The sequence below is a fragment of the Hyperoodon ampullatus genome (genome assembly GCF_949752795.1).
Source record: "Hyperoodon ampullatus genome assembly, chromosome: 13".
NCBI lineage: Eukaryota > Metazoa > Chordata > Mammalia > Artiodactyla > Ziphiidae > Hyperoodon > Hyperoodon ampullatus.
In genome coordinates, this window is record NC_136926.1 from 37,995,504 (window position 1) to 38,283,861 (window position 288,358).

General features: G+C 41.3%; 6 protein-coding genes across 11 annotated transcripts; 3 read left to right on the top strand and 3 right to left on the bottom strand.

Moving 5' to 3' along the window:
* Nucleotides 1–25,674: 25,674 nt before the first annotated feature.
* Nucleotides 25,675–104,213, top strand: YES1 (YES proto-oncogene 1, Src family tyrosine kinase; the record flags this gene model as incomplete). The annotated part of the gene is made up of 12 exons (XM_079717583.1): nt 25,675–25,795; nt 78,291–78,563; nt 82,374–82,473; nt 86,324–86,422; nt 88,688–88,791; nt 88,879–89,028; nt 91,318–91,473; nt 91,642–91,821; nt 98,401–98,477; nt 99,655–99,808; nt 103,011–103,142; nt 104,005–104,213. Exons 2-12 carry the CDS (start codon nt 78,299–78,301, stop codon nt 104,211–104,213), a joined length of 1,626 nt encoding a protein of 541 aa, XP_079573709.1. The 5' UTR covers nt 25,675–25,795; nt 78,291–78,298.
* A 13,908-nt stretch (nt 104,214–118,121) lies between these two features.
* On the top strand, nt 118,122–140,292 carry ENOSF1 (enolase superfamily member 1; the record flags this gene model as incomplete). Of its 4 annotated transcripts, none has more annotated exons than XM_079718016.1 (16): nt 118,122–118,205; nt 121,823–121,931; nt 126,071–126,186; nt 127,883–127,996; nt 128,346–128,372; nt 130,335–130,407; nt 130,517–130,555; nt 130,985–131,067; nt 131,850–131,884; nt 133,777–133,864; nt 135,358–135,492; nt 136,315–136,356; nt 137,158–137,287; nt 137,528–137,627; nt 139,221–139,302; nt 139,916–140,292. In XM_079718016.1, 16 exons carry the CDS (start codon nt 118,122–118,124, stop codon nt 140,015–140,017), a joined length of 1,359 nt encoding a protein of 452 aa, XP_079574142.1. In that variant the 3' UTR covers nt 140,018–140,292. The 4 variants fall into 4 exon arrangements, with proteins under 4 accessions (XP_079574142.1, XP_079574143.1, XP_079574144.1 ...); XM_079718017.1 differs by having other exon boundaries at nt 127,910–127,996; XM_079718018.1 differs by lacking the exon at nt 136,315–136,356 and having other exon boundaries at nt 127,910–127,996.
* A 722-nt stretch (nt 140,293–141,014) lies between these two features.
* TYMS (thymidylate synthetase) lies at nt 141,015–152,676 on the bottom strand (the record flags this gene model as incomplete). Of its 3 annotated transcripts, XM_079718107.1 has the most annotated exons (7): nt 141,015–141,484; nt 143,695–143,766; nt 144,523–144,698; nt 145,425–145,526; nt 148,014–148,188; nt 150,593–150,666; nt 152,466–152,676. In XM_079718107.1, the coding sequence occupies 7 exons, from the start codon at nt 152,674–152,676 to the stop codon at nt 141,347–141,349; spliced, it is 948 nt and encodes a 315-aa protein (XP_079574233.1). In that variant the 3' UTR covers nt 141,015–141,346. The 3 variants fall into 3 exon arrangements, with proteins under 3 accessions (XP_079574233.1, XP_079574234.1, XP_079574235.1); XM_079718108.1 differs by lacking the exon at nt 145,425–145,526; XM_079718109.1 differs by lacking the exons at nt 148,014–148,188; nt 150,593–150,666.
* Nucleotides 152,677–161,684: 9,008 nt separating this feature from the next.
* On the bottom strand, nt 161,685–194,739 carry CLUL1 (clusterin like 1; the record flags this gene model as incomplete). Its single annotated transcript, XM_079717577.1, has 7 exons — nt 161,685–161,873; nt 166,175–166,389; nt 181,457–181,594; nt 185,472–185,904; nt 187,822–187,989; nt 193,316–193,464; nt 194,634–194,739. The coding sequence occupies 7 exons, from the start codon at nt 194,737–194,739 to the stop codon at nt 161,685–161,687; spliced, it is 1,398 nt and encodes a 465-aa protein (XP_079573703.1).
* A 4,880-nt stretch (nt 194,740–199,619) lies between these two features.
* On the top strand, nt 199,620–208,338 carry LOC307062450 (endothelial differentiation-related factor 1-like; the record flags this gene model as incomplete). The annotated part of the gene is made up of 2 exons (XM_079718166.1): nt 199,620–199,752; nt 207,734–208,338. The coding sequence occupies 2 exons, from the start codon at nt 199,620–199,622 to the stop codon at nt 208,336–208,338; spliced, it is 738 nt and encodes a 245-aa protein (XP_079574292.1).
* An 18,925-nt stretch (nt 208,339–227,263) lies between these two features.
* On the bottom strand, nt 227,264–227,782 carry CETN1 (centrin 1; the record flags this gene model as incomplete). The annotated part of the gene is made up of 1 exon (XM_079717004.1): nt 227,264–227,782. The coding sequence occupies one exon, from the start codon at nt 227,780–227,782 to the stop codon at nt 227,264–227,266; it is 519 nt and encodes a 172-aa protein (XP_079573130.1).
* Between the last annotated feature and the right edge of the window lie 60,576 nt (nt 227,783–288,358).

Consider the following 288,358-nt stretch of genomic DNA (forward strand, 5'->3'; position numbering starts at 1 on the left):
TAGGTTGACAGGATTGACCTATGGAACTACAAAAGTGGGTGATTGATTTGATATCAGCCTGTAACAATTTTTGGATACTATCTGGTTTCGGGGGGTGGGTTGAGGGGTTTTGTTTGTTTGTTTTGGCCATACCGCACCACTTGCAGGATCTCAGTTCCCCAACCAGGGATTGAACCCAGGCCACAGCAGTGAAAACTTAGAATGCTAACCACTTGGCCACCAGGGAACTCCCAGGATGCTATAGTTTTTAATCCACAAATTTCTTTATAGAGGGAATAAAATGACCCAAATATTGGGTTGGCCAAAAAGTTCGTTTGTTTCCTCAGGATGTTACAGAAAACCCCGAACGAACTTTTTGGCCAACCCAATATAAAGGAACAGGAGATATTCTGAGCAATCTTTTTTTAAATATTTATTTATTTATGTAGTTGCACTAGGTCTTAGTTGTGGCAAGCGGGCTCCTTAGTTGTGGCTCCAGGGCTCCTTAGCTGCAGCACGTGGGCTCCTTAGTTGTGGCATGTGGGCTCATTAGTTGCGGCACACAAGCTCCTTAGTTGCATCATGCATGTGGGATCTAGTTCCCTGTCCAGGGATCGAACCCAGGCCCCCTGCATTGGGAGTGCAGAGTCTTATCCACTGCGCCACCAGGGAAGTCCCCTGAGCAACTTTTTTTTTTTTTTTTCGGTACGCGGGCCTCTCACTGTTGTGGCCTCTGCCCCTGCGGAGCACAGGCTCCGGACGCACAGGCTCAGCGGCCATGGCTCACAGGCCCAGCCGCTCCGCGGCATGTGGGATCCTCCCAGACCGGGGCACGAACCCGCATCCCCTGCATCAGCAGGCGGACCCTCAACCACTGCGCCACCAGGGAAGCCCCGAGCAACTTTTGAAGCTAGCTCTTTGGACGGTAAAATTTCAGTCTGAAGTTTTGCTGGGAAAAAAAAAAGTGGGATTAAACCTAGGGAGCAGATATATGCAGTCCCAAACCAGAGGCATGGCTTTTGTGCTTCCAGGGTTCAAAAATTTGCAAAATGACAGAGAACCTCCCTCCAGTCTATTATCATTTTATTATATTTGTTTCCTGACAGCCTTTGTTGCAGACACTCTCTCTGCCCATGGCAGGGAATTCATAAGCCAAGGCCATTCCCAGAAGATTTTGTCTCAATAACCTTTCTGAATCATACAACTGGTTCTGCAATATTACTAATCAGTCATTTAAAAATCCTTTAGAGACAGAAGAGGCTGCTGGGGCTCATGGCAGAGTGACCTTGACTTCTCTCAGCTCAACAAATGCCGGGCCAGAAACAGCACACACACAGAGCAGATTTACAACTCTACTGGGAAACTCGTGAGATAGGCCTAACTATGAAGATGGGGTCATTTTCAAGGTCACTGTTTCAACAACGAAAAAATGCACTGAAGTAAACAGATTCCAAGTTTTAGCTAGTGTTATTGGCCCTCTTGCTCCAATGGGCTGAGCACGCTATAAATTATTCACGTGTGTTAAGTTATTCATCATGGCCATGATGAAATTCTGGCTACTGTGCCATGTCCAACTCATGCTCCATTTATGCTAATAAGAGAGCACTCCCACCCTGGATAGGGTCCCTTGTCCCTGGAGAGATTTTTCTGTATATAATAAAAACCCATCTAGAAAGCTGGGTCCCTGGGTCTTCAGCCTCGCGGAGCCTGTTGACAACACTATCCGTTTCTACCACAGGGTGGCACCCGCGAACCTCGAAAGGTGCTGCGCGGCTGTGCTGGGAATCCCACACTCTGCGAACCTGAACCAGGGGTGCCAGAGAGCAGCCCACGCGTTTCACCAAGGAGAAAACTGCCACCCAAAGAAGGTAAGGGACTCGGCCCAAACCACAGCGATACTTTGCCAAAGGCGGGATCAAAGTCCTTGTGTCAACACTGTCGATCCTAAATTCATTCCACCAAAGGGCAGTGGTTTTCAAACCAAAACAACCTCTCTCCTCTGGATGTTTCTTTTTCTAATCCCCTCCGAGGATACCCAGCCACCAACCCCCGCCTCCGTAACACAGAACACACCTGAGTCCTCCAGGTGCTGTCCTAAGAGTATTACATGTACTAACTCATCATAACCTTCACAGCGGTCCTATAGGGCAGAAAAGAGTATTTAGAATCCCCATTTTAAAATAAACAAATTAAATTAAATTAAATACCCATTTTACAGATGAGAAGCCTGAGGCACAGAGATCTCAGAGTGGGGGAATGGCAGGGCTGCAGTTTGAGCCTCAAGCCTGTGTTATCCCCACGGCTTAACACACCCAGCAGTGGCCTCCAGTGAATGTGCCTGCAGCTTCTCTTAGAAAACCCAAGCTACCAGGCATCCAGTCCCTCCATTTCCATCCCTTCTACCTCATCATTATCTGCATCTCCCCCCAGCCTTGAATCCTTCTCTTTCTACCCGTAATTCTGATCCCGGTGTCTCTCAGTGTCCCAGAGGACAATTATTCTCCCCTCATCCCTCTATGGAAACTGCCCCACTGAAGCTCCTGATAAGCATGGTTTGTCAGGCCCAGTGGGTGCCCCATTCCTCTCCCTTCTTTGTCACCGTTGTCCCCTCCCTGCAGCCTCACCTCCTTGAGCTTACAGGACGCTGTCCTCCTCTGGTCTTCTTCCACAACAATGTTCTCACTTGTTTTTTTTTTGAAGCCTATCTCAGACCCTGTGACTCAGAATCTCTGGCTCTGGGGTAGTTTTGCAAAGCTCCTCAGGTTTGGCTGCACAGCCAGGATAAGAACCACTGCTCCCTGCTCCCATGGTAAATATGCATGATTCCACTTATATGAAGTATACCCAGGTAGTCAGATTCATGGAGACGGAAAGTAGAACAGAGCCACCAGGGGCCATGCAGGCTCCAGACCATCACCCAAGATGTCCCTTCCTGCCTTCCTGCCTGGCTAATTCCTGCTCTTCAATCCGGCTCAGCTCCTGGCTGCTGCTGGGCTAAGTGGACCCTCTGCATTCTCTCTCTCCCTTAGAAATCTCACTTGTTCCACAGCTTCAGCTCTTCCCTGCATATTATTCATTCCTAAATCCCCCTCCAGCCCCAGCAGTGCTCCTGAGTCCTGATACAAATTCACATCTCCTGCCTGCTCTCTTACACAAGACACAGACTTTCCTCCAACACCTCAAAGCCAACACGTCCAAAACTTGAGTTATCATTTTCCCTCTTTCTACCCTGCTTTTCCTCCTGTGTTTTCTATTTCAGAAGCCAGTATCATCATGTCCTGTGTGTATCAGGTACTTAGAACAGTGCCTAGTAGCTATTATTATTCTATGAGAGTTAATAATATTATTAACAATAAAATTATAAAACTAGAATTATGACAAAGACTTTTAGAAATATGGTGAAGCCAGAGATGAAGTATCTGTCACTCTACAGCATCTCCATATTTAAGATAACTTTAAAAACTAGTCTCTTAAATATTGAAGTAGAAAAGGAAAAGCTTAATGATGGAACATGCTCATACTGGAAGCCAAATACTATGGTTGATTATCCCCAGAAGAAAACTTCCTTTGAAAAGTGGATCCTTGCCAGAAGACCTAACAAAAGGTAGAAATAACAAGATATTTCGGATATACAGTCTAAGAGGACACAGATGACCAAGGGTTGAACAGTTTTATGTCTCTCTAATCAAGATGTGCTAGAGATTATAGAAGACTCTCAAAAGATGTATTAATGATTTACTGACTCAACAAAATTAATGTGATATTGTCAAAGATGAGCCATTATGAATGGATAAACAAAATGTGGTATAAACATACAATGAGATACTATTCAGCCTTAAAAAGGAATGAAGTACTAATACATGTTACAACATGGCTGAATCTTGAAAACATGCTAAGTGAAATAAGCCAGACACAGAATGACAAATATTGTATGATTCCAGTTATATGAGGTACCCAAAGTAGTCAAATTCATAGAAACAGAAAGTAGAATGCTGGTTGCCAGGGCTGGGGGGGAGGAGGGAATGGGGAGCTAGTTTTTAATGGGTACAGTGTGAGTTCAGAATGATGAAAAAGTTCCAGAGATAAATAGTGGTGATGATTGCACAACAAAGTGAATGTACTTAGACACTTAAAAACGGTTAAAGTGGTAAATTTTGTGTTGTATATATTTTACCACAATAAAAAAAATCAAGAGAAGAGCCATCAAGCTCAATACTTAATAAGTAACTATAAAGTTTCCTTAAATATATTTTTCCTAGTAATAGACAAAATTTGTAAAATTTCATAAATAAATGCAATATACGTCCCCAAGATGGGATGTCAGTAAGGACAACAGTTTGGGGAACAGCTTTCCAATATATCCAAATTAAAGTTGGAAAGAAGTAATTACAATAAAAATCATAACTTAAACATCCAAGGAAGAGATGCAGGAGAAGGAGGATAGTTCTCTCAAAGAACAGGGGAGCAAGGGACATTTTATTTTATACAAAAGTCAATCAGAACAGAAATTGTAATACAGAAGTCTGTCGCTACACTTCTGCCATTATACAACAGGGGATATTTAATTTTGAGTGTCAAAAATGAAGAATTATGAACATTAAAATTGCTCTTGTTATTCTCTTTTTGATAGAATAATCTCCTAATGGAAAACTTCAAATCAAAAATATTTCCCAGAATAACACAGCTAGAATTTCTAATATTCTAATATGTTCCTTCCCAGCTGCTCTTTTTTTTTTTTTTTTTTTTTGGCTGTGCCACGTGGCATGTGAGATCTTAGTTGCCTCTCCCACCCTCCAGGCCACCTTGCCATTGGGCTGGGGATTAGTTCTGGCCAGTGGAAAGTAGCAGGGTGACATGTGTCCCTTCCAAGATGGAGCAGGTGAAAGCCAGTGGGCCCCCTCCATCTGTTTCCCTGTCCTGTTGAGTCTGGCAGCTGACATGGTGGCAGAGTTCACAAGATCAGGAAGCCTGGATTCTCAAGATGCTGCTTGTAGACAGGCCTGGCCAGCCTGCATTGGACGTTCTGTGAGGAAAAAAAATTGTGTTTTTAGCCACTGAATTTCGGGGGTTTATTTGTTACCATAACATAACCACACTTCTACTGACTGATACAAATGATAAGGTGGAAATCCTTACTATTTTCCCTACTCATCAAGTCAGTTCTACCTGTGACCACTTTCTAAAACTCCAAAGTAGCCATCGTTAAATACTAAGAAACGCTAGAGGGCACAATTGCGTTGTGGAAAACTGGCCAATACTGTAAATGAAGCAAGGTATGGAATCTCGCAAAAATTAAACAATGCGACAGAAAAATGGGTCATGAAAATCATTAGCTTTGGAAACAACTGTTTTCTTTGCAAATTTCTTAGCTATTTCGCCATTTGAGGTCATTGAATTAAGAGAAAATTTACAACACTTTAATTTTAATACAAAACTAATAAATTCCCAAAACACGTAAAGCATATACTTTTCCAAATATGAATACTTACATTGGAAAACTAGTGGGAGTGTTCTCAGTGTAAGAGACACAGTTGTCTTCCGTCTATATTTTTTTTCTTTCTTCGGATGTGCCTGTCTGCCAGCACTGTTAACGGCCGTGGAATCCGTACATATTCTAACCCAGTTGCTTGAGAAGGCTCCAGTTTCTAAAGTTTCCTTGTTATAAGAGGTGACCAGATGTTGCAAACATCAAGCTGTGACAGGAAGCTCTCCTCCCACCACAATGTCATCCTGCGTGCTGAGCAGACTTCCTTTTCCCGTTTCCTTTTTCCCCTCTCTCTCATTTTTTTTCTTCAACGTCTATTCAAAAGCTGCTGCCAAAACTATCTTCCTCTGTTGTTGTTCTGATGACATCATCCCCTTCCCTGACTTGCCCCTGTCTTTAGTTTCCGGGTCCCAGTTTGCCTTCATTTCCTTGGGCTTCATTTCTGTGCTGCCTCTACTGCCTTTTCCCGTGCTGTCTGCTGCTTCTCTCCACTTCTGCACGGGACTGTCGTTCTTGACGTCCCAGCGTTGAGGTATCTATTCATCTTTACTTCTAACAAAAGAAGTATTCCCAGGTCTCTTCCAAAAGAACTTCATTTATATATTCATTGCTCAAGCACATATTAAGCACCTTCTGCATGCAGGGCATGGTTCTGGGTACTGTAAGAGGGCATATAATGTGAAAGACATGATCCTGGAACTCAAAACTACCAGGTAGCCATTTATGTTGGGGCTTTGGAAAACCAACTTGGGGGATGAACTAGCAGGAAAAAATTATGCAATGATAACCAAATAACTACACCATCAGAGTGGCAGACTTGGGGTCATTCTAATTATTTTATCATCTTGTCAAAATTATAATTTCAACAACAAAAAAGTTGACCCTTAAATTGGTGTTAGGGATATGACCCTTACACCAAATTACAAAAACTATTATTTCCACTGCATACCTCGCTCCTATTAAAAAAAGAATTTATTTTAATTTAATTTAATTTTTATTATTTATTTTTTTGGCTGCATTGGGTCTTCATTGCTGTGCGCAGGCTTCCTCTAGTTGCAGCGAGCCGGGGCTACTCTTCGTTGCGGTGCGCAGGCTTCTCATTGCGGTGACTTCTCTTGTTGCGGAGCACGGGCTCTAGGCGTGTGGGCTTCAGTAGTTGCAGCACGTGGGCTCAGTAGTTGTGATGTGGGCTCTAGGGCATGCGGGATTCAGTAGTTGTGGCGCACGGGCTCTAGAGCACAGGCTCAGTAATTGTGGTGCACGGGCTTAGTTACTCTGCAGCATGTGGGATCTTCCCGGACCAGGGATCAAATCCATGTCCCCTGCAGTGGCAGGCAGATTCTTAACCACTGTGCCACCGGGGGAGTCTGATTTTTTTTTTGGTGAGTTTAAGACAACACAGTAAACAGTATCACATCAAAAGGGAAAATGTTATAGTAACATAGAAAAAGACAGTTGTGTCAAACCCAAGACTCTAACTTTAATATGAGAAAACTATCATCTAAATTATATGATGTTATTTAGTCACCCAAACTACCTTAAATAATACTCAAGAGTATAAAATTCATTACTGTGATTATAGTTTTTTGGTATTGATGTGATATGTAGAAAACCTACTTTGCATTCGTATTAAAATAAAATTTTGAGATTTTAGCATGGGATAAACACTGCCTAATAATCACATGTATTGAAGAAAAATCACTTTTTTTTTTTTTTTTTTTTTGTGGTACGCGGGCCTCTCACTGCTGTGGCCTCTCCCATTGCGGAGCACAGGCTCCGGATGTGCAGGCTCAGTGGCCATGGCTCACGGGCCCAGCCGCTCCGCGGCATGTGGGATCTTCCCGGACTGGTGCACGAACCTGTGTCCCCTGCATCGGCAGGCGGACTCTCAACCACTGCACCACCAGGGAAGCCCGAAAAATCAGTTCTTAACTGAAGACCTTGCTGATATTTTTTACTTAGGAGAGTGGAATTTAGTCTAATGAGGTTTGGTGTATTAGAAAGCATACTAAGTTAAAAGCTTCTAGCGTAGTCATTAATTTGATGCTTGGTGTTAGGCATACTAATTTGAATCTCTCATTTCTAGTTTCCTGACCCTGAAATGAGGATAATAACATCTACTTACCCACTCTTCAAGGTTGTTTTAAGAATCAAATGTGATAGTGTATTTGAATTATTTGAAAAGTATAAAGTATTATTCAATGTAAGGTATTATTTTCATTATATTTATGCCAGTGTGATTTTAAAATGTGATACAAATTATTTACTTTATTGATTCAGTCAATGAAAAGTTCATGTCATCTTTAGTTGTTTATGGAAACTGTTTATAGGCTCACGGGTTTATAGGGCAACATAATTAACAAATATTAAATAGGGCTTCCCTGGTGGCGCAGTGGTTGGGAGTCCGCCTGCCAATGCAGGGGACGCGGGTTCCGACCCTGGTCCGGGAGGATCCCACATGCCGTGGAGCAACTAAGCCCATGCGCTACAACTACTGAGCCTGTGCTCTAGAGCCCGCAAGCCACAACTACTGAGCCCACATGCCACAACTACTGAAGCCTGCATGCCTGAAGCCTGTGCTCCGCAACGAGAGAAGCCACCGCAATGAGAAGCCCGTGCACCGCAACAAGGAGTGGCCCCCACTCATCGCAACTAGAGAAAGCCTGCATGCAGCAACGAAGACCCAATGCAGCCAATAAATAAATTTTAAAAAAAACACAAATATTAAATAAATGAAAATACCTGCCTTCTGCTATTATAACCTCTCCAAATGTTTCGTTTCAAATCAAGTTAGCATTTGTGCATAAAAATTATTCTCAAATTTTCTATATTTTTAGGGTGACAGAATTCAAACACCCTAAATTATATTTTTTGATACAATATTAAGTATTCTTAAAATTGTTATCATGTGCTTACTATGTATCAGGCGTTGCACTAGGAATTAAAGATAGAAATATAAATGAATGGTACCTGCTAAGAATTATTATTTCACTTGAGTGTTTAAAATTAAAAACATAATGACATTTTAAAAGAATATTTATGTGATCAAATCAAACAAGTGGTAATGGTATGCCACATTCATTAAATTTGTATTAGTATTTCTTTTTTTTTTTTTTTTTTTTTGACTGCACTGGGTCTTAGTTGCAGCACGTGGGATCTTCCCTGCAGCACGTGGGACCTTTAGTTGCAACATGCATACTGTTAGCTGCAACATGCATGCAGAATCTAGTTCCCCGACCAGGGATCGAATAATTGCATTGCATTTATTGCAATTATCCCCCAAGTAAGGGAGAATTCCTCCTGCTGGACTGACTTCAAACTGGGACACTCACTGGCTTTTTCCTGTCTTCAAACTAGAGCTGAAACATCAGCTCTTCCTGTTCTCAGGCCTTTGGACTAGAACTGGAACTACACCATTGGCTCTTCTGGGTCCCAGTTTGCTGAGTCACCCTGCAGACCTTGGGACTTGTCAGCCTCCATAGTTGTATGAGCCAATTCCTTATCATCAATCTCTCTCTCTCTCTCTCTCTCTCTCTCTCTCTCTCTCCCCATGTGTGTGTGTGTCTCTCTCAATACACACATACACATACAACTACACACACATATCCCATTGGTTCTGTTTCTGTGCAGAACCTTAACTAATACAAGCTTCTTAAGGTCCATCCAAGAAAATTTCCAAAAAGACAAGGAGAATGGAAAAATAATGATTCTGTAACACTTTATAGTTCACATCTGAATAGAGTAAAAAGAAACAGTTTGTGCCAGCTGTAACTCACTTTCTAGTTGTTTAACCTTGAGTAATTCACTGAATCTATCTGTTTGTTATAACTGCACACACATGGACACATTAGCTTTGCTAAGGCTTAGTTTCTTTAAAATTCATCAATTAAAATTTTATTCTTGGGAATTCCCTGGCAGTCCAGTGGTTAAGACTCAGTGCTCTCACTGCCACGGGCCTGGGTTTGACACCTGGTTGGGGGGAGTAAGGTCCCACAGGCCATGCGGCGCGGCCAAAAAAAGGAATAAGAATTTTATTCTCTATCTTCTTACTTGGTATAAAATGAAAAGGATATTCATCACAAAAGAACAGTTCTAACTCTCTGGAGATTTTAGCTTCATTTATACCTAAATTTATAAGATTGTTGTGAGGGATTAAATGGGTAAGATGATGTAAAGTACAGGAAATTTGCCTGGCACTTAGTAACTGAAATTAATGATATCTGCCTTAGAAAATAATTGGCCAGAAAGCTTGTATGTGGCTAGACCCATTACATTTTTCACACTGGTTCCGTGTTCTTCCTACTTGGCTAAAATCTCTGTTAAATGTGTTCTTCCTGTGTCTTGAAGTGTATAATCTGATTTTTCCAAAATAGTTTTTATAATTTTAAAAAAATTATTTATTTATTATTTATTTATTTATTTTGGCTGCGGCAGGTCTTAGTTGCGGCATGCTGACTCTTACTTGCAGCATGTGGGCTTCTTAGTTGCAGCAGTCACGTGGGGTCTAGTTCCCCGACCAGGGATTGAACCTGGGCCCCTTTGCGTGGGGAGTGTGGAGTCTTACCCACTGGACCACAAGGGAAATCTAGATTTTATAAGTTTGAAGTTCATTTCTTATTTTATGCTTTATACAAATGCTTTTTCTTTACGTCACTTACCTTCTTTGTGGGGATCATTATCTCAAGCCTTGCTCCAAGAATAGGATTATAGTTGTTGGTTTGTTTTTTTCTTTAACTCAACATGGGGTCTCCATTCCTCTTTAAGTTTCACGATTAATTTGCAAAATTCTGTCTAAATAGCTACATTGTTCCTGGCCCATTAGGCATTAGCTGCAGGATTTAAGTTAACAATTCATAGCAAAGCATTAAAAAGGAAATGTGAAAAATGTGTATGTGACTGCAAATATACAAGATTTGAGCTGAACCAAAGATAAAAGAATAAAAGTCCCTGTGTTTAAACTAAATCTTCTAAATATTCTGTATTAGTAAAACATAGATCCTATAGCAGATGGAAACTAAAAAATGGAAATGTCTGGGTAAACATGTTACATTTATTTCAAATAATCACAACAACAGAAACCATACTAAATACATGTATGCTGTGTATGGAGGTGCATTGAGGGAGGGGCAACACTTCAGAGCCGGATAGTGGGAAAAACTACCAGGCTTGGCCCAAAGAATCTGGGATTTAACTCAAGCCAGATCATTTAATACCAAGTTATCTTAACTAAGTTTCAGTTTTTAAAAAGTGGAGGACTTCCCTGGTGGCAAAGTGGTTAAGAATCCACCTGCCAATGCAGGGGACATGGGTCCGAGCCCTGATCCAGGAAGATCCCACATGCCGCGGAGCAGCTAAGCCTGTGTGCCACAACTACTGACCCTGCTCTCTAGAACCCGTGAGTCACAACTCCTGAGCCCGTGAGCCACAACTACTGAGCCCATGTGCCACAACTACTGAAGTCCACAGGCCTAGAGCCTGTGCACTGCAACAAGAGAAGCCACCACAATGAGAAGCCCGCGCACCGCAACGGAGAGTAGCCCCTGCTTGCCACAACTTAGAGAAAGCCCACATGCAGTGAGGAAGGCCCAACGCAGCCAAAAATAAATACATAAAGAAATAAATAATTTTTTTAAAAAATGGATCCACCTGCCACTGCAGGGAACACGGGTTCGATCCCTTGTCTGGGAAGATCCCACATGCCACGGAGCAACTAAGCCCATGCGCCACAACTACTGAGCCCATGCACCATAACTACTGAGCCCATGCACTGCAACTACTGAAGCCCGCATGCCTAGAGCCCGTGCTCCGCAACAAGAGAAGCCACAGCAAAGAGAAAGAAACCCATGCACCACAATGAAGAATAGCCCCCACTCGACACAACTAGAGAAAGCCCAACTCATTTATGATAAAAACTCTCCAGAAAGTAGGCATAGAGGGAACTTACCTCAACATAATAAAGGCCATGTATGACAAACCCACAGCCAGCATTGTTCTCAATGGTGAAAAACGGAAACAATTTCCTCTAAAATCAGGAACAAGACAAGGATGCCCACTCTCACCACTATTATTCAACATAGTTTTGGAAGTTTTAGCCACAGCAATCAGAGAAGAAAAAGAAATAAGGAATCCATATTGGAAAAGAAGAAGTAAAGCTGTCACTGTTTGCAAATGACATGACACTATACATAGAGAATCCTAAATATGCTACCAGAAAACTACTAGAGCTAATCAGTGAATTTGGTAAAGTAGCAGGATACAAAATTAATGCACAGAAATCTCTTGCATTCCTATACACTAATGATGAAAAATCTGAAAGAGAAATTCAGGAAACACTCCCATTTACCATTGCAACAAAATACCTAGGAAAAAACCTACCTAAGGAGACAAAAGACCTGTATGCAGAAAACTATAAGCCACTGATGAAAGAATTTAAAGATGTTACAAATAGATGGAGAGATATACCACGTTCTTGGATTGGAAGACTCAACATTGTGAAAAGGACTGTACTACCCAAAGCAATCTACAGATTCAATGCAATCCCTGTGAAACTACCAATGACATTTTTCACAGAACTAGAACAAAAAATTTCACAATTTGCATGGACACACAAAAGACCCTGAATAGCCAAAGCAATCTTGAGAAAGAAAAACGGAGCTGGAGGAATCAGGCTCCCTGACTTTAGACTATACTCCAAAGCTACAGTAATCAAGACGGTATGGTACTGGCACAAAAACAGAAATATAGATCAATGGAACAGGGTAGAAAGAGATAAACCCACGCACATATGATCAGAGCTAAACCCACACACATATGTTCACCTTATCTTTGATAAAGGAGGCAAGAATATACGAAGGAGAAAAGACAGCCTCTTCAATAAGTGGTGCTGGGAAAACTGGACAGCTACATGTAAAAGAATGAAATTAGAACACTCCCTAACACCATACACAAAAACAAACTCAAAATAGATTAAAGACCTAAATATAAGGCCAGACACTATAAAACCCTTAGAGGAAAACATAGGCAGAACACTCTACGACATAAATCACAGCAAGATCCTTTTTGACCTACCTCCTAGAGAAATGGAAATAAAAACAAAAATAAACAAATGGGACCTAATGAAACTTAAAAGCTTTCGCACAGCAAAGGAAACCATAAACAAGACAAAAAGACAACCCTCAGAATGGGAGAAAATATTTGCAAACAAAGCAACTGCAAAGGATTAATCTCCAAAATATAAAAGCAGCTCATGCAGCTCAATATCAAGAAAACAAACAACCCAATCCAAAAATGGGCAGAAGACTTAAATAGACATTTCTCCAAAGAAGACATACAGATTGCCAACAAACACATGAAAGGATGCTCAACATCGCTAATCATTAGAGAAATAAAAGTCAAAACTACAATGAGGTATCACCTCTCACTGGTCAGAATGGCCATCATCAAAAAAATCTACAAACAATAAATGCTGGAGAGGGTGTGGAGAAAAAGGAACCCTCTTGCACTGTTGGTGGGAATGTAAATTGATACAGCCACTATGGAGAACAGTATGGAGTTTCCTTAAGAAACTAAAAATAGAACTACCATACGACCCAGCAATCCCACTACTGGGCATATACCCTGAGAAAACCAAATTCAAAAAGAGTCGTGGCCGGGGACTACCGAGTAATGGGGGCAGTTTTCGGGGAAGAGCTGAACAGCGCCACACATTTCCTCGGCGATAACATCAGCGCTTGTCAGGTGGTTGGAGCGGGTGTGTGTGTGTGTGTGTGTGTGCGCGCGCGCGCGCAAGGAGAAGAGCGAGGGGGCGCGCTCACACAAAGTTTGTGCCTGCGGGTTCGCCGCGGTCGGGCGTCCTGGGCGAGGAGGCCGGGGCGGAGCGGCCCCGCAGGCGGTGGTGGCGATGCGCCGCACCCCGCCGAGCCTGTCCCGCCGCGCTGGGTGAGGCGGCTCCTGGAGCGCGGCCGCGACCATGGGCACCCTGGGCAAAGCGAGAGAAGCTCCGCGGAAACCTTCTCATGGCTGCAGAGCAGCCCCTAAAGCAAGACTAGAGGGGAAGCCCTCCAGCAGCCCCCTGCCCTCCCATCCCAGCCTGGCCCAGATCACCCAGTTCCGAATGATGGTGTCTCTGGGACATTTAGCCAAAGGAGCCAGCCTGGACGATCTCATCGACAGCTGTGTTCAATCTTTCGTCATGCAGCTGCCCGCTCAGTTCAAGGCTGTTGCCCTAACCTTCAAATCATCATGACGTCAACCTGAAAAATACATGACCGATTCTGAGGTCCTGCAAAATAAAAAATGACCAAGCCTGACCCACTCCCCTCAGTGAATCCTAGCAGGGCTAAAGATACTGTTTCCTGGATTATGTTGAACTGAAAAGTACCTTAAAATCCCAAAGCTATTAAAACCCCCCCCAAAAAAAAGAGTCATGTACCACAGTGTTCATTGCAGCACTATTTACAATAACCAGGACATGGAAGCAGCCTAAGTGTCCATCGACAGATGAATGGATAAAGAAGATGTGGCACATATATACAATGGAATATTACTCAGCCGTAAAAAGAAACAAAATTGAGTTATTTGCAGTGAGGTGGTTGGACCTAGAGTCTGTCATACAGAGTGAAGTAAGTCAGAAAGAAAAAAACAAATACTCTATGCTAACACATATATATATGGAATCTTAAAAAAAAAAAAGGTTCTGAAGAACCTAGGGGCAGGACAGGAATAAAGACACAGATGTAGAGAATGGACTTGAGGACATGGGGAGGGGGGAAGGGTAAGCTGGGATGAAGTGAGAGAGTGGCATGGACATATATACACTACCAAACGTAAGGTAGATAGCTAGTGGGAAGCAGCTGCATTGCACAGGGAGATCAGCTCGGTGCTTTGTAACCACCTAGAGGGGTGGGATAGGGAGGTTGGAAGGGAGATGCAAGAGGGAGGGGATATGGGGATATATGTATACATATAGCTGATTCACTTTGTTATATAGCAGAAACTAACACAACATTGTAAAGCAATTATACTGCAATAAAGATGTTATAAAAAAAAAAGAGAAAGCCCATGTGCAGCAACAAAGACCCAACGCAGCCAAAAATAAATTAATAAATAATTTAAAATAAAATAAGATAAAAAGTAGAGTAGGGACTTCCCTGGTGGTCCAGTGGTTAAGACTCTGCGCTCCCAATGCAAGGGGTGGGGCATCTGGGTTCGATCCCTGGTGAGGGAACTAGATCCTGCATGCAGCAATGAAGACCTAGCGTGCTGAAACTAAGACCCAGTGCAGCCAAATAAATAAATAAATACTTTTTTAAAATGAAAATAAAAAGTGGAGTAATCTCACAAATTGTGGTGAAGACCATTTAAATCAGCATATAAGGGCTTCCCTGGTGGCGCAGTGGTTGAGAGTCTGCCTGCCGATGCAGGGGACATGGGTTCGTGCCCTGGTCCTGTAAGATCCCACATGCTGCGGAGCGGCTGGGCCCGTGAGCCATGGCCGCTGAGCCTGCGTGTACGGAGCCTGTGCTCCGCAACGGGAGAGGCCACAACAGTGAGAGGCACGCGTATCACAAAAAACAAACAAACAAACAAAAAATCAGCATATAAATCAGGGCAAAAGTCTAGTAAAAACAAACACTTAACAAATGATGGTTTCCAATTTTTATTGCCAAGAGATTGGAGTCATCTTGAGAAGCTGGGACCGTGTCAAAATAATTTTGTGTTTGTTGAATTAGTAGAAGAGTGAGTATGTGTGTGTGTCACAGGATACAGCTATCATCAAGAAGAAATAAGATAGGAAGACAGAACTTGACCTTTGCTGTTACTGTTTTCATTACATTGACTTCAGTGCATCATCTAAATTCTGCATCTTATTTCTCAGGCTTCTTTTGCCTTCCTGGGGAGCTAATTAGAACAATTCTGATCTGAGGAAAAATACTAGGTATTTTTGTGGCCAAATTCAACTGAGCTAAAGTTGAACAACTCGTTATTTCAATAGAATGTAGCAAAGGAATTATAGGAGCTTTATTCTTAGGGGAAGATTCTTTATTGCAGAAACACCTTTGTTTGTTTGTTTGTTTTGTTTGTTTTTAAGTGAAAAGTTTCTACTACTCAGCCAAAATCTTGGGATCTACAAAGGGCATTAAGAATTGAGTTGATGGTCTGAACTGATGTGCTGATACTCCCTCCCCTACCCTTTTTAATGATTTCTCAGATGAGGTTTATTTAATATCAAGGAAACTCTTTTTTTTTTTAAACCAATATTCACCAAAAATACAAAATTCTATAATATTAAGTGGAGAAGGGCTACAGGATTGTAGGTCAATTTAAAACTTTAAAAATTTATTGCCGGGGCTTCCCTGGTGGCGCAGTGGTTGAGAGTCCGCCTTCCGATGCAGGGGACACGGGTTCGTGCCCCGGTCTGGGAAGATCCCACATGCCGTGGAGCGGCTGGGCCCGTGAGCCATGGCCGCTGAGCCTGTGCTTCGCAGCGGGAGAGGCCACAACAGTGAGAGGCCCGCCTACCGCAAAAAAAAAAAAAAAAAATTTATTGCCAAAATTCTAGATAGAATGATATAGTGGTTAAAAGTGGCAGCTCTAAAATTAAGCTACTTGGGTTCAATTACCAGCTCTATCACTTCTAGCTGTATGTTTTTGTCTTAATTATTAACTTCTCTTTCCCGCATTTTCTTTGCCTATAAAATGGGAAGGATCATAATGATTATACTGCTTCATAGTTTGCAGTAAGGATTGGAGATTTTGCTGCTACCAAATTGAACAGTGTAAATTGACAGAATTTTATAAGAGGGAGATTACAAATCAGCTAACTTTTTTATTGTAACCAACAGTGAAAAAAACCCATATTTTACATCATGACTCCTTATGTATTCGCATATAAGGGAAATAAGAGTTTGGCAAAATAATACTTCTTATATGCAATACACTCAGATATTTGTTTCTTTTTCTTTTTTTTTAAGATGCTGGTTGCCCTCCACTAAATTGATTTTGCCACTCACCAAGGATTGCAAACCACGGTGTAAAAAGCATTGCTCTAATAAAACCCCTTCACTTTACAGTGGAAAAACTGAAGTCTTAAGAACCTGGGAAACTTAACTTAAGATTATATAGCTAAGAAACGTGATACATCACATTAATAGAATGAAGGATAAAAATTATATGATCTTCTCAATAGATGCAGAAGAAGCATTTGACAAAATTCAACACCCCTTCATGATCAAAGCTCTCAAGAAATTGAGTGTAGAAGGAACATAGCTCACATAATATAAACTATATCTAAGAAACTCATAGCTAATATCACACTCAATAGTGAAAAGTGAAAAGCTTTTCCTATAAAATCAGGAATGAGACAAAAGTGCCCACTCTCACAATTCCCATTCAACCTAGTCCTGGAATTCCTAGTCAGAACAATCAGGCAAGAAAAAGAGATAAATGTAATCCTAGTGGAAGGAAGAGAATAGTGGGACAACTGACTATCCATTTAGGAAAAAAAAAAGAAAAATAAGATTGCTACTTCATGTCCTGCAACATCAAACATATTCAAACGGACTAAATTTTTTAATGCAAAAAAAATCACAAAAATACTAGGAAAAAATATATAAATAATTTTAGGTTGGAAAGGAAATTTTAAGACTGGTGATTTAAAAGAAACCAAAAAGGAAGAGATTGATAAATGGAATAAAATATTTCTCAAGTTCCCTGTATTAAAAGAAAACCTACAAATAAAGTTAAATGGCACATGAAAACTTGGGGGAAATGTTGCCATCGTTTATGAAAAATGAAGAATTCAAAATCTCAAAATAGGGCACTTACAAATTCATAAAGATAATCACACCTAAATGCAAAGTTGGTAAAGGATAATTCACAAAATTAGAAATATGAATGGCCAATATATTTACACAAAATCTTCAAGAGAAATTTTTCTTTCTCCAAATGGATAGTCAGTTGTCCCAGTATCCTACTCTTTCCATTGCAAATTACATAATGGCATTTAGTTCCCTACATTTATGTACTTTATACTTATTCCTTTGATCTAGTCTATGTAGCATAAATGGTGTTTGATGTGCTAACTAACCTTATTGTGGTAATCATTTCACAATATATACGGGTATCAAAATCATCACCTTGCAAGCCTTAAACTTACACATTGTTATGTGTCAATTATACCTCAATAAAGCTGGGGGGAAAAGATTACATAGTTACAGAAGGGAATAAAATTCTGCAACCAGAATTTTCTTTTAATCAAGATACAATTTACATGCCACAAAATTCACCCTTTAAAGTGTACAATTCAGTGGTTTTTAGTTTATTCACTAAGTTGCGCAACCATTACCACTATCTGATTCCAGGATACTTTCTTCACCCCTAAAGAAACCCCATGTCCAGGACTTCCCTGGTGGCACAGTGGTTAGGAATCCACCTGCCAATGCAGGGGACACAGGTTCAATCCCTGGTCCGGGATGATCCCACATGCCGTGGAGCAACTAAGCCCATGTGCCACAACTGCTGAAGCCCGCGCACCTAGAGCCTGTGCTCCGCAACAAGAGAAGCCACCGAAATGAGAAGTCCGCGCACAGCAAAGAAGAGTAGGCCCCGCTCGCCACAACTGGAGAGAGCCCGCGTGCAGCAACGGAGACCCAACACAGTCATAAATAAATAAATAATTGGTTTTTAAAAAGTGAAAAGACAACCCACAGAATGGGAGAACATTCCTGCGAATCATTATGTCTCATAAGGCACTTGTATCCAGAATGTACAAAGAATAATTACAGCTCAATAATAAAAATAAATGACAAACAAATTAAAAAAAAAAAAAAAAGAGAAGAAACCCCATATCCACTAGCAGTTGGACCAGAGTTAGTATTTATTCCCAGTCCAAACATCTTTCCACTGTCATAGCTTTCTATCTTAAGGAACGTAAAGCTTAATAAGTGTTTATGTGTCTAAATGACCAAACTTATCAAATACTTCCTAGGACTTTACGTAATTCTGTGCTATTTACCATCTCAAGATTTTATATAAATTTCTGTATTCTTTGGGAGGTTTCTGGCTTTCTTGTTTTGTTTTTTACTTTCTACCAGGTTCTTGAGGGTACATGACAAACACTTAGGAACTAATCCTATGTACTCTAAACAGACTCAGGAAATGTTTTGTTCTTTGGATGTATAGCTCATCATCTCAAAGGAAATGAGACTGGTGATTTTTTTTTTTTTTTTCGGTACGCGGGCCTCTCACTGCTGTGGCCTCTCCCGTTGCGGAGCACAGGCTCCGGATGTGCAGGCTCAGCGGCCATGGCTCACGGGCCCAGCCGCTCCGCGGCATATGGGATCCTCCCAGACCGGGGCACGAACCCGTATCCCCTGCATCGGCAGGCGGGCTCTCAACCACTGCGCCACCAGGGAGGCCCGAGACTGGTGATTTTTAAAGAGAATATGTGAGGCTTGGAGACTTTGACAAAAGGAGGAATTTTTTTTTTTTCTGTTTCAAGGTTTTCAAATAAAATCCACAACTAGACAATAGGTCCTTAAGAGGGCTAAGGAAAATCTAAATATTTTCCTGAGCAGAAGTTCAAATAAATTTTAAAAGGGCCTTACTATAATATAAACAGAATTTCCAGTCTGGTTTTCAAAACAAAACATCCATTCCTTGGTCTCCAGCTCTGCTTCTATTTTAACTTGTTGGAATTAATTTTACGTGAAATGAGCATGAGTGCCAATTTTCTATTTTATGCCAAAATTACCAGGTGTCCAAAAAAAAAAAATCTCTACTTTGAAGTTAGTCACATTTGGATTATTTAAATAGCATCCTCTTTAGTGTGAGTCATTGTACACTCTTTGATTCTTCAGTGCATGGCTGTTGATTCTTTAGTAAACATGCTTTCAAATATTCAGAAGGACATAGGCCCACAGGAATTAATGACCAGAACTCAGCGTTCAGAAATTTGAAATGGTTGTAGATTAGTCCACTATAAAGAAATGAAAATGATGATAAAAGATAATTTTAAAATATAGTGGCTAGCTCTTCTAAGCAAAAAAAATTTTTTTTAATTAAATTAGGTATAAAGTGTAAAAACTGATTGTATTAGTCTCCAATGAATATCCAAAAAAAAACCTATGTATTTTAACATTAAATGTGGTAGGATATTAATTCCTTTATCCCTGAAAAAAAAGTCCACATAAAATCTTTGAAAATCTATTAATATTTAATTTGTTGAATTTCAATACAAAGAAAGTATACTGCCATTAATTTTCCAATCCTTCAAGTTAATAAAGTCGTAAGATCTCTTTTAATACAGCATAAACTGAAATATACAGAATTTGTCAGGAGATAGTCTATGAATGCTTTATGAATGAATGAATCAGCTGATTTTTAAAATATTAAACAACCTTACCTAGTTTGGGTTACTAGCTGTTTTACTGACTCTAATCACTGAGTTATGTTACCATGGAAGGCTTAACTACAGTTACCTAGCCTTGGCAGATTAAAATATAAACCTTAACATTCATTTAACCTACATACTTTTTATTTGGCCAGGTAATTATATATGCTGTATATATAGTCATTTCTCAGATATTTGGTTCTTCAACTGAAGACCATGGTTCAAGGGAGGTGTCATTGGAAGACTGCCTTGATAGATGCCAAATACTAACCTCCAGAAAGTTAATATTCAATTCATAGTTTTTTTCTGAATTGAATTCATTCTTTTTAGGTTAATCTCATGCATCTTTTAAGTTTGTCCCCAACCCTTTCTTAGAGATACAAGATTATACATTAAAGAATTTCCTATGAAATTTGTAGAATCCCACATTTCTTATTTATATTTCCTAATTATAAAGGCAGTTTACCAATTTTAATTATTTTAGAATTTGGAGAAACAAATGCTGTTTTACATAGTCATTGAAATACATTAAAAAAATAATTTCTTTTCTGCAATGGGATCCAATCTGCAAATGGGAATAATACTACTAACCTCCAGAGTGATTATGAGGATTCAGTGAATGACTCAGGTAAAGCACCTGGCATATGGTAAAGGCTCAATAACAGACAGCCATGTTTTTTACAACCCTGGTATCGGTGTTGCAGTCACATTAATTCATTCACATGGCCTAAGACATTTCATCAAAGCATAGATCTTATGTTAGATATTTGTTATGCAAAATATTGCCCTAGAAAGAAGAGCAATTAAGTAGCTATTGCAAGTACTCAAAAGCCTTCTTCATATACAAGTAAAAGAAGCGTAAATACACTTTGCTAAAGAATTAAAAGTGCATTATGGTGTACATCATATAATACGATCTTGTCAGATTTTAATTGCTCAGACACAATGCAAAAAATAATGATCTATACCACTGAAAGTACAAAAAGAAAACCTAGCTTTAAAACAATGTTAAAAGAGCTTTTCAAAGACATAGATTCATTCCAAACGTATTTTTAAACCCCAACCGCAGTGTTAGCTTGCAAAATATCTGATAAAAAAGAGTTCCCTGATTCCAGTCCTTTATGTTTCATGATCTGATGTTAGTTAATTTAAGAGATAAGAGCATGACTGATGTACAGTTTCTTTTCTAAAGCTTTGATGTAGGTAAACATTCTAACTTCTCGCCTTTAAGCAAAGTTATGTTCTACTTTTTATAACCCATTTGTAAAGATTTCCAGGAAGTAGCAATCTGGTAGCAATTTCGGTCATGTTTATACTCACTGTCAGAGACACTGACCACACATCAGCTTAATGTATCAGGTCAAACACTTGGGAATGGCTACAGGACTTGTACATATAGATCTTGGGAGGAAATTATAAGCCTATAGGGCAGAGGTATCAAATGGGTTTCAACATCTAACATCAATTTCAGGTGTTTGCGGCCTGAATCGTTGTGTTGAGAAGGATTTTGAGGATGGAGGTGGTGCTCTGGGAGAAAGGGTAGATGCCTGCTGTGATGTAAAAGCAATGAGTGGACTTCCCTGGTGGCATAGTGGTTAAGAATCCACCTGCCAATGCAGGGGACACAGGTTCGATCCCTGCTCTGGGATGATCCCACATGCCTCACAGCAACTAAGCCCGTGCACCACAACTACTGAGCCTGCGCTCTAGAGCCCGCGAGGCACAACTACTGAGCCTGCGTGCTGCAACTACTGAAGCCTGCATACCTAGAGCCCGTGCTCCGCAACAAGAGAAGCCACCACAGTGAGAAGCCCGCACACTGCAACGAAGACCCAACACAGCCAAAAATAAATAAAAAATTTTTAAAAAGCAATGACTGCCCCTGGCAGCTGGAGGAGGGACTGATTTGCCAGCTATGTCCTACTCTTGGGGTCTTACATGTGGCTCAAGGCAACTAGAGTTGACATTGGGGTCTTACAAGCTCTTATCCCCAGAAAAGCTTCTCACTATGCATCTGCTTCATCGTCTCCCTGAAAACGCGTTCCCCCCAGCCCTCACCCACCCCCACTGTGTGCAGGGGGCAGGAGGTGCTGCCCTCACAGCACTTGAGTTTACTGTCAGCAGTATGAGTAAGTAGCAGAAACTAACAGTGGCTCTTATTTGCAAAGAACAGAAGGTCTCTACTTAACTTAAGCAGAAAAAGAATTTAATTTTGGAAGTTCAGAGAATGAACAGGAGGATTGGTGGAGCAGGCTGAGGCAGGAACCAAGGGAGGTGGGGCAGAGTCCAGGTCCTGCCACAGGGATGGTCTGCTTAGGATGCAGGCACCAGCAGCACTGGACACTTGCTGCTCCTGGGCCCTCCCTACCCCTAGACACTCACCTTATGCCACTGGACCCTGAACTCCACCACACCGTCATGAATAACCTCTAAGTCACCTTTGTGTCACTCCCTCAAAATTCCAAATTCCAAGCTGGAGCCTGAGAGTAGGGGGTACTTAGATCAAGGGGCTACACTCCGGCTATTGGGAGAGGACTGGTTCTCAGAGTGGAGGACCTTGGGTTAAACAGACACCCCCAAAAGGTGTCCACTGCATGCTATATTCTGCAAGGCGGACAGCATGTGAGAAGATGCCAAGTGCCATCCAGCTTAGAAACTGCTGTCACAGAACAGAGTGATGAACCAAGTTGAGAGCAGGAAAGTCTGAAGTGATGGCGAAGGCTATCTAGGAACAGGCAGAGTGGTACCCGGGGAGCTAGAGCTGCTGACACTGGTAGGGACTTCACTAGGTATAACAGGCCTGGGACAAAACTACAGGAGAACTAGGAAGAACTGAAGTCAGAAAAATAAACCTAGATGACGCCGAAGTAGATTCCAAAAGCAAAGACTAGATTTCCAACAAATAGTCCCAGAGCTGGGGAAGCACACCAGGCACAGGGTGGAAATCTAAGATTGTAGACCAGGCAGGCAATAAGTTAGACACTGGAGAGAGCAACAAAACAAGGCAAAACGATGGGCTGGATTTGCTGCAGCTCACAGATCCAGATCGCCTTTTCTTGTATCTATTCATTGTAGGAGGTGTCCTTACACATCCAGTGGAGTGCTTCTCTTAGACAGACCTTGCCCAGGTGAGCACCAGTCCTGGAGGTGATGAAGGCATCAGAAATTGTACGGCATCTCGCCACAGAGCTTGGCACAACAAGCCTAACATTCAAGGATGGATACTTGCCTTTTGCTCGATTTTCCCTATCTTTGCTTAGAGGGCTCCTCATATTTGCCCTAATTGGCCAAGTGGAGGAGGCAAGGCTGAGGTTGTGTAGATAACCCGAGGCACTGAGACTTAAGGAGATCCAAGCTTTGAATGGTTATTGTGGAAGGCATTTGGCGGGGAGGGGGTGGTAGTGAGGATAGTCATTAAAGAGCAGAGACCAGTGCCTCCACCCGGTGTAGGACTGCAGGCTCTCTAGTTACCAGGAAGAGAAAATCATCATCACAGCCTCAGTGATGCAAGCAGCAACAGCAGCAGATGACTGATACAGGCAGGAGAGGTTTATTCCGCCACAACCACTTCCTGGCAAAATCACATGTTCCAGGGTGAGAGGGAGTGGGCCCCAAGGAAACTCCAAATCCTTCAGACTTTCCATCAGTCAAATAATTGTAAGCATTAATAAACTTAAATAAACGATGTGTTTCACTCTTGTAGGGACTTAACCTATTTCATTAATTTATTTCAAGTTTTCCCCTAGCTTTTTCATCCAGCAGACCCGCCCAGGGATTCCATGATTTAGGTTCCTTATCACTCCTTAACCCATACATACCAGACCTCCCTGCTGTGTGGGAGGGACACAGGGGTGTGCTTCTTCATTTGTCCTTTCCACAAATGAACAGATTTTCACTTGAAAGCAATTTCTATTATACCAAACTCAGTGAGGCTTTAGAGATTCTCTTTGTCCCGTTTGTTTTAAATACGCCTGGAAATAAGTGAGCCTCCAGATTGAAAAGTCTCCAGAATATTTACAGACTGAAGCTTGATGTTGTTAGACAAATATTCAAAAAGAGAAAACAGGGAATGAAGTAATAAAAAGAATTAAAATGAGGGTTAAGGGAAGAAAAGTGAAGGTAAGTGAGTATAACAAAACATGTAGGATTTTGACACCCTCTCCCATGTTTAAAACTCCATACAGAACATCTTCAAAGCCACTTCATCCCTTGAACTGGAGTAAACTAGTATTTTTGAGTTGATTTTTTTGAGGCTGAGAGTTTAGGACAAAAAAATACTATCTCTATTTTACACAGAAGTTTAGAAAAGTAGCAGCTCAAGGAATTTATTTTCTAGTTAAAAAAAAAGCTAAATATAAACTTAGATGAAAATTTTAATAACCAAGACAGTCAAGGGCAAATGAAGTTTTAGCAGCTAAATAATACAAAGCACGATGTTACCTTTTAGTCAATGTGAATGCCTATGCCCATCTTTGGCTCATTTAGTGAGCTGAAAAAAAATTTTTTTCAAATCCTTATATGCATTTCCTAAGTTTCTAGAATACCCGAATACTGACACATATGATTGTACCATTTCGTATTTGTCGAAGATGATTCTGAATTTCGCTAAAAACCACAAAGGAAACATTAATAGTTCTGATAACGCCACCAAAGAGGAAATACGAAGAGGAAGTTAATCTGAGAGTCTGTCAGGGCAGAAGTGATTTCAGCAGAAGACACTCAATATTCAGCCGTTCTGGACACTGACTGACCCTCATTTTTTCCCAGTTCCTTCTGGACCTTCTGGACCCTCTTCCTTCTGCTTCAGCGACTGGCGGCAAGGCCACTAGGAAAGGTGCTTGGATTCAGATGAGCAGGATTCTAGTTGTGGCTGCTCCACGTTCGTTGGGGTGGCAGCCTCAGTTTCCACAGCTGTCAAACGGGACAATAATACCTGCCCCAATTCCTCCGCTGGGACGTTGCCAGCGTCGCCTAAGAACACGCTGTCCCAAGACAAGCCAAAGCCACCATTAACTGGGAGAGTCGCCAACAAAACTCGGCTTCGGTTCCCTCTCCCGGCAAGGCTGGTTCGACCTACAGTCAACAGGAAGCTCCTGGGGCTGGGACAGGATCCCTGGATCGGAAGGAGGCCAGACGCGAGTGTTTCTGGACGGCGATCAGGCTGGTGATGAGGGTGTTAGTAACACCCCCCTGGCTGGGCTGAGATTTTACTATCCACGACAAAGGGTGCGGAAGCATAGTACTGAAGAGCAAACAGCCAACCCCCCAAGCTCCTATACTCCCCCACGAAAACAAAGCCCTCGGCACTACAGAGAGCGGGGCGAGGCGAAAGGAGAAAGGCCGACGCACCCCACCCTATCTTCCGCGGCAGCCGAGCCGCAGGTTCCGCGCGTGGGGAGGGGGCGCTGTGGGCCTGCTTTCCGTGTGGAGAAGCGCCTCCTCCTCACGCCCCCTCAGCCTGCGCCGCCTCGGGAATCCGCCCCGGACCCCGCCGCCATGTTGGGTCGGGATTAGTGACTCGGTCTCGCCGCCGACCGGGACAGCTGGAGGGCGGCCCGCAACCCGAGGGGGCGCGCGCCGGCGTCGGAAGGCGAGGTCGCGGGAGCCCGGTCGGGCGCGGCGCGAGTTCCGGTGAGCGGGCGGCCGCGCGCGCAGGTAGCCCGCCCCCGCCCCTACACGGGGGGGCGGGGCCGGGAGTGAGGGCGGGCACCGCGTGGGGAGGAGGTGGAGCGTGAGGCCGTGGGGTTGGGGAGCCCGGGAATTCCCTCCTGAACTAGCGAGTCCCCGGCCGGCTGTGCTGTCGTCGCTGCCGCTCGTCGCCCGGGACGAGGAGGTGGAGGACGGAGAGGGCCCCACGGGCCTCCCCTCCGCCCGCCGCCCCCTCCCCGCCACCCTTCGCCGCCGCTGCGGCGACTCATGCGAGCGCCGCTGGAGCGCAGGTAAGGACGCTTCGGGGCCCCGCGGGCGGAGCAGGAGGCGGCCGACCCCGGCCCCGCAGCGCTAGGCCCGGCGCCTGCCCGCGCCCGGAGGCGCCGCCGCTCCCCGCCGGCTCCGAGTCGGGAAGTTGGGGAGAAACTTCTCCCCTCCCCCGGCCCGGCTCGCCCGACGGGCGTGTGTCCTTCCCGGCGCTACCTGCTCGCCCTCTGCCTCGGTCTCCGCCCAGTCCATTCCTTCCCGGTCCCGCCCAAGTCCGACCCAAGGTCCTGGGAGCGCCGGGACACCCGCACCCGCGTCTCTGAGGTCTTGCTGGCCGCCCGGAGAGGGGCCGGCGAGGTTTCTTTTGGCCGAAGTAAGGGGCGGGAGCAGCGGCCCCTTCCCGTCCCCGGGGTCGGGGGTCTGCCTGTCGGCGGACGCGGGGTGGCAACTGTGCCGGGAGAGCGGGCGGGGGAGGGGGGGCGAGCGGGTGAGCCTCTCGCTGCGCTAGGTTTGATTGAAAACCGCAACATGTTAAAGTTTTCCTTTGTTTTGGGTTGGGGGTTGGGAAATATGCTGTTCAGCGTGCACTTTTAGTGTTATGACGCTCCGCCTCCCATTTGGTTCGGTTCTCTGTCCACATGTGTTACAGAAAATTTTGTTTTAATGTGTGTTTTTCTTCTTGATAATTGCTTCCAGCTTTTGCTTTATTGGGCATGGGGCAACGCTGTTTTAAGAAGCTCTTAGAAAATCAAATCCGATGTAGGGTAGGGACTGCTTTAACTTTTGTTCTGTAGTGTGTGGGACCCAACATGGTTTGGATTTGGTAGAATTATTTTCTGCTTCATTAATTAAAACAGGCACGGCACAACACACGGTCTGACGATTTATAAATTGTTAGAGAAATGAAAAGCTGAGTCTCCACTGGAATCAGACTTTATGTTCAAGCCATTTATTATGTGTATATATGTTCCCACCGGAATGTGTGTTCACATAAATGATCTCACATATACATGTGTATGATGGTGGTATACTCGTGCATTGCAACTGCAGGATTGCAGTGGCAAAGTTAACTTGATAATTCTAAGTGTGTTTAAACCATCCTGTTAAATTATCTGTGGTTAAATTACACGCTAAGGAAAATATTACTAAATAGGTACATGTTACTATAGGCATTTAAGGCAAAGTATGTGGTAAATCTAATGTATGAACTAGCACAATGGTTGGCACACAGTGGACAGGAAACATTTTGAATGGACAGGTAATGAAGGAGTGTCTTGTATTAGAAACCAAGGATCTTGTATGTGTCACATACAAGATTTTCATCTGTTCTGTAAGAAAGTTATATTTCATTATTTATGTTCTGTTCTGTTTTTACTAATATATTAGACCCCTGCCATAGTTGACCCTTTAAGAAAAGGAAGTGTAATTGTATTTTAATTTTTGGACATTAGCTAAACCTCAGTGGAGATTTTGAATGCTGGTTGACAATTCATTGGGTCCTAAATTTGAAAAAAAACAAATGACTTTGATCTGAATCTTAAGTACAAGGCAGTTCACATTCATGTTTCCAGGATAAAGTATAAAAGGGCTCTTAAAATATGTACTCTGCCGTAACCACCATAATGTTATAATAGCTTTAATTTTGCAGTACGTTTTTGCTGACTTCATAAACCACAAAATTGACTCCTTTCTGTTCAACCGAAAGTGAAATTACAGCTTTGACCTATCTTCTGGGATAGGTGGAATTTGTCTTATGGCTGAAGTATAATATTAATACATGGTTCAAGTTTTTTTTTTTTAATCAGTGAATTCTCAAGCTGAAAAATCAACGTCTATGCAAATATATCTCCTTCATGGTATGTAATGTTAAAAGAATAAATATTCTAAAAGATAGCAAGGACCCAGTGTAAATGAAATATTACCGACACATGCTTTAAGAGTTGTTTATGTAGAGTTCAAATTTGCATCCTTTTAGGCAGTAAATAATTCATTAATGTAATTTTTCTTTATAAATATGTTTAGCTCTTAATCTAGTGAGTCTGTTTAGCGTAGACGTTATTTATTATTAGTTTCTATTAGCATTATATTAAAAAAAGAAGCCTAACGTCAAAAATTTTTAGAGAGCAGTATTAAGGTCTGGTATCTAGGAATGCAAACTCGGGGGGTAAAACTATGTATTTTTTAAAAACCTTCAAGGAAGTGATTTCTGTAAAAGTAAAGATAAAAGAGGAGGGAGGAGGCTTTGATTGGGACCTGGCTCCTGAAGTGGTGGCAAAGTTCTTTAACCTGATGGTCGTATAGTTCATTAAGCCATGATTGCTTTTCTGTGTCTGTGTTTTAGTTTATGTGAAACTTTTTTTATTTCCTTTTTAAAGAAGCCTGTGTGTAATGTACTTTACAGTGTATAAGGTGTTTTGCTAAAGGACTTAGTATTTGGTGACTGACTTTAGAATACTGCTGGGCTGCCCTTTGCAAACAGGATTAGACCTATTAAACCATAACTGGGAAATACCAGCTGGTGTATGTAACTACTTTCACAGGTAAATAACATGTTAATTATGTTAATATTTTGAGGAAAGACACCAGGTTTAACTAACTTTAAATCCTCTTCAGTTTTGTATGTTGTACATGACAAATAGTAGGTAATCAAAATATGTTTATTAAACTAGGGAACACTGTTCTGTCATCAAATATAAATATATAAATATATGTATAATTATATATATAAAATGTAAATATATAAATATATTTTTCAGAAGATTATGGTAACATGACAGTTAAGACTCAAAATTTAACTATGGCATCAAGGTAATAAGTCTTTCATCCATTTTCAGTTTTCTGGAACAATAATTCTTTAGATTGGTAATTTCATTCTGCGATTTGATATTCTTGAGGATGTCTTAAAATTCTCAGCATAAAATAAGTTTTCATTTACTCAGACTTTATGAAGATGTGCCGTATAGCACCTAAAGAAATGGTGTTTTGTTTCAAATGACATTATGGTGTTAGAGTTTCCAAAATGCTGTGAATCGCTGCTTTATGCTACTTTACTTGCTTTGTGTAATGGCTTGCTGTGTTAGTTGTTGGTGTGGTTGCTTTGCATTGTGGTAATGTAGAGCTGAAGAGGAGATCATGGCTGTACCAAGTTCTTATATCACAGGAACTTTCAGTTATGTTACAAAGGTGATGTTTGTGGTGCTGGCTTTGTTGTGTGAATATTTACAGGAAGTTTTAGTTAAGATCTTCCATTGTTCGGAACCCTACATGGCTTAGGTCACCTTCAGTTCACGTTTAAACAGGTCTGTAATACAAATACAAGTTCCTTTAGCGAGGTACAACTGCTTTTCTTTAAAGGAAATCATCTGTTCCTGTTAAAGTACCTTGGTATCTGATTGGTAGTGTGTGCGGCGGTTTGTGTGGCTATGGTGGGGTATGTAGTCTCTCTTTTCTTCCTCTCAGCTGCTCCGGCGACACAATTAGGCTGCCTATTGCTCAGCTACAGCTGCTGGGTGGTTATGAACCACCCAGCTCCTGTCTAAACTCAGAGGCAGATTTAGCAAAAGGAGCTAGAGTAACAACAGAGGGTGAAAGAGAAGAGCCAATGCCGCTGCCAGGATCATTTTAACGTGCCTGTGTGCCAAGGAATCGTTGGCTGCAGCAGCGCCACTGTTGTCTTGGAACTAGCAGACTTGATAGCAACACATCCTGGTCTGGGTTAGGTTTACCTGGTGTTATTCTTTAAGATCTTGAAGCTCACTCCAGGAAAGAAAGGAAATCCTGTAATTTCAGAGTACAGGATAATGTACAGTGAGGTTACTGATGGGCTGAGCTATGCCTCTGCTTCCCCGCACCGCCCCCCAACCCGGGACAGCAGTGCCCTTCAGTTTCCCTAATTTGAGTATATATGTGATTTCAGGTTCTCTGAAGCGTATACCATATACTCTGTGCTGTTTTAACCCGTGTCTCTTCGAAGTGCTGCTGCTGTTACTGTTGCTTGGCGGGTGGCAGAGCTGATATGCAGGTTCTTTGGACTCCCTGCTTTTCTTCCAGGAAGTGGAAGACCTTCAAAAGGGATTATTTCTAGAACTAGCTGCACATGGCATATCCCCTGTGACTGCTGGGGTTTTGCAAGTAGGAACCCTAGATTATTTTTCCTGTTGTTCTTTATTCCTGGGGTGTGAGAAGATGGACATCAACAAACGCAGATACAGCATCAGCTCTATATGGCAAGTCCCAGACTGGAAGAGGCCACAGGCAAATTTTGCTGCTTCTGAAATGTTGCTCAGTGTGCCAAGCAAAGAGCAGCAGCATCTTGTCCTCTCGTTTACCACTACCGTTGGAAAATCTAGACAATTCCTATTGCTAGTTCTGGCTTTGGAATTTAGTGGTTCAGGATTTGGCTAATTTGGGATGGGGAATAGAGAGTATTGGGAGAAGTAGCTCGCAAACTGGTGTAACCAGAAGGAAGGAAGAAGTACGGAAGACTGTATACACTTGAACATTAACAAGTACACATTGTTATCGTGGCACATACTTAACAAGACATTGGTGTGTTGACCCCCTCCTCTGTGCTCCCACAGAACGCTGGTATCAAAGCACATTTCTCCTTGCATTCTAATTATTTCTTTCCATGACTGTGATATACTTGACCTAGTACTCACTGTCTCAAGGAACTGTTTTATATGAATCTTTGAGAACAGTCCCTAATAGAATAAATCCTTTTGAGTTGTATTCAGGGATGTGGTTCTGTGTATATTTATATGAGTTTATGTATACAGACTTTCCCCACACACAACATGTTTTTAAGGTATAACTGTAGTAAAATTTTACAAAAGTAGCTTAGTACTTTTTCAGAAGCTGATGTTAAAACAAGTTCTTTAGATCTTTAACCCTCAAAAGTTTTGGTCTAGAAAATGATTTTATAAAACTGTTTTTAAACTTTAACTGTGAACTTAAAGGTCATTTTGATATTTCTAACATAAACTGGAAACTCTTTGTAGTTGAAGTTATACTAGTTTCTAGTAAGGTTTATTTTAAATAAGTGTTTTTTTACTATTTTAGTGAATGTTGAAAGCCCTAGATCCTAGATTGTAAAAAAAAGTACATCTGGGGGACTTCCCTGGTGGTCTAATGGTTAAGACTCCATGCTTCCATTGCAGGGGGTGCAGGTTCGATCTCTAGTTGAAGAACGGGGATCCTGGTGCCACGCAGTGCAGCCAAAAATTAAAAAAAAATTTTTGGGGGGTGGTATCCTATCATGGTATTAGTGACAGTATTATAATTGTGATAATATTCATATATTCCAAGACAAAAAGAAAAAGAAATCCTTGTTTTCTTGATGTAATCTGTGAAAGAATGCATAGGTCATAGGGTATGTCTGCTGAATTATTGGTGGGGGTGGAGGCAGGAAGTACTGGGAGGAAAAGACTGACCACTGAAACCTAAAGATTGTCTGGTTTCAGCTTCTGTTCCTAACAATATATGTAGACCTTTCTTAAACTGATTACAGAGGCTAGTCGCTTCTCTAATTTTTTAATGTAACTTTTAGTTTCTTAGCGTTAAGTAGAAATTGGGGTGGGGTGGAGAAAATTGGTGGCTTTTGCTTCATAAGTTAATATTTAAAACTGTTTCATGGCAAGTTTATTGATTTTTTTTTTTTTTTTTTTTTTTTTTTGTCTGTGTTGGGTCTTCATTGCTGTACAGGCTTTCTCCAGTTGTGGAGAGTGGGGGCTACTCTTCATTGTGGTGCGCGGGCTTCTCTTGTTGCGGAGCACGGGCTCCAGGCACGTGGGCTTCAGTAGTTGCAGCGCGAGGGCACAGGAGTTGTGGCTCGTGGGCTCTAGAGCGCAGTCTCAGTAGTTACTGCACACGGGCTTAGTTGCTCCGTGGCATGTGGGATCTTCCCGGACCAGGGATCGAACCTGTGTCCCCTGCATTGGCGGGTGGATTCTCAACCACTGCGCCACCAGGGAAGTCCCAAGTTTATTGATTTCTTACATTTGTTCTGATGTAATTAGTATTTTCACATTATGGATACTTTTTAATTAATAGCAGGCATTTGAAAAGGAGCAGAGAAGGTAACATGGTGTAATAAGGACAAGACTAAAAGGCAGAAGACCATCTGGATTTTAATTCCACTTGTGACAGTGAAGAGCTATGTGGCCTTGGTCAATTCACTGAACTTCATAGGCCTCAGTCTCACCATTTGAAACGGGGGTACATTTGGGCCAGATGTTTTCTAATATTCTTTCAGCCTTATTTAAATATGTGGCTCTACTGCAGTTAAAGTTTTTATATTGATAAAATTTTAAGGAAATGTTTTAGAGTCTAGAATTTGAAATACAATTAGATATCAGGTAAGTAAAAGTTAGTGTAAAAAACTGACCCACAGACTTGACCCTGGACTTTCTCAGGCAAATAAAGTGTATTCCATTCATTAAGTGGACATTTATTAAACCTGTGGTGCAACAAATAGTATGCCAGTTTTGATGTTATAAAAATGATTGCAGCATGACTGCTACCTTCTAGGAATTCACAGTTGGGTGGAACTGGCTATAATTATGAGGCTGTTATAAATTTTTTGGATTGATCTTTTTAGTGTGATAATCCATTAGAATACTTCTCTGATTTTTGATGGTGTTAGGGTGTGATACATCTGAAGCTTTAGTAAATCCCTTTGTACTACATAGATTTAGCCTCAAGTAAACCAATTCAGTTCTCTAGGCAGGAAGACTTGATGTTTTTCTAGATGTTAGTTCATTACAGATACTTGTGACTCACATACACAGGCTCCACAATACCTATACAGAAGTTTTACTATAAGAAAACACATTTGAAAGCAAGGCTTTTAAAAAAACATTTCAGATTTATTTTGCAGTAAAGTTAGAAAAGGACTGAATGATTCATTTGAAGCACATAGTTGTGATGTCAGTTAACAGGTAGTCATGACTGGATGACAGCTTTGCTGCATTGTATCGGGAAAAGAGCCACTGACATTAATTAAAACATCTTTTTTAATTGACAAAAGCGCAGACTAATTGTTTAGGATATTTTTCTTTAATACATGTAGTTAACGTTTAGAACAAAATAAGCATGGGCATTTGAAAATGGTTAGCTTTTTAAGGTTTGCATAATAGATTTTGTCGAAAGAAAGAGAAGGAAGGAAAAGAAAAGAAACTAAAACTATAAGGTGGAAAATCAGTATATTTTTCCCAGAAAAAGTTCTTTTTGTAAGGTTAGCCTTTTTGGTTAGATTTCTGAGCAGCCCATTAGAGTTTACCTGTAAAAACCTAACATAAAGATATAACAGTGTTTCTGTGGTAAATATGTTCTGATTGATTTTAAGTTTTGTGTGTGTGTTTTTAATTTGCTGAGCTCTTTGAGCAAATGAAATACTTGGCCTACTAAATGCTCTGATTATACAGTGGATAACGTGTAGCCTTGCCAGTCGTCCTCCCTCCCCACCTTCCCTGCTTTTCACTATTTAAAAATCACTGTTATGAGCTCCATATTAAGATGCTAGGACTCTGAGCTTAATTTAAGGACAGAAGCTTCCCTAGTTCCTCCCACCTGCTTGCTAGGCACTGTGAAACTTGCTTCCTACCCTGACCCAGTGTGAGAAATGGAAACAGGTCAAAAGATGGGGAATGAGAAACAAAAATGAGGAGAGTAGAAGAGGAAAAATGAGAAGTGAATGTAGTATGAAGTTTATAATTTTCTTTTTTGTGTCCTTTTTTCTTTTTCCCACCCATTCACTCCTTCTGTTAGGTATTGAGTAAAGACGGAAGAAAACCTGTTTTATTTTTTATTTTTAGATTTTATTTATTTTCTTTAAAAATTTTTTTTGGCTGCATCAGGTCTTAGTTGCGGCATGCGGGATCTTTCATTGCAGCGCAGGCTCTTCGTTTTGGCACACGGGCTTCTCTCTAGTTGTGGCGTGTGGGCTTCAGAGCACGTGGGCTCTGTGGTTTGCGGCACACGGGCTCTCTCGTTGAGGCGCGCGAGCTCAGTAGTTGTGGTGTGGGGACTTAGTTCCCCTGCAGCGTGTAGGATCTTAGTTCCCCGACCAGAGATCGAACCCCCATCCCCTGCATTGGAAGGCGGATTCTTTACCACTGGACCACCAGGGAAGTCCCAAGAAAGCCTGTTTTATGTCAGATGCTTTGCTATACATTCATATACATTTTCACGTTTAACTTACATCTTTGAAATGGCATTCCAAAACCACAGAGGAATCATGCATAAGATAGGCTTTTATTACACACAAAGAACCTGAGGATCAGTAAGTATATGTAATTTGATAAGGTTACATGACTTGTTGATGTGACTGAATAACTGACAGCAAGACTGTTTCCTATAAGACACCTTCCTTAGGGATAAGGAGCAATGATGGGAAGGGCGATTTTTTATCTTTTTCCTTCTTCCTTAAATTGTACATTTGTATCTGGCTGAGAATTTTCAACACTTACACTTTTCTTTTTAATGGAATTAGCTTTGTGGTGCATATTTCGTAATGGGTGTCGAGGTCAACTATTATATGAGCTAAAAAATTGGGTTATTACAATAACGAAACTGTAGCTACAGCCCACATTACAGAGACAGTGTTTGCATGTTTTTCCAATCAAGTTTTTTTCCTATCTAAATTTAATTCATCAGGGAATTCCCTGGCGGTCCAGTGGTTAGGACTCTACGCTTTCACTGCGAAGGGCCCCGGTTCAATCCCTGGTCGGGGAACCAAGATCCCACAAGCCTCCCACAAGCTGTGTGGCATAGCCAAAAAGAAAAAATTCATCAAAGGAACAAAGGAGCATGCAGAAGTGGGTTATTACTCTAACTCAACTGGAGTAAATGTGGTTCTTTTGTAAGTTTGGGTTTGTAAAGTATATATATAGTCTGTATGTATATAGTCAGCCTCCCCCCATATATATTTATATACATATGTATAGTTTATGGTCACATCAGTTTTCCTTCTGTGCAATATTGCCTTCTTTTCTATTAAGTATATGATTTATTCCTAGATGAGTTAGTAGAAGTAGATGGAAGCTCTGTATTGTCTAAATTGTCCTCTATCATGTTTCAGGCACATGCTGCAGAAAGAGAGCACACTTTCTGATTTGCTCTGTCAGTAGGATGGTGGTTTCCTGCACCTTGGCATAGACTCCCCAACATTCAAAGCTGCACTTCCTTCTTAAGGAAATCCAGTAGAATTCTTCCACATTGGCTTGTTCTTTTATTTATTTATTTAAAATTTTTATTACTTATTTTATCTTTTGGCTGCGTTGGGTCTTCGTTGTTGCGCGCGGGCTTTTCTCTGGTTGCGGCCAGCGGGGACTCCTCTTCGTTGCGGTGCGCAGGCTTCTCATTGTGGTGGCTTCTCTTGTTGCAGAGCACGGGCTCTAGGCGCATGGGCTTCAGTAGTTGTGGCGTGCAGGCTCAGTAGTTGTGGCACACGGGCCTAGTTGCTCCGCAGCGTGTAGGATCTTCCCGGACCAGGGCTCAAACCCACGTCCCATGCATTGGCAGGTGGATTCTTTTTTTTTTTTTTTTTTTTTTTTGAGGTACACGGGCTTCTCACTGTTGTGGCCTCTCCCGTTGCGGAGCACAGGCTCTGGACGCGCAGGCTCAGCGGCCATGGCTCACGGGCCCAGCCGCTCCGCGGCATGTGGGATCTTCCCAGACCGGGGCACGAACCCATGTCCCCTGCATCGGCAGGCGGACTCTCAACCACTGCGCCACCAGGGAAGCCCTGGCAGGTGGATTCTTAAGCACTGCGCCACCAGGGAAGCCCTGGCTTGTTACTTTAAATCTTATTGTTCCATGAATTCCTCACTCTGCATGAAGAGCCTCATCTAAAGCTCTAAATGGAAATTTTGTTTGCTACTCTTTTGCCACTGTGTCAAGTTGCATTGACAGTGATTTCCTTCACCACCTTAGAAGCCTTTTCTTCTTTGGCTTCCTTTTATTTCTTCCGTTGTATCTAAGAATGTACCCTTTGTCCTCTCTTATAAGCTGGAGCATTGTTTTCTATGGGAATACAGCTTGATTTTGTTGCATTATTATCCCGCATAGAATATCCGCAGTACAACTCCACACATCACTGCCAACAGTTCCATCACTGCCTGTGTTTATTGAGTCTACATAAGAATTAGCAGATAGGCTTTACACTGTTGTGCCAGGGACTCCCCAGTGGTCCAGTGGTGAAGAGTCCACACTCCCACTGCAGGGAGCACGGGTTCCATCCCTGGTTGGGGGAACTAGAATCCCGCATGCCATGCAGCGCAGCCAAAAAATAAATATATAAAATACCCTGTTGTGCCAACTCTATGAGCTTAGAATGGCTTCCACTAGGTAAGCTCCACGAGGGTAGGAAGTTATCCCAAGTATCTAGAACAACAGCACATAGTAGGCACATATTAAATAGTTTTTAAATCTGGGCAAGTACAGCAGTTCGCTGGCAATATTTGCTTACCATGGGCTTAGGAGAAAGGAGTGTCAGCAGCCAGCTTCTCACTGAAAACTCATGCAGTAAGTAGCCTCAAGACTCCTTGGAGTGGCAGGCCCAGTGCTAAACAATGGCATTAATGCTCAGGATGAATTCAGATAAACACTCTACTTGAGTCTGATGAAGAAACTGAGATTTGATTTAGCAGTGACTCGTAAATGTTAAGGAGAAGTAATAAGTGGGTTTCTTTTCTTTATATAGTAGTCTCTAACTATATCTCTAGCAGCCATGCTTCTTAAAAACTGTAGCACACATCACTTCCCCTTACACTGATTGAGTCATATGCTTGTACCTGGTTGTAGGTAGAACTGAGACAAATAGTCCTTGGCAGGGCAGCTGCCTTCCAGTGACAGCTTTACACCATAGAAGGGGAGAAGGCATTTTTAGTGGAAACGTAACTGTCTCTGCCACAGAAGAGAACAGCAAGTAACCTAGTAGTTGAATGAGTTATATATATGGAAATACACTATTTAGTTGTATAAACATGATTAGAATATTTATTTGAAAGGTGTGGGCACAGGTGGTATTTTCTTAATTCGGGCAACAATATTATTAGTACTAACAGTGATGGTTTAAGATTCTAATGGGCAATATACCACCTAAAGGAATGAATTCCCCAGGCTTTTTTTTTTTTTTTTTTTTGGCGGTACGCAGGCCTCTCACTGTTGGGGCCTCTCCCATTGCGGAGCACAGGCTCCGGACGTGCAGGCTCAGCAGCCATGGCTCATGGGCCCAGCCACTCCGCGGCATGTTGGATTTTCCTGGACCGGGGCACGAACCCGCGTTCCCTGCATCGGCAGGCAGACTCTCAACCACTGCGCCACCAGGGAAGCCCCTCCCCAGGCTTTTTTATATGAAAAGTTTGAGAAGCACCCTGGTAGGGAAGGGGGTCAGAGTAGAATGGGGCTTTTATCTAAATACATTTAGATAGCACTTTTAGTGATTGAGAAAAGACAGTATAGCCATATCAAAGAATTTGGTGGGGAATAGTGGCAGGTGGAAATTATGATGGAGCTAAACCTCCTTTTCCCCAGTCTCACCTCACACTTCCCCTTCCCCCCACCCCCTTAAGCCACTCCTACTGGGGCTTAGTATTTGTTTTTGATTTTTTTTTTAATGAATAGAACTTAAGTCAGAAGGAGGAACTCATAATAAAGGTCAAGTAGAAGAGAGAGTCAGGAGCCTCTTAGGTTGTCAGAGGATGAATAGGATTTTTAGGATGATTGATGCTTACAAGAAGGAAAAACTAATGACAACGTAGATGATTCTTCGAGATAATCACAGCCAGAAGGAAGAAAGAAGCCACAGATCCACAACTTCAGAAAGTCGAAATGATAGATCATAAGAAACAGCTAGCATGTCTTCTTTTTAATCTCCTAACTTCTGTAACAAGAGGATGCTCTTGAATGGAAAAGCTAGAAAAAAGTATAAGAAACTAGATAGTAGATAGTAAGAGGGCATCTAGCTTTGACTGATTTCAGGCTTCTAGGTCCAGAAGAATTCCATCTGAAGGTTCTGAAAGACATTTCTGATATTCCGAGGACCCCACCGGTAATAGAAAGAAATCATGGTGGACTTCCCTGGTGACACAGTGGTTAAGAATCTGCCTGCCAGTGCAGGGGACAAGGGTTTGATCCCTGGTCTGGGAAGATCCCACATGCCACGGAGCAGCTAAGCCTGTGCGCCACAACTACTGAGCTGTGCTCTAGAGCCTGCGAGCCACAACTGTTGACCCCACGTGCTGCAACTACTGAAGCCCGCACGCCTAGAGCCCGTGCTCTGCAACAAAGAGAAGCCACCGCAGTGAGAAGCACGTGCACAGCAATGAAGAGTAGTCCCTGCTTGCCACAACCAGAGAAAGCCCGCGTGCAGCAATGAAGATCCAACGCAGCCAAAAATAAAAACAAAATTAAAAAAAAAAAAATCATAGAGACAGACATCTCAAAAAGAAAGAAAAATGATTAAATGATGCCTTAAAAGGTGAATTTTAATAAATGCAGACACTGAAAGTTGCCTTTGAATCTGGACAAGATTCTGTAACAGTTATTAAACAGTTACCATTTATAAACGATTGGAATGTTACAGAGAAGTAATTTTTAACAGTTAGTTGTCCAGCAGTGCTTTCTTGAATTGTGAACCACCTCTTTGTAGTCTGAGTAAATACTGGCTCTAGATCATCTGTCAGTGGTACTTTCCTGTGTTGGTGAGTGGTCGGACCTGATAAAGCTTAGTTTCCTTCTAACAGCAAGGGTCAGTGATTCCTTTTCCAATTTTTTTTTTTTTTGCTCTTTTATTTTCCCTTTTCCGTAAGTAAGTCTTCTAATGGCACTATAGACTTTGCTTTATCTTTTTGGTATTCAGAGTCAGGGATATTAACAGGTTTAAAGCTCTTTTTATGTATTTCTGGATTTTTTTTTTAAGGAAAATTAAACTGGAGTATGGGATAAGCATTTGTGTTTATCCCATAATATCTGTGAACATTGTTTTATTTTTGTTAGTTATATATATGAACAAAGATACCTCAAAGTTATTTTTATTTGCTTTTTCAGTTGAAGTCCACTGTGCATTTTTCTGTGCTTGCTCATAACCATTGCCAATCTTGCTCTTGGGTTGTCTTTTTCTTATAGATTTTTACAGATTCTTCTTGTACAATGGATATTAATCCTTTATGTCACAAACACTTCATATCTCTGCTTGTCTTTATTTTGTTTAATGTTTTTCTTTTATCTTAAAGTATTACAAATAATTTTCCTTCTGTAACTTCTGAATTTTGTGTTCGAAGAATACTTTCCACAGCTGACAATAATTTTTAAAATTCTATTTATAGGTTTTTGTTTTGTTTTATGTTACAAATAATTTAGCTGTTTACTCTGAAACTTATATATGTTGTGAGATAAGGATCCAATTCCTTTTTTCTTTCCTCAGATGGTAGAACTCACCAATGCTGTTTATTAAATCTAAATCTCTTACCACAGATTCAAAATGCCACATTTAGCATTTACAAATTCTTTTACTCTCAGGCTTGTTTTGGGGCACTCTTTGTTTTCCCGATATTTACTTATTTATTCCTATGCCAGTACCACGTAGCTTGATGATGAGGTTGATCATGACCCCGATAACAACAGCAGGAGCAGCAGCTAATGCGTATTGAGTATTACCTGTGTACCAGTCACAGTGGTAAATACTTTAACATATTTTACCTGATTCATTTCTCACAAAACCCAGAGTTAGGTATTCTTTTTTCTTTTGAAAATCTGGCTTAAATGTTCTGACCGGTAGCCATCTTATTTAATGAAAGGATTTTCTGTCTTTAAATATGGAACACTTCACAAATGTGCCTGTCCTTGCACAGGGGGCATGCTAATCTTCTCTGTATCGTTCAAATTTTAGTTTATGTGCTGCCAAAGCAAGCAATTGAGTTAAGTATTCTCAATATCTTTATTTTTACAGGTGAAGAAATAGGTTTTGAGAAGTTATATTTATTCAGGTTACAAGCTAGGACTGTCACCAACTCTGACTCCAGAGCCTATACTCTTAACCATGAGGTTGTGATTACTAGTGGGACAAATTTCCTCATTTTTCTTTTTTTAAAAATTTCTCAGCTATTCTTATGCATTTACTTTTCCATATGAACATTGTGCTTTTGATCTAGATAATGTTAATTATTTAGATTTATTTAGGGAAGAATGGACACCTTTATAATAATGGATCTTACTATCTAAAAATAAATGGTTTGTTTCATTTATTAAGGTTCTTTATATCCCACAGTTTTATTTTTTTAATATAGACTTTGAACATTTGTTGTTAAGCTTATTCATAGGTATTATTTCATGTGTGGTTTTAGAAAAACTTGTTATTTGGAAATAATTTCAAAGTTACAGAAGAGTTGCTAACATTTTGCCACATTTGATTTTGTCAGTTCCTTCTTGTATATGTGTGTGGGTATCCTCCCCACATCCCCACCTTGAAAGTTAGTTGCAGACATCATTCTCATCACCCTTAATTACTTCAGTGTACATTTTCTAAATCGGGGACATTTTCTTATACACCGACAGTACAGTCAATCGAATTCAGGAATTTTAACATCACTATAAAACAGTTATCTAATAGACAATTGTTGTAGGTTGAATTGTGTTCCCCCAAAAGTTCTAATCCCCAATATCTGTGAATGTGACCTTATTTGGAAATAGGGCCTTTGCAGATGTAATCAAGTTAAAATGAAGTCATACTGAATTAGGGTGGGCCCTAATCCAGTATGACTGGTGTACTGATAAGAAGAGGAAAATGCCATGTGACAGAGGCAGAGATTGGAGTGACGCAGCTGCAAGCCAAGGAGTCCCAAGGATTGCCAGCCACAGCCAGAAGTTAGCAGGAGGCAAGAAAGATTCTATCCAGAGTTTCAGAGGGAGCGTGGTCCTGTTGGCACCTTGATTTTGGACTTCTAGCCTCCATTACTGTGAGAGAATACATTTCTGTTGTTTTAAGCCTTTTTAAAATTATTTATTTATTTATTTATTTATTTATTTATTTATTTATTTATTTATTTAGGCTGTGTTGGGTCTTCGTTGCTGCGTGCGGGCTTTCTCTAGTTGCGGCGAGCGGGGGCTACTCTTTGTTGTGGTGCGACGGCTTCTCATTGCGGTGGCTTCTCTTGTTGCAGAGCACGGGCTCTAGGTGTGCGGGCTTCAGTAGTTGTGGCACATGGGCTTAGTAGTTGTGGCTCACGGGCTCTAGAGCACAGGCTCAGTAGTTGTGGCGCACGGGCTTAGTTGCTCTGCGGCATGTGGGATCTTCCCGGACCAGGGCTCGAACCCGTGTCCCCTGCATTGGCAGGTGGATTCTTAACCACTGCACCACCAGGGAAGGCATATTTACTTATTTTTAAACAGCAGCCCTAAGGAGTTAATGTCTCAGTCCATAATCAAAATTTTTCTAGTTGTCCTAATAGTGTCCTTTATAACAGAAATCCAGAATGTAACCCACTGCATTTAGTTATGTCTCTTTAGTCTCCTTTAATCTGAATAGCTCTTTAGCCTTTATCTTTCATGATGTTGATATTTTTGAAAAGTCAGAGTGCTTGTTTTGTACAGGGTACCTCACTGAGGATTTGTCTGTGCTTCCTCGTGATTAGATTGAGATTATGAATTAGGGCAGGAATACTACTGATATATCAGGGGTATTGTGTCGTTCCTGGTATAGCCCATCAGGAGGCACACCTTGTTAGTCTGTCCCACTATTAGCAATGTTAATTCTGCTTAGGTAAAGTGATATCTGTCAGGTTTCTCCACTGTAAAGTTAGCATTTTTCTCTTTTTCATTAATAAGTGATATGTGGGAAAATAGTTTTAGACTCCATGAATGAGTCTTGCCTGAATTGATTATTGAAATGATGGCTGCAAAGTAATACTTTTCTAACTGTGTAATTCCTTCTATGTTTATTAGTTGGGATTCTGAAAGAAAATCTTCCCTTCTCCCTCATTTATTTATAGCAGAGTGATTTTTGGATTTTCTTTTTAGTCAACAGGTTATAATCTATTAGTGTCATTCATTTTGATGCTCAAATTCATCCTATATTTAGCCAGCAAGAGCCTCTTCAAGATGGTTCCTGTACACTTTTGATATATCTACATCATGTTTTGAGTAGTACTTAATTTTCTTGGTGTTAAGATGTCCCAGGCTCTGAAACTGAGCAGAGGGCTTGTGTGTCTGCAGTGCAGAAAGCCAAACTCTGACAGCAGGAGTTTGTAGCAAAGTAAGGATTTGTTACAGGGTGCCATGCAGGGGAGTGGGAGACAAGCCTCAGGCCCACTCCAGCTTGGTCTTTGAGTTAGGGATATTCTTAAAGGGGAAGAACAAAGAGGCTGGGATTAACCATGGTCTTGTGACATTTTTCAGTCATAGTTTTGGGAGTCAGGATGTTTCTGGTTTATGATTCTCCCAGCCAGGTGGTCCATGGCTCGGGGGTCTGTTAGCTCATCTTGCCCTGGAGAAATGACCTGAGTTTGTATATTACTGATGATATCTGCATCAGCAGTTTTAGTCATCTGGCTCTGGTTGATTAGTGTTCAGTTAGCACTGCATTGAGGTCAGGGGGAACAAGAAAGGGGATAAAGTTTTGGATAGAGATATTAACCATAAACTTGGTAATGGAACTTGGTTTTAGGGGAATTTGGTTTCAGTCCCCACTCCTGTTTTAACTTTCCCCAAATCTTTCAGGGAATGGGGCAACAACTGCTCTGCCTACTTCTTGCTGAAACAGGGTGTATTCTTGCCTCAATTTGGGGAACGGAAATGTTGCATACCAACTTTCAAAACACTTGGTCAAATAGATCATAGGTCACCATGAAACAATACTTATTCACTTAACAAAGTGACAATAAAAGATTTCAAAAGTAAATATAGAGAGTTAGAACAAATTACTTAAAAGGTAAAGAAAGTTAGCAGCTCAGTATTCCCCACAAAAAAATTTGTTCTCTTAACAAAGAAAACATATTCAAGTTTTGTACCATATTACCTTTAATCTTAAAATTCATTGACTCAATTAAATTCATTCTGATTTTAATCCTGACCACACATAGAATTCCTTTTTTTGTTTTTTTAATTTTAATTTTTGGCTGTGTTGGGTCTTCGTTGCTGCATGCAGACTTTCTCTGGTTGCGGCGAGTGGGAGCTTCTCTTCGTTGTGGTGTGCAGGCTTCTCATTGTGGTGGCTTCTCTTGTGGTGCGTGGGCTTCAGTAGTTGCAGCACACAGGCTCAGTAGTTGCAGCACATGGGCCCTAGAGCATGTGGGCTTCAGTAGTTGCAGCGCGTGGACTCAGTAGTTGTGGCACACGGCTTAATTGCTCCGCGGCATGTGGGATCTTCCCGGACCAGGGATCAAACCCGTGTCCCCTGCATTGGCAGATGGGTTCTTAACCACTTTGCCACCAGGGAAGTCCCATAGAATTCCTTTCTATGGATTCTTTATTTTCTCTTGCAAATCTTCTGCAACTGTCTGTATCCATATTAATTTGTCCCCTACTTTCTTTCCTTTAACAAAATGCATTTCCATTCCTTATACCTTCTTTTTCCTTGCATACAAAGATGTTTTCCATATTAATTTTTAGTTTTAATTACATTAATTACAATTCTCAACTCTTAAAAACCTTAATTTCTGATGAAAACTAAGAAGTAAGCCATTGTGGCCTGTTTGTCATACCACCATTTCCCCATTGGCAAATTTTATGAACATATTCTATAACCTCTGGAAACATACATTTCCTCAGAGCATAATTTTTTAATTGAAGTATAGTTGATTTACAATATTATGTTAGTTTCTCATAACATAGTTTCTTTCCTCAACGTGGTACAGGATGTGTCTAATAAACCCAGACATCTTTAGTTTTTCTCTCGTAAGAAGACAAAAGTAGATATAGACTTGTTTAGCAGTTAATGTTTCAGTATTTTCTCTTATTTGAAATGATCTGGATATTCAATGAATTCCCATCATTTAACTTAATTTAGCAAAACTTTAAAGTTTCAAGTTACCAAAAGTCTGGAGAAACTATTTTTATTTTCAATTTTTATTTATTTTTTTCATATTTGGCCACGCCACGTGACATGTAGGATCTTAGTTCCCTGACCAGGGATGGAACCCCGGCCCCCTGCGTTGGAAGCGTGGAGTCTTAACCACTGGGCCACCAGGGAAGTCCTTGGAGAATCTTTTTTTTTTTTTTTTTTTGCGGTATGCGGGCTTCTCACTGCCGTGGCCTCTCCCATTGCAGAGCACAGGCTCCAGACGCGCAGGCTCAGCAGCCATGGCTCACGGGCCCAGCCGCTCTGCGGCATGTGGGATCTTCCCAGACCGGGGCACGAACCCGTGTCCCCTGCATCGGCAGGCGGACTCTCAACCACTGCGCCACCAGAGAAGCCCAGAATCTATTTTTAAATAGACATACCTAAAACATAATTATGCCTTAAGAGTTCACCTAAAATTTCCTATCTCATTTATCTCTATTTCATTACTTATGAAAATACCAAGGTTGCAAATAGTGAGTCTACACATTACCCACAACTTCTGTCCAACTGCTGTAAATTGGGATTTCCCATGACACCTCCTTGGGTTTGATAATTTGCTATAATGGCTAACAACTCAGGAAAAGTTTATTTACTTGGTTACTTGTTTATTATAAAAGGATACAACTCGGAAACAGGCGATGGAAGAGATGCACAGGGCAATGTATGTGGGAAGGGGTGTGGGGCTTCCAGGTAAGCCACCCTCCCAGAACCTCCAGGTCTCTTCAGCACCTGGAAGGTCTCTGAACCCCTTCAGTTAGGATTTTTATGGAGGCCTCTTTACAGAGGCTTCACTGATTAAACCATTGACCGTTGGTGTTTAGTTCAAGCTCCAGCTCCTCTTACCTCCCCTGAGGTGGGAGTGTGTGGTGGGGCTGAAAGTTCCAACCACTCAACCCACTGGTGGGTTCACCCTAGGGGCTTTCTACTAGTTACCACTAACACAAACTCAGGGACTTGTGAATAACAAAAGGTGTTCCTTCACCTTTATTGCTCTTATCCGTCAGGAAATTCCAAGGGTTTTAGGAGCTCTGGGCTAGGGATAGGGAGGAAAACCAAATACATACTTCTTATTGTTAATCACAATATGTCAAGTAGCTCCTGGTCACATGGGACAGTTGAGCAGTTGAAAAGTGCTGTAAGTGTGAAATACATCCAGATTTTGAAGACTTAATATGATAAAAAGAATGTAAAATAATTCAACTTTTTTTGTTGATACATGTTGAAATTATATTTTGGATATATTAGGTTAAGTAAGATATTATTAAAGTTAAACTCACCTGTTTATTTTTCGCCTTTTTTTTTTTTTCCTGCTACGCAGCTTGTGGGATCCTTGTTCCCCGACCAGGGGTCGAACCCCGGTCCTCTGCAGTGAAAGCGCGGAGTCCCAACCGCTGGACCTCCAGGGAATTCCCCTATTTTTCACCTTTTTTAATGTGGCTACTAGAAAATTTAAAGTTATATATGTGACTCACATCATATTTTTGTTGGATAGCATTGCTCTAGATCCAGGCTGCCTGGGAGTTATCTTTTTTTTTTTTTTTTTTTTGCGGTACGCGGGCCTCTCACTGTTGTGGCCTCTCCCATTGCGGAGCACAGGCTCCGGATGTGCAGGCTCAGTGGCCATGGCTCACGGGCCCAGCCGCTCCGCGGCATGTGGGATCTTCCCAGACCGGGGCACGAACCCGTGTCCCCTGCATCGGCAGGCGGACTCTCAACCAGTGCGCCACCAGGGAAGCCCCTGGGAGTTATCTTTGATTTGGAGCAAGTTACGTAATCTCTATGCCTCAGTTTTCTCACCTTTAAAGGAAAAGTAAAAAGAAAAAGCCTTTAACTCACAGGGTTGTTTTAAAGATTGAGTAGGTTAATGTGTGCAGGAGTACTTAGAACAGTGCTTGGCACATAGTAAGTGCCTAATGTTGTCTGTTACTATTCCCAATGACCGCAAACTGCATGAGGGCTGGGACTTTGTTTTGTTCACTGCTATATCTCCACTTCTTAGGTTCTCAGTAAGTATTTTTGAATGAATGAATGAATATGGAGAGTTTTTGAGTAACGTAGGTAGTGATTGGGAAGGAGGTTTCTTGATTATCCAGAATGTCTGTTGAAAAAATATTACAACCAAGAAAATTGCATCCCTAAAAGACAGGTGGCCTGGACTTCTCTCTTAGGAAAAATCTATATCAAAAGGTTAGAAAAATCAAAAGACAAATTAGATATATTTTGAGATTAAAAAGTAGAAAATATATATTATTATTTGCACTGCGTTTTCCAGGCTGTCCGAGACTCTCAATAAAAATTCTCTAAGCCTGCAAAAAAAAACCTAAAAAACTAAAAAACAATACTAAGTCAGTGATCAAATATCTGGTGGTGGGCTAGAAGAGCATACTGCTGCTGGTCCTTGGTGGCTGTGGTATTTTAAGGGCTTTTCAGTGCTGTTGCTTCCTCAGAAAAACTCTTAATTTGCTAGGGACTGATAATTGCTAGCAGTCCCAGAGAGTGCGAAGATTCACCTGACTCAGGAACTCTTCACTAGATCTTTCCCTTGTTTCCCCAACTTCTTGGCTCTGTAGAGACCCCAAACCAACTGTCAGGATTTGGCCGTCAGTAAAAAAAAAAAAATAAGGAAACTTTTTTCTGTATGCTTTGGAAGAGATTAAAGAGCATAGAACTAGTTTATTCTTGACAGGTGTCAGATAATTTACCCATAAAATATTTAACAATTTTTGATTGAATTTTTGACAAGGTTTAAACCCTTTCCATGTTTATTGATTTATTTAGGTCTCCTATCTTTTAACTGAGTTAATTTTATTAATTTCCATTTGCCTAGATAGTCATCCTTTTCATCGGATTGCTAAACCATTTTTTAAATTCCCGTTTATAGTTTTTTCAAATCTTCTGTTGCTCTAGCATTCTTCACCCCTAAAACTGTGTACTCTCCCTTTTCATTTCTTGATTAAGATTAAATCTAGTGGTTTATCTATTTCATTGATTTTTATTTGTAAATCACATTGGAAGTTTTTCCATTATAATAATGAAATAAAAGAAAATTAAAAGAAAAATTAATTAGAAACAACAGGAAAAGAAATCTCAGTATGATTTACAAGTAAAAGTCCTCTTTTTGAGTTTCTTTGTTGTTTTTCCCTAAATTTTATTTGTATTTCTTTTTAGTAATAGGTGTGTAAGACTATGAATTTTGCTCTGAATACAACCTTTGCTATAGCTCATTGATGTGGTAGGAAGTTGTTATTCTTTTTATTTTATAATTTCAGTTTGCATTTCCTCCTTGACACAAGATATTGGATCATGAAAAATCTTCTGTATTCATCTTATTTAGGAAAACTTGAAAAAAAACACTCTTGTGTGCCATTTCTTTAGGCTTTATAGCATATAGTATTCTGTTGTCAATACTCAAAAATGATAAACAGGAGAAAATTGTTTCCAGTCAGAAATAGTTTATGCATGTATAGGTAACTTGTCTCATGGAATTTTAAATACCCATTCCTCAAATAAATAATACTATAAAATGTGGGCCATAATAATACAACCCACCTTTTTTATATACTTGCTCTAAGCAAGCAAATACTGCTAATACTACTGTAATATTCTGGTAAGAGCACAAAACAGTATTAGTATTGCAAAAAATCTTAACCAATTCTAATACAGTTTTTGTGGCTCTGGTTGGAAACTTGTACTCCTTTATATGATAAACCGTAAAAATCAAATGCAGTCTTTTAACTTTTTAATAAGATGTTTTAAATGTTGACATATATTCCCATAGTTATTACATACATGTTTTTAAAAATGACTTCAGGATTGAAATAGTATAGCACAGAAGTAAGGAACAGTTCAGAAATATTGTACCAAGGTTCTGGCTTTGATTCTTAGGTCATGCTAAGGAACTAAAGACTGTGATCGTTTATAGCCTAAGGTAAAAGGCTTCTCATGTAATATGAAAGTAGAAAGAAAGAAAACATCAACTCTTCTTTGATTAAAAATTTCATGTCTCCCTTTTTTTTTTTTTAATGAAAGAAGGTTTAATCACGGAGATACACACTCCATAGACAGTGTGTGGGCCATCTCGGAAGGTGAGAGGCCAAAAACTTCATGTCTCCTTTTAATGTGACAGCTCCATTGGACTATAATAAAACCATTCACACTACTTCCACATTAATTTTTTACTCCCAAGAGCCAAAGCAGGCAAATTGACATTCTTTGGAAATTCAAATGTAAATGGAATGAAGTCCTTCAGAAAATATGTCATGTAGATCTGTTTGATTTTATGATATAGATATGGTCCTTGGAGCTTGACTATATAAAAATGTGATAAGTACCAAATCTTATTTTCCTATAAGTTTTCATTTACTCGTGTCTATAACGTTCCTACCTATTTCTAAGTGGAGTAATAGCAGTTGCTAAATAATAATGCAGAAAAACGATATTATCAATTGTTGTTGCCACCTTGAATTGATAAGATGATGTCAGAAATGTCTGGAAATGGTGAACATGCATTTTAGCTTTCTCATATAGCTGCTGTTTTCTTGTCACCTACCTTATACTGACAATTTGAGGCTAGAGCAGTTGTTGAGGTCATAAGCATTATCAGTCTTCACAGATTAAAGGAGATGTAGCTAACTAGTAAATTAATCTTGTTAATTATTATGGATTAAGTTTATCTTTTATTTTAATTTATTTATTTTTGGCTGCGTTGGGTCTTCGTTGCTGCACGCGGGCTTTCTCTAGTTGTGGCGAGCGGAGGCTACTCCTCATTGTAGTGCCCGGGCTTCTCATTGAGGTGGCTTCTCTTGTTGCAGAGCACAGGCTCTAGGTGTGTGGGCTTCAGTAGTTGTGGCTCGCGGGCTCTAGAGTGCAGGCTCAGTAGTTGTAGCGCATGGGCTTAGTTGCTTCGCGACATGTGGGATCTTCCCAGACCAGGGCTCGAACCCGTGTCCCCTGCATTGGCAGGTGGATTCTTAACCACTGTGCCACCAGGGAAGCCCTAAATTTATTTTTACTTAGGGTGATTTTTTTTTTTTTTTGTACTACGGTCTTTTTATCTCCATTCCCTTTGGTTAAAGAAACCAGATTCAAACATTAATTTGTTGACTAATATTTATCTTTTGGGTCAAGTCCTAAACATTGATGGGGAAAAGAATCTGTAATTCAATTCAGCAAACTTAAAAAAAATTTACATCTACTCCAGGCAGGGCACCATATTAATAAAGCTTTTTAGGAGGTAAAAAGGAAACTCTCCTTTTTGTTTATCAATTAAGTATTCCACTTCTTTAGATAACCTGAGAGAAATATTGTATTGGAGTCTTAAAGTTCAATGGCAGATCAAGAGAAAGGCCCATTCAGGAGAGGCCAGGTGAAGGTAAGATTTGGGAAGGTTTTGAAGGATAAATAAAATGGACATTCCATAGGGAGCTGGTAATAGGAACAAAGACACAGAAAAGATGGAGAAAGCAAGATGCTTTCTGGTTATAGTAAATAGGTATGCTTGGAGCATAGGAATAAGGGGTCAATCATATACTTAAAAATGGTGGCTCTCATCATTACTTAAAAATGAGTGCCTGCTCATCACCTGAGATGTCTGTTAAGGTGTAGCCTCCTGAGTTCTACTTCCAGAAATTCTAATTCAGTAAACCTGGACTGAGAGCCAGGAATCTTCATTTGTAATAAGTACCTCAAACCATTATCACGCAGGTGGTATGGAAAAATTGAAAATAGAGACCCATTTTTGCAACTTGAAGCTTTAAAGATGTTCAGTTTGACAGTGGTAAACCACTGGAGGTCTGGAGTCTTACTGTCGCACTTGCCGTGTGACCTTGGACAAGTTACTTAATCCTCTGTGTATCAGGTTCTGCATTAGTAAATGAGGAAAGTAACAGTAATTGTTTTTAGAGTGTTTTGATAATTAAATGAGATAATTCATTTTAAGTGGTAAGAACAGTGGCTATAACACACTAACTGTTCAGTAAGTGTTAGCTCTTTCTGAAATTATCATTGTCATCTAATTAAGAGAAATATATTTATTACTAGGTTATGATTAAATTCATTAGTTATTTTACCCTACATGCTTAATCAGACTACTTTTTGGTATATTACCTTGTGTATATTACTTCTTTTGCTCATTCATTTATTCAGAAAAGCATTTTGAAATGTAGTGGGTGTGCACAGTATTAGATATACAAAAAAAAGAATGTCTTAACTACTTGTTCTTGATTTGCTAAATTATTGATTTTTGTTTTAGTAATTGATAACTAAATACATGGCTAGCAAATTCAATACTTTTCTATTTGGAGCAAAACAATATAATGTAACAATTCGTTTCAATGAATTTTAATTCACTTAAAAATACAAAAGTGGTATAGAAATTGTTGGAGGGCTTTAGTACATTTAAAGATATAATTTTAAAGCAGAACAAAAAGCTATACATTTTAAAAGTACAGCATTTTAGATTTTTCCTTTAAAAAATTTATTGAGGGAAATTTAGCAGTATGTAATCAGTTTTCAAAAAGCACAAGTTTTGACTAGCTTATGGAAGTCTTTTCTATCAAAATATTTATATACAGTCAGTTTACATTATTTGCAGTAGTTATGTTCTAGAAAGTCACCTTGAACACTGATTTAGTGAATACTGAACCATTGCTCCTAGAGGAAATACAAGGTTAGGTCCCTGTGAGCCTCTGATTACGTTTTGTCAGCTGATAAATGTATAATCTGTTTTATGTGTGCTTCTATTTAAAAACACACCTTTTTTTTTTTTTTTTTGGAGGAGGCAAATAGTTTAGCAAAACAGAGAAATACAATTAGATTTCACCAAGTTTACAGTTATTTAGCCTTCTTTTTGAGCTCTCCTGAAAAAACTAAGATTCCTTCCAGTAATACATCTTAAGTCTGCCCTAGAAGGCTCAACAAGTAGGGAGAAAACTACTAAAAACACACCTTATTTAATGTGTATTGTTGATTCAATAACACTGAACTAACAAATAGCACTATAACTCGTGTCTGAATGAAGCTTATCCAGCACACATTTTCTCCATAAGGTGCATCACAGCCTTCTTGTGTTTAGAGAGAGGACAGCGCTTCAGCAGCAACACCTGGGATACTATTTTAAACAGTAACATCACCGACAAAAACACAAAAAGAAAAAAGAAAAGAAAGTGGCACTAGATAGACTGTGGAAAGGACACTAGTTTACAATGTGAGAGCCTTGCTTGCCCTGAGCTGGGTACGTGTGGATCTCGCAACTCATTTTTCATAGCTCTGCTCATGTTTGCAAGTGTCTGCTAAAACACCATAAATTATCATTGGTTTGGGAGTTACAAATAAATCTTAACAAGCAGGCTATTTTGCAAATATGGAATCCATGATAATGAGGATTTATTAATGATGACATTTTTATCGTAGTGTATGTTGCAGAATATTTTCTGGGCTAACCACAAGAGACAAAGGTCCTATTTCAGATTTCCTTAGCTCTCCTGCATGTGTCACCCAAATTCAGTACTCCTATATTAAGCCCCCCTCCCTCTCACTCCATAGAGGGAAAAAAGGAAAATGCCTCCGTGTTTGGTGTTATGCTGTCAAGGAAGTCACCCACCCACTTAGTCTCCCGTCTTTGAGTCCTTGTGATTTTGGTAATTGCTATGCTGAGACCAGCTTCCTACTGAATTCCCATTCAGGGGACACTAAAAGAACAGTTGGGTCCAGAGTGTCATCCAGACAGGCTGCTCGTAATGCCAACCACAGCCCTGTTACCAGGACTCGGACCTTTTACAGTGCTTCTCTCTCCTCCAGCACTTAGAGCCAGGCCAGCTCTGCCCATTCTTATTTCTTCCTCCAAGGCTAGTACTTCCCTTTGTTAGGGAAGAGGAAGGTGGTACTCTTACTGGCTTATTTCCCTTTAAAACCTAGTTAAATGAATGAGTTGTTCATTTGATTGATTCAACTACTTTGTTCTACTTAGTTAAACCATTCTCCTAATTTAGCAAAGTTATGTTGCTTAGTACAGAATTAGCTTTAAATCATAATAAATTCTGAACCCTGACAGACCAGTGTGATTTTTTTTTTTTTTTTTTTGGCTGTGTTGGGTCCTCGTTGCTGTGTGCGGGCTTTCTCTGGTTACGGCAAGTGGAGGCTACTCTTCGTTGCAGTGCGCAGGCTTCTCATTGCAGTGGCTTCTCTTGTTGCGGAGCACGGGCTCTAGCTGTGCAGGCTTCGGTAGTTGTGGCACATGGGCTCAGTTGTTGTGGCACACGGGCTCAGTAGTTGTGGCACGCGGTCTCTAGAGCGCAGGCTCAGAAGTTGTAGCGCACGGGCTTAGTTGCTCCGTGGCACATGAGATCTTCCCAGACCAGGGCTCGAACCCTTGTCCCCTGCATTGTCAGGTGGATTCTTAACCACTGCGCCACCAGGGAAGCCCCCAGATCAGTGTGATTTTGAGACTATATTGATTACAAATATGGGCACAGTGGCAGGCAGAATTATGGCTCCACAGAGAGATCCATGTCCTAATTCCCAGAACCTGTGAATACATTAGGTTAACACAGCCAAGTGGAATTACTGTACAGTCGCAGGCAGAATTAAGCTTGCTAATAAACTGGTTTTAAAATACGGAGGTTAGGGCTTCCCTGGTGGCGCAGTGGTTGAGAATCCGCCTGCTGATGCAGGGGACATGGGTTCGTGCCCCAGTCCGGGAAGATCCCACATGCTGCAAAGCGGCTGGGCCCGTGAGTCATGGCCGCTGAGCCTGCGCGTCCGGAGCCTGTGCTCCACAGCAGGAGAGGCCACAGCATTGAGAGGCCCGCGTACCGCAAAAAAAAAAAAAATACGGAGGTTAGCCTGGATTATTCAGGGGGGCCTGGATTATTCAGGGGGGCCTTGGGCCCATTGTAAGAACAGGGGGTTTTAAGAGTGGAAGAGGAAGCCAGAAGAGTCAAAGGAAGAAGTGTAAGTGGCAGAAGCAAGAGAGGCAATGCTGCTGGCTTTGAAGATGAAGAAGGTAGTCAATGAGCCAAGGAGTGCAGCAGCCCTTAGAAGCTGGAAGGATAGAGAAAACCAATTCTTAGATTTTCCGGAAGGGAAAGCAGCCCAGCTAGACTTCTGAACTGTAAGATAATAAATTTGTGTCGATTAAAGCCACTACATTTATGATAATTTGTTAAGGCAGTTATAGAAATAGGTAATTTGAATAGAAGTTATTAATGGATAATTTGTTGTGGTAGAAATAGAAATAAAAAACGCTGAGACAAGATCTTCTGAGTTCACGCTCAACTTCTGGCCCTTTTGTGATATAGAGCCAAGTTACTTAGCTTCTCAGGCCTTAGTTTCCTCATTTGTAAAACAGGGGTAATAGGACATATCTTCAGTGGATATTGTCTGGATTAAATAAGTTAGTGCATCCAACACCTTTTAACTTTGTATACATCTATTTAAATTTTAATATGGTGAGCATGTAGGAAATTTGTAATTAAAAAGAGAAAAAAGTAAAAACTTTATTACAAGAAGAAATTAGAAGTTATATTTAGTAAGTGTCTTATGAACATTTAGAATTACAAGAAAAGTTTCAGCTATATGTATGACAAAATATATAGAATTACAAGAAAAGTTTTGGCTATATGTGTGACAAAATATATCTCAAAAATGGGTTTTTTGGGTTTTTTTTGCCAATGTGAAATTCGACTGGAAGAGTTAGTAATTTATCATGCCAGTTTTATTATCCTTAAAGGAAAAAGCTAAAAAACTAAGTATATTACAAATATCATTATCAGGTGAAAAATTGACCAGCATGAGATACAAGCTCAGGAGAATCTGTGTGTGGGGCGGGGAAGCAGAAATTAACTCGCTTCTTACTGTTTTTTCCTAGTGTTTCCAATCAACTAAATTGAGCTTTCAGATTTAATTTTGTTATAACATTGTATCCCTATTTATTGCTAGAGAGCTGTAAAAGGTTATGTGATGGTTTTTCCACTTGTTTGTTTTTTTTTTTTTCTGTTCAATTTGGAACAAGGTATGGGGAAGGCATTTAGAGTGTGCTAGTTAAAATTTTTAGAAGTGTTTTTGACGTCTTTTCTCAACTTTGTCTTTGGGTCTCTAGCTTAAGTATACTGTATAATTTTAAAACGTTCTTAGAATATCCTTGAATCCTCTTCCTTTATAAAAAACAAATGTTTGGGAATTCCCTAGCCCTCCAGTGGTTAGGACTCAGCACTTTCACTGCCAAGGGCCCGGGTTCAATCCCTGGTCCGGGAACTAAGATCCCACAAGCCGTGCAGTGAGGCAATAAAAAAATAAAATTAAGTAAATAAATTTACCTTAGTGGTCTGTTTTGCATCATTAGCTGTTGAGATCAGAAGTTCAGGAAGTTAGAAATAAAGAGAATATAATCCTTTTTATATATGCTGTTATCAAGTTTTCCGTTCATATAAAATTTAAAATCAAAGAAGTATAACTTAAAACATGACTAATTACTAATATATTCTTATTGTAGCTAAAATAATTCTCTCTAAATGTTAATAGCTTTCACTTGATGGAACAGTAAACCCCAAGTGTTTTGATTGCTCAGACTCCCTCATTTTCTAGGACCTTCTCCACCATCTCATGGTTAAAGTGGGATCTGCCATTTCTGCTGGTGATCCCAACTCTTGGCTTAGAGAGACCGACCCAGAGGCAGGTAGCTGACCCAATATGGGCCAGAGTCCTTTAGGAATTTGGAATTGATACTTAGAATTCTCTGTCTGGCTCTAAAATGAAGATCATAACTCTGGAACTGTTGACAGCCATGTTCTACCATGTGAAGTCAAGAGCCAAAAAGCCATTCTCCCACAGGAGAAAAGAATAAGACAGATGAACAGAGTAGCAGAGGTGAAAGATGGAGAGGGACTGAGACAAATATAGGAAGGGAATGGAGAAGAGAGGGAGATAAATAGGGAGGAGAGGAGGAAAGAAGAGGGGGTTGGGGAAGGAGTGAGCAGAGAGAGGAGGACTCAGGAGGAAGAGAGAAAAATGAACAAACTAACTTTTTATGACTTGGGCTCCTGATTCTGGTTTTTTCTTATGACCTTGGGTTGGATTCCATGAGACACTGCTGTAACCTTTATTTAAAATGCTCTTTTTGCTTAATCTACCTCTAGTTAGTTCTGTCTTTGTAGCCAGAATAGTCTTAACTAAAGCAAACACTTGTTTTTGTTAGGGTACTGCTAGCTGCTCTACATACAATATTAGTTAATTCTCACAACCTTGCATGATAGGTATCATTCCTCCAGAAAAATGAGGGAACCTGGGTTTAGGAGAGATTAACTAATTTGATCAAGAATCCCAGTAGCTAATAAGAAACAAAACCAGAATTGAAATGTGGTCTAATTCCAAGTCAGTTCTTATTCGTTCACTCTAAAGACATTTATTGACCATCTTCTGTGGGCTAGCTAGCACTGGGCCAAGGTACAACAGAGACCAACAGGCAGTGACAATTTAGTAAATGCTGTGGGGAAGGAATAAAATGGGCTATAAGAGCACATGAGAGGTCAGGGAAGATGCCTTGAACATTTAAGCTAAGAGCTGAAGGTTGAGTAGTCATAAGCCAAGCATAAGGAAAGAGGTAGGTTGTGGTGAGCATTTATGAAAAGAAAATGGTACATTTGAGGATCTAAAAAAAATTCATATGTGGGGAGCAAGGAGATGGATGGAAAGAGGTGAGCCAGGAGAGGTAAATAAAGCTAATCATGCAGGGTTTCCTATTTCATATTAAGGAATTTAGACCTTATGTTGGGAGCAGTATATGGACAGGACCATTGAAGGCTCCTAATCATTTTCTCTTTAGAAAACACAAACATCCTTCACACTACACCCAGAAAAGACTGGAGAAATTCTTAACACTAGAGGCAGTGAAGGTCAGCGAAGGAAGCTTTTGCAGTAATCCAGACAGTAAATGGTTAGTACCGAGGGAAGTAGTAATTAGTTGAGGGAAAAGTGGAAGAATGTTGGAGATTACAGGGTAGTATTGTCAGTTCCTGGTGACTGAGTGGATGTGTGGGAGCGTGGGAGGAGTATGTGTTAAGAATGACTCTCAGGTTTCTGACTGAGGCAGCAGGGTGGACTGGAACAGTGTACTCACCATTCACTGACACCTGGGTGACAGAGAAGGAAAAGTGGATTTTGGTGGGAAAGATGGCAGGTTCCATTTCGGACGTGATGAATTTGAGTTCTTGGAAGATAGCTGTCCCAGCTAACAAAGCCTCCTGCAGAGAGTGGGTATTTTGACAAAATGAGAACTAGTCTTTCATCTTCATCCTTCATGTTTCTGGAGGGCAGTGCCTGTAGGTATCTAATGAATTTTGGTATTTTAGAGGATCTGAAAGACTTTTTCCATTAATTTTAAAAAAGTAAAATCATGGTCTCTTCCAGCAAATCGCTAGAAAGTCATTGCTTGACTTTGCCATTCTACTGTGTAATTACCATTATTCTGTGGACTTTTATGTTTAGAAGAAAAAAACAAACCTATTTAAAGGCAAAATTGGTACTTCACGTATCCTTTCACTTAGTAGATATCCAGAGAATTATATTAGCTTTTATTTCCTTCAAAATCAGTGCCAGGAAAGAGAAAAATAAACATTTATTGAGTACATATTATATGACAAAACCACAGTTTAAAAAAAAATTATTGCTGACAGGACAGAACTTTCTTCATGGAAGTTAAAAATTAAAATATCTTTTAACGTACTTGGTAATTAAAATTTTGAAGCAAGCATTTTAAAACACTATTAACCTCTGACAAAACCAAAGTAAACTGTTTGCTTCATGTAGTAATGTAACATCTTGTTTGAGAAGTTAGCAAAATAAGCTAAAAAGGACAGTGTTTTAAAAAGAAGGTTATAATTTTTCCATACATCTAAAATTATTTCACAATAGTTTTTAAATAAATGATGGTTTTAAACCTATATAATATGCACAAGTTACAATTAAATTCCTGGATACCAATCAAAATGTATTATTGATTGATTGATTGGCTGCGTTGGGTCTTGGTTGCAGTGCGCGGGCTTTCTCTAGTTGCGGCAGGCGGGGGCTACTCGTTGCGTTGCGCGGGCTTCTCATCACGGTGGCTTCTCTTGTCGCGAAGCACGGGCTCTAGGCACGTGGGCTTAAGTTCCCCCGCGGCATGTGGGATCTTCCCGGACCAGGGATTGAACCTGTGTCCTGTGCATTGGCAGGCGGAGTCTAAACCACTGCGCCACCAGGGAACTCCCCAAAATGTGTTTTTAAAAACTTCTTTCATACTAGTAGAAATAACTAGCCTGAGTTCGAGAGGCAAGGATACAGTTTCTGCTTATTCCTGATTTTATAGAATATAAGACCTGCACCAAATGGTATCAAAGGTCTGAAAGGTTCCAGGTCTCTCTGAGAGTGGTAACAGATTAAACTGATTCGCTTCTCGCCTTGCTTCCCTAAACTCATCTTCAGCCATGCCCCTCGTCATGTGATTTATTTTGATTTTTGAAATATATCTAACTATTCCTTGCTGTTGCTTCTGTTGCCAAAGCTCCCTTTCCTCAGATCTGCATTAATTTCATGTTTACAGTTGTATATTTTATTTACCAAATAGATGTCTCAGGTTTAAATTTATTGACTAAAACATGCATTGAAACTCAAAATATTGTTACAGCAAAAGCATAGTGGAAAAAAATATTACAGGAATTTGGAGAAAGCTAAAGAGTTCTGGGTCAGGTTTATAAACTGATGTTTCTAAAATCATGTGTGTATCTAATTTCTTCTCTTTCATCTTAAAAAGATAAACAGAAGGGATATATACATTATTATAGAAATAGTTGAATGATTTTTTTTTTTTTTTTTTGCGGTACGTGGGCATCTATCTCACTGTTGTGGCCTCTCCCGTTGCGGAGCACAGGCTCCGGATGCGCAGGCTCAGCGGCCATGGCTCACGGGCCCAGCCGCTCCGCGGCATGTGGGATCTTCCCGGACCGGGGCACGAACCCGTGTCCCCTGCATCAGCAGGCGGACTCTCAACCACTGCGCCACCAGGGAAGCCCTGAATGATATATTTTTAAGGCTTAAAACTACAACTAAAGAAGAATCCATACAGTATCTGAGGAGCATTTAATTTCCATAAGGACTTGAAAGTATTAACTAATTGTTTACTATAATTTCTAAGTCCAAAATCTTGACAAAGAACGATTAAAAAAATCTTAAGATAGGTATAAAATCAGCTTATTTTTTCAAGAGTTGACTGAATTTGTAGAGAGAATGATGCTTATAAATACTTACAAGTAATAAATATCTTGGGGCTTTACATTAATTTGTAATTTGTTACTATATTTCCTAACACAATAAATTTTAAGTGTTCTTTACAGTTCTTTACATCAGGTCCTTATGGCTGATCCTGTGCCAGACTTCATTAAAGAAACCATGCGGAACAACCCAGAATTTAGAATGAGTTGGCTTTTTCTTTAAGGTCACTTGTTTGCACATCTAAAGTGCAAAAAAAGAAAAAAATGGTGGTAGAAAATTTCTGTCAGTGAGACTGCAAGCTCAGTTTTCCATTGCTCACATTTTCTATTCTCCTTTGACTCTTGGGAAATTAAGTTCTTTGTTTGCTTTTACTAGACAAAGTACACGCCCTTTAGTCGTGTGATGTTTCCTCCTCTCCGTCTGTTTTCTATTCTTTCATGGTCCTGCTTATCTTTTGTGCTTTATGCTCAAGGGAAGGGATTTAAAAATGAAAGTAAGAGAAAAAATCTATGTTTATGATCCATAGAGCACTGTGTCTAACTAGGGCTTTTTACCCCCTTACTGGATACAGCATATAATGTCACAGTTGGTTAACTTGCTAGAGTTAGTTTATAGAAATAATGTACATTTAAATTTTTTTAAGAGTTCAAAAATGTGTTAAGTCATCTGAGAATTTTTAATCACTATTACTAATAATAAAACAACATGGTTATGGTGGAGAGGGGTGGGATGCTGTTTTCAGAGTTAGTAGATTTGTGTTGTCGGTAGAGCAGTGAGGCTGACTGCCAATAGTATTATCATGTTTGTAACATTTTCTAAAGGGCTGATGTTTAGTAACTTATCAAAGAATAGAAAATGTTACACACAAGCTTCCGCAGAGGTGTATGGGTAGTAGAAAGAGGGCAGCCTAGAACTCAGACCCAGTTCCCCAGTTGTGCTCACTTCTAGCTTCATCTCCTTGAGCAAGTGACTTCACCCACCCAGACTTCAGGTTCTTCAAATAAAAGATGTAGAGATTATACCTACTTTTTTTTTCCTGGTAATATTAGGATCATTATGGGGTCAAATTAAATAATAAAAAATAATTTGGGGCTTCCCTGGTGGGGCAGTGGTTGAGAGTCTGCCTGCCGATGCAGGGGACACGGGCTCGTACCCCGGTCCGGGAAGATCCCACATGCCGCGGAGCGGCTGGGCCTGTGAGCCATGGCCGTTGAGCCTGCGCGTCCAGAGCCTGTGCTCCGCAACGGGAGAGGCCACAACAGTGAGAGGCCCACATACCGCAAAAAAAAAAAAAAAAAAAAATACTTTGGAGACGTAAAACACTGTTAAAGTGTAAAATATTATTAAGACAGAATACCTTAACATAAAGTACAATGTGAAGTGTTACTTGCTAATGATTGAGCCAGGTGCATTTTAAAAATTATTTCAAATCTGTTCCAGCTCTACTAAACATACTGTTACAAAGCAGGTTCTGATATAGTATAGGCAGTTCTGATATATGACTGCTTGATAGAAATTTGAAAAACTTTTATCTGACTTATGGAATTGATAAGTTAAGGAAATAGTTGAAAAACCTACAAGTATTTCTAGAATGCTTGCTATGCTTGGCCTTTTGGGGAGAAACAAATGTTAGGCAGGTTGTTGGAAAGAATTAAGTCAGAATCAAGTTACAATTCGGTGATTTATTATTTCTTTTTCTAACTATTTGTTTGGCTGCGCCATGGCTTAGTTGCGGCATGCGGGATCTTTAGTTGCAACATGCGGCCTTTTTTAGTTGCAATATGTGGGATCTAGTTCCCTGACCAGGGATCAAACCCAGGCCCCAGGCCCCAGGCATTGGGAGCACAGAGTCTTACCACTGGACCACCAGGGAAGTCCCTGATTTATTCTTTCAACAAAAATTAAATGAATACCCATGCAACTAAAGCAATTTGTATTAAGCAGAAGAAGATCCTTGTAGTATAGGCTCTGTTCCCTGTTTCTGTCTCTTCTGGCCTCATCTTTCCCCTTATTACTCTTACACATTGTACTTCAGCACCAAACTACTTATGGTTTCAAAATCCCACTTTGTTCTCTCTTGTCTGTGGGCTTTTGTACATCCTGCTAGCTCTGCCTCTAAAAGACAGTCTCTGCTCCCTGATTTACATACTTAAAGTCTAATTGGCTTTTTTGTCTCCCCCAACCCCAGGTCTGTGTTTGGGAAGATTAGCAGGTGGTAGGGAAAGCAGGTTGGGAAGGTAAATTGGGGAAGTTAACGTGGAGTACCAGGTTAAGGAGTTGGGGTCTTATTCTGTAGGTAGTAGGAAGCCATTGAAAGATTTAATCCTGGACGGTGTTCTAGACAAGGTCTCCTTTATAAAAATTATTAAGCAGTTCACAAGTTAGAACCTCCTTGGATTGGATTAGAGGTTGAGAATCACTATAAATTATCCACTTATGTAGCATAGTTGCAGAAACAGAGATGATTAGGATCTGAAGAAAAACAAAGCAGGCATTCATTCATTTTAAAAATATTATTGATGCTTATTATGTTCCAGGCTCTGTTCTAGATTCTGGGAATACTATAGAGAATGCCTTATAGATCAATAAGAGAAAGAGACAACCCTATAAAAAATAATAAGTGTTTTGAATAGACATTTCACAAAAGAGAATGGCCAATAAACATATGAAAAGGTGCTCACTTCATTAATAATTATGAACATAAAATTTAAAGCACAGTGAGAGACCACTACATACCCACCAGAACAGATAAATTTTAAAAGATTGAACATGCCAAGTATTTATGAACATGTGAAGCAATGGCAACTCTCATAATCTGCTGATGGGATTATATACTGGTGCAGCCACCCTGGAAAACTGTTCGGCAGTGTGTACTCTGTGACCCAGCAATCTCCTGCAAGGTATATTTCCAGTAGGATGGTTGCTGGCAGTTAAGTTTGTTTCTTAATCTGGGTGGCGAGTACATTGGTGTTTGGTTTGTGCTAATTCGTCTAGCTGTACATTTGTTATATTTACTTTTTTGCATATGTGTTATACTTCAATAAAATTTAAAAACAAAATCTGCCCATTAGATTCTGGAGAGGAGAGCCATCATTATCCTCAAAGTCATTACCATTATAGCAAACATTAGTGGTTATTATATGCTAGGCACTGTTGTAGGCGCATTACATGTATTAACTCATTTAATCCTCACAATAACTCTTGAGTCTTAACTTTTATTATTCCCATTTTACAGATGAGGAAACAGGCATAGAAAGGTTGAGTAACTTGCCAAAGCTCACAAAGCTGCTGAGCGATGGACTCAGACTTTGAACCCAGACATTCTGTTTCTAAAATCTGTTCTTAAGCACTGTGCTGTACATCCAATAAGCAAATAACAGAACAGTCTATGCTGTCAACGCGTATGTTTTATATAGTGATAAGTGCTATCAAGAAAAATAAAGCAGGTTAAAGGGGAATAGGCAGTACTCTAGGGAATGTTGTACTGCTGCTTTATATAGGGCGGTCAGAGAAGTTCTTATTGAGAAGGTGGTAATAGTGCAAAGACCCGAAGAAGCTGAGGGTATGAGCCATGCCAGTATGTAGCAGAAGAGCTTTCCAGGCAGAGAAAAGAAGGTGCAGTGGTCTGAGATGGGAGTTGCTTGGCCTGTCTGAAGGACAGCAAGAAGGCATGGGGCAAATAAGGACACAGTAGTAGGAGATGAGGTAAGAGAAGTAAGTAATGGGGGCTCTGTAGTAGGATCTTGAAGGCGATCGTAAGAACTTTGGCTTTTACTCTGAGTGCAGTGGAAATTCTTGGACGGATTGTGGCAGAGAGTGATGTGAAATGATTCATGATTTTATTTATTTATTTATTTATTTATTTATTTATTTATTTATTTATTTATTTATTTATTTATTTATTTATTTTTGGCTGTGTCTTTGTGGCTGCGCATGGGCTTTTCTCTAGTTGTGGCGAGCGGGGGCTACTCTTTGTTGCGGTGCGCGGGATTCTCATTGCGGTGGCTTCTCTTGTTGCAGAGCACAGGCTCTAGGCGCATGGGCTTCAGTAGTTGTGGCATGTGGCCTCAGTAGTTGTGGCACGCGGGCTCTGTAGCACAGGCTTAGTTGTTGTGGCACACGGGCTTAGTTGCTCCGTGGCATGTGGGTTCTTTCCAGACCAGGAATCGAACCCATGTCCCCTGCTTTGGCAGGCGGATTCTTAACCACTGCGCCACCAGGGAAGTCCCTGATTCATGTTTTAAAACATAAACTCTGTTTACTTTCTCAAAGTAGCTCTGTTACTTTGAGAAAAGCCTGTGAGGGGGCGCAAAAGCAGGAACAGGGAGACTATCTAGGCTGTTGGGAGTAATTCCATGTTGTTGAATTAGTGAAAAATGGTGTGACTTGGACCAGATTAGCAGTGGAGGTGGAGAAAAGTTTTCAGATTCTGGATATATTTGTAAAATAAAGCCTAGGGATTTGCTGTAGAGTTGGATATAGGATGTGAAATAAAGAGATTAAAGGATACCTCAGAGTTTTTGTCCTGAACAACTGGAGGAACAGCATTAACATTTACTGATACGGGGAAGATTGCAGGAGCTGGTTTGGGGAAAAAGATTAGGAGTCTTGGAAATGTTAAATCTGAGGTGCTTTTAGACATGCAAGTGGGGATATTGAGTAGATACTTAGAAAACTAATCTGGAGTTCAAGTGAGGAGACTTTGGTAACCGTTGATGTATAAATGGTACAGGTATTTAAAGATATGAGACTGGGTGTACCACCAAAGGAGTGAGTGTAGATGGAGAAGGACTGTGTTTAGATGTCAGGAGGTGAGGAGGGTGTGTCCTAGAAACTAGGTGGAAAAGGGAGGGATCCCTTGTATGGGCTGTGGCTGACTGGTTAGGTGAGATGAGGACTGAATTGATTTAGTAATGTGAAGTTAATTGGGGACCTTAGTGGGCAGTTTTAACGTAGTGGAAGCAGCAAGCATTGGCAGAAATCAAGAAAATTCGGATTATATTTTAAGTGAGTATGAGAAACATAGGAAAGTTAGAAAAAATTTTGCCAAAATAAGTGGGATGTGTGGAGAGAAGAGGGAAAGTTGAAATGGACAGGATTATGAAGGCCAGAGGTTTGAAAAGAGAATGCCTGACCATCTTAAATATCTGGTAGCATTTCTTCTTGTTGTCACTACCTTATCAATCCTTTATTTCCTATAGCATTTTGAAACGAAAGGTTTTCGAGTACTATAATTTGTGTTCTTTTGGGGGATGACAAGACAGCCATATGAGAAATAGAAAGGGGCCATTTTACTTCTCTGCTTTTGAGAATTTGCCCCGTCAGCAAAGCTCTGTTGATGTTTTTAGTTCCACTCTACCTTCTCTTGCCCTTTATCCAGGGAAGATGAGAAAGTACAATAGTTTAGGTGTGATGAGGGATCAAAGTAAAACTTTGCATTTGTTAACCCGCCTGACTCTACCCTCTGGTAATGGCTGGTGACTTAGTGGGGCTAGATCAGCATTACACATTAATCTTCCATATCTCTGACTTCCTTTCCACTAAAGAAAAAAAATCTAACACAGAAATTTGTTTCAGTTCGAAAAGTTTTTACTTTTAGTACATTTTGCTAAAATATATGTATTTTTACTAGGTACTAAAGCAAGAGCTCACAATGAACAGACTAATCATCATGGTAACTTGTAGGCCCACAATCTTGTAAGGAGACCATGGGGTGAGCACCTGACGGCCAAATCTGGTCAGCAGGTTAGGGCTATGAGATAGCAACTTACATTCTTTTGCTTTTATTCTTCTTCATGCTACTGCAAACTCAGAAATAAGTGAATTAGGCAGTGGCTGGGGGAGTTTGAGGAAACCTGGAATAGACCGTAAATGAATCAAAATTATGAGTAAATAGGGGTTAGAAGTAGGGAACTGTTATCCCAGTAGAGAGTGATATAGTTGTTTGAAGCATCAAGGGTATGGAAATAGAGATGCTGAATCCACGTTATAGAAGGAAAGCAATAAGCTCCTAACAATATAGCAATGATTACCCAGTATCAAGACCTGCATTCAAACTTGAACACCATCAGCCTTTTGGGATTAATCTGTATGATTAGATTGTTCTGTAGTTTATGATTTTTATGAGACTCTTGCCTCTTCCCTATTACCGTTTTTATGTTTAGAATAAAAACTTTCTGGAGTCTAAAAGAGCCTAACTCATTAAGCTGAGTATAAATTTTAGACTTACCAAGTGGGTACATAAATGCTACCTTAAAAATTATTTCTTGAAATTAAAATGAAAATACTACAGTGCACTTTAACCAATTACAGTAAAACACTTAAAATGTTAATTTGTTTGAAAGTGATGATGATGATGATTTTTTTGGCCATGTGGAGTGACATGTGGGATCTTAGTTTCCCTACCAGGGATCGAACCCACACCCCCTGCAGTGGAAGCGCAGAGTCTTAACCACTGGACCGCCAGGGAAGTCCGTGGAAGTGGTTATTGTTAAGGAATAAGTCCATTATCTGTTACATAAACTGACTTAAATTTATTTAGAAATAATACTCTCTGGGCTTCCCTGGTGGTGCAGTGGTTGAGAGTCCGCCTGCCGATGCAGGGGACATGGGTTCGTGCCCCGGTCCGGGAGCGCGTCCGGAGCCTGTGCTCCGCAACGGGAGAGGCCACAACAGTGAGAGGCCCGCATACCGCAAAAAAAAAAAAAAAGAAAAGAAAAGAAATAATACTCTCTGCACTTTAATGATATTAAAACCAAGGAATGAAATGGTTTTTTTAGGGATTAACTTTTAAGAACTTTTTTTTTTTTTTTTTTGGCCGTGACTCGCAGCATGTGGGACCCTAGTTTCCTGACCAGGGATTGAACCCATGCTCCCTGCATTGGAAGTGTGGAGTCTTAACCACTGGACTGCCAGGGAAGTCCCCTTTAAGAACATTTAAAGTGGCCATGATGGATTTACCGTGATGGATTTACCACTCCCCCAAAACCAAAAAACTGAAAATCTGGACAAAATATATGAAACAATTGTTTTCAGACATTGAACAATAACAATACAGGACTGGGATTCCCTGAAAGACAGGAAACAAATGAGGTAAGCTGGACAGTCACCTAATCACCCCAGCTTTCTCTAGAGGCATGGTCTGAATTGCAGAGCAGGGATAGGGATCTTGGGCAAAGGAGAATGGTCCTTTTTTTTTTTTTTCTTTTCTTTTTTAAAAAATTTATTTTATTTATTTATTTTTGGCTGCATTGGGTTTTCATTGCTGTGCGCAGGCTTTCTCTAGTTGTGGTGAGCGGCGGGGGGGCGCTGCTCTTTGTTGCGGTGCGCAGGCTTCTCATTGCGGTGGCTTGTCTTGTTGCGGAGCACGGGCTCTAGGCGTGCGGGCTTCAGTAGTTGTGGCACGTGGGCTCAGTAGTTGTGGCTCACAGGCTCTAGAGCACAGGCTCTAGAGCGCAGGCTCAGTAGTTGTGGCGCACGGTCTTAGTTGCTCCAAGGCATGTGGGATCTTCCCGGACCAGGGCTTGAACCCGTGTCTCCTGCATTGGCAGGCGGATTCTTAACTACAGCGCCACCAGGGAAGCCTGAGAGTGGTCTTAATAAGTTGAGGAGATCAGAATTCATGGAGGCCAAGGCAGCTGGAAATTGCAGGGGAGAATTCCAGCAGAAAGACCACTATTTAGAAAAATAAGGCTAGGGCTTCCCTGGTGGCGCAGTGGTTGGGAGTCCGCCTGCCGATGCAGGGGGCGCGGGTTCGTGCCCCGATCTGGGAGGATCCCGCGTGCCGCGGAGCGGCTGGGCCCGTGAGCCGCGGCCGCTGAGCCTGCGCGTCCGGAGCCTGTGCTCCGCAACGGGAGAGAGGCCACAGCAGTGAGAGGCCCGCGTACCGCAAAAAAAAAAAGAAAAATAAAGCTAACAGCCTGCATAGGAGTCTCTCTGATTTTTTGCTGAATTCTGGAAGGTACCTGCAGAGTGTGAAACTGTAAAGTCAGGCAAAGAGCAGTTTGTTGTTGTGAGCTGGTGGCCCTTTGAGATCACGGAGGGTTGGGAGGCATTTGAGGTTTTACCAACTGGAGGAGAAAAAGTCCTTGTTGATTACTCTGGACTTCTAAGAGAAACCTTGAAAGGGCTGTGGTGCTAGACTAGATTAATAAAGGAATATTATGAACAACTTTATGCTAATATAAATTTAATAACTTGGGTGAATTGGACAAATCTTGAAAAAGTTACCAAAGTAACACAAGAAAAATCAAATATGAGTAGCCCTGTATGTGAAAGATATTAAATTTGTAATTGAAAACTCAAGGCCTAGATGGCTTCACTGGTGAATTCTTTTGAATATTTTAGAAGTAATACTAATTTTAACTCTTTAAAATAATAGAGGAGGAAGGGAACATTTCCCAGCTTATTTCATGAGGCCAAAATTACCCTGATACCAAACACAGACAAATTAGAAGAGAACTAAAGAGCAATATCTCTTTGACTATAGACATAAAAATGTTGAACAAAATATTAGCCTTTAGGAATATATTAAAAGGGTAATATATGATAACCAAGTGTGTTTTATTCCAAGAATGTAGAGGTGCCAAGGTGGGGTTAACACTCAAAAATCAATTCGTTTAATCCACCATATCAGTTGAGTAAAGGAGAAAACCCATGTTATCATCTGAGTAGATACATAAAAATATCTGACAAAATTTAACACCCATTCATGACAAAAACTCTCAGCAAACACAGAATTAGAAGAGAATGTCCCTCAGCCTAATGAAGGTCAGCTACAGTCTTACAGCTAATATACTTTTTTTTTTTTTTTTTTTTTTTTTTTTTTGCTGTACACGGGCCTCTCACTGTTGTGGCCACTCCCGTTGCGGAGCGGACGCGCAGGCTCAGCGGCCATGGCTCACGGGCCCAGCCGCTCCGCGGCATGTGGGATCCTCCCGGACCGGGGCACAAACCCATGTCCCCTGCATCGGCAGGCGGACTCTCAACCACCGCGCCACCAGGGAAGCCCCATAGCTAATATACTTAATGGTGATAGACTAAATGCTTTTCCCTTAAGACCAGGAACGAGGCAAAGATGTTCTCTCTCCTCACTTCTATTCAGCATGTACTAGAGGTGCTAAAGGAGAGAAAAAGTGTTTATTTGTACACATGACCTTGAATATAGAAAATCCTATGGAACTAAAAAAAAAAGCTATTAGAACTAAGATGTGAACTTATTATTATTAGGGTCACAGGATATGAGGTCAATGTGTAAGTACCAAGTATATTATTAATATATTAATATATGTTTGTATAAGTGATGAACCATTAGAAATAGAAATAAAGTAATGCCATTTATAGTAATAACAAAAACCATGAAATGCCTAGAGATAAGTTTAACAAAAATTGAACAAGACCTATCTATACACAGAAAATTGCAAAACATTGCTGAGAGAAATTTTTAAAGTTCTAAATAAATGGAGTACTGTATTCTTGGATCAGGAGATCAATATTTTCAAGATGTCGGTTCTCCCCAAATTGATCTGTAGATTCAATATCATCCCAGTCAACATTCCAGCAGGCATTTTTCTAGAGATTGACAAGCTGACTTTACAGTTTGTATGGAAATGAAAGACCCTAGTGCACAGGCAAACTGCAACTTTCAGGCCAAATCTGACCCACTGTTTGTTTTTGGAAATAGTTTTATTACAACATTGCCACACTTAGCAATTATGTATTGTCTATGCACTAACATACTTTTGCACTGACATGGTGGAGTCAGGTAGTTGTGACAGAGACCATTTGGTTTGCAAAGTTTAAAATGTCTATTCTTTGACCCCTTACAGAAAAAGTTTGTTGACCCCCTTCCATAGAGTATCCAAAACAATTTTGGAGAAGATAAAAAAACACTGGAGGACTTATTTTATCTAATTTCAAGACTTACTGTAAAGCTATAGTGATGAAGACAGTGTGATAATTGACATAAGCATAGACATATAATATAAAACAGTGGAACTAATAGTATAGAAACAGACCCTTGCATTTATGATTAATTGATTTTTTTTTTTTTGCTGTATGCGGGCCTCTCACTGCCGGGGCTTCTCCCACTGCGGAGGACAGGCTCCAGACGTGCAGGTTCAGCGGCCATGGCTCACGGGCCCAGCTGCTCCGCAGCATGCGGGATTCTTCCGGACCGGGGCACGAACCTGTGTCTCCCGCATCGGCGGGCGGACTCTCAACCACTGCGCCACCAGGGAAGCCCTATGATTAATTGATTTTTGACAAACGTATCAAGTTAATTCAATGGGAAATGGATAGTCTTTTCAACAAATGGCAGTTGAAGAATTGTATATCCAGTTTAAAAATATGGGATCGTAGGGCTTCCCTGGTGGCGCAGTGGTTGAGAGTCCACCTGCCAATGCAGGGGACACGGGTTCGTGCCCCGGTCCGGGAAGATCCCACATGCCGCGGAGCGGCTGGGCCCGTGAGCCATGGCCGCGGAACCTGCGCGTCCGGAGCCTGTGCTCCGCAACGGAAGAGGCCACAGCAGTGAGAGGCCCGCATACCACAAAAAAAAAATAAATAAATAAAAATAAAAATAAAAATAAAAATATGGGATCGTAGACTTCACAACATATACAAAAATCCACTTAAAATGGCTCAGTAGGCCTGATATAAAGAGCTAAAACTTCTGGTGAAAACAGGAGAAATTCTTCTGGTGAAGAATTCTCAATTAGGACACAGCACAAACCATAAAATTAAAACTTCTTAATTGAGCATCAAAATTAAAAATCATGTTCAAGGATACTGTTATAAAAATGCAAAGGCAACCTATAGGTTGGGAAAAAATATTATATTTGACAAAGAACTTGATTCTAGAATATTAAATAATATAATAAGTAGTATTATATTAGTAAATATTCTTGTTTCCAGAATATATTAGAAAGAAGACAACCCAATTAAAAAATTGAGTTGAACAGATACTTCACCAAAGTAGATATGAGTAGCAAATAAGCACATGAAAAGATGCTTAATATCAGGTACTTAGTCATTAGGAAAATATAAATTAAAACCTTAACAACAGCACTACACACCTAAAAAAATCAACTGACAATAACAAGTGTTGATGAGGATGTAGAGCAACTGGAATTCTCATTTTGATGGTGAGAATGCAGAATGTTAAAGCTGCTTTGGAAAAGTGTTTGCAGTTTTTTATAAAGTTATACTTCCCATACAGCCCAGCAGTTTCCCTCCTAAGTATTTACTCAAATGAAATGAAAACTTGTGTTCACAGAAAAGCCTATGTGTATGTGGTCATAGTGGCTCTATTTGTGATTTTCAAAAACTGGGAACAACCCAGATCAACTGGGGAATGAATAAACTGTGGTATATGCATACCACTCAGCAATAAAAAGGAATGAACTAAAAAAAGGGGGTGGGGGAGGGGAATGAACTGATACCTGCAAAAACATGGGTGGATCTCAGATGCATTATGCTAACTGAAAAAAGCCAGAATCAAAAAGCTGCATGCTCTGTGGTATCTGGAAAAGGTGAAACTGTAAGAACAGAAAACAGATTAATGGTTTCCTGGGGTTGGAGGGAGAGGTTGACTACAAAAAGTGCATGGAGGTGTCATGGGATGGGGGTGGGGATGGAACTGTTCTTTTTTTTTTTTTTTTTTTTTATTTATTTATTTTTTTTATTTTTATTTTTTTTAGGAACTGTTCTTTATCTTCATTGAGGTGGCAGTTGCATGACTGTATGCATGTGTCAAAACTTGCAGACGTGTATACTAATATGAGTGGATTTTACACATTTATGCCTTAATTTTTAAAGATAGGGTTTTAAAAGTGAGAAACTGACCTATTGATGTAGTAAGATATGAAAGAATCATCATTGCATCTTAGTAACCATGCAGTCTTAGATTGCCATTGGATCTAATCTGAGTGTAGAAATAATACTGGATTTTAGAGGGCAGGCTTGAGATTGAAATGCTCTTGATAGCATTGGCAAATTGAATGGCGGTAAAGGTGTTTGGCAGTTACCTAAGTCCTGACCATTGTTTATATCAGTGAACTAAAATCAGTGGTAAATCAACAGTTCTAATGATTTTGGTAATGCTCATGTTGTAAATGTGTGTAACATCAATTCAGCCATATGCATTTTATATTGTCAGCTACCTTTGATATCAGTAGATTTCAAGTGTCAAAGCTTTTTAGATAGAATAAAAAGTCAAAGAGCTATGTAGACTATTTGGATCATATCCAAACCCAAGTAAACATGTGATGGGTTTCTGAGAGGGGAAAGAAAGACTTAGAAGTGTTGTTGAGAATGTGGAGAATGAATTCACATTCACTGCTGGTGGTGATGCAAAATGGTACAGTCACTATGGAAACCAGTTTAACAGCTTATTACAGTAATTTAACTTTATATGACCAAGCAATTCCATTCCTTAGGTATTTATGGGGAGAGGGGGGAGAGGCACATATCTACCCACCCGAAGACTTGTATGGGGATGTTTGTAGCTGTTTTATTTATAGTAGCCTCAAACTGGAACAACAAGTGGATGGAAAAACAATTATGGTATATGATAGGGTTTAGTTAGCAATAAAAATTAATGAACTACCTATATATGCAACAATATGGAAGTATCTCAGGTACACAATGCCTAATTTAAAAAAAAAATGCCAGACACAAAAAAGACTATAGTATTATTCTATTTATATGAAACTCTAGAAAAGATAAATCTATAGTTAGAGAAAACAAATCAGTGATTGCTTAGGGCTGGGGTTGGGGATTTTCCCTATTGGGAAAAGGGTACAACAGAATCTTCTGGGGGTGATTGGAATCTTCTATATTGTAATTATAGTATTGGTTGCACAGTTACAGACATTTGTCGAAACTCATTGAACTGTACACTTTAAATGGGTGCATTTTATTGTATGTAAATTACACCTCAAAGTTGATTTTTTTTTTTCTTTTTTTGTCTGCGTTGGGTCTTCGTTGCTGCATGCAGGCTTTCTCTAGTTACAGCGCACGTACTTCTCATTGCGGTGGCTTCTCTTGTTGCCGAGCATGGGCTCCAGGCGTGCGGGCTTCAGTAGTTGTGGCTCGCGGGCTCTAGAGCGCAGGCTCGGTAGTTGTGGCGCACGAGCTTAGTTGCCTCACGCATGCAGGATCTTCCTGGGCCAGGGGTCGAACCTGTGTCCTCTGTATTGGCAGGCGGATTCTTAACCACTGCGCCACCAGGGAAGTCCTGAAGCTAATTTTTTTAAAAAAGAACATTTTAGGAAAGAATATCTGATAGTGTCTAAGGGAAGAAATTTCTGTAATCTAAATTTTAAATTCATATTTCTCAGAAAATCTTAAAGTAACAGTAATATTCAAATTGAGGTAAAGCCTTGTTTTTCAGCAACTTATTCATGCATCTTATACTCAAGCAAATATCTATATGAAATCATTTGCTTAAAAATTAAATTTTACTTTTATAGACTGTAAATTTTACAGTCTTTAAGGATAGCTCAGATTTATGTAAATACTTGGAGAGAAGATCTATTTTTGTTAAGGTATTGAATCTTGATATGTTGAAAGGGATTTAATATATTAACCATTGTCATGTGATTTGAATAGTTTATTATTTAAGATCCTTTCAGCTTCAAGTAACTGAAAACCAAACAAAAAATTGACTTTTAGAGTAGATATTTATCTCACATAGTAAGATTTCTGGAGCTAAATTGTGTTCTCGGGTTATTGTAGGGTTATATAGTTCAGTAACTGAGCAGCAGCATCAGGGATCCAAGTTCCTTTCATCTTTCTGCCCTCCCCTTTTCAGTATGTTTGTGTCCTCCTTTCACATGGGTGCTTTGTAGTCTCAGATTTAGGCATCAACACAATAACATCTAGGGAGTGAAAATGGACTACTTCTGTCTTGTATTCCTTTTTACAAGTGAGGAAAAACTTCCTGGAAGCCCATACTCATGGCTTACACAGTTAATGGCAAAGGGATAGGACCAAGAGTGGCTTAAATCAGTCATTATTTATTACCTGGGGCTGGACAAATGAAGGAAGGTGAACAAAATCAGGGTTCTTTTATCAAAGCAGGATGGCTGTTGAGTAACCAAGTGTCTGCCGAATTAGATTACGCCAAGACTGCGAAGGAAAGGATCTGTGAAGTAGACAAAGAAATCATAGAAATGAGGTGGATAGACCTAGAGTCTGTCATACAGAGTGAAGTAAGTCAGAAAGAGAAAGACAAATACCGTATGCTAACACATATATATGGAATTTAAAAAAAAAAAAATGTCATGAAGAACCTAGGGGTAAAACGGGAATAAAGACACAGACCTACTTGAGAATGGACTTGAGGATATGGGGAAGGGGAAGGGTAAGCTGTGACAAAGGGAAAGAGAGGCATGGACATATATACACTACCAAACGTAAGGTAGATAGATAGTGGGAAGCAGCCGCAGAGCACAGGGAGATCAGCTCGGTGCTTTGTGACCGCCTGGAGGGGTGGGATGGGGAGGGTGGGAGGGAGGGAGATGCATGAGGGAGGGGATGTGGGAACAGATGTATATGTATGACTGATTCACTTTGTTATAAAGCAGAAACTAATAAAAAAAAAAAAAAAAGAAATCATAGAAAATGTTTTGATACAAAGTATATGTTCCCAGCTTAGGAAGATGTTGCATTCCAGAAGTCACCATATTTTCATGGCCTAGTCATTACTTTATTATTCAACTTAACTGCGCTCTTTTACCTTCATGGTGCTGAGAAATGCTCTTGTGAAAGTCATCAGTGAGCTCCTAATTACTAGTCAGCTGGCCTTTTAAAATCAGTTTAAATGCCACTTGATTTCATGTTGGTCTTTACCATTATTAGTCATTTTCTTCTTGAAAGTCTATTTCTCTATTCCCACTGTATTATTCTACTTGTTAAAAATGTATTAAATACTCCAAACTAACAAAAAGAATTATGTCTATTACCTACGTTTAACACATTAACATTTTTCTCTATTTGCTTCATTTATCTTTTAAGAAAAAAAAAAAAAGTGCCACAGATACAGTTGAAACTCTTCCCCAACCCTTTCCACTATCTTGAAGTTAATGATTATCCTTTCCAATTGTGTTTTTGTATTTATGAAAGCACTCCCAACTCTTAATTGCTGCTTCCTAATTTCCTTGCCCGTCTATCCCGTATCTGTAGGTGTCCTGCAACACTGTATTAATTTTTCACACCCCTCCAAATCCGTGCCTTGGGTGAGTTTTATTATCTCCAAAAAGTGTGGTTACACTGTGAAAAAATTTTTAGCTTTTCTCTGGTTTCTACCTCTTTCAGAGCTTTACACTTACTGTCATTCCCCACTAGACTTCTCAACATCATGCCCCACAGACCCCTGAAACTAACATCTGAAACTGAACTGGTTGGTCCAGAAAAACCTGTTTCTCTTTTCTCTACCTCATGGTGTTACTTTCCACTCAGTTCAAACTAGAAACTTTGGCATCATCCAGCCCCTAGCACGCACATAGTAACTACTTTTAAAGTGTTTGGTGAATTGTAGGGACTGAGTAAATGACTCCTTTTTCATGTCTCCTCCACCCATACCCAGCCGATCCCCTAGAGTTGATTATTTTACTTGGTGTGTACCTCTCATTTCCCCTCATCTTTGGCCCCAGTATTCCTGCTTTTGTCCTGCCTCACGTGGGTCATGGCAGTAGTTTTGTAACTTGACTAACTGCCGCCATTCTTCCTTTCTTTCCACTCTATAATTTGTCTTTTTACCACAGTTATTCTAAAACACATATTTTCTGCTATTCACCTTTTTAAGAGTCTTAACTTTCCAATGCTCCCTGGATAAATCTAAAAGTTATTGCTTAGCAAATAATCCTCTTTGTGTGTAAATTCTCCTCTAACACTAGCCATCCATCCCACCATTCTCAAAAACACCCCCTTATACTCCTGCCACAGGGTTTTCTGTTCCCCAAATACACCATGCTTTTCCAAACATCTGAACCATTCTTCCCACTTCATTCTTCCTGGAATATCCTAGTTCTTCTTCCCTAAATCTCCAACTCTTCAAGACCTAGCTCAGATGACATTGTCTGCAAAATTTTCTTTCCCAAGCACTCAAGGCAGAGCTCATAACTTCTGTTGTATTCCCATGATGTTCTGTACGTACCTCTGCTCTAGTGTTTTTTTTCACTCTGGCATTTTTCAAATTTTACAATACTGTATTTTTTTCCTTCACTTATTTGTGACCTTTTTAAAGAAAAAGAACCATTCTTGCCATCCTTAGCTCCCTTTGTAGTGTCTAATAAATATATGTTGTTAATAAATATGTATCTGTAAGTTAGTAGCTTGGAACTTGAAAGAGGCTTTTCCCATGTAAATATTTTAAATAATGTTATGTTTCTAAGACAGTCCATTAAAATCTGTATAACTCATTGCACCTGAAGTTTACTTAAAAATGTAAATCGCATCCTACATTTATAATAATGTTTCTAGGGAATTCCCTGGCAGTCCAGTGGTTAGGACTTGGCACTCTCACTGCCAGGGGCCCGGGTTCAGTCCCTGTTCGGGGAACTAAAATCCTACAAGCAATGCAGTGTGGCCAATATATATATATATATATATATATATATATATATATATATATATATATATATATATATACACACACACACACTTATATACATACATATATATTAATATCTCTAAAGGAGATGGGCAGCAGTGATGACTCCTGTGTATTGATACTGGGTGCTATTGGAACTGGACTGAAAATGATGTTCTGTCCTGGAGCTATTGAAAAGAATAAGTGGGTAGATGTGAGAAGCTGGACCAAAGACTCTAAGAAAAAGAGACTGGAGGACAGTAGTAATGAAAAACTGGTAGAGTGAGGGAAAAAAGATATGACTTTTGAAGGAAGAGGAGTTAAGTTAGGAGTGATTTCTTATGGGGAGAAAAGACCTTAGCAAAGATCCTGAGTGAAGAAAAAGGTGAAAATGAGGAATTAAGGAAGCTGGAAATAGAAATGAGGGTGGGTAAATAGTTATGGTAACCTCGGTTATGAATTGATGTATTTCAGTTGGTCTGTTATCAAATTTAAAATGTTAGCACCGTTACTGGCTTTCATAATTTTTTCTCTGTCATACAACTACTGTTCTTTCAAAGTCTATGTAATTGTTAAAATATTTTTTTAATATTTAGGCTTTGGATATAGGTAATAGTGAAAGTCTTGTATAGACTTTAAAATATTTTTGCAATTTAACATATTTTGTGGGTATATATTGATTGTTGATTAAAATTCACCCTTCAGCCTTGACTGTTGAGCCAAAATTTGCCAATCTCATAAGCAAAAAGGATACCTTTAAAAGTTTGCATTTATTGATTGATTGATTGATTGTCGTGCCACACGGCTTTTGGGATTTTAGTTCCCTGACCAGGGATCAAACCCAGGCCCTCAGCAGTGAGAGTGCAGAGTCCTAACCACTGGACCCCCAGGGAATTCCCTAAAAATTTGCATTTATTAGAAGACTGGGATGGTTGGACATATCTTCATATGCTAATTGGCCTTTCATATTTCCTTTGTGAATTGCCTGTTGATAGGCTTTCCTATTTTTCTAAGGGGCTTATATATATATTTTTTAATGTGTAAGAGTTGTCTGTATTAAGAATGTCAACCAGTTTTCATATGAGTACATTTATGTGTTGAGAGAACAAGTAAGAGCATGAGCAAGTGCAAAGATATTCTCCCTACTTCTCATGTCTTTAGTTTCACTTAAGAGTTTCTGTGTCCACATCTGCCCCCCCCAACTTAATTATGTATCTCTCAGTCTTTTCCTTTAAGGTTTCTACTTTTACGCTTTAAAGGCTTTTCCAACTGCTAGGTTATGAAACAGCTTACCTTTAGTTTTTTCTAACACATTTAGAAGACTGCCTTTTATATATTTAGTTTATTATTCTCTCATAGTGTTTTCAGTAGATATTTAAGTTTCCAGTCCCAGTCATGTTCCAATCCTGTGCTTTATTGTCACGTCTTCAGAATATACCTGTTTTAAGATAGATGTGAAAACCTTCAAACTTTGAGTTTCTGAGACTGTTTCTCTTTTAATATTTATAGCTACATTTTATATCAGTATTATTTAGTTGAGTCTGTAAAAATGTTCAGTCTTTCAGAATTGATGAAGCAGTCATCTTATCACTCACCTCCTTCCTTTTTTGAATGCTGTAAAAGAAGGGAAATGGTGTAAAAAGTAAGTGAATTAGGGGAATTCCCTGGCAGTTCAGTGGTTAGGACTCTGCACTTCCACTGAAGGGGGTGCGGGTTCAGTCCCTGGTTGGGAAACTAAGATCCCGCATGCCGCGCATCACAGCCAGGGGAAAAAAAAGTGAATTAATGAAATCACCATTAGTTCTTCTGCAGGAAGTGAATGGAATAATGCAGATTTTGTATTTTCAGTAAACATACTATATGCAAGTCATGTTGGTAGGCTGTACAGTATATAAGAGGTGAGAAACTCTTGCCTTTTAAGAAGTGTGTTGCCAGTGACTTGAGGGTAGGCTGGGAATTAGCAAAAAACAAGATGCAAGTGAGAGTCTCGTACAAAAATCTCTCCAGGGCTTCCCTGGTGGCGCAGTGGTTGAGAGTCCGCCTGTCGATGCAGGGGACACGGGTTCCTGCCCCATTCCGGGAGGATCCCACATGCCGCGGAGCGGCTGGGCCCGTGAGCCATGGCTGCTGAGCCTGCGCATTCGGAGCCTGTGCTCTGCAACGGGAGAGGCCACAACAGTGAGAGGCCCGCGTACCGCAAAAAAAAAAAAAAAAAAACTCTCCAAAAGTACATTAGAAGTTTTAAGGAAGAAGGTATTTTACCAGTTATGGAGACAGCCTGAATGGTAAAGTAACATTTGTAATGACCCTCAGTGAATGGATAAATTCACTAGCAGGTAGAGATGTGAGGAGAGTATTAACTGACAGAGGCACTTTTAGGAGGGAAAACACAAAAATGGGAAAGCACAGGGCATATGTATTGGAGAAACAGGAATTTATTTTTTCTCCATGTGTGCATAAGTGAGGAAATGATAAAGTGGGAAAGATAAATTGAAGTCCAATTTGGCAAGCATTGGGAGTGTGTCCATTGGTAGGGAAGGGAAAAGATATAGAGATGCATTGTCCCGTGTAGTAGCCACTAGCCACATACAGCTGTTGAGCACTTAAAATGTGCTTGAGATGTACTGTAAGTTTAAAATGCACACCAGATTTCTAAGATTTAGTACAAGAGAATATAAAACATCTCATTAAAATTTTTCATATTGATGACATGTTAAAATAATTATATTTTAGATTTATTGAGTCAAATCAAATATATTATTAAAATTAATTTTACCTGTTTTTATTTTTTAAATGTATTTACTAGAAAATTTAGAATTATATGCATGGCTCAGATAATATTTCTGTTACACAGTGCTGGTATAGGTAGAAGGAAAACAACCAGAATTTGCTAGTACCCACTATGTAGAACCAGAGATTGTCTAGAAGCTGTGAAAAATTTAATCCTTAGAGGGGCTTCCCTGGTGGCGCAGTGGTTGGGAGTCCGCCTGCCAATGCAGGGGACATGGGTTCGTGCCCCAGTCTGGGAGGATCCCACGTGCCGTGGAGCGGCTGGGCCCGTGAGCCATGGGCGCTGAGCCTGCGCGTCCGGAGCCTGTGCTCCGCAATGGGAGAGGCCACAACAGTGAGAGGCCCGCGTACCGCAAAAAAAAAAAAAAAAAAAAGAAAAAGAAAAAAAAAAAAAAAAATTTAATCCTTAGAGAAAACCTTATGAAGTAGGTGATATTATTGTTCTCCTTTTTCAAGTAACTGAGGTGCAGAGAAGTTAAGCAACATACCTGCAGTCACTGCACTAGGAAGTAGGAAGCTAGGATTCAAACTCTGGCCTCTGGCATCAGAGCCCATGGTTTTCCCAATACACTGTGGCATGTTGTCATTGAACCATTAAAGGAGATTGAGCTGGAGAATGACATGATTGGAATGATACGTTAGCAGAATTGTAATAAAGGTAAATGAGGTGGCGAGACTTTATTTGCAGCTGTCTAGGTTCTTTTTGGTTTGTTTCGTTATTGTTAACTTATTTGCAGGGGGAAAATGCCTCATTTAAAGTCACCTATTGAATTGCACCTTTTGAAGTATACTTTATGTTCACTGCTTCTCAAAATTTGCCTTATCACCTTTGTAGATTTGATAATGGGCTGCATTAAAAGTAAAGAGAACAAAAGTCCAGCCATTAAATACAGACCAGAAAACGCTCCAGAACAGGTCGGTACAAGTGTCAGCCATCATGGAGCAGAGCACACTGCCCTGGCACCAACGTGCTCCACAAAGAGCACATCTGTTAACTTCAGCAACCTTTCCATGACACCATTTGGAGGATCCTCAGGGGTGACACCTTTTGGAGGAGCATCTTCCTCATTTTCAGGGGTGCCAAGTTCCTATCCTGCTGGTTTAACAGGTGAGATTTAAATGGACAATCCTGTTGTTGGTTTGAGAATGTGACCTTGGGCAATACATAAAGTTTGCCTGCTGTAAGAGAACTAACTTACTGGGGGACTATTAAAATAAGTTTATGTAAAAATTAAAGTCTCCAACATAAATTCGAGTCTTATTGTGTACATGGATATTACTCTGGGAAATTTGGTAGTAATCTGATGGTGATTATGTACTGGTTTATATAAGTATTTCACTAATTCATTTTTCAAATAATTAGTGAGTGCTGACTGGCAGGCACTGGAAATATAAAGATTAAAAACGTATACCCCAAAGGGAACCCTCCTGCACTGTTGGTGGGAATGTAAATTGATACAGCCACTATGGAGAACAGTATGGAAGGTCCTTAAAAAGCTAAAAATAGAATTACCATATGACCCAGCAATCCCACTGCTGGGCATATACTCTGAGAAAACCATAATTCAAAAAGAGTCATGTACCACAGTGTTCATTGCAGCTCTATTTACAATAGCCAGGACATGGAAGCAGCCTAAGTGTCCATCGACAGATGACTGGATAAAGAAGATGTGGCACATATATACAATGGAATATTACTCAGCCATAAAAAGAAATGAAATTGAGTTGTTTGTAGTGAGGGGGATGGACCTAGGTTCTGTCATATGCAGTGAAGTAAGTCAGAAGGAGAAAAATACTGTATGCTAACACATATATATGGAATCTTAAAAAAAAATGGTACTGATGAACCTAGTTGCAGGGCAGGAATAAAGACATAGACATAGAGAATGGACTTGGGGACTGGTGGGGGAGGGGGAAGCTGGGTCGAGGTGAGAGTAGCATGGACATATATACACTACCAAATGTAAAATAGATAGCTAGTGGGAAGCAGCCTCATAGCACAGGGAGATCAGCTTGGTGCTTTGCGATGACCTAGAGGGGTGGGATAGGGAGGGTGGGAGGGAGGCTTAAGAGGGAGGGGATATGGGAATATATGTATATGTATAGCTGATTTACTTTGTTGTACAACAGAAACGAAGACAGTATTGTGAAGCAATTTTACTCCAATAAAGATCTATTTTAAAAAAAAAGTATACCCCTCCCTCCTGGGGACTTCCCTGGCAGTCCAGTGGGCACAGGTTCGATCCCTGGTTGGGGAACTAGGATCCCACATGCCGTGCAGCACGGCCAAAAAAGAACAACCCTGAAAAATGTATACCCCTCCCTCTAGAATATTACAACTTCTGAGGATTGTAAAGTGCTAACCATTATTAAAGTATTATAGTAGTTACTTGATAAATGTTAGGTAAATGGCAGTTTTGTGATGATAATACAGTTTTCCTATTAGATACTACTGACTAAAAAAAGAAAAATCCTGAGGCTCAGTGTTTAAATGATTTTTTTTTTCAGAGTCACAGATAATAAGCAGGAGGGCACAGATTTAATGCCCTATTCTAGAACTTCATTTATTACCCTACAATATCCTTTCAGAGAACAGCAAGAAGTGATGGCCAACAACCTTTCATGGAGGCAGAAATGCTCTAAAAACGTAGTCAGAAACTTCAAAAAGAGAGATGGTTCTTTTGTGAAGGGTCCCCTGTCGGGATGCTTTTCCCTTGAGTAACAAAGCACAACTGGCTTTAAAAGTAGGGTGAGCTCCAGGATTCCTTGATCCAGCAGTTCCTTGATGTCATCAAGGACTCGAGTTTCTTTGGTGTCTCCCTTGCAGCCCTTGGAGTGTCCACTTTATCCTTAGGCTTGGCAAAACAGCTGCCAGCACCAAATTGAGCAACATGAGGGGACAAAAGAAGAATCTCTTCTACAAGCATGGACTATAAATGTGTCCCTTCACTCTGCTCACCTCCAGACCAAAAATAGTGACCAGAGAATGTCAATCACAAATTCTGTTAGACTCTTCATTTGAGAAGTTATGGACTTCAAAGAGTCAATTATAGTCTTAATTCCAGCCCCCTGACTCTAAATACTTCAGTAATAGTTGGTCATGATGGTATTTCTCAGTCACCAGTAAAAGTTTATTTTCAGGATCATATGTTCTGGAAAGATAGTAATCCAAAATGATTAAATGTTGAGAAGACATACTTGAGTTACCTAAAGCAGTTTATTTACGGGAAATAGTCCATTGATGGATATTAGTTTATTGATGAGCGTCTGTGTGCCAGGTATAGTGAGTTGTAAGCAAGAGAAACAAGATTTCTGCCCTAATGGAGTTTACATTATAATGAGGGTTGGATAATAATTACAGAAACAACTGAACAGGAGGATTAATGGTTCATAAATACTATGAAGGAACTAACTAGAATGATTTTATTGAAAATTTTATTTTCAATATTTTCAAATTTTATGATTTTATTGAAGTTATTGAAGAGATTTCAGTAAAGAATGTGCACGATTGAATTCCCTTTCTAAAAACTTCCCTCTGGCAGCTTCGTGAAGGGTGGATGTAGGGAACCAGATATAGAAGTGAGTTAGGCTATTACTTTCCCAGTAAGAGATAACAGGGACGTGGATTAGGGTGGAAGAGGTGGAAATGAAAAGGAATTAGATAAGGTACTTTAGAGGTAGAACTGACAGTGCTGGTAATGGACTTGGCTTGAATACCTGACTGGTAGTGTTCGCTGAGGTAGGGAAGACTTCAGTAATACTTAAGGTTAGAGGAAAAAAGTCAACACCTTTGTGTTTTCTTTTTTTTTGTTTTGTTTTTTTTTTGCGGTACGAGGACCTCTCACTGTTGTGGCCTCTCCCGTTGCGGAGCACAGGCTCCGGACGCGCAGGCTCAGCGGCCATGGCTCACAGGCCCAGCCTCTCCGTGGCATGTGGGATCTTCCCGGACCCAGGCACGAACCCGTGTCCCCTGCATCGGCAGGCGGACTCTCAACCACTGCGCCACCAGGGAAGCCCAACACCTTTGTTTTGTACCTAAAAAATTTTAAATGCTTGATAGACATTTGAGATGTCAAATAGGTAGTTAATATATGACCGGGCCTCAGGGGAGAAGCCAGATAAATGAGATTCTGTTCTTTCGCTTGCAGATAATAGTTTGGCTATTTAAGTTGCTTATGTCTTAAGCAACTACATACAGTGCTTTATATGACAAAATTATTTTTGGAATTTATAATCCATTTCAGCCATACCATTTAATTTCTAAGAAAAACATGCTGTTTTTATCTTTGTATTAAATATAATAAATAATCTTAATAAAACCCTAGTTATTACTGTTAGTCTTTTTTTTAATTAATTTTTATTGGAGTATAGTTGATTTACAATGTTGTGTTCTGCTGTACAGCAAAGTGAATCAGTTATACATATACATATATCCACTCTTTTTTTAAATTCTGTTCCCATATGGGTCATTACAGAGTATTGAGTAGAGTTCCCTGTGCTATACAGTGAATGATTAGTCTTAAGGATGGGAATGTTCACTTATTGTTTTTAAGAAATTGAGATGATCAATGCTAGTTTATAATACTCGTTAATGCTTTTTCTGCCAAGGAATTGATTTGAACTTTGTCTTTTCAAGCTAGAGATGTTGCAGCTATGAATCAAGATTAAAAATGTCTCTCTGGGTCTATAGAATTTTAGAATTTGTAGAGTACAGTAGTCTCATGGAAGGCCTTAAGATAGCATCTTAATAACTTGAAAACTTCAGCGAATTAAATCTCCAACTTTTAAAAATAGATTCTGGAGACCAGGAGAAAAGAACTATGCTTAAGCTTTTTTTGTTGGTGTTGGCAATGTTTTTAAATTTCTCTGTTGTTAATTTGTCTATATAATTTACCTTGGTCTTTTTTTCCCCCAATAGGTGGTGTTACTGTATTTGTGGCCTTATATGATTATGAAGCTAGAACTACAGAAGACCTTTCATTTAAGAAGGGTGAAAGATTTCAAATAATTAACAATACGTAAGTGTTATGAACATTTTACGGGGGAGAAATACCAACGGCAGCCTACTTTACACTGAAACCACTGAGCTGGTTGATGATTCAGAGACGGGAGTAGTGGGGCGTGGGTCTCTGCCCACTGGATTGGATGATACATTTGGTTTCTTTAGACATACGGCATAATACTACTGCCGGAGCCAGCAGTTATGGTTTCTACAAATTGTGTTGCTGTGGTTCTGCCATAAACAGTAGAGATTTAAGAGTGAGGATTGAGGGAGTATATGTAAGTAAGTACCTTACTTAAAAAAACCTTTATAAAGATATTTCTATGATCCCATTTATCTAAGTACTAGATGATTTAAAGATCTTAATCTCTTTCTCTTAAAAAAAACAAACTAAAAAGGCTAAGGACCTCCTGCAGTCCCAAACTGACCATGTTACGTTGCTGTTTCCTTATGTGACTCTCAGACTTCTTGTCATTTAGTGGGCCACCGTAGAAAATTCAGTGCTTGTTACGGAAAATAGATCCCATAATTTCATTAGCAGGCACAGCGACCACTTTGTAACTTCTCAGAATAGACATTTATGGTCTCTTTGCATCCAGTCATGTTTCCTTCCATCCTTGTTCCCACTTGCTACCAGTTATTTTTTGAGAACATGAAATGTGATTCTGTCTGTCGGCTTTAAAATCCTTCAGTAGCGGGGCCTCCCTGGTGGCGCAGTGGTTGAGAGTCCGCCTGCCGATGCAGGGGATGCCGGTTCGTGCCCAGGTCCGGGAGGATCCCACATGCTGTGGAGCGGCTGGGTCCGTGAGCCGTGGCCGCTGGGCCTGCGTGTCCGGAGCCTGTGCTCCACAACGGGAGAGGCCACAACAGTGAGAGGCCCAAGTACTGCAAAAAAAAAAAAAAAAAAAAAAAAAAATCCTTCAGTAGCTACTGGCTGCTGTCAAGATAAAAGAGCAATAAGAGCAGGTGTCATTCATTGAGCTGCTTCCCCTTCCTCACTCCACTGCCCAGCCAGACTGAATTACTTATGTATGATTCTGAATACACTGGGGGTTCTCCCCTTCTCTGTGCTTTCACACATGCGATTTCTTTTTTCTGGAATGTAACTTCTTGTCCCTCCACTTTTCTTCCTTCATCTGGCCAACCCTATGCATCCGTCAAAGTGTATATTCCTGTGTCCTTTCTCAAGGAAGCCTTTCTTGATATTCTTTCTACCTTTCCTGCCTGGCCCAGTCCCCACCTCCTGCTGGATTTGGTGTCTCTCTTACATGTTTACATAGCAACCTGTGCAAACCTCAATTATAGCTGCCATCACAGTTTTGAATTAAAATTTATCACTTGCCTATCATCCTTTTAGACCAGTGGTTCTCAACATGGGGGCAGAATCACCCAGGGGACATTTGACCATGTCTGGAGACATTTTTGTTTGTTACATCCATGGTGCTACAACTGGCATCTAATGGGTGGAGGCCAGGGATACCGCTCAGCGTCCTGCAGTGCACAGGACAGCCCCCCACCACAAAGCATTGTCCAGCCCAAAGTGTCAGTAGTGCCGAGATTGAGAAATCCTGCTCTAGATGGAGTTACTTGAGGATGAGGACTTTTTACCTGTTTCTAGCACACTCTATAAGGTCTGTTACTTAAAGATATTCAGTGAATGTTTGAATGAATCAGTGAATGATTATCAGGATCAAAGTTTTCAGTTTGTATATCTGAAAGTACTTAATATATACTAGGAAGTTACAAGCCAAGTATATGAGTTTGTAAACATTTGAATTACAAAAGGATTTTCCATTTCATTTTTTAAAGATCAGATTCACCTCAAGAATTTATAAAATTTCAATGTAGACAAAATATTTTCAATACTTATCTCTGGTAAAGCAAAACATGCATTTAATCTATAGTAGCAGAACCCATATGTCTTCCTCATTGCGGATTGATAATATACTCTCCGTTCACATCAATTTTGGAAAAGTCAAGGCTTATCTATTACAAACTACATGTAGTTCTCATGTTCTGAATTGATTTTAGTCTTATTTGGATATTCATGGATAACATTCTTGTAAATATGCTTTATTCCAGGAATTAAATCTTTTTATTATTGCTCATTGCTAATATTTTGGTTACAGTAGTTCTAGGGCATCTGAGTTTTTTCTCCTAATATGATAGAAAGAAACATTGTAATTTTATGCATTGTTAAAAAGAAAATCATTGGGACTTCCCTGGTGGCACAGTGGTTAAGAATCCGCCTGCCAGTGCAGGGGACACGGGTTCGATCCCTGGTCTGGGAAGATCCCACATGCTGCGGAGCAACTAAGCCCGTGAGTCACAACTACTGAGCCTGCGCTCTAGAGCCTGCAAGTCACAACTACTGAGCTCGCGAGCCACAACTACTGAAGCCTGTGCACCACAACAAGAGAAGCCACTGCAATGAGAAGCACGCACACCACAACGAAGAGTAGCCCCTGCTTGCCGCAGCTACCGCTCACCACAACTAGAGAACGCCCTCACGCAGCAACGAAGACCCAATGCAGCCAAAACTGATAAAGAATAAAGAATAAAAAAATTTAAAAAAAATCATTTAGCAATAAAAAAAGAATGAGCAACTGATAAATGCTGAAAAAATGATGCTGAGTGAAGGAAGCCAGTCAAAAAGACCACGTGTTGTATCGTTCCATTTATATGAAATGCCCCCACAATGGGCATATCCATAGAAATAGAAAGCAGATTAGTGGTTGGAAATGGTGGGGGAGGGGTGGGATGGGAAGTAACTTTTTTTTTTTTTTTTTTTTGTGGTACACGGGCCTCTCACTATTGTGGCCTCTCCCGTTGCGGCTCCGGACATGCAGGCTCAGTGGCCATGGCTCACAGGCCCAGCCCCTCCGCGGCATGTGGGATCTTCCCGGACCGGGGCACGAACCTGTGTCCCCTGCATCGGCAGGTGGACTCTCAACCACTGTGCCACCAGGGAAGCAACTCTTAATGGGTACAGGGTTTCTTTTGGGGGTGATGAAAATGTTCTAAAATTGATAGTGGTAATGGCTGCAAAACTCTTAAAAAATCTTAAACGGGAGAATTTTATGGTATACAAATTATATCTCAGTAAAGCTTTTAAATGAGAAAACATTTCATCGAAACTGAGTAATCTGAAAGATTTACTTCCCAAATTGTTTTATTCAGCATAGTTTATTGTCTTAGGTTGAAAGGTTAGGTTACGTAAAAAAGAGATTTTATAACTAAAAGTGGTTTTTTTGTTGTTGTTTTTCAGGGTTTTTGTTTTGTTTTTTGGTTTGAAACAGAAACAACGCAATTGTGATTTTGCTTGGCCTTATTCCCTTAATTCATGTAATCTGTTTTTTTTTATTTTTTTTTTTGGCTGCATTGGATCTTTGTTGCTGCGTGCGGACTTTCTCTAGTTGCGGCGAGCAGGGGCTACTCTTCGTGGTTGTGTGTGGACTTCTCATTGCGGTGGCTTCTCTTGTTGCCGGGCACAGGCTCTAGGCGCACAGGCTTCAGTAGTTGCAGCACATGGGCGCAGGAGTTGTGGCTCACGGTTCTAGAGCGCAGGCTCAGTAGTCGTGGCGCACGGACTTAGTTGCTCCACGACATGTGGGACCTTCCTGGATCAGGGATTAAACCCATGTCCCATGCGTTGGCAGGCGGATTCTTAACCACTGCGCCACCAGTGATGTCCTGTAACCTATTTTTTTAATATTCTTCTTGGAGTTTGATTCTTGATCAAATGAATGCATAAATAAAAATGGAAGTAATACTTCTTGTCTATTTCAGATACAAGATGGCACTGCAATAGATCGTGTCCTGAGCTGTGGTCTACCTTGTGGTAATTGTTGTTTTATGTGTTGCAGGGAAGGAGACTGGTGGGAAGCAAGATCAATTGCTACAGGAAAGAATGGCTATATCCCTAGCAATTATGTTGCCCCTGCAGATTCCATTCAGGCAGAAGAGTATGGCACTGCTTCATATTTTATTAATTATTTTGATTTTTAAAATGTCTTAATGCACATTCTACTTAGCCACAACTTTACACACGTGCAGTTACATACCAGTCTTAATACAGCTAATGTATCGTATTAATAGGAGATGTTACTTGAAAATTAATAATTAATGCCATAGTATTTGCTTACAGTAGGATCATAAATGAATCTGCACTTATAATACTGTATTATGCCTAGTCCCTAGCCTTTACTTTTTCACTTTAAAATAATTGCATTAACCCTTTTTGTATTCTGCAGACTCTTTCACTTCAAAAATTTATCCTCTGTTGATGTTATTGTATCAGTGTTAACTTCTTGACTTAGGTGCTTGCTCCATGGCTATGGAGAGAGAGTATCTTTGTCTTTTAGGATGTACACACTGAAGCATTTAGAGGTAATGATTCAGCATGTTTGCAACTATCATTCATTTCAGAAGGAAATACACACACCCACACAAACACACACATACACAGGGAAAAAGAGAATATGACAAAGCAAAATGTTAACAGGAAACCTGGGTGGAGGGTATATGGGAGTTCTATGTACCATTCTTAAAACTTCCAAAAAGTTAAAGTTCACCTTCAGTGACATATTACAGGCATACTCAGAGATATTGTGGATTTGGTTCTAGATAGCCATAATAAAGCAAATATTGCCGTAAAGTGAGTTGGTTTCCCAGTGCATAAAAGTTATGGTTACACTACACTGTGGTATATTAAGTGTGCAACAGTCTGTGTCTAAAAAAGCAATGTACATACCTTAATTAAAAATACTTTATTGCTGGGCTTCCCTGGTGGCGCAGTGGTTGAGAGTCCGCCTGCCGATGCAGGGGACACGGGTTCGTGCCCCGATCCGGGAAGATCCCACATGCCGCGGAGCGTCTGGGCCCGTGAGCCATGGCCGCTGAGCCTGTGCGTCCGGAGCCTGTGCCCCGCAACGGGAGAGGCCACGTGAGGGGCCCGCGTAAAGCAAAAAAAAAAAAAAAAAAAAAAATACTTTATTGCTAAAAAATGCTAACCATTGTCTGAGCTTTCAGCAAGCCATAGTTGTTTTGCTATAGAGGGTCCTTCCTCCATGTTGGTGGCTGCTGATCGGAGTGGTGGCTGCTGATGGCTGGGGTGGCCATGGCAGTTTCTTAAAATAAATCAACAACGAAGTTTGCCACGTTGATCGACTCTTCCTTTCACTCAGAGAAAGGAACACTTAGAGACCATTGTAGGGTTAATACTTGGCCTAATTTAACATTGTGTATCTCAGGGAGTTGGGAGGCATGAGGAGAGGGAGTTGGGGAAACAGCCAGTTGGTGGAGCAGTCAGATCACACACAACATTTATCAGTTAAGTTTGCTGTCTTATGTGGAAGAAAATGTTTGAAATACTGCAAGACTTAGCAAAATGTGACACAGAGACGCGAAGTTAGCAAATGCTATTGGAAAAATGACTCTGATAGACTTGCTTGACCAGGGTTGCCACAAACCTACAATTTTTAAAAAGACGCAATAAAGCAAAACACAATAAAATGAGGTATGCCTGTACTTTTATGTCAAAGCAGGTTTATCTGGGATCCATAAATAATACATCATCTTCATATCACAGCACTTAACCCAGCATCTTGCACATAGTAGGTGCTCTATCAATATTTGTTTGCTTTTTTATTAGTGATGTGTAATTTGTCTCCATAACTCTCTGTTCTGCTTTGGCACTTGTTACTTTCCATTTTGTCCTTTGGTCTTTCTTCTCCACTATTCTGTGGCTCCTCCTCAGCAAAAATTACATTTTTATTCACAAAACTGTATTAAATGAACCCACACTAATTTAGAGTCCCTAATAATTTGGATATGGTTTACTTGCATCTTACTGAATACAAATGATCACACTGTTGCCAGAGAACCACTTTTACTCTTCCAACTATAATCTTAATATTTTCATCTGTCATTGACTAAAAGGCTGTCATTTTGCCTTTCCTTCTGTATTTATGGTTCCTGTGACTGCCAGGTGGAGTTTAAGAGACTTGTTGAGTAGTTAATACATGAAAATACTATGACAGAATATATTCTGATAGTAATACTTGTAATATTTAAGAAAGATCTTTCATTCTGTTTTACTGTATTTTAAAGCTGTGTTCTATTCTTTGTCATCCTCCCTATCCCATTCCATTCTTACTATACCTATGTATAATTTTTCTGATGCTTATTACACCCTTCTAACTCAGAACACTACTCATTTTTTTTTCCAGATGGTATTTTGGCAAAATGGGAAGAAAAGATGCTGAAAGATTACTTCTGAATCCTGGGAATCAACGAGGTATTTTCTTAGTAAGAGAGAGTGAAACTACTAAAGGTATGAATATTGTTAATATAAATATAAAGTTTTTCTTGGGCAGTATTTTAAGAAAGATATAGTAGAAGTGTTCATTTTCCCTTCTAGGTGCTTATTCCCTCTCTATTCGTGATTGGGATGAGGTAAGGGGTGACAATGTGAAACACTACAAAATTAGGAAACTTGACAATGGTGGATACTATATCACAACCAGAGCACAATTTGATACTCTGCAGAAATTGGTAAAACACTATACAGGTACGTGAATATTTCAAAGGTGAAAATTATTTCCTCATGTTCAATTTTATGAGGACAGCATCCATGTCTTCATGTCTCTTAAGATCTAACATGCTACTTTATACCCAGTATGTGCCCAATGTATTTTAGTTTTAAAATGAGGAACAGATAATACTATTGAGTTGGGTTCTTTTTTTTTTTTTTTTTTGGCTGCGTTGGGTCTTCGTTGCTGCATGTGGGCTTTCTCTAGTTGTGGCGAGCAGGGGCCACTCTTCCTTGTGGTGTGCGGGCTTCTCATTGTGGTGACTTCTCTAGAGTGGAGGCTCAGTAGTTGTGGTGCACGGGCTTGGTTGCCCCGCAGCATGTGGGATCTTCCCGGACCAGGGATCGAACACGTGTCGCCTGCATTGACAGGTGGATTCTTAACTACTGCACCACCAGAGAAGTCCCTGAGTTGGGTTCTTGGATGATGTGCTAAATCAGACTATCATCATTTGCATCCTTATATCTTACTGGCACAGTGTTTGTTTACATCGGAGTTCCATTTCATAACAGCTAAATACCAAATAGATGTGACAATAAATAAAAAAGCAGGGCTTCCCTGGTGGCGCAGTGGTTGAGAGTCCGCCTGCCAATGCGGGGGACGCGGGTTCGTGCCCTGATCCGGGAGGATCCCACGTGCCGCGGAGCGGCTGGGCCCGTGAGCCGTGGCCGCTGGGCCTGCGCGTCCGGAGCCTGTGCTCTGCAACGGGAGAGGCCACAACAGTGAGAGGCCCGCGTACTGCAAAAATCAATCAATCAATCAATCAATCAATCAATAAATTAAAAAATATATATATATATATATAATAAAAAAGCAAAAATTTTATTTCGGGACATTTACTAAGTAGGTAAAACTAAACACTTAAGTAAGAAGCTGTATCATATGTCCTGTTGGGTTACGTTCCTCAGCGTGGGCTGAACCACATAAGACTTCCTAAAGTGTAAATCCAATGAAATTTGATCTGAAGATGCATTTTTCTTGTCATGGAAAATTAAGTTATAGCAACTGTAGACATTCATCAGTCTTTCAAGGACTTTTGAAAGGTATTCAGTATTAGAGTCTTCTCTCTCAAAATTTTTAATCTTCAGTTTGATACATGAATGAATCTGAAAGTCTTTAAATGTTTAATACTAGGGGAGGGGAAGCTTCCATGACAATTTCTTCTTCAGTGACAGCTAACTGCAAATTAAGTCTATCAAGTCAATCACCAATCTTGACACTGATTAAACATGTTACCAAGCAGTGTCATCAGTTGTAATTGGATGTGATGTGGATGTTGAGAATGGAAGGGAGCACGTCATATTTACCATAAGAAAGATTGTCTAAGCAGGATTCACAAGTTAAGCCATTAAAAATTTGGGATTCACTGTTTTTGTGTCTCCTTTATTTGAAGATCAGTCCTCTAAGTAAAGAAGTTTTTCCTTGATTTTCGGTGTGCTTTTTGTACTTGTGGTTTTTATTTTATTTATTTATTTAAATGTTTATTTATTATTTTTGGCTGTGTTGGGTCTTCATTGCTGCTCGTGGGCTTTCTCTAGTTGCGGAGAGCAGGGGCTACTCTTCATTGCAGTGCACGGGCTCCTCATTGCAGGGGCTTCTCTTGTGGACCATGGGCTCTAGGCATGCAGGCTTCAGTAGTTGTGGCATGCAGTCTCAGTAGTTGTGGCGCACAGGCTCAGTAGTTGTGGCACACAGACTTAGTTGCTCCGCGGCATGTGGGATCTTCCCAGACTAGGGATCGAACCTGTGTCCCCTGCATTGGCAGGCGGATTCTTAACCACTGAGCCACCAGGGAAGTTCCTTGCTTGTGGTTTTTAGAAATAACAATTAATGGTAACATTCTCTTTGGGAAGAAATGAAGCACAGTGGTCAAAAGCAGAACTTTGGAGGCAGTCAGATCTAGGGTTTGAAACCCATCTCTATCATGTATTTACTGGGTCACCTTGTGAAAGTTGCTTAAGTTTTCTAAGTCTTATTTATATGAGATATTTGTAAAGGGCTGAATTAGCACAATAGCTGGTACATAATGGGACATAATAAATATATAATAAATAATAACTTTTAAAATGTATTTAATAAAATGTTTGACTTCTTGTATGTTTTTCTTTTATGCAACTCCCTTTTTGTGTTTGGGCTTTTGTAATAAAACTGATAGAACATTGTTTTTATTTCCTATAATATAAACTTTTAAAAACACTGGTACAATTATATGTACCTTAATTTTTGTAAGTTATTCATTTTACAGTGTAGTTTATTCATTTATCTAGAACATGCTGATGGTTTATGCCATAAGTTAACAACTGTGTGTCCAACTGTGAAACCCCAGACTCAAGGTCTAGCAAAAGATGCTTGGGAAATCCCTCGAGAATCTTTGCGACTGGAGGTTAAACTAGGACAAGGATGTTTTGGTGAAGTATGGATGGGTAAGGAGCCTGAACTTTTGTTTTTTGTCATTGTTTAGCCATAGATGAAAATGCCCCAATTTATGATAAGATATGTTGAAATATTTGAGGTTACTGCTGCTCATTGAAGTTTGTTGTAAATCTCTTAAAATATAGGTTAAAATAGTGAAATGTGGGTTGTTTCTCTAGGAACATGGAATGGAACCACAAAAGTTGCAATCAAAACACTAAAACCAGGTACAATGATGCCAGAAGCTTTTCTTCAGGAGGCTCAGATAATGAAAAAGTTAAGACATGATAAACTTGTTCCACTATATGCTGTTGTTTCTGAAGAGCCAATTTACATTGTCACTGAATTTATGTCAAAAGGTATGTGTATGTTAGTATCTCATGGGGTATTCATGTTATTATAAATTTTAAGTCTTCATCTCTATTTTTATGCATACAGATTTTTACTGTATTTTCTAACTTAAGATTTTTTACGTAGACATGTGAAAAGAGAAAACCTGACTTTTTTTTTTTTTTTTTTTTTTTGCGGTATGCGGGCCTCTCACTGTTGCGGCCTCTCACGTTGCGCAGCACAGGCTCCAGACGCGCAGGCTCAGTGGCCATGGCCCACGGGCCCAGCTGCTCCGCGGCACGTGGGATCTTCCTGGACCGGGGCACGAACCCGTGTCCCCTGCATAGGCAGGCGGATTCTCAACCACTGCGCCGCCAGGGAAGCCCCTGACATTTTGTTTAATGGAAATTAGCTCCAGTTATTCCAAATGATAGTACAGAGTTTAAAAAGGAAATAAGGCACTGAATTTATTTTGAAAGTAAATAGTCCTTCATTCCATTTGACTAAAGTCAGTGGAATAGCTGGGAAGGTGAAAAAGAAGAAAAGTATTCACACTAGTTGATTTAAAATAATGCAATCAGAAGGCTATTTATATCTTTAGTACTAAAGCAAAGAAATCAGGTAAAGTTAAGAAAATTAACTTTATCTAGTTTTAATATAATCTCACTCAGGAATCCTAGAAACTGCTTTTTTCCACTACTGTCAACTGAAATTTCTCCGTTTCTCCAAACCCCAGACCCCAATGTGTGGGATCTTCAGTAACAGGGTTGGTTAGGGCCAGGGAAAGGAGAAGGGAAGGCTGTCACTGTTCTCTCTTTTTCCCTTTGCTGATGATGCGTTAGAAGAGGAACTAGTAAGTCACCAGATATGCTTGCTGACAGGCCTGCTTTTTATCCTTTTGAATTTTATCTCCTTTTTTTAGTCTTAATGAGTCACTAATCTGCAGTTAAAGCCACTGATGGAGTCATCCCTCACCATTTGTCCATCTTGGTCAGTGATGTAACTCCATCTAGCGGTGACAGGACCAACTACAAGCTACACATTGACCATAAGAAAATATTTCCCCCCAAAAGAAACAGAAAAACCAAAAGTTAAGAATTGACATAGCCTACTAATTGAGAGCCAAAACATTACCTAAAGCTCCCAAAGCACATGGCACTTTTGGCAAAGAATCTCTACTTCAAACAACTGCCAAATATCCCATGTCAGAGTATATTAGATGAACTAGAAGGGAGAAAAGGGACAAGGAGAAAGTTTAAGTCAGGATATTGATAGCATAAGAATATAGTGGAGATAAAGCTAATGGTTCGTTTAGCTTTGTATATTGATTTAAAGAAATATTTAATTGGGGAATATGGTAGAAGTCTGTGTTGTCAGATTGCTGGGTTAGGATTATTTCTAGATGGGAGGTTTCGAATACAAGATCACAAATGCCCCTTCTAGTTTATTTTTTTATTTTTTTTAAAGTATAATTTCCATTTTATTGTCTTTCCAGGGGACAGTATTTCTTTAGTCTTTAAGGACTTAGCGTCTTACATGGGCTTTGGCAGAGGTCATGAGGCAACACCCGCAGGTCTAAATCGGGGTGGAGGTGTTCGGTCCTTCTGGGCTTCCCGAGAACGATTCCTGACTACCTTGCTGTGAATGGCACAACTCACGCAGTAATGCAGTTTCACATACAGCTTGGGAAGCACACAGGCGTCGAAAACACTCGCTTCGGAAATGTCCCTGACGGCTGCAGCCTCTACGATGTTCTGAATGACGAGCTTCTTAAATGGCCTTATCCTTGGGCACGCATCGGGCACAGCTGGTGCAGCGAATAGGCTGCACGTGGCCACGGACCTTTTTGGGACGACCATTATTCCTTCTTTTCTTGGTCATCTTGGAAGCAGGGAGGCGAGAGAGGCCCTTCTAGTTTTAAACTCTGTAATTCCCCATCTTGCTATTCAGGCACTTAGAACTTGGCTCTCCATAATCTATCCAAACTCATTGCTTCGTGTGTTCTCTTTGTAATCAGAAAGCTCTAGAAATTGTTAACAATTAAAATGTATTGAATGCTTCTAATATTTAAACAGTGTGCCAGTATTATAAGGTATCAAAGAAATAAAGCCATCTTTATTCAACTTACATTGAATTAAGAGAGAAAAGACCTAACCTGATAAGTTAATTTTCAGTATAAAAGTAAATAACAGCTCGCTATAAACAAACAAGTTCAAAGCATAATGGATTTCTAGGTGTTTTGACACATTCAGTAAGTAACATAGAAATTGAGGAAGAGATAACATAGGTTGGAATAAAATGAGAAATATCAGTAGAAAAGACAAGTCTTGAAATACCCTTTAAGATTATGAAGGACACGAATAAGTATAGTGAAGGGTATCAGTATTTTTCTGCAGAGCTATGAGGAAATGGGGAACAAAACTATGGGTAGTGGAAAGTATAGAAGGTAACTGGTTGGAAATAAGGCCCGAGAGGTATATGAGACAAACTTAAGGACTGCTCTGAATTGGTTTCATAATTACTTATCGAGTACATGCTCTCTCTGCCATGAATGAGCTTCAGAGGATCAGTGAACTTCCTCTGAAGTTCTCTGTCAATTTTTGCACAGTTATGTATGTTTTTCTAGAAAGAGAGTCCATAGACTCTCTCATTCATCAGATTCTCAAAATAACCCATAACCAAAAAAAGGTTAAGGACCCACTGATATGATCCAAAATGCTCTGATAAATGGATATAAGAAACTTTTAAGGGAGGGGGGATTTGTTGTAATTGGTTAAAGATCAGAAAAAAAGAATTGTCAAAATAACACACATTCCAGTCCTGGATTTCTGAGCTCTGCAGCCTTTGTGCTGTTTTAGCAAATATCATTACACTGAATGATGTTCTACATAGTGGATTGATCATGGCTCCTTATCTAGATTCTAAATCCCAAAACAAAGAACTGTAGCTTTTGCTTCTTTCTGTATATTCAGCATTGTCATGCAGAGTATTTATATAACATCAGTCTGTCTTGCAGGCTAAGAAAAAGAAGTGTTCCTTCCTCTGTTTAAGGACAGTTAAATCCTTCCTTTTGTTTAAAATGAAAACCCTCTCTTGGTCCCAACATCTGCTTTTCACCAACTTCTCTTTACCTTTTGCTTCCCTTCACAGCCAAGATTCTTTTTTTTTTAAATTTATTTATTTTATTTATTTATTTTGGGCTGCATTGGGTCTTCGTTGCTGTGCATGGGCTTTCTCTAGTTGCGGCAAGTGAGGGCTACTCTTTGTTGCAGTGCGTGGGCTTCTCATTGCGGTGGCTTCTCTTGTTGGGGAGCACAGGCTCTATGCACGTGGGCTTCAGTAGTTGTGGCTCGTGGGCTCTAGAGTGCAGGCTCAGTAGTTGCGGCACACGGGCTTAGTTGCTCTGTGGCATGTGGGATCTTCCGGGACCAGGGCTTGAACCCCTGTCCCCCTGCGTTGGCAGGTGGATTCTTAACCACTGCACCACCAGGGAAGCCCCAAGATTCTTTAAAGAACAGACAGTATTACATCTTTACTTCCTAACTAGCCATTTTACTCTTTTTAAATTACAGAATATTTCAAACAAAGAATACCATAACACCCATGCCCCTACCATCCAAATTTAACTAATGTTTACATTTTGCCGTATTTGCTTCAGATCTTTCTACTAAGGAAACAACACATTAAAGATTTAACTGAATCCTTGTTTTTACCCCTCCTTGAGCCCATTCCCTTCAGAGGTAACCTCAGTTTTGAAGTTGTTGCTTTTCCCATCTCTGTTTTTCATGTTGATATACTTTTACTAATATATAGTTACCTATTAACAGTATTTGTATGTTTTTAAATTACATAAATTTAACCGGCTTTATTTTCGTTCAGCATTACATGCTTGAGAGTTACTCATGTGGATAAGGGAAGATCTCATTTGTGTACTTTTAACTATTGAATGAAATTCTCTGTGCGTATTCCATTGTTTATTCATTCCTTTCCCAGTGAACACTTAGGTTGCTTTTAGTTTGCACCATCACAGACAGTGCTGCAGTGACTATTCTTGTACTTGCCCTGTTTGGAAAGGGGAAAGAGACTCTGGAACATCGGGTGCGGCAGCAGTAGCATCACCTGGACACGTGTTAGAAACACAGACTCTGGCAGTGAGGCCCCGCAGTCTTCACTTTCCCACCCCCTTATGTAATAATAGTCTATTGCAGGCTGTTAATTCCATTTATTAAGTGTCTCTGGAAATGTTCCTCTTCTCACTCTTTCCTAGACTATTGCAGGAACTTTTAAACTTACTCCTTTTATGCAATTTTAGTCCAATTTCATTCATCAAATTGGAGTGATTGCTTTTTCAACATAAATCTGATCATATTGCTTCTCTATAAAACTTCATATAAAAAAGATAAAGTCCATTTATGCATTGCCTTCTGTGTTCTGACTCCTGCAGCCTCTTTCTCATCAGTTCCCGTCTTTGGGCCCATGTTCTTGCATAGGAAGGACCGTTTTCAGTTCCTTGAACTTACTGTGCCGTTTCATTAATTACTGCCTTTGTACTTGTTATTCTCTCTTCCTGGAATTCCCTATCTGCCCCCATTCTTCTTCAAGATGCATCTCCTCTGTGAAGCCTTTCCTGATTTTTCCATAGAATTAACCAGATCCATCGTGTCTCCACTGTAGTTTTACAGTAACTTTATTTTTTTTTACAACTTTATTGGAGTATAATTGTTTCACAATGGTGTGTTAGTTTCTGCTTTATAACAAAGTGAATCAGTTATACATACACATCTGTTCCCATATTCCTTCCCTCTTGCATCTCCCTCCCTCCCACCCTCCCTATCCCACCCCTCCAGGCGGTCACAAAGCACCGAGCTGATCTCCCTGTGCTACGAGGCTGCTTCCCACTAGCTATCTACCTTACGTTTGGTACTGTATATATGTCCATGCCTCTCTCTCGCTTTGTCACAGCTTACCCTTCCCCCTCCCCATATCCTCAAGTCCATTCTCTAGTAGGTCTGTGTCCTGTTTTACCCCTAGGTTCTTCATGACATTTTTTTTTCTTAAATTCCGTATATATGTGTTAGCATACGGTATTTGTCTTTCTCTTTCTGACTTACTTCACTCTGTATGACAGACTCTAGGTCTATCCACCTCATTACAAATAGCTCAATTTCGTAACTTTTATAACACCTACTGGACATTATTTGTGTGCATCTAGTTTCTAGATCTATATACTATACTTTCATATAGTATTTTAAGATCTTATTTATCTTTGTATCTTCTATGCCTTTTACAGTGCCTCACATGTAGTAGACCCTCAGTAAATATTTGAAAGGGCAGATAAATGGACAAACACAGTAACATGTCCTCCCTGCCATAGATGGACCAGAGGAAAAGAGATATTCCCTGACTTCGAATCTCTATAAATGAAGAGACCAAGTCATGACTGTGCCTTGCTTCATAGTCCTGTCAACACGGAAAGGGCTTTCTTTGCCTTGCCTTGTTTTTTGTTTTATTTTACTTTTATTTTGAAGTACTTTTAAACTTATAGAAAAGTTGCAAAAATAATACAAAGAATTCCCATGTATGTTTCAGCCAGATTCGCCCAGTGCTATATATATGTATGAATAAATGTGAGGGTTTTTTCCCGAACCATTTGAGAGTACATTGCAGACGTTATGCTCGCTTTACCTCTAAATACTTCAGTTTGTCTTCTGAAGACAAGAACATTGTCTTACATAACCACAGTACAATGATCAAATTCAAGAAATGTAACATGGTTACAATTTTGTTGCCTAAAATACAGTTCATATTCAGATTTCACCAATTGTCCCAGTGATGATTATAGTAATTTCCCCCCTATCTGGTATCTAGTCCGTGGCCATGCGTTGCTTTTAGTCATCCATCTCTTTAGTCTCCTTTAATCTGGAGCAGTCCTCAGGTTTTCTTGTCTTTCATAACATTGTTATTTTTTTTAAGAGAACAAAGTTGTTCTATAAAATGTGCCTTAATTTGGGTTTGTCTGACATTTTCTCGTGATTAAATTCAGGTACATGGTAAGCTTTTAACCTGTAATAGAATAGCAATTAGACATTTTCTTTCCAGCCTTTATCTCTGCTGTAATGCATAGTACTTTGCTGTTGCATGGTATCTTCTGCTAAAATTGAGAGAAGTTGGTTGTACTAACACTTCACATCACCTCATTTATTTAGCCACCTAGCTTTAGTTTCAAGTACCCCAAGATGTCCTCAAGTTGTCTGAGCTCTTGTTACAGATTGACTTAAAAATATAAGTATCTAATACTACTTCTTGACTAAAAATTGGACTGATTTTGATCAAAGCAAACAAGGAAAGAATGTCTGTAATCTGGTGAGATGATTGCATTTTCCCTTTTTTTTTCATGTTATCAGAAGTTTTAAAAAATTCAGTTTAGGGCCCTCTTTTAGAATCTTAAAGATAATTATTCAGAAATTCCAAAGCTGCAAAAAATATTGAAGAATAAAAAGCTGAAGTTTTGTATTGTGATATGATTTGTTTGGAGGTAGGGGAATGTTTGTTGCAATTCTGATTTAAGATTTGCTTATTTTTCATGAATGTCTTGCTGTCTGTTACAGGGAGCTTATTAGATTTCCTGAAGGAGGGAGATGGAAAGTACTTGAAGCTCCCACAACTGGTTGACATGGCTGCTCAGGTACTTGTGTGTTTATAAATGTGTCCATTTGAATTGCAAGTGTACATTAAAAATGTCAACTAATCTTAGTAGATACTATTGTTCAAATAGTGAAATCATGGAATTTTAGAGCTGGGAGGAACATTACAGATAATCCAGTCTGAACTCCGTATGTTACAGATACTGTAGTATCTTGAGGACCCAGGTATCTAAATGTCATATAACTTATTAGTATTAGAATCAGGTAAGTAACTCCCAGTACAGTGCTGTCCTGTATCATATGGCCTTTCAGAAACATATGCATCCACAAATATAAAATCTATATGTATTTATATTTCAGTAGATAAATTTTATGACAATGAATGATCACTATTCCAAAGAAAATATTAGAAATCTAAAGTGTGTGCTGCAAAAGGCCCTGAACAAAGCTGGGAGTGTGATGCCATAGATAGGCAGATATTAAGCAACATAGTATCATACTGATCCTACCAGGATAGAAGGTTGGAAAGTAATATACCTAAAATAATTAATAATATTGGTCTTTAAATAAATAAATAAATAAATAAATAAAGTATATGCTGAATTTCTTATTTAATATAGTCCAAAACAAGAATTAAGATGGCAGTATACAGTTAAAGATGGGATAGTTTTACTATTCTGGATTTTTGTTTTTAAATATAAATGAAAACTATTAAAAGTTATATTCACATGTGTGGTAGGTATTCAAGGGGCCTTTTATTGGCTTTGGTTGACACATTGGGTCTAAGACTCCTCTCTCAGTGAGTGTCCAGATGTCCATGGTATCTAGCAATTTAGAGAAACTTTATACCAAGAAACCATACCTGTGAGACTTTAGCATATGTCAAGCCTCGTCCACACACCTGAGCTCAAGGCTCTGAGCCCCTCTATACTAGGGGCCGGCAAACTGTTTCTGGAAAGGGCCAGGTAAATGCTTCAGGCTTTGTGGGCCTTTCTCCTACTCCCCTATCCCCTCTCCTTCTCTCCTTCCCTCTCTCTCCCTCTGTCCCTCCCCCTCCATTAAAAGGTTTTCTGTTCTTATTATTATCTGCTAGACTATGCCCCGTTACCATCATCTCTTTTGAAGATATATGATTCTTCAGCGATCTGACATAACATTAACCAGAATTGTCCTCTCCCTCCTTCCCTTTGTATCATATATGTTTTTTTTCTTCCCAAGATTGCTGATGGTATGGCGTATATTGAAAGAATGAACTATATTCATCGAGATCTTCGGGCTGCTAACATTCTTGTAGGAGAAAACCTTGTGTGCAAAATAGCAGATTTTGGCTTAGCAAGGTTAATTGAAGACAATGAGTATACAGCTAGACAAGGTAAAATGACTTTTCAATAAATGCTTGTAACCTCATTTTCCATGGATTTTTCTTACCATTCTTTTGAATATACAGGGTTTTACAGAATAAGAAGAACAGCTCTCGGTCTGCTCAGAAGAGTCATAGAAACATTAGCAACTGTACTCCAATAAAAAAGAAAGGAAAAGAAAAAAAAAGAGTCATAAAAACATTGATTTTTATTCATAAAATTATACACGGTGCATAGTACTGTGGCTTTCTGATAGTTATTTCCCCCAAGGAAGAATCTGACTGTGGGTGTTCTTTGCATTATAAATATAGCAAGCAGTATTCTCCTCTTCACACTTCCTTTGGCATGCCAACAAATAAGAAACATTTTAAAATAACTTTTGTAACGAACTTCAGAACCATCCAGTTTTTACTACACTAAGGACTAGGAGTTAATATTACAAGAAATAGCATACAGTTCTATAAAGGCTTTGGAAACCATTTCCATGCCAGATTTACAATAATTCTTTATTATATATAAAATTGTAGTAAATAAAAATACTTAATAAGGGCTTCCCTGGTGGCGCAGTGGTTGAGAGTCCGCCTGCCGATGCAGGGAACGCTGGTTCGTGCCGCGGTCCGGGAAGATCCCACATGCCGCGGAGCGGCTGGGCCCGTGAGCCATGGCTGCTGAGCCTGCGCGTCCGGAGCCTGTGCTCCGCAACGGGAGAGGCCACAACAGTGAGAGGGCCACGTACCACAAAAAAAAAAAGAAAAACACTTAATAAGATTGACACTGTAAACAGTGAGGGAGGGGAGCTTACAGAAATTACAACAGGTCAGTTCTTTTATTTGGTGTCTATCTCTCTGAGCTCTCATTCAGTACACATTTAAAGGGCAAAATATATGCATACAGGAAGAGTGTGGGTTTTTGAGTTCCAGTTCCATCTCCTGTTAGCCCAGAGATTTCACCCAAGTTACCTAACCTTTTTGACTGGGCCTCAGTCTCCTCACTTATAAATATTAGATGGTAATACTTACTTTTCAAGATTGTTGTGAAACTTAATGCATTAATAGATGTAGAGTGCCTGACATTACCTAACATAGTGGACGCTCAGTCCACTATGAAAAGAAAGAGTGTAACTTTGACAGGCAGAGAGTAAGTAAGGTCGAGTGCAGATCAGCACATAGGTTGTTCATCCTGATGAAACCTTCAGGCCTCCACACCTATAAAAAAGATACCTGGGCATTCAGCATCTCCTACTGTCTAGTTCCAGCTTGTCTTTAACAAACATTTGAGTCCTTCCACGTGCTGGACGTCAGGGCACAGTTGTAAGAGGCATGATTTCTGCTGTCAGGGAGCTCACTGACTAATGTCTGTCTGCAACTGAATTATAAACAGACTATTTCAATACAAACTAGTAAGACCAACATAAAGGTTAGCAAAGATTTATTTAGTAGATATACCCAAAAAAACTTTTTTTCAGCTATCCACTATTACCATCATTTCATATAAGAAAGAGCATTTTAACACTATACAGGTGGGAAGAATGTAATCTCAGAATACAGGATATACCTATAAATTAATGATTTTAGCTTTATGAATTGATATGTGATCTTTTTTCTCTTTTTTTCATTGGACTGTATCTTTTTGTCACTGACTGTGTTGGTACACAAACCACTGGGAACTGTTCCCTAAATCACAGTTCTCAACCAGGGGTGGTGGTACTGCTCCCCGAGGGACATTTGGCAACATCTTGAGACATTTTTATTTTTTTTTTATTACTTATTTTTTTGGCCGTGCCACGCACCATGAGGGGTCTCAGTTCTCCGATCAGGGATCGAACCCGTGCCCCCTGCAGTGGAAGTGTGGAGTCTTACCCACTAGACCGCCAGAGAAGTCCCTTTAGACATTTTTAGTTGTTACAACTGGGAGGCTGCTACTGGCATCTACTGGGGGTGGCCCAGCATACCACTAAACACCCTGCAAAGTACAAGCTAGCCCCAACCAAGCAGAGAATTATCCAGCCCCAAATGCCAGTAGTCCCCAGGTTGAGAAACCCTGTCTTCAACACAGTGCTTTCTTTTCAATCTCCATATGTTTGTGCTGTTCCCTCCAGCTGAAATATCTTCCTATTCTTTAATCTTTACCTGCAAAAATTCTAAGCATTCTTTAAGGCTAAACTTAGCCTCCACTTTTTAAATGAAACCTTTTGTGATTGTGCTAATGAAAATTGATCTTCTGTTTGAACATCTAAAGAACTATTTTACAACATTATATACATATACAAGCAACTTCAAGTATTTAAGACACCTGTAATCTCATTTTCACTTTAAGTGTATAAATGTCACAAAGGCTATGTTTTTGTGTCTCCTGTAACAATTAGCATAATGTCTTGTGCATAAAAAGTAAGTATACACTAAATGTTTGACTAAATATTTTTTAGTCTTTTAGGCTTTTAAAAATGATAGTACAATAAAATTTTCCAGAGAGATATCATAAAATATTTAGAAAGGAGATTGTGGTCGAAAACCAGTAGACGTTAGAACCGATAGAATAGGTTCTTGGCAACCAACAGTTAGAACTACTAGGAGCTAGACTGACTTAAAAGTTATAGATCCTATAACCCATGTATTTGGTTGCTTCTTACTAGAGTTTTTACCGCTCTCTTTTTTTTTAAATTAATTTATTTATTTTGGGCTGCATTGGGTCTTTGTTGCTGCACGCGGGCTACTCTTCGTTGAGGTGCACGGGCTTCTCATTGCAGTGGCTTCTCTTGTCGCGGAGCACGGGCTCTAGGCACATGGGCTTCAGTAGTTGTGGCCTGCGGGCTCTAGAGCACAGGCTCAGTAGTTGTGGCGCACAGACTTAGTTGCTCCATGGCATGTGGGATCTTCCTGGACCAGGGCTCGAACTCGTGTCCCCTGCATTGGCAGGCGGATTCTTAACCAGTGCACTACCAGGGACGCCCCCACCTCTATTTTCTTGAATGATTTTCTATCCCCACCAGCCATTCTGTCATTGAATATCTTATCAGGAAGAAATGTGATTTTTATTAATGCAAATTTTAAATAGTATTAAAGAAAATTTTCCCATGTATCTTGTACTTTTGAAGAATTTGACACTGATGACATGACAGTAGGGATAGTGACAAAAAATTAACCTTGCTTATGCCAGATTTACACAAATAGAGGAAAAACAAATTACTGAAGCAAGCTTGTCAATACTGTTTAGGTGCAAAATTTCCAATCAAATGGACAGCTCCTGAGGCTGCACTATATGGTCGATTTACAATAAAGTCTGATGTATGGTCATTTGGAATTCTGCAGACGGAACTGGTAACAAAGGGCAGAGTGCCATATCCAGGTAAGTTTGCATTTCATATAACTGGAGTTTATTATGAGCAAAAGTGTAAGGGGTTGGGGGAGACCTTTATTTTTCTGTCTCTTCTTTTTTTTTTTTTTTTTGTCATTGGATGGGGAGCAGTCTATGAGAGCCACAGTCCTTGAGATAGGGTAAGGTGTGCTCAGTTTTCTCCCTTGAGGGCATTTTCTAAAAGGACCTTTTCGCTCTACTGTTCTCTTAGGAGATGAGCATAAATATATCCTAGTCCTCTCCTTCCCCAGGTAATTGAGGGTGTGCTTACCCTGTGATAACACAGGGTGCACTGCTGATGGGGTTTGTGGGGATTACAGAGGAATACAAGAAAGGAACTGTGTAATAACTTGAGGTAAGTCAAACAGGTGACAGTCGATAAGGAAACTGTTTCAAGGAAGTGACTTGATATAAAATAACATAATTAGTATATTTGGCAAAACCAGGACTAGCACTCTTTCTTCTGAATTCCTGTTTGAAAGTTCTTTCAGACACTGTCTTGCCACTGTTCCTCATTAGCCCAAGTTTGGTCATTATTAACTGCTAGTATCAGAAAGTATCAGTACCTCAGAGTAGCACTCTGAATTCTCATTGTATTAAAATTCTCATTAGTATTAAAAGCCAGATTTTAGGTGGAATGAAGAAAGATATGTTGAAACAGATTAGCATTTTCTAAGCTCTTGTTGATGTACTTTGACATTTAAAATTTACTTTATTTCTTTGTTGAAAGAAACGTTTCACTAAATAAACTCACTCGAATATACCTCCAATTAGTTAGTGGTTAGGGGATTTGTTCTTTTTGCTAGTGGTGTTTGGCGTCACTGTTTTTTGGTGTTTGAATCTTGCGTGATAGGTATGGTAAACCGCGAGGTGCTGGAACAGGTGGAACGAGGGTACAGGATGCCGTGCCCACAGGGCTGTCCAGAGTCCCTACATGAATTGATGAATCTTTGTTGGAAGAAGGACCCTGATGAAAGACCAACGTTTGAATATATCCAGTCCTTCTTGGAAGACTACTTCACTGCTACAGAGCCACAGTACCAGCCAGGAGAAAATTTATAATCCAAGAAGCCAATTTTATATGCACAAATCTGCCAAAATGTAAAGAACTTGTGTAGGCTTCCTCACGTACAGGAATCAAAAGAAGAAAATCTTCTTCACCCTGCATGTTTTTGATGGTAAACTGGAATTACAGATATGGTTGCACAAAACCACTTTTTTTTTCTAAGTGTTAAACTCTAAAGTACCAATGATGAATTTTTCAGCTTACTTCAGGGTCCAAAGAAAGTATAGTTAAGATATTGATGACTGAGTGATAGCATGACAATGAAGAGCAACAAGGCTACTGTTTATGAATCACTACCTTTTATTCCCCAAACTCATAATTAAGAGAAATTTATCAATCAGTATAGACAAAACTTGGGAGATTAAAAAGTTATACCATAATAAAATCTAGAATTACGGAACTTTACGGGACCAAACAATTCCATTCCAATTTTTAAAAATTTATTGCATTTATTATTCTTAAAAGTTTTTTCTAAGTTGAACAGTTAATATGCAACCTTAATATATGCCTCTCTTTGCATGGAAGTGGGCCAGGTCTTTAGAAGCAAAAAGGAATATAAACAGCATCTAAAACTTGATTAAATGTTAGACAACAGCAGTGGAATTTGAAAGTATAATGCACTATGTTAATACTCAGTATACTCATGGAACTGGAAAGTAGAAGAAATTTTTCACTTTAATCATTTCTGAATAGCTCAGTTTAAAATAATGAAGGTAACTAGAATATGGGTTAATCTTTTATAAGGTTGCACTGATGTTTTTAAAGGCAATATATAATTGAAATCATACTATCCAATCCAAGGGGAAATCTTTTAATCTTTAGATAGCATGAAAAAAAATAAACCCAGCATTTAAATAGTCCTTTTTGAAAAACAGACTGGTACTGTGAGATTGCTAATATGTACTTATAATGATGGGTGCCACAAATATAAAATATCACTAGATCAGGGACTTGAATGCACTTTTGCTCTTATTGAATATAGACTAACAGAGAGGAAAATGTATTTAAAGAAATATGAGAAAAGAAAATGTGAAAGTTTTACAGATAGAGAGATGGAATGTAATGTTTAACGTTGACGTTACAGAGTGACAAAATGGCTTTGCTGGCACTCAAAGCTCCTCACTTATTTTCTGAGATTTTAAGAGTTATAAGGTATGACTATAAAACTAATCTTTCTTAACATAAATACTAAATGAGTGCTATAGCCTCAAAATAGCTAAGTTAAGGCTTCCCACTAATTCCAGTGATACAGCTTTTTATGCAAAACATTTTTAGAACTCCAGTTTTCAAATCCATGTTTGAATCTACATTCACTTTTTAAATATACTTAATGATGATCATTTTTTCCCTTCTAGAATTTAGTTGATTTGAGGAGGAAAACATATTCGGAATAATAGCAGTGGTGAAAAGAGGGGGACAGATTTTGCCTATTTAAAGTACAGAAGTGAAATGTACAGAATAATACTGATTTTTATGACTAACTCAAAAAGAAAATTCCAAAATACAAATTTGAATAGCAGCATCACTGGTTTAAGTGTCTAGCAAAGAGACTGAATCTGACAAAAGTCTGGTATTTACATTTTAAAATACTCTCTTTTATAGTCAACACTTTAAATAAAGCAACACATCAGGTCCCAGTATTTTAGGAATATTATTACTGACTACCATCACATACCTGATTTGATCATTAAATTTAAAATTCTGTGCTGTGGTATCTATGTTGAGATTCAGACCATTTTAAAATGTGACAGATGAACTTCATGCAGGTTGGCAGCAGTTCTGGTACTAAAAATTGTGGTGGCTTCTTATGTTTACGTAACCTGCTTAGTATTGAATCCCTCTTCCAAGAGGATTTTCCCAAGAATTCTGCTGTCATCACTTACCTTTAACGTCTACAACCTGTGACATCAGAGTTTTAAAGGGCTTTGTGTGAACTATGATATTACAATTTTTCTAAGCATTTTAAAAAGGATAAAATTATATGTTTATGTACTAATTCTCTTCAGAAAAATAGGCCAGAAAAAGTTGATGATATTCATTAGGTTTTAACTGAATGGAGCAGTTCTTTATAATATCGATTGTATAGTTAGGAAATAAAACACTAACTTAATGTGTATTCAGTTTAAATGGTTATGTATTTTTAAATTGCTGAGAAAAATAAACAACTTTGTACATTTGAAGATTTTTCCCAACAGCTTTTCTTCTTCAACCTCTTAATGTGTTTTCCTTACCAAAAGAGGAAGTTGGCAAAAACAGCCTTCTAGCACACTTTTTTAAATGAATAATGGTAGCCTAAAACTTAATATTTTTATAAAGTGTTATTATATTGTTTTGTGGATAATTGAAATAAAAATTTTCATTGAATGCACCCATTTATCTTTTTAGCCACTACTCATACTTTCTCATCAGTGTTTTAAGAATTGGTATTTGAAGCAAAGTATATTCTGTTTCTTCTTCCATTGGGGAAAAAAAGTGTTGAGTTATGACTCTTGAGCAGAGTTAAATCAATTCTTTATGAAATTCAGAACATTATTGAACTCATTCTGTGTGGTTAATTTTCCATGTCAGGTGAGTGACATTATTTTTACAGGTTTTTTTTTTTTAATTATATCAGCAACTACAGTTTTAATGTATTATACAGAGAAACCTAAGTGATTTAAGTGAAGCTATTCACAGAAGAATCTGTGTGAAGGGTATAAAATAGAATAACTACTTTTGATCATAAGGGATTCAATTTTCTAAAAATGAAAAATATGTGAGCCTTATTTCTGTCTGTTTTACACTTCTATTATAGGTTTAATGAAAATAAGATACTAAATTATGAATGGCCAATCAAAAGCATTTGTTATTTTCAATAAGGTAATAATAATTGCCGTTTACTGTTATATTATCAAAATTTTTAGCTTTGTTTTTCCCTAATTTCAGAAAAGTAACATTTAATCAACAAACACATCATTTAGTAAACATTTATTAAATATTTCTTATACAGTACAGTAATAGTTTCTCAACTTAAGAATGTTTTCCTAGTTTGCTGTTTGCCTTTTAAGTTTGCATGTAATTTTTTTGACATTTAAGTTGTACATTTGTATGTTATAAAATCTTTTTTATGCCTAAACAGTTCTTTGCATCCCAAGATTAAATATTCATCTCATCTGTTACATTTTATGCTTTTGTGTTTTACATCATTCTTTAATTCCTTTGGAAGTTATTTGGGTATAAAATGTGACTTATGAGTCTAGCGTGATTGTTTCCCATACAGTTAATTTTCCCAGCACCAATTATTGGTTAATCCATGCCCACTGTATTGGTTTTGTCCAGTTAACTGGCCATTCTGACGTCAGTATAATACTTTAAATTACTAACCACTTGATAATGCATTTTAATAATTAAGCAAGTTGCCTTTGCGATTCTTTTTTTTTTTTTTCTTCATCTTGGTATTCTGGCAAGTTCTTGATGAAGTTTAGACTTTATTTTTCATACTCCAAAAAAGTTTAAGTGAGATTTTGGTTAGGATTACATTATGTTTATAAGTTAACTTGTAAGAAATAGTATCTTTCCAATCAGTCTTCCCATTCTGTCTATTCAAATGTTTATTCATCCCTTGATTTATTCTTTTAATCAAGATTTAAATCTCCTAGTAAAGTTCTCTGAGACTTTTCTCCATGGAGTTGGAAGATGAGTCATCCTTTGTCTGATTATACTGCTCTGAAGATCTACCCCAATGCTCAATGCTCTTGGAGTCCAGGTCCCCACTTGGATACAAAACAAACAAGCATATGCAGAGATGAGGAGGAGAGTGAGTGCCTGAACAGCATTTATTTCCCTAAAATCAGCTCCTCCCCTGCCTTTCTTCCATTTTCTTTCTTTACTTTTTTTTTTTTTTAAGACATCAAGTTGAGTTTCCTTCAACAGCAATCAGAGTCCCGATTAACATTCACATTGTCGATACAGAAAGGAATATTTCTGATTAAAATAAGCAATGTGTGCCTGGTATCTTCCATTTGTCCTTCCACAGCCATACTCTGCTGGAAGGCTGGCCTGTACTCACCAGTGGGTTCCCTCGCTCTGGATTTCTCTTGGGCTGAGCCAACAAGGAGCTCTAGCAGAAGACCGGAGGAAATCTGAAAGAGAGGTCAAGGTATTTATTCCCCTGGTTCACTCCCTGTGAGGTTGGGCTGGCTATGTCCTCCAACTGAAGGGACCTCCTCTCCTTTGGGGGACCTCCCATCCCCTATCTTTTCTGCCTTAGGGGTGCTTCTGTTAATGTTGGTTGTTGCATTAATTCTTGTGGTTCCCTTATCCTTCCCCCCCTCTTTGTAAATATCCTTGATTTATCTTAATTCGAGTGTGCCATTTGTTTCCAGCTGGGACCCTGACTGATGCTCATCATGCCACCACTAGATGTATCAGTAGAAAATTGGAAACTCTTACGTTATATGTCAAAGTGAGAGTTAATACAAAACAGTAACATTTTTGGTACAGTAGCAATATACAATATTCTGTTAAATGTAAAGTTACCATAAGACCTTATTAAATGGAGAGAACATACCAAATGTTGAGCACATTCAAAACTCTTAATTTCTAAATTGGAACCTTTAAGAATTTTTCAATTAAATTTTTATTTTTCAAAAATTGGTAGCTATATGTGTTAAAACTCCATTGAACAGACTAGTTAGATGTCTAACACTCCAAGAATGAATGAATCATTCAATTCATGAGTAGAATGAAAAATGAATAGGAATGAGGGGGTGGGAGTGCTGACCTAAGAGAAAGAGGAAATGGAAGAAAAAGGAGGTACCCAGAAAATTAGTAAAACAATAAAAGCCAAGTTAAATGGTATGAGAACCCCACAGTAGCAGGGAAGGCCGACAGACCTTCAAGAAACAAGATGTCTAAGATGCTTGATCAGCTCTCCTCTCTTACCACAAACTTTCCTTCAACTCTGCTACACACCCTGGGTGGGTGGCATTTAGGGAAGTAAAGGGATTAGGGAATGTCCAGAAGGTTGACAAGGTACAAAAAAGGGGATGGGTGGATTTCACACGGAAGAGTTTAAACCTTGTGACGAAATAAAAGTCCGCCAAGCGCTTCAGAGACACTGGGAGGGACAGACACTAGGTTTCCCACATACACAGGGGAGCAGTTCAGTACAGCTTCACTCACATCTTAAAGGTCAAGTTAGCATGAGGAAGCTGGAGGACTTAGAATCCGAAGTAAAAAAATTGCCTCCAGCCCAAGTGGTAATAGGGACAAGAGAAATAAAAAGAAACAACTTTGCAGTTGGCCAGAAGGAGTGACAGTGATCCTAATAGAAAAACTGAAGTATTTAAAGTGGTGTGTCCCTTAAATGTTATGAGAGTCCTTTTATTTACTTACAGTTGCTATTTATAATTACCGTTTTCAAGGACAGCCTCAGCCTTTGTCTCCTAAAACATTGAGAGAATATACTGTGGAATTAGCAAACTACATGTATGCTTTTACGTCTCCCGATCCCAAACTCTTTGAAAGGATCAAAGATCTTGGGTTGTTGGTTTGTCTTGTTTTTGTAATCCTTACCACTGCTAGAAAATTAGAAAGATGACATCAATCCAGAAATTTTGAGAAACTCCTGGAACCAGAAGAAACCCAGTCCAAAATAAATACAAGAGAAAATTCTTGGAGAGTTTTAAGTGCAATTTCAGAGAATTCAAACTCAAAATCAACAAATAAAAAGAGGAGGGAGCCCCAGCGCAACATTTTTTTGTTTGTTTTATTGAGGTATAATTGCATAAAATAAAATTCACCATTTAAGTGTACAATTAGATGAGTCTTGACAAACGTATACAGTCATGAAACTGCTACCAGAATCATGATCTAGAACTTTTTCATCTTTCCAAAAAGTTCCCTCATGCCCCTTTACAGTCAGTCCTCTCCATTCACTCCTGACCCGTGGCAACCACTGAGGGCCTTCTGCCACTCCAGTTCTACATTTCTAGGTTTTCACATAAATGGAATCACACAGTATGTCGTCACTTGTGTCTGGCATCTTTCGCTTAGCACATGCTTTTGAGATTCATCTTTTTATGGCTTAGAAATTTCCCCTTGTATGAATGTACTGCAATTTCATTTTGTCCATTTACCAAGTGATGGATGTTTGGGGTATCATGAATAAGGCTGCTATGTTAAAAAAAAGTCTTTTCATAAGCTTATTTCAAATTCATATATCTTCTCTGGTGGAGGGTCTGTTTTGCCCATCTTTTGATACCAAGTTGTTTGTCTTATTACTGAGTTGTAATTCTTTCAGTATTCTGGATACAAGTACTTTACCAGATACATGTTTTACAAATATTTTTCTCCCATTCTGCACCTTGCATTTTCATGTCCTTAATGGTGTCTGTTGAAGAGAAAACATTTTCAATCTTGATGAAGTGCAGTTTATCATTTTTTTTCCTTTGATGATTTACGCTCTGTATCTTAAGAAAATTTGCCTTATCCAAGTTCACAAAGATATTCTCCATTGTTTTCTACAGAAGTTTTATAATTTTAGCTCTTATGTTTATGTCTGCATTCCAAGATAACTTTTGTATATGATGTAAGGTAACGGCCAAGGGTAGTGTTTTGTTTGTTTTTCCATACAAATATCCATTTGTTCTAGCACTATTTGTTGCAAAGACTTCTACACATTGAATTTCCTTGGCATCTTTTTCAAATCAGTTGACTATATATGTGTGGGTCTATTTCAGGACTCTTGTTTCATTGATCTACATGTATCATTATGCCAATATCACATTGTCTTAATTAGTGTGGCTTTTAGAATAGTTAAGTCTTAAAATCAAGTAGTTTAAATTGTTTGGCTTTGTTCTTCTTTTCAAGATTATTTTGGCTATTCTGGTTCTTTAAATTTCCATGGGGATTTTAGAATCAAGTCCTTAATAGCTACAAAAAATCCTGCTGGGATTCTGATTAGATTGCACCAAATCAGTAGTTCAATTTGGGAAGAACTGATATCTCAACAGTATTGAATTTTCCAATCCAAGATTATGAACTTTCTGTACATTTAGGTCTAAGTTTTCAGTGTATAGATCTTGCTTTGTTGTTGTTGTCGTTGTTAAATTTGTGTCTAAGTATTCCAGACTTTTAATACAAAGAGGTATTGTTTTCTAATTTTAATTTCCAGTTTTTAGTTATATTAAATGTAATTGATTTTATTTTATATTTTTAATATTTAATTAATTAATTTGGCTTCACAGGGTCTTAGTTGTGGCATGCGGGATCTTTGTTGGAACATTCAGGCTATTTTAGTTGCGGCATGCAGGCTCTTAGTTGTGGCACGCGGGAGCTAGTTCACCAACCAGGGATTGAACCAGGGCCCCCTGCATTGGGAGCGTGGAATTTTAACCGCTGGACCACCGGGGAAGTCCCTAATTGATTTTAAATTGACCTTGAATCCTAAAACTTGCTAAACTCGTTAATTCTAGTAGCTTTTTTTGGTAAATTCTACAAAGTTGATTTTCTTTTTTAAGCTTTTATTGGCATATAGTTGATTTACAGTGTTGTGTTAGTTTCTGGTATACAGCAAAGTGGTTCAGTTATACATATATATATTCTTTTTCGTTATAAGTTATTACAAGATATTGAATAGAGTTCCCTGTACTCTACAGTAGGACTTTGTTGCTTATCTGTTTTGTATATAGTAGTTTGTATCTGCTAATCCCAAACCCCTAATTTATCCCTCCCCCCCACCCCCACTTTCCCCTTTGGTAACCGTAAGTTTGTTCTCTATGTCTGTGAGTCAAAGTTGATTTTCTACAAAGACCATCAATCATGTCATCCAAGAATAAAGAGGCTTACTTTATTCTTTCCAATATGCCTTTTGTTTCTTTTTCTTGCCATATTACACTAACTAGGACTTTCAGAACTATGTTGAATAGAAGTGGTGAAAGCAGATATCCTTGCGTTGTTTCTAATCTTAGGGGGAAAGCATTAATTTTTTTACTATGAAGTCAGATGGTGGCAATAGTTTTTTCCAAATGTCCTTTATCAGGTTGAAGAAGTTTCTTCTTTTGCTACTTTGCTAAGAGATTTTTTTTTTTTTTTTTTTTTTTTTTTTTTTTTTTTTTTTTTTTTTTGTGGTACGCGGGCCTCTCACTGTTGTGGCCTCTCCCGTTGCGGAGCACAGGCTCCGGATGCGCAGGCTCAGCAGCCATGGCTCACGGGCCCAGCCGCTCCGCGGCATATGGGATCCTCCCAGACCGGGGCACGAACCCGTATCCCCTGCATCGGCAGGCGGACTCTCAACCACTGCGCCACCAGGGAGGCCCAGAGATTTTTTTTTTAATCATGAATCATTGTTGAATTTTGTCAAATACTTCTTCAGTCTGTATGAAGATCATATAGTTTCTCTTTTTTAGTCTGTTATTAAGAAGAATAATTACATTAATGATTTTTGAATTCTAAACTAACCTTGCATTACTGGGATAAATCTCACCCAGTCGTGATGTTTTGTCTTTTTTATATAGTGCTAGTGTCAGATTTGCTATTTTTTAAAAAGATTTTTGTGTATATGTTCATGAGTGCTATTCTGCAGTTTTGTTTTCTTATAATATCTTTGTTTTAGTATCAGGGTAATACTAACCTCTTTATTTAAAAGCTGGGAAATGTTCCCTCATATTTTTTTGAGGAGTTTACATAGAATTGCTATTGTTTCATAAATGTTTGGTAAACAGTGAAGCTGAGATGGCCTGGAATTTACTTTGAGGGAAAATTTTTCACTTTGAATTAAATTATTAAACTTCGTAATAGTTATAGGATTATTTATCTATTTCTTTTTTTAACATCTTTATTGGAGTATAATTGCTTTACAATGGTGTGTTAGTTTCTGCTTTATAACAAAGTGAATCAGTTATACATATACATATGTTCCCATATCTCTTCCTCTTGCATCTCCCTCCCTCCCACCCTCTATCTATTTCTTCTTTGAGTGAACTTTGGTGGTTTGTACATAATCTTCCCTTATTATTGTTTAGTGTTTGTAGGATCTGTAGTGCTGCCTCCACTTTATTTGTAATCTTGGTAATTTGTGTCTTCTCTCCTTTGTTTTTCCTCATTAGTCTGGCTAGTGGTTTATCAATTTTAGTTTGTCTCAAAGAACTAGCTTTTGGTTTTATTGATTTGCTCTATATGCGTGTATTTGTGTGTGTGTATGTGTGCATGTGTGCACAATCACACATGTGCATGTGTGTTCTGTTTCACTGATTTCCTATCTTATTTCATCCTTTTGGGTTTTATTTGCTCTGTCATTTTGGAGTTTACTCTTCTTTTTCTAGCTTTTTTTAAGGTGGAAGTTCAGATCATTGATTTGAGACTTTCCTTCTTTTCTAATACAAACATTTAATGTTATAAATTTCCCTTTAAATACTACTTTAACTGCATTCCACATATTTTGATATGTTCTTACCATATCAAAATATTTTCTAATTTCTCTTCTGAGTTCTTATTTGACTCGTGGCTTATTTATATGTTTGCTATTTAATTGTTAATTATTTGGGGATTTTCCAGATATCTCTCTTTTATTCTAGTTTATTTCTGTTTTGGCCAGAGAACATATTTTGTATAATTTCAATCCTCTCAAATGTATAACTGTATTAAAACTCTGTTTTATGGCCCAGAATATGTTCTACCTTGATGTATGTTCTGTTTGTACTTGAAAATAATATGCATCCTGCTCTTGTCAGCTAGAGTGTTCTAGAAATGTCGGTTTGGTCAAATTAATTGATAGTATTGCTCAGTCTTCTATATTTTTATTGCTTTTCTGTTGGCTTTTCCTATCAATTACTGAAAGAGGAATGTTGAAATCCTCAACTATAATTGTAGATTTTTCTGTTTCTCCTTTTAATTCTATCTTTTTTGTTTCATGTGTTGTGTAACTCTTATTAGGTGCATATACATTTATGATTATTGTATCACAGGACAAATTGACTCCTTTATCATTATTAAATATTTCCCTTTATCCTTGGTAATATTCCTTTGTATAGATCCAGATTTCTTCTGATATCATTTTCCTTCTCCATGAAGTGCTTCCTTTAATATTTCTTCTTGCACAGGCCTGATCATACTGCATTTTTTTTTTTTTTTTTTTTTTTTTTTTTTTGCAGTACGCGGGCCTCTCACTGCTGTGGACTCTCCCGCTGTGGAGCACAGGCTCCGGACGCGCAGGCTCAGCGGCCATGGCTCATGGGCCCAGCCGCTCCGCGGCATGTGGGATCTTCCCAGACCGGGGCACGAACCCGTGTCCCCTGCATCGGCAGGCGGACTCTCAACCACTGCGCCACCAGGGAAGCCCCCATACTGCATTTTAAAAGTTTTTATTTGACTTCCTTTTTGAAATGTTTTAGTGCAGTTAAGAATTCTAGGTTGACAGGGTTTTTTTTTTTCCTTTAGTACTTTATAGATGTCTCTTCACTGTCTTCTAACTTGCATTACTCCTGACAAAAAGTCTTCTGTTGTCCTCAATTTTATTTCTTTAAATGTAGAGTGTCTTTTTTTTTTTTCAGAATGTTTTAAAACTAGTCTTTTATTCCTGGTTTTCAGCAATTTATTTATGATGTACCTTCACATGATTTTCTTAAAGGTTATTCTACTTAGAGTTTGAGATGCTTGATTCAGTGGATTATGGTTTTCATCAAAGTTGGAAATTTGGGGCCATTATTTTTCAATTTGTTTTCTGTATTCACTTCTGGAACTCTACATGTCTACTGGGCCATTTACTATTGTCTCACAGGTCAGTGATGCTCTGTTCTATTCTTTTTCTGTTTAATCCTTCTTTTTGCTTCGTTATGGATACTTTCTTTTGCTCTGTCTTCATATTCACTAATCTTTTCTTTTGAAGTGTCTTTTCTGCTTATAATCCCATACAATGTATTTTTTTAATCTTAGAAATTGTAGCTTTCATTTTTTTCTTTTTTGTATCCTTCATACCTCTCCTCCTTATGCTTGTGGTTTCCATCTTGAAGGTCCTTGTCTGAATTTTAGGACTGTTGGGTCTGTTTCTATTCATTGACCTTTATCTTGTTCATGGGCTATATGTTCCCGCTTTTATATATGCCTAGTAAATTTGATTGGATGCTGGACACTATAAATTGTAATTTTTGGTTGCTAGAATTTTGAGGGGGGGCATTCCTTTAAATAATGTTGAATTTTGATTCATGTACACTTTCTACCCTGGCTCGTGGGGACAGGAACTATTTTAAGCCCTGTGGAAACTCCAGGTATTATTTTGTCTATTCTTAACTTGAAATCAGTTGAATCCTTTCAAGTTTTGCATTCAAGTTCTGTTAGATCCAAAACAATCTTTAGTCTTAGGAGACTTTTTCTGCCAGTAAGGCAGTACCCATTGAGGATTCTACCTGATGCCCCATGTATTACTAAATCTTCTCACTCTGGCTGGCAGGAATAGGTACCATTCCCTACCTTGTGCAACCTCCAATAATTTTTTTGCCTATTCCTTTCTGGTGACTTTCCTCAAATTTGAATAGTTTCCTCTAATTCATGTGCATATCCACACTTAGCCAAAGATTAGAAGAGATCCTTCTGTTTTCTGCCTCTCAGATTACAGCCACATTGGCCTCCTCAAACACTAATATTAGTCTTCTCAAGTCAGTAAGCCTGCTAGGCTCAGTATGGGACCCCCCTTTCCAGGAGCCTCCAGCCTCCAGACAGTAAGCTGGTGCAACTGTAGGGTGCTTTGTTTGTTTTTCTTCTCTCCAAGATCACAGTTCTGCTCTCCTGTGGTCCAGTGTCTGAAGTCCTTTCTTCCAAATATTTTAACTGGTTTTCTAGCTGTGTAAGATGGGAGTATAAATCCTGTCCCTTTTACTTTATTTTTCCTAGAAGTAATGGGGCTATTAATTATAGGGATTTGGATGGGGGGTATGGTCAGCATTTGGAATAGCTGGGTAGCCAGGCCTCTCCCTGTATGATAAACTGATCCAGTCAGTGAGCTGGAATATTAAACCAAAGGATATGCCCAGAACTCAACAAAGAGTCAAAAAAGTTGTGGTTTTTTTGTTTTTGTTTAAGTTAAAGCACGGGTGACAGATTCAGAGGTTTAATATCAAACCAACATAAGTTCCAGATGAAGAGGAAGAACCAATGAAAGGAACAGTAGAGAAAACTTTCCAGAGCAATACATTGCTTCTGGCTTGAAAGAATCCATCAGTTGTAGAGTAAGATTAATACTTCAGTTCATCCTAAACATATATTAGTAATATTTTAAAACCATAAAGAGAAAATCCAAACATCTTCTGGAGAGTGGGAAAAAAAAAAAAAAACTCAGCTTATTCTTTGAAGAATGAGACTTAACATTACTTTAAAAAGTATTCATTTGAACTAAGAATTCTATACAATAAAATCCTTCAAATCTGAAAGAAAAACAAAGACATCTTCAGAACACAAAGTACTCGGAGTATATCACCCAGGCCAGAGACCCATTCTGAAAAAAATAAATTGAGCATATATTCCAGCCACACAGCCCCAACCCCCAAAATCAAGAAAGCAAAAAATAGGGGTGAACAAATAGGTAACACAATTAAGTGTTAATAAATGTTGATCCGTATGTAAAATTATCTCTATCTAAATGGCAAAGTGGGTAGGACAGGGAAAAGAAGGGCTATTTCCTATTAACATTCGAATTTCAGACTTCCCTTGGAAAATGTGAAGATGCAGCAATCCGGGCTCTAATTCCCACAGGGCCACAATCAGCTGGAGCTAACTGGCTGCCCCTTAGCTGCAGAGACTGCCTCTTGCCTCACGTCCCCCCCCCCCAAACTTTTGCTTCCTGGTGTCCACCCAGCCTCTGTAGGCGTTTGAGTTAACCATCTCAGTCTTTAGCCAAAGGAATTCATTCAGCGGGGTTTTTGCATCCTTGAGCAGCAGAGGTGACCTGGGTATCCCTGAAAACATCCTTGCCATACCAACAGGAACATATATTAATGGAATATCTATACAGCACTGCTTCCCAAACATTTAATTTTCAAAGCAGTCCCCAGAAGTAGGAACTGAAAGGTGGCCTGCTGTACTACAAGGCAAGGAGTCAGTGACCCCCGCCCCCCAAAATGGTATAAAAACTTACATGGGCACATTGGAGGGGGCGGTGTCCATAGCCTTCACCATGCTGTCACGGGGATCCTATAGCTCTGAACCCCAGAGTCCCTGCAACCCAGAGGACAGAGCCCTGGGTTTGCAGCTAGAACTCTCAGCCACTTAACTAGCTTTGTGGCCTTGGGCAAGTCTCAAATCAATCTCTCCGAATCCCCATTCCTTCACCAATAAAGTGGACATGACCTGCCTACCTAGTAGGGTTGGGCGGATAAGAGGTCATGTATTTAAAGCACTCTGGATCAGCAAGGGTGTAATAAATGGTTACCCGCCTCTTAATTTATCAGGTGGTAAACAGGCTGAGGTCACTTAAAAGACCCATAGGATCTTCTAGCCCAAGGCTGTCCTGGCTGACCTTCCGACTGAGGGCAGGCGCTGAGCTGACCCGAATCTGCTGCTAGGTGATCGTACTCTGACCGCTCTCGCACTCTAGGGCACTGCTCCCGGTAAGGTCACTTTCCATGTTTCTAGTCTGGGCGGAGCAGGGTCCTGCGGGGTTGCCGACGCGGAGTGAGGTGGGTGGAGAACCCGAACGAGTCCGCCTGTGGTGCAGCTCCCCCAGTACGGGGCGGAAACTTGGAAACTTGGCGCGAAAAACGTGTGAGTCATGGGACCCTGAACTGGGCTGGCCATTCCAGTCGGGCCAAGTTCGCCAAGTTCTCGGGCGCGGCCACGCCCCCCGGGCCACGCGGCCAATCAGCGCCCACCGCGCACACACACACCCGCCTCCGTGTGTCCCGCAGAGTTGGCAGCCCCGGGGTGCGGGCGACATGGTGCACGGCAGGATCTCTCGGCTCTCGGTCCGCGACGTGCGCTTCCCCACGTCGCTCGAGGGCCACGGCTCGGACGCTATGGTAAGCGCTGCCTGACCGCCGGAACCCTCCCGCCCCTCCGACGCTGGGCCCTTTAGGCTCGGGGCACCCCACGGGCCCCAGGAAGGTTCCCAACCTTGGAACCGTTGCTTTTGTAAGTGGAGAGGTCGGGAAGGGGAATGAAGGTATCTAGAGACTCTCCACCCTCTTAGGTTTTTTTCTTTTTTCTTACTGTTCCTTTGCTGACGTTTAGTATTGCCTGTTTTTACATTTACAATTCTCATTTTGCTGGAAATGCGAATCGTATTTGCAAAACGATGTTGTTAGGTTCCCACCAGTGAAACCCTAAAACACAGCGCTAACTTCTCAACCAGAAGGAGACCAGGAAGCCCCGGGCAGGGTGTTTTAGGTGGTGATCCTGTTTCCGCCACAGCTTGCTGTGTGACCTGGAAAAGCTCCTAACCCAAGAAGCCCATCTGCGAAGTGAAGGAGTCACAGTCTGGCTGGAAAACCAGACGAACAAACTCGCAGTAACTGGGTTGTGTGAGAGGGGGCTCTCATGAAATTACCTGAAAACATGATTATAGAGGATGTGTCACATAAAGAGTCAAGTAGATGTCAGCTTTTGGAGATGCAGTAAAGTAAGCACTGAAGGGCATTTTTACTCCCTGGGAGTGTTAGCGGGACAGCCCACGCCGCCACCACCTTCTAGTGCAGTGGTTCCCAAATATGAGTCCTGTGCAGGGTCTCCTCCAGGCCTGTCCCCACTGGATCCTCACTGCCCCTCCCGGCCCACTCACACATGGCACACTGGAAAAACAAAGTTGCAGGGTCTGTAATGAATGTGTGAAACATCCATGTTAGGATAATGATTATCTGTTACTTGTATGGAGGGAGGGGAATGGGTACCCAAGGACTTTCATTCACACTGCAAAGTTTTGCCTCTTAAGCTGGGTGGAGGGCACCTTGATGTTTATTACATTCCCTAGGCTCTTTGTGTACCTGAAATGACCTCTTGTTAAAAAGTGCTAAAGTTACTTAAAAGAATGTCCTTTATTCTGAAATTAGGTTCTTCCTGCTTTTAAAAACCCTTATTTGTCCTTTCTTATATGATGTTATGGTAAATGACAAAAAACACCCACTGGGCAATCCTTTGTGGATCTCCAAACAAATGTTTGAAATTTTACTGACTCGTAAAATTCAAATACCTGATCATGTGCTATCGCCTCTGCCTCTCTGAGGTGTAGCAGCTGTGGGGAAACCACACAATCTCTCCAGGCCTGGGTTTTCTCATCTGTAAAATGGGTATAACAGTGTCTGCTTTATACATGTAAATGAGATGTGTGTAGAGAGCCTGACACAGAGAAGGCTGGCAATAACTGTGGCTGTAATTACTGTTTACATATGAAGAAACTGAAGCAGAAGAGTGCTGACCTCCACTTTTCTCTTCTTTGAATTTGTGAAGTGTTAACGTTGCTGGCTTACCGTGGAATAATTTAGGAAATGGAATTTGTCTCTGGCCTGAGTGGTTTATGACCTCTGGGTCAGGAGGGAGTATTATCTGACAGCTGTATTTTTTTTTTATTTATTAGTTTCTGCTTTATAACAAAGTGAATCAGTCATACATATACATCTGTTCCCACATCCCTTCCCTCATGCATCTCCCTCCCTCCCACCCTCCCCACTGACAGCTGTATTGCAAGCTCATAAATACTGAAGTATTATCTCCCACAGATATGGTGTGTTGTATGCTGATTTCCAAGTGCCTTCCTTTTATTTTATTTATTTATTTATTTATTTATTTATTTATTTATTTGGCCACCCCGAGGCATGCAGGATCTTAGGAGATCTAACTCGTGCCCCGTGCAGTGGAAGCGCAGAGTCCTAACCACTGGACCACCAGGGGACTCCCCCCAAGTGCCTTCTTAATCGCAAGTCTGCTTGTCAGTCCTCAGCACTACTGCCATGACTCTGAGGATTGCTCCCCGCACCCTCACTGCACGCAGCACTCAGCAATTCACCTCCCTCAGCACTTAGCAGCAGAGTGAGCCTTCCTGATCACAAGTAGGGTATTTTCATGAAGGAGCCCTGAAACTGTTCCCCATATTTGTTCAAGCAGTGGGTTCCAGTTACGATTTCTTACCAGCCTTTTAAGAAACGTGGAGCCCTCGGGCCTGCGGTGCTCTTAGCAGTGCTTATCCAGGAGCTCACTACGGTTCCAGAGAGCCCAGCTCCAGCTGAGCCTGCCACTTCCCAGCCAGACTTTTTTTTTCTTTTCCATTATAGTTTATATTAGATATTGAATGTAGTTCCTTCTGCTGTACAGTAAATACTTCTTGTTTATCTATTTTATATATAGTAGTTTGTATATGTTAATTCTAAACTCCTAATTTATCCCTACCCGCCTTCTCCTTTGGTAAGCATAAGTTTGTTGTCTATGTCTGTGACACTGTTTCTGTTTTGTAAAGTCCATTTGTGTGTCATATTTTAGATTCCACATATAAGTGATATCGTATGGTATTTGTCTTTCTCTGTCTGACTGACTTCACTTAGTGTGATAATCTCTAGGTCCATCCATGTTGCTGCAAATGACATTACTTCAGTCTTTTTTACAGCTGAGTAATATTCCATTGTATATATGTACCACATCTTCTTTATCCATTCATCTGTCAATGGACACTTACTTTGCTTCCATGTCTTGTCCCAGCCATGCTTTTCCTCTCCATTCCCCGTTGTCTGCTGAGCTCCCTGGAGCTGCTGTCCAGACCACTCTCTCCCGCCTCTGCCACCCAGTCCTGTGCCACTGTGTCGCCACAAAGACTGAAAACTAATGCGCCCTTGGCCCCACCTCTGCGCATCAGCCTCCAGCCATCCCTTTCATCTTTCCCTTTATTCTGTAAGGCGTGTCCTTCTCCAGAACTGATTTACGCCTGTGTCCCCATGCCCACCTTTCCTGACTGCCAGGGCCTGTTCCCTTTTCATTTTAAGTCTCTCCTTTTCTAGTGGCCCCTCTCCATCCCACATGGACAGGGCTTCCCACTTTGGAATAGTCTTTACTTGGCCCTTACACCTCTCCACCCCGTTTCTGTCCCTTCCCCACCGAACCCTAGATTACTGGTCCATGCCTGTTGCCTCCATCCCATACATCTACTTCCTCCTTAACCTGAAGTCGACCTGTGTCTCCTTCCTTCTCTTGGAGCTGCCCTTTCTATTTCTGCTTCCAGTGTCCTTCACCCTGGTCTACATTTCTTGCTGTCTGCTGCCCACCCCTCCCTCGCTGACCACTTGCCTTTCTGGCTGCTCCTTCCTATACTGACCACCTTCTTCCCTTTCAAGGCTCGGGCCTCAATGCCTTTCCTGTCTCATCACACACTCCCATTAAGACCCCCTCTGTGTTCATGGCTTCAGTGACCATTTTTATGCCAAAGACTCCCAGATCTCATTCCTGGATCTTCACTCTCACCTCAAGTCCAACTGCCATCCTTCAGGAGGACATTCCTTTTGTCCATTCAGAGCTCCTGTGTTTCCTTTGGGGAACATGAACAGTCCCCTCTGATGGGAACTCTTGTTGGTGTTTTCTGTTCTTACGTGATGTCATTCCCGGGTTTATTTGGGGATTTCTCACGTTTGCGGATTTGGGGGGAGCATTTCCCCTGCAGCACACAGACCCTGATTACTCAGCTGCCTACGTTGTCTTGGAGACGGATGCGGAAGATGGACTCAAGGGCTACGGAATCACCTTCACTCTGGGGAAAGGCACTGAAGTTGGTGAGTTGAACATCCCTTGAGGTTCCAGAATGCTTAAGTTTCATTTACATTCCAGTTCTGACCTTATTTTCCTCCGTATTTACACTGCTTGAAGTGAGTAAAAACAATGTTTGATGTTTTATTTCATTGGGATAAATTTTTAAATAGAAGAATTTGACTTATCTCCTTGTAGTCATCCATAGACTGCAGGTGAATCCTTGAATCTCAGCAGATTTCTCTGCAGAGCTTTGAGGACCTGAACTGCGTGAGTGAGTGAGGGACATGACGTACTCAGGCATACATTCACAGAACAAGGCTTATTGTTGTGTGCACAGAGTCTACTTGCTTTTTTGAATATTCCACACCGAGTTGGTTTCAAGTTCACTGCTCTTCTGGGCAGAAAAGGCTGTAGGTCCTGCCCAGTTTCAGAACTCTCATCTGGAAGAGCAGATAGTGAAGAATGCACATTGAGCCGTGAGTAGGCTTGTCTTTTCTCGGAGCTGGACGAGGGCTCAGCAGTCTTGAGCGTCCACATTTTTGGAGATAAGGAAACTGAGGCCCAGACAGCTGCTCGGTTAGTCCTGACTGCCTGAAGTGCTTTCTCTCCGGAATATTTACATACAAATTATTTGCTTGTTTTTTCTTTTAAATGCATAATTGTTTTTTTTTAATACACGCACAGTGTACAAAATTCAATATGTACAAAAAGAAGACCTCTGACAGATCAATTCCAATGGCTCATTAGGAGCTGAAGCTGAATTATGATAGGTTGAAAGGTGAGGGTCCAGGAAGGGAGGAAATAGATTCTCTAACTTTGGTGGTGATGCGATACCTCCCTCATGGATATTTGTACTGTCAGCCCTTGCCTAGTTGTAGAAGAAAAGTCTCGACCCACTGAACGATTTTAGTATCATCGAGCAGATAAAAGGTGTGTGTGTGTGTGTGTGTGTGTGTGTGTGTGTGTGTGTAGGACAAGGGAATCTTTCTTGAGCGTTATGTGGATGCCATCAGGCTGTTCCAGCTCCTCCCAGGGCTGCCATCCAGTCATCCGTCAGCTGGGCCTTCTGCAGACGCCTCCTGTGTGCTCCTGTGTGCTAGGCGCTCTGCCAGGCACTGCAGAAATGACTTTACAAACAGAGAGAAAGGGGACAGAGTCCCACTTACAAGGAGAAGGAAAGCACAAACTTCTCAGGGAGACAGACATAAAAGAATCAATAGTGCAGTGCGAGAAGGACTTTTTTTTTTTTTTTTGAGTACAAGCTACACGGAAAGAAGTTTAGTTCATTGCCCAGGAGGGTCAGGACGGCTTCAGAGCAATGGTGAGGTTTTGAGATGAGCCTTGAGGGGTAACTAGGAATTGGCTGGGCAGAAGGAGGCACCTCAGCAATGATTCCCTGACCCCCTTCCCCTAAGTCAACCATTCACTGTTGATGTTTTCCCCCAGGCAGTGACCGCTGACCCCCACAGGTTGCTGAGCTGTGTATCAGCTTCTCCTGCAACTTTAATTCTCTGGTGTAAGTTGAGCACTTTATGAAGCTGCTTTCTCCAACTATATAGGGCGGCCCCCAAAGTTTGTACAAAACTCAGCAAGCTTACAAGATGTGTTCTGGGACAAGCCATAAGAACCACTCTCTGTTAACAGCCAGGACCTGGAACTGGGCCCACAGCGGAGGGACGCTGCACTGTCACGTGGTCCCTGGGACAGATGTGTTGCTGAGTTCACTGTGTGGGGACCTCCCTGATCCCTCCCCTCCCCTCCCCACACTGTCCCAATGGATGCCTCGAGCAGGAGAAATCAATTTCCATCTCTCTGTGCCTGGAACAAATGGCTCTTTTGTGGTGATAGAGGTGGCTTCCGCCTATTTCAGACCACAGCATGACGGAACCCATTTTAATTTTAACCTTGTTGCATTTTTCAGGTGACTCACTGCCACTGCCGTCTCACTGAATGTGTTATGTGGTGTTCAAATTAAAGTTGAAAAAAATTCCATTAGCTCATCACGGTTCTTCTGCAGCCTTTATCAGCCTACTTACCTAATCATCTTTTATGATCCAAGAAAACAGAAAGAAAACAATGCTTTCCTCATTACTGTGAAGAAAGCGCCTATATGTGAGACAGCGGGGAAAGTTACGGTTGATTTTGTATGTATAAATGAGACCAATATAGTTTATTTTAACAGGAAAAGAAAAAGAGGTGAAAAAAGCATAATTTTTAAAGAGAAAAAATGGTCATAAGGGTTCTTGCCAGCATGAGAGTTCAGACCCACGGTCCTCCATAGCTTTTACTGACTTGTCCCTCCCGGGCAGGAGGTGCCAGGAAATGAGTCCTGGACAGATGTAGTCACAGGAGAGAACCCTGGCCTCAGTCAGCATGGAGCTGCCTTCAAGGCCGAGTGTTTCCAGATGGATTTCCCACCCATCGCTTCAGACGTGCACACCTGAAGTAGACTGTTCTCCACACTGGAGTCAGACCACCACCGCCCAGGTTTCTGTGGAAGGCACCAAATTTTAGTAAACATCCTGCAGTGGCCTCAGTTTGAGCGAGGAGAATCCACATCCTCTAGATGAATGTATTAGTGTTGCTTGCGCTTCTCTTAGAGCTGTGAAAGATGAGCCCATCCTCAACATTTGTTAAATGTGTTTGCTTTGTGATGCAAACAGTCCATGGTTTTCAGCAACCATCTATCTCAGTAGAACAGAGGTTTGATGCAGATAATGATACGGACTCTCTGAGTCGCTGACTTACTCTTCAGATGTCTTTAATCCAAGAGCACCGGCCATCAAGGAGTGAGGAACCCTCTGTCTTCTCACAGTTCTAGGGAATGAGCACCTGAACTGGAATCAGTCTGCATTCCATTAACAAAAGCCCTAGAGAACAAGGAAGGTGTGGATCAGCCCTAAATGCTCTATGTGAGAGCCAGTGCGAATTATCTGAGGGCTGCGTCACACAGAGGCCAAGCAGATCCTAAGAACATGTCTTAATACTTTCAAAACATCTTTCTCCTAAGATCTGACTGATAGTAAAACTGTGCCTCTACAACTACCCTGTGAAATGATGTGAGAATTTTAATATTGAAGCAGTGGCTATACCAAACAAAAGTTGATCAAAATTTTTTATAATAAATTCATTGCTTTAGGGCTAAGTTGATGACTTGGTTTGATTATTTTGGCCATTTACACATAGACTGAGTGTTTTATAGACTGAGCAAAGGATAGAAGGATCTTTCCCATACAGTTTGTTACTTTACTTGTTCATCTGACATAACACAATAAAGTCTTTTTAAAGTAGAACACCAGGGCTTCCCTGGTGGCGCAGTGGTTGAGTCCTCCTGCCGATGCAGGGGACATGGGTTCGTGCCCCTGTCCGGGAAGATCCCACATGCCGCGGAGCGGCTGGGCCCGTGAGCCATGGCCGCTGAGCCTGCGCGTCCGGAGCCTGTGCTCCACAGTGGAAGAGGCCACAACAGTGAGAGGCCCGTGTACCGCAAAAAAAAAAAAAAAAAAAGAAAAAAAAAGAAATAAATAAAGTAGAACACCAAAAATAAGTTATTGATGGTAATGCTGACCTAAATGAAGATTAACTTTGAAATTAGTTATGAAAAATGTAGTCTATCACAAGTCAATGGTAAGAAATTTAATGTTTATGAAAAATGTTTTCATGTAGTTTAACATTTTACATGTAAGTATTAAGCTAATTGCAAATACATTTCATTTTTAATAGAGTTATGCTGTGAATTCAAGATACTTTCTATACTTGACAATGATGAAAAGGCATTTTTTAAAAGAATTCTATAAGAGTCTTATTCCTTAGGAACAATGAATTAGCAAGGTTTGGTTTTGAAGCTGACATATGGACACTTTACAAAGTGAACAGGAAAATGATTTGGGAACATGATTTAAACTTGCACATTATGGCTCTGTCAATCAAAATGGGTTTGCTCTTTTCAGAAATTAAGCTCAGTATATAGATTAACAGCTATTCTATTGTGTGCTATTAGTTATGACAACCATAGAAGACATATTTGGGGCAATTTTTAAAGGCATGTACCTTTTGTATTTAAAATTATTTTCATTAATGCCCACATTAGATTGTTTGTGGTGCTTGCATGTCTTAATTTATTTACACCAAAACTAAACAAGAATTAAATCCCCTTTAATAGTTGTCTGTGCTGTGAATGCCCTGGCCCCCCACCTGCTTAACAAGGACCTCAGGGACATTGTTGGTGATTTCAGAGGCTTCTACAGACAGCTCACGAGCGACGGGCAGCTCAGATGGGTAAGGGACCTGTTTTGTAAAACACTTGTATAAATAACTCAGGTCTCATGTCCTTTGATTGCAGCATTTGTGAAAATAGAGACAGGTTTACAGTTTTAAGGTAAAACATTTTATTCAGATAAATTAGGGCTTGAACCATTTGGGCAATCAGTATTTTGAAGTAATCTGTTCCTTTCTGTAAGACTTGAATCTGGACATATTTGGATCCTGAGAGCTATCTCTGCCCTTATGGACCTCACCTCTGCTCCCTGGATGGGGAGAAGTAGTCTAGACCCTCTAGAGGATAAAGTGCTGAATGGGCAACCTTTTTAAGGGAGATATAATATGAGTAGAATTGAAGTTGTGGGAGGCGGTTATTAAGGACAAACGTAAGAGAAGAGCAAAGGTTAAGAAGAGAAAGACCAGAGCACCTTTATGTGTATAGGGCTATATTTGAACCCTAAGTTCAAAGCATGAAGAAAATGAGGTTCTAGAGAGAGGATTTTATCACAGTAAGGTCAGTCTAGCAGCCAAGACCTTGCCGATGTCTCCTGACATCAGCTCTGTCTTTTCCTAAGTGCTCAGTCTCCTGTCCATGCACAGAGAAAGGCACATTGTCCACATTGCCTCGAATTTCATTCTTAACTTCTGCCAACCAAGTGAAACTTGCTTTTAAAGCATCCCTTCGAAGGAGTTCCCACTGGTCGAATCTGGGACAATTCAAGCATCAAAAGAAGTGTGGTGGTGATGTTTACCAGTCACTGAATAACATAAGACTCCATGAGTCTGTTCAGATAGCAAACAACCAACCAACAAGGGAAACTTTGTCATTACAATCAAATACACACTAATATAACAGGAATGGTAACATTAGAAAACCACCATATTACAACCATACCTGTAATTGATTGAGGTAAGAATCACCAATGGATGCTAAAACTTGGGGGCAATATTAATCTCCTTACTTAGAAAGGGAAATGGTAACCACACAGTGGGGAAGCCTAAAGGATACTGCCTTACCCAAGTGCTAAAAGATAATAGCCCTAACAAAAAAAATGTGGTGGCAACGTTGCAACCTAATCATGATGGGGCTGCAGACCAACCCAGATGGAGGAACACTGTGTAAGTCAACTGGCCTGTACTCTTTGAGAATATTGATATCATTTTTAAAAAGAAGAAAACTTGCTCCAGATAAAGAGACTAAAGTGAAATGTCAAAAAAAAAAAAAAAAAAAAAAGTGAAATGTCAGCTAAATGCAATATGTGAATACAAGAAAGTACATTATTGGGACAATTGGTGAAATTTGATTATGGACTGTCTTTGTAGGTAATAGTATTCTATCAATGTTATATTCCCTGAATTTGATCCTTGTTCTATGGTCATGTAAGAGAATGTCCTTGTTTTTAGGAGCTAGATTCTGAAGTATTTAGGGTTAAAGGGGCATGATATTTGCAACTTACTCTCAAATTACTCAGTGAAATAAGTTTATATTATATATTTTATTTTTCTGTACATATGTGTATATGTGTGTATATATGTATATGCAAAGAGAGAGAGAAATATATAGGAGTTCTTTGTACTATTCTTGCAAATCTTCTATAGGTTAGAAACTATTGAAAAAGAGCTTACCCTCTAAGTGAGTTTCCATCGCTGCCTTTTAATTCATGAAACATGTCCCTGGCTAGAAGACCTAAATATCTTTTTCTTTTCTAAGAAGTGCTGGTGTGTTTTGCTTCCTAACCAGATCGGTCCCGAGAAGGGTGTGGTGCATCTGGCCACGGCGGCCGTTCTCAATGCCGTGTGGGACCTGTGGGCCAAGCAGGAGGGAAAGGTAATCCTCCAGACAGCACCTCTGTGACCCTGCAGCACAAACACTTCCTCTACGAGCAAAGGCAAACGCACAGCAGGCTCCCAAGTGACATACGGAGAATTGTTCGATTATTCGTCTTCGCTGAGAGGTACTGGCCACAGTCAGGTTGTTGTTGGAGTAGGTTAGAAAGGGCTGAGCAAGAAGGGGTGGCAGAGACGAGGGGCTGGGAGGCAGCGTGAGCCGATGGGCAGGCAGGCGTTAGTCTGATAGTGGGAATTTGCCACTAGTGCATTTACTGTCAGAAAACAAGTGGGTACTTCACACGTTTTGGGTACTTCACACATTTTACAAATCTTTTCTTTTCTTCAAGCCTCTGTGGAAGTTACTTGTTGACATGGTAAGTAAATTCTTTAATATTCTCATTGTTTCTGTAAATGAAATGGATTTCATGGATTACTTGCCTTTTGATAATCAGTAAATACATTCAGCACTGTCTCTGGATCAATCACTGTAGTGCTGATCAAACAAAACCCAGTAAAGTCTAATATTCTTTTTATTTTTTGGCTGCATCGGGTCTTTAGTTGTGGCACACGGGATCTTTGTTGCGGCGTGTGGGCTTCTCTCTAGTTGTGGCATGTGGGTCTTTTCTCTCTCCAGTTGTGGCGTGCGGGCTTCTCTCTAGTTTTGGCTCGCGGGCTCCAGAGCGCGTGGGCTCAGTAGTTGTGGCGCACGGGCTTAGTTGCCCAATTAGGGATTAAACCCGCGTCCCCTTCATTGCAGGATGGATTCTATACCACTGGACCACCAGGGAAGTCCCAAGTCTAATATTCTTTTTCTGGTATTTGAAGTAACAAAGAGCTGTGCTCATGCAGGCAGGGAGGTCCGATGGTCCCGCCTCCCCCACTGTGGCACTTGCTTCCACATGTAATACAAATTCTTGAGTTTCCATTTCCTAACTGTGAAAAGGGGATAATCATAACTTCTCTAGAAACTCCATAGAATTGGTTTAAAGGCAATTGAGAAAAGTGCTTTACAAACTCTGATGAGCAAGATGTTATTATTAAAATATTATCTGGTCACTTTGACTCCAAGAGTAAATGGCAGATCAGACTCTTGAGCAAGGAGCCCACGGTGAATTCTAAAGATGTGCCCCTGCCGTTTCCTTTCTCCTTGACCTGTTGATATCAGGGATGAGCACCTGGCTGCCAAGGAGGAAAAAACTCTGGGCAGGTTAAGGGGAGTGAACTTCAGACCCAGGCAGACCTGGCTTTGAATCTGGACTCCGCCACTTCCTGGCTGTGTGACCTTGAGCATGCCGCTTAACCTCTCTGAGCATCATCTTGCTCGGGGCGATGCCTTAGATGGTTGCTGAAAATCTGGTGGTTAACAAACGAAGGTCCTGGGACTTCCCTGGTGGTGCAGTGGTTAAGAATCCGCCTGCCAGTACAGGGGACACGGGTTCGAGCCCTAGTCCAGGAAGATCCCACATGCCGCAGAGCAACTAAGCCTGTGCGCCACAACTACTGAGCCTGCACTCTGGAGCCCACGAGCCACAACTACTGAGCCCGTGTGCCCTAGAGCCCGTGCTCTGCAACAAGAGAAACCACCGCAATGAGAAGCCTGCGCACCGCAACAAAGAATGGCCCCCACTCGCCGCAGCTAGAGAAAGCCCGCACCCAGCAACAAAGACCCAACGCAGCCAAAAATAAAATAAATAAATTTACTAAAAAAAAGAAAAAGAAAAAACAAAGAACCATGGCCTTGAAGACTGTTGGGCCGGCAGACGTTGTCTCTTCTCTGGAGGAAAGCGAAAATGAGAGGCTGTAACATCATCTCTCTGACATGGTTGCGGGTGGCATGGGGGCGCCATCTGAAGGGGAAGGACGTGGACCTCTTGAGCCACCTGCAGGCTCAAGGTTGGCCTCTCAGAGGGGTGCTGGAGGTGGCCCCCAGAACTGAATGATTTGGGGCCACTAGGAAGGTGCCTGAAATCCCACCTGTGGACTTTTCATTCTTTTGGATCCTGTTCCCTGTTTCAATGCCAGTGGTCTTAAAAGAAGCAGAATCTCAGCATTGAGAGCTTTTATGATACTTAAGGGTTACAGTGGAGTACTATTGGTCACAGTACAACCTGCTTCCAAACTGGCTGACTTAGATTGGGGTGGGGGGGTCTCGCCAGAGACCCAGCCGAGAATGTGGGCCTCCCCAGTGAGGCCAAAGCCCCGACTTCGGGGAGGGAGGAGAAGGGGACCCAAAGGTCCTTTCCCGGACAGAATAAGCCCATGTCCAGCAGATTCTTAGAAACATAATCCACTTGTGAATTGATGTGGGCCTTTCCTACCTGCTGTCTTGCTGCCAGGACCCCAGGAAGCTGGTATCCTGCCTAGATTTTAGGTACGTCACCGATGTCCTGACAGAGGAGGAAGCCTATGGTGAGTCATCCCCAGGAACTGGGAGCTTTCTGGTCCATTCCTATATGGAAGCAATGGGGCCGAGTGCTTTGTTGTCTAAAAGAGTGATAATGCTTTTTATTTTTTCCAGAAATCCTGCAGAAAGGTCAAGTTGGGAAAAAAGAGCGAGGTGGGTTGTGAGAAAATTCTCTTCATTATTTTTGCTATCATTGTGCACTTATGAGTGTCCCCGTCCTTGAGTGTCCAGGGGTTCGCATCATCCCCCTGCAGCAGGCCCACGGACAGACGGTTGAGTCTAGATGCAGCGGCCTCCTGGTGTGACCTCTTAGGTTAGAGTTCACTTTGGCCACTGCTGGGAGCAAGGCTGGTTTTAGGGTTACACCACACGCCACGGGCAAGGCCTTGGCCAGCAGGGCGTCCCAGGGGGTATCCCGGGCCCTGGGTGTGACATCCTTGGGATCCGCACCGCCTCCGGGTGCCTGTGCAGGGCGGGCAGGAGAACAGCTGGATTCTCTGTGGGCAGCGCCTTAGCCACGGGCAAGTCTAAAGCTGAAGGTCCCGCAAACACAAAATGTTGACGAGCGTCGTGTTTCCACAGAAGAGCAAATGCTGGTGCACGGCTACCCCGCCTACACAACGTCGTGCGCCTGGCTGGGCTACTTGGACGCCACACTGAAGCAGGTGGGTGCTTGAACCTGGTTTTCTAGACAGGCTTTCTGGAGAGACGTCATGTTTTCCTCTTAGCCTTTCTGAATCGTTAGAGATCCCAGGCCTCGCCCTGGAGGTCCTTGGACGTGAGCAAAAGGAAAGCCGTTTCCGTTGTGGACGCTAGGCCCGTGAACTGGTGAGCCCCACCTTGGCCCTGGAGGGGGAAGCTGATTCCCGGGCAGAGGCAGCAGCATAACATGGTGCAATGTGAGCCCTAACCGTGCTCTGCCTCAGTTTCCTCACTGCAAAGTGGGGAAATAATAGCTGTCCGGGGGCGGGGGTTGGTTTTGAGGATTCCGATGAATGCTGCCGTGGTGTGATGCTCGCAGCACATGGTGGCACCTGGTGGGCGGTCGGCGCCTGCCTGCTTTACTGCCCTTTCCCATCACCCCGCGCTCACCTGCCGCTGAGAGCGAGAGAGAGGGGAGACTAGCTTCTGTTCGTTACTCTTTTATCCACTCATTCTGTGGATGCCACAGAACATCCTGGCTTTAAAAAGAGGGACAGAAATGCTCCATTCCCCAACCGGGAATGTTGTGACCATTAATGAAATGGTTCCCATAGAGATGAGGAAAGAAAGTCACCAAGCGGTCATGCCCTGTTGGCTAAGCTGTTTCTGCTCTGAATTTCAACACATGGTGGTTCTTCTGGTTCATGGTACAGCCGTAGCGTTTGTGAAGCCCAATCAGAGGTGGCCAAGGTGCTGCTCAGACCCAGGGGTGTGTGTGGTGATGGCTCTGCTCCTCTCCCCACAGCTCTGCAGCGAGGCGCTAGAGGACGGCTGGACCAGGTAACTTATTAGGGTGAACTTGACTCTCCAGTTAGCGAGAGAGGCTGGTCGGTTGAGAGGAGCCAGGATTCGCCCGGAGCAGTCTGGTGTGTAAGGACACACCAGGGAAATTTCAGCTGAAGCTCTTTCTCCAAAGACGAGCTCTGAGTCTAGTTAGAATCCTGGAACATCAGAGTTGAAAGAGATCATTGATTTCCAGCCCCGATCTAGAAATCTACTCTTTACTATAGTAACAAGCATTGATTCAGCTTCTACGTGAAAACCTCCAGAGGCAGCGAGCTTGTAGGGCACTTGTGCATTGTTGGAAGGCTCTGAGTGTTAGAAGAGCTTCAGTGTAGCGGACCCTTTGCTTCCCTATAACTTCCAGCCACAGGTCGCAATAATTCTCTTCGGAGTTCTTCTCCCAAGAGCCTGGTCCCCCTCTTCCCCAGGCCACCTCCTCTCCAGACTAAGCCTCTGCCTTCTCTTCTGTCCTTCTCCTGCGTGGTTATGGATCCCTGGGCATCCTGGGGTTTCCTTGGGGTAAACTACGGTGGGCAGTGGCCCCGAATCCCGAAGCTGTGCAGGACACAGGGACTACCACCTTTTGATCTGGTCACTGAGCCCATCCGTGCGGCTCAAGGTAGACATTGTGCCTGTGAGCCGTCACCAGGCTCTCTGGGCAAGTCTGGCCACCCGCCTCCTGCCACTCCAGGTGTGGTCTGTGGAGCAGCAGCACTAGCGTGCCCTGCTGCTGCTCGCGGTAGATTTAGAAAACCATTTGTATAGGTTGCTTAATAAGTAAGGACCAAAAACAAGATCTCCCATCAACTTTAAAAAACAAGTGCAGAATCTTGGGCCTCACCCCAGACCTGCTGCATCAGAATCTGCATTCTAACAAGATCCCTGGGTGATCTGTGTACCCAGTGAACTTTGAGAGGCACTGAACTCTGGTTGAATCCTCAGCTAAGTAAAGGGTTGGGGACTGAGAACTTGATGGAGGCAGCATGAAGCAGTGGAAAGAGGCTTGGGATGTGGGGGATTTGGAATCAACATTATGCCTTTTCCCTTCATCTCCTGCAGTGCCTGCCTGCTGTGTGACCATGGGCACATTGTTCAACCTCTCTGAACCTCATTTTCTCTATATAAAATGGGAATAATAATATCTCATGGTTCTCATAGTTGCTGTCTCTGAAAAGGACCAGCACAGCTGGGATTGGTAGCAGGTGCTCAGTAAGTGCTGGCACCTTCCCTCCCTCCATGTACCCAGGAAAGGCTGGAGCAGACACCGCTAGGAGTCAGAGAAGGCCGAGGAGAGATTCCTAGGCCCCTGAGCATGGGAAGCCCAGCATCCAGAAGCTAAGGCTTCCACCCAGGATAGAAAGGTCATCTTTAGTGTGTTTGGTGCTGAGCGCAGGGGAGAGAATGGCACAGGCTGTGAGAGGGGCTTTTTTGTCAGCACAGAGGGTGGGTGTTGTGGAGAGGAGGACCTTGGGCCATCCTGGCTCCAAAGCAGCAGACTGGCGTCCGTGTGTAGGACAGAGAGGCTGGTGAGTGAGGGAGAGGATGCCAGCTCACCCGCCAAGTCTGACTATGCCTTTTCTGTTCTTAACTCCTCTTCGTGGCACAGCAAAAACTCAGTTAATGTTATTAAAGATCTAGCTGCTCTGTCCATTGCTGGACTTCAGGACAGCAGGTAATTTAGAGTTACGGCCCCGATACTGAGTAAAAAGATACACTTACAGGGTTATTTTTGAGTGGCTTGTCTGAAGATTGATTGGGAAAGGGCAAGAGTTTACTAGAAAATGTGACCTGTGAATTATTGACAGAAACAGTCACTTCTGCAGAAAAGCCACGTATCTTTGCCAAGTCAGGGGACAGATCTAAGTTACGAGACCAAACTTATTTTATAGGTTTAAGGTAAAAGTTGGTGCTGATCTCCAGGATGACATCCGTAGATGCCGACTCATCAGAAACATGATCGGCCCTGAGAAGACGCTGGTAAATAACCTCCCTGCCGCTGAGAAGTAAGCAGCTGTATTTGAGAAGCCTTGTCTAGGGCCAAAATACAACTTGTTTCAAGCAAGGATTAAAGAACATTGGGAATTTTAACACCGTATGTCAGAAGTACAGCTTTGAGCTCTTGGAGTAGGCGAATTGTTTAAAAAAACAAAAAAAAAAACCCAAAAAACTGAGGGGGCTGATTGATAGTTTTTTTTTTTCTGCAGAACTAATTCAGTAAGATCAGGTTTAGGGATTGTTCCTTTGTGCTAGGACAGATGCGCCTGAGCAAACAGGTCTCCCATTGGCGCCCCCGGTATGTCAATCATTCAACCCCCCTTCTTAAATCCGCCAACCCGCCTTCAGGTAGGTGGGTCTCAGGGAGCCATTGCTCAAGAAATGCTGGAACTTTTGCCGAGATAAATGTTAAGGATCAGTCATTCCTATGTATTTTTATAAAACATTTCTTCCTATGTGTAAAATATTTTCATAAAATAGTCACAGTAAGATGTTTTTATATCTTTTTGGAGGCATGTTTCATATATTAAAATAGAAGTTTTGAGTCCTGGACCTAAGATCAAAAGTCCCATTATTTATACATGAATTAACGCTACTTTTGTCTTGCGAGGTCATTCTCATCTAAATAATTTATGACAGGAATAGATTCTGGGCGCACTATCCTCTGGTTCCCAGAGTCCCACAAGGGACCTCTTATCACGCAGCACATTCTACTAAAGAAATCCATCTCTGTGTCTGGCTTCTCCAAGTGTGATGATATTGGGGATGGAGAGGCCCTTTCTTGTCTCTGCACACCCAGCACCTGGCTTCCTGGCAGTCTCACTGCACACAGAGGGCCCAGGCCTTAAGAGTGAGAGGCCTGGATTTGAACTCACCATTTACTTATCGTCCTTGAGCAAGTTAATTCTCTGCGTATCAGTTTTCTTGTCTGTAAGATGGGTTAATGTGAACTGCCTCATAGAGTTCTTATATTAAATGGGGCAAAATCCATTAAATGCCTAGCGGAGTAGATGCCTAGTTAATGGTAAGAGTTTGGGTTATTTATTATTGTGCCAAACACATAGTAGGCAATAGCCAATAAGTGACTATTGAACGAACTCAGTATTAACTGTGCATGATTCAGAATGTGATAAAACAGTTCCTACAAATGATGAACCCTGCAAGACACATGTATTTGGGTGGTTTCTAAATGTAGATCAGGCTGGAGCTCCAGGGCCAGCGAGCACTTCTGGGCCCAGGCCAGGGCACTTCTGGACCTCACAGTGGCTCCCTGAGTGACTTGCATCTCCTCTGAGACAGTATCTGGAGCCAGAGTTCATCTTGGTGGCTGCTCTCGGGCTCCTTTTGTTATGGGTGTGTGCTGGGCCCCAGCAGTCAGGGGCACCGAGTGACAGCGTTTCCTCCTGGGAGCCACAGCCTGCAGCAAGGTCAGCAGCGGGCACACCTCCCCATGAAGGGTCCCTCCGTCCTTTCAGATGATGGATGCCAACCAGCGCTGGGATGTTCCCGAAGCCGTGGAGTGGATGGCAAAGCTGGCAGAGTTCAAGCCCCTGTGGATTGAGGAGCCCACCTCCCCTGATGATATTCTGGGGCATGCCACCATTTCCAAGGTAAAAAACCTGCTGCTACTGCTAGAGTGGTGGTCACAGATCCTAAGATTCCTGGGCTTATTCCCTTTCACAGTTCTATTTATTTTAGAGAAACTAAGTTGCTACAAGTTGAAAGGCTACCAGCAATCCAAAGGTTAACAGACCTCATTCCCATACTTTGTAAATACAGAAATCTGACTGATACTCAAATATTTTACTCACCCAGATTGAAACAAAGTGTAGATTCCTCTGGCTGATTCACAAGCAAAGGTTTGCTTAGCTAATGTCAAGGTCAGGCCTCCCCCTGAGAAGGCTGCCCATCCGTTTCCACAGAGCCCTTGAACCAGGGCGCTTCCTGGGCAAACTCACCTGAATTCGGGCCGGCTTCTCTCCCTTTCATATGTAAGAATATGTGAGAAATATCCTGTCTCTCAGGGAGAGTCTCCCATTAGCCGGGTTCACAGCACAGATCTATAAGCCAGAGTGCCAGGTGGGTCACTCATAAGGAGAAAGTGTAACTTCTGGGAGCCCTATATTTTTGCATCCTGACAGAGCAAGCTCCATGAGCAGCCTTATTTAAACCAAAGGCTGCCGGATGGGTGAGAAATCAGGGAGGAACTGGTTGTGGGATGGAACACGTGCTGGGGTCAGACAGAGATGGCCCAGTGCACCCCCCACCCCCTCTACCACCTTCTGCGGCTCCTTAAACTTCACACGGCTCGACGGCAGGGCTGTTTCCTTCTTCAGCTCTAAATAGCTGAACAGCTCTAAATATTTTTAAACATTAGGAGTCTCAGTTCAAAAACTTAGGCAAATAACATCAGGTTGCCTTATATTTCACAGGCACTGGTCCCCCTGGGAATTGGCGTTGCCACCGGAGAACAGGTAAGAGATGTCTCCTCAGGGTCAGCACACACTGGCCACCGACTGGGGACACTGGCATATGCTAGGCTACATCACCTCTGTTGTTCTGAGTTGGGAGATTTTCTTAATCTTAGAAATTGGGTCACCTTAGACCACTTCATAGTCTGGAGTAACATATATATAGTAAAGAGCTTGCATGTTCTTCTACAATTCCTATGACTAAGGTCATTTATCTTTTTCAAAGTAGCTCATCGGAATTTACAAGGCAGCAATTTAAAGCTGCAGGGGCCTAATAAGCACCATGTGGTTTTAAGAAAGCCAGCTTCCAAACTGGGTAAACATGATAGCGTTCCCTTTTTGTGCTTATAAACGAAGCATAAGCGCCTGCCAAAGCCCGCGGCAGGCGGCCCACGAGCGGAGCTGTGTGAGGGAACAGATTCTCGGCTTTCCCAGCAAAAGGAGCAGCGCCGTTCTGCCACGCTTCTGTTTCGTCGCCCGCGCCACCTGCTCATCGCCATCCCCTTATTTCATCCTGATGCTTCATCTCCCACTTAGAGGTGGTGGTTATGCACTGATAGGTGGCGAGTGGTGTGACTTTTACATGACACACACGTGGTTCTGCCAGCAAATCTGTAACGAAGTGATCAGAAGGTCCCTGCCTGGCCTGTCAGGGCTCACCTCATGCCAAGTGAGAACAAAAAATGAATACAGTCCGGGCTTCCAGGAGGCCACCGATGACTCAGAATGGGCACAGTGCCAGGTGTATAGATCCTGAAGGCCGAGGCTGACTCTTCTGTTGGCGTATTTTAATTCTATTTCCAGTGCCACAATAGAGTGATATTTAAGCAACTCCTACAGGCAAAAGCCCTGCAGTTTCTCCAGATCGACAGCTGCAGGCTGGGAAGTGTCAACGAGAACCTCTCAGTGCTGCTGATGGCCAAAAAGTTTGACAGTAAGGGCACCGCGGGGTCGCGGACCAAACACCATTTCCCTGCCTGGTTCCCTCTGGAGTTCCCCATTTTGACTTTTTTCTAACTCTCATTTAGGCTTAATCAGGGAATCTCTGATGATTTTCATTCCTAAATATTAATGATTTGATCACCTGCAGGCAACAAGCAAAGCCACAGGTTCTCCTTCACTTCTCCCTCGCTGCCCTACTTGGCACTCAGTGGGAATCTGTCTTCACTTTTAGTTCCTGTGTGCCCGCATGCTGGTGGAGTTGGCCTCTGTGAACTGGTGCAGCACCTGATTATATTTGACTTCATATCAGTCTCTGCAAGCCTCAAAGACAGGTCAGTGATGTGGCATTAACTTCAGTACTGTCTCTCAATCCAAGCCAGACCCCTGGCCACTGGCACATCCCATAACTCAAAGGCAGTTTGAGACCCACTACTGCATAGTCTTTTTTCTTCTAGAGGGTGGTTTCCTGGTAGCTGACTTACTGTTTTCTAGGTACATAAGGGGGGGTGGGGAGAGTCTGCAACCAAATGGAAACCAGAAACAGCTCCTGTTTCTGACTTTCTAAAGCCCCGCTTTCATTGTATGTATTCTCTCTGCTTCTGTCCAATTTCTTCCCAACACTGGAGTCTTCAGGATCTGGCTGCATCTTTTAGTTCCATCTTATTTCTCAACATGCGCCAGGTGAGCTTTAAATTAGGACAGTCTCCTTCCAGTCACCTGCAGACATACGAGTTTATTATGCCTTTCTTTCCTCCAAGAATTAAATGCGATAGCGCAGAAAGATCACTAGGGGTATACAGTGAAAGCATGAGGACACGCACGGGAAAGGTGAACATCAAGTTCAGGATTGAGAAGTGGTACCTGTGAGGGTCTACAGGGACTTCAACTATAAAGTAATGGTTCTTTCTGCAGCTGGGTATTTAAACCCGAGATATTTTAAACTAGAAAAACGAACACTCCTAGGTTATTCTGCTTTTGCCCCCTCATTTCAGTTCCTTAAAGCAGGACTAAGGGAGGGGCTCCAACCAACCTTGACAGGTCCTGCAAAGTTTTGAGGAATGCAAAAAAGAGGGTCAGCTCTGACCCACTGGACACTATGCCCACCCATGAGTGAGTGAGAACCTCATACCACCCCCTGAAAGCAGACCTCACTGCTTGGGAATGCCACCATGCAGGAGGGACAGCCACCAGACACAGATGCTGTGTGCTGTCACCTGCTTTGTAACCCTGTGTGTGGAGCACCGCTTCCCTGTTCATTCTTCAAGGCCCACTGTCCTCTCCCAAGGGGCCGGTTCTTCATCTGTAGCCTGTTCTTTATAGATTATACACAGTACATATTATAGTCAACAACTTGGTATCTACGGCCATTGAAACCACAAGGCCCTCTCTTACCAGTTCCTTTGTGTCCCCAGCACTGGACACAGGGCCTGCTCATCTCAGCTGTTCATTAACCAATGGCTGAAGTAAGGCAGTAGAATTAGGTCAGTTGCCCCAAGTCACAAAACTAGACAGTGGCTGACACCAAATTTGAACAGATTGGTCTGATCCTAAAACCTGTGTTCTTCTAAATCATTTGTGTAGCTGGAAGGGACCTCATTTGGTGACTTTAATCTGTTCACCTTTTGGCTAGAGGCACCCAAATAATCCCAGATACATCTAAGTCTAAATTGATGCCTTTTGGTTCACAAAACCTTAAGTTAAAAGATACTTCACAGTTCATTTCATCCAAGCCCCCACACTGCTTTACCTTACAGAGAAGAACCTGAAGTCCAGAGGCTGAGGGACTTACATAGAAATACATGGTATCAGCCAAGCCTTGGCAGAGTCCATCCTTTCTTAGTGGCGCTTGCCCCTTTGCCCTAACAGCACCACATGAACTATCTAACCGAAGGCATTGTTACCCCAACCCGATTCCTTCCTCCCAGGATGTGTGAATACGTCGACCACCTGCACGAGCACTTCAAGTACCCCGTGATAATCAAGGCAGCTTCCTACATGCCTCCTAAGGTGAGTTTGGCCAGGGAGGCCCCCCCAGAGGAGGCGCTGCCAGCCCTGCCCTACTCTTCTCAGGAGCTAGACCCCAGAGCACAAAGCTTTGTCTCCTTCAAGTCTGTTTTCAATATCTAGAAACAAATGGCCCTTTAGTTAGTCAAATTCCCCAGGCCTGAAGGTCAGGATGCCCCTGACAAGGATTCTCTCAGGCCAGCCTTTCCTCACCAGCTGGACCTGAAAACATGCACTCCTTGGGCCCTTCCTGCCCCAAACAAAACTAAACTAAAAAGAAAAACCCGGCACCATCTAGCAAGTTAGTGAAAGGTTTTGACTGCAGTTGTGTTATCTGTGCCATTTATCCTTCTGTTCAAGAGATTGGGGCTCATTTTCACCAACAGAGGTTGAACTATCAAAGGAAGTGTGAATAGTTAACTAATCCTGAGAAGCAGCCAATACAGTGCATCCCTCGCCCCCATTTCAAACAACCTGCAAACTTATTTTTAAAATATTAATTCAGTTGCCTCTGGCTTTGATTTAAAAGCATTTCTAGGAACAGCAGAAATAAGTAAAATAAATGACTTTTGTTCTAGGTGGTTATTAACATGATTCCATTTTTTGTCTTTGATAGGATGCTGGTTATTCAACAGAAATGAAGGAGGAATCTGTAAAGAAACACCAGTATCCAGATGGTGAAGTTTGGGAGAAGCTCCTTGCTGCTCAAGGGAATTAGAGCTGAATGCTTAACAGCTTTTGCTTTAAGTGAAAAGGCTTAAAATTTCTTGGGTATGGTTTTACAAAAATAGAAAAAAAAATTCATCCTACCAATCAGAACAAGTTCAGCTGAAAGTCATACTAACCTCAAGCATCATTACTTGATCCTTTCGGCAAAAAACACATTCTCCTATGTAATCTTTAAACAAAAGTAGATCCAACTGTCTCAAAGTCCAGGAAGATGTTAAAATTTCTATCACGTGCTGGTACCTAGACATTAAACTTTGAAAATAAGCAGCCATGTTGGAATAATTCCTTAATCTTTTAAAAAACACGCTTGTCATAAATTAGCATAATAAAACAGTCGTGCAGCACTATGGGGTATCTGATATGCAGCAAAGGTAAAAACATTTCACTGATCAGCCCTGAGGTGGTTTAGCATCTTTCTCTTGCTCAGTCTAAGCACGTTATTAGAGAATTCACACCATGCTGAAGCTAATGAGGGTAAAGGGATATTTCATAGACTATTTTTATAACCCTTAAAGCCTTTATCCCAAATAATCATTGTATTTTAATGATAAAATGCAGCTAGAATTAGATGAATCATAGAAAAATAGGGTGAAATATAGCTTAGTCAGCATTTCTAAAATATACCTTACCCATCTAAGCAGCATCCAAAAGAGAACACAGCATAGGTATGTTAAATCTGTTTTAGGCAGGAACTGAGCAGATAAATGGCAACATAGAATTAAAAAAAACAAAACAAAACATGAATGCAGAACATTACAGCAAGATATAAAACAAATATAACTATATGTTCATAACCACACTAGAGGGTTCAGTTAAATCTGTTTTAGGCAAGAACTGAGCAGATAAATGGCAACATGGAATTAAAAAAACAAAACAAAACATGAATCCAGAACATTACAGCAAGATATAAAACAAATATAACTATATGTTCATAACCACACTAGGCATTATCATGACTGATGGTGTTATCCAGCTCGCTCCAAGTTGGGACAATAGTTATACATAATTCTTGAAGTTCACTGACCATTTTCATAAAAACATTATGAAGTTTGAATTAAGAGTATATAAATTTTCTCTTTCCTGTCTTTATTCACAATCTCTACATTTACACACATCCTTAGTGAGTTACCCTAACTCCAGGTCTTTTACTACTAAGAGAACCAGCACAGTTCTATTTGCCAGTGGTAACATCCTTAAAAGTTAATGAATAATAACTGATAGATCACCAACAGGTTTTGACCTAGTTCCTTCTCCTTTAGAGCAAAATGAACTTTCACCTAGGTGTAAATATCCTTCAAACAACTCCTTCAAAAGCACTCTAAACAGCCATTTCCATTTTAATGGTCGGGTGAGGATTGTAGCCTTCAATCTTAATGTCTTCAGCCTTGAAGTCATCAATTTTCTCAACTTTTCGAAGGATTTTGAGCTTGGGGAAAGGCCTTGGTTCTCGCTGAAGCTAGAAACAACATAAGGCCATTATTTTGCCAGATCCATACAACCTGCTTTAATTTTGCTCCCTGTGTCCCTTCATGAAACAAATAACAGTATTTTACCAATAAAGTATCAATATTATTTTGCAGGGTTGGAATACCACAGATACCTTGTCCCTGGTTATTCAATGCTGCTGACCAATTCTCTCGCCCACGTGGAGAGTGAAGGGTGTTCAGTAGAATCACATGGTGTCAGGAGCCTTGGTGGCTCACCAGGTTTAAGTTCTTATAATCGACTGCTCTTGGTAAATTTGTTAAAGACAGGACCTGGTCTTTTACTTTAATAAAAAGTAGCTACAGAATGGTTACTTGAGTCCCTTGAACCCTAGCCCAACTGTCCCTGGCAGAAAGGGCAAAGAAGATGACACGTGTTGACAACTAACAGAAAGGGATGCAAGCCAGGACTCCTGGGATGAACAGACAGCAGCAATGAGGACATGGACACAGGTCACGACCACATAGTATTCCGTCCAGCATGACTGGAGCAGACTGCCAGAGAGGAGTATCTGGATGAGCCCTGGGTCACCCTCTAATCACAGCAGCCAAGCTCCTCAAAGACTTGCCAAACCCAGACCTAATCCAGAAGGGGCTAAAGGTTTTTGGTTTGAATTTTTTTCCTCGAGGTTCATTAAGCACACTCATATTTTTATTGCCATCTTAAATCATCCTTTGTTGGAAATACATAAGACATGACACCATAAAATGCCTAGAAGAGAACATAGGTAAAATATTCTGACATAAATTGTATCAATGTTCTTAGGTCAGTCTCCCAAAGCAATGGAAATAAAAACAAAAATAAACAAATGGGACCTAAACTAACTACAAGCTTTTACATAGCAAAGGAAACCATAAACAAAACCAAAAGGCATTTCTCCACAGAAGAAACACAGCCAATAGGCACATGAAAAGATGCTCAACATCGCTGATTATTATAGAAATGCAAATCAAAACTAAAATGAAGTACTACCTCACACCAGTTAGAATGGCCCTCATTAAAAAGTCTACAAATAACAAATGCTGGAGAGGGTGTGGAGAAAAGGGAAACCTCCTACACTGTTGGTGGGAATGTAAGTTGGTGCAGCCACTGTGGAAAATATGGAGGTTCCTCAGAAAATGGAAAATAATATTACCATATAATCCAGCAATCCCACTCCTGGGCATATATCCAGACAAAACTGTAATTCAAGGATACATGCACCTCTATGTTCACAGCAGCACTATTCACAATAGCCAAGACATGGAAACAAGCTAAATGTCGATGGACAGATGAATGGATAAAGAAGATGTGGTACATATATACAATGGAATACTACTCAGCCATAAAAAAGAATGAAATAATGCCACTTGCAGCAACATGGATGCAACTGGAGATTATCATACTAAGTGAAGTCAGAAAGGGAAAGGCAAATACCATGAGACATCACTCATATGTAAAATCTAAAATGACAGAAATGAACCTATCTATGAAACAGAAACACGAACACAGAATAGACTGGTGGTTGCCAAGGTGGGGAAGGGGTGGGAGTTCAGGATTAGCAGATGCAAACTCATATATGTAAATGGATAAACAAGGTCTACTGTATAGTACAGAGAACTATATTCAATATCCTGTGAAACCATAATGGAAAAGAATATGAAAAAAATGTATATACATGTATAACTGAGTCTGCTGTACAACAGTAATTAATACAACACTGTAAATCAACTATAGTTCAATTAAAAAAACAACAACAAAAAACATCCAAAAAACAAATCCTTTGTTGGCTGCTGTAACTTATGGAAGTGAACACAGACTTTTCAAAGTTCAGACCTAAGTACTGTATGTTAGCATAAAACTAAGGGAACATATTTGCATTTAAACACTCTTCCAAGTAAAAGAATGAATTAAAATGCCACCTCTGGGAAGGTCCTAAACTTTCTGGTCCAAAGATGGCTCCTCCTCTCTGGTACTAGTACTTAATACCTCACAGCACGTGTCATGTAAAGTGTCTGTGGCCATTGAGGCCTGTCTCCCTTGTCCCTGCCTGCCCACCACCACCCGCAAACCTGGAAGCAGGTCCTCTTATCTCTGTCAGAGCACCGAGGAGAACACTTATTACAGGAGGGATGTTTTCCATATCGACCTTTTATCAAGAGAAGGTACCAAACCCCAAAGTGTGACAGATACATTTCTTACCTGAATTTTCAGCGGCTCAATGTGATTCAGGTAAATGTGTGCATCTCCCAAAGTGTGTACAAAGTCACCTGGCTAAACCCCACGGGAGAAAGCAGAACAGTAAATGCTTTAGTCTGAATTCCTTTAAAACACATCATGTAAAAACACATGACACACAGTATGCAGACATCCCAAAGCTTTTCACAAGGAATTTAACCAGCGTCAATTTTGAGAAAAGTTGATTCATCAAAGTTATAATAAATAACCTATACGATCCCGTTAGTTTATACAGAGCAAAAGGACAGGAAAGCTCCGAGGAGGTTACAGAGTAAGCCAGTTAGTCCTCATTTACATCTATCACATTTAAAGACTAATTGGAGACGAAATTCTCTGCAATGAGTTTTCCACGTTACAGGATCTAAGAGCTCAGTGCTTGGGACTTCCCTGGTGGCACAGTGGTTAAGAATCTGCCCGCCAATGCAGGGGACACAGGTTTGAGCCTTGGTCTGGGAAGATCCCACATGCTGCGGAGCAACTAAGCCCGTGTGCCACAACTACTGAGCCTGCGCTCTAGAGCCTGCGAGCCACTACTGTGCCCACGTGCCACAACTACTGAAGCCCGTGAGCCTAGAGCCCGTGCTCCACAAAAGAGAAGCCACCGCAATGAGAAGCCCGTGCACCGCAACAAAGAGTAGCCTCCGCTCACCGCAACTAGAGAAAGCCTGTGTGCAGCAATGAAGACCCAATGCAGCCAAAAATAAATAAATTAATTAATTTAAAAAAATCATTAAAAATAAGAGCTCAGTGCTTTAGGCTGGCAAAAGCCGTTCCTCCCCGAGAGGAGCCCACCTTCAGGCCCGTGATGTGTGCGATCATGTAGGTGAGCAGGGCGTAGCTGGCAATGTTGAAGGGCACACCCAGGCCCATGTCTCCTGACCTCTGGTACAGCTGGCAGGACAGCTCACCGTTCACCACGTAGAACTGGCAAAGGGCGTGGCACGGGGGTAGCGCCATGAGAGAGAGATCTGAGGAGCCGGCAGAGGAAAGTCAGGAGGGGCAGTGGTTTTAAAGAACACAGCTCTAGGCAAAATGAAACAGAACCAACTCATACAGCGGAGATGGTGAGAAAGAGCCACTGGGCCAGCGACCCCCATGACCCTCACTGACCGTTCCAACCCCAGGGATGGCATAAGGTCGAAGACAGAGACCTGTCCATCAGCGTGAGACTTCTGTGGATGCACGCTGACAACTGAAGCCATGCTCTTCCATCCGAGCTGAAATGAATTACTTGTGCTACCACCATGGCACCAAACCACAAGTATAGGAGGAATGAATTCATTTGCAGAGGCCACAGGATATTGGCCACTCAGGCACACCCTCCTGTATTCAAAATCTCTATGCAAATATTCCACTCTGGGTATTTAGTACACCTTGGTAGAGTTTAGTTTTACAATATAATTGTTTAAAATATTCATAATAGTGAGGGGGAGGTGATCTGAAATTCCATCTGCCCCAATTTAAAATGTTAAAATTTTCATGTGTATTTTTATAGGCAATTTAAAGCCCATAAAATACAAATTTCATCTGGGCCCAACCTCACCCTCTGAAGGTGAAAATGGGACCACGTGCGACATGGCCGGGGTCACAAGGGCAGCCGGGCAGCCTGGAGCAGTTCCCAGGACCACCTCCCACCCACTGCCTCTGTAGGAGGTACCGTTAAGACATGGCAGGGTGACTGGGATGAAATCAACCTTTTGGATTCCAAGCACACAGGATGATTCTTCTGTCGTCAGGGTTGGTTTTGATTGTGTCAATCACTTTTTGCAGTTGATCTACTCCTTGATCTGAATAATCTGCAGAATTGGCAAAAAGAGAGAACACCTCACACGTGAATCACAGCATCTCATGAGAGGGTCTCAGAGGTCATCGACCACACTGTCCTCCCACGGCCTCCCCTGGCCCACAGTTACACGACAGCCAATGAACAATATAAATGTCTTATATTTCGTCGGGTTATATTGAGTCTTGGCTCCTAGGTCTGTCCTCTGGAACCACAACAATGTCTATTTCTTTCTTTTTTTTTTTTTTTTGCAGTATGCGGGCCTCTCACTGTTGTGGCCTCTCCCGTTGCGGAGCACAGGCTCCGGACGCGCAGGCTCATAGGCCATGGCTCACGGGCCCAGCTGCTCCGCGGCATGTGGGATCTTCCCGGACCGGGGCACAAACCCATGTCCCCTGCATCGGCAGGCGGACTCTCAACCACTGCGCCACCAGGGAAGCCCAACAATGTCTATTTCTTACCTACTTAAGAGTCCTTTAAACACTTGGCCGTGGTGCCCCTCCTCCCCCTTCTCCTATCGCTAACCTTCTTCAGCCTCAACAATCTGTTTCTTCCAGTGGTCCCCACAGGACATAGTCTCTATACCATCAACCAATCTTGTCACGCTCCACTGCCAGGCACAGGGCTGGATCTTCACTAATTTACCCTGCCATACACGGTTCAACTAACAGAGGATGAGAATTCCTTTTTGTCATCTAGACACTATCCTTCCAACACTCCCACCTAAAATTACAATTTAACAGCCAAATACCTACTGACTGTAAATATCAGGAAACCTCTAATTATTATACCACCTTATACTTTTGTCCCATTTCTGGTCTCTGGACTTTTAAGTCCCTGTCTCCTTCTGAAATGAACTGGAAGCCGAGATGTGCAGAGCTTCACACCCCTCTGGTTAAACTTCCACTTATTGGAGTCAGACCATCCTCAAGTCCAGTAGTTCTAAATTTGGGGAAGAAAGTCCTATCACCATCACAGTTCCAGAAAAGTAATATCAAAGATTTAAAAAAAGATGAACTGTGAAGGAACAGTTCTGTATCTTGATTGTGGTGGTGGTTACATAAATCTACAGGTGCTAAAATTGCACACAAATTTATAAAGCTGGAGAAATCTGGTAAGTGCTGTGGGTTTTACAAATGTTAATTTATGTGAGAGGTTACACTTTTTTGGGCAATTTCCTGTGAACCTATAACTTTTTCAGGGTAAAAATTCAAAACAAAACAAAACAAAAACTCTTGTACTGAAATCCAACAGCTAAGCATTCATACAACTCTAAACTAAAGCCATAATTTCATCAGGTCCCTCAAGGAAGAATAAATAATTGAACACGAGGCAGGATTTAAGGCACAATTAAGCCAGGGATGTAGCCTCACATCCTGAGGATGTCCTAGGACAGAGGCTACATTCTAACAACAGAAAGACCATTCACCTGCAGAGAAATTGTTTGGCCCACAGAGCATTTTTTTTGGTGTGTGGCAAAATTTACATAACATTAAGTTCACCATTTTAACCATTTTAAAGTGTGCAGTCGGTGGCGTTAAGTACATTCCCAATGTTGTGCAACCATCACCACTATCCATTCTAAATCTTCTTCATCTTCCCAAACTGAAATTCTGTACCCATTAAACAACTCCCCATCCACTTTTGGTCTCTGTGAATTTGCCTATTTCAGGTTGGCATGGCATTTTGAACTTACCAAAGTTGCCACCATTCCAAAGACTTAGGCTTTTATTGAAAAACCCAACAACATCAGGCCCAAATCCCTCCAGCTGGCTAGAGCTGAGGTGTGACTGTCCCCTTTAGATGGCACATGCTTTCCAGGTAACTGGTTTTTGCCCAGCCAACAAACTGTTACTTCCTGTGTGTACGCACATGCGCGGTGCGCGCATGCGCGCACACGCACGCACACACACGCACGCACGCCCCGAGGTAGGCATTTGCTTTTGCAACCCCTGACCTAGGGATGGGGGGACAGGAAGGGTCAAAGGACCTGGACTGGATTCTGTGACACTCAGCAAGTGGAGCCACCAAGTGACAGAGGAGGGTGGGCATCCAGGGGTGAGATGTTTCACCTTCCTCCATCCCACCAGGACAGGGAAGAGAGGGTGACCACAGACCGCTCCCCAGCACCACTACAGTGTGCTGGGCAGCTCAGTCTTTAAAAGGGGAGCTCAAGGCCGCCACAGGGCAATCCCTGGGACTCTTGTGCCCCACATGAACTTCCAACCCTACGCCCAACACAGTGACCAACCACCAACCGGGTCACTATCTGCTGATGAACAAGGTATGGAAGGTGCTAAGACCCAGCAAGTGCTAACCACCCTGCTATGATCTGATCTGATCCTCCACCTGAATCTGAAGCGCCCCTCACAAGGTCCAAGTTATACATCCACTTCCCCATCACCGGCTTCCTATCCCCCAGGCTTCACTTGCAACAATGGGACAAACTCAGGCTGTGAGAGGCACTCAGGAAATCTGAGGCCCCACTCCATCTCCTCACCTGAAACCATATCTTTGTATTCGGCCCCAAAATGCCTCCACTGAAAGCCATAAACTGGGCCTAAATCCCCTTCTGCTCTGCTGGAGAATCCCAGGCTGTCCAAGAAGTCTCGGGAGCCATTGGCATCCCAGATTTTCACTCCCTTGGAAGACAGCTCCTTAGCGTTTGTGGATCCCTGGAAGAGATGGGAGACAGCAGCATCCAGTGAATTCTGTGCCATCAGAGTTGATCCCCCAAAAGCCTCCCCCCAAGTGGGCCTGTGCTGACAAGACAGGGGACAGCACCTGACACATCCCATCATTAAGCAGGCTGGTCCCAGTCCAAACTTTCTGAGGGCCCCCAGGATGGTCCAATCCTTCTTTGCAATCAGGATCTCAAATCTTTTTTCCTATTCCCCTCAACTAAAATTCGAAACACCTCCAAGTCCTTTAATTACTTCCATCTCATCTAACAGTTTTGTGTTTCTTAACTTAATGTGTTCTGTGTCTAAGTGTAATGCCCCAGGATGAATCTAATGCCTCATGTGCAATCTGTTTGGTGTATCTTAGACCTGGTATATCAAATATTTCCACCGATTGGCCTAATCAGTCTTAGCTTTTCTGGCAAATATGTCAGTCATACATCTTACAAGTGCCACTATCAAGTCATGTTTACCCCCAACCTATACTTGCAAAGTTAAGGTGTGGGTTTTGGGGAGTTATTATTTTTTTTTTTTTTGGTGCAAGTACAAGCTTTATTTTCCTCTTATATATTTTACCTCATTAGATTTGGCCCATGTCATCCTAACCTGTATCCTGATGGTGCATCCAGGTCAAGGACAGACCCCACTGGCCTCTGGGTATGATACACTGTAAGGTTCCAAGCAAGGCTATGAGGCCATACACGCCTGGGCCCCATGCCTGCCCTCTCCTCCTCCCTTCTCTGACCAGCTTCCTGACCCCTCTAGCCTCACCATCTGCACCCAAAAAAGAGCACAGCAGTAGTAACCACCACCCATATTACTGTGAGTAGAAAATACAAGCAAAACGCTTGGCACTCAACCCAATATTAACTATTGCACAGACCATACGTCTCCATATTGCCCAAAGATCCCAGCTGAAGTGCAGGTAAACTCTGACCGCCCCCCCCTTTTTTTTTTTTTTGCACCACACAGCACGTGGAACTTCCTCAACCAGGGGTCGAACCCGTGCCCCCTGCAGTGGAAGCATGGAGTCTTAACCACTGGACCGCCAGGGAAGTCCCTAACTCCTGTATTTTTGAGTCACCCATGGAGTGATGATCAGAGGTGAGTCTGATGTGTTCCTGACAAGGATTTATTAGAATCCTGCACTCAAGCTTTAAGATAAAACAAGCGAATACATTTTATTTCTGAGCATCCCAGTTCCTCCCTTTCTGTCACTGAGTTTGTACTAATTTTTTTCACTTCCAACAACTCATTTCTCGACCTTCCGCATGTGGCTTCAAATGTCTCCCTTCCCATCCATTCAGACTGGGCTCTAGCTGCTTTACAAACATCCTCTTCTGAGATTTGCACTGATGTATTTGGAAGTAGAAGCTCGCTGTCAGTTGAGATAAACCAATGCAGAAGAAAATACCCCGAGAATACAGAACTAAGGGAGACTGGATTGAATCCAACTCTAAACCTTTTCTTAAAGGTGCTAAGAGGTCTTGGGCCTGCTTTGGCCCAAGACAATACAAGCCACATAAGTGCCCTGTAGAAGGGATCCCAACCTCTAGCCCAGCCCAGAACAGAGCCCATTTCCTCAGGTGCCCTGTGACCAGCACTGGCCAGAATATCACTGGTCTGAACCAGGAGATGGAGCGAGGGGAAGCCCAGGTGTGGCTGCTGCCCATCACCACGGCACTCTAGCTTGTTACTCAAGAGACCCTTCCAGCTTATCCCAACACGAGAGCACAGTTGGGATCTATATTCAGTGATCACTCCATGTTGAGTGCTTACTGTGTGGCAGGCTGTGTCTCAGGGGATGCAATAGCAGACAAGAGAAATTCTCTGCCCTCATGGAGCTTCTAATACTTTTCTAAATTAAAAAAAAAAATTATTTTTAAATATATCTTCATTAAAATAATTTTTATTTATTTGATGGTCTGCCTTCGCCCTTGAAGGGGGTAAAGGGGGAGGGCAGACCTTATACATAAGGTATTTCTCTGTAGAGAAAACAAAGGAGAGGTGGGAGGAGAGGGTGGGGAGGTAATCACAGTTTTAGATCCGAGGCAGGGAAAGCTCACTGAGCAGAGACTTGAGGGTGAGGGAGCGAGTCATGCTACATGGAGCAGAAGGTTCCAAGGAGCAAGACCAGCGGGTGCCTGGGCCCTAGGTGGGAATGTCCCGGTGTGCTCGAAGATTAGCAAGGAGGCCAGGACGGGAGGGGCAGAGTGAGCGGGACTCTGGCGGAGGCCAGAGCTGAGACAGGATGGTAAGGACCTTGGCTCCTACTGAGTGAAATGGGAGCCACTAAGGGCTTTAGGCCTAGGAGTGACATGACGTGACTTTTAAAAGGATCTTGCTGATGCTGTACTGAGAAGAGATTATTGATTTCCAATAGCAGCAACTTCTTTACCTTGATAAACCACAGCAACTCCTCCAAAACACCCTTCCAGAAAACACGTTTGGTTGTAAGCAGAGGAAATTCATCTGGAAAACAAAGTTTATCGTATAATTTCAAGATGGGAAAACAGAACGTGCCATCCAACTTTCTCTGTTAAAGCAAACTGCTCCAGGACATAAGGCCCTGGAGTGACCACAGAGCAGCTGGAAAACTGCAACCTCTGCCACGTGGGCACCCCCGGATCAGAGTGGAGCTCCCAAGGCTGCAGCCCCAAGTCAGTGACACAATTCAGACCGAGACCACCTTCCTGTGCCCCTTGACCACCAGACACAGGAATTCCACAGTGATTTGGGGCAGGGAACAGGCAGGGATGCCCGTGTGCACAGGGAAGAGCTACCACCCACTACCTGGTTAGCGTGAACCCTTCATCACAGAGGTGCGAAGACAACACATAGAATGTGACCTAGGACAAAGCCTGAAGGCTCCTATTCCATGATTATCCTGCCAGGGATAACTTGCTCAAGACCAGGGAATAGTAGATACTGCCCTGGGCCAAAATGAATAGTTTCTAGATAGTCGCAAAGAAAATTAACCTCTATTTTTTTAAGTGTAATAAAAATAGTTAACTGTTTAAACACTTGATATGCATGATCCTATTTGATCCTCAAAACAACCCTCCTTGAGGCTCCATTATGACCTCCCTTTTTACGGACACCAGGAGGTAATACATAAGTTTGCCTCAAGCAATAGAGAAAACTGTAAAAGCTTCTCTCTAAATTTGGTACCTATTCAGTTAACATTATCACTTGTACAGGTGATACTCATGTAACAAGAACAGATTCTTCAAGCACCTGCTTCCCTCCATTTTGAGCACATGGGGACGCTGAAGATGGGAGAAGTTAAGCCACTTGCCAAACAAAGGTCTAAGCAGAGGGGCGGGAGTAGAAACGAGGTCTGTGGCTCCCCGGAGGCCACTGCGCTGCAGCTGCAGGAAAGCGGATCCCTCTGCTCAGACAAAACTCCCTAGGTTGTCCAAGCCACATCGGCCACTGCAGCCCCATATTTTCCAGTCTCTCCAATGGGTGCGCGGCGGAGGGTTTCTCCCCTGACCTGGGTCAATCTGCTTCACCAACAGTTGGTCTCCCCACTCACAACCGCCCTCCACACCTGTTTCAACTCTCGTCCGGTGCCGACCCCCACCCCGCCCCTCTGTCCCCTGAAAGCCCGACCCTAACAACCCCCTAGACACACTTCTTCCCAGGAGCCACCCTGTTTTAAAGACAAAGACAAATAAATATGAACTCCTACTCGGACTCTCGCGTTCCTGTTTCAAGGTTTAAGAGGAAAGCTGGTTCGCGGGACCAGATGGCAAAACTGTCGTGAACCACAAGTTCCCGCCCCTGCTTTTCGGCTCTCTCCTCCCAACGCAGCCCCGCCCACGTCATCTTCCCTCCAATTTTTAAAAACTTTGCGAAGCGGAACAGCAGACGCGGCGGGAAGAGGAGAAGCAGAAAAGGGGCGCTCCAGCCAAGGCCCCGGTCAAGCCCGAGCAGATGCTCTCCCACTCTCTAATCTGGGGCAAACGCTGCAGGATCGCGCCCGCTTTGAGAAACAGCATAGCTGCGTGATTAAGAGCCAGAGGACCCGGTTTTACCTCCCAGCTCTGTCCCTCCAGTTCGTATGACCCTACGCAAGTCATCTCTCTAATCCGAGCCTCAGTTTCGGCGTCTGCAAAGTGGGGCCAAGGCCGCTTCCCCTCCTCGCGGGGTTGAGGTTGACTAAACGCCGACCGCGGGGCCCGGCCTGTCCGGAACGCTCTCCCCACCCCAGCTCCGCGCGCACCGGGCGCGCCCGCCCTCCCGCCCCCGTGGCGCGTCCGCCTCACCTCTCAGGCTGTAGCGCGCCTGCATGCCGAACACCGACAGGGTGCCGGTGCCCGTGCGGTCATCCTTCCGAAAGCCGCAGCGGAGGATGTGCTCAATTTGCCCCAAGTACTGCAGCTCCCCGTGCGGCGGCGGCGGCCGCGACTCGGCGCCCTGCTCCTGCGCGGCGGGCAGCGACGTCGGGCGCGGCAGCTCGGAGCTGGCGGCAGGCATAGCGCGGCAGCGGGCGCGGCAGCGGGGACAGGACTGCAGCGGGCGAAGCGACCCAACGCTTTCAACGGTCCTCTTTTCCCGCCGCCGCTCCTGAGACTCCGCCTCTTCTGGTGACGTTCCGGTGACGTAGGCCCCGCCCCTCGCGTCCCAGGGGCGCGCTGGGCCGCCAGCTGGGACCGCGATCGCTTTTCCGAATCGCGTGACCTTTATGGCATTTTAAAAGTCAAGAACCTTTGACCTAGAAGGAAATCCTAAAGCTATATCTTGGTGCGTTGCCTGAGACAGGCCGCTCTCGTTGGAAAGATTCAGGGTCGACCGCGCCTTTCGGTGATCAAGGGGACCCTGAAACAATTTACACGTGTTCGCGCAATCGAAAAACAAACAAAACCCTGTTATTTGAGGTGTTTCCTACAACTGAGGGGGGGCTGCTGCAAGTGATTTGCATTTCCATTTTCCCCCATCCTCACTCAAGGCCGGCAGCTGGAGCAAATAGAATAAGGCAGCTTTTTTACTTGATTAATAACAGCCAGCCGTTTTCAGTTTTGAATACCAAAATTTTAGTTTTAGTGTAACGTTTATAATATAAACACTGGTGGGTAGAAAATATTTGATAATGAGTTTAAAAGATACTAATACATGTACATGCAACAGCAGTCTTTTGAATCATTTGTTTATTGAGCACATAGTAGATGCTCAATAAATTTCTTGATGTCGCTGCGTCTAGGGTTACTAAGAAGGAGGTGTGGGCTCTCTCTGAAACATACTAAACACTATTTCTTTCTATTCAATAAAGTCGATGGTTTTTCTTTTTTCTCCCCTCTCCTCCCCCCATCTCAACTTTATTGTCTGTGGAAGATTCTGGAATCTTTCTGTTAAAGGTCACTTCTCAAACTCAAGGTTAAAATTTTTGTAACAGGAAAACATTCTGGGAGGAAATAAATATCTTTCACCTGCAGCTCTGCCTAATCTGCTTGGCAAAAACAATGTTACATTTGTGTTTTCTTTTGGGTGGAATGTTCTTGCTCTTTGGTTGTATGAGTGCTCACAAAGGGTAAACTGAAATGCACTGGATAGCAGATGTTTTAGATATATTTAATCTATCAAACCTATCTAATCCGTCACCTGCTAGGCTGGCCTTTCCCAGGTCGACTAGATTCATCCTTCCCCTCCCCCATCACCTTCCTCATCCCACCCCCCACGCCCACACCAGTGTAATAATAGTATTAAAAAGTCACCTGTATCTGCTTTGGGGATGATGGCCGTCCTGTGTTGCGCTGTACTGCTTGGATGGGGTGGACGTGGTGGCTGTCTCCAGACGCGACGGGCTTTTTTTCTGATGGTCATTTGGGCAGAGACTGCTCTGTGGGAAACCTGAACTCAGAAAACAGGCTTTAGACAGGGATGGGGACTCAAGTTGTCTGCCTTAGCTTGAGAGCGCCCCTGGGTGTGAGAAGCTAAAATGCGGTGTGGAGGTGCAGTCTTCGCTGCGAGGGATCGCCCCGCACATTAATTACCGCAGGGCTGTAGGTGCCTGCGCAAGGCCAACTAAATGCAGATAGATATTTCCCCAACCCCACGCCGAGCAAAAGTGTCTCCACACATTTCCAACCATGTGCCTGGTCCCAGGCTGAAAATCTCCCAGATTGCCTAGTTGCAGTTACTCTCTGTGTTTATTTCCCTTTTGTTATTTTGAGCTGAGTTTAACTGTTCCAATCGAATATCACTTGTACCACAGGGTGAATCTTGGGACACAAGTGTAGACTCCCCCGCCTGCGTGGAGACTCCTCTTCCATTGTAGTACTTGGAGGACCTTGGTTTCATGATAATGGAGAGAGAACGGTTTCCTTCCCGGTTGCTGCTCCATAAACGAATGATCCTCTCAGACAAGCGTATCATTCATTCATTCATCCAACAGCGTTTACATCATAGTGCCTACCACGAGTCACCAAGGAGCAAGATAGACAAGGTCACTCTCACAGAACTGACACTCTAGCTAGAGGAGCAATTCCTAAGTCTGAGAACAAGACATCTGCAGAGAGCGACAAGTGCTATGATGATTACATAACTGGGTTCAGAGAGACCACTTTAGATCCCACCATCAGGTGAGGCCTCCCTGAGGAGGTCACATTTGAGCTGAGACCTAAATAGTGAGAAGAAACCAGCAGGGGATGATCTGGGGAAAGAGCATTCTAACCTCGAATGCATTATACCAGCAGCTTTCACAGCACTCACATCTATAAAAACGCAAAATAAGGATGATATTGATGCTGAATCCTATCTCATTCTAGGAAGAAATAATAATTATTAATGGATCCATTAACTTACTGGAGGAAAAAGAGCTTTTTCTTCTCATTAAGAGATCTATTTCTGTTAAAAATTTTGCTGTTTATGTTTAATAGCCATAGAAATGTGTAATATATTTATTTTGATCAATTATGTACAATAAATTACAATGATAACTCAATCCAGAATGAATATTTGATACCTAGATTTTTGTGTCCCAGGAAATTTTTAATTTTCAAAATTTAAAAATATTTATATTTTATTGATCAATAAAGATGTTTAAGCATAAAATATATTACATTAGAATAAAATTCTCTGAAGAAAATAGAATGAAAATATAAGAGTTTAAGGAGAAAATGGAATGAGATAAAATTTCTTACTGTTAAAGAAAAACTTGTTTATTTGTTTAAATGGATGATACTGGATATCAAATTGCCATATGTAGATTCCATTGGGCACATTTCAAAAAAGGATGAGATATTTTTAAAGATGCTACTATTTACAATACATGGGAAAATTAAAATTCCCTATTCTTTCAACTTATATTGAAAAATCATGTGGAAGAGCATATATACATTTTTCAGTTTCCTTTTCAGTGTGTATGAGAGCAAGAACATTTGAATATTATTGGTCTGGATATTGATTCTTCTTTACACGACAAATTCTCAAAAATGTTGGCACAATTAGGTAAAGGAAAGCAGGAAACTAAAATTTTTGAGAGCCAACTATGAGTCAGATACTAAATAATAGTATTATTTATATAGTCAAAGCTACCATCTACCATCAATTGATGCTTATCATTATGGATTATTTACTGTAGTTCTCACAACTACCCAATAAAACAAAAACTATTACTTTTATCATTTTAGAGATTAAAAACACAGAGGTTCAGAGAGATTAAGGATCTTGCCTAGTCAAACACCTGTGAAATCTGGCAGCCAGGATTAAAATCCAGGTCAGCCGGCACGGAAAGGCTTTTCTCTGCCAGATGCTTTGAAGCCAATATCTTCCTTTCTTCACTCTACAAGGTTTTGATGGCACGTTGGCTATAAAAGTCAGGTTCCCTTTATAACTTATTTTTTGGCACCTTCTCTGACAAATATATCAAATGTATGGCTGAATAGACTCTTTATTTGAGATTTACTGTACATTAAGGTATCCAGGATTCTATCAATAGTATCCTTTTTTTTTAATATAGGCTTCAGTTATGATAAAAACAGCTTTGTCTTCATTTGGAATTGACTATATTCGATGGGCTGCCTTTGAACTCTAAGTCTCTCTGACAAGCTTTCCTACCAAATAGCTCGACTGGGTGAAAAATGCTTTAAAGGTTTCAAGTCCTCTCTTTATATTTCTTTTTATAATTTGAAAGACTGACTATAAATATATCCCCAGTGTAATCCTTAGTGACATATACTGGCAAAAGATTCTCCTTTTGTATTGCACCAAGGTCCAAATTCTGAGGTTAAGTATGTGTCAGTCAAAAACACTTTGTGTTTTATGAAAAATCTGTATGGCCTTGTTAAAAAAAGAGCACTGTTGTGTTAATTTTTAAAAGAAACTATGCAGTACACCCATATGCATGGCAGCACTCTCCACAATGGCCAAAAGATGGAAGCCATCCAAGAGTCCAACTCCAGATGAACAGATAAACAAATGTGATACTCACGTGCAATGGAGTAGTATTCAGCCTTAAAAAGAAAAGGAATTCCAGCATATGCTACCACGTGGATGAACCTTGAGGACACTACCCTAAGTGAAATAAGCCAGTTGCAAAAGTACAAATACTGTATGATTCCACTTATCTGAGGTCCCTAGAGTAGTCAGAGTCGGACAGCTTGTGGCTGTCAAGGGCTGGGGGACAGGGGAGAAATGGGAGTTATTGCTTAATGGGGACAGAGTTTCAGTTTGGGAAGATGAAAAAAGTTCTGGAGAGGGTTGATGGTGATGGTTGCATAACATTGTGAATTTACTTAATGCTACTGAACTGTGCACTTAAAAATGATTAAAATAGTAAATTTTGTTATGCATATTTTACCACACAAAAAAAATCTATGCAGAAGCTATAGATCTTTACTAAACAAAGGAATGAATTACAGATATTTTTCAAGAAGTCAAATATTTTATATTGTAAAAGCAAATTAAAAAAAGAATCTTTGTTAATTAGAAAGTGGCACATTTGTAGTAGAAGTGATAGAACACAGACCCCTTGGTGATTTAATATTTAATTTACAAACTATGAATATACCATAGAATACAGTAACATTTACATTTGATATTTTAAAAAGGAATTTTCATTTTAACTCAATTTGAATAGTTATTAAACTGCCATTCAACATAAGAAAATTAACAGTACTTTACAATATATAACTGACATACTCTCCTGCAGCTACATTTCCTGCATTATCTTATGTATTTCTGGATTTTCAGGTCTCAGCTGAAGAGGTAATTCTACTTGCCGCATATAGGATGCATCAGTTCTTACCTTAAAAAAGCATCAATAATCAAAATATTAATAAATTACTTATAGACTGAGTGCATTTTTTCTTGGAATAAAGTCCGGAATGAGTGACAGAATAAATACCCTTGGCTTTTGAAAAAATTAATACATCGCAAAATAACAGAAAACTCATCTGTATGGATTTGATTTTTTTTTTTTTTTTTGCGGTCCACGGGCCTCTCACTGTCGTGGCCTCTCTCGTTGCGGAGCACAGGCTCCAGACGCGCAGGCTCAGTGGCCATGGCTCTTGGGCCCAGCTGCTCCGCGGCATGTGGGATCTTCCCGGACCGGGGCACGAACCCGCGTTCCCTGCATCAGCAGGCGGACTCTCAACCCCTGCGCCACCAGGGAAGCCCTGTATGGATATTTTTAATCACACTATTCAAAGGGATCTTCTCAGTTCCCCTGGATTATTAAACCTCTACAATGACCCCTGCCTCTGATGTGAAGATACTCATTCTGTATTCTACGTGCACATAGTATTTGTTCGATAAACTTCTATTGTTTATGACACATTACTTTATTCAAGGTGTTTCTTCCCTATGTGTGCCTTTCATTCTGATAATGACCGTAAGAACCAATCACCAAATGCTTATTGGATCCTTGGGATGTGCAAGACATTCTGTTACAGCCTGTAACTGTGGATCCCAACCACAGTTACAGCTATGAAAGTCTGGAATAGGGAAATAAACACATCCCAAACCAATCAATAAAGTTAGGCATTTAGGATGCTAGATGACTAGATGAGAATTCCAGAGGAGGGTTCTTAATATATGTTCTACCCTATAAATGGGATTCATGTTTTAACAAGCTACATTCTTGGAGTAAGAGCCTAAAAAATATTCATATATTTGAATGGAAATGACAGGGTGATTCTTTTCCCCCATCTTTCCTGTTATTTTCCTTAGTATGTTGCTATTTCACTGTTGGCAGGTTTGAGAGCTTGGTGTGTTGATCTAATCAGAACACACAAAATCTTACCCACTGAATTAAATAGGATGCACAAAAGAAGAAATTCAGGTAGTAAGCAAACTTGGAAAAATGTACATTATAATCAAAAACATAAAAGTTGTAATAGTAAGAAAAGTTTTCATTTATTAGTAAAGTTTTTTTTCAATTGAAATGTTAGGATATGAGAAAGTTGTACTTTAGACATTGCTGCTATCAAATTTGGCAATATATATCAATAAAATGTTAACCTTTAAACAAATAATTCAATTTTTTGGAATCCATCTAAGAAAATAAGTGGAAAATGTGAATAAGAAAAAATAGTAAGATGATAACAGTTTTGTGAAGATGGTGGGACTGCAGATAATCTTTGTCTTCTAAATTTTGGGGGGAATTCCCTGGTAGTCCAGTGGTTAGGATTCTGTGCTCTCATTGCTGGGGCCTGGGTTTGATCCCTGATGGGGGAACTAAGATCCCACAAGCTGGGTGGCATGGCAAAAAAAAAAATTAAAAGAAAAATAAAGTTTTGGAATTTGTGATTTTGTTACTTTTAGAATTAAAGAACTATAAATTAAAAAGAAAAAAATTAATACTGCCTTTATGAAAGATCATTTTGTGAGCCGTATTAGTAAATAATTTGTTCACTAACTCAATTTTTCAACATATTTTCCATTGTCATTGCAGCCTCTTCATTCCAAAATCTGTGAAAAGATTTTATTGAAAATATTTTTATTATTCAGTCATAAATAAATCATCAATACCCATTTGAACACTAGCACACTGTTTCTTCCCTCAAAATCCTGCAGTGTCTCACCACAGCCTACTGAGTTTGGGCCCTAGGTACAGCTGCCCAGCTTCCCCACTCATTTTGTGAGGCAGACAGTATCCTTCCATGCCTTTTTTTTTTAATATAGAATATAGGAAGGTGTTTAAGCCCTTCCTATATTCTTTTTTTTTTAAATAAATTTATTTATGTTTTGTTTACTTATTTGTGGCTGCATTGTGTCTTCGTTGCTGCATGCAGGCTTTCTCTAGCTGTGGTGAGCAGGGGCTACTTTTCGTTGCGGTGCTCGGGCTTCTCACTGTGGTGGCTTCTCTTTGTTGTGGAGCATGGGCTCTAGGCACATGGGCTTCAGTAGTTGTGGCTCGCGGGCTCAGTGGTTGTGGCTCGCAGGCTCTAGAGCTCAGGCTCAGTAGTTGCGGTGCATGGGCTTAGTTGCTCTGCGGCATGTGGGATCTTCCCGGACCAGGGCTCGAACCTGTGTCCCCTGCATTGGCAGGCAGATTCTTAACCACTGCGCCAACAGGGAAGCCCCCTTCCATGCTTACAAGTGAAGAAAGAACACAAACTCATATGGGGGAGGTTCCCGGACAGAGGGAGGCACAAAGGGCCCTGGTGGGAGTAGATTCATTTAATAGGACTTCTCAGCATCCCTAGTATCTAGACACTCCAGTCTTCCTGGCCCCATTTGCTCACATTTTCCCCTATTTTTGGAATCTTTTTTGGAGTATTCTCACCTTTATATTTTGACCATATATATATGCACATATGATCAAATATATTATTTGATCATATATATATGATCAAACATATATATGATATATATCATATATATTTTGGTGGGGGATGAAGGGAGAAGAGGGGGGGAGGGAGGGAAGGAGGGAGGGAAAGAGAAAAGAAGAGGAAAAGATGAAGGGGATAGAAGACCGATGGAAAACGAAGAGGAAAAAAATGGAAATGTACCACACTGAGAAGTTTCTCCTCCATGGTAAAGTAAAGACACTGCCCTCAACTCCCAGAGGGCCCCCTTGGGCACTCACTAAATGCTGCCTCCTATTACTGTTCTGTGTGTCTTGTATCTCCCAAGTTCATCATTTTCTCCTCCACCGTACCTGGGTCTTGTGCCTTCACTTAGTTGATGCTAAAAAGATATTGGTTGATTGATGTAACTTGAGCAAAAACTTCTCCAAAATTCAGAGGTAAAGGGAGAGGCAGCAAATCCAGTAATATCCAGCTTAATTATACACTGATGGTGACCTACTAACAAGATCCCTTAGGAATAATAACTTAGAATTAAAAATTATTCTTTTAAGATTGACCATGTTACCAAAGGAGACTATTATGTACAGTTTTAATTGTGCCACTAATTTAGAAGATCATCCTAAGTTTAACAGAGATGGTGACTAATGTATGCCTGAAATGTCATTCATTTATTTTCTCTGCAGACTTTAATAGATTTACATTTTATCTCAATGTAGGATTATCATGGAATGGAAGTACTTATACTTAGGTTTAGAGATGCAGAACACGTTGATACGGTGTTCAATCTACATTTACCTAGGTATTTTAGCAAAATAACATCTTCTAATTTGAAATCTTAAAATTATTTATTCACTATAGAAAATTGTAAAAATATCAGAAAATGGAAAGGGTTTAAAATAAATCATCCATTTCCCATTGTAATTCCTGACAATCCTTTTTATTTTTAATGCAGATTTTAGATTTTTTTGATCATTACATTTATAGAGTTTTGTACTCGCTTTTTTTTTTTTTTTTTTTTTGACCAAATGTCCTAACAGGAACCAGTATAATGTGGCAATTTTGAGTCAGAGAGAACTGGTTAAAATTTGGCTCTACCACCTGCTGACTTGAATAATTCATTTAACCTTGGATCCTGAGTCTCAAGTTCCCTTTCTGAAAAATGGTAATAATAATATCTACCTCACAGATATGCTTAGAATAAACCCTTGTTCCAGTAGTTGTCATGTTATGATTTAAATTTTATAAATATCTTTAATGGTTTCATAAGACTTACTGAGCATATTTAGCCATAATCTTTTAACCATTTTCTTGTTTATAGACGTTCAGATTGTTTTTAACATTCTAAATAATTTTGCAAATATAGATCTTGGGGTAGGAACTTTTATTCAAATTTAGATTTATTCCTTCTGATTGATTCCAGAAGTGGAATTAATATATCAAAAAGAAATTTTATGACTCTTGATATGTATAATTGAATAGCTTTTCAAAAAGGCAAAAACAGTTTATGTTCCCGGCAATAACATATGGGAATTCTCATTTCATCACATCCTATCAGGGTTTTTTTTAATTTGCAAATTTAATAGGCAAAAATTGCTATCTTGTCTTAGTTTTCATGTCTTTGATTATTAATGAGGTTGAATATATTTTCAAGGTATTTTAAAACTAGTTTTGTCATTTTTCCCTTTTATGAATCATCTATTCCTGTTGACAAGCATTCCTAATCAAGCACTCTGCTTACCAAGATTTAAAATGTTCCTTAAAATGCCGTACAGCTTTGGCCAGCATGTAGCTAATGAAGTTAGAACTCTCAGCACTTTCTTCATGAGGGATGGTGAGTGTGAAATTAGGGGAAGGCAGAATGCTTACCTCTGTCATCGTTACATCTCGTTTGGAAAAATTTCCTTCATGAACACCTGGAACTACCTAAGAAGAAGGATTATACAACAAAAGATTACTAAATTCCAGCACACATTCAGCATTAATTTAATACCACATTAGTCAGGATAGGCTAAGTTGTGCTGAGGTAACAAATTAGCCCCAGCATTCCAGTGGCTTCTTATAATTTATTTTTCACTCATGTTACATGCCCATCACAAGGGTTCTGAACCACCTAGATGCTCAGGACCCTGGCTGAGAAAGGAACATCATCTCACATGTGCTGTAGCACATGTAATAATGCACGGCTTTCTTAACATCCTCAGCAGAGAAAGAGAATGGATAATCACACACAGGCTCTTCTCTATCTCAGTCTAGAAATAACTCTTTTCATTTTTGTTCCCATTTCATTGGCCAGAACTTAACACATGGCACCACTTAACTGCAAGAGGAGCAAGAAAGTGTGAGTGAGCGGATGGAATATTTGGTGAGCGCTACTGTCTGTGTCACAAATACTAATGTGATGTACCAAGTTTTGTACTGAGTTTCCACAGGAAATTTACAATTTATGGCTGTATGTGTGATTTTTGTAAGAACCAGTCATCTGAAATGCATGTCGTTTACTTTCTTAATGAGTTCTCAAGGGCATATACTTTGATTTTAATAATTTAAATGAAACTGTAATGACATGCAACTTGATGTAACCTTAAGAGAACTATTTTGGGGCTTCCCTGGTGGCACAGTGGTTAAGAATCTGCCTGCCAATGCAGGGGACATGGATTTGAGCCCTGGTCCGGGAAGATCCCACATGCTGCAGAGCAACTAAGCCCATGCGCCACAACTACTGAGCCTGTGCTCTGGAGCCCGCGAGCCACAACTACTGAGCCCCTGTGTCACAACTACTGAACCCCGTGTGCCTAGAGCCCGTGCTCCACAACAAGAGAAGCCACTGCAATGAGAAGTCCGCGCACTGCAAAAAAGAGCAGCCCCTGCTCGCCACAACTAGAGAAAGCCTGCACACAGCAACGAAGACCCAACGCAGCTAAAAATAAAATAAATAAATTTATATAAAAAAAGAACTATTTTGAAAATGTGTTCAAATAAATTTCCCTATCAAAAAAATTAAGCAGAATATTAAGAAGCCAAATTAACACTGGTGATTTCTTAATTCTAGTTTATAAAGCTAACATAACTTTCCCCCTTTTCCTTTTGATACATATAACACACATAAAAACTGCATAAAGCGTTTACGTCTAGTTCAATAAACAATTATAATGCTAACATGTAACCACAACCTAAAAAGCATAACTTTTTTCACCTGCTGGAATTTGTATATTGTTTTACAAAAGATTCCTCTTCAGCATGTGCTGTTTTACAAATTTGCACTTTCCATTACATGATGAACTAAGAGCTGTTTAAAGAAAAATAAGTTTTACAAGCGGTTCAGCAAAGTGGTTAAGTCCAAGGATTCTGAAGAAAAGCTGTTTGGCCTTGAATCTCAGTTCTACCAGTTACTAGCTGTGCGACCTCAGACAAGTTGTTTAACTTCTCTGTACCTCATCTGAAAAATCTGTAAAACAATCATACTCACCTTATAGGAACACAGAGTATTAAATGATCCAATACACGGGAAAAGTTCTTAGAACATTGCCAGACAAATATTGAGGGCTTTTTAGCAGTGATTATTATTAGAAAAATGTATCATTGAAAACCATAATTTTATTTTCTATGGAGTTTTTTCTATAGAAGTGTCTTTGTTATCAATACCATACATTTTAGTTAAATCAGTTAATGTTACTCAGAGCCACTAGAATGGAAGCAAATTGAAACATAGAATGGAAATCCTGACGACGATAAAAACAGTTAAATATTGGCTCTACTTTTCTAAAGATTGAAAGCACTGCTAAAATTTTTCTTAAAATTTTATTCTGGGCTTCCCTGGTGGCGCAGTGGTTGAGAGTCCGCCTGCCGATGCAGGGGACGCGGGTTCATGCCCCGGTCTGGGAAGATCCCACATGCCACGGAGCGGCTGGGCCCGTGAGCCATGGCCGCTGAGCCTGCGCGTCGGGAGCCTGTGCTCCGCAACGGGAGAGGCCACAACAGTGAGACACCGGCGAAACGCAAAAAAAAAAAAAAAAAATTTATTCTTTCCCTCATTCCTTACAAGAATTTTTCCTCTTTAAACTAAAAGTCTATATTTGTGAGAATGATCAAATATATCACATTATTTTACTCTCCTAGGGAATGATCTATCTAATGAAGTAATAGAGAGTCAGCAGGAATTGATAGTGGCTTTCAAAACCTTTTGACTATGGTCTACAGTTATAAACACATTTGTCATCATGACTCAAAAACACACATTTCTTAGAAAACAAACTTATGGTTACCAAAGGGGAAAGGCAGCAGAGGGATAAATTAGGAGTTTGGGATTAACAGATACATACTACTATATATAAAATAGATAAACAACAAGGACCTACTGTATAGCACAGGGAACTACATTCAATATCTTATAATAACCTGTAATGGAAAAGAATCTGAAAAAGAATGTATATATAAAAGAATATATTGACATATATATAACTGAATAACTTTGCTGTACGCCTGAAACTAATGCAACATTGTAAATCGACTATACTCAAATAGAAAAAGAAAAAAAACCACATCTTACATATAAGTTATACACATATATAAACACACATCATGGAAATGAAAGTTCCATGACATATGCATCTGACTTATTAAATGCAATGCACTCTAATATTTTTTCTTCTGGTGTGTCCTATTCTGCTTTTGTTTGTTTGTTTAATGTGCTGGTTGTGACTCTCTAAACTTACTTCTCAAACTACAACCTTGTACCTTAAAAGAGAGTGAACCACTAGGATACAGAATGTCTTAGGTCAGATTGCCTAGAAGCAGAGCCTGAGATTCTGACACAGTTATTTATTAAGGGTGCTTTCAGTAAAACTTTTAGGGAGATGAGGCGAGCAAGATAGAGAAGAGGGAGAAGCTAATCTGGGAGGTGGCCTTCAGGTGACCTCCAGCCTCAGCCTGACCCTGCAGGGAGCTCTGGAGCATAAGTGGCCCCAAGGACAACCCTTTGGAGAAGGCTAGGGGTGAGCAGTTAGCAGCAGCACCAGCTGGAGTTGGTAAAGGGATCCCGGGGGACTGTTAACATTACATGCTACACAAAATATTGTACCTTCAATTGCTCTGCCGGTGATTTTTGTATCTGGGTCTTTCTAGGAGCCCACCAATACCAACCTCATCAGAAATCACTTGCCTGGTGCATCGTATATTAATGTAATATGGTGTGTGAAGGGGGTGCATCAGGGAAGAAATTCAATCACTATTTTATGTTATGCAACAGGAGTTATTGATTGCAAGTGGGAGACATGGTATAAGTGCAACTTAAGATGGCAATGTTTATATGTGAATATTAATATATAACTGTGGGGCTTCCCCGGTGGCGCAGTGGTTGAGAGTCTGCCTGCCAATGCAGGGGACACGGGTTTGGGCCCTGGCCCGGGAAGATCCCACATGCTGCAGAGCAACTAAGCCTGTGCGCCACAACCACTGAGCCTGCACTCTAGAGCCCGTGAGCCACAACTGCTGAGCCTGCGTGCCACAACTACTGAAGCCTGCACGCCTAGAGCCCGTGCTCTGCAACAAGAGAAGCCACCGCAGTGAGAAGCCTGCACACTGTAACAAAGGGTAGCCCCCACTCGCTGCAACTAGAGAAAGGCCGCGCACAGCAATGAAGACCCAATGCAGCCAAAAATAAATAAATAAAAAATAAATTAAACAAACAAAAAAAAATATATATATATATATAACTGTGTTTAATTTTCAAGGTAAGTCAGTACCTTGAGTATAAGGAACTTATACTCATTGTTTTACAGACATCAATTTTAAGGTAGCTATTATTATTCCCATTTTCCAGATGGAAAAACTGAGGCCTAGAAAGATTACAGAACTTTCCCAAACTTATTCAGCTGGTAAGTTTCAGAGTCAGCCTTTGATCTCAAGTTGCTTTACCTGAAAGTTTTCTCCCTTAAAAACGACATTGGCCAGGTTTCTTCACGGTTACTTGTATCTGCACTACAGCTCTAAGCAGAATTAGCCATCTCTGGATTAGAAAGTACTTTGTGTTTTAAATTGGTTTTCTTTATAGAGTTTCTTGTTTTCTAAAGACCATGCACAAGTCAGCCTGAGTACAATCACAATGGAAGTATGAATATCCTTCTAGAGCCTGTTTTCAAATTCAGATGTAATTAATAAGTAAATTAACAGAAAAATCAATGTATGCACACTTAGTCTCCATATCTGCTCTTGAGTCTCTCCATTACCTTTATGAAATTGAAGATGTTCTCGGTTCCTAGGGTCTGGTTTGCCAGTTCTGTCACCCAGCCAAACTGCTCTCTCATCTTCTCCATCAGATATGTAGTGTCCTCCAAGTGATGGTGGGTCATCTGGAGAACCTGGGCATATTGCTGATTGGATATGTTGACCAACTCAAGGGCCTCATCTACTTTTGTGTATAGTTTAGGAACATCAGGACAGTCTAGCAAAGAAGAAAGTAACATGGTAAAGAAAAAGGTATGTGGGACTTGGAGTTGGGTGTTGTGGATTTAAGTCCCAGCCCTTAAGCTTTCTACTTCCAGCCTTTTGACCTTGAGTGAGTTTTCAGCCAGGTACAATCAGCATGAATGAAATAACACTGCAGAATTCCTGCTCACAGAGCCAGCACACACTGAAGATTTAAAATGTTCCTGGGCTTCCCTGGTGGCGCAGTGGTTGAGAGTCTGCCTGCCGATGCAGGGGCCCCGGGGTTCGTGCCCCGGTCCGGGAAGATCCCACATGCCGCGGAGCAGCTGGGCCCGTGAGCCATGGCCGCTGAGCCTGTGCGTCCGGAGCCTGTGCTCCGCAACGGGAGAGGCCACAACAGTGAGAGGCCCGCGTACCACAAAAAAAAAAAAAAAAAAAAAAAATCTACTAAAATTTTCCTTTTCCTTGTCTTCCTTTCCATAGTGTCTCTGAAGGTCATTAGGGCTGCTCACTTATACTCTCATCAGGACACATGGGAGATTGCACTTTTCTGCCACCTGGAAGTTGAGCATGGCCATATTCAAAGTGACGTGTCTTACTGCTGGAGGAATCCTTTAAGAATGGTTTAGGATTTATCACCCTCCCTCCCCTGACAGTGGAACTAGTTTTGCTCCATATGGTGGAGGCTCCATCATCCTGAGTGAGGAGATGTGCAGCACAGCTCCCATGCAAGCTGTAATTGACAAGACACAGAGAGAGAGAAAGAAACCTTTGTGTTTACAAGTCACTAAGATTCTGCAGCTCTGTGTTATTATTGCACAACAGTCCTTCTGAACTGAAACAGGGTTAAAGGAATTTATAGAGCTGCGCTGATGAGCATCTTGATACTGTGTAAAGATTATTTGTCTGCAGACTACAGAAGTGTCTATGTGTTAGGGCATCTGGGATCATAAAGGATTGTTATTGTAGAAAAAGATCACAGGCTCTTTTGACTATGTCTTCTGCTGTTTACTAAGAAATCATGCCTTCAGGAAGATAGGGGTGGGGGAGAATCCACCAACCAGAAGCTAGGTGACTACCTCATCTCAAGTCTTAAAAATCAGTTACTGTTTCTTTTTGAGATGTAGATATAATGCAAGATCCTCCAGCCTTCACACTTTTCCAAAAATTGTGTTGGGATCTTCAGGAGAGGGAGACCTTTGTACTTGCAGGTAAAAAAATTTGCAATAGTGTACATTTGAAAAGTAATTCAAGAAAATATTTTGAAAACAGAGTCACAGTTAACAAAATACAGTGTACATTTGAAAGGAGATCCAGATACTGTTTTAAAATGTCTTCATTTGCAAGTTTAGAGTTGTTAACTTTTAGAATAGTGGTGTAGTTTTGTTTTTTTTTTTAATTATGGGGGAAGAAGGTGGTGACTTCCCTCATGATATTAGGCAAGGAGAATTCTACAAGGGACACTCATTTACTCTTTTAGAGAGTGGAAAAAGATTTCCTTAAAATAAAGGTGAAACTATGTGCAAAACATAATCGCATGAGAAAGGAAAAAGTAAAACTATCTCTATTCATAGATGACATAGTCATGTATACAAAAAATCCTAAGGAATACATACACACACACACACACACACACACACAACCATTAAAGGTAATAAGTCAGGGCTTCCCTGGTGGTACAGTGGTTAAGAATCTGCCTGCCAGTGCAGGAGACATGGGTTCGAGCCCTGGTCCGGGAAGATTCCACATGTTGTGGAGCAACTAAGCCTGTGTGCCACAACTACTGATGCCCGTGTGCCCTAAAGCCTGTGGTCTGCAACAAGAGAAGCCACCAGAATGAGAAGCCTGCGCACCTCAACGAAGAGTAGCCCCGCTCACCGCAACTAGAGAAAGCCTGCCTGCAGCAACGGAGACCCAGTGCAGCCAAAAATAAATAAATAAATAAATTTTGTTTTTAGAAAAGTAATAAATCAGCAAGGTTGCAGAACACAAGATCAATATATGCATATCAGTTGTATTTCTATACACTAATAATGAACAATCCAAAAATGAAATTAAGAAAATTCCACTCACAATAGCATAAAAAGAACCATATGCTTATGAACAAATTTTTTAAAAGAAGTGTAAGACTTGTATTGAAAACTAAAACACACTGTGAAAAAAATTAAAGATGACAAATAAATGGAAAAACATCTATTTTCATGAACGGGAAGACTTAATATTGTCAAGAAGGCCATACTCCACAAATTGACCTATAGATTTAATGCAATCCCTATCAAAATCTTAACTGCCCTTTTTGTAGAAACTGACAAGCTGATCCCAAAATTGACATGGAAATGCAAAGGATCCATAATAGCCAAAACAATCTTGAAAACGAAGAACAACATTGGAGCACTCACACTTCCCAATTTCAAAACTTACTACAAAGTACAATAATCAAGACAGTATGAGGGGCTTCCCTGGTGGCACAGTGGTTGAGTCTGCCTGCCGGTGTGGGGGACGTGGGTTCGAGCCCTGGTCTGGGAGGATCCCGCATGCTGCGGAGCAACTGGGCCTGTGAGCCACAACTGCTGAGCCTGCACTCCGCAACAACAGAGGCTGCAATAGTGAGAGGCCCACGCACCGCGATGAGGAGTGGCCCCTGCTCGCTGCAACTGGAGAGGGCCCTTGCACAGAAACGAAGACCCAACGCAGCCAAAAATAAATAAATAAATTTATTAAAAAAAAAAAAAGACAGTATGGAATTGGCATAGGATAGATACATGGACAAATGGAAGAGAATTGGGAGTCCAGAAATAAGCCCTTACTTTTGCTGTCCATGAATTTTCAACAAGAGTGCCAAGACAATTCTACACGGGAAAGAATAGTTTTTCAACAAGTGAAACTGAGACAACTGGATATCCAATTGCAAAAGAAAGAAGCTGGATCCCTACCTCATACCATATACAAAAATTAACTCGAAATGCATCACAGACTTAAATGCAAGAACTAAATATATAAAACTCTTAGAAGAAAGCATAAGCATAAACCTGTGTGACCTTGGATTGGGCAATGGTTTCTTAGATATGACACCAAAATAAAAAAAGAAAAGAAATAAAGTAGACTTCATCAAAATAAAAAACTTCCATGCTTCAAAGGACATCATCAAGAAAGTGAAAAGACAGCACATAGAATGGGAGAAAATATTTTCAAATAATATATCTGATGAGTGTTTGGTATCTAGAATATGTAAAAAAAACCTCTTACAACTCAACAATAAAAAGACAAATAACAAAATTAAAATATGGACAAAGAATTTGAAGACATTTCTCCAAAGAAGACATGCAAATGGCCAATAAAAACATGAAAAGATGCTTGATATTATTAGTGATTAGAGAAATACAAGAAAAAATCACAATGAGATACCACTTCACATCCACTAGGTTGGCTAAAATAAAAATGATGGGCAATAACAAGTGTTGTCAAGGATGTGGAGAAATTAGAACCCTTGTACATTTCTGTGAGAATGCAAATGGTAATCCACTTTGGAAGAGTTTAATAGTTCCTCAAAATGTTAAACATAGAGTTACCATATGACCCATATATATTTCATGGTATATACCCAAGAAAATTGAAAACATATGTCCAAACAAAAACTTGTACACAAATGTTCATAGCAACATTACTCACAATAGCCAAAAAGTAGAAACAAACCAAATATCCATCAGCTAATGAGCAAATAAACAGAATGTGGTATATCCATATAATGGAATATTAAGCAGCCATAAAAAGGAATGAAGTTCTGAGAGATGCTACAGTATGGATAAACCTTGAAAAAATTATGCCAAGTTAAAGAAGTCAGTCACAAAAGACCACATATTGTATGATTTCATTTATATGACATACCCCGAATAGGCAAATTCAGAGACAGAAAGCAGATTAGTGGTTGCCAGGGGCTGGGTAGGGGAAAGGGGCGGGGAATGGGAAATGACAGCCAATGAGTATGGAGTTGCTTTTTTGGGGTGAAAATGTTCTGGAATTAGATAGTGATGATGGTTATACAACTTTGTGAGTATACTAAAAAACACTGAATTGTATACTTTATGGTATATAAACTATATCTTAATGCTGTTACTTAAAAAAAAAACACTCACATGATCAGTGGGACCCACAGTACCTTAAGGCATTTTTTTAGTCACCATATAGACATGAGAATGAGTGTTTCAAGAAAAGGAAGAAAGAAAACCCACATTTAACAGGTGTCTCTTATGAAATGTGACAATATGCATCCATTAGCTTTTGTTGCACAACAAAAATATATTTATTATTTCTCATGTTTTTGTGGGTTGGTTGGACTATTCTTATGTCTGAGCTAGCTCAGCTGGGGCTGGATGGTCTAGACCCTCACATTTTGAGGGTCTCAGCTGGCATGGCTGGGATCTTTCATCTTCCAGAAGGCTAGCCTGGGCTTGATCACACAGTGGTGGATAGGCTTCCAGTAGCAAGAGAGGACAACTTTAATTCACAAGCACATTTCAAGCCACTCACATTTGCCAATATCTTGTTGCTTAAGGACAGACCCATGGCCGAGCCCAGATTCTCAGGTTGAAAAAACAGACTCCAGCTTTTGATGGGAGGAGCTGCGAAATACTGTGGCTGTTTTGTCTTTAATCTAGTGTGCATGTATCACCTTCTGCCTGTGAGTTTCCAGTTTATACCTGTGGTTGTCAAGCAATTATTAATATTGCCTACATCACTTTCAAAAGAGATCCAGTTTAATTGATAATTATATGGTCTCATGTAACAGAAACTGGGCTGGAGACAGATATTCCTTGGTATAAATTCCATGTGCCTACCTCCTATATTAAGAAATAAAATATAACCCAAACAGATGAACCCCCACTGTGACCATTCCACATCAAACTCCTTTATCTTGAAACTACTATTTTGAATTTAGGTGTATACATCTAGTACCAGTAACTGGTACGGGAAAAGAGCTACTTACAGTGAGTCCATTTAAAATTGGGACCAAAAATGTATGGTAAACAATGAAAAGGCTGAGACCCAGGAGCTGTGAGAACAAAGAAGAGAAAGGGAAACCTCTCCCAGCAGCCTCAGAAGCAGCGGATTAAAGCTCCATAGTCAACTTGATGTATCCTGCATCTGTGCAATACATGAATAGACAACAAATCATCCCAAATTGAGGAGCCAGGAGTCAGTGCTGTGCCTCTGAGGTGGGAGAGCCAACCTCAGGACACTGGTCCACAAGAGACCTCCCAGCTCCACATAATATCAAACGGCGAAAATCTTCCAGAGATCTCCATCTCAACACCAGCACCCAGCTTCACTCAACGACCAGCAAGCTACAGTGCTGGACACCCTATGCCAAACAACTAGCAAGACAGGAACACAACGCCACCCATTAGCAGAGAGGTGGCCTAAAATCATAAAAAGTCCGCAGACACCCCAAAACACACCACCAGACGTGGACCTGCCCACCAAAAAGACAAGATCCAGCCTCATCCACCAGAACACAGGCACTAGTCCCCTCCACCAGGAAGCCTACACAACCCACTAAACCAACCTTAGCCACTGGGGACAGACACCAAAAACAACGGGAACTACGAACCTGTAGCCTGCAAAAAGGAGACCCCAAACACAGTAAGATAAGCAAAATGAGAAGACAGAAAAACACACAGCAGGAGAAGGAGCAAGATAAAAACCCACCAGACCTAACAAATGAAGAGGTAATAGGCAGTCTACCTGAAAAAGAATTCAGAATAATGATGGTAAAGATGATCCAAGATTCTATTTCCCAGATCCAAAATCTTGGAAATAGAATAGACAAAATGCAAGAAACAGTTAACAAGGACCTAGAAGAACTAAAGATGAATCAAGCATCAATTAAAAACACAATAAATGAAATAAAAAATACTCTAGATGGGATCAATAGCAGAATAACTGAGGCAGAAGAACGGATAAGTGAGGTGGAAGACAAAATAGTGGAAATAACTGCTGCAGAGCAAAATAAGGAAAAAAGAATGAAAAGAACAGAGGACAGTCTCAGAGACCTCTGGGACAACATTAAACGCACCAACATTCGAATTATAGGGGTTCCAGAAGAAGAAGAGAAAAAGAAAGGGACTGAGAAAATATTTGAAGAGATTATAGTTGAAAACTTCCCTAATATGGGAAAGGAAATAGTTAATCAAGTCCAGGAGGCACGGGGAGTCCCATACAGAATAAATCCAAGGAGAAATACGCCAAGACACATATTAATCAAACTGTCAAAAATTAAACACAAAGAAATCATATTAAAAGCAGCAAGGCAAAAACAACAAGTAACACACAAGGGAATCCCCATCAGGATAACAGCTGATCTCTCAGCAGAAACTCTACAAGCCAGAAGGGAGTGGCAGGACATAATTAAAGTGATGAAGGAGAAAAACCTGCAACCAAGACTACTCTACCCAGCAAGGATCTCATTCAGATTTGATGGAGAAATTAAAATGTTTACAGACAAGCAAAAGCTGAGAGAGTTCAGCACCACCAAACCAGCTTTACAACAAATGCTAAAGGAACTTCTCTAGGCAAGAAACACAACAGAAGGAAAAGACCTACAATAACGAACCCAAAACAATTAAGAAAATGGGAATAGGAACATACATATCGATAATTACCTTAAATGTAAATGGACTAAATGCTCCCACCAAAAGACACAGAGTGGCTGAATGGATACAAAAACAAGACCCATATATATGCTGTCTACAAGAGACCCACTTCAGACCTAGAGACACATACAGACTGAAAGTAAGGGGATGGAAAAAGATATTCCATGCAAATGGAAACCAAAAGAAAGCTGGAGTAGCAATTCTCATATCAGACAAAATAGACTTTAAAATAAACACTACTAGAAGAGACAAAGAAGGACACTACATAATGATCAAGGGGTCGATCCAAGAAGAAGATATAACAATTGTAAATATTTATGCACCAAACATAGGAGCACCTCAATACATAAGGCAAATACTAACAGCCATAAAAGGAGAAATCGACAGTAACACAATCATAGTAGGGGACTTTAACACCCCACTTTCACCAATGGACAGATCATCCAAAATGAAAATAAATAAGGAAACACAAGCTTTAAATGATACATTAAACAAGATGGACTTAATTGATATTTATAGGACATTCCATCCAAAAACAACAGAATACACATTTTTCTCAAGTGCTCATGGAACATTCTCCAGGATAGATCATATCTTGGGTCACAAATCAAGCCTTAGTAAATTTAAGAAAATTGAAATTGTATCAAGTATCTTTTCCGACCACAATGCTATGAGACTAGATATCAATTACAGGAAAAGAGCTGTAAAAAATACAAACACATGGAGGCTAAACAATACATTACTTAATAACGAAGTGATCACTGAAGAAATCAAAGAGGAAATTAAAAAATACCTAGAAACAAATGACAATGGAGACACGACGACCCAAAACCTATGGGATGCAGCAAAAGCAGTTCTAAGGGGGAAGTTTATAGCAATACAATCCCACCTTAAGAAACAGGAAACATCTCGAATAAACAACCTAACCTTGCACCTAAAGCAATTAGAGAAAGAAGAACAAAAACATCCCAAAGTTAGCAGAAGGAAAGAAATCATAAAAATCAGATCAGAAATAAATGAAAAAGAAATGAAGGAAACGATAGCAAAGATCAATAAAACTAAAAGCTGGTTCTTTGAGAAGATAAACAAAATTGATAAACCATTAGCCAGACTCATCAAGAAAAAAAGGGAGAAGACTCAAATCAATAGAATTAGAAATGAAAAAGGAGAAGTAACAACTGACACTGCAGAAATACAAAAGATCATGAGAGATTACTATAAGCAACTCTCTGCCAATAAAATGGACAACCTGGAAGAAATGGACAAATTCTTAGAAATGCACAACCTGCCAAGACTGAATCAGGAAGAAATAGAAAATATGAACAGACCAATCACAAGCACTGAAATTGAAACTGTGATAAAAAATCTTCCAACAAACAAAAGCCCAGGACCAGATGGCTTCACAGGCGAATTCTATCAAGCATTTAGAGAAGAGCTAACACCTATCCTTCTCAAACTCTTCCAAAATATAGCAGAGGGAGGAACACTCCCAAACTCATTCTACGAGGCCACCATCACCTTGATACCAAAACCAGACAAGGATGTCACAAAGAAAGAAAACTACAGGCCAATATCACTGATGAACATAGATGCAAAAATCCTCAACAAAATACTAGCAAACAGAATCCAACAGCACATTAAAAGGATCATACACCATGATCAAGTGGGGTTTATTCCAGGAATGCAAGGATTCTTCAATATACGCAAATCAATCAACGTGATACACCATATTAACAAATTGAAGGAGAAAAACCATATGATCATCTCAATAGATGCAGAGAAAGCTTTCGACAAAATTCAACACCCATTTATGATAAAAACCCTGCAGAAAGTAGGCATAGAGGGAACTTTCCTCAACATAATAAAGGCCATATATGACAAACCCACAGCCAGCATCGTCCTCAATGGTGAAAAACTGAAACCATTTCCACTAAGATCAGGAACAAGACAAGGTTGCTCACTCTCACCACTCTTATTCAACATAGTTTTGGAAGTTTTAGCCACAGCAATCAGAGAAGAAAAGGAAATAAAAGGAATCCAAACCGGAAAAGAAGAAGTAAAGCTGTCACTGTTTGCAGATGACATGATACTATACATAGAGAATCCTAAAGATGCTACCAGAAAACTACTAGAGCTAATCAATGAATTTGGTAAAGTTGCAGGATACAAAATTAATGCACAGAAATCTCTGGCATTCCTATATACTAATGATGAAAAATCTGAAAGTGAAATCAAGGAAACACTCCCATTTACCATTGCAACAAAAAGAATAAAATATCTAGGAATAAACCTACCTAAGGAGACAAAAGACCTGTATGCAGAAAATTATAAGACACTGATGAAAGAAATTAAAGATGATACAAATAGATGGAGAGATGTACCATGTTCTTGGATTGGAAGAATCAACATTGTGAAAATGACTCTACTACCCAAAGCAATCTACAGATTCAATGCAATCCCTATCAAACTACCACTGGCATTTTTCACAGAACTAGAGCAAAAAATTTCACAATTTGTATGGAAACACAAAAGACCCCGAATAGCCAAAGCAATCTTGAGAACGAAAAATGGAGCTGGAGGAATCAGGCTCCCTGACTTCAGACTATACTACAAAGCTACAGTAATCAAGACAGCATGGTACTGGCACAAAAACAGAAAGATAGATCAATGGAACAGGATAGAAAGCCCAGAGATAAACCCACGGACATATGGTCACCTTATCTTTGATAAAGGAGGCAGGAATGTACAGTGGAGAAAGGACAGTCTCTTCAATAAGTGGTGCTGGGAAAACTGGATAGGGACATGTAAAAGTATGAGATTAGATCACTCCCTAACACCATACACAAAAATAAGCTCAAAATGGATTAAAGACCTAAATGTAAGGCCAGACACTATCAAACTCTTAGAGGAAAACATAGGCAGAACACTCTATGACATAAATCACAGCAAGATCCTTTTTGACCCACCTCCTAGAGAAATGGAAATAAAGACAAAAATAAACACATGGGACCTAATGAAACTTAAAAGCTTTTGCACAGCAAAGGAAACCATAAACAAGACTAAAAGACAACCCTCAGAATGGGAGAAAATATTTGCAAATGAAGCAACTGACAAAGGATTAATCTCCAAAATTTATAAGCAGCTCATGCAGCTCAATAACAAAAAAACAAACAGCCCAATCCAAAAATGGGCAGAAGACCTAAATAGACATTTCTCCACAGAAGATATACAGACTGCCAACAAACACATGAAAGGATGCTCAACATCTTTACTCATTAGAGAAATGCAAATCAAAACTACAATGAGATATCATCTCACACCAGTCAGAATGGCCATCATCAAAAAATCTAGAAACAATAAATGCTGGAGAGGGTGTGGAAAAAAGGGAACACTCTTGCACTGCTGGTGGGAATGTGAATTGGTACAGCCACTATAGAGAACGGTATGGAGGTTCCTTAAGAAACTACAAATAGAACTACCATATGACCCAGCAATCCCACTACTGGGCATATACCCTGAGAAAACCATAATTCAAAAAGAGACATGTACCAAAATGTTCATAGCAGCCCTATTTACAATAGCCCAGAGATGGAAACAACCTAAGTGTCCATCATCGGATGAATGGGTAAAGAAGATGTGGCACATATATACAATGGAATATTACTCAGCCATAAAAAGAAATGAAATTGAGCTATTTGTAATGAGGTGGATGGACCTAGAGTCTGTCATACAGAGTGAAGTAAGTCAGAAAGAGAAAGACAAATACTGTATGCTGACACATATATATGGAATTTAAGAAAAAAAAATGTCATGAAGAACATAGGGGTAAGACAGGAATAAAGACACAGACCTACTAGAGAATGGACTTGAGGATATGGGGAGGGGGAAGGGTAAGCTGTGACAAAGTGAAAGAGCAGCATGGACATATATACACTACCAAACGTAAGGTAGATAGCTAGTGGGAAGCAGCTTCATAGCACAGGGAGATCAGCTCCGTGCTTTGTGACCGCCTGGAGGGGTGGGATAGGGAGGGTGGGAGGGAGACGCAAAAGGGAGGGGATATGGGAACATATGTATATGTATAACTGATTAAATTTGTTATAAAGCAAAAAAAATAAAAAATAAAGGAAAAAAAACAATGAAAAAAAAAGATTTATAATGTTTTGGAACATATTCCATTTATCTTATATTTTTCAAATATAAGATTATAATTACATGGGCTTCCCTGGTGGCGCAGTGGTTGAGAGTCCGCCTACCGATGCAGGGGACACGGGTTCGTGCCCCAGTCCGGGAGGATCCCACATGCCGCAGAGCGGCTGGGCCCGTGAGCCATGGCCGCTGAGCCTGCGCGTCCGGAGCCTGTGCTCCGCAACGGGAGAGGCCACAACAGTGAGAGGCCCGTGTAATGCAAAAAAAAAAAAAAAAAAAGATTATAATTACAGCTGTATGCTTAGCCTTAGAACAAAGAATGAGTCAAATGTTGATAAAAGAGGCAAAATCATTGTTTGACAAAACATACAAGAGTTGTTTGTAAAACACTGGAAGCAACTTAAATGTGCTTCAGCAGGAGAATGGATAAATTGTAATGTGCTTACACAGACTAACATACAACAATGAATTCGTGAAATTAGAACCACATGCATTCACATGACTAAATCTCCCAAACTGTACTGAGTGAAACACCAAGGTGCAAAAGAATACATAAGTGATAACATTTATACTATTAAGAAATATTATCCAAAACTTGGAAACAATGCAGAAGAATGGCTGTGTGTCCTTTCAATGTCACACACAGTACTGTCTAAGAGGTCCACCCAAAGATTACTTAATTCTCTAGGGAAATGATCCTTTGTTGGATTTACTATTCACTGTTGATTCGGGCCAGACTCCACGAAATTAGATGTAAATTACAGATTGAAAAGTTGCAAATAATTTTTGTTGAGTAGAGACAAATTATTTTGGTCTGATAGAAATCATAACTGCAAAAGTTACAGTTTTATTGCCCTTCAGTACATTAACTAGTTTTATATCTAACTTTGCAATCTTACTTCAACATTCTGTCTATCCTTGACTGTAGATACTTCAGTCTCTCCTGTACTCCTTTAAACCAGCTTAATCACTCTGCTCATTCCCTTATTAATGGAATAAATCAATCTTTTTTTTTTTTTTTTTTTTTTTGCGGTATGTGGGCCTCACGCTGTTGTGGCCTCTCCCACTGCGGAGCACAGGCTCCAGATGCGCAGGCTCAACGGCCATGGCCCACGGGCCCAGCCGCTCCGCGGCATGTGGGATCCCCCCGGACCGGGGCACGAACCCGTGTCCCCTGCATTGGTAGGTGGACTCTCAACCACTGCGCCACCAGGGAAGCCCAGAATAAATCAATCTTAACATGCTCATTTTGTACTTGTATGAGTCATATTTTTAAGCTTAAAAGTTATACTTTGACAATATAAAAACTAAAAACATGTAAAACATTGCTATGTATGGTATACGTGTGTATGTGTGCTATATATAAACATATGATAAAAGTATAAAGAAACACAAGGAAAACAACAAGGTCCTACAAGGTCCCTAGCACAGGGAACTATATTCAATATCCTGTGATAAACTATAATGGAAGAGAATATGAAAAAAGAATATATATATATGTATAAGTGAATCACTTTGCTGTACAGTAGAAATTAACACATTGTAAATCAACTATATTTCAATAAAATAAATTTTTAAAAAAGAAATACAAGGAAATAATAAGCACCAAATTCAAAATAGAAGTTTCCTACTGTGTGGGGAATATAGTCAGTGATGGTGACAAAGGTGGTTAAAAGTTACAAACTTCAAGTTATAAGTTAGTACTAGGGATGTAATATACAACATGATTAATATAATTAACATTGGTATATGTTATATATGAAAATTGTTAAGAGAGTAAATCCTAAGAGTTCTCATACAAGGAAAAAATGTTTTTCTTTTTAAAAAATTTTTTTACATGCTATGATGAATGTTTACTAAACTTACTGTGTTAATCATTTCACGATGTCAAATCATTAAATTTATAAGTGCTGTATGTCAATTATATCTCAATAAAACTGGAAGAAAAAAAACCCAAAACGATTTCCTTATAAGGGGATAAAGAGGATGTGATGTGGAAGGGGCACAGCGGGGGCTTCATCAATTTTGGTATGTTTTATTTCTTCATCTAGTATTAGGCACATGTGTTTCTATTATTTTATTCTATATACATTTATCATAAAATATAAAAGTTTAAATTGTATGGGAGGGCTTTCCTGGTGGTGCAGTGGTTCAGAATCTGCCTGCCAATGCAGGGCACACGGGATCGAGCCCTGGGCCGGGAAGATCCCACATGCCGCAGAGCAACTAAGCCCGTGCGCCATAACTACTGAGCCTGTGCTCTAGAGCCCGCGAACCACAACTACTGAAACCCATGTGCCTAGAGCCTGTGGTCCACAACAAGAGAAGCCACAGCAATGAGAAGCCCACGCACCGCAACAAAGAGTAGTCCCCACTCACCGCAACTAGAGAAAGCCCGCACGCAGCAATGAAGACCCAAAGCAGCCAAAAAAAAAAAAAGCACATTAGGACAGCCTTTCCTCTGTGTTTTACCTTTGCAGCAATCAATTTATACTGCATGTATACTGTGTGATGATGTATACTGATTATTTGATATGTTTATACTGTATTATCTGATTTCTTATATATTATCTTTCTTTTTTTTTTTTTTTTTTTTTTTTTTTTTTGCGGTATGCGGGCCTCTCACTGTTGTGGCCTCTCCCGTTGCGGAGCACAGGCTCCGGACGCGCAGGCTCAGCGGCCATGGCTCACGGGCCCAGCCGCTCCGCGGCATGTGGGATCCTCCCGGACCGGGGCACGAACCCGTGTCCCCTGCATCGGCAGGCGGACTCTCAACCACTGCGCCACCAGGGAAGCCCTATTATCTTTCTTTTTTCAGTTCTGTTGAGAAATAATTGACATACATCACTGTATAAGTTTTAGGTATACAGCATGATGGTTTGGCTTACATATTCACAATATATTCTGAATTGATTACTGTTGTGGGTTTAGTTAACATCCATCATCTCATACAGATACAATTAAAAAGAAAAAACATTCTCCTTGTGATGAGAACCTTTAGGATCTACTCTCTTAACAACCTTCCTATATATCACACAGCAGCTTTAGCTATAGTCATCATGTTGTACATTACAGCCCAAGTACTTATTTATCTCGTAACTGAAGTTTGTACCTTTCCTTCACCTTCTTCCAATCACTTCCCACCCACCCCCATCTTCTCTATTATCTTATGACAATCAGGGAGAGATTATTCTTCAAAGCTTTTAACTGGAAGTTAAAGGAAGTTAATGATACATAGGTGGCATGTTTGAGTGGGGCTATTTTTGTAAGAGGTCAGTATATTAGTGTATATTTTTCTCTTGTAAAAACTTCTGTTGTCTGTATGCAACCTTGTAACTGTGACTTGAAAAACAAACACTTGAATAATGAGAATCATGAGTACTTCAGACATTTTATTTAATCCTCAAAACACCTGTGTGAAGTAGCTATATTAATTTCATTTTCCAAATGATGAAACAGAGCTGCAGAAAGTCACCCAGGGAGCAATTCTGAAGAAATAAGACCCTCATCTGCTCTAATAAAAAGGTACAGTTTATATTCAATCTCTTGCTCCAAATCTTAGCCACATTTTTTAGAATTTCCTTCCCTTAGGGCTTTGGCAAGGTAAAAAGCAGAAGCACAGGAATCAAAAGCTCTTCTTGGATTTTGCAAGAAAATTTGCGTTCAGACCCTAGCGGATGGGAAGTGACTTCAGCTGGGGAGGGGAAGGGACATGGGGGTTGGAGGAAAGGGGGAAGGGCCGGTGGAGAGAATTTTTCACCTGGGGAAGCAAAGAAAACCGCTCTTGGTCAGATCTGGGAGGAGGCGAAACGCGCTGCTCAGGGCTTAGGAGGAGAAGCTACTATCTGTATTTGAATACTAATTAGTAATTAACCCACCATCTGGAAAGAGTTAATGCCACTTGAAAAAAAACTTACTTGGCTAAAAATTTGCTTACACATTTTGAAGATTTCTTCATGGGTGGTTTTCTTTCTCTGCAGTAAGAAGAAAGAAGTTGCCCTAATTTGCTCTGAGTTCTCTTTTGCACACAAGAGTGTTCGCTTGGTCTTTAACCATAAAAATTTTTCACGGGAATAATGAGGGAATTTTTAAAAGGGGAAAAGTAAGTTGACCTACTTTTGAATAATAAACGTTTATAAAACTGCCCTGAACACCCCCAGACGGCAATGAGCACGCCAAAAAGAGCTTGAAGGGAAGCAAATGAATCACGATGCCTGTAAAAGTGCGATTTGTGACCTCTGACCAGAATACAATCGAAACCCTGAGAACATAATAATCATTTACCTTCCCGTAGGTAATCCTGACATTTTTGGCATCTTGCGTGAAATTGGAAACATTCCGACGAGTTCTGGCGAAGTTCTCCGCACAGCCCTCGGCCCCGCACAGGCAATGCCGTCCTGCTCAGGCCGCCGTGGGCGGAGTCTGCAAGTAACAGCATTTTCACATCAGTGTCGTTAGAGAGTTTGAACTTTAAAGGCATGGATAGAATGTCATTTCTCTTTCTAACCAGCACTTGCAAAATTTTTGTTCTGTATTCAATCGTAGGAGTGCATACTGGTGCAACCAGTTGCTAGGACAATTTGGCATCTATTAAAAAGTGCATGTATCCTTTAATCCAGCAGTCTCATTACTGTCATTATTACTCATCATTACTATTATTACTACTTGCTTCCCCCAAACCCCACTCCCCACACAGAGGTTAATGCATATAATTTTATTTTCAGGAAGGAATCATGAGGAATTATTCATAGTAACTCTATTGGAAGAGAGACTTGATGGGGTGGGAGAGAGCAGCTTTCATTTCTTTCGTTCCTTTGTATATTTAAATTATTTTAAATTTAGTGTGTCTTATTTTTATCATTATTATTTCTGATATCATTGGGGTTAACTAGATAGGGAATTGTAAGCCACTTTTCTCTTTGGGCTTCTATTAAAATTTTTTCTAGTAATTATTTTAATTTTTTCAAGCTGTAATTCGAATGTGTATTGGAGTTCCAAAGATATTGGAAATGTCTGTTTCTTAAACTGGGTGGTAGGTATTTAGTACTATTCTTTTTGCGTTTCACATATATAACGTTATAAACAGTAGGTCAAAGATTTAGGAAAACATCTAAAGCAGATCAACTTTTAAGAAACTTTTTTTTCCCCCTGGAATAATTAACCATCCATATAAAAATGATGATGTAAAAAGTCATCCAAAAAAAAAAAAGAAGTCATCCAACAGCAAATTGACAGTTCCCAATTGAGTGTTTCACATTAGGAAAATGTTTTATTAATTTTTAACCTGATGATATTCTGTTATATTAAATCCTTGATGTTAAAAAATGAAACATTTCGAGATAAATTGTGAAGTTTACTGGGACTTCCCTGGCGGTCCAGTGGTTAAGACTCTGCTTCCACAGCAGTGGGGCAGGGGTTTGATCCCTGGTCAGGGAACTAGGATCCTGCAGGCTGCGTGGCACAGCGAAAAGCAACAAACAAAAAATGTGAAGTTTATTGTTTAAAAACCTACGAGACATTTGCTAGATCCTCTGGTGGGTAAGGCAGCCATCCCCTTTGTTGAATAGAAGTCATTTTCTCCCATTCCCTATAGATTTAGTGGCATCTCCTCTTGCCCCAGAGAACCCCTGTGAGTTCTACTGTAGAGCAACTCTGCATTATGTGCTGTTAATTTTGTCTTCTCTATTAAACTCTGAGTCCTTTGAGAGAAGGGATTTGGTCTTGTCATTTTAATCTTGTCATTCTTCCATAACTTCCTCTGTCATTTCTCTTACGATATGGTAGTGTAATTGTTCACTGACCTGTTTTTCTTTCTCTGGACTAAACTCCTGAAAGTTAGGGGCTGTGTCATCTGTATCATAATCATTGCTTATTCACAGCATCTAGACGAATACCTGGTATATTCAAGGATGGCAAATTGAGGGCTATATGAACCAATTCCCCATGCTATACTCATGAGAGTAGCCCATCGCCTACCTTTGGCCATGCCAGAACAGAGCCTGAGGACCCTTCTAGGAAGTTACTTCTAGTAAATCATCTACCCTCCCAACTTTCCTGTTTCCCCCATGGGAAAATTAAGGACAGCAAAATTCTCCAGGGCAGGATTAAAACCCAGAACTCCCAGCTCCCAGCACCCAGCACTGTGTGAAGCTACTACACCACAGTTTTATTGAATGGATCTCATCTATTCTCTCCAGGGATTTGTAAGCCAAGTGAGGACAATTGCAAAAGCTATCTTATTCTGTTTCAACAGATTCAGCAACTGAAGTCTGGAAAGAACAAAGTAGGAAAGAAATTCTTTCATATGGAGACTAAAATGAAACAACACTCAATAAAATTTAAAAATATATTAAACAAGATATTTTATATTTTTATCACCTTTTTCCTTTTAACAGTGTTCATTATTCAATTTTAGCTACTTTTCTAATTTTGGCTCTTAGGATGATCATGACAAATAAAGCCTATCTGTGAAGGCTGCCAGATACATAGTTTACACTCAGAAGATATTAACCACTGTAACTGACAGGAGGCAGCTTTCCTATTGCTATTGTAACAGATTCCACAGATTTAGTGCTTTGAACAACATAGATTATTTTACAGTGCTATAGGTCAGAAGTCTGAAGTGGGTCTCAGTGGGCTAAATGAAGGTGTTGGCAGGGCTGTTCTCTTCTGGAGGCTCTAAGGCAGAATCCATTTCCATGCCTTTCCAGTGTCTGGAGGCCACCCCACCCCACCCCTTGGCTCCTATTCCCCTTCCTCTATCTTCAAAACTGGCAAAGTAGGGACAAGTTCCTCTCATGAGCCTGTCTCTATTGATTCTTTTCTGCCTCCTTCTTCTACTTTTAGGAGCCCTTGTGATTTCACTGGAGCCACCTGGACAACCCCAAATACTCTCCCTATTTTAAGGTCAGCTGATTAGCAACCTCAATTCCATCTGCAACCTTACTCTCCCCTGCTGTGTAACCTAACATTTTCACAGGTTCTGGGGATTAGGATTTGGGTATCTTTGGAAAGCTATTATATTATTCTGCCTACTGCAAGGGGCAAAGGTTTATTCTCATTAGGTGGATTTTCTAGGGGCAATAGGTTTATTCCTCACCTACCACCAGTCCAGAAAAGTGATGGAAACCACACGCAAATACCCCACAGCCCCTGCCTGCCTATTTTTGATAAACTGTCCTCATGTACTCATCTGGGAAGAGAATCTCTCCTCTGTTGAGCTTGCTGTCTGGTTAGGGTAGGGACACTGGAGAGAGAAGAGTATAAATGTGTAACAAAGGCTTTTTTGGTTTGCTGTTTTGTTTTTGTTTTTACTTTCTGCACTTGCAGGGGACCCTGGATCTCCAGATTATCACTGAGGTGATGTTGGTGCAAGGAAGGAATTGACTAGTTTAGATTCCTCATGTAAGTGGGATATAATATTTGTCCTTTTGTGTCTGGCTTATTTCACATAGCATAATGTCCTCCAGGTTCATCCACGTTGTCACACCTGGCAGGATTTCTAGAAGGAGCCCGTTTCATTTTTTGTTAGAGAAGAGCATCCCTGTCCTTGACTTAATGTTCCAGAGAGATAAGTCCAAGGAAACACAGATTCTACCTGTGGCCCACACTGCAACTCTCATTCCTGAGATGCTGCCTCCCAGGCTCTCCACAGAAGCCCAAAGAAGTTACCTCCTTCTGCCTTAACAACATAAAGCAGCATTGCTTTTTCCAACATGGAATATCAGAGGGCGTGAGTGGTATTGGTAGAAGGCTATTATTATCATTTACAGAAATTTCTACAGTCTTGGGTTTGTCTCTGAGTATTTTCTCTGGTTTTGTACATAAATGATGTGATCTAAGGGATTACAGTAGCGATGCAGAGGAGGTCATAGAAGGCACTAAACGTGACCTGGTTTTACATGGCACTAAGCTTTCTTCCCAAACTGGAAGTTGAGGAGCCTGGACTGATTTTAAAGAAACCCCATGATGTTCAAGCAGAATAGAGTCAAGCATCTGCCTGAGTTTTAATAAAGGAGGCAACTGTCTTTTTCAAGTTCTCACCTTACCAGCATTTTCTTTCTCAGCTTTGAAAATTTGCTTTAGAAATAGAGAACAGCCCCACAGAGCTCGACAAAGACGGGAGAAGGCTAGTGTTTGGCAGACCTCAAAGCTTTTTCTAAGAGGCTGTGAGACTTTGATAATCCACAAACCATCACTCTCAGAAACATTGTACAATGACTTAGAAATGGCTACCATTTCCAAAGTTAAATAAAACTCAACTTTAGTATAGATATCTAAATAATCTTTTAATACTTGCCTTTGTCTTGTTTTGATAAATCCTCGATTGCCTTCAGCATCTCAGTAACTGTTGCACTGACACTTTGATAAATAGAGAGACTGAAATTACAAAACAACTGGAAGAAGCTGGGAATGTTCCAGCTTTGCACAGGATGTGCTTTTTTTGCTGGCTCTTTGGAAAAAGCTGGAAAAAAGTAAGGCTCCATGAAGTCTGTATCTGACATGAAGTATGATTGAAAAGCCTGGTCAAATTCTTGCTGCATCTGTTTGAAGACGTCAAAACTCCTGTTATAGAGAAATCCCACATCCACAGTCAGTTGGCTGAACATGTTCTCTATCTGGGTCAGTTGTGCATCTTCCTCAACGAACTTCTCACCGATGGGAAGGTCTTTTTCATTATCTTCATGGAAAGGAAAGAGAAACTGATATATCTTCCTGAAAAAATGTTCAAGCTGCGGGGTGGGATGCGGGACAGAAATGAAATAAATTAATTTTCTTTTGGACTATTTTTTTATTGTGAATTTTAATGTCAACTTACAAGTAGTCATTCCAAATCAAGAATAGTTCTGGGCAAACTAGGAAAAGGTGATCCACTTTAAGATAATTTATTAACATTCATGTACCTGGTTTTGACTTTGACTATGGAAATAGGGTCTGAAGTTCCTCCTGGTTTCTGTTTGCCTACCAAGGCCTAAGAAGGCCAAGTTTTCAATATTATTGACAAGCCACAGTCCTGATGTACTGGTGGTGGTTGGCATGCATGGTTTTAGACCGTGCAGCCTGAAAACTGTGAAGAAGGCTCTTGTCTTTCACCTCTGCCTTAGTGCCTTAGTTCTTTTTTTTTTTTTTTCCTTCAGTGGCATGCCATTTGTGTCTTTATGCTCTCCTCTTTCTCATCTCATAAATTAGTCCAGGGAAAAGATCAATACATTCACACTGAACTATAGATGCTTAATACAGCTAAATAGGTTACTTCGGGATGTTACATATTACCAGTGATCAAAGCCCTCCTTGGCTGTAGTCAAAGGAATGAAGCTCTAATTATAGAATTTCCTATTCAGGGGGAGATCTTCCAGCAGTCACACCATGTTCTACTTCATCTATGTGACACATAAGTTCATGCCAGAACATAGTTGCCCTTGTATGATAGTGATATGACCCTGTTGTATGTTTTGGAACATAGCAACCATCGAACATCACTGTGGGAGCACTCCCCACCCCTGCTCAAGGGCTGTTCAAAGAATTCTCCAGGGATTCTTAGAAGACTCATGCCTTTCTCAAAAAGTAATCTGGGTGGATCATCTGCCTCTCCCTCGGCCGGCTTCTGTTTACCTGAACCCAGCCACAAAAATGAAACTTTAAAGGCCCAAGAAATTGTCATAAGGTCACACAAAAGGCACAGATAGGAATGGTCCCCAAAGCTCCTGACTTCCAGCCAGTGCTCATTCCAGTATACTCTGGTATGTTAGAGAGTGGCTATAAAAATAGAGCAGATGCAATTAACAGTGGAGGCAAATTAACTTGGCATATGAATTATCCTAGGGGTTGTTCCTTCTGTAATTGGGGTTGGCACTGCCAAGACAGGCGCAGACTCTGATTACTGCATGCTCTGATGTGGAGAGGGGAATTTCTCTGCGTTGCATACCCAGCCCACTTCTTGAAGGGGAAGGGAAATTCAGGCCAAGAGAAGAGGAGTCTTTTATGGGTCAGAGCTCATCCTATTCAGGTCACCACCCTCTGTGATTCCCTCTGCCCAGAAGAGAGCCAAAGGGGACAAAAAGGAAAATATGCCAGTCCTACAGGACGTGCATGGATGGGGTTAAAGGGGACGTGAATGTGGGCACGTGTGTGCACGGGCATGTGTGTGCTGCCACAAGAGGGCAAGCCCATTGAAGGAGAGACTCAGGAGGCAGAGGACGCCTTCAAAGGCTTGGCCTCCAGAGAAAACATTAAAGCAGGTTGAAATCAGAGACTATAATACTATTATTCAAAATGCAATTCAGCAAACATTTACTGAATGCCTACAATGCTTAAACGAAGGCAGATAAGATATGGTTCCTGCCCTCAAAGAATCTAGTGGGAACCTGTCCATAAATAACAAATACAAGGCAGAAGGAGTCAGGGTATTTCTGAGAGATACACACAGTGTCCTGAAAGGGAGGGACAAACACTGGATGGCTGTTCTAACTTAAAAATTATATATCCACAAGTGATTCATACATAAGCATGAATGCTAGATCCTAGGTTGCAAAGGGCCAATATCAGATCATCCATATCTATTCTAAATATTAACATAAGTTAATTTTTAAAAGTAAGCTGAAGCACATACCTTAAGAACTTAGAAATCTTGAGCTCTATTTTTCCCTTACCTTGTTTTTCATAGAGGACCAACTGTTTTGGCAGGTTGCATAAAATCTCATGCAGTTACTTTCCAGGCAAGATTTGCATTCATCCCAGGAACCTGTCAAGGACACCTGGCATAGCCTTTCTTCCTCTTCTAGATGTTCTTGAACTTCATTCATAAGTTTCAGAGCTTCCTAATTAAAAAGTAGAAACACACATCCTATGTCCATTTCATGACTCTATGTGTTGTACCTTAGTTGATTTCACTCTTTACAAAATGTGCCTATTCTAAACTAAACCTCTGGGAGTTCCCTGGTGGTCCAGTGGTTAGGACTCGGCACTCTCACTGCCAAGGGCCTGGGTTCCACGATCCCTGGCTGGGGAACTAACATCCCACAATCCCTGCAGGGCAGCCAAAAATTAAAACAAAAACAAAAACAAAAACTACTAAACCTCATTCCTTCTTCAAGCCCTTAGCGTCTGACAGATCTACGCTGAAGCTTTCTGTTAACTTAAGAGCACTGCTTGACCTCTACTGAAGACCGGGCAGTTCTTATTCACCTGTTCATTCGTACAGTCAACAGCTGTTTATTGAGTGCTTCCTATGGGATGGACATTCACTGCCTGTGGGTGAAGCAACAATGAAGACACAGCCCTTACTCTGCTGAATGACTGTAACTGATCTGTTTACTTGTCTGTCTTCACTTCTGGTCCTTAAAGGATGTGGAAGATGTGTTGTTTTTTTTTTTTTTTTTTTTTTTTTTTTTTTTTTTTTTTTGGTGGTACGCGGGCCTCTCACTGTTGTGGCCTCTCCCGTTGCGGAGCACAGGCTCCGGATGCGCAGGCTCAGCAGCCATGGCTCACGGGCCCAGCCACTCCGCGGCATATGGGATCCTCCCAGACCGGGGCACGAACCCGTATCCCCTGCATCGGCAGGCGGACTCTCAACCACTGCGCCACCAGGGAGGCCCTGGAAGATGTGTTTTTAAGGCTTACAAAGTTGACACATTTATTTCCTTCATGTATGCTGCTTTTAATTTTTGTATGTTCTTAAACACGGCAAGGAAGCACAATTCTTGTGTATCAAATCAAATCTTGTATATCAAATTCCTATGTACTATATATCACAATTCTTGTAGTGAGTTGCATTCTAATGTTGCATTCTGAGGGGCTTCGTTCTTCTCATCCACATTCCAAGCACTCCCCCTTGTGGTGCCTGCTGTACTCGGCCAGCTCCCGCCCAGCAGAAGCGACACCTGTCCCTGAGAACGTCAACCCTGCCCCCAGAGCTCCCCCCAGGTCAGCCCCCCGCCCCGTCTCCCTGCAAGTGTGGGCTTCTGCAGACCGGCTCCCTCCAGGCCTGAGAAGTAGTTCAGGGGATTTAGGGGATATAATGGACCTGTCGGTAAGGAGAAAGCCTCAGAGTGGATGAAGACTCCCTTAAGTGAAAAAAAAAAACAAAACACGAGGGAGCACAATTTCTAACACCAATGTAGTATGCACTTTTACCTATAGGAAAAGAAAAAGAAATCACCCTTTCCTGGCATATTAAGTCCAAAGAAACACCTGGGCACTGACAACCCCCCCACATTTCCTCTGCAGGGCTCGGATTTTTCAGCTGCCCTCATGGCAGGATTCTGGAGCTAAGCTGGGTGTCATTTGCTACGTCCCACATAAGAAACCTGGCAGGGCTCCAGTCTGCCAAATGCACCTCATGATCCAGACAGGTTTAACTTGTCTCTTTGGGCTTTGCAGAACAATTTTGGAATCCTACAACTTCTCAACGAAGGTTGCCTCACCAGGATGGGCAACAGTACTGCCCAGATTTTCTCAATCAGTCTTTTAAATATTCTGCCCATTTTCACTATAAACCGAAATCCCAATATGTCCAGTTACAAACTATACTCACTGTGGACGCTTGGGCAAATTATTTAACATCTCTGAGCCCCTGTCTCCTTCTTAGCAAATAGGAATAACTGTAGGATCTACCACTTAAGGTTTCGTATTAAGTGAGATGAGCAAGCAAGGCACATAGTCCGTAATCATCTGATTTCCTTCCACTCACCTCCAAGAGTGTAACAAGAACCAATGACCAGATCACATGGCCCAAGTTTTGGTAACAACTGAAATGTTGCCATGGAGGAAGTAGGTCTCTGGTTCAGGAATGCCTTGTCCATGCCTTCTGCTTCCCCCTAAATGTCCCACCCAGTGATAGATTCCATACTTAGAACTCTCTTCCTGCAGTTCAAAGTCCCACACAAACCTGGATGGGAGTGAGGGGTGTGGGGAATCACTTGAAGCTGCTTTAGGGTTTCCCACTTTAGTAAGAGCAAGTTTCAGATGCTCCCACTAAATATAAATAGGGAGAAGCTGATGAGGAGGATCGAGATTACACTGGATCACCTGAGGATGGGATGTGTTTTGTTCTGGGAGACTTGGGGGCACCCACCCCATATTTGTCAATTCGTAATTTGTGTGAAGTATCCTTTATTTTAGATTGAAAATAATTTTAGGAAGGGAGACTCAGGGTTAAACAGGTTTTTCCTTTTTTAAATGAATTTTTAAATGAGTACCCAAACCTTAAGAGTATAATTCAATGATTTTTTAAAAAATAAAATAAGTAGGTCTTAAGAAATAATAAAAATTCTACTAGCTCCTGGGATTCTTCAGGGTCAGAAATGGAACTAACACTTGCTAACCTGACCCACACCAAGCATTCTTTCCACAGTATGTGCTCCCTCCTTGGCTTTCCAGGAGGCCCAGGAAAGGGAGAAAAACAGAAAGTCACTGGGTCTTCCACAGGCACAGCGCCAGTGGACTTTCTCCTGGGTCAGTCATGACAGGGTTACAACATTGTAAAGCAACCATACTCCAATAAAAATTTTAAAAAACAACAACAAACATTAATTAACATCTCAAAACTCAGTTTCCTTAGCTGTAAAATGAAAGTGATGGTTTACTCAGATGTTGGAAGGACTGCAGGTGATAATGTGTTTTATAAAGGGCCTGTGAATGATATCTAGTGTGGTTATTCCCGGTGGCCAGACTCACAAGCCCACCAGGGAAGAACACAGCTAAAGGGGCTTCCACATTTTCCTCATGAAGAGCTGGTTTTCATTTCCTCAAGGTCTTTTGATCTCTGCCAAAAGGGAGGAGGGCTTCCAGCTGTTGGTCAAGCAATCTCCTTTCCTCGACAGGGACCCTGTGCGGTGCAGGGAGAGGGATGGCTGCAAAGTCAACCAGCTGGTGACAGGCTGACTACAGCTTTGGGGTCCCAGCCTGTGATGTAGCCCTGCTCCAATGGATCAGGGGACACCCAGTGGCCACCGTGAATTCCAGCAGCTCCGGAGCTTGGTAACTCCCAACTTTATAGGTCTACAGGTCTAGGTGTAGATCAAGGTCTAGAGAAGAGATATTAGAACTTGTATTTGTGTTTTTTTAATTTAAAAATCAACTATGGAAAGGAGAAATGGGGAGTTGTTTAATGGGTATAGAGTTTCAGTTTTGCAAAATGGGATGAATTCTGGAGATTGGTTGTCCAATAATGTGAGTGCATTTTTAAAAAAATATTTCTTTATTTATTTGGTTGAGCCGGGTCTTAGTTGCAGCTCGCTGGTCTTAGTTGCGGCATGCATGTGGGATCTAGTTGCCTGGCCAGGGATCAAACCCGGGACCCCTGCATTGGGAGCATGAGTCTTAACCACTGTGTCACCAGGGAAGTACTGTGAATGTATTTAATATTATTGAACTGTACTCATAAAAGTGGTTAAGATGGCAAATCTTATGTTATGCATATTTTACCACAATTAAAAATGTTTTCATGGGGCTTCCCTGGTGGCGCAGTGGTTGAGAGTCCGCCTGCTGATGCAGGGGACACGGGTTCATGCCCTGGTCCAGGAGGATCCCACATGCCGCGGAGTGGCTGGGCCCGTGAGCTATGGCCGCTGAGCCTGCGCATCCGGAGCCTGTGCTCCGCAATGGGAGAGGCCACAACAGTGAGAGGCCCGTGTACCGAAAAAAAAAAAAAAAAAAAGTTTTCATGAAAATAAAATTTTAAAGTAATTTACTCCCAATTTTAAAATTTAAAATATTTTCCAAATTATTTTTGTTATAGTTTTGATATCCTCTATAAGAGTATGTTGGAAAATAAATTTTAAAAAAATTTAACTGTTCTGAGTGTTATGTTAATGGTTAATGATATTAAACTATGAGCCATGCAATGTCTATAATTTAGAAATGTACTGAGCTTTATACTGTAACATATGAACAGTTTTTAATATGGCCCATAGACACTTGAATATAATGTATATTCTCCATTGATAAGATACATAGTTTGGACAACAACTATTAGGTAAAGGTATTTGAATTTAAAAAATTGATGAGGCTGATGTACTATTTCACATGCACTGGTGCTTGTGTCAGGCCATTGTGTGTGGCCAGCTGTGCGTGAGGACCCTGTGGAAGAGACACTGGTTGCCTCTCTCTTTGTTCACTTGGAGCCAATTGCAATGACTTGCCATTTAAGAGAACTCAGGTAAGTGATGTTTTTTAACTACTTTTAACTAAATCTGCCCTCACAAAATGAACAGGAGGATTTAAAAGTTTCTTGAAAAAAACCGCCAGCAGATTAAAAAATATGAGTAACTGAAGCTCAGGTAGATAAGAAGCAAATGGCAGGGCTGCCACTTTTTCATTACAAACTCTTTGGCCTTGTGTCAGTAAAAATATGTTGATCTAATCAGATTTGGCAATAAGCTAAAAAATTTTCAAAATATCTAGATTATTTGAAATATGGACTTACATCTACCCAAGCTAATGATGATCCCTAAGTGCATTCTGTGCCTTGAGATAATAACGGTAGCAATTCACGTGTCTAATGTAATAAATTAATTTAAATGCATATATTCAGGAGTGGATGCTAACAATAATTATGGTAATAGGGATGGGAAAGAAAAAAACTTTGGAGGCCACTGATGTAGCCAAAAACTCCTACTTTTTTTTTTTTTTTTTTTTTTTTTTGCGGTACGCAGGCCTCTCACTGTTGTGGCCTCTCCCGTTGAGGAGCACAGGCTCCGAACGCGCAGGCTCAGCAGCCATGGCTCACGGGCCCAGCCGCTCCGCGGCATGTGGGATCTTCCCGGACCGGGGTACGAGCCCGTGTCCCCTGCATCGGCAGGTGGACTCTTAACGACTGCGCCACCAGGGAAGCCCAGGGAAGACACTTTTGACACAATATCCCAACTCAAAAGGCACCAATAAAGCATTTTTAAGAAAGCAGCACTTCCCAAACAGAGCCGAATCCCCCAAATTCCCGAGTTTGGAGTCCTTCGAAGGCCTAATCTACAAGGAATATGTTCTTTGAAGAAATTTGAAATATTCTTCAAGCTCTTCCTCCAATAAGGGCTGCTCTCCAGAAAATCTATGATTAGGGTAAATAAGTAATTCCTCCAGTGCACTCAGACATGCACTATTTATGGTCCAGATATAGTTAAGGACAGGTATGATTTTCAATGACTGTACCTGCTTTTCTTCTCTGCATTTCTTCAGGGTTCTCATTAGGTTGCTATGTTCCTCCTCTCTTCTTTCCATCAGGATTTTCATTTGCTTCATGCCAGTCAAAGCCTTCTTCACCTCTTCATCTATATCTATCTCCCCAGCCTTGGAAAAACCTAAAAGATTATGATGTAGTTGTAGTTTTTTCCTGTGAGATCTGATCAGATTACAATGTATCAGAACACAATGAGTTCACCAACTTTTCATGTTCCCCCAGCAGAGGCTTAATTGTTTTTTGTTTTTTTTTTTTTAACAGCATCAAACTTTGAAAGCAGATCACAATGATTTGGGCTGTCAGCTGCCACAGGGACACGGCTACCACCCGGGTGATACCTTCTGTTCCTCACTTCTGAACTTCTAGCCAAGTCAGAGTTCATTTAAGCCTATTCTTATCATTTTCCTCAGGGCCTGTTTTCATTTATCCAATTGTTTTTCTTTCCCTTAAAACTCAAGTGTGTTTATATTAGAAGAAAACATTGAATTTTCTTCACAGACAATTTATATTAAATGCCCAACTGGGAACCTTAAACAGAGTGAAAAATTTCCTTTTCTTTCAGCTTCAGTTACCTTCCCAGGAGGCATAAAACCTAGAAAGCATCTTGTATAATGCAAGATTCTTTAATAACATACTGGACATCTCTTACACCCCTTTAATAAGCCTTTAGTGAGTATGAAATTCATGATTTGTCATTCTCTCTTCACAATAGCCAATGTGGCCACCAAAAGAGCTTAATCTGGTCTCCAAATTTAATTACAGATCCCCCAAAAGAAACGTTTAAACTGATTTATTTTCCTAACTGTTAAGTACTCAAAGCATATCTCATCAAGCAAAGGCCACAAGTTAATGAGCACAGACCAACCAGATTCAATGTCATTATAACCCATTCTTTCACTATCTCAAGAATAACTGCATGGATTACTTTAATTGTTTAAATTTTTCAAATGCTAGAAAAGAATTTCACTGTTCATTAAAACTGTGCTCAGAGGACACCAAACATCTGGATGAGACCAAGCAATACAACCCAAAACGTTGGCAAGTTTTATCTCTGTGATGGCAAACATCTGGATATGTGGACCATTCTCAGAGACGCATTTGGAATTTTCTATTTTTATCCAGATGCTTGGCGTCTTGTCTACTTGGCTTAAGTGCCTGGAGAACATCTCACCGTGAAACTAGAGGGCATCCTGAATATGGTTATCTCTCAACTGTAAATCACCGTAAATGCCAACAGGACATGCAAACAGGCACACGGGACACAGCACAGATAAAGAAACCAAACATTACCCTTCAGGCCTCCATGGATAGCAGTTTTGTCCTTCCAAGTAGGTGCACAGTGACAATCTTTCAACCACAGCAGATACACAATAAACACCAAGAGTGGCAGCTTCATGTTTCCGCTGTGACTGCAAAGAAAAAATAAACCTGCATCAAATGCCTTAGGTTAAGTTAGTTTCTACTGGCATCAATTGAAAACACATGGTGATCCGAAGCATTTTTCTGTCAGTTTTTCTTTATGACTTTAGACAATGTATGCTGATATGGCTGAGACATAAGGAAACCTGAAATTTAAATAAATTTTTTAAAAAGACAACCCAAGTCCCTATTTTGTTTACATTCTTCATGACAGTTAAATAAGGTCATGATCTAAAGCATTTGAAATTTAGGGCAACCAATAGCATGGATAACAGCCCCACAGAATCCAAACTATATTTTATTTCCTTGTCAACAGTAAATATCCCCAAACACAGAATTAGATATGTCAAAGGGACTGTTTTTTTTCAAAATTCAGAGTCCACAAGTAAGTTTTAACCTAAATGGCTTACTACTTACTTTTTTATGAAAGCCAAAACCCCTCAGATTTTTCTCATACATCTTATAAAGTCCATCAGGATGTATGAATCATGCACAGTTAAATTTGTTTCTTCTCAGATAATAAATTTCCTTTTAAATTTAATTTGATAAATATTAGTTGCAAACATTCCAAATAAAAATGTATGCTTTCATAAAGTTATATCTATAAAATAACTTAGATTATCTTAATTCTTTCCAAAGGGGATATTTATCTGCTTTATGTATATTTGTTATTTAAAAAAAACCACTCCATTATTTAATCAACATTTGGAATATCTTTTAAAAATACTAGTAGTTACAAAGCTATCGCATTTTATATCTACGGTTATCATTTGAACTAATTCTCTTTCTATTAAGACCCTATTTACCAAATGAAGTTTTAATATATTTACCACCAACTTTGCAGGCTCTCCCCAGTGAGGCTGTTACCAGCTTCTGGAAGAACCTTCACTTTTCTCTGATTTAATTTTTGTCTGTGTCAGGGATTTTGCCTTGTTCTATTAATTTGATGACACAGTTAGTTCTTAATCCTATTAACCTAGCATTTTGAGATTGAGTATGGTTTAAAATGTGGTAGGGTTTAGAAAGAAACACTAGAGGGCGGGCTGTCTACACGATCAGGAACAATGACCTTGAGTTACTTTATCTTACACAAATTTTTTTTTTTTAATATGGAATGCTTCATGAATTTGCATGTCATCCTTGTGCAGGGGCCAAGCTAATCTTCTCTGTATCGTTCCAATTTTAGTATTTATATGTGCTGCCGAAGTGAGCACACACAAATTTTTTTTTTTTAAGATTTTTTTGATGTGGATCATTTTTAAAGTCTTTATTGAATTCTTTACAATATTACTTCTGTTTTATGTTTTGGCTTTTTGGCCTCGAGGCATGTCTCGCGAGGCATGTGGGATCTTAGCTCCCTGATCAGGGGATTGAACCCACATCCCCTGGAAGGTGAAGTCTTAACCACTGGACTGTCAGGGAAGTCCCCACAAATATGTTTTGATAGGACTCATTAAAGCCTTAAAAATATATATATATATATATTTTTTTTTAATTTGAAATTTATAGGACTTCTCTGGTGGTCCAGTGGTCAAGAATCTGCCTTCCAATGCAGAAGATGCAGGTTCAATCCTTTGTTGGGCAACTAAGCCTGCCTGCCACACCTACTGAGCCCACATGCTCTGGAGCTTGCGTTGCACAACAAGAGAGCCTGCCTGCTGCAATGAAAGATCCCACATGCTGCAACTAAGACTGGATGCAGCCAAAAAATAATAATAATAATGATATAATAAAATAAATAAAATTGAAATTTATTCTATGTATATTCTTTTATAGGTCAAACAAATTTCTTTCATTGAAAGTATAAGCAACAATATGAAATAAAGTAAATGCTTAGTTAAAACATTTTGAGATAACTAATAAGGACCTACTATATAGCACAGGGAACTCTACTCAATACTCTATAATGACCTATATGGAAATAGAATCTAAAAAAGAGTAGATATACATATACGTATAACTGATTCACTTTGCTGTACAGCAAAAACTAACACAACATTGTAAATCAACTATACTCCAATAAAAATTAATTTAAAAATATTTTGAAGATTATTTCCATAGTGGTTTGGCATTTTTAAAAATATATGCAAACACATTTTAACTAAAGTGATAACATTGAGCATATAAGTGACTATTTTACTACAATTTGATAATTGATTAGCTGAACTGAAAATTCAGCGAATGATTCATTTAAAAGCAATTTAGAGAGTCACCATAGCCAGGTGTTGCCTGGGTCTCTCTGGTTACTGAAATCTCAAGATTGTCTTGGGCCCCCTTTGCAAGTTTTGAGGAATTAGCCAATCAATACTTATTAGATGCTCAGTATTTTCTAAGCAGGTCACACTGTTTTGAACTGTTTCACCTGCCTTTCAGGGCCCTTAGAAGTTGATCCTTGTGTCTAAGCAACCTGCAGTCTAGAGTTTATCTCTGCTCTGCTTGGACATAGCGATGGGCAATTACAGGACACACGTGAAGTCCTGCCTACACCCCATTTCAGCTGTTTTGACTACCTGCTGATTCTCTGTTGTTGTTTTTTTGTCTGTTTTTTTTTTTTTTTTTTTCCGGTACGCAGGCCTCTCACTGTTGTGGCCTCTCCCGTTGCGGAGCACAGGCTCCGGACGCGCAGGCTCAGCGGCCATGGCTCACGGGCCCAGCTGCTCTGCGGCATGTGGGATCTTCCCGGACCAGGGCACAAACCCGTGTCCCCTGCATCGGCAGGCAGACTCTCAACGACTGCGCCACCAGGGAAGCCCTGATTCTCTGTTTTAGTGGAAAACCTCTTAGCTCTGTTGGAAAACAGATCAGCTCAAAGCAAAATGACCTATTATTATTTTAAGAAGCCTCACATCATTTTTGAGCAACTACAATCCACACCTACAAACAGATGTGTCCTATCCTGAGAGGTGATTGGTTGGTCAAAGGAAGAAGCAGTACTTTGGGTATTTTTTTCAGGAAGAGGAGAGCACAGTTCTGGGAAAGTCAGTCATAGGAAATTGTGCAGCATCAGTTCAAACTCTGACCCTGAGAACCTTTCTTGTTAGTTTGCTGTTGTCCAAGTTTGGACCCATTTGAAGTCCTGGCTGGCATCTACATGCGCTTTTTCAACAACCCACATTTGTTGAAAGTGGAACCAATGTTTAGGAGAGACTGGTGGTTCATTCTCTAGTGGTAGATTTTTTCTGTATTCCATGTTCCCCCTTGAAGTGTAATTTCTGAGAAGACAACTTTATTGCTAACTAGTACTAATTACTTTTAAAATATCCTGAAGCAGGGCTTCCCTGGTGGCACAGTGGTTGAGAGTCCGCCTGCCGACGCAGGGGACACGGGTTCGTGCCCCGGTCCGGGAAGATCCCACATGCCACGGAGTGACTGGGCCAGTGAGCCATGGCCGCTGAGACTGCGTGTCTGGAGCCTGTGCTCCGCAACGGGAGAGGCCACAACAGTGAGAGGCCAGCGTACCACAAAAAAAAAAAAAAAAAAAAAAGTCCTGAAGCTTTCAAAAACTTTCTTCCTCTAATTGTTTCAGCTGTTTTCACAGATGCCATTTTGTTCTTAAGATTAGGCAACACTTCATGTGAATCTGGTTACTTTCATAATTATGACATCATTACGTTCAAGATTTAAGTGGGTTGTAAAATATTATAGCTAGTCAGTAACTAAGGACAGCTAGAAGCAAGGTCATCTTAATTAAGAAGGACAACAAAAAGAGGCACAGGGTATTAACTGAGAAATAGAGAAGTCAGACAGATGGACTTCAAAATGTCAGGTTTATTGTTGGTAAGTTCAGGCTTGGACAGAGCATCTTAGATGTGTGCCCATAATGGACTTGCTACTATGTCACCCCTGATCAGATCGGCCCACCCTGCCACTGACATAGCCAGACAACCTCTGGGCTTCCCTTCGGGTAACTACTTGGCACAGAGCAGTCCAGAAAGCCTGTGCCACTTGTGCTGTTTCCTCTGTGGAGCCCAACTCCAGGATACAATGTCCGTGGTCCCTGGAGCTGTCTAACCCGGCAGCCCTGCATGTGTCCTGTGGATAAGCTGGGATTTGCTGTCTTGCACCAGTGAGGTCGGAAAGGGGAGGAAAGAGAGCGAAGCCTTAATGCTCTCGCCACAACTTGGATTCTCCCGTGTGTCAGATAACCCACTCCCACTTGGGAGGGAGTGTTACTCCAGCAGAAGTCCCTCCCCTTCCCACCAAAAAAAAAAAAAAAAATCAAGGAGGGAATGCATAAGAGAAGTAAGTAAAAGAAAAGAGCATAAAGATCCAAATAAATGACTTATGTAGATTATAATTAAACAGAGGGTAATTATTAGTCAAATCCATTTTACCTGCCTTCGCTAATCAAGGTCATTTTAAGACTTGCACATCCTCCAAGCAGCAGGCAGCCGAAGCAATAAGATGTTTGTCCAAGTTATTTTCCAGGGACTTGGAGTCAGCTGTGTCTAGTTGGAGATGAGATGGATAGGACCAAGCTGAAGTGGTTAACACTGGTTAGGACCACCAACCCTGCAACTGGGCATGCGTGAGTGTCCAGTCAGTGACGTTTTGATGCCAGAGGGCCAAAAACTCCACCCTCAGACCATGTTAATTACCTCCAGTTTTTTTTTTTTTTTTTTTTGCGGTACACGGGCTTCTCACTGTTGTGGCCTCTCCCGTTGCGGAGCACAGGCTCCGGACACGCAGGCTCAGCGGCCATGGCTCACGGGCCCAGCCGCTCCGCGGCATGTGGGATCTTCCCGGACCGGGGCACGAACCTGTGTCCCCTGCATCGGCAGGTGGACTCCCAACCACTGCGCCACCAGGGAAGCCCCGCACCTCCAGCTTTGAATGTGCAGAGGCCTTCATAGAACGATGACGATTACCACACCTTTGCCCAAGCACTTTCCTCATGCTCCCCACGTTCCTTACCCCTCAGACCATCCTGCTTCTTTATTCTTTATCTCCCAAATACCCCAAGGCCTTTGCACCCCAAAGGGGGAGGATGGTATGAGACTTGTTCTCCTATCTCCTCACTTGACTGCCTTGTGAATAAACCTTCTCTTTGCTGCAAAACTTGGCAACTCAGTGTTTTGGCTTGCTGAGTGTCAGGCAAAATGAACCTGGTTCAGTAACAATAGTAATAATTTCCCTAGCTCTGTTTCCTTCCATCCTCCCCCCCCCCTCCTTTTCTTCCCTTCTTCTTTCTTTCTTTATCTTCATGTATTCAGCCATTCATTTAATAAAATTAAAGATATAATTCACATCAAAAAGCAAAATTTTGAAGTAGTCTGTGAATACTCTTTTTGGGCAAATGTTGGCCACCTCTAAAAGAGAGGACCAATGGTGAAGTATAAAGTTCACTGATTTAAGAATCAGGTTCTGTCAAAATCCTTGCCTCGTGGTGGGCTCTGGATTTCTCTGTGTCCTCAGCTAAAAATGAGAAATTATTGGAAGAAATAATCTCAACTCTTACTCCCAGCTCTAAATATCTGTGATTATTATTCATGTATTCTCATCAAGCTTCAACATAGTTTGAGTCAATCTGTAAAATAACACAGCCACCTTATCTCTTGTATAGAGTTACTGAACAGGTCAAATTAGTTAATACAAACGAAAATGATTTATTGAGCCACAGAGCACAATGTAATTGGAAGGCAGACCAACAACCACTTTTAAAAAATTCAGACTAAACTAAAATGATTGTTTTAGGCTCATATAACATAGGCAGCAAAAGTAGGCATTGAATCCAGACTTCAAAATCTTTCATGAAAAAGATCAACCTTGAATATAATATGAAGAATTTATATCCCATTTAACCTCATCATGAAATCAGAATTTATCAGAACAGACCAGCACCACAAAAATTTAATTATTGATCAGGATGTATATAAATACCAAATGCATTCTAGAATTTCCATGACACCTAGCATGGTTCTTCTCTTGCGTCCAGGGAGTTCAGTCTTGGAACAGCTCATTTATCAGCAAATGTATGTTGGGCAGCCTTGTGTTCCACACACTGAGGTTCTACGGACGCTGGGGCGAGACAGAATAGATGGTCCCTGCCCTGTAGGAGCTCCTGTTACATTCCAAGGGGAGGGAAGTGGACACCATGCAAATAAGTACCTAAGCAAGAATGTGTCAGAGCGTGAAAGCTGTTACAAAGAAAATAAAATGGGATAAGGGGATTGCCTGTGTTTTGGAAAGTGGGGGCAGCTTTAGGCTGGGTGGCCAGGGGAGGCCTCTCTGAGGAGGGGACGTCTATCTAACACTATCCCTGAGAGCAGGGCCCAGTGCAAAATGGAAAGGTGAGGCCCCTCAGTTCAAAAATGAAGAATTTCAAGATGCTAACAGCAGAGCATTAAACCAATACGGGGCCGTAGGGATCAGGGGGTGCAGGACCCATGCGCAAGAAGCAAGCCCTGCCTGAAAGATGGAATAGCAAGTGCAAGGGCAGGAACAAACCCTGAACGTTTGAGGAACTGAAAATAGGCGCACGTGGCAGAGGGCAGTGAGAGGAAGGGGAAGTAGGATGCTAAGAGGCAGAAAGTGCGGATCATGTAGTGTGGCAGGGTCAGACATGAACAATTATTTTTAATAACGGGATCGCTGTGGAGGATTTACAAAGGGCAATGATATAGTCTGACTGACTGGTTTTAACAAACCACTGTGGCCGCTGTGAAGGACCGATTATGGGACAGTGAGGTGGGAGGGGAACCAGGGGGGAGGCAGTTTCCATCACCCCGACAGATGGCCACACAAGGGTGGCTCCTTGGGCGGAGTGAGAAGTGTTCAGACTTGGGACATATTTTGGAGGCAGGACTGGATTGTGAGCTGAGGGAAGGACCATGGGGGATGCTGGGGTTGTGATGCGCTAAGGGTGTCCAGCGATGCCCTGCCCCGGATGAGAAAGCCTGGGGCGTGTAGCCCTCCCTCACTTCCCACAACTCCTGACTTGCAGCCTGGATTTCACTCTCTCTGCCAGTGGGAAGTTTTGTTGTTAACCGCATCACGGAGCTACTGATCACCAAATCCACGGCTTACTTTTTGTCCTCTTTCTTGTCCTCCACGTGGCATTTAGCACAGTTGACTAGCAACTACTTTTTTTTTTTTTTTTTTTTTTTTTTTTTTTTTTGCGGTACGCGGGCCTCTCACTGCTGTGGCCTCTCCCGCTGCGGAGCACAGGCTCCGGATGCGCAGGCCCAGCGGCCATGGCTCACGGGCCCAGCCGCTCCGCGGCATATGGGATCCTCCCGGACCGGGGCACGAACCCGTATCCCCTGCATCGGCAGGCGGACTCTCAACCACTGCGCCACCAGGGAGGCCCTACTTTTTTTTTTTTTAATATAAATTTATTTATTTATTTTTGGCTACATTGGATCTTCGTTGCTGTGTGCGGGCTTCTCATTGTGGTGGCTTCTCTTGTTGCAGAGCATGGGCTCTAGGTGCACGGGCTTCAATAGTGGTGGCTCACGGGCTCCAGAGCGCAGGCTCAGTAGTTGTGGCGCACGGGCCTAGTTGCTCCGTGGCATGTGGGATCCTCCCAGACCAGGGCTCAAACCCATGTCCCCTGCATTGGCAGGCGGATTCTTAACCACTGCACCACCAGGGAAGTCCCGCAACTATTTTTTTTTCTCTTCCCTTGCGGTACGTGGGCCTCTCACTGTTGTGGCCTCTCCCACTGTGGAGCATAGGCTCCGGATGTGCTGGCTCAGCGGTCATGGCTCACGGGCCCAGCCGCTCCGTGGCATGTGGGATCTTCGAGGACCGGGGCACGAACCCGTGTCCCCTGAATTGGCAGGCGGACTCTCAACCACTGCGCCACCAGGGAAGCCCCCACAACTATTTTTTAAAGCAGCTGGTCTTTCGTATTACTGAACCATTCTCTCTGGGTTCTCCTCTTACTTCTCAGACTGTTCCTTTTATTTGTAGCAGGATGGGGTTCACCTTCCCCTTCATTCTTTTAATTCCACCTAGTCTCACTGGGTTCTCCATCTTCTAAATCTCCTTTATCTCATCCATCCCAATCCCTCCACAGGAAGAGGGTCTCTTAGGATAATAACAAACCGCAATTATGCTGTGAGAGGCAATGTATACTGCTCCCCCTGCAAGGGTGTGATGACACAGGCAGGCGGGAAGAGATCCCTGGGGTGAACCAAGCCAGGACCCCAGAGAAATGGAGAAGAGGCACATGTAAGGGAGACCAAGGGCACGTGACGTGGACGCAGCACTGACCAGAAATGATCTGAGAAGCGTGGTCGACAGGTTACATGAACCTCTGGGTCCAGGCACATTTCTTTCCTTTTTTTTTTTTTTTAAATAATTCTACAGCATTTCTATTGATTGATTGATTGACTGATTTGCTGTGTTGGGTCTTCATTTCTATGCGAGGGCTTTCTCTAGTTGCGGCAAGCGGGTGCCACTCTTCATCGCGGCGCGCGGACCTCTCACTGTTGCGGCCTCTCTTTTTGCGGAGCACAGGCTCCAGACGCGCAGGCTCAGTAGTTGTGGCTCATGGGCCCAGTTGCTCCGTGGCATGTGGGATCTTCCCAGACCAGGGCTTGAACCTGTGTCCCCTGCACCGGCAGGCAGACTCTCAACCACTGCGCCACCAGGGGAGCCCCAGGCACATTTCCGACTAGTTGCAGGTAAGAGTGAGCTGAGGCTGTTTGCCCATCCATCCTGCTATAGATCCCCATGGCTGCGTTCTGTATTCTTTCACAGTATTTGCAGATTGCCGGCTGTGTGCCAGGCACTTTATCAGATGTTAGACACCTGCTCTGTCTTTTTCCTGACCCTCTTCCTCTGTCTCAGCCTTAGATGTTTATATTCCCCAGGATTCTCTTCTTGGGGAAAGTGCCAAGCCACCCTCTTTGGCTGATGTGACCTGGAACCTCAGACACTCATAGCCAGCCTTTTACTGGCTGCCTCTCGGACTGCATGGCCCACAGGGATTTCAGACTCAACAGTTCCTAACCCAGCTTTTTCTCCTCAAGCTTGCCTTACCATGGGATCCCTGTCACCAGATCCAGACATTTGGGAATTATCCCAGACTTCTCTCTCTTCTTCAATCCAGCGGCCAGCCCAAGCAGACTGCCAGATGATGTGTTGTATCTGGGCTCATGGAATGTCAAGACCCATGTGAGTTAATGGCTCAAGAAGCTTTATTATTATTGATAAGCTAAAGCACGTAGAAGTCAACAGACAGTCAGAGCAAACAAGCAAAATTACATATAACTGCAAATCAAGTTTTTCTTTAAATTCTGGTTACATTATTATGACCCTGGCAAACGTGTTTTAATTTGGTTCTTGATCTCCATGGCAACAAGATAGGTAAAATACCATATGTATTTGATAACAACTGTAGCCTATACCAATGACCTGTGGAGGAATAAATCATTCTATCAGTTGGATAGTACATTTCAGCCTCACCTTCTGATACATAACTGCCTAAGTAGTTGCAAGTCCAAATTAAATAATAAAATACGAACAGGAGCATATAAATAATAGAATATATCACCTGGCTTGCTGAGTTTATCTGAGCAAACTGGACTTTTTTGTTTAAGGTCATTTACTTTTTTTTTTTGTGGCTGCGTTTGGTCTTCGTTGCTGTGCGTGGGCTTTCTCTAGTTGCGGCGAGCAGGGGCTACTCTTTGTTGTGGAGCAGGGGCTCTAGGGCGAGTGGGCTTCAGTAGTTGTGGTGCATGAGCTCAGTAGCTGTGGCTCATGGGCTCTACAGGGCAGGCTCAGTAGTTGTGGCTCACGGGCTTAGTTGCTCCATGGCATGTGGGATCTTCCCGGATCAGGGACCAAACCCATGTCCCCTGCATTGGCAGGCGGATTCTTAACCATTGTGCCACCAGGGAAGTCCAAACTGGACCTTTTCTATATGGAAAAAAAAGAATTCTTCTTGGGTACTGACTGCAAATTTTTAGAAGAATTCAACACACCTAAAATATTAAAATGGGCAAAGAAATTATACACGTATCTTGTAGATAGATCAGGAGCCCTTACAAATGTTCTTTGGGTTATTGCCAGATTTTTATCCAAAAGGAGGCAACAGACTTGCCAGGATGAATTATCCTTATTTGAGTATTGAAGGAAATTGTGATTCTGGAAGTTAAAAAAAGTAGGGAACATTTTGGGTTATGTGTAAATTCATTAAAAAGTAGAATAAAAAAAAACAAAAGTAAAAGAAACTATTCTGGAATTATTCTAAAGTAGGTGACGTAAAATACCATGTGTGTTTTCCTGAAATCGGTCCTTCAGCATTTTTATTTTTGAACTTTCTATGGGTAGAATGTTCTTTCTTCAAATTAGAACTAATTTTAAAACTCTTTCAGGAGCACGGATACAATCATGCATAATAATAATAGCACATTGCAGAATAGGAGCTCAAGCAACTAACAAAACAGAATTTGTAAAACATCAGAATTTTTAAAATGCCAGATCACAACAAAGATCATTCAAAATTTAGTTAAATATTTAAAATGATTGTACTGAGAGCTGTTGTCTCTTGGCAACATAAATATGTTGCCAAGTTTTACTTTAGAGTTTTAAATTCACAGTTTGCTTATCTTAAATTGTTTTATTTTAAAAGATACCATCCGATTATTAATAAAGTATATGTATACATATGTATAAGACACATACATATATGAAACAAAATAAACCCTTTTTGTAGTACTTGGTGGCTGCACGTGCTTTGGGGCTCATTTTTTACTAACAATGTCAGGCTTCATCCCCTACAGCTGGTCACTGCATTCTATTCATTTTATCTCATTCATTCACTCAAAAAGTATCTAGGCTGTATACAATTCTTCACAGCAGCTTTGTTCATCATAACCCCACACTGGAAACTACCCACATGTGCTTTGGTGGGTTCAGTGGGTTGAACAAACACTGGTACATCGGAATACTACTCAGCAAAAAAAAGGAGTGAAATATTTATACACACAACTTAGATGAGCCACAAGCAAATTATGCTGAGTGAAAAAAGCCAATCCCCAAAGGATCCATGATACCTGATTCCATTTATGTAACATTCATGAATACCATAATTATAGAGATGAAGAACAGATTAGTAGTTTTCAGGGGTTAGGGATGGCAGATAGATGTGGCTATCAAGAGGTAATATGATGGCTTGAGCATGTTGATTATGGTGGCGATACTACACATACACACGAGTGTGTATATAACTGATGAGATCTGAAAACACTGTGATTATATTAATGACAATTTCTTTGTTTTGATATTTTACTATAATTGTATAAGATGTGAACATTGCAGGAGGCTGGGTGAAGTGTACATGGGGTTTCTCTATACATTTCCTTGTAACCTCCTGGGAATCTATAATTATTTCAAAATTAAAAATTAAAAAAAAATCTCAGATTTGTCTGCACTGTCCTGGGCATTGTCCTCCTTTTTGATTTACTTTACAATATTTGTCCCCTCTTTTCATCTCTACTGCTGCCCTGTTTTAGAACCCCTAAGAGCAGGGATTGTTGTTTTATGGTCTAATGAATCTCCAGTGCCTAGAACAGTGTTTGGCAGAGAGAGAGAGAGAGAGGCAGGCAGTGTGCGTGTGCAATGAACAGAATTGCTTAACATCCTTACATGTCGTGAAGCCAGTCTATTTCTCCACAGTATCTCCCTCTGCTGCCTTCCCTATACTTAGTGCTCCAGCTGCCCTAACCTGCTAACAGTTGCATGAATACATCCTGGTTAGTTTTCTCTCCATGCTAGACATTGCCCCTTCCAGGTCTTTCTCCCACTTATTATTTATCCTTCAGTGTTCAGATCAAGAAGCACTTACTCATTCCCATTCTCTGGACATTCTTGAGCATGCCCTCCTGTATCACACCATTCTACTTGTGTATATACCTCTATTACTTCACTTACCTCCTTTAATTCAGTAGTTTATTTACCTATTGAATCAGTCAGGGTTTGTACAGGAAACAGAAGGCACACTCAGATGAAATCATGAAACTAACTTTATGAAGGGACTATTCACAGAAGCGGGCAGAGGTAAGGAAATTGATTATTGGCTAAGGGAGCCCTGCAAATGCTGGAGGCTTGGAGGAGAGAATTACAATCACAGAGCAATGGCCAGAGCTTCAAGCCAAAACAATGCCTCCCATTGGCTGAACTCAACCAGAAGCCACAGAGCAAGACAGCCCCAGAGATGCAGCTCATAGAGATCAATCCTTGAGGCGTGGAGCAAGGCAGAGAGAGGAAGAGAATGGATCTGGGGGAGACAGTGGCAAATAGAGACCAAGTGACACATGTTTCTCTCCCCATTAGATGGAAGGTTCCTGAGGGCAGGACCATTTCTCATTCGTTCTTGTAGTCCCAGCACCTAGCACAGGGCTTGACCCAGGATAATCATCCAATAAATCCTCGTGGAAGTGAATTACAATGTTAGGGCATATACTATATTTAACTTAATATTTACAGGAAAGTAGGCGGGAAGGCAGGCAAGCTGTTTACAATCTATCTTTGGCCCATTTTAATTTGCTTTCACATGGAACTGTTTTTATACGTTTCTTGATGTCATATCTAACTTAGATGACAATAGCACAACCAAGACAGAATCTACTGGAAAGGCTACTTTTGGTCATCTTGCTTTGCTGAGTTCAGTCTAATAGCTCCAAAAGCAACACGAACCTGGAAATAGTTGTATCCATGTGGGGCTATCAGCATAAGACACAGGGCGTGAGACACACAAAATATTTCAATTAGGGATGCTTGTCTACTAATTGTACAACATCATCTCCAGATCCTGGCCCCCAGCAGGCAATGAATAAAAGCTTGCTGACTGTCCAGAGTCAGGCAAGCCATGTAGATTTTTGAGGCATGAAAGAATCCAGATACTCTATCTAATGATATACATCAAGCCATCGGGTAGGGTGACCAACCATCCTGGTTTGCCTGGGACTGTCCTGGTTTTAGCACTGAAATCCTTCAGCCTGAGAAATCTTCTGTCTCAGGTCAGCTGGGACAGTTGGTCACCCTACAATTAGGGTTAATTAAAAAATATAGATTTAGGGGGCGGGGCCGCGGCGGGCGCTGGAAGCAGCTGAGCGACAAGGGGACATCGCGTCGCCGGACCTCGAGCAGCTGCCTCGGAGCCACCGGATGGACCACCTGCCCCGCCTGCCCCACCGTGGCTGAGAGTGACTGGCCCAAAAAGGGCCCCATGGCCGCCCAGGCCAAGTTCAAGTCCTCCTCTCTAGCAGCTCAGAGAGGAGGAGAATATGTGGAGGCTTCCAAGAAATGGGCTGCCGGCCAGAACAAACAGCATTGGATCACCAAGAACACAGCCAAGCTGGACCTGGGGACTGAGGAGCTGCACCACGACTGGGTGACCCTGGAGGTGGGCAAGGTGATCCCGCAGGGCCGGCAGAGCAAAGGGCTGACGCAGAAGGACCTGGCGACGAAAATCAACGAAAAGCCACAGGTCGTCGCTGACCGTGAGAGGGGCCGGGCCATTTCTAACAACCAGGTTCTGGGCCAAATCGAGAGAGCCAGCGGCCTTAAGCTCCGGGGGAAAGACGTTGGGAAGCCGATCGAGAAGGGGCCAAGGGCGAAATGAACACAAAGCTTCGAAATCAGCGCGTTCCGGCTGATCTTGTCTGGCTTGTTCCGTGTGACCACCGGCGCCAGCGTGGGTCTCTTCACGCGGCCACGGTAGCCCTGCCCGGGAGCCCTCTCTACCCCTACCTGCTGTCATACTAACAGACAAAACCTTGCAAAGTGTTTGCTTCTCCTGATTATTTTCCTCCCTGTCCCTGTCCCTCACGTGGGGTGCGGAACGCTGCCTTCCTCTCCCCTGGGGTCTGCCCCGTCACCGGGGTGGCTCCAGGGAGCTCGGAGGGGGACCACCTCGCACAGGGTGGGCAGCCACTGTCTGGGAGAGGAGCTACGTCTCCAGCCCGGCTCGTAGAGAAGCTAATAAACATTTGTTACCCTTCCAAAAAATAGATAGATAGATAGATAGATAGATAGATAGATAGATAGATAGATAGATAGATTCCTCAGATATAGCTTCATTGAGGCATTATTCAGAGGTGATAAAGCTATTCTAGCTCTTTCACAGTTATCTTGAGTTTTGTAAAACTTAGAATCTGCTTTGACTGGGATCTGGTAACTTTGCTTATGAATCAATTAAGAAGTCCTAAGAAAAACCCTCCACTGACAGTATTTTCTTAACCCCAAACCTTACAAACATACTTAATCTAATTGGTTCCTCAGGTGTAAAATCAAAATGTACTCTAGCATATTTACAGAAATAACAAGCCTCTCTTTCCACTAATTTCCTCAGGTTTCTGGATATATTTCCAAACACCTTGCCAGCCTTGTCTGTAAACTGCAAGTCTCTTGTTCTGATATTCTACGGGAGGAATATGCACTCACAGCTATTGTACCAGTGGCCATTTCTAACTTTTTTATTTATATGCCAAGTGAGAAAGCAGCTGAGAACTAGTTAAGCCTTTTTTTTTTTTCTGGATGTAGCATATTTCATTTTTTTTATTAGTTTCTGCTTTATAACAAAGTGAATCAGTTATACATATACATCTGTTCCCATATCCCTTCCCTCTTGTGTCTCCCTCCCTCCCACCCTCCAGGCGGTCACAAAGCACTGAGCTGATCTCCCTGTGCTCTGCGGCTGCTTCCCACTAGCTATCTACCTTACGTTTGGTAGTGTATATATGTCCATGCCTCTCTCTCGCTTTGTCACAGCTTACCCTTCCCCCTCCCCATATGCTCAAGTCCATTCTCAAGTAGGTCTGTGTCTTTATTCCTGTTTTACCCCTAGGTTCTTCATGACATTTTTTTTTCTTAAATTCCATATATATGTGTTAGCATATGGTACTTGTCTTTCTCTTTCTGACTTACTTCACTCTGTATGACAGAGTCTAGGTCTATCCACCTCATTACAAATAGCTCAATTTCGTTTCTTTTTATGGCTGAGTAATATTCCATTGTATATATGGGCCACATCTTCTTTATCCATTCATCCAATGATGGACACTTAGGTTGTTTCCATCTCTGGGCTATTGTAAATAGAGCTGCAATGAGCATTTTGTTACATGACTCTTTTTGAATTATGGTTTTCTCAGGGTATATGCCCAGTAGTGGGATTGCTGGGTCATATGGTAGTTCTATTTGTAGTTTTTAAAGGAACCTCCATACCGTTCTCCATAGTGGCTGTACCAATTCACATTCCCACCAGCAGTGCAAGAGTGTCCCCTTTTCTCCACACCCTCTCCAGCATTTATTGTTTCTAGATTTTTTGATGATGGCCATTCTGACTGGTGTGAGATGATATCTCATTGTAGTTTTGATTTGCATTTCTCTAATGATTAATGATGTTGAGGCTTTTTGCAGCAAGTCTTTATCCTCAAACTTTTGGCTGAACTGTGGAAACTCAGTATTGCAATAAAACTGCCTCGTTCTGGAACCAGATAAACTCCTTTTATTAGTGAGAAACATCATCTAGATACTGATTTATGTGTCCTATATGGAAGTACAGGAAAGATTTAGCCTGTATATAGTATTTATAATTTATGAGACATTTTTAGAAAAAAAATTGGCAAATGGATTGCCTTGAATCTTGGTGGGAAAGGCTAAAGCTACTGAAGTAAATTAAAAACAAAAATCCAACTGCTGTATATACAGTAACAACAAGTGACAGTTTGCAAATAAGAGGAATAGTTATCCCTATTCCAGTCACCAAAATTAAGATTTGCCTATGTAATGTGACACTAAGGGAAATAATTTCATTAATACTTTAATTAAATTATTTATTAAAGTTAATTTAGATCAGCAGTCCCCAACCTTTTTGGCACCAGGGACCGGCTTCGTGGAAGACAATTCTTCCACGGACCAGGGTGTGGGGAGGATAGTTCAGGCGGTAATGCAAGCGATGGGGAGCGGCAGGTGAGGCTTCGCTCACTTGCCTGTCACTTACCTCCTGTTGTGCTGCCCGGTTCCCAGCAGGCCGCGGACCGGCACCAGTCTGCTGTGGCCCGGGGGGTTGGAGACCCCTCATTTAAATCATTATTAATTTTTATAATTGTGACAATATGACAATTCCATGATAGTGACAAAAATGTCACTGACATTTTTGGTGCTAAAAATAAATCCTTTAAATAGTTTTGGGGGGTATACTTTAAATTAAGGAACTGTGTGTTATGTGAGTTATATTCTTTTTTCTTCGTTTTATTGAGATATAATTGACATACAGCACTGTATGGTTTAAAGTACAGCATAATGATTTGTCTTACATCCATCACTACCACAAGAAGTAATGATTACCACGAGAAGTTTAGTGGAAATCTATCATCTCATATAGACACGAAATTAAAGAAAAAAATTTTTTTTCTTGTGATGAAAACTCTTAGGATTTACTCTCTTAATAACTTTCATATAAAACATGCCGCAGTGTTAGTTATATTTATCATGTTTTACATCACATCCCTAGTACTTATTTATCTTGTAACTGGAAGTCTGTACATTTTGACCACCTTCATCCAATTCAGCCTCAGGTAACCACAAATCTGATCTCTTTTTCTATGAGTTTGTTTTTTTTGAAGTATTGATATAATTGACCTGCAACACTATATGTTATTTCCTAGTGTACAACATAGTGACTTGATATTTCTGTACATTACAAAATGATCCCCACATCATTTAAATAATTTGAAAAATCAACTATTTCTAAAGCTTTAAAAAAATTTCCTTAAGCATCTGAAGTCACCATCACCTGAGAAAAGTACAAATAATGAGAGTTACCTTAATTGAACATCTTACACTGTGTCAGGCACCGTTAGACATTTTACATAGAATCTCATTTAATCCTTTCAACTCTGTTATATGAGTATTACCAACTCCACCTCACAGTTTAATAAAACGAGGATCAGAGAAGTTAAGTAATTTGCCCAATGTTACAAAACTGTTAAGGTAGAGAACTAAAATTCTATCTAAACCAGATCTTTTTGTTCTCTCCACTGTATCACACAATTCCCTTAAAAACAAAACCAAAATCACTTAAAAGTGTGTAAAAATACTATTCCAGTGACTATGTTATTTTGCTTCTCTCTATATAATTTTCATTGTATGTTGCTAATTAAGAGTGACGTTAAATAAGAAACCTTATATAGCATTATAAGATCTATACTGATGCTCTTTGTGTATTGTAGAAGTATTCGTACCTTGAATGCTTGCTGAATGGTACTGGCTAATTCTACTCATTTATTAATTTGCTCATATATTTCCATTTCTGAAAATGTTGCCGAAAGCTGTTAAAAGGGAACAATGGGCATATTTTTAAAGTTTAGTAAATCAAAACAACATGGACACATGCTAAAGATTAATTTGGGATCATTTACATATATGGCAATCTAAAACAAAAAAAGAGGAGGTACTTTTTTTTTGAGTGCAGAAAAAGGAATGCAACCTATTTCTTGCAAGAGCATAGGCGCGGGTCTCATTTTCTCACACATGGCTTTGTTTTCAAATTCTTGAAAGTGCAGAAATTCTTTTAATTTAAAGGTGAGCCCATGGAAAATCTGGAACAGCTGTAGAAAACCGTAGAGGAACGCAGTGCCACAGCCACTTTTCCAGTTTGTGACACCACCCCAGGGAGATCTGACCCTCTGCTCAGCACTGTTCTAAATTATCAAAGAGGCACCCCTGTCCCCATTGCTACAAACGAGATGCTTCCATGGAATTGATAGTCTCATTAACTGCTCCTGCCTAAAGGTTGTAAAGTGCAGAGAGGAACTCAGATAACCCTTTAGACACGAGAGAGACTCCAGGCTGTCCAAGGAAGAAGGCTCAGAGCGGGTCTAAACTCAGCCTACTAGATAGTAAGTCTTGGGAAACAGCCATATCTCAATCCACTCTCCCAGGGACCTCGCAGAACATCACCACGACTTTCTGCAAGGTCATTGAAAGTTTAAGTGATTTTTACTATCCCACATTCCGACGTGTCCTTCTCTGTCGATTCATTTCCCATGGTGGTTCATCATTCTTTATTTATGGCACCTTTATTAGTTAACAACATCTCATCTCTCCTAGTAATTGTGCTGCTGCATATTTTTGGAAGCTTCTGCGGTCACTGTCAGGGACTGAGGGATTTTCATCAATGTTGAAGGGAGAGTTTGAAAATCCTGTTCTCAAATGAGACAGGTAAAAAATGGTCTTATTAGGATTCCTGTTTTCAATGTCCAGAGAAAAGTCCCAGGGAGAGAAAAACAGATAACAGAGCTTTGCATTGTCCACTGGTGAGATTTGTACATTGAAAGTAGGCTAAGCTAGAGTAATCGGCTTAATCTAGCCATAAATAGTGTATGCAGCTCTTCATTTCATTAACATCATTAACCAGGCCCCATCAGGAATGTGGATTGAAATCACTGGGCCCTTTCACGGTTTCCTCTGATACTGAATTTAGCCACCTGCGCGGAGAATGCCATGAACTGCCTGACACTGATACACGAGTGTCAGAGTGATTCTTTCGCTACCTGTTTTGTTTTGTTTTTTTGCCAATAGTTTTGTAGGGATGGGTTGTCTCCTAGCGTCTACCTCCTCCTCTTGGCTGTTTTGATAAAGAGAAGAGACGTCCTGGAATAGCCCAGGAGGTGGCCTGAGTTTTGCTGGCAGCCTCTGAAGTAGCCACCACTGTTTGCACGTTCCCCAGGAAGAAGAACAGGGGGTAGCTTTGTTCTGCTCACACCGGAGAGGGCCCACATCCACGGGGTTTGCGTGACCAGACAGTGGCTTTCTCTGGCTTTTGGTAAGGAGAGAAATTTCTTCCTCCTAAAGGACGTCATGCCTCACCCATCACTCATATGCGGGCACGTGCTGCCCCCTGAAGACGTCTATGCCACTAGCTGGAAATCAGACCTGTTAGCCCAGAGCGTTAGTTTCCCCTCCACCCCCAGCCCCACCCGTGACCCCCCAACCCCTCCCAACCCCCGGTGGGGGAGGGGAACCTAAGAGGCTCCCTGGACTGCGGAGAACCAGCCGTCTGGGTCTGCAGCGAGCAGTGGCCATCTGGCTCCAGCTAAAATGTTGTCAGGAGGGAATATGGGCCTACTGTGGAAAGAACATCCCGTTTTCCGAAAGAAGCTAGGAATATAGAATCTTGCATGAAATCCCTGACTTTTCGAACTTGGCAAGCTAACTCGGTTAAAAAAGAAAAACAAAAAAAAAAACACTCTGATGGCAGGCCCATGAGTAATATATACAATGCTTTGTGCAAATTAGAAAAAAAGCACCCCTCTGGACAGATAAAGCAGGGGGAAAAAAAAAAGCAGTCAGTGCATGTGTGCCAAGTAAAAGGTACTTCTGGGCAGTGGTTCCCTGTGCCAGGCGCTGGGTTTAACGAGAGCGTCCCGGCCGGGGTTCAGCCTCCACTTGCCCGCTGGCTGCGCGCTGCGCGAGGTACACCGTGCATAGCTGCAGGCGGCTCTCCTTCGGCCGCCAAGTCAGTCTCTACACGCCAGATTCTGCCCCTGGGCCTCGGCGGGGGGTGGGGGGGCGGGGGGCAGGCAGATTCACAAACTCTGGGTGATGGGGGAGGGAGCAAGAGAGCCGGGAAGCCAACAGAAATTGCAGGCCTATCCTTGCTAAGGAGCCATAAAAGTTTAAAATAGTTTTTCTACACTGTGTCCCAAACTTGCTCTCAGTGGTCCTGGGGGGTGAACGGTGAATCAGTAGGAGAGTTTATCTTTTTTGTTTGTTTGTTTTGTTTTTTGGGGAGAGTTTATCTTAGACAGCATTTTCCTGAGGTTACTGCACTCTGTATGTGAGGAGAATGTACTCGTTTATCCACTTTGTCTTTCTTAGTACACTTCATCTACGATTATTTTTAACATGTTCCCTCTATTGGTCTAGTACGGATCAGATCCCTTTATAGAACTTATTTCTAACTCTGACAACATCCTGAAAAGATGTTGTTTTACAGATAAAGATACTAAGGCTCTGAGAAGTCATTTTTCTGCCAAAACCAGCTAGGAACTGGCTCTGTTCTGGGCTTCAAACTTAGGTCTGTCACTAGGAAGCTATTGCTGCCCTGAGATGATATGATGACTCTGTTACTTCTGAGATTCCAAAGGCTTTAGCTTTTCTCCCTAATGGCACCTACTCAAGATCTGTGTTATTCAAGTACATGATGCATGGAAATCTCCTCTTTGGTGCCTTCTCCCTCCTCCTTTTTATTTCTTGATAAACGCAAGAACAGGGACTTCCTTGGAGATCCAGTGGTTAAGACTCTGCGATTCCAATGCCGGGGGTGAGGGTTTGATCCCTGGTCGGGGAACTAGGATCCCACATGCTACATGGCCAAAAAAAAAAAAAGCAAGAACAGTTCTTTTACCAAGCAAAGGATGCATCTGTGTAGTGTATAACTTTGAAAATAACAACATCACCAGATGGACATATCCCAGTGAGTGTTGTTCTTTCAAAACACTGGGTTGCTATGGTGATTAGAGACTTATTCCAGCCATACTGTCATCAGTCACCACCTTTCTGCTCTTTTGGAAGAAACTTCAAAGCCAGTTTACAAACCACGCAGAGCAATTAGGCTCATCATTTCAGTGGCGTTGATGGTTTATATGTCAAATGATAACATCCAGCTTTTCCAGCCACTCTGTCCATCAGATTTGACTACAAATCACTTGAGGCTATTTCCAAAGTTTAAGTCCAGTCTCAGTGGACATTCTCTTGAGAATGTTCCAGAGAATATGCTGGAGGTGTTTAGATTGTCTCCAAAAGAGAACTTCCAAAAATATTCTGAGCCCAGCAGTATCATTGGTTAAGCGTGACTTTTGAAAGGGACACGTGCATTGGAGAGTGCACAGGTCCTGACAAGCTGATTAAATTAAAGAGTTAGGGTGGTGGGCAATGTATACATTTCAAGTCTAGACTTAGGAGTCAGGCAGACAGGATTCAAATCTTCCTTTTACCACTTACTAGCTGTGTAACCTTGCACAGATTACTTAATCTCTTCATGTCTCAGTTAATGCTTTTGTAAAGTGGAGATAATTATTGAATATGTAGAAGCTCCTAGAACAGTGGGTGGGACAGAGTAAGTGCTATTTAAGTGTTGGCTATTGTTAAAATCACACATAGCACTTTATAGCATCACCTCGAATTATAAGTGTATCAGGCAAGATCCATAATAGGGCAGACATTTTCTATAAGTGTCATCACCAACTGTAGTAATAAAATGTTCTTATGTAGGATAAATAATTTTGTTTTGTTGTTAAAATCAAAGTGGAATTTGCCACGTCTAAAGGTTCTCTATCTAAATACATTGCATTTCAGATATAATCTGTAAAAAACTCGGAGCACTATGCTGTACACCTGAAACTAACACAATATTGTAAATCAACTTTACTTCAATAAAAATAAATAAATAAATAAATACACTCCATTTCATTTTACATCCAGGAATCCCAAATGAAAATAGAGATGCCTGGTAAGGTATCACAATATCAATAGCTTGAAATACCTGTGGCATACTGGCAAAATATTCATCCAACCCATATCTCTGCACCTTTATGACAGGAACATAATCTTTATGCAGTGCAGTCCATCTTTGTGCAGCTTTGGTTGCTGAAAATTCTTCATGATATGAAATTGAAATCTCTTTCCCTTATCATTCCTTCTCTCTGAAACCCCTTGGAGCCCTGTGGAACAAGTCCTATTTCTTTGGAAGTCATATTTCTCGAGAGAATTTTCTTTTCAGGAGAAACAGCCTTCGTTATTTTAAGCCATTTCTCTTAGGATGTGGTTTCCTATCCCCTCACCCTATTTATCTCACTGCTGTCAATAGGCCTTGATTTCTTCAGTTCCTTTTAAGATGTAAAAACTACAAGTGAGCACAGTCCTCCAGACCATAAAAATGAGTCTCCTTCCTCATTTGGTGAATTGCGCTTTTATGAATGTAGCCTGGGAACACATTCATTTTTATTTTAGTTTAGTCCTTACTTTGACAGCATACTGCACACTAAAGTGCCAAAAGAAAAGAACTGATTACCCAGAATCCTGTATCCAGTGAAGGTGTCCTTCAGGATGAAGGGGGAAATGAAATTATTCTCAGAGAAACAGAAAAAAACTAAGAGAATTTGTCACTAGCAGATCTACACTAAAAGAATGGGCCTAAATAAACTGATTAAAAGATATTGATAGGGCTTCCCTGGTGGCGCAGTGGTTGAGAATCCGCCTGCCAATGCAGGGGACACGGGTTCGAGCCCCGGTCCGGGAAGATCCCACATGCCGCGGAGCAACTAAGCCCCTGCACCCCAACTACTGAGCCTGTGCTCTAGAGCCCATAAGCCACAACTACTGAAGCCCGCGTGCCTGGAGCCCGTGCTCCACAACGAGAGAAGCCACCGCAATGAGAAACCCGCGCACTGCAACAAAGAGTAGCCCCCGCTCGCCACAACTAGAGAAAGCCTGTGTGCAGCAACGAGGACCCAACGCAGCCAAAAACAAATAAATAAATTTATATTAAAAAAAAATTGATAGAGTGGATTAAAACTATATACCGTCTATAAGAAATTCAATCCAAATATAATGGTATAGGCAAGTTGAAAGTAAAAGGATGTAAAATGATATATCTTGCAAACATTAATCAAAGGAAGCAGAAGTGATATATTTATATCATATAACATAGGCTTCAGAGCTCATAAAATTATCAGGGACTGAGACAAATGTTATATAATAGTAAAAGGGTCAATCCCCTGAGAAGTCACAGCAATCCTACATGACTGTGCACCAAACAACAGAGCGGCAAAATACATGAGGCAAAAACTATTAGAACTGAAAGGCGAAATAGAGAGATCCAGAATTATAACTGGAGACTTCAACATCTCTCTCTCAACAGATTGGTAGAATAAGTGGACAGAAAGTCAGCAGGGTTGTAGAAAAACTCAATATCACCAACAACCAACAGGACTTAATCATCATTTAAATAACAGATATGCTAAGGGCACTAATGGGAAAAGTGGACATTATGAAAGAACAGATGTGTATGTAAGTAGAGAGATGGAAACTCTAGAAAACAGTCAAAAGGAAATGTTAGAAATCAAAAACACTGAAACAGAAATGAAGAATGCCTTTTTTGGGCTCATTAATAACCAAGGAAAGGATCAGTGAGCTTGAAGATATGTCAATAGAAACTTCAAAAACTGAAATGTAAAGAGAAGAAAGAATGAAAAAGATAGATCAGAATGTGTAAGCGGACTTCCCTGATGGCGCAGTGGTTAAGAATCTGCCTGCCAATGCAGGGGACACGGGTTCGAGCCCTGGTCCGGGAAGATTCCACATGCCGGGAGCAACTAAGCCCGCGTGCCACAGCTACTGAAGCCTGCACATCCTAGAGCCTGTGCTCCACAACAAGAGAAGCCACCGCAATAACATATGTATAAAGGGAATACCAGAAGGAGAAGAAAGAGAGAAAGGAAAAGAATAAATATTGAAAATGATGATGGCTGAGAATTTTCCAAAATTAATGATGGACACAAACCACAGATCCAGGAATCTCAGACAACACCAAAAATCTGCATGTAATTATCAAACTGTAGAAGTGGTGATCCTTTTGTAATGTATAGAAATATTGAGTCACTGTGTTGTGCACCTGGAACAAAGAGTGTTGTAGGTCAATTATACTTTAATTAATAAAATAAATAAATAAATAAATACCATACTATGTTACCATAAATGATAAAATAGGGTGTATTTACAGACCCTATGTTTAAAACATCTTTTTATTTTTGTGAATCTCCTTTATACTTTTAAATACACATTAGCTAAACACCATGGTGTTTTAAATGCTTGCTATTTAGTTTAAAAATGTCCAACTATCTCTTAATATTTAAACTTAAGTTATGAAACTATAAAGCAATGACATGTACCAATGACATTACAATTAAAGCCTTTCATTATCAAATTTTTAAAAAACTGCAGAAAATCAAAGACAAAGAGAAATTCCCCAAAGAGGCCAGAGGCAGAGTGGGGGAAACACCTTACTTTTAGGGAAACAAGGATAAGAATTGTACTGACTTCTCTTCAGAAACCAGGCAAGCAAGAAGAAAGTGGAGTGAAACATTTAAAGTGGTGAAAATAAAAAACATTAACTTAGAATTCTGGGTTCAGTGAAGTAATCCTTCAAAAGTGAAGGAAAGGGCTTCCCTGGTGGTGCTGTGGTTAGGAATCCACCTGCCAATGCAGGGGACACGGGTTTGAGCCCTGGTCCGGGAAGATCCCACATGCCCTGGAGCAACTAAGCCCGTGCGCCACAACTACTGAGCCTGCGCTCTAGAGCCCTCGAGTCACAACTACTGAAGCCTGTGCGCCTAGAGCCCATGCTCTGCAACAAGAAGCCACCGCTCTGAGAAGCCCGTGCACCAAAACAATGAGTAGCCCCCGCTCTCAGCAACTAGAGAAAACCCGCGTGCAGCAGCGAAGACCCAGTGCAGCCAAAAATTAAATAAATGAATAAATAAATTTAAAAAATAAGTGAAGGAGAAATAAAGACTTTCTCAGATAGGCAAAAATTGAGGGGATTAGTAGACCTACCACATTAGACCTGCTTTGTAAGAAAGAAGTTCTTCAAGAGAGAAGGAAAATGATTTAATTCAGAAACTAAGATCTACATAAAGAAAAGAAGAGCATTAGATTTACTGTGCGATTTTACATCTATGTGGAATCTAAAAAACAAAACAAGTGAACACGTGTAACAAAACAGAAAAGAGTCATAGATACAGAGAACAAACAGATGGTTGCCAGAGGGGATGGGGGTGGGGGAGATGAGTGAAATAGGTGAGGGAAATGAAGAGGTACAAACTTCCAGTTACAAAATAAATGAGTCACGGGGATGTAACATACAGAGTGGGGAATATAATCAATAATAATGTAATATTTTTGTATGGTGACAGATAGTAACTAGACTTATCGTGGTGATCATTTTGTAATATACAGAAATATCAACTCACTGTGCTGTCCACCAGGAACTAACATAGTATGGTAGGTCAATTATACTTTAAAAACAAACAGATTGGGACTTCCCTGGTGGTGCAGTGGTTGAGAATCCACCTGCCAGTGCTGGGGATGTGGGTTCGAGCCCTGGTCCGGGAAGATCCCACTTGCTGCAGAGCAGCTAGGCCCGTGCGCCACAACTACTGAGCCTGCGCTCTAGAGCCTGTGAACCACAACTACTGAAGCCGGTGCGCCTACAGCCTGTGCTCCGCAACGAGAAGCCACCGCAATGAGAAACCCACGCACCACAACGAAGAGTAGCCCCCGCTCACCGCAACTAGAGAGAGCCCACGTGCAGCAACGAAGACCCAATACAGCCAAAAATAAATAAATAAATAAATTTATACAAAACAATATAAAAACAAACAGACAAACAAACTCATAAGAAAAGGACCAGAGGCAGGGGGTAGGGGGAGGGCGAATTGGATGAAGGTGGTCAAAATATATAAACTTCCAGCTATAAGATAAAAAGTACTAGGTTTGTAATGTACAACATGATTAATATATGCTTAACACTTCTGTATGTTATGAAAGTTAAGAGAGTAAATCCCAAGTGTTCTCATCACAAGGAAAAATATTTTCTTTCTTTTTCCTTTATTTTGTATCTATATGAGATGGTGATGTTCACTAAACTTCTTGTGATAATCATGTCATGATGTATGTAAGTCAAATCATTATGCTGTACACCTTAAACTTATGCAATGCTATGTGTCAATTATAGCTCAATAAAACTGGAAGAAAAAAAAGAAGAGCATTAGAGAAGGAATAAATGAAGGGAAAATAAAATCTTTTATTTTTCTTGCTCTTAACTGATCTAACACCAATTAAAAGACAGAAACTGACAGAGTGGATAAAAAAAAAATACCCAACTATATGTTGTCTATAAGAAACCTACTTGAAATATAAAGACACAGGTCGGTTAAAAGTCAAGATATTCCATGCTAATAGTAATCAAAAGAAAGCTGAAGTAATAATATTAATTTCAGATAAAGCAGACTTCAGAGCAAGGGAAATTATCCTGGATCTAGAGGGGCATTAAATAATGATGAAAAGGTCAATTCTCCAAGGAGACATAAAATTCTTATGTACCTAAAAACAGAGCATCAAAATATGAGGCAAAAACTGATCCACGTGTGAAGAGAAATAGATGAATCCACTATTATAACTGGAGACGTTAACACCCCTGTATCAGAAATGGACAGATCCAGGAGGCAGAAATTCAGTGAGGACATAGGTAAACTCAACAGCACCATCAATCTACTGGATATAATTGACATATATAGACGACTGCATCTGAGAACAGCAGATGACATATTCTTCTCAAGCTCACGCAGAACTTTCACCAAGATGGACTACATTATGGGGCATAAAACACACCTTAACCCGTTAAAAAGAATAAATCTCAAAAAGCATGCTCTCAAGCCACCACAATGAGAAACCTGCGCACCGCAACGAAGAGTAGCCGCCGCTCACCGCAACTAGAGAAAGCCCGTGCGCAGCAACGAAGACCCAACACAGCCAAAAATTTAAAAAAACCACACAAAAATAAAAAAAAACAAACAAAAAAACACAGTGCTTTTAAAAAAAAAAGCATGCTCTCAGACCACAGAGAATTAAATTAGAAAAGATAGAAAAATAGCAGGAAAATTGCAAAATATTTGAGATCAAACAATAATACATGGGTCAAAGAAGAAGTCTCAAGAGAAATTAAAACATATTTGGAACTAGATAAAAATGCAGTGGGGGGACCTCCCTGGTGGTCCAGTGGTTAAGACTTCACCTTCCAATGCAGGGGTGCAGGTTCCATCGCTGGCTAGGGAGCTAAGATCCCACATGCCTCGGGGCCAAAAAACCAAAACATAAAACAGATGCAATATTGTAACAAATTCAATAAAAGACTTTAAAAATGGTCCATATCAAAAAATCTTTGAAAAGAAAATGCAGTGGGATACAATGAAAAGTGGAGGGAAATGAATAGCATTGAATGCATATGTTAGAAAAGAAGAAAGATCTACAATCAATAGTGTAATCTGCCACCTTGGGAAACTAGAAAAAGAAGTGGTATATCTGAGGAAATTTCTTGGTGGTCCAGTGGTTAGCATTCCATGCTTCCACTGCAGGAGGCATGGGTTCGATCCCTGGTTGGGGAACTAAGAACCCGCATACCTGGGATCCGGCACAGGCAAGGCTACAGGACCCAAGTTAGTTGCGTGAGAAGGCCCCTGTCATCCATCAAATTGCACCAGAGCCCCTCCCTCAGCTCATACCTGTGCCCACGTGGGGGTAGGTGGTCCTTTATGACTAGCTGTTGGAAGAGTAAAAATGCTGAAGTTGGTTCAGGGATACGTCAGCTTTGGTACAACGAACCATAGGTTCATTACACTAAAAGGTGGACCAGAAAGATATCAGTGAAAGAGGAAACCCTTCCAATGGACAGAATTTCTGATAGAGCAGAATCCACTTTGTGTGGAAAGAAAAGTGACCTGAAATTGGAATACATGTGGGCTCTGACAGTGGTGACCAATCAGTTGGCTGATTGTTCAGGACTCTGGAAAAGGAAACATCAAGGATAAAAAAATCTGGAAAAAAAGGCACATAGATGGATTTATGGCAATGGGTAGGAAGTGTAAGGAATTCATATGAACACCTATCAGAGCATTTCTATCGTATAAGAGATGCCAAACAACTAGGAAGATAGAATGACTTGGCCAGTTGATGCCAGTCTACCTCTGTCATTGCCATCCCCCAGGGCTGACACAATACGCACATGAATGGAGTAGTCATTGGGCAGAGATGGAGGTTGTGCGTGGGTCCAGCAGCTCGGACTCCCATTCACGAAGGGTGATATAGCTACTGTGGCCACCAAATGGGAACAACACCATCCCCCAAGGAGGCCAACAGGCCTCCTGGTGTCAAGTAGTCTAACTGGATCCCTTCCACCCTGGAAAGATGAGCGACTCATCTTGACTGGACTTGACACATATTTTGGTCAAGGGTTTGCCTCTCTTGCTTGTGGAGCTTCAGCCAGGACCACAGCTGAGTATTTACTGACATAGGATCCCACATAACATTCCCTTGGACCGAGGCACCCACTTTACGGGAAAGGAAGTGCAACAGTGGGAATTCAGGCCCAGAGTCTACTGGTCCAATAACACACAGAAGCTTTTGACCTGATGGAGCAGTGGAAAAGCCTGTTGGAGATGCCGCTGAGGGGCCAGCTTGGGCATCACAACCAGTGAGGATGCCTTGCCACCCTCCAGGATGCAGCACACACTCAAAATTGATGGCCGTTATATGGTGTGGTGTCACGTGAGTCCAGCAAATCAAGGACAGAAGTCATTCTTACCCCAGCTGCCAGGCATTTACCCTTTAATTTGTGCTGCCTGTCCCCACAACTCTGGCCTCTCTGCATTTAGAGATCTTGGCTCCCAGAGGGGGAATGTTCCCCTCAGTAGGCACAGCGAGAGTCCCATTAAATGTCAAACTATGCACGCCACCCAGTTACACTGGGTTCCTCGTGCCGAGAGGGCGGCAGTCCAGGGAAGTTGCCACCACCATGAGTAACTGCTCCTGGACATCAGGAGGATGCAGAGCTGTGGGCAGAACATGGGGACAGTATGCTTGGCACCCAGGTGACACACTTGAACGTCTCTTGGGGCTCCTGTAGTCAATTTTGAGGGCAGAGAGATGTGTGCAGCAGCCAGAGCCTGAGAGGGGCACGGTGACTAGGGGCCCAGACTCCTCAGGGTTGAGGATCTGGGTCATCCCACTAGGCAAGTCACATGTCAGCAGAGGTGCTGAGGGTGAGGGGAATCCAGACTGCGTGGTTGGGACGAGCACTACTTGTGGTCTTGAGACCAGCTGCTGTGACACAGGCTGTAGTTCATCCCTCTAGATTTCCTTTTATAAGTTTCCCCCAGGAAGAAAGATCCATCAGAATCCTGAATTAGCCAGTAGATCTAATTGGTATAAGGTGTAGGGTGTAGTGGACACTGTGGGGCCCTGCCCAGATCTCCCCTCTGGCCTGTCCCTCAGAACTGAAGTCATCCCCCAGGTGCTGGCAGTCTTGACAGCTAATAGTTTGCAACTGAATTCCCTCTCCCAGAGATTGATTGCCCTTGGCTGAGGACAGCCACCTTGCTCAAGGTTATACCCCCTTCCTAGGGACAGCTCATGTCCAGTGACTGTCAATCAATGACAAGTTTTTTGGTTTTTTTTTTTCGGTACGCGGGCCTCTCACTGTTGTGGCCTCTCCCATTGCGGAGCACAGGTTCCGGACACGCAGGCTCAGCGGCCATGGCTCACAGGCCCAGCCGCTCCATGGCATGTGGGATCTTCCCGGACCGGGGCACGAACCTGTGTCCTCTGCATCGGCAGGCGGACTCTCAACCACTGCGCCACCAGGGAAGCCCAATCAATGACAAGTTTTAAAGGCCCAACTTTCTTGTCACAATTTGGGTCATCTGTAGGGTCACCCTTGCTCCAGAGCTCCCCATGAGATCAGCTGAGGCCTCTGTTAGTGACCATATCATGGCCCAATTTCTCCCTCTGCCCAGTCTTGGTTTCTTTCCTCCTCACCCATGGGATCCAGAGAACTCAAATAAACTTCCTGTACACAAACTTAAGACTCAAACAGCCTGCTTCCCATGGAAACCAACCTGCAACAATTTAAAGAGTTGGACCTATCCCATCCTCAATCTTCTCATCTTAGACATAACTAAGATGTCTTTAAGGAAAAAAAAAATTCCTTTACTGTCCTCTGCTCATTTGGGGCATTAGCTCCCTTGATAGCAATACAACCTTGAGACTGTCATAGTTTTATCCTTGGCCTGATGCTCTGCTTTTCACCTGTTAACATGTATCATTAGAAAGCAAGAGTTTATCAATGAGCTCCCTACACAGTTTCTTTGGTATACTTCCTGCTTCTTTATTGGGACCATTTGTAATAGCCCAGGGAAAACTACTTTCTGAGTTCTTCCCAACCTTTATAGCTGAGTTTACTCATCTGCAAAAAGGTGTTTTTAAATTTTCATTGAACTTTTTGTGTTCTATTTGTGTAAAGACTGGGATACATGTCTGACCCAGCCAGACATGTATGATTTACTTCCCTTAAAATTCAAATGTCAGGGGCTTCCCTGGTGGCGCAGTGGTTGAGAGTCCGCCTGCTGATGCAGGGGACACGGGTTCGTGCCCCGGTCCGGGAGGATCCCACATGCCGCGGAGCGGCTGGGCCCGTGAGCCATGGCCGCTGGGCCTGCGCGTCCAGAGCCTGTGCTCCGCAACGGGAGAGACCCCAACAGTGAGAGACCCGTGTACCGCCAAAAAAAAAAAAAAAAAAAATTCAAATGTCAATCTAGGTCTGCTCTAGTTGTTCACCTGCCCCCGATTTACCCTCCGTCTCCTGGAATACGTGCCGATTGAGAAGCAAAACTAGTAGTCCATTGAGAGGTTCTTCCTTAGCAGTGAATGGGATTCAGAAATATTCTGAAGCCCCTTCCTGTGTGTAGGACGGACTGTGTCTTTAAGGCAACCCTTTAAGTCCTGGGCTACAGCCTCCACAGTTGACCCCATGGTGTCTGGGCAGCTTGATTCCTGGGCTTCAGCCTGGGTTCCTGGTTTTCGCTTCTATCCTCTGCTGGGCCGGGAGCCAAGACTGAACCCAGTCCAGTTGGCCAAGGCTCTGACCCTTTCTCCTAGTTCCTGCCAACTTTCTTTGTTTCTGTTTTTTCTACCTTGATCCATATGTAGATCCTTGGGCCAAGACTCTGGTCATCAGGATGCCAGGAACTCTTGTTTTCCAGAATGCCACACTCCTCCCCTTGCCCTCAGATCGGGCCCCTCACTGATGCTGGTCCAAGCTGCACCTGTATCCCCTACAACTGCACCTGAATCCACACTAAGACCTTGAACCTGAACTGTTAGCATTTGCAGTCTGGGTGAGTTCCCCTGCCCTGTGCCAGCCGCCTCAGCAAAATCCTTTCTCACAGTAAATGCCCACATACCCATCACTTCAGCTAGTACTGCTGCTTTGACAAATTAGTCCCTGTTAATGAGAATTAAACCCAGAGTAGTAGTTTTCCTGATTGGATTAACAATCCTCTGAAGGGTAAAACTGCTGGCAAAGCAAGTGAAAAATTTTCCAGAATTTCAGCATTTATTTTAATGGGACTTTGTATGAAGACTTAATTTAGGTGTGACCAAAATATCTTGCCTGTTTGCTAGTTTTGTTGCCTGTTATCAAAACATTTGTCCAGGCCTCCATCTCAGCAGATAGATTTCATTATCTTCCCACAGTTATATTATTTAACTTTTCTCTAACTTCATATTTGTAGATGTTCATATGGGTAGGTATTTTATTTCAAAATAAGACAGGTTTAATTTATAACAGAGAACAAGTAGTATTAACGCATACACAAGCCACAACAAGTAGTTTCCTGGGATTATAAAATAGAGAACTACCTAAATGCCAGACATTCTGGCATCAACTCTATACCAGAGGAGGGGAAATTAAGTATTAAGAACCAAGATGTTCTAAGAATTAGAAGGTAGACAGTGGCTTGTAATAAAGCAATAATAAAATGACTAAGGTTATAGTATAACTCATCTAATAACTAAAACACTAGTTTATCTCTCCAAGGACAGATAAGTAGCTCAAAGTGTGTTAAAGATATTTTTTTTACAACTTCCTAAGCTAAGCTAAGATCTTACATTTATAAATATTTACTCAAAGTCATTAGTTAGCTTAATCTCTTAAGCAAATCATACTTTGCTTGGGCCAATATTAAATTCTGTTTTTATTCTGTAGCCCAAGAATACATCATGGCCCCGATAATCCGCAGTAGATAATGTACACACAGATCAAGAATCATTTGCATGTGACGAAGCCAGAGAACAGTTTAAATAGCACAATTTACCACCAGCCAAAGGCAAGCCTATCCTTTAGAGCAGTACCTTGCCTGAGCCCAATAAATGGCTGCACTGTTTTCCTTCAAACCAGTATTCAGTTAAGTGAAAATCAATGGCTAGGATGACCTGCTGGTGATTCCACCTTATCATGCGAGAACAATGACTTGAATTTAAGGAATAATATATGAAGCAAGATAATATAAGACTACCAAAGAAGCGACAAGGGAACTGCTTTGCTGTTTGTCCCAAGAAGCTGTCTTGCCTTCAGTTTAATGGGTGTCCACCAATCAAGGCAAATGGTGGATGGAAAGAAGTTTCAGGATCTTTGATTCAACCTACACTCCTCCAGGTCTGCTCTTGGGAATGAAAAACCAAAACTCACATTAAAAGCATCTTTAAAATTCTATAATTGAGCTAGAGATTTGAAAATAGAACTATCTAGACCAACTGGGGGTAACAGGAGAGACAGTGCTGGCCTCTACCTCAAGGTTTCACAAAACAGAAGCAGGGAACCCAGCAAGTCAACTCAATCTCCCTACACATGCTTGTGGGAGAAACCGACTTTAATAGAGGCTGGTCTTTTTCATGATCCGAAGAAACTCTTCCTCGTTCACTTCACCGTCTCCATCCCGATCTGCTTCGTCAATCATTTCCTGCAGCTCCTCATCAGTGAGGTTTTCCCCCAACTCGGTGGCCACGCGCTTTAGGTTTCTGAAAGAGATCTTCCCAGTTTCATCATCATCAAAGAGCCTGAAAGCCCTCAGGATTTCTTCCTTGGTGTCTTTCTGGGCCATCTTCTGAGTCATCACAGCCAAGAAGTCATTGAAGCTGACTTTCCCTGTGCCTTCCTTGTCTACCTCGGCGATCATCCTCTTCACCTCCTCCTTCCTGGGCTCAAAGCCCAGCGCCCTCAGGGCCACCTTCAGCTCCTTCACGTCGATGGTGCCGCTGCCGTCGGCATCGAAGAGGTCAAACGCTTCGCGAATTTCTTGCTTCTGATTTTCAGTGAGTTCGGGCTTAGGCTCCACCTTTCTTTTCTGGCTGATGGAGGCCACGTTTGACTTCTTGAAGCTGGAAGCCATCCTCTGGCGGCGGCGGCGGCGGCGGTTGTTACCTTAACGCTTGTCGTCACCGCGCTGGAGCTAGGGCGCCACCGCCAGGAACGCGGGCTCGGGGCCTCGGCTCATTCATTCCCAACCGCTTCCCTTACGCGCCCCCAGGGAGATCCGGCTCAACTAAGCCCGCCCCATCTTCGAAATCTGACATAGGTTAAAACCCACAGTTCCCTCGGTTATTACCGAGTTTCCACGACCTGAGAGACCTGAGCTGGTAGCCACCAGCCACCGTGGTCTTCTATAACGTGCTGGCACTTGTTCCTTCCAGGCCATTTGCCAGCATCCATAGGACCAGGTTTATAGGGTTATTTGGAAGATTTTCCTCTCTCTTTTCCCACACAAATTAAAACAAACAAACAAAACAAAACCAAAAAACCCTCTGGGTCTGAGGTTACCTAAGGGTAAATTTAGGATAATCAAGATTGAGTTTGATCCCTTGTCCTAAAATGCGGGGAAGAAGGAGGAGAGAATATTAAAAGTCACACCATGTATTCAACCCATAACTGGAAAACAGATAAAATGGAAAAAGTCATGTAGAAAATTTGTAGAAGTTTGTATCCTGACATTACACTCAACAATGATAAAAATGTCACTAGCTTATTTGGCATACGCTGAGATATGAAATGCAATATCTGAATGTAAGATTTACTTTCAGTGTTTCAATTTGACGTGCTCAGTATAATTGCACTTGAGTGCAGGCATCATTTCATTCAGTAGGCTTTGATTTGGAGAGAGGGGGCTGCAGTACTCTATTCTGGTATTCTGGAATTTTAAAAACGCTACCAGCATATTACTCTACTGTTTGTCATCCAATTGGGGTTGTGCTGAAGCCCACACTCTGATTCCCCTGCTTCGGCAGTGGACACAGGAGGAGGTGATGCAGGGCATGTTGGGACTCAAAACTGCCTCCTGAGAACAAAGGGGCAAGAGGAAAATGGAAGCTTTTCAGGTGAAAAGAAAGAACAAATTCATCAGTTAAACCCATAAGGGAATTGTGTTTAGAATTGCTCTGTAGGTGCTAGGACTCAGCTATTTTTGTCTGACCTAAGGCTGGACATCTTCAGTGTTTTCCCTTCACATGAAAAAATGAATGTTTCTTGCTAAAGAATTAAAAATAATTCTAATAAACTGCTTTTGATGGTAAAAAAAAAAAAGAATTGCTCTGTATTTCTTTAAACAGTTTATAAAAACCCCAGAAAGCTGACAATTGTAGCATTCTTTTTTTAAAATAAATTTATTTATTTTATTTATTTATTTTTGGCTGCAGTGGGTCTTCGCTGCTGCGTGCGGGCTTTCTCTAGTTGTGGCGAGCAGGGGCTACTCTTCATTGCGGTGAGCGGGCTTCTCATTGCGGTGGCTTCTCTTGTTGCAGAGCACGGGCACATGGGCTTCAGTAGGTGTGGCACGAGGGCTCAATAGTTGTGGCTTGCGGGCTCTAGAGTGCAGGCTCAGTAGTTGTGGCGCACGGGCTTTGTTGCTCCGCGGCATGTGGGATCTTCCCAGACCAGGGTTCGAACCCGTGTCCCCTGCATTGGCAGATGGATTCTTAACCACTGAACCACCAGGGAAGCCCTTACAAATGTTTTTAAAGTTAGTGATCAGATATTGTTTACATGACATGCTTAATTAGCCAGATCTTACTACCTGCCCCAGTCTATATGTGACATAATGGACAGAGGGGCTCGGCACAGGGATTCTAAAGGTAAAAGCACCTTATCTGGGACATTCCTCCCAACAACCCCCCTTCCCAGCACTTGTTGTGGATGGTGTCAACTCAAAGCAGGCTTTGGCAAGTAGACACTGCCATTGCCCATCTTCCAACCTTGTAAATCCTCCTGCTTTCTTAACCAGGTCAAAAAGCCTGGGATCTTATCTCAAACCTTATTATTTCTGTGACCCTGAGAAAGCCACTTAACCTCCCAGACTCAGCTGAAACTTCTGCAAAGTAGGCATAATAATAGAGCTTCGTACTAGGCTCCTGTGAGTGTTGAATGAGCTACTCCAGGGACAGTTACTACAGGGAGCTACTCCAGGGGCCATACAGGGCTGGGTGATTCTTAGTTGAATCTGAATTCCTCCCAGATATTTTGCATTTCTTTTGACACCCACTCTTCTGCCCAAATTCATGCCAAGCTATGATGTGTTGGGAAAAACTGAGGGATAGAAGCTGCTTTATATAGAGCTATATTTGGGCCAAGCTGAGCTCAAAGCAAAACAGTTGTCATAGTTTCCAGATGTGTGCAATCAGCAGTCACAACTAAGGGCCACCAAGAGCTCCCTTCGTAGAAAACAGCACCCTCGGCCAGAGTCAGCTCTTGGTGGGGAGTTACTTTATGTTCATAGTCTGTGATCTGATTTTAAAAAAGAAGGGATGCTTACATTGATTGTGTGCCTAGCACTGGGCTTGCTTCTCTCATCTGCTGTCTCATTTAATCTTTGTCATCAATTTCTCATTTTGCAGGTGGAAAAAAAAAAAGAAGAGGCCCGGGAGGACCTGTCATGTATCCAATGGTGCACAGCCAAAACACGGTGGCTCTGGGATTTAAACCTTGGCTGGTCTGAGTCTGATGCTGAATCTTTGTTCACCACACCATGCTACCTTCTCCAAAAGTTGAGATCATTACCAAAATTCAGTATCACTGGGAAGATATGATATTGATTTTCTTCCCTAAGCCTAACAGCAGTTAAGCATCTTGCCTAGAAAGATTTAACAGGATTTTGTGGGATCTCAGACAGGGTCCCATTCGGGGGTGAGTCACTGAAAGAAAGAGCAGTATGTCTGGACTTTTGTTTACGTTTGTTCTTCAATTCTGCTTCACCCCATCCCCTCTGGGTACAAGTTAGTGGGAAGCAGTCTGGGCAAAGTGCTTTTGGTTGGCATTAGTCAGAGTCTATATAATGCTGGTGAAAATTGGCTTCATTGCTTTAAAGTCACTTTTCAAGTTTGAAGAAGACCAACATAAAGTAAATGAGATGTTCTGATAAATCAATGGTTAGGAGTGGTTTTGTTTTGTTTGTTTTCTACTCTGAACATTTTTTGTACCGTGATATCCTAGGTAATATGCTAACTCAGTTGTTGATTATCTGAGATGGGGAGAGGAGGGAAGATAGTTGTTTAGATCTGGTCATGGAAGTTTAGCAGCTGGAAGGGGGGTGGGGAAGAGGTGCTGGAATTCCACAGCAGGGTCTGGAGTCAGCCGAGAGCAAGAGAAAAGACTCACACAGCTTGCTTATTCTAATTATTTGGTTTTCCATCTGACTCAAATGGCACGAAAAAGGTGAGGCTCAGGAGCCTTTTAAAATTTAAGTTGCTCTCAGCAAATTCAGCAAATTCCAGGTGCCACCCAAGGCAGAAAACATGCATAATAAAATTTCTTTATTGCTGCCTATTTACTTTCCAACAAATGCGGAACAGAGAGAATGCCAGTGCTTGATACTTCTGCATAAACAAGATAACTGTGTGTGTGTGTTGGGGGGTGACTCCAAAACCAACAATAACAGAACTAAACTATTTATTCGTGAATATGTGGAGCCATTTACAAGAAATGGACTCAGCATCAACAGTTTTACAATCCCGGTGGTCTCAGAGTGGGAATATGTAGTCCAGTCCAGTAACTCAACCCAAGCCTTTTTGGCAAGCCCAGGAACAGACTTAAGTGTCCAGCCAAGGACTACATAATTTCTCATTCCACGAACCCCAGAAATAAAGAAATACTCCTCTCAGATACAAAAGCAGACTGTGTTTTAGAAAAGAATTTACCAGAATCTCACACTGCTTCTCAAACTTTCACCCAGATACTCCTAATAGCAAAGGAGATGTAAAGCACTCCCTTGGGATCTGGGGAAACATTTGGAAGAAGCCTACAGCAAGAATGAAATGTCTTTATGATCCTTTGTTTTGTCTTTTTAAAAAGTGAATTTTGCTTTCTACTTCATTGCAAGTTTGCTGGTCTTAGTATAGTTTTAAATGACTGATCATCGAGGAAATTTGATTGCTTTCAAAAAAAATACACTGTGCTTATTTGCTGACTTTAAGTATACCTCCAGGGGCTAGGAGAACCTTGTATGTTTTAGCAAACTTGGATCTAACGTGGAGTTTGCAGTGAAAAAAATAAAGATGGACGATGTTTCCCACTCCTACCCAACCAAGATCTGCTCCACTTATACATCATTTGGATTTGGGTGTCAAAGAAAAAGAAGGAAGGAAAAGTGTGAGGAGGAGAAGAAGGAAGATGAATGAATCTCCAGAGCATTTGGAACTTGAGAGGTGGGGCAAAATGAAATGCATCCATTGAAAGAATGGCTGCCCTCTCTTCCCAGAGCCCAAATCAGCCCAACTTAAGCATTGCTTTTGTTCTTTTTTTTTTAAATCTTTAATCCCACATGCTACGAGCAACTAAGCCCATGCGCCACAAGTACTGAGCACAGGGATCTTCCTGGGCCAGGGATCAAACCCATGTCCCCTGCATTGGCAGGCTGATTCTTAACCACTGTGCCACCAGTGAAGCCCACGTATGCCTTTTATGAAGAAAGGATTTGCATTAACAAAAAATTCTGAGAAGTGGATTTTGACTGAAAATCAGTTCTGTGCTGCAATATACGTTTAAAAAGAAGCTTCTGAACTAAATTACAGTTTGACTGCATTTCAAAGTTAGCAATTGTGTCAGCAAACAAAACATCAAAGGAAACCAATAGGTCATGTTAGTCTCCTCTGAAGCAGCAATTAGAAATCCCTTCATCAACAAATAATCATATTACAGCTCCCTCCTGTGAAGCCTCTAAATAGGAAAGGGGTGCAATCTGGGCAGGAGGAGATGATGTCTCCCTCATCCTTTCCAGCTGGCAACTGACCATCCCCACGGTGGTTTTTCGTTTAGATGTTGGTGAAAATGTCTATTGAAACTCGGTGGGTTCACCACCCAGAGTTGCTGGCCCCCCTACTTGCCTTCATGTTCTGCATTTGCTACTTTGCATCTACAAAGCTCTTTCCAAATTCCTTTGGTTTCTGGATCATTCTTATCTGAAATCCATGTTCTTTTGTTTTTTTCCTTTGGCATAGGTCAGGGTTTCTTTTGCCCTGAGTACTGTGAATGGGACAAAGCTTAAAATGAAAAAGAAGTGGTTTACTCGTGGTATTGTTTTCAGTTACACCTTATACAAAATGTTTGTCTGCCAGGGTGATTTCAGGCTTCAGTGCATTAATGGGAGCCTATGGTTAGTTAATTTTAAAGCTCTCACATCCTCTAAGAATTTCACACAGGCATTTTCAATAATATTTTAAGGATAACAGATGGGAATGAGGCAAGGGGAGAAAGCTGGCTCTCAGATATAAACTCACATTTCAACCTCATCTACCAAGTTGGGTTGAAAAAGACGAGGAGGATGCATATTTCACTCCAGACCTCTTTGTGACTTTATCAAAATCGTGAATATTTAGTGAATCCTAAGAAAGTGATAGACATTATTTAGCCTCTCCTTCTGCTTTAAAACTGTAAACATCCTAATTTCCCAACACAGTCAAATTTTAGAGACTAAGACATAAACAATTTTATGCTTACATATTGTTGAAAATAAAGGAAAGAATGCCTTAGAATCCCCAGTTCATTTGGATTAATGAGAAAGCACAAAAACAAATACATACATTTAGCATGGGGGCACTGCAGACATTTACAAGGCTAACGGCTAGATAAATGGAATAAGATTAAGAACATGTTCAGAAACTGTATTCTTCATCTTAGTGAAGAGCAGCTCACAGGCAGAGAGATGTCTCTCCTGCATCTCAGCCGGGGCAGCCCCAACAGGAGAAGCCGGAGATCTTGCAGCTCTAGGGTACATTTTATTTTTTTTTAATTAATTAAATTATTTATTTTTTTATTTATGGCTGTGTTGGGTCTTCGTTGCTGCGCACCAGCTTTCTCTAGTTGCGGCTAGTGGGGACTACTCTTCCTTGCGGTGCACAGGTTTCTCATTGCATTGGCTTCTCTTGTTGCGGAGCACGGGCTACAGAGTTCAGGCTCAGTAGTTGTGCACGGGCTTAGTTGCTCCGCGGCTTGTGGGATCTTCCCAGACCAGGGCTGGAACCCGTGTCCCCTACATTGGCAGGTGGATTCTTAACCACTGCACCACCAGGGAAGTCCCTAGGGTACATTTTAATCTGAGACAAGTTGTCTAGATTATGTCAGTGGTCTGCATATAGGGGGTGATCATACAGCCCAGGTGCACAGGCATCTGTGTGATGAGAGTAGCCCAGAGCCCTGGGTACCACCTTCCAATGCCAGCCCCGCCCACTAATGGTCACGTGACCTCGGGCAAGCTAAGCCTCAAATTCCTGGAAAACGGGGTGGAAAAGCAGTTAGCTCATAGTGTTGCAGTGGTGATTAAATGAGATAATCCTTGGAAAGTGTTTAACACTATGTCTGGTCCACTGTAAATGCTCAGGAAATGTAGCGCATTATGGTTTACGAAGCACTTCTAATATTATATATACGTATTCTTGTTTCACTTCTCAAAAAAGCCTGCGAGGTACAGGTACATTTTATTGTTGTCATTTTCTCAGTGAAGCACCTGAGGTTAGAGATTCTCAGCCATTTTCCTATTCACACAGCAAGCAAGCAGCAGGGCAAAGACTCAGCCCAGGTACTCAGCTCAACTCCAGTGCTCCTCCCTTACAATCCTCCCCCTCATCCCCCCCATCCTCCCCACCCATCCCCACCCCTGCCTTTTAAGCACAAGGCAGGTGAACTACTTATTTTAGACCTTCTAAAGTCCCAGAGAATAGCAAAGCTCACAGTTTCCCTCAATCAGATCTAGCGTAATGGGTAAAGCATGGGCTTTTGAGGCAAACAAACCTGGGTTCAAATCCCAGCTCCACCACTTCCAGGTTGTGCTGCCCCACCTCTCTCTCCCTATCTCTTCCTTCATGATGTGGCACCAACGTCCCCTTAGATCACTGTAGGCACTTTGAAGGAATGTTATACTCAAGGCTCTGTCCAGTATGGTCGCTTATTAGCCATTAGTTACAAAGTTTAATTATTCAGTGGAAATGTATTTAGTGTTCCATGGGCTATTTCATTCTTAAGAATTGGTGTGATCGGTGATATAAGATAATCATATCTGGGGCTTCCCTGGTGGCGCAGTGGTTGAGAGTCCGCCTGCCGATGCAGGGGACACGGGTTCGTGCCCTGGTCCGGGAAGATCCCACATGCTGTGGAGTGGCTGGGCCCGTGAGCCATGGCTGCTGAGCCTGTGCATCCGGAGCCTGTGCCCGGCAATGGGAGAGCACACAACAGGGAGAGGCCCGCGTACCTCAAAAAAAAAACACCCCAAAAACAAACAAACAAAAAAAGATAATCATATCTGTAAAAGAATGCATTGTTTCAGCTTAAAATACACTTTGGCAAGGGAAGAATGTGTATATTTAATAAAGAATTTGGAGGAGCTCTGTTTGGATGGCAACACCACCCAGTTGATTCAGTACCAAGTTGTTAGACTGTTCTTTGGTGTCATGGACTGAGCCACATGGTGCTGAGATTCTCAACGTGATTGTCATGTAGACCATGGGTCTGCCAACTGTTTACTGACACCTAAAATTTTTATTCACTGTCTAAACAAATCTCTCCAGTTTGATGTTTACAGCTTGTGATGATCAGACTTATCTTTTTTTAGTTCCCCAAATAACAGTTGCTTCAATAAAAGAAATTTATTTCTGTCTCTAGTACAGTCCAAGCTCACATGGCTACTCAAACATTCCCAGGTCACCAAGCTCCTTCGGATATCATTGTTCCAACCCTCCCAGGTGGTTTGCTCTGGTTTCAGGTCTGAGACAACTCTCCACCAGCATCGTAGCCAGAAGAAGGGGGATGTATCACACTGTTTTGAGCAGCCCTTCTAATCCTCTCAGCCCCACCTAACCACTCCTGGCTGCCCACAGCTGTGCAGCCTTTGCTATTTTGCACAACTGCATCCAGGCAATGCCTCATCTTAGTCCATACTCTAGGTTTTCCACTTTCTGTTCTGGGGCTTCTCAGACAGTACAGGAAGTGCAGCCTAGCGGTGTAGGAGAACTTACACCTTGACCAATGGCAGTCGGTTGTCAGTTGTTTCCCCCTTTGTGTCTCCCCATCAGAAGGTCCTGTGGGACTGAGCGCCATTCACCAATGATAGTGGCCCGCGCAGTAACGCGTTCTTGCATGGGCTCTCCCTGCTTCCTCCTCACACCCCTCCTTGTCACCTCACTTCTGCTCCCAGAAGCCACTTCCCAAATAAACCTGCAGTTGAGCTTTACCTTCAGATTCTGCTCTCAGGGGAACCTAGGCAGAGAGAGGGGAGCACACTGTCCTATGAACAGGAAGTTGCCCCCATCCCTTCTGTCACACTACATGGGCCACATGTAGCTGCAAGGGAGGCTGAGAAATGACTTCTTTATTCTGAGCGGCCACGCTCCCACTTAAAAAATCCATTGGAATGGATGACATCTCTGCACATGCTTCATATGGATATTTCTCTTAGTTAGATGAATTTGAATTTGCACAATACATCGTGGATGGACCACAGAGATGGGACCTGAGTTTTTGTTCAAGCTCTTCCACCCATTTTCTGTGTTAACTTAAGCAAGTTGCTTAAGTCTTCTGGGCCTAAATTTCCTCATTTGTGAAATGGTGATAGTAATAACTCTTTTCTCTGGGTAGTGGTGAGAAAAATGAGATTGCAGATGAGAAAGTGCTTTAAAACAGATAAAAGATGATGAGATATAGGTTAGATTTGGTTACGGCCTAAATGTAAACAATAAACCAGTGGCAGAATGTCCCATTTCATTCTGTCATTACATTGCCAGACAGATACACCTACAGCACAGGATCCAATTCACCCCAGAGGTGGGCGAGCTTGCCCAGCCCACCATCCCGGGAAACAGTGATCAGCATGAGATAAACATTTGCTGCTTAAAAGGTTGTCCTAAAGTGGGTTTTTGGAGATACTCTCTCTTAATGTCCTTCTCTTTCAAAAGATTATCTACCTCTGGAATTTATCCTTTAAAAAATAATCATAAAGAGAAGAAAGCAGAAAAATGTTTCTCATGATATCTGTTACGTGAACCTAAGGGACAAAACTGCATTCCCTCTCCCCATCAATAACCTACACTTTCAAACATTAAGGATTCCTCTGGACTATTTTAAGGAGCAAATTTATTAGTTCTATAGCGTCTTATAATCCTGAGGTATTTAGGAAAACTGCATTCTTTGGATTCTGAAACCCTGGCTGTTTCCCCGACCTACTTCAAACAATGCAGCTTTTGCTGATGGGGCACTCCGTGGGCCAGCAGTGTTGTTGAATTGTAAGTAAATAATCTTGAAACAAATCCGTGGTTGACACGCTGTCATATTATGTTTACTGCTCCAGAGGAGGGATTTATTCTGAGGATATTGAAAAATTCCATTGCTGGTTGGGAGAAGTGACAATTGGGATCACCCATAAATTAAAGTGACTGCCCTCTGTACCATAGATATGGTCCAAAACATTGAACATGCACTAAAATGTCATATGCGAAATAGAACAGCACTGGATAAAAATATGTTACGTCACTAAATAAAAACAGATACTGTAGAAATGACAGAAGATTAAATTGCCAAGTCTGGCTAGAGCCAGCGCTGTTCTTCTCCCAGGAGTAATAAACATGGGAGTTCTAAAGTGGAGCAGAAAAACGAACTTCAGCTCAAGTGCATCCTGCTCTGGTTTAGCATAGATTTCATGATGTAATATAGGTTGCCTTTTTTTTTTTTTTTTGGAACGGCTTAATATTTAATGAGTCAGATACCTCTTTTCTTGTAAGAAGGACATTAGCATTGTAACTTTCTAAAAACCGGTACCTGCTCTGCCGTCTCCCCCATGCCTGGCTCTCTTGGGGGTTGGCCTGGCTTTGCAGATGGAGGTGTTGGTGAGGGATGCCGTTTAATGTGACATAGGGCTAAAGGGTGAGGAAGGCAACCACCATGGTCCTTTATCTCAGCAGAAACTTCTCTAGGCTAACTCCATCTAAATCCCAGCAACGTGCAATTACAGAAAATCAGGAGCAAAACTAGGATTAAACTACAACATCCCCTTGTGCGCGTAATAACCTTCCTCTGATACCGTCTACAGTCTCTTAAATAGTGAATGTGTGCTTTTTGGAAACGATTTCTCTAGGTATAACGATGACCATAGAGACACGAGAAAAGAGTTCTTCCGCGATTGTGGAATACTCAGTAAGGACCAGTTCCACAGGGTGGAAGGAGTCAGAATCCCTGCAAATAATCGTAGCTCTCTGCCTGCAGTCAGGGAGTGTCTCCTACAGAAGGCCCCACTGGAGCCCACTCTGGTGGGGTAGTTGTGAATTGTCCAGGAGCAGAAGACGTTCAGGTAGAGGGAACAACACACACAAAGGAGTAGAAGCAAGAAAGTGAACAGGAAGTCCAGAGCCACAGGTGGCCTTCCTGGTGGAGTACTGGATGTGTGTGCGTGTGAATAGGAGGGTGGGGCTGGCCAGGGATGGAGGTCTACGGGGCGCCCATGCATGGAAGGCATGGGGGTGGCAGGTACCAGCCGCAGAAATCCTGGGAATGAGAGTCGGCGTCGTGGAACGGGATGGTCTGGGGGAGATCCGGGTGTCCCTGTCGTAGGCCAACCCCGGCAGGCGGCTGCTGGCGGGTGCAGCACAGCAGGACGACCATAGCGCTTCATCTGCTTGTGCGCTTTTTGTGGCCAGCCCACAGGCCCAGGTCTACTGCAAGGCTGTGAAGGGCAGCAGCAGCAGCAGCAGCAGCAGGAGAGGGAACAGCCTCTCACACAGTTCGTAGGATCTTCCATGGCCCCCTTCAAGGTCTCACTTCCGCCCACAATACCCTGCCTGCCTGGCTGGACCTTCATGCCTGCACATTGGATGTGTTCTAGCCAACTAGACTCTTCCCCATGAGTAAAAACTGGCAAGTCCCCCTTAAATTTGCTCCCCTTCCTTTTTTTTAAAAAACTTTTTTTTTAAATTTATTTATTTATTTATCTTTGGCTGCGTTGGGTCTTCATTGCTGCACGTGGGCTTTCTCTAGTTGCAGTGAGCGGGGGCTACTCTTCATTGCAGTGCACAGGCTTCTCATTGTGGTGGCTCCTCTTGTTGTGGAGCATGGGCTCTAGGAGCACGGGCTTCAGTAGTTGTGTCATGTGGGCTCAGTAGTTGCGGCTTGCAGGCTCTAGAGCGCAGGCTCGGTAGTTGTGGCACCTGGGCTTAGCTGCTCCACGGAATGTGGGATCTTCCTGGATGAGGAATCAAACCCATGTCCCCAGCATTGGCAGGCAGATTCTTAACCACTGGGCCACCAGGGAAGCCCTCCTCTTCCTTTCTAATCTACTCTTTGTTTTATTCTTTATATCAAGGAATGCTTACTGTTCAGTTAATCAGTAAATACCGTCATTGTTTCAGTTCTCTTGTGAGAGATTTCTCCTCCTCTACCCCCTCCGCCTCCTCCTCTTTCTCTGTCACACACAACAGAAGGGAGAATAGTATAAATGAACCCCCATTAGCCTATCACCCAGCTTCAACACTTACCCACTCATGGGCGTAACCGTTTCATCACTACCCCCATCCATAGGTCATTCTGAAGCTAGTTCCAGACATTTCATCTATAAATAGTTCAGTATAAACTAAGAAAGATTTGATTCCTGTGACAATCTGGTGTCCCTATCCCAGCCCCCTGGCCATATTTAAAAGTATTATTTTTCTGTTCGTTGCCATCAGAGTGTTTGTTCTCAGTGAGCAATTTATTGTAAGGCTATTTACCACTTGGAAAAGCATTATCTATGCTAACTGTTTATGTCACATATAACATTAGAACTAAAAATATTACAATAATATTAGAACAAACACCCATGTGACCATGACTGAGCTAAAGAAAGAGAAAGAACATTACCAGTGTGTTTTTTTTTAATGTCTTATTTTTTTTAACGTTATTATTTTTTTTAACAACTTCATTGGAGTATAAGTGCTTTACATTGGTGTTAGTTTCTGCTTTATAACAAAGTGAATCAGCTATACCTATACATATATCCCCATATCTCCTCCCTCTTGCGTCTCCCTCCCACCCTCCCTATCTCACCCTTCTAGGGGTCACAAAGCACCCAGCTGACCTCCCTGTGCGATGCAGCTGCTTCCCACTAGCTATCTATTTTACGTTTGGTAGTGTATATATGTCCATGCGACTCTCTCACTTCGTCCCAGCTTACCTTTCCCCCTCCCTGTGCCCTCAAGTCCATTCTCTAGTAGATCTGTGTCTTTATTCCTGTCTTGCCCTTAGGTTCTTCAGAATCCTTTTTTTTTTTTTGATTCCATATATATGTGTCAGCATACGGTATTTGTTTTTCTCTTTCTGACTTACTTCACTCTGTATGACAGACTCTAGGTCCATCTACCTCACTACAAATAACTCAATTTCGTTTCTTTTTATGGCTGAGTAAAATTCCATTGTATATATGGGCCACATCTTCTTTATCCATTCATCTGTCGATGGACACTTAGGTTGCTTCCATGTCCTGGCTATTGTAAATAGTGTTGCAATGAACATTGTGGTACATGACTCTTTTTGAATTATGGTTTTCTCAGTGTATATGCCCAGTAGTGGGATTGCTGGGTCATATGGTAGTTCTATTTTTAGTTTTTTAAGGAACCTCCATACTATTCTCCATAGTGGCTATATCAATTTACATTCCCACCAACAGTGCAAGAGGGTTCCCTTTTCTCCACACCCTCTCCAGTATTTATTGTTTGTAGATTTTTTGATGGTGGCCATTCTGACCAGTGTGAGGTGATACCTCATTGTAGTTTTGATTTGCATTTCTCTAATGATTAGTGATGTCGAGCATCCTTTCATGTGTTTGTTGGCAATCTGTATATCTTCTTTGGAGAAATGTCTATTTAGGTCTTCTGCCCATTTTTGGATTGGGCTGTTTGTTTTTTTGACAGTGAGCTGCATGAGCTGCTTGTAAATTTTGGAGATTAATCCTTTATCAGTTGCTTCATTTGCAAATAATCTCTCCCATTCTGAGGGTTGTCTTTTCATCTTGTTTATGGTTTCCTTTGCTGTGTAAAAGCTTTTAAGTTTCATTAGGTCCCATTTGTTTACTTTTGTTTTTATTTACATTTCTCTAGGAGGTGGGTCAAAAAGGATCTTGCTGTGATTTATGTCATAGAGTGTTCTGCCTATGTTTTCCTCTAAGAGTTTTATAGTGTCTGGCCTTACATTTAGGTCTTTAATCCATTTTGAGTTTATGTTTTGTATATGGTGTTAGGGAGTGTTCTAATTTCATTCTTTTACATATAGCTGTCCTGTTTCCCCAACACCACTTATTGAAGAGGCTGTCTTTTCTCCATTGTATATTCTTTCTTCCTTTATCCAAAAATAAGGTGACCATATGTGTGTGGGTTTATCTCTGGGCTTTCTATCCTGTTCCATTGATCTATATTTCTGTTTTTGTGCCAGTACCATACTGTCTTGATTACTGTAGCTTTGTAGTATAGTCTGAAGTTCAGGATCCTGATTCCTCCAGCTCCGTTTTTCTTTCTCAAGATTGCTTTGGCTATTTGGGGACTTTTGTGTTTCCATACAAATTGTGAAATTTTTTGTTCTAGTTCTGTGAAAAATGCCATTGGCAGTTTGATAGGGATTGCATTGAATCTGTAGATTGCTTTGGGTAGTACAGTCATTTTCACAATGTTGAGTCTTCCAATCCAAGAACATTTTACCAGTGTTTTTGAAGCATGTTTTTTTCTTTCCCTTTTTGTCTCCTCTAGTTACCCTCTATCCTGAAATTTGGGCTAATCATAGCTCAGTGAGTGTGTGTGTGTGTATTCACCATATGTAAATTTGGACCTCTAAACAATATATTGTTGCATTTTGCTTATTGTGAACTTTTCATATAAATACGATTACACTGAAGTATTCTTCTGTGACTTCTTTCCACTACAACATTATATTTTTGATATTCATCCATGTTAATGCATGTCTAGCTGTCAACCATTCATTTTCACTGCATTATAGTATTTCATGATAGAGTCTACTGCAAATTATTTATGCATTCTATTGTTGATTGACATTTGGGCTGTTCTTAGTGTTTTTCCTTCCAGAAAGCCTCCTAAGAATATTATTGTACTGGTCTTCAGGGCATATGTTCAAGAATTTCTCCAGAGTGGAATTGCTTATGTATGTGAATTCATCTTTACTAGGTGATGCAAAATTGTTTTCTAAATTAGTGTATCATTTTACATTACTACTATCTCTGTACAATAGTTCCTATCAACACTTGGTCTTGCCAGACTTTTGAATTTTTGTCCTTTGGTCCGTTTAATCTTTTTCCTCAATTAGTAATGAGAGTAAGCATCTTTTCATATGTTTATGGGCCCTTCATATTTTCTTGTCTATGAATGTCTGTGTTTTCACTTTCTTGGGGTCTTTTCCTTGATGATTCATAGGAGTTCTTTACATATTTTGAATACTAAAACTTTGTTGGCACATGGAGTATCTGCAAAGAAGGCTGCCAGCAATTTCCCCCATTCTTGTAGGCACATGCCCCCTTCATCAGGAGCTGAGATCTGTATCTCCTCCTCTTGGTTCTGAGCTGACCCTGTGTCTTGCTTTGATCAATGAATGGAGCAGCAGTGACACTGTGTGACGCTGAGGCCTCAGCCTAGAGGCCTTACAGCTTCCATTCCACCCTCTTGGAAGCCAGCTGCCTTGTGAAAAGTTCCAGCTCTCCTGCTGGCAAGAGAGGCCATGTGGAGAGAGAGGTTCTTCAGGATGAGAGACCGTGCAGGGGGAAAGGGAGGACCAGGCACCCCCTAACCTTTCCAGCCACCTCAGCTCATATGGTGTACATATGTTTGAAGCTGTCTTGGAAGTTCTAGCTCCAGCCAAGCTCCCAGCTGGATGCATGTGTGACCTCAGCTGATGCCTCTGGAAGCAGAAGAACTGGCCATCTGAGCTCAGCCTGAATTCCTGACCCACAGAATCATGGGCAATAAAATAATTTTTTCCAGCCAGCAAGTTTTGGAATAGTTTGTTACACCATAGATAATAGAAACAATTTATTGTATATGTTTCTAAAAGTCTTCTCCCAATGTCTGGCTTTTTTACTCTCTCTATGCTATCTGTTCACTGTCAAAAGTTCTCACTTATATATAGTTGAATTTTCCAAGAGTTTCTTTTATGGTTAGTGCTTTTAATATGTTATTTGAGAGATCTGTTTCTACTTTAATTTAGTGTATTTTCTACTAAAAGTTTCAAAGTTTTATCTTTCACATTGAAGTTTCTTAATCTATCTTGAATGGGGTCCATTTTCCTTTTTTTCCATTTGGAAAACTGTTTCAGCATCATAGTTTGAATGGTTGTATCATTTTCCCAAGTACGCTGAGTCTGCGGCTGGACTCTTAATTCTGTTTGTCTGTCGTTATACCTGAATCTCTCACTGTTTAAATTACTACAGTTTTACAGTAAGTCTTAATCTCTGGTAGGGCAAATCCCTTTTATTTTTCATGAATGTCTTGGCTATATTCTTGACTGTTTGGACTTCCTTATAAATTTTAGTTATCATCTTGTTGAATACCATAATGAATTCTCTTTGGGATTTTGATTGGATTTGCATTGACTCCATAAGTCGTTTTTGGGGGGCGGATTTATGTCCTAAATATTGTGTGTTTAAATCTATAAACATCTCTCTCTTCATTTTTAAGAAAGTTTTATTTAAAGTCTTTTTTTTTTTTTGTTTTTTTTTTTTTTTGCGGTACATGGGCCTCTCACTGCTGTGGCCTCTCCGGTTGCGGAGCACAGGCTCTGGACGCGCAGGCTCAGCGGCCATGGCTCACGGGCCCAGCCGCTCCGCGGCATGTGGGATCCTCCCGGACCGGGGCACGAACCCACGTCCCCTGTATCGGCAGGCGGACTCTCAACCACTGCGCCACCAGGGAAGCCCTTAAAGTCTTTTTTTAAAAGTTGCACGATTTTCTACATATGCCTTGCACATCTCTTGTTGGACTTGTTCCTAGGTAGTTTATATTTCTTGTTGCTAGTTTTAATGGTATTTTTTCTTTTATTTGAATATTCTAACTGGCAGTAGCTGATGAAGAGAAATCCAGTTGGCTTGGTATATTGATTTAGTATTTTGGGAATCTTGCTAATCTTATTTTAATTCTAATAATGTGTAAATTTCTTTGGATCTTCCATGTACAACTATATCATCTCTGAATAACAGTTTTGTTTTCCCTTTTCCAATCCCTATAATTAAAAAAAAAATCTAATCTGGACTTCCCTGGTAGCACAGTGGTTAAGAATCCACCTGCCAATGCAGGGGACATGGGTTCGATCCCTGGTCCGGGAAGATCCCACATGCCACGGAACTAAGCCCATGCGCCACAACTACTGAGCCTGTGCTCTAGAGCCCGTGAGCCACAACTACTGAGCCTGCATGCCACAACTACTGAAGCCTGCGTGCCATAGAGCCCATGTGCTGCAACTACTGAGCCCATGAGCTGCAACTACTGAAGCCTGTGCACCTAGAGCCCATGCTCTGCAACAAGAGAAGCCACTGCAATGAGAAGCCCATGCACCACAACAAAGAGTAGCTCCTGCTTGCCACAACTAGAGAAAGCCCATGCACGGCAATGAAGACCCAACACAGCCAAAATAAATAAATTAATTAATTTAATTAAATTTTTAAAAATCGAATCTGTTGCAAGGACCTTCAAGTGCTATGTGAAAATCCTTATCTTTTTCATGATTCTAAAAGGTTTACTTTTTAAGTTTCATGATTGATTATAATGTTTCCTCTGTGTGTGTGTGTGTGTGTGTGTGTGTGCGCGTACTACAAGCAGATTGAAGATATTCTCTTATCCTTCTAGTTGGTTAGGTGTTTGTTTTATAATTCTGAATAGTAACTGGATTTTATTATTTTCCTGCATGTTCTAAGAATATGTTTTCCTCTTTTAAACTGTTATATTACTTGACTTTTTAATATTGAGCCCACCTTACATTCTTAGAATAAATCTAACTTGGTCATAATATATTATATTTTTCATACATTATTGGTTACAGTTTGCTATTATTTTGTTTAGGATTTTTGCATTTATGTTCCTGAGTGAGATTAGCCAATGCTTTTTTTCTCCTATTGTCCTGGTCAACTTTGGGTATTAAGGTTAAGTTAGCATCATAATATAAGTTTGGGATTAATTTCTCTTTTTCTACAATCTGAAAACATTGTAAAGCTTGGAACTTTTAAATCCTTGAATGTTTGGTAGACCTCAACAGTAAAACAATATATCTGGTATTTTCTTTGAGGAAACATTTTTAATTACTTCAATTCCTTTTATGAATTCAATTTCCTTAATGATTTCTTTTATGGCTCAATTTCTTTAATGTATATAGAAATATTATGATTTTGATCATTTAAATTTTTGTAGTAATTTGTGTATTTCACTGACAATTTTGAAATTTATTGGCAGAAAGTTGTACGTAGTATTATTACATAATGTTTTAAATCTCTTCTGCTACTATTCCTAACATTATTTATGAATGCCTTATTTTTTCTATTCCTAACATTATTATTATTATTATTATTATTTTTTATTTTTTTTTTTTTGCGGTACACGAGCCTCTCACTGTTGTGGCCTCTCCCATTGCGGAGCACAGGCTCCAGACGCGCAGGCCCAGCAGCCACGGCCCACGGGCACAGCCGCTCCGCGGCATGTGGGATCTTCCCGGACCGGGGCACGAACCCGTGTCCCCTGCATCGGCAGGTGGACTCTCAACCACTGCGCCACCAGGGAAGCCCCCTAACATTATTTATGAATGCTTTATCTTTTTTCTTGGCCAGTCTTGCCAGAGATTTGGCAATTTTATTAGTCTTTTCAAATAACCAAGTATTGGCTTTGTTGATCCTCTTTAGTATAGTGTTTTCTCCCATGAATTTCTTCTATCTTTATTATTTTCTTCCTTCTACTTTCTTTTTTTTCTCCTGATACTCTTTTTTTTTCTCTTTTTTTAAAATTTTTTTTTCGTTACGCGGGCCTCTCACTGTTGTGGCCTCTCCCGTGGCGGAGCACAGGCTCCGGACGCGCAGGCTCAGCGGCCATGGCTCACGGGCCTAGCCGCTCCGCAGCATGTGGGATCTTCCCGGACCGGGGACTCGAGCCGGTGTCCCCTGCATCGGCAGGCGGACTCCCAACCACTGCGCCACCAGGGAAGCCCCTCCTGATACTCTTTTTAACTTCTTAAGCAGCATACTTAGTTCACAAATTTTCAGGCTTTATTCTTTTTTTTTTTTTTTTTTTGGCTGCTTTGGTTCCTTGTTGCTGTATGCAGGCTTTCTTTTAGTTGCGGTGCGCAGGCTTCTCATTGCGGTGGCTTCTCTTGTTGCAGAGCATGGGCTCTAGGTTCGTGGGGCTTCAGTGGTTGTGGCATGGGCTCAGTAGTTGTGCCTCACGGGCTCTAGAGCACAGCCTCAGTAGTTGTGGCACTCGGGCTTAGTTACTTCACGGCATGTGGGATCTTCCCGGACCAGGGCTCAAACCCATGTCCCCTGCACTGGCAGGCGGATTCTTAACCACTGCACCTCCAGGGAAGCCCCCAGCCTTTATTCTTTACTGCTGTATGCATTTAAGGCTATAACGTTTTTCTATTCCCCTTTAGAATATTTTAATGTTTAATAATTAGAAATAATCATTAATATTAGATATTTAAAACTTTTATTAATGTTAAGCAATATTTGCTGTCACTTTGTTGAAATAGTTAATACACTTCATCATATTTTAAAATTTTGATTTAATAGCTTATGATACAACTACTTGAAAGTAGTTGTACTTGTTCTAAGTTCAGTTTATTTCTATACTTGATGTTAATGACTATCTTAGCTGAAAAAGATACCTCACAAAATATATATAAATACCAAATGAAAAATGTGCATCATTGGGTGCACTTACAGATGATGGTATCCATTTTTTTAAGTTCCAGGCACAAATTATGCAAAGTTTTTCTTAATACGTGGTTAGGAAATTTCCATCTATGCTGATCTGCTGATCTGAGGATGTTGTTTTATCTATATTTGACAAGTGGTTCAAAAACCACTGACGTTCTTCATCTGGAAGAGTTAAAAAAATAATCTTTTCCCAAGTCTAAGCAGGCAGATAAAAGAGTTCTAAGAGCTGAAACACATCTTTTAGGCAAGAAAGTTACATAATCATGGAAAGATTTCTAAACATACTGTGCAGGAGCTATCTTTTCTCTAGTTTTTTTATCTTGGACATAAAACATTTTACTAAGTTTTAGTTCAGCTGAAGCCTCCTACTGCCTTGTGGGTATTTCACTACATTTCATCTTTTTTTTTTTTTTTTGAGGTAAGGAATACAACTTTATTCGGAAAGCCGCAGGCCAAGAATATGGCAGACTAGTGTCTCTGACGTTTCATCTTTTTAAAAACATTTTATTTATTTTTATTTTTGATTGCGTTGGGTCTTCGTTGCTGCACACGGATTTTCTCTAGTTGCGGTGAGCGGGGACTACTCTTCGTTGCAGTGCGCAGGCTTCTCATTGTGGTGGCTTCTCTTGTGGAGCACGGGCTCTAAGCACGTGGGCTCAGCAGTTGTGGCTCACAGACTCTAGAGCGCAGACTCAGTAGTTGTGGTACACAGGCTTAGTTGCTCTGCAGCATGTGGGATCTTCCTGGACCAGGGCTCGAACCCATGTCCCTTGCATTGGCAGGCGGATTCCTAACCACTGCGCCACCAGGGAAGCCTGACATTTCATCTTAATCATGGTTTTTTAATGTCAGAAATCTAGACAGTGGATTGTTTTAAAAAGCTAATTTTTATTTATTATCATTATTTACATCTAACTGGCAGGTAGAGAAATTGAGAATATGACCATCCACTCTCCCTTTGTTTTGATCCAGGTGACCTCAGCATTCACTTACACCCCTAGATAACTGAGTGTTTCATGGTCATTGCCATACAGGGCATATGCGGTAGGCTCTCAATAGGTAATGGATGGGCGAATGTATGAATGAATGAATGACCTTGTGTTTGACTTCCTCCCTAGACCATGATTTGACGGGAGGGACCACTTCTTATTCATTTCTGTATCCCAAGTATGTAGCATAATGCCTGTGCATAGTAGGTGCTAAATATTTTTGGGAAGAAAGGAAGAAAGAAACAGAAAGGACAGAAAGGAGAAAAGGAGAGAGAGAATAATTGTGTATGTTCTTGTCTGGATGTCTTAGTTAAAAGGAATGCTTGGTAGATTTGGCCAGTTCAACTTTGACCTTATTTAAAGCCTTTCCATGCTTATTTTTCATGAGAGCAGTCAAAAAAGATTCTCAGGATGGCGATTACCTCTCTCTATGTGAAAATGCTTTCCCAAGGGCCAGAGGGACAAGTGAATTCTATTTTCAGAGAGTCTCAAGGCTACCTCTCATTGCCTCCGGATTGGAAAATATTCCTTTGTCTTTTATATTATTCTTTCACTGTCTTTTAAAAGATAACAAGCCAGCAGAGGTTTGTGGCTGGATGACACTCCTCTGCCTCTGCCCTGGAAGTCCCTGGAGGGTTCAGATATTGTAATACTCAGAGTTAGAAGGGAAAGTGAATAAAGCCTAGTGAACAAATGGCTGCAAACATTCAGCACGGCATGTTTACATGCAGGATGCACACTCTCACGAGGATACTTCACCTCATGCCAGGTTGTTTAATCAACGCCTCTGACCAAGTTACATGGTTACCTGCAGTGAGAGTCTCATAATACTTTTAGAAACCAACCCACCGTGAGCTCTCGCTGTGAAGGTATTTAAATAATTAAAAACATTCCTCTATCAAAGGAGTCTCCTTCTGACAGTGGAATCCATAACTTCTGTAGCTTTTCTTTTCAAAACACTTAGATGAAAGAGGTGGTTGTGTTTTGTGCGGCCCCAACAATTAAAAAAAAAATGAGGCCCAACTTTGTTCAAAACCTTATGTGATGAGAATCTTAATAATCATAGTTTGGGGCACCCAGCTTCTTATTGGGATAAGATGTAAAGTCTTTCTCAAGGAGGAATGAATGGTATAACTGGGCTACAAAAGATGTTTGTGTTTTTTTGTTTGGATCTTGATGAGCTGCTTTTGTTTACACAGGAAGTCACTGGACAGGAAATCTCAGCAGTAGGTTGGTTCCAGGCTCAAGTCTCTGAAGATCAGTGAGACGGGAAACAGAAGTGCCTGAATGCCCGCACACACAAGCATCACGTCTTACTCATCGTGGAGGAAATACAAACAGCCTCAAGAAAGGCCCTGAGATTTAAGACAGGACACATCTGGAGGGGGAGGTCAGGAGTAGGATGTGAGGATGTCCCAGTGAGGGAAATACCACCCTCTGAGCATTTTTTTTTAAATGACAACCATTACAACAGCAATAGTTTCCAAGATTGAAGCTACTGAAATTCACCCAGACAGGTCCAGATGGTCTGAAGCCCTCTCAGAATGAAAGGGCCCTGCCGTGGAGCTTAGAGACGTTACTGATGAAATTAACATGCCTCTGGAGCTATCAGAAGAAGCAGGCACCATCTCTGTCACGTTTTGTCCCTGAATTGTCACCCACAGTGAAAACTGGATGGTATGGAGAAGACGGCGTGTTGTCATGGCAACAGAAAGAGACGGTCATCTAGGAACCTGGAAATGGGAGCTTCCGTCTAGCACACCGGGAAATTTTGATGTGTGTAGCAGGTGATTCCTGCCACAGAGCAGACTTGGATCCCGCCAGATGAAAAGCTAACTCTTTGCAGTCGAATCCTCCATTCTCCAGGCAAACTTACAAGAAAAGGCGGGCCCTGGCCTGCGGGCCAACTATGACACTCTCCATGGCACACATCGGCTATCATAATTGAGAAATGTGTTCCTGGTTCATAAATCATTTTCTGAAGTTTGGTTAGTGTAGACAGTCATTCCCCGATTCCGACACCCCTGAATGAACTGATTACAGCAAGGTTTTCAACAAAAAGTAAAATATGAGGCCCAGCCTCCAGACCTCTGTGACCTCATGACCTCAGCTGCTCAAAAGGCTCCAACTGACCAGAAGGAGTGCAGGGCACAGCTGTGACTCCAGACACCCCGAGAGCCCAGGAGAAGACCAAGGGGGCATATTTTAAAGTCAGCTAGGTTTCTTCAGTTTGTAAAAATTCTCCACTTTGTGCCTTTTCGGAGCTTTGATTTAAGCTTTCAGTGTTAGTACCCTGGACGCCCCATCTTCTTTTAGTCTGATTTCCTGCTCACCTTTATGGAGCACCTCCTGTTTATAAAGCCTTTCATATTCATGGTCTCACTTGACCAACATAAACACCCTGGGGTGTAAGTGCTGTCATTATTCCGATTTCATGGATGAGAAAAATGAGGCTCAGAGAAGTGAAATCACCTGCACACGCTCTCTCAGCTTGTAGGCAGTGGAGCCAGAACCTGAACCTGGATGTTCTGGTCTGATTTCTGTTTTGATGTGTTGGTTATACCCTTAAACCACTGATAGACACAATTTTGTTTTTCCCCTCCTTTTTTTTTGGCCGCACCACGTGGCTTGTGGGATCTTAGTTCCCTAACCAGAGATTGAACCCGGGCCAAGGCAGTGAAAGTGCCAAGTCCTAACCACTGAGAAACCAGGGAATTCCTAGACACACTATTTTAAGCCTCATATTCCTGTGAAAATATTTGAGTGTGTACTCCAAACATATGTATGTCGACTTATCTACAAATTGTAAAATGTATGACAGGGAATTCCCTGGTGGCACTGTGGTTAAGAATCTGCCTGCCAATTCAGGGGACACGGGTTTGAGCCCTGGTCCTGGGGGATCCCACATGCTGCGGAGCAACTAAGCCCGTGAGCCACAACTACTGAGCATGTGCTCTAGAGCCTGCAAGCCGCAGCTACTGAGCCCATGTGCTGCAACTACTGAAGCCTGCACACCTAGAGCCCGTGCTCCGCAACAAGAGAAGCCACCGCAATGAGAAGCCCGTGAACCACAATGAAGAGTAGAGCCCACTTGCTGCAACTAGAGAAAGCCCGTGTGCAGCAACAAAGACCCAACGCAGCCAAAAAAAAAAAAAAAAGTATGACAGTGTTAATATACTAAGTACATTATAGAAAATACAAAAAAAGACATGAAAGGGTAAAAAAAATAAGGTAAATGCTGTTTAAAAAATAATTCATTTAGTTTATTAATTAAGCAAAAACAAATTTTGCACTAACTACAATTATTAATGTTAATTTTTAGGAAGATACTGTGATGGTCAAAGCTTTAGTATTTATGACAATTTTGGTTGACTACTTTGTGATGTAGTGCTTTTCAGGTTCAGCCCTCAATTTAATGTATTTTGGTTCTTTTTAAAAAATAACCTTTTTATTTTGGAATAATTTTAGATTTGTAAAAAGTTGCTTAGATAGTAGAGAGTTGTGTACCTTTCACCCAGTTCCCCCCATTGTTAACATCTTACATTACTGTGGTTTATTTGTCAAAACTTAGAGACTGACATTGGTGCATTATTGTTAACCAAACTCCAGACGGATTTGGATTTCATGAGTTTTGCCATTAATGTCCTCTTTCTGCTCCAGGATCCAATCCAAGGTCTCCCATTACGTTTGTTGTCATGTCTCCCAGTCTCCTCTGGTCTGTGACAGCTTCTCAGGCTTTGTTTTTCCTGACCTTGACAGTCTTGAGAACTATTAACCACGTACCCTGCAGAAAGCCTCTCAATCTGTGCTTGTCTGATGTGTTTCTCATGATTAGACTGGGGTGATGTTTTTATGGAATGAATAACACAGAGGTAAAGTGCCCTTCTCGTTATATCATGTCAGGAGGACATGAGATTTGTATGACATCACAGGGGATGTAAGCCATCACTTGGTTAAGACAGTGTTTGCCAAATTTCTCTACCGTAGAGTTACTATTTTTCCTTTCTCCCACCTATTCTTTGGAAGTGTGTCTAACCTATCCTCATGGCAGAGGAAATGATGGTTGGAATTAAGCTCTACCTCCTGGGTGGATGGGTTGTATCTACATACGTTGTTTGGGATTCTTCTGTGAGCTTTGTCTCTTCTCATCCCATTTATTGATTTATTCAATCATTTATTTCTATCAGCATTGACTCATGGATATTTATTTTATAGATTGGGTTATAATCCAATACTATGCTATCTATTTTTTTGCTCAATTTTTCCAGCTTTGGCCATTGGGAGTTCTTTTAGGCTGGTTCTTCTATCCTTTTGACATGCCAACCCACTTTCTTTTTTTTGGAGGCAATTCCTCACTTGCTGCTACTACACAGTGCTCCAGGTTCATCTTATATTTTCCCTGCCCAGCCCTGGAATTAGTCATTTCTCTGAGGAGTCCTGGTGACTTTTATTGGAAAATCGTATTTAGAAACCATTGTCTGTTCATTGCTTTTGGGGTGTCATTACTTCTAGGCCCATTTAGCAGACAGAACTAGAGCCCCCACACAGAGATATGTACACTAACTCACATTTCCATGCATGATAATTGGTTTTTAACAGACAACACAGAAAAAATAGCCCTAAAGTAGAATTGTATCATTGAATTTTCTAAAACATGATACTAATTTTCAATTATATCAACCCATTATACAAAGCTTTCTGTTCAAATCCATTTAGCAAACCTAAATATTTCCTGACGTTAAATCAGTTGGTTCCTGCAATTTAAAGTGTTGCATTTCTGTATGTGCATTTGAAAATGGATTAAAAACCCACTGAAACTCTTAAAAAGAAGCTACAAAATCTCTTTCCAAGTTTTTAAAAAGTGAAGATATCAGTTTTATAGGTGACACATATACTACTTTTGGAAACAGAAGTCCATAATCATGGAAATATTTCCAGAAATCCAGTTTCACAATGCTTTTTTCATAGCACAAATTGCATTTAGACAATATTTACTTTCTCATTCATTGTGAACGTATCACCTTTATGATGAAGTGACAGAGTAAAAGAGTTTATTTTAATTTATTTATCTATTTCTTTATTGTGGTAAAACATATATAGCATAAAATTACCATTTTAATCATTTTAAAGTGTACCGTTCAGGGGGAATATTCATATTGTTGTGCAACCATCATGACCTGCCATCTCTAGAACATTTCATCTTGCAAACCTGAAAATCTGTACTCATTAAACAGTTAAGTCCCCATTTCCCTCTCCCTCCAGCCCCCAGCAACTACCCTTCTCTTTGCTGTCTCTATGAATTTGGTTACTCTAAGTACCTTATATAAATGAAATCATACAATATTTGTCCTTTTGTAACTGGCTTAGTTCATTTAGCCAATTTCCTTCCTTTTTAAGGCTGAATAATATTCTGTTATATGTATGTATCACATTTTGTTTATCCTTTCTTCTGTCTATGGACATTGGGTTGTTTCCACTGTTTGGCTATTGTGAATAATGCTACTATGAACATGGGTGTACAAATATCCATTCAAGTCCTTGCTTTCCCTTCTTTTGGTGGAATTGCTGGATCATATGGTAACTCTAATGCTTAATTTTTTTAGATTTTCTTGGTCATTTTTCCATCTCACTACAATCTTATTTTTATAAAATCATCTCAACAAAGACATCTTTTTAAAACCCTGAAATATACTGAAAGTGAACACAAAAATTATTTTTGCGTAAACAGAGTGTGTGTGAACCTAACAAACTGTGGGAACATGGGTTCCAATAGCAGTTTACGTTAAGTATTAGGAAATCATTATTTTTCTTATTTTTAAAATGGAATTTTAATAAAGGCAGAAATCTTATTGTTTTCCTTCTCACACACCACAAGGCCACTGCTCTAGATGGCAGAGGAGGGAGTGGTGGTAGGGGATGGCCCGAGTCTCATTTTTGGTTTGCCTGTCCTGCCCTCTCCACCTTGCAAAGTTGTCACTAACTGTAGTGGGGGATGGGTGGACGAGTCTCGGGTCTCCCTCCCCCTGAGGGCACGACAACCAATCCCATGAATCACTCAGGTCGTATTAACCCCTTGGCATCCCAGACCCTCAGCCCAAAGCAGCTTGCTCAGAGTTCATCCATTTTCTTAATTTTCTCATAAGCAAATATAGCAGAAGCCTCTGAGTTCTGGGGGCACCTGTGTCAGGACTCACAGTAGGAATTTGCTCCGTGAATTTGCCCCTGGGATCGGTGCCACCTGTCAGTGTTGATACACATTCAAAAATTGCTAGTAGTTTTGGATTAATTGACGTAAGTAGAAAAGCTCCTGCTGGGACCTACATATAGGACTTTGGCTGGCTATACATGTGATAAAATAGTGGCAAGCCATTCTCACAGCTTTCTTATGGAACTCCTTAGCAGTGACCCATGCAGAAAACTGCACAGTCAGAATGACAACTCCTTCTGTGCCTGCTGCTCTGGATACGTGCTCAACTAAAATTTAGAACCAGTACAGGCTTGGAATTATTCTACAGTCATGCATCTAGCCTGCTCATACTTCATTTGGAAAGACAGCCAGTTTTAGACCGTTTAGTGCAAGCACACTTATTAAACCATCAGACAATCCACGGACTTGGGCTAGATTTCCCTCAGACACCCTTGGTGTTTCTCCTGTGACAGGGTCTGCCAGGACACTTATCAGCCCCTTTCCCCCCCAGGTCAATGCTGACACGCTTCTGGGTGAGAAAAAAAAAATTTTTTTTTCTCATTTCAACTTACTCATTCGGCAGAATCACCATGCCTACGTGCCGGTTCAAAGAGAAGGGAGAGAAGGGGGCATATAAAAAAGGGAAGGGGAGGAGAACTGCTTTGTAATTAATCAAGATTAATTAATATCAGCACTTCAGTTTTTACCCAGAAAATAACATTGTGCCCCACAAACTGACATTTGGGGTTTCAACTGAGAATGTAAGCCTTTTTAAAGCAGGGAAGAAGAAGATGTTGACGTAAAAGAAAGTACAAAATAAATTGAGCTTTTTTAAAAAAATAAATTTATTTATTTATTTATTTATTTATTTATTTTTGGCCACGTTGGGTCTTTGTTGCTGCGCACGGGCTTTCTCTAGTTGCGGTGAGCGGGGGCTACTCTTCGTTGAGGTGCATGGGCTTCTCATTGTGGTGTCTTCTCTTGTGGAGCACGGGCTCTATGTGCACGGGCTTCAGTAGTTGTGGCATGTGGGCTCAACAGTTGTGGCTCGCAGGCTCTAGGGCGCAGGCTCAGTAGTTGTGGTGCATGGGCTTAGTTTCCCCACGGCACGTTGGATCTTCCCAGACCAGGGATCGAACCCATGTCCCCTGTATTGGCAGGCGGATTCTTAACCACTTTGCCACCAGAGAAGTCCCAAATTGGGTTCTTAATTGTTGCTTCTTGCTATGAATGCACGCCTATGGATTAAACACTACACTGATTCACAAAAATCTATTTTCAAAACTATTATTACCTAGGTGGAGATAACTTCCCCAGGTTTTTTTCTGATAAAAGTAACTTTCTGTAACACAAGGAAGATTGCAGGCACAGGCTGACCTTTGGTTCATACATTCAGCACTGGACACATGATATACCCAAGCAAAGAGCTGGAGGACAGATCATTTTGGGCTGGGGGATTAAGAACAATTTTGGGGAGGAGGGAACATATGAGATGGGACTTGAAAGGATGGTAGAAGGAGGGCATTCAAGGCTGCTGAGATAGTTTGGGCAAACGTGGTACAGAGAGTCAAGAGCAGCACCCATATCTATCCAGGCTGCCTAGAGTGTCAGGTGTGTAAAAAATCTGATAAGGGCTGTTGGAACCAGAATGCAGCTGCCCTAGGAGTGTGAGGTGAGGGGATGGTGGGGGCCCATTGCAAATTTTTTAAAAATTAATTAATTAATTTTTGGCTGTGTTGGGTCTTTGTTGCACGTGGTCTTTCTCTAGTTGCGGCGAGTGGGGGCTACTCTTCATTGTGATGTGCGGGCTTCTCATTGCAGTGGCTTCTCTTGTTGCAGAGCACAGGCTCTAGGCATGTGGGCTTTAGTAGTTGTGACACGTAGGCTCAGTAGTTGTGGCTCGCGGGCTCTAGAGCACAGGCTCAGTAGTTGTGACGCACAGGCTTAGCTGCTCCGCGGCATATGGGATCTTTCCAGACCAGGGATTGAACCCGTGTCCCCTGCATTAGCAGGTGGATTCTTAACCAGTGCACCACCAGGGAAGCCTCCATTGCAAATTTTTGAGCAGGAGAGTGAAAACATATTTCTATTTCTAGGACAAAGGGTCCTAGTTTTATGGCTCCTCTGAGGTTGAGGGGGAAAGCCAGTCTGACACAAAGAACCCCAGAACCTTTACACTGGTTTCACGGAGTCAGGCAGAGGCAAGGCAACGTTCCAAGCTTAACTTTAAGAAGTGAATTTTGACAAAGCGTCGTATATAACGTAATCCCATTTCTAAGTCTACGTTTGAAAATTGGCTCTCAGTTCATCTTCCCATCATCGTGAAAAGGCACAGGAGCCTTGTCTAGAGGGACAGGAGGAGCCAGCCTGTCGCCAGGACTTTTCCCCCAGTTAAGAGATGCTTGTCTTTGTAGGTATCATCCAGTGATGTTCATTCTTGGGGTGCTTGGCTTCCCACTTTATCTTCCTGAACATGGTGGAATCCAGTTTGGAACTGAGTACCCCTAACATATTGGCACCGAGGCCGTTGCTAGGGTCCATACATATCTCCCCCAGTTTCAGCTTCAGTAGATCAGAACTCAACCAAAAGTACATAAGTGTGTCAAATCATAGCGGGAAACATGAAAGCAACACCAGTCTCAGGCAAAATCGAATGTGCCTCATCACCAACTAGCTTTACCCTTCAGTCATCTAGTTATAGTGGCTGTCTTCCCAACATCCATTCCCCTCTTTCCTGATATCCATTCCAATGTTAATTTAAATATCCACCCACCCAAGTGCAAGCTTCAGGGGAAAAGATTACATCCTTGCATGAAAGAGCTGGGTGTATGGCTCAGCTAATCACATAATCTCAGCCTCTGGTCAGTATTCCTGGTCAGAGATTGTCACATAGTCCTATTTTGGGTAACAGGAAGTGAGGAAAACTTGGCTGGGTCTTCGGAGAAGCATTACTGGAAGAACTGGCGGGCAACAACCAAAATGGGAAAGCCAGGAAGAAACTGAAATTTATGGGAAAAGGTAGTTTTAGGTATGATGATTTTTATTCTTTCACTCAACAAATATGGCATTCTCATCTTGTACTGGGAACCAAGTTCCTGCCCTCAGGACACACAGACCAGTGGGGAAGCCTGGCACATACATAGGTCGTGGCAATAAAAAGAGGTGATTCATCACTGTGTGCCCTGGGTTCTGTGAGAGGACTTGTAATTGAAAGGATTGGGAAGACTTCTGCGTGAGTTACCTGCTGGGATGAGACTGAAGGTGGGGTTGGGTGGATGCTGCAGGCCCGTGAGGCTGCAAGAGCCAATGCATGGGGTACTCACGCGAGCTAAATAAGGAGCGAAGATGTTTAGAAGGAGAATCTCTTACCCAACCTTCCTCTGCAGGCCCTAAGTGGAACAGGGGATGTGGTCATCCTTGGTAACTGTGACCAATGTCAGTATCTGGATGAATAGCTCAGACCTCCAAAATTACACGCTTCTCCTCTAGGGAAGAGTGAGTGGGGAAAGAGGAATAGCTCCTGTTTGTTGAGTTCCTACTGTGTATCAAGAAATGTGTTAGATGTTTTACATATCTTGTCTATTATATTTAATAATCAGAACAATCCTCTTTATAAGAAAGATGCATTTGAAATTCTGATACATTAAATCATTTTCCTAAGGTCACACAGCTAGTAAGGGGTGGGGTCGGAATCGGAATCTAGGTCATTCTGGCTCCGAAGCTTGACTCTACACTTACTTTTGTAACGCCTGTAGAATCAGCTTGAAACTTCAGTTTGAATGAAACCACTTGGTATTAATTAGAAGGAGAAATTGGCAAATGCTGTTTTAAATGCTTTGAACAATTCTCTGAGGAGCACATTAAATACCCGAAAGCAAAGCAAAAATGTATATTAATAAGAACACAGCCATTCAAAAGGCAATTGTTCACCATCAGTTCCAAAAAGAATAAAAGGAGGGGAATTCAATTTCCCCACTTTTTTATGCCAAGAGCTCAGGCTCCAAGTTTCCCTCACTGCTCTTTCTTCACCTCTTCTCCTTACACATTACACGTTACAGCTTCATTCTGTAAGATGTAAGTGGTATTTATAGGAAATGCTGATCACTGCCAACAAGTGAATACTCCCATTAAACACAATTTAAAACAACCTTCTCTCCAGTTGTTTATAATAACCTCTTGGAAGTTTGAAATTAAAATCTGTATCCTATCCAGCCCTTTTCCCGCCTCTTACATTACGCCAAGCCAAGAACTTGCCCTTGAACATACTTCAATTCCCTGGCCCACCACCCTGACATGCTCTGTAGCTAATTATCTCAATCCCTAAATATTAGTCTTTTCTCTTGTCTTCTCAGGTTTCCTGGACATGATTCACTCTCCCTGGGTATTTCATTATTTATGTCAACGAACAAACTCTGTCCCTCCAGCAGACTCTTTTCCTTGCCCTATCTTCCCTCAACACCTTTGCAAGAAAATGTGTGTAGAGCTTCTCTTCTTTCACAGGAAGAGACCCAAAAGTTGAGAGAGTCCAACCTCCTCATTAAAGAGACAAGGTCATTGAGACCCAGAGAGAGATGTAATTTACCTAAACTCACATGGCTGGGAAGAGGCTGTGACAAATTAAGAAGGTGGGACCCTTGGGTTCTAGTTCAAAGCCCTTTTTCACCACCCTGCACCACACCCATCCCAAGAGCTTGTCAATTTGGTGTCAGATTCCATCTGTCCAAAGAAGAAGGCATGTCCATTTTCATTGATCAAGTGAACAAAGCACAGGGGAGGTCCAGGTGCAGTTGCCGTGGGAAGTTTGTCTCATGGCCCAATGGCACATGTGTGCTCATTATTCTGCAACAGGGGCTCCTAAACCCAGGTAACTTGCCAAAGCCCTCCCTCCAGAGCTGTTCACGGGTGTGTGCCGTTCCTTTTCCGAGGACGTTTTAAGAGGACGAGGTTTTAGCCAAAACATTTCAGAGCGAGAACTGTAAAGGCAAAGCTTGTGAGGTGGGGTGGGCTGGGTGGGACTTCTAAGGCAGGGCCCGGAATTGCTGAGCTATGCGGGATCTGGGAGGGATGTGACCAAAAAAAGCTTTGCTTTGTTCCCGTTGCCTTAAGATTCGTTGAGACTATTGCTGGTCAAATAGAGCAGACAGACCACTGAGGGACAGGAACCCTAAAAGGCAGACGTCTCTTTAATGCACAGTATGGTTCTACACAAAGCTGCCCTTGAGCTGCTTTGGATCACTCCTGTCCTGACATCTGTCAGGGCAGATATAGTCCTTCGTGGGCCTTTTAAGGCCTGAAATACTTGTAAGTACTGGAAAACAGAGGGTGAGCTTCTTGACATCCAGAGAGGTGGCCTTGGTAAGGGAGAAAAAGCCCCAGCACCTGTATTTGGTGCAACAGGGCAGCGGTTACCACTATCCAAGGCTGGCTGGCTTCAAGGGCAAGCACATTGTGCTTGATTTAATGCTCTGCTGTCACTGCCTTGAAATTATTAATAATGTTTGAAGTGAGTCTCACATTTTATTTTGCATCGGGCCCCACAAATCCTGTAGCTAACCCGGCTGCTTGCCCCTCCCTCACCTCATGAATTTTCGCGTATAATTTCTTCTCTAAGCTGGACTAAAGGGACTACGTTCTATTCATTCTTGTTTCCTATCTGTGCTGAGCGAATTGTGTGTTATCATTAGACCACAGCTTTTTTTCTGCCTTATAAACTCCTAACTTTATTAGTGCTCAGAACGTCATTACAGACATACATCTACAGGAGGCCTTTAACTTTACTTCTAAACTTTTCCAAGCTCTAAGATTTTATAATTCTAGTTTCCTCTTGTTTGGATGCTAATTAATTTTGTAACAAGGTTATTTACAGCAACTTCTCAAAATTACTTTCAGAAAGCTTGCGAGACTGCTTTCTTTCACTATAAATGAAGATAAGAATGTCTTATATGGGCTTCCCTGGTGGTGCAGTGGTTGAGAGTCCGCCTGCTGATGCAGGGGACGTGGGTTCGTGCCCTGGTCCGGGAAGATCCCACATGCTGCGGAGCGGCTGGGCCCGTGAGCCATGGCCGCTGAGCCTGCGCATCCAGAGCCTGTGCTCCGCAACGGGAGAGGCCACAACAGTGAGAGGCCCGCATACCGCAAAAAGAAAAAAAAAAAAAAAGAATGTCATATAAGTTGCTTCAGAATGCAAGATTGTTCAAAACCTTTTTCTATAAGATGAATAAAAAAACAGAAAGTCATTTAAATTTCACTTGGCCAATGATAAAAATTTTCTTCTAAGAATTAGCTTTTGGGCAAATTTCATGGATAAAAGAAAGCTATTGGGAATACAATGGCTGTTGGGAAGGAGAATAAATAGATCATTCTATTATTAACCATGTCTGGTTAATATCTTAATAATCATTTAATATTTACTAAGGTTTTATTAATTAGGCTTAATTTTAACAGTCTTTAGTAACAGGGTACTGGGTAACTAATATCTTGTGTGGAAGAGACCCAAAACAAATAAAAAGTAAAACAACATCACTAATTAATATAGAAATGCAAATCAAAACTGCAGTGAGGTGTCACCTCACACCAGTCAGAATGGGCTTCATCAGAAAGTCTACAAACAAATTGTGGAGAGGCTGTGGAGGAAAGGGAACCTTCTTATACTGTTGGTGGGAATGTAAATTGGTACAACCATTATGGAGAACAGTATGGAGGTGCCTTAAAAAACTAAAAATAGAACTACCATATGATCCAGCAAGCCCACTCCTGGGCATATATCCAGAGAAAACCATAATTCGAAAAGATACATGCACCCCAATGTTCGCTGCAGCACTATTTACAATAGCCAAGACATGGAAGCAACCTAAGTGTCCATTGGCAGATGAATGGATAAAGAAGATGTGGTACATATATACAATGGAATATTACTCAGCCATTAAAAAGAATGAAACAGTGCCATTTGCAGCAACATGGATGGACCTAGAGATTATCATACTAAGTCAGACAAAGACAAATATCATATGATATCAGGTATATGTGGAATCTAAAAAAAATGACATAAATGAACTTATTTACAAAACAGAAACAGACTCACAGACATAGAAAACAAACTTATGGTTACCCAAGGGGAAAGGTGGGGGGAGGGATAAATTAGGAGTTTGGGATTAACATATACACACTACTATATATAAAATAGATAACCAACAAGGACCTATTGTATAGCACAGGGAACTCTACTCAATATTCTGTAATAACCTATATGGGAAAAGAATCTGAAAAAGAATTGATATATGTATATATGTATAACTGAATCACTTTGCTCTACAGCAGAAACTAACACAACATTGTAAATCAACTATACTCTAATATAAAATAAAAATTAAATTAAAAAAGTAAAAATCAAACATGCCAACATGAAAGATAAGACGCTTTTATGCAATTCTCCATAAATCTCAAATTCAGGCACTTCTAATGCAGGAAATACATTGAGTCCCCTCTCTTTCACATAACGCTGGGTTCTTTCCTCATTTGGGAAAGCATAGTGGCTCCCATCATTCACTATAGGTCAAATGTGCCCATCCTCTTTGTAAGAGTTTACCGTGGACTTCTAAGCACAGATCACTGAGGGAGGCGCCACGTGGGCAGAGAAGGGATCAACTTCAGTTTTGCCTTTAAGGAGCTCATTCTCTGGGTGGGAAAACTGACACGGACACCAGCACGTCCTGCGACCAGACTGTGAGTTTTGACCAAGATGTGAGTCTGTCTTAAATCGTTTTCCTCTAGTGCATGCCTAGCATAGTGCCTGGAATATCTAAATGTGGGATAAATATTTCATAACTGACTGGCTGGCTGAATGAACGAACAAATACTCATAAGTGAAGTAGTAACCAGCTTCCCTTTTTCTCATAGATACTAGCTCTCTTTAGGTGGCACCAGCGAAACCACTGAACAAACACCTTTCAGAGGAGAGTGTACTGGTCAGTATGTCAGGCTACATCAATCTGCCCTTCTATACTCTTTTCAATGTTGCCTTCAAATAGGAAAGGATTCATGACAAATGATTTAGATGTTACTGATGTTTTCAGTTAATAACATGAAAAATCAAAGGCAACCTTAATTCAACAATCCAAAATTGGCTAGACAAGATATAGTACAAATATACAGCAGAATTCTATGCAGCTATTACAAACCCTATACAGAAACGCATTTGTGGGCATGGAAAACATCCATGAGATAGCACTAAGTGACAAAAAAACAAACAAACATGAGAACAAATAGGCCCCCAAACAGCCTTCACATCACTTTTGAGTGTCACCATAACTCCAGATCTCCAGCAAAGGGCCTGTGTGTGGGTTTGCTGGGCCTGATCCCAGCAGCTGCTGGCTCTGACTTGTATTTTTCCTATGCTTATTGTTGTTCCTGCCCTAAAATGTACCTGTGCTCCTTCTATCCTGAATTGCAGCATGGGATTAAAGATAAAATAGACGAGGCCTTAAATCCAGAGTCTTACGTTAAGAGAAGATGTTGGGCAACTGTGTCTGGGTTGACCATGGTGCTTACAGATTGAGCCGGGAAGCACTGTTGGAGCAAACAGACTTTTCCTCAATATATTTTTTTTTTCAAAATTCAAGTAGTTTATTTAAAAACTGCTTATTTTCATCTTGAAATTTTCGAATGATCATATTGCACCATGATTCTCATGCATTTTAAAGTACTTTATTTAAAAAAACATCAACTTGAGGCAGCGAAACCCCAATCATTTCATAGCGCTGATTTCACACTTAAGAGCTTATCACTTGGGACTTCCTTGGTGGCGCAGTGGTTAAGAATCCCCCTGCCAGTGCAGGGGACATGGGTTCGATCTCTGGTCTGGGAAGATCCCACAGGCCGCGGAGCAACTAAGCCCATGCGCCACGACTACTGAGCCTGCAGGCCACAACTACTAAGCCCAAGGGCTGCTACTACTGAAGTCCGCGCACCTAGAGCCCGTGCTCTGCAACGAGAGAAGCCCCCTCAATGAGAAGCCCACACACCTCAACAAAGAGCAGCCCCCGCTCTCCACAACTAGAGAAAGCCCGCGCGCAGCAACGGAGACCCAACGCAGCCAAAAATAAATAAATTAATTTAAAAAAAGAAAAAAGAGCTTATCACTCAAACCAGATAATTTCTGTTAACATATATAAATTTGTGTGTGCAAAATGAACCCTAAAATACAAGCAGGAGAGGACACGAAGACAGTGTGCAAAGCATTTGGTCTAAGACTCCAGGTCTCCAGCCCAGCCTCCACCACTCAATAGCAGGTGATCCCAGGGAGAATATTGCTCTTCTAGCCTTGTTGTTTGTATAAATAATAATAGCCGCTTGATCTAATTCCTGGGTTGAGTCCCATATGAGAAAGTGTTTTGTAAAGTGCAGAACTTGATAAACGTCTAAGGCATGGCTGTAATCAGAGGATGGTGAGGAATGTCTGGGGGACGGCAAACTTGGGTCTCATCCTTGCTCTCGTTGTATAATAATGGGAGACAGTCACTTAAGTTCCTCAGGTTGGTTGACGCACGTCCTCAGGTTGGTTGACGCACAGTCAAATGCAGAGTTTGCCTAGGTGCTTTCTAAAGATACTGGCAACATGAAAATTCTATTATGTTAAGAAAATCACCCTGTGTTTCATGATCACTTTTAGTTCTTCTCATATAACGGAAGTTTTAAATTTGACTTTGTGAGGCTATTATGTGTGAGTGTCTGTGGGGGAGGGGAGTTGGGGAGCATGAGGGGAGGGGAGAGGATGGTGGGAAGAAAGGGAGAGAGGAAATGGGAAAGGGGCAGAGTGATAAGATATTGCAACAGGCATCATAGGTTGGAAAAACAGACCACCCAGGACTGCAGACCTCTGATTATGCGTCCTGAGGAAACAGAAAGCCCAGCATGGGGCGGGTGTGGATGCCTCAACAAGCCCTGCTCTGGCTGCCAGTGAATCCACCAGACTTCGCTCCCTCCACCCTCAGCTCTACCAGGAGCTGCCTCCACCACTCCCAGTGCTCCTCAGACCTGATTTTGGTGTGGTCTTTTGCTTTTTCAATTTCCTTCTCAGAGAAAACATGACTTTTATGTATTTTAGATACAGTGGTTTTGATGAGTGAAGAACCCTTTGGGAATAATCACAGACAAATCCACGCTGAACAAGGACAATTTTCTAGTGAAATAGATTTCTTTCTACTGTTCCCAATTAAGATTCTGTCTTTTCCTTAAAAAACTAAAAATAGAATTACCATATGACCCAGCAATCCCACTCCTGGGCATATACCCAGAGAAAAACATAATTCAAAAGGCACATGCACCCCAATGTTCACTGCAGCACTATTTACAATAGCCAGGTCATGAAAGCAACCTAAATGCCCAACGACAGATGAATGGATAAAGAAGATGTGGTATATATATACAATGGAATATTACTCAGCTATTAAAAGGAATGAAATTGGGTCATTTGTAGAGGCGTGGATGGACCTAGAGACTGTCATACAGAGTGAAGTCAGAAAGAGAAAAACAAATATCATATATTAATGCATATATGTGGAATCTAGAAAAATGGTACAGATGAACCGGTTTGCAAGGCAGAAATAGAGACACAGACATACAGAACAAACATATGGACACCAAGCAGGGGAAGCAGTGGCCGGGGGTGGTTGTGGGATGAATTGGGAGATTGGGATTGACATATATACATTAATATGTATAAAATAGATAACTAATAAGAACCTGCTATATAAAAAATAAAATAAATTAAAAAAAAAAAAAGATTCTGTCTTCTGGGATCCAGCTTCAAAGTTTGCATTTTCTCCTTGTGGAGGCCAGAAGCATCCTGTTATGATTAGCATCTGGACAGCAAAAGACCTGACTGTGTCTAGCTGGGTCTTCCCAGGCTAAGAGCAGCAGGAATCGGAGACCGTGCTGTCTGGTGAGGGAGGTCAGACAAACCAGTGCACCCAGGCAAAGGCAAGCAGTGGTCTTACAGCAATTGTTTTTGGCCTGAATTATTCTGGATGGTTAACTCAGTACTTTGTTTCATCCTGCCTTTCCATGCACACATTCTGAGAAAGAAAACAAAGTGCCCATATTACATTCACAAAACATGTCCCTATAAAAGGGCCTTTTCAAGATTTAAGATGGAGAGAGCTGGATATCCTAGAAGAACAGCTCCCAGGATGGCAGAATGTAAGTGCTGGAGAGACTCTTACTTCACAGACAAGGATTCGGAGGTCAGAGGAGTTGGGTGACTTGCCTAAGTCCCTCAAGACTGGGCCAGTGAGAGATGGGACTCCTAGTCCATTTTTTTGTTCTACCACATCACAAGGCCTGTTGAGTTAAAAAGAATTTTGAGCCTGAAACATAACATGTCAGAGATAATGTTATAGAAAGACATCATCGAGTCAACTTGACTGGCACCTAAACAAGCCTTTGTTGTGAAGTCTGAAAAAATAAGTACAAAAGCAATCATTTAAAAGATACCTGTTGGGGACTTCCCTGGTGGCGCAGTGGTTAAGAATCCGCCTGCCAATGCAGGGAACACAAGTTAGAGCCCTGGTCTGGGAGGATCCCACATGCCGTGGAGCAACTAAGCCCATGTGCCACAACTACTGAGCCTCTGCTCTAGAGCCCACGAGCCACAACTACTGAGCCCACGTGCCACAACTACTGAAGCCCACGTGCCTAGAGCCTGTGCTCCGCAACAAGAGAAGCCACCACAATGAGAAGTCTGCACACCACAACCAAGAGTAGCGCCCGCTCACCGCAATTAGAGAAAGCCTGTGTGCAGCAATGAAGACCCAATGCAGCCATAAATTAATGAATGAATGAATGATACCTGTTTCAAGAGAATGAAACCTCTAAGAACTTCCCTCTAAAAGTATATCTAGGGGCTTCCCTGGTGATGCAGTGGTTGAGAATCTGCCTGCTAATGCAGGGACACGGGTTCGAGCCCTGGTCTGGGAGGACCCCACATGCCGCGGAGCAACTAAGCCCGTGAGCCACAACTACTGAGCCTGCGCGTCTGGAGCCTGTGCTCCGCAACAAGAGAGGCCACGATAGTGAGAGGCCCGTGCACTGCGATGAAGAGTGTCCCCCACTTGCCACAACTAGAGAGAGCCCTCGCACAGAAACGAAGACCCAACACAGCCATAAATAAATAATAAATAAATAAATAAATAAAATAAAAGTATATCTGTTGAAAGTACATCTGTTGAAGAGATGAAAAATTGAGTGACTAAGAGCACAAACTCTGGAGTCAGACCAGCCTTGAAGTCAGTTCTGATCCTCTGTCGTTCTACCTTTGGACAAGTTACCTAATTCCTCAAGTCCCAGTGTCCACATTTGTAAAACGAGGAGGATCATAGTATCATAGTATCTACCTCATAGGGCTGATGTGAAGATGAAATGAAATTAAATACATGTAAACTGCTTACTACCATGCCTGATACATTACACATGCCTAAAAGATATTCACTGCCATTGTAATTCTAGTTATTGATTTGTATGATGACTGAATTCTTTCATTCATTTCACAAATTTTTTTGAGCTTCTCTGTGCTAGACACAGAGGATAAAAGAGTATACATGATGCAGTGGTTGCCTTTACAAATAAGAGCAGATCATTACAAGGCAGTGAAAGGGCTAAGTCAGAGCCCCCAGGAGGGGTACCTGCCTTCTCCTGGGAGGGTTTAAGAATCTCTTTCCTGGAGAAGGTGATGTCTGAATAAGTAGCAGTTAACTAGCTAAAGGTGGTGGGAAGGGTCAGGGCTGGAGGGTGACAAACAAATGTGAAGGACACTAGGCTGGGGTTAAGTACTGAGTCCACCTGCTTTTTTACGGTGCTTTTAATATGAGTTTTGAAAAATTACAGTTTCAGTGAATTATCTTTAGTAGTTTTAGTAAATGTGTAGATTAAAAGCAGTTGCCAGGTTAAAATGTGTCCTATAAGTGATGTGTTCTTAATTTTGGATTGACCTTGTGGTTCAAGAGTGAGCCACAGAGAACTGCAATGTGGTTCATTTCAAGTATCAAAGCTACACCAAGAAAAAGAAGAGACAGAAAGAGAAAGAGAGAGAGAGAGAGAGAGGAGTTGGATGGGGGAAGGGGGGAAAGAAGGAAAGGAAGGAAAGGAAGGAAAAAAGGAAGGAAGGAAGGAAGGAAGAGAGAAGGAAAAGAAAGGCTGTTCTTTGGAAGTGAGAGTTTGTCATGGAAACCGTTTTCCTTTTCTGCATTATTTGTTTTGCACATTTTTCAGTGTTTAAGGTTGAGTTCATTTTAGTTTTGTAATGAACTTTGTATGGTTGGTACTCAGATTCCTTCTAATGCTGTCAATAGTGGAAATGTGATTATGTTGCAGTTACTGATTCTCACAGGCTATCTTTCAAAGCCCTGCAAAGTCTGATGAAGAACACGTAGGATTGACAAAATCTTGCTCCCGGGGGACTGACTTTCACAGGCCTATTTCGCTTTTCAAAGCCAGTAAGGCAAAGTTCTGAAGCCTGACTATCTTTCAGGTATGTTTAAATGCCTCAGTCTTGTATACAGTAAGTGTATTTCACTAGAGATAACTAGGCTTTTTTTTTTTTTTTTCAGACTGTCAAGACACTGTGTTGAATGTCCCTAAAATTTAGAATTTGGAGATGTTAAAATCATTTCGATTCTAAATGATTTTCCAAACTTGGGAACTTCCAGATGACAAAAGGGGAAGGATTCCACATATGGACAGAGCACAAAATGAACTTACATCTCCTAGAATGTGATCACCTCTGCAGAGACTTCCGGACTCCCCAGGGAGACCATGTCACTCCCTCCCTGTTCCACTCCTCAGAATGGCTTACACATCTCTTACACAGCACAGACTATGCTGAGACAATTTGGTACCTGTCTGTCACCACACTGGACAGTCAAATCCCCTAGGCGCTTTGTAGCTACCCTCAGCATCTAGAACACTCTCACAAAAGATACCGTCAAGAAAAATGTGTTAGTAGGTTAAATAAATGAGTCCTGACAATGAGTGATTATTATCTGAGTAAACTTACTCCATTATGAGATCTGTCCAGCATCTTTGTCTTATCTCTAGCTTGATCTAAGACCAATGAATAAAATAGTGACATCATTTGAAGTTATGCTCAGACACACTTTTATCTGATAACCAAGATATCATCCTGTTGAACCACAGCCAAATATTTAATAAACATTATCACTCATCATCTCTCTCCTTTATCCAACTAAAATTGAGGCATTGAAATTTTTTCAATCCAAAAAGTCAGCATCAAGTGGGTGGGGGGTTGGGAGAAGAGATGGATTGGGAATTTGGGGTTAGTAGATGCAAACTATTATATATAGAATGGATAAGCAACAAGGTCCTACTGTATAGCACAGGGAACTATATTCAATGTCCTGGGATATACCATAATGGAAAAGAATATGAAAAAGAATATATATAACGTGTATAACTGAGTCACTTTGCTGTGCAGCGGAAATTAACACAGCATTGTAAATCAACTATACTTCAATAAAATAATAAATTAAAAAACAAAACAAAACAAAAAACAAAAACAAAGTCAGCATCAGTATTCCTGGTCTTGCATTTAGGTACTTTTCATAATATGATTCATGTTTTTTTCCACTTTGGTATATGGTGGCTCCAACTGTGAATGTTACATTGTCAAGGCCGCTCTAAATTTGACATCTGAGCAAGAAGGTAGGCTGTTTATCAAGACCAGGTTCATGAAGGTGGCAGAGGGATCTGACATCAGGTAAAGGAACTCACCTGAGAGGGCCAGGAGTATCGTGAAGTTTGCATCTCTAAGCAGGTTGGTGCAGAAGCAAATGAGAGCTGACTGCCAGGGAGAAGCAGTGGGTCATAAACCAGGCAGATCTGGGCTCTAGTGCTGAAAGGTGTCACAGAGCCCATCCTGGCATGGATGCCCTCTGCAGCATCCCGCTAGTGCCTGGGATGAGTAGGCTGACAGTCAGCGAGAGGATCCCAGAGACTCAGGACTATAGCTGGCTCTTTAAAGGGTCAACAGCTGATCAGAAATCAGAGCCTCCAGACACAGACCTTGATTTTCACCTAGAGTATAAACTAAGCTGAAGGATTAGTCTGCCCTGGACCTTCGGGAATCAGAGAAGTGGTAGCCCTTGAGTAAGATAGAAGTGCGGGTGGCAAAGAACAGACCTGGTAATTCTGGATAATCACAGGGCTCCCACCCCCTGAGTTGGAGGGGTGAGGAATCTGTGGCAGAGAGCAATACCGTCAATAATCATCAGCAATCAGGGACTACAAATGATCAGGGCGTGCACTCTGTTAGACAAGATGGAAGCATTCAGCGCAGAGAAGATCATGAATCAATCAGCCAACTTTCTGAACACAGTCAGTTCCACTGATCACAAAGATGAGGGGCTTTCAAAAGCATCGGAAAGACTGGTCATCAGCAATAGTTGGCACTTATGGAGAGCTCACTATGTTTTCAGCACTTTACATATATCATCTCATGTAATCCTCACAACAGTTCATATTATTGCCCAGATAGTACACTTGAGGAATGTGAAATTCAGAGACACCAAGCAACTTGCCCGATGTCACTCAGCTGACCAATGACATAACCTGGATTCAAATACAGGCTTGCATGACTCCACAGCTCAGGCTCTGACCCTGCGCAGCTGTGCTGTCACAACTCTGCCACGATCCCTTTTGATCCACATTTACTATTTCATTATTTCCTACAGCTGAGGGTCCACAGTGCGATAGAAGTAGCCTGTCTTGTAGGTACCGCTTGCTGTAGAGTAATACGTATATTCTACTGCCAATCCAACACTAAAGAAAGATATGCTTATAGGTGGGGGATTTGCTTTCTCACCATATGAAGGCAAGATCTGGTCAATAAATAGTTGTATTTAAAATAGGAATTTGTTGAAAGATAGTCAACAGAATATCAAGATAGTAGTTGCGGGGCTTCCCTGGTGGCGCAGTGGTTGGGAATCTGCCTGCTAATGCAGGGGACATGGGTTCGAGCCCTGGTCTGGGAGGATCCCACATGCCGCGGAGCAACTAGGCCCGTGAGCCACAACTACTGAGCCTGTGCGTCTGGAGCCTGTGCTCTGCAACAAGAGAGGCCGCGATAGTGAGAGGCCCACGCACCGCGATGAAGAGTGGCCCTCTCTTGCCACAACTAGAGAAAGCCCTCGCACAGAAATGAAGACCCAACACAGCCAAAAATAAATAAATAAAATAAAATAAAAAGATAGTAGTTGCACTCATACCTGTACCTTAATCATTTTGAATGTACCTAAAAAATCTATTCATAAGTGCTCAGCAAACACAAGATTGAGACCTGCCTCTGTGTGCTCACAGCAAAAAACAACCAAAAAATCAAGTCACTATAATGGAAGATCCAGAAAGTGAATAAATGGTTGCCAGAGGGGATTTCAACTAAATGAATCTCTATTCTTTAAAAGAGGTGAGGAAATAAGATTAAGAGTATTTACACATTCTTGAGATAGTCCTTGCTTGGCATGTTTTCTTAAGAACTAGTGCAATTTCACTTTATCAAGAAGATAATAAATACTGTTGAAGTGGTTGAAAAATGTTTCAAGTGATTTTTTAGCAACAATACATTTTACTAATTTATAACAATATGAATAAGGAAACAAAGGGTGAGAAAAGACTTTTTGTGCTCAAAAAATGTAGAAAAATTTTTAGACAAAAACATTCCAATGAAAAAGTCTCTCCATCTCTCCCCCGCACCGCACACCCACCCCCGCCCCATACAAAAACACAGACTCTTTTAACTGTTCTTACTACTTTTTTGGATATGAGTTAATATTGGAAATAATGTACATTCAATTAGTGAAATTTATACAACCATCCTCTAGTAAGCTTGTAGTTTTGTAGCTAATATAGAACAAAAATTGCCTTCATGGCTAAAGATAAAAGCAACAAGAATTAAAATTGTATATTTAGAAAAAACTCAGTGCATACATAAAGACCAATAGAGCGCTTTCAATGAACACCACCCTTTTCGATATCATTTTTTGGGGAAGGGAAAATCAGAGTACTCACCGTGAAGAACCAAACGAGGATTTCCACTACCTCTGAGAACAATGGAGGGAAAACGGTCAAAACAATCTGTCACCAGCCGACTGAAGTTCTCCAGTTCTCATCACTCCCCTGCCTGGCAAAGAAACCAGAGCACTGCTGCCTGTGGACACTGTACCTACTTCCCACAAACCCCGAAGTGAGTCCTGATGCTCAGACAACACGGACAGGGTTAAAAGTGAACCCTCCAAGGTCGGACAGCCATGAATTAGAGTCCTGATTCTGACCCTCGTCAGCTGTGGGACCTTAAGCACCTGTTACTCATCTGTTAAGTGGGAAAACTAATAAGTAACAACCACGCTCTCAAAGCAGTCAGCAGAGTGTGGGCTCACTGACACTACATGAATAAATCACATTTCCAGAAGGTAAGAGCCTAGAAGGGTGTGTGTTTGATACATCTTTAAAGTCTCCATACAAAGCAGAGCACCTTGCCTGGGGAAACACTGTGAAGGTTTACTGAATGAACTCTGGCCGCCCTCATAGCTTGCTGGTGTAACTATGGACACGGTTTGGGTTGGATCTGAGTGTGGCAAGGAATGGGGTTGGTGAAGGCCAGTTTGTCCTCACTGGCCTATGTTACCAGTGGGTTAGGGTTTGCTTTTTCCCTGGAAGGTGCCTCATTTTTCTACCATGGGTTCCCTTTGTAGCTGCTCAGCACTTCCCTGACCCATGATTACTAAATTATAGATTCCCCAAGCTGGGTCTGGTGTGTGTTTTGCTCCAAATTCTCACTAGCTTCAATGGCCTGTAAAGAATTAACTGTGAGCTCCACCACCCCACTCTGTCTTTTCTAACCTCCCTTTACTATAAATCTACCAAACATACCTTGATGGATCCCCTCAAAATCTAAAGAGCTTTTTCATTTACATATACTTAAAAAAAAATAAGCCAAATCCCAAAATAATTTGCACAAACTAATTTTTATTTCCAAACATCCTTTCATTGAGCTCCATTTTCAAATTTCTCCCTTCCTCTAAAGCTAGTTCTCTCTGGTCATTCTAGAAATTATATTTCTGGTAAAATCATTACACGTTGCACTTAGAAAATGAGACACAAGAAACACTTCCTTCTGAAGCAGTACTATATCCATTCAGGGCCAAAAATGAGGGGGCAGTCTATTTTCTCTTAAAAACCAGTCCTCCGGGCTTCCCTGGTGGCGCAGTGGTTAAGAATCCAACTGCCAATGCAGGGGACACAGGCTCGATCCCTGGTCTGGGAAGATCCCACATGCTGCAGAGCAACTAAGCCTGTGCACCACAACTACTGAGCCTATGCTCTAGAGCCCGCGAGCCACAACTACTGAGCCCACGTGCCACAACTACTGAAGCCAATGTGCCTAGAGCCTGTGCTCTGCAACAAGAGAAGCCCGGGCACCACAACGAAGAGTAGCCCCCACTCACCGCAACTAGAGAAAGCCCGCGGGCAACAACGAAGACCCAATGCAGCCAAAAATAAATAAATAAAAACAAAAACAAAAAAACAGTCCTCCTTTTTCCTGAGATGACTCTTCCTTGTTCTTTAGGAGTTAGTGTGAATGCCGCTTCCTCCTGGAGGCCTTCCCTGACTCCTCTAGGCTGGCTTAGGGTCTTTAACACAAAAATAGGAACTGCTAAGCGTGCCATGCACTGTCTTAGGCTCTTTACCTGCATTATCACACTTAATCCTCAAACGAACTTGAGAGTGTAAGTTACTATTATAAACTGTATTTTGTACTTGACAAAGCTTAGTACAGGGCAGGAAAGTAAGTTAGCAGAACTGGCACTGAAACCCAGGCAATGTGAGTTCAGAGCCCTTGCTCCCAAGTTCAATACCATCCTGCCTCCCAAAGCACGATTTGTTCACAAAACACTCTATATTTTCTTATGGCAGCACTTGTAGTAAACCTCAGTGGATTGCCTGCCCAGTACCCATCCTTTCTTCCCTTCACAACAACTTTTAATTTCAATCTGGTTACACATACTAATGAAAATCCTGCTTGTCAATGGCCAGATGATGGATCCTTTGAATTGGAAAAACTGTATTTGAAAAAAATTTTAGAGAACTTTCACCCTCAAACAACCATTTTATTGGTTCAATACCTATGGGAAGATCAAATTGAAAAGTGGATACAAAAAAGTATAACAGCTAACCTTAGGGACTCTCTTAACAAAATGAAAAAACGGAAATTAGACTAAGAACAACAACAACAAAATCTCTACATCCAGCATAAGTTCCCCCTTCTTAAAATGCAAAGAGTTAAGTGTGCCACCTTTTAGCACACCTCCTTATTTTATGTCTAAGAACTGCTGGTTCCAGAAGCTATTAACCTCTACAAAAAATGGCAAAATGTTACCTAAGCTTGTTTTGTGTCCTGAGAACTTGGCTTGGTTACTTTTAGGTTGGGGGCTCCAAAACATGGCTGGACAGAAATGTGGGTTGAACTCCATTTGTGGCCAGGGCCCTACTGAGCTGCAGCCAGCCCTCAGGGGAATCACAATGGCCACAGAAGGAACTTTCCAATTCAATAAGATCATTTAAAAAGTGTACTTAACAGCCAGGGCTTCCAAATCGAATGAATAGGATACATATTTTAATTGGTATGCAAGAGACTCCTAAAGTCTTCAAAATTCCAAAATAGCTTCATTGAAAGACCTGTTGTAAAAGGCTAATGAAAAGTTGAAGACGTGGGTGATACCTTAATGGGAGGATGCTGAGACTGATGTGATTCCTACTGCTCCCCTCTGTCTGGCTTTTCCAGAGGACTCACGTTTTACCAATTCTCTATCTGAATTGCCTTTCCACTTGGAGGAGACCGTTAAATGGTTACCTTTTAAAAGAAGACCACCTGAGGCCACAGGAGATCACTCTTTCATCAAAGGCTGAAACTAAGGGCCGTAGTTAAAGGATTTCTTAAAACCAGGGAAGATCCTCAAAGTTTTGTAAATGGGTTACCTCCTGAGATTAGTGAATAAATAAAGGTAGCTGACATTCAGAGCCTGATCGAAAAAAAATTTTAGGCCTTCTCCCCTAAATTAAAATAAAAGTGTATACCCAGAAGGAAAGAACAAATGGAGTGGATGAGTGAGTCAACCTATGATGTCATGTAAGTTACAATCCAAATTCTTTGAGGAATTGAGAACAACTGTCTTTATTTGTCAAATCTTTGCAAAACTGGAAATTCAGCTCTAGAAGTGGTTCAAATTCCACCCATTCCTTTTCACCAATCCTTATTTATCTAAAAAGGCTCGTAAACTCTCCAGGAACTCTTATCTTGACCATCCACAATTCCTAAGACAAAAAAAAAAAAGAGAGAAAGAAAGAAAAAAGAGGCCTTTAAAAAATACAGACTGCTACAGAAACACCCTTTCCCAAAATCTATTCAAGGACCAATACACCTCTTAAGTGCCTTCTCCACAGATGTTAGTAAAAAAAACTTAGCCATCTGAGCAGCTAAACTTATTCCAAATAGTTATTTGTAGCTAGCTAGTGAGTTTTATATGGTTGTAGTTGATTTATGACCAAACATTTTTAAATGAAAGCCACACAATCTCTGTTCGTGTCTAAATGCTTAATGTATGTCTATATACGTACATTATAGATAACGATATTTTTCTACCTCTGTATAGTATTGCCAAAATTAATTTGTACAGAGCTCTATTTAATTGGCTTAAAGAAACATGTACATATAAATTAAATTCTCAGAAAATATAACAGGAACTAACACAAATGTTTTCCAAGTTCATGTGATCTAGGATAATTTTTAGTACATAAAAGCTACTTTGAGGGCTTCCCTGGTGGCGCAGTGGTTGAGAGTCCGCCTGCCGATGCAGGGGACACGGGTTCGTGCCCCGGTCTGGGAAGATCCCACATGCCGCGGAGCGGCTGGGCCCGTGAGCCATGGCCGCTGAGCCTGCATGTCCGAAGCCTGTGCTCCGCAAAGGGAGAGGACACAACAGTGAGAGGCCCGCATACCGCAAAACAAACAAACAAACAAAAAGCTAATTTGAGGTTGTTGGTTTAATTAATACAGACATGTCTTTAGAGCTAGCAATAATAAGCATACTTTTATTCTATGTAGGTTTACCAAGTCAAATATGCTCATGTTATCTTTATTACAAAATTTGTCAGGCAGAAAAATAACTTAAGATATGACTGATGTTGTCTACTGTCAAGTGAAGCTTTTGTAGGTAATCTAAACATGATTCTTAAGAACAAATAAATTAATGTAAATAAGAGTTTTTATTTTAGCAATGAACTTTTTAGCAATGATTGTTTTATGGTAGGTCTACTTATATAGTTTCCCAAGAGGAATTCACCAAAATCTATAGGTATTGTAGGCAAAGTCTGATCACAAAGACTTGACTTGGCTAGTTGGCCTCAAAAGGCATTAAAAAGTCCTATCTGAAATTTCTTATTCAAAGTCCCAGAAAAGTTGATTATAAGATTTTATATGATCAGTCATTATTCTTGCTGTACTTATGTAAATAATGAGGCCAAGTTTATTACACTAGACTTATTTTGCAAATGAATTAGTCTTAACTTAGCAATCTTTGGTAAAAATGGGGTTGATTTTAGGGAGAAAATTTATGTTTCAGTAATACACCTTTGTGGATATTAGATTCTAGTGCTGTCCCTTGTCTTTCAAGGGTTTTTTTTCTATCTGTAAACTGGATTGGATCCTGAATCCTTCTAGTTTCCTTCAATATTTGGCTACAACTCTCCAAACTAACATTTCCAATTCTTCTCCCACTCCTTTGACTTGGAATCATTGAGAAGTAAAACTGCCCTTTTCCCAAAGCAATGCAAGCTAAACGTTGGACACCTCGATATAAACTTCAGAGGAATCACCACAACAGCTTATGTCTGGATAGTCTTAGTGCTTGTTCCTGTGTGGACACTCAGGAAGACCACCAGAGACATTCAAACTGCAAACCAGGAAAATCTATCAGATTGTCACTGCCTGCCCTTGCTCCATCTGAAGATGCTTTGAGCCAGACATCTAGAAATTTTCTCAACTGGCTGCCTTCAAAATTTAGAAACTGGGATTATAGTCTGCTCTAATCATTAATTATTATTCCTAGCTTTGGGAGCCTTGCATCTCCGCCTCCTAAAATGAACACAACTGTTGAACTGAACTGACCTTTTCTCAGTGCTAAGAGACTGATTCAATGAGATGGAGCCACTTAGCAGTTCAACTTCTGGTCTGTGAAACTTCTTGGGGAAACTTCAAAGGTGGGACTGAATGGGTTCAGTTCGAGCCTCTCCCGAATGTGGCACTTTCACATGTGGGTTACTTTGAGCTAAAGGCAATTGAGACTGTGAGGGCTCAGGAGAAACTTCTGCCCCTCCCTAAACTACCCAGAACAATTTAAATTGGGGATCTTTCCCAGAATGAGAATTCTTACCAGAGATAAATTTTGTCTGAGTGACCCATCTGTATGGCAGGTCAAGCACCTTATTATTCAACACCTACTCTTCTTCTTATCGTTTTATGAATTACCTTTCTCTCCCTGGAAGCCCTACTCCTTAGCTCAGGGTGGCATATATACTTCATTTCACCTTTCTGTCTTTGAACCTCTCATGTATGGGGGGGTTCCTGTAGGTACAAAATTAAATTTGTTTTTCTCCTGTTCATCCATCTCATGTTGATTTGGTTATTCAACCATTGGAAAGACTCTTCGAAGGGTAGAGGAACCCCTACCAACGGGTGCATACTAGATATCAGATTTGGTGTTAGATATTGAAAAATAAAATGATATCTGCTCTCAAGGAGATTACAGCCTAGTTGGGAAAATAAATGTAATCAAACACATGCCACTTAGTGTGGTAGGTTCTATAACAGAGGTATAATACCAGATTCCTTGAGGTCATGAAGGAGGGATCAGTCACTCTGGGGGTTGGATATGTCCTTGAGTCTTGAAGATTTTGCCAGATGAGCCTGGGGAGGGGAGGGATGAGGAGTAGAGGATGTGATGGATTGGGCTGATGGTCTAGGAAACTGAATTTCAGTTAGAGCAAAGGGTATGAAAAGAGTCTTGGAGCCAGAAACAGGTTGACAGAGTCAGGGAACTGTTAATAGATTAGTAACTGGAGCTGAGGCTGAGAGAGAATCATGTCTCTGCTTCCCTCTGTGCTGTGGAGTTTGGACTTTATCCTTGAGCTAACAGAACATTTAGGCTATGGAGTAATAGATTAAGATGTGCATTTTAGGGAGTTGACTTTACAGATGGGATCCAGCAGTGGCATGGGAAGGAGTTGGTAATCAGACTAGAAGCAGATACACATGGAAGGTGAGAAAAAAGAAAGAATGAGGATTCTGACTTGAGCAAATGGATGGATGATGGTAACGTTAACCAGAGTTGGGAATACAGAAAGTAGTGGTTTTACGGGAAATGGATGGTGGAATTTCAGTTTTATTTTGAGTGTATGAAGTGTCAGTGCTTGATGAACACGCAAGTAGAAATGTCCAGGAGAATTCTGGTTAAGACAGCAGTGAAGGCTTCCCTGGTGGTGCAGTGGTTGAGAGTCCGTCTGCCGATGCAGGGGACACGGGTTTGTGCTCCGGTCCGGGAAGATCCCACATGCCGCGGAGTGGCTGGGCCCATGAGCCATGACCGCTGGGCCTGCGCATCCGGAGCCTGTGCTCCGCAACGGGCGAGACCCCAACAGTGAGGGGCTCGTGCACAGCAAAAAAAAAAAGACAGCAGTGAGTTCTTGCTCTGAAGCACCCCTTCCCCACTCCAAACACACAGCAGTGATGGAAAAAGTATACTAGAAACACTTCAAAAGAGACTGTTATCTCAAAAGCCAGGTAAATATGACATTGAACCAAATTTGGAAGACAAGTATAAAATGAGAAGCAGAACTGAACTCCTGGGCCTGCTGGGCTAAAGGTGTAAAAGCAGGTGGAGGTGGAATTTGTGACCTATAGGGTAACAAGAATGAAAAGAACACTGGGCGAGGTAGAAAAAGTGAGCCAGGCTCACTCCCAGAAACCAGAGGCTGGGGCCTCTGCCTTATGTGGACTTCATATCCAGAGAAATAGAAGATGCAAACACAGCTTACAACCAGTCCCTGGGCCGAGCCACCCTCTGGGTCAAGGACCAGAGAGGACTATTTCCAATACTACCCTAGAACAGGACCTGAAGAATCAATATCAGACTTGGCTCTGGACATAGGGCCCAGAGGGGCTGCATGGAGGTTTCTGAAGTTTACTAAACAGGTAATGATAAGTACAGAGAAGGAGAAAGAGGAAAATAAACAGAAACCCTCCCATTCAAAACAAGCCTGCAAACCAAAACTCTCAAAACAGGTGAAGAAAACGAATGCAATAAAGCATAATGTGTTAGTCAGCTATTACCACAACAAGGCTGTGTAACAAAACTCAGTAGTTTAAAACATAGCCATTTATTCTCAAGTACATGGGGCTGCTGGCATCTGCTGCTGGGCTGGGCTTGGCTGGACTCCAGGTTCCAGGAACCAGCCTCCAGGCTCCAGGTTGGTTTCAGGTCTGGTCCATATGTCTCCTCCTTCTGGGACCAAATGCTATCTAGGGCATGTGGTTGGCTTCACAGTTCCTATTCAGGGACCCGGGTTGGAGAGACAGCAGTTACCTGGTTCATGTTCCTCTCACCACAGATCATCAGAGAGCAGGAGGGGAGGCCTAAGAGCATAGGAATATTTCAAGTCACTTCAGATAAGGCCAAAGCAAGTCATATGGACAAGCCCAAAATCAAGAAGTGGGGAGGTAGACTCCACCCATCACCAGGACAGAGTAAAGTTGTGAACATATAGTTCTGTCCCAGGGAAGAGAAGAATCTACACAGACAACAAACAAGATCACCTTCCAGAACAAGCATTCATTCCAGATGAAATTAAATGTACAGGATAATCTTTTAAAAAATCTCTAAGTAACTTAGCATGCTCATAAAGGTAAATGAAGGAATCACAGCCATAAAAATAGAATGCGATATTATAAATCAAAACAAGAGAAATGAAACAAAATAGGTAAATATGAAGAAGAAAATTAGAAATCATGACACTGAACAATGTATTCATTAAAATTTGTAAAATTCAGTGGAAAAGGTGAACTCTAGATGGACAAAGGAAACCAAAGATAGGCATGAGGAATTCACCCAGAGTCCAGTGCAGGGAGACAAAAACATGAACAATATGAAAAAGCCCTGAGAGATATGCAGATAGAGAGTAAGCCTTCAATGTGCAGTGAGTAGACATTGCAAAAGAAGAGAATTGATGGAATTTGTGAGGAAGCAATATTCAAAGAGGAAAATGGCTGAGAATTTTCCAGAGAGAAGCAAGACATGAGTGCTTACGTTGAAAGTGCACTGCTAGTATCAAGCAAGATAAATAAAAATAAGTCAATACCTAAATACATCGTAGTTGGAACCACAGAGCCTCAAAGAGAAAGAGAAAATCCTTAAAAGCTGTCAGAAAATATAGGTCAAACGTGAAGAAATAGCAGTTAGACTGATATCAAACTTCTCTTCAGCAGCAATATACGTCAGAAGCTAAATTGCTGAGAGATAGTAAGTGGTAATTTATAATTCTATACCTTGATAAGTGGAGACAGCAAATATTTGGCTTTTTTGCTTCTATGTTGGGAAGAACCATTGCCTCCCTTCAATACTCATGTGGTGGGGAATTAACTGAACATAGTAGGGGGACTCAGGTGCTAAACACCCCAAAAGAATAACAAGTATTTACCACAATCCTTAACTCCATCAATTAAAAAAAAGTTAGAAAATTGCAGATGAGTTAGCATTAACTAAAACAAAAACAAAAACAAAAACTAGAAAAACAACAGAGTAAAACCAGAGAGTAAATAATAAAAAATAATAAAGGTAAGAGCAGAAATAAAATAGAGAAATAAAACAAAACAAAGATATATAGAGATGAGCAACATCAAAGCTGTTTCTTTGAATATGAAAAAAATATATATGTATACAACTGAATCATTTTCCTGTACAGCAGAAATTAACACAACATTGTAAATCAACTGTACTTCAATAAAAAAATTTTTTTAAAAACTGTTTCTTTAAAATAGGCACATCTCTAGCAGATAGAAGGTTTAAATAATGTCAGGAACAAGAAGAGATATAAATACAGAGATGAGATTTTTTTTTTAAAACAAAAGCAACTACTTTGAATTTTATGCTGGTAAATTTAAAACTCTACATGAAAGGGAAACGTTTTGAGATATAGTAAGTATGTATACATTTGAATGGTAAGCATTTTTGGATAGTTGGAGCTCAGAGAAGTCCAGTCAGGAAACAGCCATCATCAGAAATGGAAAATTATTGAGTTACTAGAGGCAAAACTGATGGCAGGATCCTTAGGAGGGTCATTATTTTGAAGCAAGGCAGAAAAAGAGGAGCCACAGTGAAGCCCAAGAGTAAAGAGTGATGGAGTTAGTAGAAGAATCAGAGACGTGATGACACTTATCAGAGGGAGGAGGGAGGTTCAAGAAGTTGAGTGTCGAGACTTCTCTGGTGGTGCGGTGGTTAAGAATCCGCCTGCCAATGCAGGGGACATGGGTTTGAGTCCTGGCCTGGGAGGATCCCACATGCCGTGGAGCAACTAAGCCCGTGCGCCACAACTACTGAGCCTGTGCTCTAGAGCCCACGAGCCACAGGTACTGAGCCCACGTGCCACAACTACTGAAGCCTGCGTACCTAGAACCCATGCTCTGCAACAAGAGAAGCCACCACAATGAGAAGCCCGTGCACCGCAATGAAGAGTAGCTCCCGCTTGTCGCAACTAGAGAAAGCCTGTGTGCAGCAACAGACTCAACTCAGCCACAAATAAATAAATAAAAAGAAATAAATTTATTAAAAAAAAAAGTTGATTGTCAATAAGAGAGAAGTTAAAGGAACCAAGGATGGAGCTAAGTGCCCACTGGATTTGGCGGTCTGAATGGCTCCAGTGACCTTGGTTATAGCAGGGCCGGCGCCACCGTGTGGCAGCACAGGTGTGGCCACGTCTGTAGAGGGAACAGGTTCTAGAAGTGGATGGACACTTCAAGTGTAGACGACTTCAAGAGTTTGTCTCTAATGGGAAGAAGAGTGTAGGAAGTAAAAGAAGGAACTACAAGAAGAGAGAGAGGCAAAAATAATAGACGGGGATGGGAGAGGCGAGGTTTCAGGTGGAAGGAGCCCTGGAGGACAGATATGTCTCTTTCAGTGATGATGAGGGGAAGTGGTGAGTCCAGGTGCCGAGAGAGATAAGTCATAGCAGGCCGGGCGGAGGAAAGAGTGCAGGAACTCCAGTGGATTCCTGTCAGATAACCTCTGATTTTTGCAGAGAAGGCGATGAGGTCATCTGCTCAGAGTAAGAGGGTAGGCGTCAAGCAGAGTCCTTGAGAAGAAAGTCAGGAGTAATTGCTAGGAAAATGGGGAGTGAGCTGCCCAGAGCACATACAAGGACACGGAAAGACTTGTCAGGCCCCAGCAGAGCCAGCTATGACCAGGACCCTGGATTCTGACCTGTGGGCATTTTCCTTACAGCACATTAGAATCTAGGATTCTAATTTTTTTTCTAATACAAAATTATATTTTTACTAATGTAATACATGAGCAGATCAACTTAATGGATGATGTGAGAATTCACTGAACCATGGGAGCAATCCACAAAGAACATCTTACAAATTCTGCAAAAACAAACAAACAGAAAAAAAACTATGAAAAGATTTTACGTAATAAATTGTTTGCACATCTGATGCTCTTTATTTTTAAATAAATCTTTTAGAATATTGATATGCACTATTCTTATGTTCTAAGAAAGCACATTCAAGGTAGAGAAATATTTAAGTTCAAATGTAATGTATTGTCTCAATGAAAAATATAAATAAAGTGAAAATAATTACTGGATCTTGACCTTGAATAAAAAATGTAGTGTAAGTTATTTACAGGAGTCAAAAACTCCAGTGAAAATAGCTAGCTATTTATAAGAAGTAAAGAGTAAAATAAAATTCTGCCAATCTTGAAAGAATATAGTATCAACAGACAATATCACATAGGAATAACGCCATACTGTGAAACCTCAACAGTCTTGATATACTTATTTGGAATTTGTAACAATTTTGACAAAAGCTTAGCAGAAGTTTACCTTTTCACCATTATTAATCATATTATAGTATAAACAAAATTCATAAAGTTAATGTTTAAATTACTTTAGAGAACAAATTATGTTCAAATATCTTGTGCACACCACACTTAGTAACAATGTACATGTGAATTGTAAACATTTTAATCTATCTCTTAGGGTAGTTCTCTTTGGGATCTCTACTATTTTTGTACTTGTTTGCTCTCAAAAATAAAACTGTCTCTTTAAAGCTATTCATCATTAAGACTTTAAATAAATTTTGCTAGGCTCTTCCTTAACCAGCCAAATTGTTATTTCGTATAAAATAATTTAATGAAATTATTTTGCCTTTGTTCAATTTGGTCTTCTGTTTTACCTTGAAAAGCAAAATATAAGATAGAAAATTAATTAATTATGAGAAAAATTACCACAATTTACTGAGCTTCTCCTAGGTGACAGGTAGTTTATGAGGGATTTTAAAACATTACCTCTAATCCCTTCCCCAAATATTGCAAAATGGATAGTACTGTCCTCATTTCTTAGATGAGGAAATTGATACTCAAACGTTAAGTGGTTTCCCTAAAGTCCCACATATTTCTGAATCTGATAGATAAGCATAGGATCTAGAACATAGAAAGCACTCAGTAAATGTCAGCAATAGTTACTGTTATTACCATAAAGAAGAGGCTCATTTTAAAGGTAGGTGAGAATTGATGGACAGATGAAACAGCTTCTCTGTTTCACTTGTATCTGCATATTCATTCATTTAGTCATTTACTGGATACTTACTAGGTAATGGGAACACCAGCATGAATATATGGACAAAGGTGTACCTCTGAGCTAGTCCAATATTTTAAAAAGTGATCAGCTACAAATATATATATATATATGCACAAATGTATATATATACATATATACAAATCAGTGATCAGCTACAGATATATCATACAAATATACATAAGTAAAAATATATACATATATAAATAATATATAACATATATACAAATCAGTGATCAGCTACCAATATATGTATACAAATATATATATGTTTGTAGCTGATCACTGTGAAAGTTGGAAATCAGACATAATTTGGACATATAATATATATACATATGTATACACATACATCCAAAATATGTCTGAATTTCCCACTTCCACAGTTTTTAAAAAATATTTACTTACTTGGCTGCCCCGGGTTTTAGTTGTGGCACGCGGGACCTTCGTTGCCATGTGAGGGATCTTTAGTTGCAGCTTACGTGAAGGATCTAGTTCCCCAACCAGGGATAGAACCCCAGGCCCCTGCAATGGGAGTGCAGAGTCTTAACCATTGGACCACCAATGGGAACAATTTGAGGGAAGTCCCCTCAAATAGTGTTTACATGCATTTCATGTTAAGGTTTTTGAGCCAAAAAAGACCTTGGAAATTAGTCTAAAACCTTTCATTTTTACTGTAAGAATGCTCAGGCCTCGAGGTGTCAGAGGCCAGCCCTAGTGAGAGAGACCCCTAAGAACAGAACAGGGCCTGGAGTCAAACTCTACTGATCACCAGATGGTGGCGTGGCTCAACACACTTCATCTCCACCAGAACAAATGAATGACAAGACCAAATGGAAGATAAAACCAAAATAAATCCCTCTCATCTATGCCATTGCAAAAGACACACATTAAGGGCAAAAAAACCCTCTGTAAACTATTTTCATATAAGTCACTTGTCTGCAATGTCCAGATGTAATACACCTGAAACCTAATAGGAACGAATCATCAGCATTTTGCAGTTGGCCATCTACCTTGTACTTCCCAGGTCAGGATGAGAGAATTCTGGCCTTCCCTGCGACGTACCTGGGTCTCCAACTGAGGCTCAGGGGTCACATTTCTTTTTTCTCGGCCCTTACCTTTTCACTAAAATTAAAAAGAGGCTCCTGAACCAGTCTCGAGAACCATCAGTGGCCTTGCAGTGGATTAGAGGAAAAATTTCAGACTGATCCTCTGAACTGTGAAACATGACATGGAATAAATATTGACTTTTTGGTCAAACAGGGAAAGCAGCTCTCAATCAGAGCCTCCTTTCAAAAACCTTAAGTTTATTTAAAAATGAAAGAAATAGAAACACTCACTGACAAAAACCATAAACGTTTAAAGACCAAAAAGCTATTTCTTTATCCAAAAAAAAAAAAACAAAAAAACCCCAAAATAACAAAAAAACCCAAAACCTTCATGTAAATCTCAAGCATAATCACATCTCAAAGGATGGAGACAAAACACCTGGTGTCCATTACAACCACATTAGTCTCTTCAAGGGGTCGTAATATTTTAGTGGACTTGCTTAATAACAACAATGGCTCCTCTGGCAAACAAGGTCTATTCTTTGTCAAGTGTGGAAGAGAATATGACGTGACTCAGATGACCAAGCTGTGGAAGGCAACATCCTTCTCAAGAAACCAGCTCATCCTCCTGCCATACTCAAAGGCTTGACTCAGAGCATGTGGTATCACCCATTGATGGCAACCCTCAGGGATGTGCCATGCATTTTGCTTTCCCTGCTCTGCAGTTCCCTCCATTGCTTATCCCTTCTCCATTTATTCAGTCTTTCACTGAATGTTAATTGCTAGGAACTGTTATTCGAAAGGTGAAGAAGACATGCCCCTTCTCTTAAGAAGCTCATAGTCTACTATAATGATTCTCCAAGTTTAGTGAACACGAAAATCAGCCGGGGAGCAACAGAAAACAGGAGCAACTGAGCTTCTCCCTGAAAGATTCTGATTCCAAGGCCTGAAGTGAAGCCCAACCTTCTGCACTTTATAAAAATGAGGTCGCAGTTGGATCAGGGTGGAGTTGAGAGGATGTGAATAGTGGGATTGAAGGAAAAGGAGAAGCTTTAAGATGATGCTCATATTCAAGCTTAGACAACTGGGTTGTGGGTCGTAGGAAATATAGAAAGGCACGTGCCTGGAAGAGGTGATTTGGTTTTAGAGAAACTGAGTTGGGATGCTTGTAGGTTATCCAGGAAGAATTTGTCAGTAGGGTGGCAGATGGAAAGAAGGGCTTAGAGTCCAGGAGAAATGTCTAACAGGAGAGAGATTTGGGTGTCTTCAGCATATAGGTGAATGATACATATCAGTTTCTCCCCGACACACCTGAGTTAATAAAACTAACTCCTGCAAGCAGAAGCGACTCAGTTACTCTTAAATGTGGATGACAGGGATTAAATTGGAATATGAAGGAGGCCCAAGTGTGGTTTGAAAGGTTTTCCCTGAGGCTTTGTTACCTTTTTCACTCCCCAACTCCCAGTGGGAGGCAGTATGGCTGACACCCTGGAGAGTTTAGATGGCCACCCAAAGAGAGATTGTGGAGGCTGAAGACAAGATGGCAACGGATGAAATCCAAGTGCTTAGGGCAAGTGGAGAAAACAGGAACAGGAAAATGAAGGGAGACAGAGATCATGGAAGTGAAGAGAGGCCTTTGCAGAAATAAATAAGTAAATGAATAAAAAAATGATGATCAGCAAGACAAGCATGGCAGTGGGATAAAGTTGGTGGGAAAAGATCTGGAAGGGAAATCATGGATTTGGTAAGTTGGAGGTCTGTGACAGCCACAAGAGCAATTTTTGTGGGTCATAAGGCACCAGTCCGATTGCCTTGAGTTGGGTAGTAAATCAGAGGTCAAATGAAAGTGGCTCATTTCAAGGAAAATAGGATCCAAGGAACTTTATAAGATGGGGAGACTTGAGCTTATGTGGAAGTTTAGGGAGTGAGGGCAAGGTTTGAAGATTTAAGAAAGGGCACAAATTATGACATGTGATGTAGGAAGACTTACTTCATTTACTTATTCATACATGTTTGTCTGTGGTTCTGCACTGAACAGGATCCACATGGTCCCTGCCTTCATAGAGCTGTAGCCAGTGGGAATTCACACAGTTGATGAGTAACTATTCCACAAGAGAGTGTGGAATGCAGTTTGCTATGGAGGCACCGGTTGGGTGGGTGGGGGACCCTAAACTAGTTTAGGTGTCAGGAAGAGGGAGGTTAAGCTGAGGCCAGAAACTTAAGTTAGGTAATGAAGATGGGCCTGGGAGAAAGTGCTTCAGGCAGGAATGGAATATTTGAAGGCTAAGAGGTGATAGAGAAATGGAATGTTAAAAAGAAAAAAAAAAAAAAAATGGTAGGGGCTAAAGCATAGAGCACAGAGGGGAGTATGGGCTGAAGCCAGAGAGATAAACATGGGTCCAGTCATAGAGATCCTTGTAAGCTGGGTCTGAGAACTTGAATTTAGCCTGAGGACAATGTCAAACCATTGAACTTAAATTTTAAGTAGGAGAGTGACATGATCAGGCTTGCATTTTAGAAATATTTAGGCTGTACTGGTGTGGGTAGATTCAAGGCAGCGAGATTGAAGTCAGGGAGACCAGGTAGAGGGAGTGAGATCAAGTATATGAGTAGATTAATTGCGGAGGTGGGAGAGGAGGAGATAAAGGTGTTTATGATAGCAAAAATTAGATGCATATGGAAAGGGAGGTTGAGGGCGTTCATATCTGATAAGGTGGGTGGTGAGGGAGCAACACCTGGAAGGTGATTGCAGAATTCCAGATGGGCTATCGTGGTCTCCACATGGGGAATGTGGGGGAGACGGAGAGAAGTGGACTATGAGATCTATTTTGAAGGTAGAAGCAGAGCTTGGTGAGGTTGCAGGGTAGAGGGGAAGGGAGGAGGCAAGGGTGACTGAGCTTTTTCATCAGTAAAACGACACTACTAGCACAGGGTTGGTGTGAGGATGAAGTGAGACAATATTATAAAGGTAATATGGACGCAGGGCACAGCTGCTGCTCCTGGAGCGGGGAGAGCTGAGTATGAGCTCCCGCCCTGCAGCCCATTTCCCCTGAGGAGTGCAAGGCATCTTCACGGGTGTCCTTTCCAACCACACGATCCTCCTCTTCTGGGCCTTTCTCTCCTCTCCCTGAGCCCCAACTCAACTCCTCCCGGAACTCTTGACCAGAGAAATCTTGGTCAGCTGATGTTCTGCACGTGACCACAACCTTCAGCCCCGGTATCCTCCAGAGTGGGGCTCAGAGGAGGCGCCAGGCCGGGGACTTTTGGGACCCACCTGCAGGGGCTCAATCAGTTCTTGGTGCTGAAGGTGGTGGGGCTGGAGGGAGGATGCATGTTCCAGCAGCTCTGTCCTCTAAAGAGTTGCTGAGCTTGTTTTCTCATCACCAGGTCTGTGAGTCTAGCCCATTGTAGCTAACAGGTTTTTGTGGGATTTTTTCCAACCTTATAATTCTTCTGTTAGGTTTTGCGTGTGTGTGTGTGTGGTAAAATACACATAACACAAACCTTATTATCCTAACCCTTTCTAAGTGTGCATGTCAGTGGCATTAAGTACGTTCAGATCATTGCACAACCATCACCACCATCCATCTCCAGAACTGTTATCATCTTGCAACACAAACTCTGTCCCCACTAAACAGCTACTCCCCATTCCCTCCCCACTCCACCTGGAAACCACCATTCTACTGTCTGTCTCTATGATTTGACTACTCTAGGTACCTCATATAGGTGGAATTATACAGTATTTGTCCTTTTGTGACTGGCTTATTTCACTTAGCATAATGCCCTCTAGGTTCAACCATGCTGTAGCATGTGTCAGAATTTCCTTCCTTTTTTTTTTTTTTTTTTTTTTTTTTTTTTTTTTTGCGGTACACAGCCTCTCACTGTTCTGGCCTCTCCCGTTGCGGAGCACAGGCTCCTCCGGACGCGCAGGCTCAGAGGCCATGGCTCACGGGCTTAGCCGCTCCGCGGCATGTGGGATCTTCGCGGACTGGGGCATGAACCCGTGTCCCCTGCATCGGCAGGTGGACTCTCAACCACTGCGCCACCAGGGAAGCCCTAGAATTTCCTTCCTTTTTAAGGCTGAAAAATATTCCATTGTCAGCATGTGCTGCCTTTATTTCGTCCATTCATCTGTTAATGGACACTTCGGTTGTTTCCACCTTTTGGCAATTGTGAATAATGCTGCAATGAACATGGGTGTACAAATATATCTATTTGAGTCCCTGCTTTTGACCCTTTTGGGCATCTATCCAGAAGCAGTATTGCTGGATCATATGGTAATTCTATGTCTAATTTTTTGAGAAGCCACTATGCTGTTTTCCATAGTGGCTGCATCAGTTTACATTCCAACTACCAATGCACAAGTGTTCTAATT